General features: G+C 42.2%; 2 protein-coding genes and 1 pseudogene across 15 annotated transcripts; 2 read left to right on the top strand and 1 right to left on the bottom strand.

Annotated features, from left to right (window-relative positions):
* Nucleotides 1-27,709: 27,709 nt before the first annotated feature.
* Nucleotides 27,710-116,543, bottom strand: DDX4 (DEAD-box helicase 4). Of its 8 annotated transcripts, none has more exons than XM_061618082.1 (23): nt 99,909-100,409; nt 99,326-99,464; nt 97,301-97,364; nt 94,444-94,491; nt 91,218-91,292; nt 90,475-90,525; nt 89,747-89,761; nt 88,517-88,567; nt 80,430-80,498; nt 76,114-76,194; nt 75,903-75,935; nt 75,470-75,517; nt 65,490-65,534; nt 63,571-63,713; nt 53,162-53,314; nt 51,662-51,816; nt 50,059-50,188; nt 48,506-48,672; nt 42,240-42,385; nt 36,846-36,945; nt 30,725-30,995; nt 30,530-30,637; nt 27,710-28,141 (listed from the first exon to the last, which is right to left on the bottom strand). In XM_061618082.1, the coding sequence occupies exons 2-23, from the start codon at nt 99,425-99,427 to the stop codon at nt 28,055-28,057; spliced, it is 2,142 nt and encodes a 713-aa protein (XP_061474066.1). In that variant the 5' UTR covers nt 99,428-99,464; nt 99,909-100,409; the 3' UTR covers nt 27,710-28,054. The 8 variants fall into 8 exon arrangements, with proteins under 8 accessions (XP_061474066.1, XP_061474086.1, XP_061474076.1 ...); XM_061618102.1 differs by lacking the exon at nt 99,909-100,409 and adding an exon at nt 99,856-99,904; XM_061618092.1 differs by lacking the exon at nt 99,909-100,409 and adding an exon at nt 99,802-99,887.
* On the top strand, nt 37,109-37,217 carry LOC133375791 (5S ribosomal RNA; annotated as a pseudogene).
* Nucleotides 114,525-200,479, top strand: SLC38A9 (solute carrier family 38 member 9). Of its 7 annotated transcripts, XR_009761478.1 has the most exons (17): nt 114,525-114,735; nt 118,748-118,895; nt 129,834-129,966; nt 133,632-133,753; nt 133,894-133,957; nt 134,091-134,184; nt 144,082-144,252; nt 151,047-151,106; nt 155,177-155,371; nt 157,641-157,748; nt 169,339-169,445; nt 178,795-178,908; nt 181,110-181,258; nt 188,898-188,987; nt 190,087-190,179; nt 194,077-197,960; nt 198,323-198,374. XR_009761478.1 is itself a non-coding variant. In XM_061618160.1 (16 exons), the coding sequence occupies exons 2-16, from the start codon at nt 118,792-118,794 to the stop codon at nt 198,369-198,371; spliced, it is 1,653 nt and encodes a 550-aa protein (XP_061474144.1). In that variant the 5' UTR covers nt 114,525-114,735; nt 118,748-118,791; the 3' UTR covers nt 198,372-200,479. The 7 variants fall into 7 exon arrangements, 6 of the variants coding, with proteins under 6 accessions (XP_061474144.1, XP_061474154.1, XP_061474167.1 ...); XM_061618160.1 differs by lacking the exon at nt 194,077-197,960 and having other exon boundaries at nt 198,323-200,479; XM_061618170.1 differs by lacking the exon at nt 198,323-198,374 and having other exon boundaries at nt 194,077-198,067.
* The last annotated feature ends 7,477 nt before the right edge of the window (nt 200,480-207,956 follow it).

Here is a 207,956-nt window from a genome sequence, read left to right as displayed (position 1 = left end):
CATTCTCAAGACCACTGAAGACTTCTTATCAAAACACGTTTGGCTTTGTTACACATTTTGTATTTTCATGGGCATTAGGTTATGCATATTGGCTTTTGTTTATAAGTTGCCCTTCATGTTGATATTGACATTGTTTTGACCATATTATATATTTTGGTTTCTTACTATGTATGGGCATTGAGTTATTTTCAAAAGTTTTCTGGCCTATTTTGCATTATTACATGAGAACACCTACAAGGATTTCATACTGTTTGTATACATTAAATTTTTGATATTTTTTATGACATTGTATTCATGTCTGTACCTTAACTTTTTCTGGAGGACCATTTTTTCAAGTAACAGAGACTAAAATTACAGTTAGCATGGGGAGAGGGGTCACAAAAAATTTTGAGCTTACAAAGGTGGTCCCATACTCATAAAGGTTGGGAACCACTGCTCTAAGTTGCAGCTGGGGGGACTCACATGGCAAATGGTTTGGATATATGCCACCTCCTCCACACTACCTCCCATGGGTCCCCAGTCAGAAAACCCCCAAGTCACATTTTCTTTGTCCCTAAGGCCCCAATCCTATACTCACTTACCTGGAGTTAAGTCTTAACAAATCCTATGGGACTTAACATCCAGTAAACATATCTATCACTGTGCTGTAAGTCTGTGCTTAATAGGCTTGCAACGTTTTAACTGGAAAATTATGGGTATTCCAGCCAAAGACACTGCCTTCTTAAGGCAAAACAAGTAGGAAAGTGGGATTTCCTGGACCAAAAGTATTATCAGCGATTCCTTTTGTAGCAAGTGGTTTGCAATCCTTTTCTCATCCATTTTCACAAGTTCCAGTAAGTAGTGTTTGTTGAAGAGGGACCATATCTCAGTGGGAGAGCACATATTTTGCATGTAGAAAATCCCAACTTCTGTTTCTAACATCTTAAAAAGTATCCACAGGACCAGAGCTGAGCTTTAACATCAGTGGGCTGGAAAGATCAATAGTCTGACTTAGTATATGCCAGCATCAAATCACATAGTAGCCATCATCACCCCAGAACTGTGGCAGTTGCTCTAAATCCAGCAACCTACCCATTTAATTTCTTCAAGCAAGGTTAGGATGATCCAAATTTATCTATGCACAAAATCTGTATGTGGAATTGCAGAGAGAGCATGAAAAATTACACAACACTGCAAATTCAAAGCAGCCAGGGCTTATGTGAAACAACCCCGAGAAAGTACATGTCTGTATGGGCTCTGATTAACTATATAAAATAAATTAGCACTTCTAATATCTATGCACAGCTCACTCAACTCCCACACCGGTAGTCACAATAGTACAGGGGTGCACAAGAAGATGACTGTGTAATTGGCATGATGGTTACTAGGCCATTTACCGGCTTCCACCTGCATCTTACCTTACAGCATCATTGCCTAGCTTTAGTTCATGCTACTGAGATTTGCTAAGGAAATGTTAATAGTTGACTGTGCTAATCGCATGGATGTTTTGTTGCATGAAACAATGCAAATTATTTGCCATGAAGCAATAATAAAAAAATAATCAGTTTCACAGTTTATTCTTGTATTTCAGGGGGACAGAAGAAGCTCATCGGTGATTCTAACTTTTTTTTTCCAGAAGCAGGATGCACATTCATATCTTAGCTTGCAGAGTTTCCTGTAAGAATCATGGATGATAAAATGTGCTGGTTTTTGTCAAGATATTAAGTAAACCACATGATTACTTGTTTCAGGGAACGTTCCTGGATATAATTGCATCCCAGCAGAATTCTAGAGTTCACTTACTTAAAAAGAATTTTATCAAATGAATACAACTATTTGCAAAAATGACATTGCTGAAAATGGTTCAGAACATTGGCCTAATTTTTAAAACGCATTACAGTCTTACTGCTACATTTCTTTACCAAAAGCAGATGTTTAAGAAATTCTGCCACACCTTTAAATACTACTGTACCAATAATCATGTGTGTAGAAGATTTGCTGGGCTTTGTTACACAACAAACCAAGTATGAAGAAAATATTTCATAAAATTTGCTAAGACCTAAAAAGGAACATACTTGCTGCAAAGTTATTTATTGGGCGATTAAAAACATTTTTACCAAGAAAAGTATAAGACCCAAATTTATTTACCATGTTTGAATTCTAACTTTCCTCCAAGGTGCTCAGGGCAGCATAAATAGGATTATCTTATCCTGGACTAACAACCACCTTATTTTGGCCTAACAACCATAAATAGGATTATTTTATTTTGCCTAACAACTAACATAAAGGAACTTGTCAAAGCTCCCCTTTCTCAGCATTGTAACTGAGTGGGGATGGAAAGCCGAGTTCCCAGATCCAAAGCCCAGCTCTGAACAAGGTATAAAACATTCCCTATTCCTCTCAGCACAGCTCTTCCAGGATTAGTTCTTGCATCTTTCTCATCCAACAGCAGGGCCTCAGAGAAGTATTCTGGGGCCCACGGCAAAACATAGCATTGGTGCCCTCGTCCTGCACACACAAACCCCAATACTGTCAGTAGGTAACAGTGTATTTAAGTACTTAGAATATTGAAATAAATGAATTATATAGTGCAGTGGTTCCCAAACTCCCCCCTTCCCCTTGGACCACAGGGAAACTGCTGAAGATCCTGGAGGACCACTTAATGTTTTTTCTGCTTATTGTAGCAATTGTAATGCACTGTGCTAGATGCCATATCATGTTACATTGTATTTTATTGTTACTTTTATTTCTTATATTGCATTTTATATTATAACAAAACACAAAATGAGAAATATAAGTAGCATTTAAATATTGATATGAATATCTAATACGATGGATTTGCTGCTTCCTGTCTTCAACCACAAATTTCGGTTATTAAATCAATTATTATTAGTATGTATTGTGGTAGGCCTCTATAAATACTGTATTATATAAGTCTATATAATTATATGTTAGAGTATGCTAGAGTGTGTTGTTGAAGTTGTCCCCCCTCAGAATGTAATGAAATGTATTGTGTTTTAAAAGGAAAGTGGCCTGTCTGCTCATTTCTTGGTGTAGTGGTTAAGGTGTTGGACTACGACCTGGGAGACCAGGGTTCGAATCCCTGCATAGCCATAAAGCTCACTGGGTGACCTTGGGCCCGTCACTGCCTGTCAGCCTCATGAAAACCCTAAGTCAGAATAGACTTTAAGGCAGTACATTTACATTTAGGAAGACTGGGCTTACAGCCAACTTGTAGTATTCATGTCAGCAAGTCCAAGCTATCCTCTCCAATAGGCATCAACAGGTAGCATTGGGGGAAGAGGTTTCAGACCCTTGGCCTCTCAATTGTGGTGTGCCACAGGGCTCTATCCTCTCCCCCATGCTATTTAATATCTATATGAAGCCGCTGGGGACAATCATTAGGAGATTTGGGCTGCAGTGTCACCAATATGCGGATGATACTCAGCTCTATTCTCTCGTTTAAATCTTCACCAGAGTTGGCTGTGGAGGCCATGTCCAAGTGCCTGGAATCCGTGAGTGGATGGATGGGAAGGAACAGGTTGAAGCTGAATCCCGATAAGACCGAGGTGCTACTCATGGGAGACAGAGGAAGGTTGGGAGATATTGACTTGATGTTCGATGGGGTGAGATTGCCCCTAAAGGACCAGGTCCGCAGCCTCGGGGTTGTTCTTGATTCCAAGCTGTCCATGGAGGCTCAGATCTTGGCAGTGAGTCGGGCAGCTTGGTATCAATTACACCTCATACGTAGACTGCAACCATACCTTCCTGTTCATCAGCTCCCATTGGTGGTACATGCCCTGGTCACCTCTCGTTTGGATTACTGTAATGCGCTCTACGTGGGGCTACCCTTGAAAACGGTCCGGAAATTACAACTTATACAAAATGCGGTGGCTCGACTACTCACAAACTGTCGCCGCCAGGAGCATATTACTCCAGTGCTGCTCGATCTGCACTGGCTTCCAGTTGTTTTCCAGGCCCAATTCAAGGTGTTGGTATTAACATTCAAATCCCTACACGGTCTCGGCCCAGTTTATCTGATGGAGCGCCTCCAACGCCACCAATTATGCCGCCCCACAAGATCAGCCACACAGGGCCTTCTCTCAGTCCCACCAACTAAAACAGCTAGGTTGGTGGGGATGAGAGAGAGGGCATTCTCAGTGGTGGCCCCCACTCTCTGGAACTCCGTCCCGTGTGATCTTCGGCATGCCCCTTCCCTGAATGTATTCCGCCAGGCCTTGAAGACCTGGCTTTTCAGACAGGCCTTCGGGACTCCCAGGGAGGGTTAATCTCTATGACAAATTGCCTGTTACTCTGAACTGTCATTGTTTATAGTTTTATCGTTGTATTGTATTATTATGATGTATTTTATTGTAACAGAGATGTACGTCGCCTAGAGTGGCCATTGGCCAGATAGGCGACACATAAATTAAATTATTATTATTATTATTATTATTAAAACGGAACCAGTTGGAGAAATAATGGAACAGATGGGAAATACCTTATTTGGATCCGGATAGGACTTTCTAGATGGCCAGACTTAAATCACCCGAAAAGGAGATAATGATCTCCGAGAAGGTCCTATGTCTGAGGGGAAGTTTATGATATTTAATGTCTGGGGAAAGTCTGGGGAAAAATGAGTGTGAGAACGGAAAATGCATATTCAGATCAGATGAGAGGCTATAAAAGAAAAAATATCTATATGGGGTATCAATCCTTATATCTGTATGAGGTATCAATCCTGCTGCCAAGTTTGTCAAGTTAGCCTAATTGCTGAAGTCCTATGCAGAGCCTTGTTCGAGCCTTGTGGGTGAGATTTCTATTCATTCTTTTTTATGTGTTAAAATATCTAGACTGCATAAGTGTGCAAATATTAAAGAACCTTTTGTTTTCCTTAATGTTCTTTAATAATCTTTAGTTGTGTGATGTATTATTCTGATTTATTCATGTATTGATGTATGCTCATATATACTCATAGAAATGTGTAGTTAATAAAAAGCATAAACTCTTCTGCTGTAGAACTCCACCCTTTTTTTCCTGATTTTCCCCCAAGTCCTGAGAGAAATCCTGGGTGGGAATTTCCTCCCAAGCCTGCTAGTTTAAAATTTACTTCTGTGGCAAATCAGCAAGTCTAGGCAAGTTCATTTGTTTACATACAAGGACTCTGAATGGCTTTGGCTTAAGGGAAAAGTAAAGAACCCTTGAATCTGTGCATAGGCAAGTCAAAAGTTGTTCAGACATTTCAGTATTATATATAATTCCACCATTATTAATAAATTATGACAAATCCACAGACACACAGCTGACCATCTAAAATTCTAAATGAAGCTCATGGACCACAGTTTGGGAACCCTTGATATGTAGTATTTAAAGGTGATAAATTCTTTAATAATAAAAAATACCAATTCACTAGATAAGCAAAGGGTTTGCTTATCTAGTGAATCAGCATTCATAGTTATTAATTTATGCATTTTACCTAGCATAATTTACTGGAGTATAAAAAGAATATCTTACAATCTCAAATAATGAATCACAGTATCTACAAACATTGTTTATGGTTACTAAAATTAAAAATGGAATTTTTTGAACATTTGCATAAAACAAACCAAAAGTCATTCATTACAATAATTAAACTTCTAATACTTAGGCAGGTATCCTATTGAATGACTTCCCCCTCGCCAATCTTTATAGAGGGGGGATCCTAGAAATTACAGGCCAGTTAGTTTAATGTCTATCCCAAGAAAACTGGTAGAAAGTCTAAAAGACAATTTAACCAAGCATATATAAGAACAAGTCCTGCTGAAGCAGAGCCACATAGTTTCTGTAAGACAAAGTCCTGTCTCGCTAACCTATTAGAATTCTTGGAGAGTGTCAACAAGCATATATAGAGGTGATCCAGTGGACATAATGTACTTAGACTTTCAAAAAGCTTTAGACAAGGTACCTCACCAAAAACCCGAGTAAGCTTAGCAGTCACGGAATAAGAGGAGAGGTCCTGTTGTGGATCAGGAATTGCTTAGGTAGCAAGAAGCAGGGAGTAGGAATAAATGGACAATTTCCCCAGTGGAGGGCTGTAGAAAGTGGAGTCCCCCAAAAGATTGGTATTGGGATCTGTACTTTTTAACTTGTTCATAAACTATCTAGAATTAGGGGTGACTGAGTAGTGAGATGGCCAAGTTTGCTGATGATGCTAAATTGTTCATAGCTGTTAAAAAGGGATTGTGAAGAGCTTTAAAAGGATCTCTCCAAACTGAATGGGTGGTAAAGTGGCAAATGAAATTCAGTGTAAAGCTTAAAGTTATGCATATTAGAGCAAAAACCCAGGAATTTGTCTTACTGTGAATTTCTGTTCAGATGATGGATGACATTCCTGATTTGGATGATGCCTCCTACTGGAAGAAACAGGCAGGGTGCACTAAAGCCTTTTGCTTCCAGAGGGAGAAGTCATTCCTCTCACCAGACCAACTGGCCGAGAAGACAACTCCTTGACCCCACACCAACATTCCAACTTCAACTCTATTGATCCCTAAAACCTAACTTTCAGAAACTGTATGGATCAGAAAAAGAGAAACGAACAGGGAACAGAGAAGCACAGCAAATAAAGGGCTTAACCACACCAAAGTAGAACAGCCACCCCAAAAACTCAATGGAGCACACATGTGAAAAGGACAGAAAAATACCTAACCATACATATGGCAGCAGCAGAAGCCATAAACCACACCCCTCAGATTGCCAGCAGAGGAAAGAGAGGTGGGCAGAATGTCATCCATCATCCCCAGGAAACAGAAATGTAAGGTAATTCCATTTTTACCTGAGAATGATGGATAACATTCCTGATAATCTCAAAGTCCTGGGTGGGCTTCCTCTGCCCCACTTCTCAGTGCTTTACAGCCTTCTGAAGGACCTTCCTATCAAAGGCTACAGCTATAGCATCTCAACAAAGTGTGAGGGGAAACCCATATTGCTACTCCAGAAATTTCCAGCACAGGAAATCTACCCTTAAACATAAGAACATAAGAACATAAGAACATAAGAACATAAGAACATAAGAACATAAGAACATAAGAACATAAGAACATAAGAACATAAGAACATAAGAACATAAGAAGAGCCTGCTGGATCAGGCCAGTGGCCCATCTAGTCCAGCATCCTGTTCTCACAGTGGGCAATCAGTTGCCTGGGGGAAGCCCGCAAGCAGGACCCAAGTGCAAGAACACTCTCCCCTCCTGAGGCTTCCGGCAACTGGTTTTCAGAAGCATGCTGCCTCTGACTAGGGTGGCACAGCACAGCCATCATGGCTAGTAGCCATTGATAGCCCTGTCCTCCATGAATTTGTCTAATCTTCTTTTAAAGCCGTCCAAGCTGGTGGCCATTACTGCATCTTGTGGGAGCAAATTCCATAGTTTAACTATGCGCTGAGTAAAGAAGTACTTCCTTTTGTCTGTCCTGAATCTTCCAACATTCAGCTTCTTTGAATGTCCACGAGTTCTTGTATTATGAGGGAGAAAAACTTTTCTCTATCCACTTTCTCAATGCCATGCATAATTTTATACACTTCTATCATGTCTCCTCTGACCCGCCTTTTCTCTAAACTAAAAAGCCCCAAATGCTGCAACCTTTCCTCGTAAGGGAGTCGCTCCATCCCCTTGATCATTCTGGTTGCCCTCTTCTGAACCTTTTCCAACTCTATAATATCCTTTTTGAGATGAGGTGACCAGAACTGTACACAGTATTCCAAATGCGGCCGCACCATAGATTTATACAACGGCATTATGATATCGGCCGTTTTATTTTCAATACCTTTCCTAATTATCCCTAGCATGGAATTTGCCTTTTTCACAGCTGCCGCACACTGGGTCGACATTTTCATCATGCTGTCCACTACAACCCCGAGGTCTCTCTCCTGGTCGGTCACCGCCAGTTCAGACCCCATGAGCGTATATGTGAAATTCAGATTTTTTGCTCCAATATGCATAATTTTACACTTGTTTATATTGAATTGCATTTGCCATTTTTCTGCCCATTCACTCAGTTTGGAGAGGTCTTTTTGGAGCTCTTCGCAATCCCTTTTTGTTTTAACAACCCTGAACAATTTAGTGTCATCAGCAAACTTGGCCACTTCACTGCTCACTCCTAATTCTAGGTCATTAATGAATAAGTTGAAAAGTACAGGTCCCAATACCGATCCTTGAGGGACTCCACTTTCTACAGCCCTCCATTGGGAGAACTGTCCGTTTATTCCTACTCTCTGCTTTCTGCTTCTTAACCAATTTCTTATCCACAAGAGGACCTCTCCTCTGATTCCATGACTGCTAAGCTTCCTCAGAAGCCTTTGGTGAGGTACCTTGTCAAACGCTTTTTGAAAGTCTAAGTACACTATGTCCACTGGATCACCTCTATCTATATGCTTGTTGACACTCTCAAAGAATTCTAATAGGTTACTGAGACAGGACTTTCCCTTGCAGAAGCCATGCTGGCTCTGCTTCAGCAAGGCTTGTTCTTCTATGTGCTTAGTTAATCTAGCTTTAATAATACTTTCTACCAGTTTTCCAGGGACAGAAGCTAAGCTAACTGGCCTGTAATTTCCAGGATCCCTTCTGGATCCGTTTTTGAAGATTGGCGTTACATTTGCCACTTTCCAGTCCTCAGGCACGGAGGAGGACCCAAGGGACAAGTTACATATTTTAGTTAGCAGATCAGCAATTTCACATTTGAGTTCTTTGAGAACTCTCGGGTGGATGCCATCCGGGCCCGGTGATTTGTCAGTTTTTATATTGTCCATTAAGCTTAGAACTTCCTCTCTCGTTACCACTATTGGTCTCAGTTCCTCAGAATCCCTTCCTGCAAATGTTAGTTCAGGTTCAGGGATCTGCCCTATATCTTCCACTGTGAAGACAGATGCAAAGAATTCATTTAGCTTCTCTGCAATCTCCTTATCGCTCTTTAGTACACCTTTGACTCCCTTATCATCCAAGGGTCCAATTGTCTCCCTAGATGGTCTCCTGCTTTGAATGTATTGATAGAATTTTTTGTTGTTGGTTTTTATGTTCTTAGCAATGTGCTCCTCAAATTCTTTTTAGCATCCCTTATTGTCTTCTTGCATTTCTTTTGCCAGAGTTTGTGTTCTTTTTTATTTTCTTCATTTGGACAAGACTTCCATTTTTTGAAGGAAGACTTTTTGCCTCTAAGAGCTTCCTTGACTTTGCTCGTTAACCATGCTGGCATCTTCTTGGCCCTGGCGGTACCTTTTCTGATCTGCGGTATGCACTCCAGTTGAGCTTCTAATATAGTGTTTTAAACAACTTCCAAGCATTTTCGAGTGATGTGACCCTCTGGACTTTGTTTTTCAGCTTTCTTTTTACCAATCCCCTCATTTTTGTGAAGTTTCCTCTTTTGAAGTCAAATGTGACCGTGTTGGATTTTCTTGGCAATTGGCCAGTTACATGTATGTTTAATTTAATAGCACTGTGGTCACTGCTCCCAATCGGTTCAACAACACTTACATCTTGCACCAGGTCCCGGTCCCCACTGAGGATTAAGTCCAGGGTTGCCGTCCCTCTGGTCGGTTCCATGACCAACTGGTCTAGGGAATATTCATTTAGAATATCTAGAAACTTTGCTTCTTTGTCATGACTGGAACACATATGCAGCCAGTCTATGTCCGGGTAGTTGAAGTCACCCATTACTACCACATTTCCTAGTTTGGATGCTTCCTCAATTTCATATCTCATCTCAAGGTCTCCCTGAGCATTTTGATCAGGGGGACGATAGATCGTTCCCAGTATTAAGTCCCTCCTGGGGCATGGTATCACCACCCACAATGATGCTGATGCTGCTGCATCTCTAAGGAAATGGGCCATGATGCCACCTGGCAGTTGCATGTGCAATGCCACACAGCCTGGGCTATGCATTCCTGAATCAACTAGAAACAGAAGAGGAAGGGACCTTCCAGCAAAAGGGTCAGTGAAAGCCACAAACCAAGACTCAGAATTCCCCAAGTCCTGGATCTCTCTAGATAGTATCCTCCTGATATCTAAGGTGTGCCACCTGCACTCATGTGAGCATGAAGGTTATTACACAATAAGGTAGTCCCACCTCCTGGGACCGATGGAACACTATTGACCTCAGGCATGAAAGGTGCATCAGATTGCAATACCACCTTAGCAGAATGGAAAAACAAAACACAAGCTACGGATACGACGTCATGGGCTTTAACACTGACACCTTTTTGTCTGATGTTATTGACACCAGAAATACCATCTTAAGAGACAAAATTCTATGGAACAAGTGACCACCAGTACAGTGAGGACACAATTCAAACTCCAAGTGAGAATTGGTGCACCCCTGGAGAGAAACTAGGGCCAAATATGTCATAAGATGTTTGTGGATGAGAGCAGAGGACAAGGTTGGATCACCCAAACTGGCTAGAACACTGCTTAAAATGGCAGCCTATGTTTTAATGGTGCTGTAGCCCAGACCCTTATTCACCCCCTCCTGGAGAAAACCCCCAGCATATCCTAACCAGAAGAGAAAATATCTCCAGGTGGAGCTGGATACCCTACTGTTTGAGGCCCACTTTGAGGCAAGTAGAGTGTCTAAAACCTTTAACAGATGGGCACCTTGAACATCCGAAGCCAAGGACTTCAGGTCCAGACAAATGACCTGAAACCCTAGGCTGCTGTCCTCAGAGTGACTACCTGGATGGGAAGAATACCCTCACTGGAATGGCTATCATCTGTGGTCAGGATCAGTCTCTGCTGCTCCTCCCATTCACTCACTCAATTGAACTACCACCATTGCAGCTCCCTCTCTACGCCAGGTCTGGAAAGGACACCTCAATTCTCACCTTTACTGGAATGTGAACATGGAATAGAAACAGAAGCTGCTGAAGACTGGGAGAGAAACCACAACTATCAGATGAGTTAATATCCCAACACCATCATGCTGATGTCACCTGAGTGAGACACCAGGTCACATTCTGTGATCAGATAAGAAAGAACATGCCAAACTGACACCAAACAGTCACTATACGCCAGAATGATTTAACATTAGCCAAAACTCTCGAGAAAGAAGCTTCTCCAGCTAAATGAAACATCTCCAACTTATGCATGCTGGCAGAAACTTGCCATGCTGTGGGAATCTGTGCCGTGCCAGCCATCCCTATAATAAAACTTTTGTTTAAAGGGTCATAAAGAACTAGAAGGGTTGGGGCTGCTTTTCCTTTTAATTAGACATTAAAGAAACAAGCATTTTCTCCACACAGAGGGAACACACTGGGTCTTCAAATAACCACAGTCTGAAATATATAACCCTTCTTCAGTGGGTACACTACATGTATCCGCAGCCCTACACCTTGACTAAACCCAGGGCGTGAACACAAGGAAGAGGTGTTCCTTGTTGCCACCTGTAGTGGGTTCTAAATTTAGGCATCACAAACTTGAGTGATTAACACAATCTCCCAAAATCTTGATTAGCACCCTTTGCTTCAGCTGACAAACTCTGGGTAAAGAGACCCCCACATCAGCCAACAAGACAGAAACAAGGAAATTCAAAAATGTCATGAAGAGAACCCATACAGCTCTCCAAACAGTATTGAAGGGTTGTAGGAAAATCAAAGAAACACTGTGGGCTGTTTGGCAGGAACAAAATGGAACATTAAATTTCATGTTAGCACAAATAGCCAGGAACTGGGATGAGGGCTCAGGTGCCACAGGCTGTTCTTTAATTTACAACAAAATCTACCTGGCCATAGCCAAGGCAGCAGGGGAAAATTTTCAGGCACAGATTCCAATTCCTTCACTGAAAACTCAAAGCAGAAGCCACCTCAGGCTTCTTACTAACTAGTTCCACATAAACTGGAGAAAAACTGCTGAAGGCGCTCAAAGGAGGAGATCCCACAGAATGTCCACTTGAAGATCTGTGTGGTCTCCTCCAAATGTGACTTGTAGATCCAAGTACCTATTGCCCTTATGTCCCCTGCACATAATATATCTCCCCCAAGGGGAAGCCCTTTCATCTCCTGGGAATATATATAACCTCTAACCAGGAAATAGCCTTAGGAAAACACCTTCTGCACTGGCACATCAGAAAGGGTCACTCCTTCATGCTGATAATAGCACAACTGATTCGTGAACAGGCAGAAAAATTACATGCTTTGTAGCTACCTTAGAAACTATTTAGCCTTATTAGGGTTAGCCCATTGAGCTTTCCTGATGGCACCAAAAGCCAGAGGAAAAGTAACTGTGATAGATTTACGAGATGTGGAAGGGGAAACTTCTCTGCACCCATAATTGATGAATGAGAAGAAGCATCCTTGAACCTCAGCAAGCTGTGAGGCCTCCATGCTTTTGCCAGTAAGGGTTGAAGCAAACCAGCTTGGTTGAGGCTGAACCACCTGCACGTCTTCCTCAGAAAGTCCACCCTCCTACCCAGTAGGTTCAGAGGATTAATTTATTTATTTCATTTAATTTATTTCTTTAATGATAAGAGTGAGGCAGTGCAGTCTCTTCCCTTTAGGGAACTTTTGAAGGTAAAACATGATCAGCACCATCCACCCTCTCAGCACGTTTCTTAGCCGGCTCCACCATGACAGGACCTTACAATAGGGGGAGGAGAACCCACAGAACTGCTACTTGTGAGATCTCTTTCTCTTATGCTTCCTGGGATGGTGCCTTATTCACCCCTCACACCCATATTCTTTCCTTTATGGGTTTTTGTGAAGAGGACCTCCCCTTCATCTGTTTCTATGAGGGAGGGAGTCCTTAATCACTTGGAAAAGCAGGGGCATACCCATGAGGGAAACACTTGGAGAAAAACCCATGACTGACATAGAAAGCAGTTTGATCTACAGAAGCACCTGCCTCAGAGTGCTGGGTACTGTGAGAGGAGGCATTTAAGTCTGACCAGTCCCGTCACCAACTACCATTGCAGCCAGAGGCAGCAAAAGCAACAGGCAAAGGCATCGAGGCTATGGCATGGCTCTCCCTGCACTGCCAGGAGTGGGAATCAGCCAGCCACATGCAGACACTGTGCACACTGCTCAACCCCCAAGCAATTCTCAAGCCTGAGGATCTTGAAAGGGCAGGAGAATGCAGAAATACAAAGCCTCACTGACTGATGACGCAGAGAGGGGGAGCAATAAAGTGATCTCACAGGTATCTGGTATGTTCAAATGCTTGATTAATGGAGCATTGGGGCAACATGATGGATCACATAAAAATTATACTGTTTAGCTAGGGTTTTTTTTGCGGGATCCGCCAAGCTCCATGCTCTTCAGGAACTGACATCAAGTGATCTTGCAGGCATTTGGTGTGCTCAAACACTTAACAGAGCAGTTGGGGCAGGCAAGGTCAGCTCAAACAAAATGGCAGTCCCACTTGGAAGACCCGCCAAGCTTCATGCCCTTCAAGAACCTCAAGAAGACCTCCCTCCAAGGAACTCCGATGAAGGCAAAATGCCCCTTGCGATGACCTGACACTCTCCCCACTGGACTACAAGGGGAAAGGGAATAGACAAGAGACACGCACGAAAACTCACACAGGGTAAAAGAATTATGTACAGTATGGCCCCGCTTTACAGCGCTTCGCTTTACAGCGTTCCGCTAATACAGTGGTTGTGAATTGTAAATAGGCCCCGCTTTACAGCGCTTGTTCTGCTTTTATGGCAGTTTTTTGCTGCCTGGCGCCATTTTGGTCAATGTAAGTCAATGGGATCTGCTTTACAGCAGTTTTCACTTTACAGCGGGGGTCTGGAACGTAACCCGCTGTATAAGCGAGGCCCTACTGTACCGAGGTAAAAAAATACACCCAGTACAACTACAAAATTGTAGTAACATCAAAGGGGGAGAGGAGGAAGCATAGTAAAAAATAGATTCAGAAAATAGAAGATAGGAAAGGCACAAAATCAAGAAAAAGCAAATACTCAAGAGAGAACAAGAGGACCTAGTCATCACCAACCGCAGGCCGAATTGGTCCAGTGAGAGGGATGACTCCTCCCTCTTTAGTGGACTCTGCCTGTTCCTTCCAGTAAGAGACATCAGGAATGTCATCCATCGTCCTCAGGTAAATCTTATATTTCACTTAATACTGTGCACTCATGGGGTCTGAACCGGCTGTGACTGATCAGGAACGAGACCTTGGGGTGGTAGTGGATAAAGATTTCGATCCAGTGTGCAGCAGCTGTGAGAAAGGCAAATTCCATGCTAGGGATCATTACGAAAGGTATTGAAAATAAAGCTGCTGCTACCATAATGCTGTTTAGAATACTGTGTACAGTCCTTGTTGCCTCACCTCAAAAAGGATATTGTAGAGTTGGAAAAGGTACAGAAAATGGCCACAGATATTTCTATCAAACTTTCAAAAGCAGGGAAATTGGGCAACTATAGTGATGCACCTTGCTAAAACAAGATCAGCACAGCACATGTCTTGTTTCTATTATTTGGGCTGATTGCAGGTGTTGCCACCACTCACCATATGCTCAGAGGCACGTTACCAAATTCTTCCAAGCTACACAGGAAGTGGATTGGACTATGAAAGACCAACCCAAATTGTGTTTGCATTTTTACAAATTTGTAGGGCAGTACAATATCTCAAGAGAGGAGGTCAGATCTCCTGCTCCCCTGGTGCTCCCCAATCTCCCTACTTTTTAACGTTTGATATCTATGGGCTATAGGTACATTCTTAAACCGCAAGGTTTTTTGCCTTTTAGTGAATTAGAACTACATTAGTACACCACCACTAACTTCCACCTGCTCCTTTATGTTTTTGTTCTTGCTTAGCATAATATCAGACTGTAAATGTCAGTTTATAGGCACCAAACACAAAATTATTGATTTGGTTATGGATATTTTCTCCCATCTTTATACAGGCATAGTTGACTTTTCTTCAACTGCTGCAAGCTGGCTAGTGTCCCATGGTCTGCATGGGCTCCGTGCTTTAGCACGTGCCACTTAGATGATTTTAAGATTCTGATGTATCTCAATAGGGATTTCATGAAAAATAATGATGGATACAGAAATATGGTTGCTCTCACTATGTGCTGACAAGAACTGCAGTTATTTGTTGTTTCTAGCAAAAGGAAAACATTACAAGGTTTAAAAAGTAAAGGTCTTTATTCAATAGGATTCCACTTTAATTTGCTGTACAACATTTGGAAGGATTTATTAGGGCATTGAAAGGGAATTTAAACGGACTCCAAATCTCTCAGGGAGATATGGGGTCTTTGATAAATGGGTGTGAACAACCAGATATGCATTTCTATTAACTGGCCTTCCATGTAAAAATGAACACTTACATCCATTTACACTGTTTTTACCACCTGTTCCATTATCCTAATCACAATGTAGAACTCCCTTTGCCGAAGCTTTAAAAGCATGCTCTAAATAAGAACAACTATTTGGAGACATTTAATTCAGAGTACACTATGTATGCATGAGCATAATGCAACACACTGACAAATGCAAAGGCGAATAATAAATACCTGCTAAAAACTGCAGGTTAAAGCATCCCATTCCATGGTCTCAGCCTCCCACATCAGCTATTTTTTAAAAAATAACCAAACTACACTATAACAATCAGGTCCTGTTTGGGCCTCTGTGCAAACTGTATTCCTATTTAGAATCTGCCTCCCTGTTGTAGAGCAGAAAAATATGCAATACTTCCTTCCTGTTACACCTTCTTTTAAATACTGCAACAACATAGCAAAATTAACAGAGAAGCAATTTAAAGGCTTCGGTACAAGAGAAGCATCACCCAAGCTGTGAATCCCCCATACTTTTTAACTGTTACATGAAACCAATGGGAAATATCTGTGGATTTGAAGTGAGATGCCATTAAAACGCTGACAACACCCAGTTCTCTGTCTGTTTCATTATCAAGCTAAACAAAATAACAATAATACAAAAACATCTAAAACAACATAAAACATCTAGGCAACCTGGAAAGCTGGAACTGAAGTTTGCAAATGTTTTAACAACCTTACCAAATGGTGTTTTGACAGATGAGGTACCCCCCTTTAGTTACTGAAAGCAGAGATTAAAAACTGAAATACGACTGGCTTAGAGAAGGGAAAATTGCTTGGGATTAGGAAAGTTTCATTTTGACCATCTTGTTTGGGGGCTGATGGACAAAGGATGAAGGAACCTGTCCCTCCAGATGAGTGGCATCTGCCTCTAGCCTAGAGTCCAGATAGGAAATCTGTGGCCTTCCTATTAACCCCAGCAAGCATGACTAAGGGTCAGGGATGATGGGAGTTGCAGTTCAACATCTGGAGGCCCACACATTCCCCATCTCCGGGCTAGAGCAGGATACGGAACCTGTGGTCCTCCAGATGTTGGTTTTTTTGTGTTGCTGCAAATGATGCCTTATTTTTCTTTTTCCCCTTATGAGCAAAAGCATAACACTGCTCAAACGAAGATGTGTATTTATGCTGTACTGTACCAGTGAAAATACAAATAATAGCACTTCCGGGTTGTTATTTTTTAATGAAACTTACTGGTACCATGAAGCACACTGGGTGACCTTGGGCCAATCACTGCCTCTCAGCCTCCGAGAGAGGCAATGGTAAACCACCTCTAAATACCGCTTACCATGAAAACCCTATTCATAGGGTCGCCATAAGTCGGAATCGACTTGCAAGGCAGTACATTTACATTTACTGGTAGAACAAAACTGAGTATCCTTGATTGCCAGGTAACCCCTTACTGTGGACAGTGCAAATAGAAAACGGAGGTAAAAACAGTGACTTATATGAATAAATTCTCTCATGTGCATAAGCCCTATGGTTCTATCCACCCTAGTATGGGACAAACAGCACCTTAGGGGATATTTCCCCCTCCCAAAGCTACAAGAGATTGGAAGCATCCACTTTCATTTTCTGTAAACCAAAACTTGCATTTTTGTCTCAACTGGGAATTGCAATTAATTTTAAACAACTACCCAATCATGTCAGAATCATACACCATGGATTAAAGATGGCTTGTTCAGATAATAAACCATAGTTAAAAACCTGGTTTGAGTGAAACTACAAGCTGCAGTTAGCTGAAATGGAAATGGACATTTTTTTATCTTCTTGCTACCTCAGAGGAAGAGAATGATCATGATTATTCACAAAGGATTAAAGGATTTTGTGTTGCATCCAAATTTCAGGTTAGTGATTACTAGAAAAGGGGTTGAAAATAAAACAGCAAGTATCATATAATGCTTTTAAATAAAGTTAGCGTGATCCAGTAGCTGCATCTCCAAAAGGACACAATAGAAGTAAAAATGTTTCAGAGAAGAGCACCCAAAATAACTAAGAGGTTAGAGTATTATACAGCCAGAGAAGTGGCTGTATACTATAGCCAGCATGGATTTTTCACATTCTGAAATGTTAAATTGAAAATACCCCCATGTCATTCTGCTGCTTCTCATAAACTCATTTAAAAACAAAATCTTACAAAACATATAGGTCCTGAACTCAAAACGCTTGCTTAACATTCTTCTAAATTTTCATGGCAATACACAAAACACCCAGCGAGAATCCAGAGTTCAATGTCTAAAACAAGAGTAAAATAATCCACACCCGTTTGATTTTTTTTCTCAGTGGTCTCATAATTTGTTGAAATTAATTAAAAATCAGCCATGTTCACAGAGTACCTGTAATCCTATTATTGACCTTGCACCATGCTCTGACCTTTATCTGCAGTTTAAAAGTTTTTTAAAAATAGCTGATTTTTGATTAATTTAAGAAAATTAACATTGGAGTCTATGATAACGCAGCCATGCTCAGTAAGAACAGTGTATTCTAAAAGCCAGACTAACAGCTGTTTGGTTTGGCTTGGTTAATCAGGGGGCCACACTCACAGCAGACATTTATTTTACTTTAAACAGTCATGGCTGGCCCAAAGAATCCTGGGAAGTATAGTTTGTGACAGGTGTTAGGAGACTCCTATTTCCCTGACAGAGCTCCAGTGGCCAGAGTGGTTTAATAATCAGCCCCTCTTCTCAGAGAATTCTGATAACTGTAGACCTGTGAGGGGGACAGAGCATCTCCTAACAACTATCAGCACCCTTCACAAGCTACACTTCCCAAGATTCTTTGGGGTAGCCATGACATGCTCAGAGGCACGTTACCACATTCTTCCAAGCTACACAGCAAGTGGATTGGACTGTGAAAGACCAACCCAAATTGTGTTTGCATTTTGACAAATGTGTAGGGCAGTACAATATCTCAGAGAGCAGGTCAGGTCTCCTGTTCCCCTGGTGCATTCATTATAGCTGCCCAATTTCCCTGCTACTTCAAGTTTGATAGATATACCTGCTGGCTACAAGTACATTCTTAAACTACAAGGGTTTTTTTGCCTATTAGTGAATATTTCTTAAGAAAAGCAAGCTCATTTTGATTTGTTAAAAAAATGAGGAATATGGAAGACGTTTCTAATTTTATTTACTTTATTTCTTAAATGTATATCCCGCCCTTCCCTCCAGAATGAACCGAGGCCAGCAAACAAATGACAAAACACTAACATCTTAAAAACAAAACATCTTAAAAACATTAAAAAAAATTAAAAACAACTTTATAATAATTTCAATGGGGATATAAACTGTGATAAGGTCTCTACTTAAGACTTGGTGAAAGAGGAAAGTCTTTAGGAGGTGCTGAAAAGACAACAAAGACAGCATCTGTCTAATCTTTAAGGACAGGCAATTCCAAAGGGTAGGTGCCACAACACTAAAGGTCTACTTCCTATGTTGTGTGGAATGACTCCTGATGAGATGAGATCTGCAGGAAGCTCTCATCTGCAGAGCGCAGTGATTATGAGGGGTAAGATATTTCAGGTATCCTGGTCCTGAGCTGTTCAAGGCTTTATGCACCAAAACCAACACCTTGCATTTAGCCTGGTAGCTAATGAGCGACCTGTGGAATTCTTTAAGCAGTGGGGTAATATGTTTACAATATCCTGCCCCAGTGGGCAATCGCACTCTGCATTTTGTTACAGCTTAAGAGTATTATACAGTAATCCAGTATGAAGGCTACCAGTGCATGGACAACAGTGATCAGGCTGTCCCAGAAATGGCCATAGCAGTCTTGCCAGCTAAAGCCAGTAAAAAGCACACCCAGCCACTTGTTGAAGCTTGGCGGTTCTTGTGTGAAACAACACGTTACGTTTGGATGTAAGATGGTAACGAAACATCAGAGGCTTGAGAAAGTTTAAGAGTCTTTACTTAGACATCAAGGCCAAAGGCTTAGAAAAAGATACATGTAGAGTTACTCCCCCCCCTCTAGGAGAAGTTCTCAGTTCAGAGACAAGACACAGACAGCACTCTCCAGTACAGATAGCTGTTAGAACTATTCCCAAGCTGTTATCACCCAGTGCCATGGCAACGTGTCTGTTTCCCAGCCCAGTCTTAGCTGATAACGCTGCTCCTTCAGACACATGCTTGTAACTCTTTCAGACCTGATGAAAACATCCTTAGGCAGTACGGCCTAATGCCAACATGAGGTCATCTGAGACTCTAGTGATAAAGACAGATTCAGGAGCACCCCCAGACTACAAACCTACTCTTTCAGAGTACAACCCCATCCAAAGCAGGGAATTGACCCATTATCCAGACTCAGGAAGCACCTACCCACCGTGCCTCTTGCTTGCTAGGATTCAGAGTCACTTTATCAGCCCTCATCCAGACGACCACCAAGTCCAGGCACTGGTCCAGGGATTGCACAGCCTCTCCCAATTCAAATTGTTATTAAGAAATGGAACTGGGTATCATCAGTGTACTGGTGACAGCTCACCCAAAATTTCCTGATAACCACTCCCAAAGGTTCATATAGATGTTAATAAGGAGACAAGATGGTACCCTATGGCACCCCACAGCACAATTGCCAGGGGGCTGAAAGACAATCACCCAATGCTATTCTCTGAAACCAGTCCTGGAGATAGGATTGAAACTACTGTAAAAGTGTCTCCAATACCCATCTCACCAACTTGGCTCAGGATACCATGGGCAGCTGTATCAAGAACTACTGAGAGATCGAGTAAAAACAGGGTTGCACTCCCCATCCCCCTAATAAAGGGTGATAAGGCCAATTCAGTCCCATAACCAGGCCTGAAGCCAGACTGGAATGCGTTAAAATAATCTGTTTCATCCAAGAGTACTTGCAATTGCTACACCACAATCCTCTTAATCACTTTCCCTAAAAAGTTATGGTCTGGAGAGCATGAACTGTAGTGTTTCACTCCCACCCCTCTCAAAACATAGGAAATCAGGATCAACCTATAAACTTCTTCATACAATACAATTAATGGAGTTCATGGTCACAATCTGATTATGGCAACTGGAAAAAGGTTTTAAATGGGGATTGCGCAAATTCATGGTGAATAGGTCTAACAACCCATGTTGACTAAATGGAACTTCTGGTCAGAAGCAATAATACCTATAAAGACCAGGCATTGGGGACCAACAATAGGGGAAACGCTGTTGCTCCCAGGCTGTTTGTAACCAGGGCTGTGGAGTCGGTACGCCAGACCTTCGACTCAAACTCCTCTATTTTTCTACTGTCCGACTCCAACTCCTTCATAAATGGCAAATGTATATTAACTAGTAATAACAAATTTACTGTAGTAAAATGGTAGCACAAGGCATTTCATCACCACGTGAATCCAGAGCTTGGAAAAGTTACTTTTTTAAACTACAACTCCCATCAGCCCCACGGATTGGGCTCGTGGGAGTTGTAGTTTAAAAAAGTAACTTTTCCAAGCTCTGGATTCACGTGGTGGTGATGAAATGCCTTGTGCTACCATTTTACTACAGTAAATTTGTTATTACTAGTTAATATACATTTGCCATTTATGAAGGAGTCGAAGTAGGAGTCTGTACATTTCTACCGACTCCGACTCCACCCAAAATTGCTCCCAACTCAGACTCCACAGTCCTGTTTGTAACATTTGCAGGCATCTGGTGCTTACTGTTGGGACCCAGAGCTGAACTAGATCGACTGCTAGCCTGATGAGTGACAGGGCATGGCAGGGAACCTGTGGCCCTCAACAGTTGTATACTCCAAATTACATCAATCCCTGCCAAATGAAAGGGTTTTTCTGGGAGTGCTTTACAAGTAGTGAGATTAAATGGGGGAGGCATTAGGGCTAGGAATAGAACTAACACATTGGTCTGAGTACTGGAAAGGCCCAGTAAACGGGTCAGGAATTGTCACATTAGCACAGCGTTACCCAACCTTTTCCGACCCAATGCCCCTTTGCAAAATCTTTTGTGCCCAACGCCCCCTCAGATTAAGTATATGCCAATGCTTCCTATTCTTCCCTTAAAATATGAGTAATGCAGATATAGTTGTTTCTTATTTCACAAATCCTAAAAACATAAGCAAAAACTAAGTCCACACAGTATAAACCAATAGAATACACTGTGTTACTTAACAACAAACTCATTCAGTTTACCGGCATTGTTTCTTTAAACAAGTTCATTTAAACATCACAGAAACAAGGGGTAGCGAGTGTGTCCCATTCATGAAGAAAACCAGCGAATAACTGTCTGCGTCACCAGTTTGCACATGACACTCATCCATTGGAAGAATGCGCCCTCCACCAATACACCCAGCTTATCACTCTCTCGTGATTGGTTCTAACATCCCTCAAGACAGCATCGGAACATTACCTAGTCCCGGGCATGGCTAATATCCCCATTCCTTGATATGACACTGGCTGCTATTCAGAATTTCTTTACTAAAGAGCACACACTATTTATAGTGTTATTTCCATGAATTGAGACTAATACATTCTAACTGGGGACAAAACAGTTTAAAAATTAATGATTTGTGTATGAAATAAAATTAAACTTAAATGCTTCAACTGTCGCATCGGACCGCCAAATGTCAGCACCCCCCTAATGAACCCAAATCCCCCCCTAAAGTTTGTAGTCATGCCAATGCCCCCGAAAGGCTGTAATGCTCCCCAGGGGGGCGCTACCACCCACATTGGGAATCGCTGCACTAGCAGAACAGGCATGAGGCTCATAGATAAGACACAGCACAGCAAAACATAGCTTTTTGTTACAGAAGTGAGCATTTTTGTTTTATAAAGATATAAATATTTGCTTAAAAAAACAGAATAAGCCACATTTTCATTCAAGGCCAGAATTGTTGGTTACTGTGTTACATTTCTACTTCCAAGCTTTACGACATACTTGTATCAAGAATTTACATATTTACGAGCTCCGTCTTGGATGAAACTTATCCAGTTTTAAATTCAGTCAGAAGGGACTTTTCTGACTGGAGATGATTTCTTCCGGATAAGGAAGAAGCGTGAGATCTGCCACATAGTTTTGTTTTGATTGTTGGAGTCTGGAATTCGTCAGAATTGTCTGTCTTCCAGCAGTTCAGACAGAGCGAGGATTTTTATGCTAGCTCAGCTGGATAAGTGACCCGTTTTTTTTTTAACGGACTAGCAGGCAAATATTCTCCTGTCTACATTTATCATTTTCTTATCTATACAGCTAAAGAGATTTGTCAAAGTAACAGCAATTAGGTTAACCTAGATGAGGTAAGACTTTCCTTCTTTATTTACGGAACTAAGGGGGAAGAAAATATAAATAGCTTATCTTTTTTTTATTGCAAAAAGCTGACATGGAAAATTGCGTTTTAAAGTTTACAACGGATGAGAGATTTCTGCTTGGGAGAGATAAGAAATCTTTTTGATTTATAAGGCTTTTGTGTAATATATGTAAGGGACTATTTTTTCTGATCTACTTTTTTTTTTGACAAATCTGCTCATTCTCTCTGCTACTAGTTGTTTGGACGCTGTGAACTAAAAGCTGTTTTTGCACTTCTGGGCTTTTAAGAGATAAGGACTGTCTAGCGTGTGACGTTAGTTGGTTGGAAAGATTAACTCCTTTGTAACTGGATAAAGAAATAAACTGCTCTTTGCTTGGGACATTGAAAATTGAAGGAGTTTTGTTCTTTTGGTTTTAAGAATGACAATTAAGAAGATCATGGATATACAAGAAGGGACTTTATTTCTAGACATGCTTTAGAAAATAATGAATGGGATCAACTCAATAAAACAAGAACTGAGAAATAATAGACAAGTGTGGAGAACTGAATTTCATGAAATGAGACAGGAGCTGAAAGAAACTCAGGATTCTATGAGAAAGGAGAATAAAGATAGATCTGGAAAACAAAAAAAGGATGAAAGAGAAATTAAAGGCAAGGTTCAATCTATGGAGATTGGCTTAAACATGGACATGAAAAAAGATTTGGATTTCCTGGTTGTGACGGATCCTGGAGATAAATATTACAGTTTGGAATACAGCGCTGTCTCTGAAGGAATTGAAGAGACTGGAGATAAAGATATTATCGGTTCAAAAAAATTCCTGGACTGGAAGGATTTGATTGAACTCGAAATGGAGAAAGTTAACAGAATTAATCCCTGTTTTGTGACAATGGAAAAACCTTCAAGAGATGTACTAGTGTATCATGTGGAAAAGAGGAGCAGAGATGCGGCTTTGAAACAATACTTCAGTGTTACGTTTGGATTTGATGGTGAGAAAATATCTATGATGGAGGAAATTCCTATTAGACTTTTATTGTATGACTATGACAGCAAGATTTTTGGGTGCGTAGAGATGGAAGATGGAAGACGGACCCAATATGGATAATGACAGAAGAGCGATTTGAAATTACTGGACTCAGTAGATTTGATGAGTTGAATTAATTGACATGTTTATTTAGAAAAAAAAATTGATTGACATATATCTCAAGGATTGGAAACTTCTCTTTGACTTTTTGTGGAAGATTAAAATGATAGGATGTTAATGAGATTTGAAACCAACTAAGATAACTGTTGGAGGAAGGTGATTTTATAATCTATTAAGAGATAGGTCTGTTATACATTATAGATTTATAGTTGAATTATAGTGTTTTGAAATTACTGGATTTAGTAGATTTGATGAGTTGGATTAATTGGCATGTTTGTTTAGAAAAAAAATTGATTGACATATATCTCAAGGATTGGAAACTTCTCTTTGACTTTTTGTGGAATATTAAAATATGATGTTAATGAGATTTGAAACCAACTAAGATAACCGCTGGAGGAAGGTGATTTTATAATCTATTAAGAGATAGGTTTGTTATATATTATAGATTTATAGCTGAACTATGACAAATCGGAAGTCAATATTATTTTTTTATATATATATTTTTTTGTATTGTATTAGTTATTGATTTGTGTTGTTTTCTTTTTGTATCATTTTGGTTTTGAAAATTAGAATAAAAATTAATTGAAAAAAAAAAGAATTTACATATTTACCGTGTGTTCTGGTAAAACTGCAATCAAGAAGGCTTCTGCAATAAATCAACACTTCCAGAATAAATAGGAAATAGTTATTCTTCAAGGGTTTTAAAAAAACTTTTATTCCCACTTTTCTGACCAGCAAGGTCGGTCAAGATACAAAGTAAACGACAGCATAACACCAATGAATGGATCGACTGAGCTAGTCAGTCCTATCGTACAGCAATACTTTAATATTTGAAAAGCATATAAGCCAATTCTTGCTAATTTTTCCCCTCCCCAACAACTCAAGTCCATCTTCCGCCACCTTTATGGTATGTGCCTTCAAGTCGATCACAACTTATGGCGACCCTATGAATCAGCTACCTCCAATAGCATGTCGTGAACCACCCTCTTCAGATCTTGCAAGTGCCACCTTACTTGATTCATACTGGTCACCAAATTTAAGACAAATTCTGTACTTTTATCCTCCCTTAGGTGGACTGCATGCATGTACATATATGTATGTGCTTCACGTTTTCAGATATTCAGCTAAGTATGTATTTGGTGCACACAGAAGCCCTTAAATGATGAATCAGTAAAGTTATGCATGTCAGGCAGCAGATATCAGAAGGGCCAGACTTTTCCTCAGTGTATCACTATATAAAATGTAGTCCAATTCAGAGTATGAGATGTATACCTGAGACACTGTGGAAGCAAAGATGGATACTAGAACAGGGATTCTGCATTTTCTTACTGCACAATCCCATCCTAGCTCAACGGGATTTGTTGATTGGTCTGCATAACTTGAACGTTTGCCGGAACGAGTACTTTATGAGAATAGCTGCATTCAGTTTCACAGACAAAGCTAAGCTAAAAATATATACTGGCTTAGAAAGAATGCAAAAATAGAATGGATGTGCACACATACACAGCTCATTTGCTGCCATTGCACTCCTCTTGACACAAACAGCAAAACAAGCCAGCATTCAGCAGTTAACCATAGCTTCCTATTACATGTATAGTGTGGGGGTGTTCTGAATACACTCTAGTGGCTACCATCGAGTTTGGTTGAGGCTGCAGCTAGTACAGAATACAGTAGTAAGGATGCTTATGAACACAAATTACCACCAGCATAGAACAGCTTGTCTGTGGGATCTGCACTGGCTTCCAATCTGTGACCAGATAAAGTTCAATGTTTTGATAGTAACATATAAGGCCCTATACAGCTTGGGACCAGGGTACTTGGAAGACCACCTTACTCCATACCTAGTAGATTACTGCATTCTTCAGGAGTTTCTATGAAAGCCTGCTCCACAGCAACTTGTCGAACATCACTGTTGAGATACAACAGATTGCATTTGTACTTTCTGGAAACAATTGAAGACATGTTTAGCAAGCTGTGCAACATAACAGAAAAAATACTGCCTAAAGACGTATGTTGCTCATGCATATTACATGCTTAGTCTGAATTTTGGGCTCAGTGTTATATGCTAATCTGGCCCCAGTTGAACTTTCAGAGTATCATTCCAATCTATCTTTTCTTGAAAATGGATTTTGGCTCAGAATAGGTCACTACAATTTTAATAAATCACAGGTCTCATTTCAAAAATACTTTTCTTGAACTTTACAACACTTGGAGGAAGATTGTAAGAAAAAATGCTGACGTGTCTACCAATCTACTCATGGATTCCAGTAAGATAATGGAAGTGCTGGACCAGTGCCTTGGACCAAAAATGGGCTGGATGAGGACCAATTAACTGACACTGAATTCCAAAATGAAGCTTCTGTGGGTAGATGGCTTGCCTGTTCATGGAGGATTCAACTCATTGTTTTTTCTCTGAGCCTCTCAATGTCTTTACAACCCCTCTTATTGTCTGTCTTCGCTAGATGTGAAGGGCTTAACTTACTATTGCAATGCTCTAAGTTCTAATGTATTGCTTTTTGTCTCACGTTTTGATTTTTTGTATGAAATTAAGGGACTGTTCCAGCTTTTTCACATTGTTCAGTATGTGAGTGAAAAAGAAATAGGGACTATCTGCCTCTTATAGATAAAACAGAAAATCAAACAGGTGATGGCAAAGACAGCATTTGCTATAATGGTTCTGAAATACAAAGAACAGATGTATTGGCAACTGGCACACTTCCCTTCCAGTTATGACAGGTTGCTTATCTGACTGTGGTTCTTAAGTCACCTGTGCAGACACAGATGTGTGGATGCAGAGACAATGAAGAACTTCTGCCACAAGGAGACAGTGATTACAGGAAGACGGGGCAATATGAGAGTAGAATGAATGGCACACAATACTGGAATAGCAAGTTTCCCCAACACCATTGCTCTCAATTTGAGAAGAGTATGAATGTCAGACTTCCTTGATGACACTGTACTTGTAAATATTGAAAAAAACAAGTGTTCAAGTTGAACTTCATCCAACCCAGTCAGCATAATGTAGCAGCAGTTGGAAATATATTAGCAACCCATGAAAATTGGGTCATTCAGCTATGTTTGTATAGCTGGCTTTTATGAACATTGAAGAAAATGGGTGAGCACTGAGCTGCAGTTAACTTCAGCCTATAGCTACTTTGATGTTTGTTTATCTTGCCAAATTTCAAGCAGGTTTCCTTTTCATACTCAATTTGTAGAGGATATGCAGAATCCACCAACCACAGCCAAGGAGTGCTTGCTGCTGGAGACACAACAAATGCACTTTCAGGCTGTATTTACTTATCTATGATAGAATACACTGTGGAATTAGTGAAGCTACTAAAAGCTTAGATAAATGCCAAGCTCACCTTTATGTTCTCACAATCCAACTATGACAAAGATATGTGTGTTACTTTGTGAAAGATTTCTGTGCTCGGCACCAGATGAACCTGCTAACGAAAGTGGGTGACAAGTGCCTGCAATGTCACCAGAAAGCCCTGCACAGAAGCAGGCTGTAGTTGTGTAGGCGAGGATAGTCGTTTACATCAAAGCTTTAATTGGCATGTACTTTCAATTCAAATGCAAGAAGAACAAAACACCGGGGTAATGGAGAAAGAATAGAAAGCACAAGGTGTATGTCAGGGCTCAGGAAAACCCCACTTTGATCAAGATTATTCAACGTAATAATCGTATAACCATCATACAAGTTCTATTTTTGAAAAAGTTTTGGGGAAAAAGTTGGAAATGTAAAAGCTTTGTGCCTGCCTTTAACACCAGCATGTTAAAAAGCACAGGGCTATGTGGTGGGATTCTATGCTGTGTGTGTGTGTGCGCGTGCATGTGCAGGAGAGGGAGGGGGAATTATCTCTTTTGCAGCGGTATGTTAAGTAACCACACGAAAGGAAAGCCTGCATTATTTTGAGATTAAACGCTGCTGTATTCCTGTGCACACTTACTTGGTTTTAATCCCAAGGAAGTCAATGAGATTTATTTCAGAGTAGACTTTGTCAGGACTGGACTACGGTCTATAAAATCTATAGTACAGGACATGATCCTAAGTTTTTATTAAGTGTTTGTACAATAATTTACAACAGGTCTTTACAACAAATTGGTGTTATTTCACACAACTGTTAAATGCATCAGCCAAAAAAATCAGTTCAAAAACAAATTAAACTTCTGTATGTTTAGCCTACCTTTCCTGAACAAGAACAGGTGCTAACATTAACAGTTCCTTGAACATTTTAAGGTCACAATCCTAAACACATTTACTTGGAAGCAAGTCCCACTGAAATCACAGTGATTCAAGTAAGTGTGTTTAGTTTCTCATATAACTATTTCGTTTGGAAGATTTAGCATGGTTAATTAAGAACCGTGTTCCATGATAGAAGGTAGCCTTAATCCCATGACTCATCAGCTGCACTTATATTTGATGCTGCAAATCCTCCACCTCCACTGTGCTGATTCTCTTTGCCACGGTAAACCTACATAAACCAGAGTTGATCAGATTTTCAGTTACTACAGCAAAAGCTATGTACAACATTCAGAAGATGCACAACATTGATTACTTTTCCTCTTCGACATGTTAAGTAGTACCCGTCAGGTGCTGGCTATCCAGAGATGGTATAGCCATCAGTACTGAACACCAGATATTCTGAAATAGAAGGAGCTATATAATTCACTTCCACATTTGTGATGTTCACAATTACCCAGCCTGTAATTTGTATTAAGAGATGTACACTATACTATAACCTGATCTGGGACACAATAGCTCTGACAAAATAATGCCATTCAATATTAGAACAGTGACAGAAAACATTCTTTTGACACTTTCAATCAGTGACATAAGATTGTCTGACATAAGATTTACTATAGTCTCCAAATGCATGTTACCTTCTTGACATCGATTGTTGGAAGTGCAGCAATCCACATGCACAGAGAACCTTAACACATGGATTGCTGCCATCAGAGTTCTCCCACTTCACCAAAAGAATCCTGTAACCACATGAAGGCTTTTCATGTTCTACTTTAGACATTACATTATTGAGAGACAGACTGGCCACACAGAGGCTGTTTGTGGTAGCTGTCACAAAGCAAGGTTAACAAGCAGGGTAGTCCTTAACAGCAGGTACTAACACAAGGGTCTTTCAATTCCCCTTCCTACAGTTAGTTATAGCATCTCTGGGCAAACAAGTACCTTGCTTAAATTTACTTTGTTATATCAGAACAATGAAAGAACGGCATCTAAATCCAGAAAATTCCTGAGCTGCTCCCCAGATTATTTATTTATATATATATAATTGAGCAGTTCATAAACTATAGTGACTGACAAAGTAATTAAAAAGTCTTGCTCTCAGAACTACTACAGTTTTGACAAAATGTTTTTCAGTCAAAGTTTGGGGAGGAGATAGTGTCGACCACAAATTTTGTCAGGCTACTAAAGCCAGCCCAGATCTATGGATCCTGGTTTACAGGCACAATATGTTCTATTCTTTCATTTGTTAGATGCTTACTACAAATCTTGAGGCAACTTTCAAAAGATTAAACACAAATGCTATAATATACAAGTTGTAAAACCCCACCTCCCTCATGGTCACAATCATCAAGAAATTAGCCAGCAAACACACCTACAAAAATAACAAAGATATCAACAATCAAATGCCTAGGAAAAGTGGAGCGTGTCTGCCTGGCACAGAAAATATGTTAATGTAGGTGCCAGGCAAGTCTCCTTGGGAAGAACATACCACAAACTTGGAGGACACTTAACAGAATGGTGCCTGAGAAGAGGCAATAGTCAATTGCAAAGTGCGATTCTTGCATTTCTAGAGCAGAAGAATGAAATATTTTAACAATTTTTGTTTTTTTTAAGGTCCAAATGAATCTTTCACATTGGTGTCATAAAGACGAAGGACCTGGAAGATAATATAAAGGAGCAGAAAAGGTGTGAACTGGAAAAGCTCTTTTTGTAAACAAAGGATGAAAGAGGTGGTAAAAGGAGCTGCTAAATGGAGACAAAGACAGATCAAACAAGGATTCCTGAAAAAGACAACTAGAACACAGAAAAACAAAGCAAAAAGCTAGAGAAGCTGTGAAGGCAGGGCAAATGGGGGAGATGCCTCAGGAACTGCCTAATCTAATCAAATTTGGAATCGCATGTCCCTGCCTCCCCTATGCAGTGGGGGTACAGATTCTGGTTATCTATTGTATGCCAACTGGAGAAGGCATTTTTCCATATCCTCTAAGTGACAATTTCGTCATCTCTGAAAGCCAGTACCATTCAAATATTGCTTTTCCTATGCCAAGAAAGTGAAGACTGCCTCACAGTTCCTGTGCAACACTGTGTTAATAGTAGCGTACACTGAAACAAAAAAGTGATTTTCATTTAAGTTGCCTTAGTTGTGACATCATGCTATGTCTTGGACTTTAATTTCAGTAATACTATCTACTTCCCCTCAACCTCTACTGGTCCCAAGAACTTCAAGGTGTTCTTCAAGACCCTAAGATCTTTCAGAAATTAGCTCCTAGCTCCGTGGTGCAGAGTGATGAGCGGCAGTAACGCAGCCGAAGCTCTGCTCACGGCCGGAGTTTGATTCCAACGGAAAGAGGAAGTCGAATCTCCAGTAAAAGGGGTCGAGGTCCACTCAGCCTTCCATCCATCTGTGGTGGGTAAAATGAGTACCCGGCATATGCTGGGGGGGGTAAAGAAAGGCCAGGGAAGAAACTGGCAATCCCACCCCATATATATGGTCTGCCTAGTAAATGTCGCAAGACGTCACCCTAAGAGTCGGAAACGACTCGCACTATAAGTGCGGGGACACCTTTACCTTTACCCAAAGTTTACATATCAGTCACCACCACCATTTCAGATTTACCTTTCGGGAATCAACAGATGCAAACATGCTTCCTCTTGAGTTACTAAAACTCATTCCACCAGCACTACAAGCAATTTCTTCTAGCCATGCTGGGACTTCTTGCTGAGCCTCCAAAGAAAAACAAAGATTACAGTATGTCATTTGTTTTGCTACATTTAGTTTAATAAAAAAGATTCAAAGTACAAAAAAACTTACATCTGCAAGTATTTTGACTAGAGGCTGAGCAATAGCACTGTCTGAATGAGGATCAAAGAAGGAAGTTGCTTTGCCAATATTACCACAACGCCCAGTTCGTCCAATCCTGTGAACATATTCATCAATCATGGAAGGAAGATCAAAATTTATGACATGTTGAACATTTTCAATATCCAGACCTCTGGCTGCCACTGACGTAGCTACAAGAACAGGGCATTTTCCAGAACGAAAACAGTAAAGAGCTTCTTCTCGCTCTCTCTGCTCCCGGTCACTGTAAACAGACAAAGAATTATTCCTCTTTACAAACATCTGCTAAGAACAACAACTCCAATACATAAGCAATTAACACACATTTTGCAAGGTGGAAGGATTTTTCTTCAAATGCACATTTGCCAAGCGAATTTTTTTTTTACTAAAACCTATTATGTAAAAGTAGACAAGCCAGCTCTGCAGACATTTAAGCTCACTCAAAGTTTGCAGTATATATTGCAAAGCAAAAAAAAACCTCACTTCATTTATTATTATTATTACTTAAGACTTGTTTGTTGCTTGTTACCCAAAGGTCTCCAAGCAACTTACATTAAAAATGAATATAAATACATAATACCATAGAAATCGAACCCCCATAATAACCACAGAAAGCCTGGCAGCACACAAATAACAAAACATATCAGCATCAAATGCTTGGGGGAAAATGATAAATCTTTACCTAGTGCCAAAAAGATGTCAATCAAGACACCAGGAGGACCTCGCTGGTAAAGCATTCCAGATTGGGAGCCACAAATGAAAAGTCCCTTTCCCTTGTCACCACCAGAGCAATATCCACAGGAGATTGAAATAATTCCTCTAGCTGGTGTTGTTCTTGAGGCTGCACCTGCATCCTAGCCTCTGAGGAGTCTCCTCAGGAGGTAGGAGTGCTGACATAAGTGAGCCCTCCGTGAAGCTTTCTGTTTGGCTGAGAGGGCTGACTTTGTAGCGCACTTTGAATGCTTGGAAGTCTTGGGGACTTTATGCTTATGTGAGATGGGTGCAGCCAAAGAGGTTGATGAGCTGGATGGCTGCCTAAGTGGCTGCTGGTGCTTAAATGGCTGCTACTGCATATCAGAGTGCTATTCAGTTGACATGTTTGGAGGAACAGCCTGAGATGATTCATCCATAGATACACACACACTGTAGAGGGGAGCACTATCAGGCGTAGCCGGATAGAGTCCCAATTATTCAACACATGCAAAGTAGAGGGGTGGGGTGGATTGGCGAGGCCAAAAAAGAACCGCACAGTAGAGGAGAGCAGTCTGACCTCTAATTGCAGCCCAATGCAGACAAGTAAAATTAACCATCTCCATCAAAGAGGGAAGTGGTTGTGCTCTGAAGCAGCCAAGAAACCAGAAAATAAAATACAGCATTCCCCTCCCCACCTTGTCAGAGGAGGAGAGGCTGAAGGAAAAGGGGCACAGAAGACAAGTCCAAAGACAGGACAGTAGAGGACGGCTCATTATTATTATATAGCTAAAAAACACTGGAGAAAATTTGAGAGGAGTCTGCAATGGCAGGAAAAAAATTAAGATAAAATGGCAGTCAAAAGAAGGTGAGATGGTGGGGAAAAAACTGGCAAAATGGCGGTTGGGAGAAGACCAGCCAAGAGGCCAAAATGGCACCTGCAGAAGCCACCAGATGAAGGATCGCAGGGACCCCCAGCAACTAGCACCAGTAGCAGCTGGCAAACCCAAGAAGAGCAGCCACGATCCAGCGCAAGCTGTTATCAGGGGGGAGACGTGATCGCAGCCACAATCTGAAGAAAGAAAACTGGACCAGAGCCACCACTGCGCACTCTGAAAGAGGACTGCCTGGGTGAACAAAGGCTGCCCAGGTGGTGAACCAGCTGCCCATGGTAGCAACCAGCAACCTCTGGGCCCCAGCAATGATCAGTGGAGGGGGAAGCCGCGTTGGGCGGGGGGAGAACTGTGGTGGAGGTGAACAAAAGTCACGGCCTCCAAACAGGGTACGGAGAGAAAACAACCAGGAAGGAGAAGACCTCTCAACAGGGTCCCACTGAAATGAAAAAAGTTTAAAAAAAAAAACAAGAAAGAAGAAAGAGGACTAGAAGGAGAAAGAAAAAACTCAGAAGGAAACAATGCAAAAACCATACAAGGATAAACTCACACAGAGCTAAGGTAAGAGATCCAACCTAGGACAAGGAGGAATGGACTGGGGATCTCACCAGAAGGAGCACCAGAAGTCTTGACTCCCGTGTATTCCTGCCTTTGGACACTAAGTAGCAATATTACCCTCCTGATGGCATGGTACCTGGGGAAAATTTACTCTTCAGCTGTAGCTAGAAGCCATACATGCATTGGTTATTATTTATAATGTATACTTTTTATTCAATTTAATAAATGAATACACCACTTTTCAAAAGTAACTCTTCCCAAGGCGGTTTACAGACTACTGTGTACGAGAATACTATAATACAAATTGAAACCATTTAAATCATCTTAATCAATTCAACTGAGCGGCCAGCCAAGATTTATACTCTGTACATCCCTGCATATTCTCTGAGGCAGAGTGCTGTTCAATTACTATTGGAGGTGTTGGGATGTTGAGTACCTCGAGAACCAGCACAACTACAAGAGCAATTGTTTAGCTGCTTCCCTGACTTCAAACTGGGTGGGGAACACTTGTACTCATCTCTGTCATGCTGAGCAATTGAGATATCGAGAGCTGCAAGAACCTCACTACTTTTCAAGTTTCCCAGAAACTCAAACCGTCAGAGAGAGCCCTACCTTCTTCCAGGTTCAGAAGAATAGGTGGAAAAGTGGTAAATGCATATTAGTATACATGTAACCTCATCATGCTGGCAATTTTGCTTTATATGTTACTTTTCAATTAATTTTTATTTAACAAAATTTGATTGTAAAAAATCTCTAACTGTTGCAAGAAACGTTAAGACTATCAATAAATACTGTTCAAAACAATTTAAAAGACTTTTAAAAATATCTCCTCTGGGCATTTTTCACAAGGAGTAGGGGGAAAGAATTGTCCCTTCAACGTGGCATCCACTCCAATAATATTTGATTAAGTGAGGCACTCAATATGCGTGTCATGTGTACCATTCATTTTGGTTGTATTTGCAAGGATGCAACATCATGTTATGATTTAGTGCTACATCATGATCCTCAACTAGCTTGCCTTCAACACAACCAGGAAGTGGGATTCTGGTTAGCTTACTTTCACAATTCTTCCCTGCAGAAGTGGGGAACCAGTTAGGATCATCTGCCCCCAGAGACTGATACCATCTGATAGATTCCTGACCGCTCTGGGAGATTTTCCAGTGGATAAAGCAGGTGATCCTGTTGAGGCCCCTAGTCCTACTATAGAATGGTGAGACTTGTAGGCCATTGACGTGATTATTCCCGAGGGCCCTCTCTGTTGCCATGGAGCACGTTATGCTCATTGGAATACGGAGGAGCTGCAGTTGATGGAACAGACCAGGAGAGAACTGGAGCGTAAGTGGTGTTAATTTCGCACTGTAGCCAACTGAGCAGATGTTCAAGCTCCTAATAGAGTCTACCACGTGATTGTGGGGGCAGCAAAGAAATCCTAATTTGCTGCCCCCATTGTTTCCTTGAGAGGCCATCCAGCTGAGTTGTTCCATGTGGTCCGGATCGCTCCTGACTTGGGGGGACCTCTGGAGGACATGGTGTCCAACTGTAACCAGCTCACTAAACACTTTGATGATAAAGTTACTTGGCTCCACAATTATTTAGATGCTGCTATTGCAGTAGTTCCAGCTGCGGTTTCCAATGCAATGTTGAACCCAGTGTTGTGGGATCAATTCCAGTTAATGTGGCCTGATGATGAAGGCAGGATGGTTGCAGTGATGTGCCCAACCACCTCCTCATTAAATCCTTGTCCATCCTGGCTTATTAAAGCTGTCGGAGTGGGGTGACTGAATGGGTCACAGGTACAATAAATGCATCTTTGCCTAATGCCCACTGCCTTTAAAGAGGCAACAAGAGTGTAACAACTATAGACCAACTGCAGGCGTTCCTGGATAAGACTGGATTATCTAGATCCATTACAATCTGTATTCAGACCTGGTTTCGAATAGAATCAGCCTTCGTTGCCCTGATAGATGAACTTTATTGTGAGAGAGACAGGGGGAGTGCAATCCTGTTACTTCAGATAAATCTCTCAGTGGCCTTTGAAACCACTGACCATGGTATCCTCCTGGAGTGACTCAAGTGGGATGGGCATTAGAGGCACTGTATTGCAGTGCTTCTGCTCTTACTTTCAGGGCCATGTCCAGAGAGTAGTACTTGGGTGAGCTTTCCTCAGTCTCCTATTTTCTCTCCAGTGGTATCTATATGAAGCTGTTGTATGTCGTCATTTGGAATTTTAGAGCAAGATGTCATCCGTATGCTGATGACATGCAGCTCTATTTCTCTGTAACATCTGAATCAGGAAAGGCTGTGAACACTCTTGATCAGTATCTGAATGCGGTAGTGGACGGATGAGGACCAATAAAATGTGCTTGAATCCTGAGTAGACCCTTTGGGTAGATGGTTCCCATGTCCAGGAGACAGGCAAGTTACTTGTTCTGGATGGGGTCACACTCCCTCTGAAGGACCAGCTCCATAACCTAGAGGTACTCCTGGATTCATCTTGGTCACTAGAGGCCCAAGTATCCTCTGAGGCTAGGAATGCCTTTTACCAGTTTCGTCTGGTTCATCAGTTACGGCAATTCTTGGAGAAGAATAGCCTGACCACTAGTCCATCCATTGGTAACCTCGAGGCTGGCTTACTGCAATGCACTCTATATAGGGCTGCCCTTGGGCCTGGTTCAGAAGCTTCAGCTGGTGCAACACTGTTATCTTTTTGGCGCCAGGTCTTCCTCTTCTCCCAGGCATTTTAGCATGTGTTTTTAAATTGTTTTAAGTGTTTTTAAATTTGTATATTTGTTTTTAATTGTTGTAAACCACCCAGAGAGCTTTGGCTATGGGGTGGTATACAAATTTATAATGATAATAATAAGCGGTGGCCATACTGCTGATGGGGGCACATGGCCGACAACACAAGTCACCACTCTTAAAACAGCTGCCCATCTACTACTGATTCAGGTTCAAGGTCCTTGTATTACAAAGCCATGAACAACTTAGGTCCAGGGTTTCTTAGGGACTGCCTGAATGTTTATATTCAAGCTCGATCACTGAGATCATATGCAGGAGTAGCACTGGTTATCCCCCAAGTTAGAGAGGCTCATTTAACATCCACATGAAACTGGGCCTTCAGTGTTACCATCCCAGTTCTCTGGAATGCTCTGCCAAGAAATTCAGCAGGCACCTTCTGTTGTAACCTTTAAATGCCTGATGAAAACCTTTCTGTTCTGCCAGGCTTATGCAGGCAGTAGTTGGCCTTTGTTTTTACTGTAATTTTTAAATAGTTTTTACTGTATGATTTTTATTCATTGTAAGCTGCTTTGGTGTTTTTTAAATGAAATAGTGGTACAAAAATATTTTTAGATATATTCAGGATACTTCTTTATTGTACAGAATAGCCTTTAGAAGTACTGATAAACATACTGCCATCTTTCTCCTAAAGGTGAGAACCAATACAATTCCAAATATGCTGAAGCCACAGTCTTGTACATTTCAAAGCCCTTCCTGAACATAAAGATGCTATCTCAGGTGCAGTAGGGAGATCCTGATGCTTTATTACCAGATAGCATACTTCTGAATCAGTTACTTTTATACAGTGACCTGAGGCAATAGTGAATCGACATCTTGTTAATGAACAAAGGGCAAACACACATAGGCAAAAGCTCCTACCCTCCAATTAGATCTGAAATGGCTGTGGCAACCCAAGATAGGAGCTATGGTGGAAAGCTTACTGAAAGAATCAACTCTGTGGTGCTGTGCAATGAAAAAGGCAAACTATACATTTGGAGAAATTTTAAAAACAGTAAGTATTCTGCCATTAAGACATACTATATAATGGAGCCACTGAAGAACCAACTTGTCCCAATGAAGAGAAAGAATTGCTTCCTTTTTTTGTTAATGCAATAGATTATATGAATATTACTATATAGACTAGTTTAAGATTTACTGTAATTATAGACACTTACCCATGAATACTTGTTGTTGCTATGTTTTCTTGGCAAAGAAAGGTTGCAATGAAGTCTGCTTTTTTCTTAGTTTCCACAAACACCATGGTTCGCTTATCACCTTTAAAAAGGCAGACATTGGTAAGTTAGCTAGCTATATTACAATGTTTAGACAATTATTCATATAAACAGCAAGTTTTCAAGTACAATGCCCATATTAGTACAATTTAGTAAACATTGCATTCCTTGGCTTTCAAGTTTTTTGTGTGAAGCTACTAGACACACTCTATGGCCATACTACCCTGAACACGCCCGATCTCGGAAGCTGAGCAGGGTCAGGCCTGGTTAGTACTTGGATGGGAGACCACCTGGGAATACCAGGTGCTGTAGGCTTAGAGGAAGGCAACAGTAAACCACCTCTGAATACCTCTTACCATGAAAACCCTATGAATATATCAAAAAGATTCATAGGGTCGCCATAAGTCGTAATTGACTTGAAAGCATATAACAACTAGACACACTCATCCCAGCTTTTCCCATCTAATCCACCTTAAAATCTCATCTTTACCTTTAGATTCAGAGGAGAAGTTTCCAAAATGTGGTCCATGGACCACCAGTGGTATGTAAGCTTCATTCAGGTGGTCCACAGTGTATTTGTGAAGAATACTTACAATTTGAGTTCTATGGAATTCAAATTGTAATACAATAAAATACAGTATAAGAAATAAATTATGCAATACAAATACAATTAAAGATATCCAGCACCACTTAGTACAATTGGTACAACAGGCAGAATGTAATTAAGTGGTCTGCCAAGACCCCTAGCAATTTTCAAGTGGTTCATGGGAAAAACACAGTTTGGGAACCACTGATTTAGAGGAGTTTTAGGTTTTTTGGACACTGTTTAGTAATTTTAGGCATTTTATAAGTAGTTATTACTAGTACTTCACAATATAGTTTTCTATCATTTAGCACAGAGTACAGCCATGTGTTTGGAATGAAGCCAGCACTTCCTAGTAACCTCCACCATAAAGTATTAAGAAAAGCTCTGCTGGATCAATCTAAGTGTGCATCTAGTCCAGATCACTTTAGGAAGACTTGAAGCAAAACGAAGAAGGCACATGATCTTTCTCTTGTTTTTGCTCCATAGCAACTGGTACCGAGAGACATGCATACTGTCTCTGAAATCTGAAGACTGTATCTCACTATGCCTAGTAGCTATTAAGCAAGCCTCATAACCTGCTTAGACTCCTTTTCACCCAGCAAGGCAACTGGTCATCTTAGCACCTACAGGTATTTTTTATTGTTTTTTTGTTACATGGTAATTTAATTTGTACAGTACATATACAAAGTTAAAATACTCAAAATATAGTGTGTGAACTTTTACAATAAATTCAAGCAATAATACAATTGGACAGTGTCTTTGTATTTATCATTCCAAACATAAAAAATATAGACCATCATTTCATAAACCCATTGGGTTGGTAAATGTGTGTTCTTCTATGTTAAGTTAGTAAATTAATTTAATCATTCTCTTGATAGATTAGTTTGGGGGAAAATAGTCTATTATTAGGGGAGGATGGCTTTTTCCCTTATTTTTTACTATAATTAATTTAGCTGATGTTAAGTCTCATTACTACTTCCACGTATACTTTTGAAACAGCATTTAAGATACTCCAGAAGTAGTGTCTTGGTATCCAGAGGGATTAGGTTCTCTAACACTTCTGTAACTGTGTTACAGACTGCACTCCAAAAAATCTGAATGACAGGATATTCCCAATAACATGTGCGTAAAATCTGCTCATGTTGTCCTGTATCTCCAACAATTGTCTTCTCCGGTTCTATATATCAGATTTAATATGTGCATCAATAAATACAATTGGTATTGATTTTAAAATAATTTAGGCAGAATACCAGTAGATAGCTATTTCCCCCCTCAATTCTTATTTCACGGCCAATACTTCTTTCTCATTTTCTCGTTAAGCTAAGTGTATGTTCCAGATCAAAAGAGCCCTTGCGTTAACAGACAAAGAATGCTTGATACAGCCCACAGTACTGGTACAATTATCATTTTCTTCTGTTCTTTATTTAATAATCTTGTCAACATTTTAGAGAACTTAATACCAAAATCAGTTTTTTCTAGCACCTATAGGTACTTTAAACTACTTTTCTATATTGTCATACAATTCACCAAAGTAAATGAGATACAACATCTCTTGATCGTAAGTTGTGATTAACTGTATTACGTTACAAACAAGCCACACTAGCATGAAAAAACCTTTAACAGTTTGTTCAATCCATTCAATTTTTTGCCACAGAAAAAAGCAAACGACTATAGAAGTTGCAATTAGCTTCCCCAAATGATTTTTGGAAGGCTATAGTTGACAGTATATGCATTTCAGTGTACTAAGTTTTGATATGCCTTGAACACCAACCTGTGCAGTATCTTCTTGGCTAGAATTGTAATTTGAAGAACTGTCTGAAGCCTATTTGAATACAAATACTATTCAAACTCTGTTTCCTATTGCTTGGCTCAAGAAAATTTCCCACGCCCACAAGGATGGGAATCAGCTGCCCCTATTTCCAGTATTTACTAATGAATAAGCAATGTATCTGGATAAAGGTTGTGCACAAAACACAAATGGTTTCTAACACGATAAACGGGTTTAAATTTTGTCACGCATTCCTGGAGAGACATCGGATCAGGACTCAGGCAATACACTCCCTACTACCAGATCTTTAAGATTGTTTAATGTTTCAGGTTTAGAGATGATTCCATATTTAAATAACCATGGACTCCCCCTGTTCAGTTACTATATCAAGGAGAGCTTAAAACAGGCTCTAGATCTCTCCCAGGGTATATTTTTAACCAGGGAGGGGAGAAAAGGAGGAAAAATGGGAACATCATCCAAATAGGTTTCAAAGTACACACAGCAACCATCTCAAACATCAGAATAAAGGCAAGTTGAATGAAAGTATATATAAAAACGCAAAATAATGCCAAATTGCATTTTCAATTAATTCTGATTTAGCTAGACAATGGATAGTTGAATGACTGATGACATTTCAGCTTTAGTCTACGATCAGGGTGTTATAAAACCCTGAAACACAAGACCAATCTGGATCTCCTTGATCTCTCAGCTGCTTTTGATACCATCGACCATGGTATCCTTCTGGGAAGACTCACGGAGTTGGGGGTACTGCTTGGCAGTGGCTCCGCTCCTACTTGGTGGGTCGCCACCAGAAGGTAGTGCTTGGGGAACATTGCTCGATGCCCTGGACTCTCCATTGTGGAGTCCCGCAGGGATCGGTACTGTCCCCCATGCTTTTCAACATCTACATGAAGCCGCTGGGTGCGGTCATCAGGAGTTTTGGGGTGCGTTGCCATCAGTACGCTGATGACACGCAGCTCTATTTCTCCTTTTCATCCTCTTCAGGTGAGGCTGTTAACATGCTAAACCGCTGCCTGGCCGCGATAATGGACTGGATGGGAGCTAACAGACTGAAGCTCAATCCAGACAAGACCGAGACGCTGTTGGTGAGTGCCTTCTCTGCCCAGATGGTGGATGTTCATCCTGTTCTTGATGGGGTTACACTCCCCTTGAAGGAACAGGTTCATAGCTTGGGGGTTCTTTTTGATCCTTCCTTGTCACTTGAGGCCCAGGTGGCCTCGGTGGCACGGAATGCTTTCTACCATCTTCACCTGGTAGCCCAGCTACGTCCCTATCTGGACAGTGACGACGTCGCCTCAGTTGTTCATGCTCTGGTAACTTCTAGACTGGACTACTGCAATGTGCTCTACGTTGGGCTGCCCTTGAAGACTGTTCGGAAACTACAACTAGTCCAGAATGCAGCGGCCAGATTGCTGACGCGGACCAGAAGGTCCGCTCATATAACACCTGTTCTGGCCCGTCTGCGCTGGCTTCCTGTTTGTTTCCGGGCTAGATTCAAAGTGCTGGTTTTGACCTATAAAGCCCTACACGGCATGGGACCGCAATACCTGGTGGATCGCCTCTCCCAATATGAACCTACCCAGACACTGCGCTCAACATCTAAGTCCCTCCTCCGAGTGCCATCCCATCGAGAAGCTCGGAGGGTGGTGACTAGAACTGTGGAACAGCCTCCCCGATGAGGTGCGCCTGACGCCAACGCTACTATCTTTTCGGCGCCAGGTGAAAACCTTTTTATACTCCCAGGCATTTTAAAGTGTGTTTTAATGGCATTTTCATCATTATTTGTATTTTTCGATGTTGTTTGGTTCTTTTATTGTTTGTTTTGTTTTCTTGATTTATTGTATTTATTGTATTTATATATTGATTGTTTTTTATCTTTTTGTACACCGCCCAGAGAGCCTTCGGGCTTAGGGTGGTATATAAATTAAATAAATAAATAAATAAATAAATAAATAAATAAAGCAAAAGCTCTCTAAATACAGCCATTAAGCAACTTTTTTTTTACTACAATCCATAAATAAGGGTCTATATTTCCTGAGGGCCAGCGTAGTGTAGTGGTTAACATGAGGGATTACGACCGGGGAGACCAGGGTTCAAAACCCTACTCAGCCATAAAGGTCCCAGTCACAGACTCTCAGCCCAACATATCTGACAGGGTTGCTGTGAGGATAAAATTAGGAGGGGTAGAACTCTTGTTTGTATATCACCTTGTGCTGCTTGGAGGAAATAAAAAGGTTTGTATCCATTGTTAGTTATAGTCTGAATAGACCCGCTGAAATTAGTGAACACAGCTAACTTATGCCAATTAATTTCAATGGGTCTACTCTGAGTAAAAATTAGTTGGCTATAACCCACAGTAATATACACAGAATTTCAGATTCCTAAGAATTTTATGGGGAATGATACCATCTGCATACATTTATTTCAAGTGAAAAATGAGTTTTTATTTGATAATAGGACAATTTATAGCCCTGATTTCACACTGGTCCAAAAAAGTTCAGTCTGATCAACAAGCAGGCTACTCTATACAGGCATACCCCGCTTTAACGTTCGCAATGGAACCGGAGAGTATACTTTAAGTGAAGCAATTGTCTTCACTTGTACTGCATGCAATCACCACTAGATGACAGTGGCGTCATGCCAATAAAGTGTACGTTATTGCAAAGCGCGCAAACGTTAAGCGGGGTATGGGGATGTATGGAGCATGTACGCTATAGCGAAGCGACGTTAAGTGAGGCAACGTTAAGCAGGGTATGCCTGTATCTCTAATGATCTCATCCGTAGAGTTTCCACATGGTATCCTTTCTTAAATCTCCACTATATTGCCCATTTCCAGGTCTTTTTTTGTTTCAAGTGACCCAAGAGCAGACAGAGAATAACAAAATCCTATACCAATTTGTTACATTTAGTTATCATTCTACAAGAAGAGTTTATTTCACAGTTACAAAGACATCATGGTTACCTGTGCCATTGAGAATCTCAACAAGTTTTTCTCTCTTGTCATATTGATTCACTTGAAGTATGGTCTGCTGAACATCACTGCAGGCTCCACCCACTTGTCCAACAACAACAAATAAATACTCTGCCTTCAAAAATTCTCCAGCTAGCCTTTAAATTGAACAAATAAAAATAAGGTAAAAATTAACTTGAGCTAGCAAGTTAAATTGAGGGGGTGAATCAGGGAAATAGCTTGGATGTTGGATGTTACTGTTCCAGTGTGTATGTAAGAAAGTAAAAGTTAACCATACCAGTAAGCTAGTTCTACAAAACACATTGATATTTTAATATTATACAATGGAAAGGAACAAGTTGTAGCTTATCAAGATGAATTTTCCAAGACTTGTATTCTGAAACATAAAACAACTTGCTCCACTGACAACGCTTCATACGAAGAACAGACCTGAGATAAAGAAATGGCACTAGTATAAAAAATGGAATTTTTACTCACCGTGAATTTCTATTTGTAGATAGTGCTGGAGGACATTCCTCAGTAGGGATGACTCCTCCTACTGGTCGTGACAGGCAGGGTCTCTAAGCTTCTTTGCAGCCTCTCCTGTGGGAGGAGTCGTCCCTCTCTCCAGACCGAACTGACAGAGCCAGGAACCCTCCTCAGGCCCCATATCCACATCTTCCCAGACATCCCTAGAGTGGAAGCCTATACCAGGAGAAGCTGAAGAAAAGCGACAAACCAACACGGAACCAACGTGCTGGAAGACAGGTCACACATGAAGGGAAACACACAATACTAAACAACGTGTGCAAATGTAAGGCGCTGGCAGAAGCCTCAACTCCCCCACTCCCCCTCCCGCTCCAGAAGGTTGAAGCAGAGGAATGAGAGGTGGGTGGAATGTCCTCCAGCACTATCTACAAATAGAAATTCACGGTGAGTAAAATTTCCATTTTTGCTAGATAGTGCTGGAGGACATTCCTCAGTAGGAATATGACAGAGCAGTGTACTAGGACTCCAGGTGGGATTCCTCTAGCTAGGAGGCAACACCTTCTGGAGCACCTTCCTGCCAAATGCAGCATCGGCTGATGAGAATGAGTCCATTTTATAGTGCCTGATAAAAGTGTGTGAAGCCCATGTAGCCGCGCTACAGATATCCATTATGGGGAACCCCCCCTAAATGCTGCTGAAGCCGCTGCCCCCCTAATTGAGTGTGCTGTGATACCCAATGGAGGTTCCCTACCCAGAGCTTCATATGCATGTGCTATAGCCGCTCTGAGCCAGCATGAGATAGAGTAGGTTGTTACCTTACACCCCTTTGATTTCCCAGAGAAGGCCACAAAGAGGGCCTCAGACCTCCTGAACTCTAAGGTGCGATCCAGGTAGAAACGAAGAGCCCTCCTCACATCAAGTGAGTGCCACCTACGTTCCTGGGCACAGGAGGGAGAGGGGCAGAATGGAGAACCACTTCCTGCGACCTATGGAAAACAGAATTGATTTTAGGTAGGAATGCCGGGTCTGGTCGGAGGACCACCTTGTCCTGGTGGAACACGTACAGTTGAGGGTCCAAAGATAATGCCCCCAACTCGGAAACTCTGCGTGCTGATGTAATGGAAACCAGAAAAACTGTTTTGAATGTCAAGAGGTTCAGAGAGCAGGTAGCCATCGGTTCAAATGGCGGTCCTGTCAATGCCGTCAGCACCCAGGTAAGGTTCCAGTTTGGAAACCTGTGAATCATTGATGGGGAAACCAGCGTCACCCCTCTTAAAAAAAAACATTTAGGGAATGGGTTGGAGGAAAGCGGGGGCCCCCCCAGGCATAACAAAATGCTACTGAGAGCTGCAGCTTGTCTCTTGATTGTGGCCGCGCTCAGACCCTTATCTAGGCCCGACTGGAGGAACCCTAGGGGACCCCTGATGTCTCGAGACCAAGGTTCCACTGTATTTGCAGAGCACCAGGACAAAAAAACCTTCCACGTGGACGAGTAAACCCGGTTCGTGGACTGTCTACGCAAGGCCAGTAGCGTATCGAGCACTTTCCCCTTAAAGCCCTTACCGCTCAACCACAACCGCTCAGTCTCCAAGCTGTTAGCCGGAACAGCTCTGGTCGAGGATGGAGGACTGGTCCCTGAATCAGAAGATCCGTTCGAGAGGGTACCTGCCAGGGTGTCTTGACTGACATGTTCACTAGGTCCAGAAACCAGGGACGTCGAGGCCAATGGGGTGTCACTATAATAAATTCCGCCTTCAATGTCCAAACCCGCTGGATCGTGCGTTGTATCAGCCCAAACGGAGGAAAGGCGTACAGGAGGCCTTGTGGCCACGGTGCGACTAGTGTGTTTGTGCCCTGAGCCTGGTGACACGGATTTCTTGTGAAGAACCTGTCTAGCTGTGTGTTTGTGGCAAAGAGATCCACTACTGGTTCTCCCCACCTGCGTACCACCTGTTGGAAAACTTCTGGGTTCAGTTGCCATTCTGCCTCCTTGATGGCTGTCCTGCTGAGCCAGTCGGCTACAAAGTTGTTTGTGCCCGTCAGGTGTTTGGCCTTCAGGGAGGCAAGATGCCTCTACGTCATTTGAACAGGCGCTCCGCCTCAAGCATTAGGCCCTTCGATCTCATGCCCCCTTGTCTGTGGACATAAGATTTCGCCAACGAGTTGTCGGTGCGTATGAGGAGATGCTTCCCCTTGATCTCTGGGGCGAAGACCTGTAGCCCCAGTCTGATGGTCCGTAACTCCAGTATATTTATATTGAGCTCCGCCTCCATTGCAGACCATGTCCCCAGGGCTACATTGTGGTCCAGGTGAGCCCCCCATCCGTACAAGCTCGCATCTGAGGTCATGATTATGTGTGGAGGATCTTCCAGGCTGACTCCGTGGGCCAACCTCTGAGGTTCCAGCCACCACCGGAGCTCTGTCCGTACTGTTGGAGGCACGGAGACCGAGCGTCTGTGTCATAGGAGAATTGCCTCCTGGTAGGGCAGAAGGATCTGTTGTAGAGCTCTTGAGTGAAACTGGGCCCACTGAACTAGGTCGTATGCCGACACCACGGACCCCAAAAGCCGAGCTAGCCTCATCAGGTCCAATGCTGGTGCAGCCACTGCTTCCTGAAGCAACAGCTGAAGTCTCAAAACCCTATCTTCGGTGAGCCTCATGCGGAAAAGTTGCATGTCCAGGATCACCCCCAAGAGCGGAATAGTTTGGGATGGGGTCAGCATGCTCTGCTCCAAGTTCACTATGAAGCCCAGCCCTTGGAGCCATGATACAGTGAGATGGGTACCTGTGTGTGACTGGTCCCAGGATGGTGCTCTCACCAAGATGTCGTCCAGATAGGGATGCACGCATATCCCCATTGTTCTGAGATGTGCCACCAGAACCCCCAGTACCTTGGTGAAAACCCTTGGTGCTGAGGAAAGGCCAAACGGCAAGGCCCTGTACTGGAAGTGTCTGTTGTCGTATGAAAAGCGGAGAAAGCGCCTGTGTTGTCTGCAGATTGGAATGTGTAGATACGCCTCGGAGAGGTCCACAGAGGTCACCAATCCCCTTTTCTTAGGGCTGCAGTCATGGAGCGAAGGGTTTCCATTTTGAATATACCCCTGATTTCCTCTCTGAGGGAATTACTGGCTCTATTGCCCGGATGTTCAGCAGGTGCTGAATAGCTTCCAGGTAGCACAGGTGCTTCTCCGGCCTTCGAGACCTTGGGGTGGGTCGAAACCGGTCGTGTGGAATGCGAAGAAACTCCATGGCATATCCCATGGACACCGTGTCCAGCACCCATTTGTCTGAGGTGATGACTCTCCAGCGGGGGGCAAACTCTAGAAGCCTTGCTCCCACTCCGCGAGAGGCCTCTGGCAACCCCCCGTCAGGAGGAGAAGCCCTTTTGGATTCCCTTCTGGTTCCTCCCTGAGGAGAATGGGGTGCCTCCCGGTTTAGTGGAGGAAGCGTGTCCACCCCCTTTGTTTTGTCTGCCCCAGCGAAGCCTGTTGGGAGGCTGACTGCGAAATCTAGAGAGCTGTTTTCAGGAACGAAAAAACTGGTTCTGCCTGCCCTTCCGTTCCTCTCTTCTGGCCACAGGGAGTGCTTTCTTTTTGTCCCTAGTTTCCACCAGGAGGGCCTCTAGAGACTCCCCAAACAGCTTAGAACCTGAAAAAGGTAGGGCAGTGAGGTGGGTCTGTGACTCTGAGTCCACGAGTCAAATGTTACGCCATGCCACAGTGGAGGCAGCCATAGAGCACGCTGCAAACTGTAGGGCATCCATGGATGCGTCGGCTGACAGGGCCGAGGCGTACGCCATTTTCTTTAACCCATCCTTTACAAATTTTGGGACATCGTCCCACGCCCCAAACTCTTCAGCCCACATAAAAACCGCTCTGGAGAAAACTGAGGCAGTGGCTGTGGCTCTGAAGCCGACTGCATCTGCCTCAAAGCGCCTGCGAAGAGCCCCTTCGACTCGCTTGTCGCACTGGTCCTTAGGCCCCCCCTCCCCTTCTGTTGGGATCACTGCAGAGCTAGCAAGAGCAGCAATAGGCGGGTCCACTGTGGGAAAACGCAGTCTTGCCATGATCCTGTCGGCAAAGACGTAATGTTTCTTTGCCCACTTGGCAGGTGGCTTTGGTTTGCATGGTGATGACCATTCAGCATCCCACACGTCATCAAACGCCTGGGGAAAGGGAACTGAAACCTGCTTAGTGTCCATGGAGGGGAAGGCCTTTTTTGCACCTGCCGAGGCTGACTGAGCGGGTGCATCGCCTCCCGCCTCAGCCTCTGGCAGTTGTAGCACTCTGCGGGCCTTGGAAAGGAGCGGCTGAAAAACCTCTGGAGCAAAGAGTCTGGGTTGCATCTGGGTGACTTCTATTTCCTCACCCGAAAGCTCCCCCTCTTCCCTGTCCTGCTCAAGTAGTTCTTCAGAATCTGATAGTACCACCTGTGGCACAGGAGCCTGCCTGGGCGACTGTGCCTGTGCCTGCCGATCCCGAACCATTGAGGATGAGGGACCTGCATGAGTCTGTGGGGAGGAACGCCTTGCTACCCCCCCCAACGCGCTATGACCCGGGTGCTCGTCACCCCTGGGTGCATCCTTAGCTGGCTCACTGTGTAAAATGTAGGAGGGTGGGGGCGAGCCCTCCCGCCTCATGTCTTGATTGGAAAGGGAAGAGGACCTGGAGTGGCTGTCTCTTAAAGATGAGCTGCCATGCCTGTCCTCCCTGCTGGAGCCTGTGGAGGAGGATAAGCGCCTCCGCTTTCCCCTGTGGGGACGCTTCCTCAAATGTTTGCGCTTCTTACTTTTACGTGCATGTGAGAGAGAGCCACTGACTTCAGAAGCAATGAGCTCTTTAACCCAGGTCATAAATTTGGGAAACAGAGTGGGGGGGAAAAACATCCATACCTTCATCTAGGAGATTCATCCCCCCGCTGTCTACGCTCTGGGACGGAGAGAAGACTGATTGCTGTGAGTCCTCTAGGTCCCTTGCCTCCCCCACGTGGCAGGGCTCTTGGCGGGAAGGCAGAGAGGAAGCGGGTGAGGCCATAATATGGCGGCCTTGACTCCCTAACGCTGAGGGAAAAGTGTGGGAATCACTTTACAGGCGAGCCGCGTTAGCGGGCGCCGCTCAACCCCCTGCTGAGACGTTCTCCCATGACGAGGCAAGCCTTTGGTGAAGTGGGGGGGGAGCCAGGAGCCGCGATCCCACTGAACGCGAGGGTTGCAGGAACGCGGCTCCGCGGAGCAAGGTGACACTCTTGTCTGGGCGGCTGCTGCTCTGCTGGTATGCTGCAGCTAGCCGCGCTCCACCCTTCTTCGGCCTCCTTTCCGACGCCTGTGAACCCAGCCGGGTTCAGCCTAGCCTCACAAACCCCAGCCCCACGGAGTGAAGGTACGGAAGGAGAAGGAAACAGGCAGGGAGGAATAAAACCAACGTAAGGAGAGGAGAAAATTAGCATAAGAAAAAACGCTAAGAGGAAGAATCTGAAAGCGAAAGAAAGAAGCTCTAATAGAGAGAAGAGATTAACTCTAGACCTTCACTGACCGCAGGCAGGGCCGGTCTGGAGAGAGGGACGACTCCTCCCACAGGAGAGGCTACAAAGAAGCTTAGAGACCCTGCCTGTCACGACCAGTAGGAGGAGTCATCCCTACTGAGGAATGTCCTCCAGCACTATCTAGCAAATGAGCATACGCTGATCTTTTACAAAGACTGAGACGTACTTAGAATGTCCTCACTCCAATCAGGTGGCCTAAAATTTAGGATTCGTGACTCTCAATTTTAAAATGAATTGCTCTAACATACCTCTGAATTTCTTCAGGAAAAGTGGCACTAAACATTAACGTTTGCCGTTTGTCATTTGGTGGCATGCCTGGAGATGAAATCAACTTCTTCATAGCAGGACCAAACCCCATATCCAGCATACGATCAGCTTCATCTAACACCAAATATTTTAGTTTGTTCAGCCCAATCTAAAGAAATGTAAAGTGAGCTCAAGAACAAAGGCAACGCTTCCATTGTGTAAGACAGCTCTACAAACTCAACATAGTAATGCATTCATAAAACTTATCTGCAACACTTCTCATCCCACCCCTTCGCTATAAAGCTCAGCAGAACTTAACTATACAAAAGTATAGATTAGCTGCAGCCGAGGATAGATAATTAACTCCTACAATTTGGTTGCTACCTAGCAGCAGCAGCAGATTCTAGAGGTATCAGCCCGCTACATTTGGTCAGTAACTGAGTTACTTTACTGAGCAGGCAGTGTTACCCTCAGAAAACATGGCTAAGTGTGATCTCCGCTAAAGATCTATGACAGCAGGGGCTTCTATAGCAGCATATTTATTCAGAAACTATAGCTAACACCTGTGCAATTTCAACAGAGGTACTGTGATAAGCATGTTACTTTGTCACCGGCAACCAAGTTGTAGACTACATCTGTTTGTACTCCCTCTGCCAACATACCACTTACTATATTATCTATATTACTAAATTATCTAAGCAAAAGACCTCTAGAGCCATTAGTGCAGCTATCTGTTTCCTCTGCCTAGGTGGGGACAGGGAACCTGTGGCCCTCCAGATGTTGACTACAGTTCTTATACACAACCATTAGTCATGCTGACTGGGGCTGATGGGAGCTGGAATCCAACATCTGGAGGGTCACAGGCTCCCCATCTCTGACCCAGGAAGAGCAAAGAGATAGCTGCATTGATAGCTCTTGGGGTCTTTTACCCTTTAAAGGCCACAAAATGGTAATGTTCAAGTGGTGGTCACCCAAGCATATTCCACACAGCAATTCAGATGCACCTCTTTCTCCCCACCCCCATTTTGTACTACAGTGCTGCATTTCCCATAGCTGTGGCAGAGCACATGCTATGTTTGTACAAGGTTCCAGATTCAGTATCTGGCATCTTCACTTAAGTATATTGGGTAGAATGGGGGAGGGGGAAATCAGAGACCATGGAAAGCCAATGCCACAGTCAACAATGGTAGCCTGGATGACTTCCTGGCTCAACTCCATACAAGGCATCATCACCTGTTCCCAACTAGAAGAGAAAATAGAACAGTATGCAACAGCAGCCAAGAATACCCCGCTCCCCTCCTGCTTTTTGGTCTTAATCCAAGGTCTACCCCAGTATTTTCTCCCTGGTTGATACTAAAACAACTCAATTTATTTGTGAGGCTGCTCATGCTGGATTAATTTACCCTTGTGCTAGAATTACAGGCCATGATCCACCCTTGCAAAACACATTTGTTTTGCACCTATATGTCTGACCTCTTATAGTAAAAGAGTGCCAAATAATTGAGAATGGAAAAGACTTCAATTAAAAAAAAAAAAATTACCACACAGATCTTACCTTTTCTCTGCCTATGAAATCCAAGAGCCTTCCTGGGGTAGCACACAGTATATTACAACCTTGCATTATTTGACGAATTGAATAACCCGTTTGTGTACCTCCATATGTCACAACTGACTTTATACAAGTTCTGGTCAACAAGAAAATATATTACAATTCTCATTTAGTGATAAACAGTGAGTGCTTTCCAATGTTAGCATCAATATGCACATATGTATTTACATAATATCATGGCCATAACAAAACTACATTAATAGACAATGAAAACAGGCCTAATAGAACCAATGCTGCATTGCCTTCCTTTTGTTTTACAGTAATTTTTAAGTAGAGTTTTCCAGCACTGCAAATTCAATTTAGTTATCCAAGATAAAATCCACCGAACCTTTCCGACTGTATTCCCTCTGTATGTTTTAACAGGGCTTGAATACCTGAGAAAGGCTAGGAAATGCATGGATACTATACAACAGGAATGTCTGATGACTTGCTCCCAAACACTCCTGTATTTGTAAAAAACATTTTACTAATCTGATATTGGAATCAAACAGATACACTCAGGATAAAATCTACAACCAATATTTGTCCATCATTCAATTTTAAAATAAAATCCATCAAGTCATTTTAAATATTGCTTATAGAACAGAGGTACAGTGATAAAGGAATCAAACCAGGGGTGTGTAGAGGCCTGCAATATTAATTCATATTGGGAACAAGAGACTATACTTCTCTCCAACTCAAATCTCCTGAAGGTATGAATTAAAAGAGTTCCTGAATGGTTATCACTTTTACACATCAACATGAAGTAGCTATTGTGAGGCCACATGTGGTTACTACTCATGGCTTGTTTAGGAGAAACAAACCACAAATGCAGGTTTGCATATTAATACTAAGTCAATACTCTGGTTCATTTCTTCTCCCACACAGCACAGGAAAGAGTGGTGAGCATGAATGAGCAGCATGCATCAGCACACATTTACAATAAAGCGATGGTTTAAAGCAGACCATGGCTTTGCATTACATGTGACCTGGGCCAGTATGAGTTTGTGGCAGTAAGCACCATTGGTTTTAGGTTAGACCCAGCATTCAGAGATTGTGTATGTTTTGAAGCCTCCCTTGTTGATATTCATCCCTCTGAAAATAGTTACTCCTTGTGCAACATCCCACAGATCAAGCCTCAATAATGCTTTTGTACTGCTTTTCAATTTTTATTTCTGATGAGAAGCTTCAAATGTTTAGATTGCCTTCCACAGACCAATGCAAACAGACCTAGTAAATTAGTTCTTATTGAGTCAGATCCAGAGCTTAACACACATAACAGAGCTTGTGGAAGTCATTGTGATCATGTTACATCTTCAAGCACAGGTTTGTCATCAAGTTTCTTTTTTCAGTATACATTTTTATGAATCATCAAGCATTTTGCCCACCCCAGAGTAATTCAAATCAGAATACATTTGACCGCATCTCACCATACCAACTTGACAGAGCTTGCGTAATTACACAAGCACTACAGCCCAACCCAAGTTTACTGAATAGCATACTACTGCAATCTATTTATTTGTCTGTGGGTATGCTCTACTTTTTAGACTCACTTTGTTCAAACACTTACCCATGTGCAAATTTTCTTGATTCCAGAAAGATCTGGTTTATCAGTTCTCTAGTAGGAGCTACAATTATACATTCTGGTAGTTGTTGTTGTTCAAACTGACTGGCAGCAGCTCCATCTTGCATCATATGAGCCAAAATTGGTATAAGAAAAGCTGCCTAAAGGACAAATATATTACAGTTGACAAATTTCTCACACACACCCAAAAAAGGAAAAACCCAAGATGTGTTCTATAATATCAATGAAAAGAAACCTACAGAAAGGAAAAAATGTGGAATATATTCAAAAATAGTAAAGCGTTTTTGGTCCAACATCTTGCTTTTCCCTGTTCCTTCTCTGTCAATAAATAAATTTCAGGAAGCAAATTCAGGGAAATTCTTACTTAGTCTTTAAACTGAGTCCCATCATTACTAGAGGGGGTCAAAACACAATATACCCACAAAGCCTGTACCTAACATGAGACTGCTCATTCACTAGGGATGGTACTAAAATATATACTTAGTAGCAGCAGAGAGAGCTATATTAAAATATTCAACCAGTATATTCAATATCTGTTTTTAAAAACAAATTAAGCTCTTAGTAATTTATCATCACAGATTACCTATAGTGAGAGAGATGTAACATTGTGCCAATAGATGTGACAGGATTCCCCCTTACTCTCCTTCCCCTAACTCTCCACAGCAGATTCTGGGAGAAGAACAGAGAGGAAGAACAAATCCTGTTTGTGCAAGTGGGACAGCACAATTGAATATTGTTCATTATGTTTAATAGAGTCGTATTTATTTGTAACATGCTAGAAGTTGGAAAAATTTGGTATTAGATGAATAAAAAGTTTTAAACAAAATAAACTATTTTCAACAATAAATATAGCTTCTTTTTCTTGTTATGTGCCTTCAAGTCGATTATGACTTATGGCAACCCTATGGATCAGTGACCTCCAACAGCATCTGTCATGAATCACCCTGTTCAGATCTTGTAAGTTCAGGTCTGTGGCTTCCTTTATGGAATCAATCCATCTCTTCTTTGGCCTTCCTCTTTTTCTACTCCCTTCTGTTTTAGCTTCTAGTGCTTCTATAAAGTGACACTTATTATCACGTTATGTTTGTACAAAGCTTACTTTTTTCCAGTTAGTTTTTGTAATAAAATTATTAAAATGGGTTACAGGCCGTTCAAAAGTATGTTTAAAAACACAATGGGGTTTTGGTTGGGACCCCAACATACTCAACATTTGCAGCCAACTATATCTTTTGTTGACCCAACATGTAAGACTTCCACAGATCATGAGTTCTTATAAGTCATTCAACAGTCACTGTTTCAGTCTATCTTTAGAATGGTTGAAAGCTGCAGCGATCTGAATAGTTCACAGTGTCTAGACAGAATCAAACACTGGACCAAGGCAGTAACTTGGAAACATTAAGAACTTAAAAACAAAGTATCAGATTACTACTGCAGCCCCTCAAATCCTCTAGCTCAAAAAAGCAGAATTTGGCATTTTCTACTTACTGTTTTTCCAGATCCTGTTTGGGCACACGCCATTAAATCACGTCCTGCCATCACAATAGGAATACTGTGTTTCTGCACTGGAGTAAGTTTAAAATATCCCGCTCTAGCAATGTTCTTCATTAATGTTGGACACAGATTAGCTTCTTCAAAGGTCTAAGAATAGAATTGGTATATTACACACAAACAAAATTGAGAAAACTAAGCATGTAATTTTAGCACACAGTAGCATTTAGTAACTTAAACACCCTTTTTTTGGCAAATTCCTATCAATCCAGCAGTCAAACATGAGGACATAAAGCAGATCAATCCTAGTATAATACAGTAGCTCTGGATATAGTTATACTCCCTCTGAATGGAAAGTTGGACTTACCGTGAAGTGCCCTTCTGGTCAGCGGAGAGTGGAGCAGACAGGAATGGGTTAACTCTCCTGGAGGCAGGGTCAGCACTATAACACAAAACATTTTAGCTGGTGGCCAGCTAGAAGGGGAGGAACCTTCTCCCCTTCTCCAGTTTGTGACACAGCTGTAAAAAAGTACTGAGCAGCTGGCCACTCCACCTATATGAACTTGAAACCTGAACAGAGGATAGCATAAGAACAAGCATCAACAAATCAGCACACAGTGCCAGGAAGGGATGTAGGAAGCCCTTACTACTCTATCCAGAGGGTGAGTGACTGGTGGTCACCAGAGGGTTTCCGGAGGTGCCCTCCCCACCCCACAACCTAGCTTTTGCTGCATGGTGGGGCTGTCTGCTCCACTCTCCGCTGACCAGAAGGACACTTCACGATAAGTCCAACTTTCCGTTCCCGGTCAGCGGAGCAGACAGGAATGGGATGCACCTGAGCAGTGACCCCCCTTACATCCTTGGGTGGGATCAAACCTAGGCCACCACCCTCTGAAGAACCCTTCTGCCGAAGGCAGCTTCAGCAGAAGCAAATTTATCTACCTTGTAGTGTTCGATGAAGGTGAGCCCAGGCGGCTGCTTTGCAGATTTCCTCCAGTGGGGCATCCTTGTGGAGTGCCGCCGTGGTGGCAGCCCCTCTGAGTGTGCAGTGATCCCTGGAGATCTCCCTTTTGCCTGATAGGCCTTAACTACACAATCCCTCACCCAGCAGCTGATGGAGGACCTGGACACCTTTAATCCCTGCACCCCTTGTTTGAAAGACACGAACAGGGCCTCAGACCTCCTGAATGTTTCTGTACGGTCCAGGTAGATCCGAAGTGCCCACCTGACACAGAGTTTGTGCCACTTCTTCTCCCTGCAATGGACTGGGTTGGGGCAGAAATTGGACAGAGAAATGTCCTGTCCCCTGTGGAATGAAGAATTGACTTTGGGTAGAAAACTGGGATCAGGGCGAAGAACCACATCTGGGTAAAAAATGCACAGCTCCTCCCGGATGGAGAAGGCCCCCAGTTCCCCCACCTTCCTGGCTCAGATGATTGCCACAAGAAAAACTGTCTTGAGGGTGAGGTCCTTGATTGGTATTGAAAAGTGCTGGTTCAAATGGATGTTGTGAGAGAGCTCTAAGGACTAACAAAAGATCCCAGGAGGAAAACCTGTGTTGCACTGGAGGCGACAGCAGGGTTGCCCCTCAGAGAAAGTGTTTGACTTGAGGGTGAGAAGAAATGGAATGGCCCCCCACTGTTGGAAACAAACTGCCTAGGGCCGCCGCCTGTCTCTTGAGCATGTTGGGGGCTAGTCCCTGGTCCATACTGTCTTGCAGGAAGTAGAGAATGGTGTGAATGTAGCATTCCACGACAGGTAACTGTGTCTACACCGCCTGTTGAACGCCTTCCATGTGAGGTCATAAATTCTCTGGATGGTTTGTTTGCGAGATGCTAGAATGGTGGAAACAACCCTCGGACAGCCCTTCTTCATTTAGCCACTGCCGCTCAGCCTCCAAGCATGAAGCTGGAGCCGCTCTGGGTCTGGGTGAAGGATAGGTCCTTGTGAGAGGAGATCTGGTCTGGAGGGAGGTCCACTAGATCAGAAAACCATGGTCTCTGTGGCCAGTGTAGAGCCACCACTATCACCTGGGTCTGGAGAACTCTGATTCTGTGCAGCAGCCTAGACAGAAGAGGTAGAGGTGGGAAGGTGTAAAGGAGACCCAGAGGCCAGGGGGCTGACAGGGTGTCTATGTCCTGGGGAGTGGATCCCAGCCTTATGCCATGAACTGGTCCAGTTAGGCATTCACCGATGAGGCAAAGAGGTCCATGCATGGGAGCACCCACTTCCGAGTGATCTCTAGGAACACGTCCCGATGAAGGGCCCACTCTGTCTGGTGGACTTGTTCCTGGCTCAACCAGTTGGCTTGTGTGTTCAGGATCCGTTGTACATGTATGGCCGAAATGGAAGCCAGGTGCCTTTCTGCCCACTGAAACAGCAGGTTGGTCTCCCTCTGAAGAGGACCTGATTTTGTGCCCCCTTGTTTGCAGACATGTGATTTGGCTGTGATGTTGTTGGTGTATACTAGCACATAAGTCTGATAAGTAAGAGGTAGAAACTCCCGGAGTGCTAGCTGGATTGCTCTGAGCTCCAACAAGATGATTCACTGGCACCGCTCCTGCACTGACCATTTTTCCTGTGCGATGCTGGAGCAACAGGTCACTCCCCAGTCATATAGGCTCGCATCTATGGTGACTATTGAGGCTGTTGGAGCTCTGAGGGAAAGGACTTTTTTCCAGATGAGGTAAATGTCCCCACCATTAGAGGAACTCCCGCACATGGCTTGGGAGGGTAATGAGCCAGTTCTGGTGTGAGGTGATCTGGTCCTGATATGCAAGCAGCAGCCATTGCAAGGCTCTTGAGTGAAAGCGAGCCCATGGCACTGAGTCTATGGTCGCTATCATGGAACCCTGCAGCAGAGCCAGTTCCATCAGGGAAGCTTGGCTGCCTTGCAGGCACGTGTGCACTTGGTGCAGGAGCTTGTCCATGCAACCGGTGGACAGGAAAAGCTTGCTTTGAGCTGTGGTCAATGACCACTCCCAGATGTTGAAGGTGTTGGGTGGGTATCAGATGGCTCTTGTCCCTGCTGCTGCTGAAGCCGTGGTTCTCCAGACACTGGATGGTAGACTGGAGATCCTGCTGCGCCACTGTCGCTGAAGAGGCCCTCACCAGAAGGTTGTCCAAGCTAGGGTATACATGGACTCTGAGTGCAAAGGTGTGCCACTACTGCTACCATTATTTTGGTGAACACCCGTGGGGCCAAGGTGAAGCTGAAGGGCATGGCCCTGTATTGAAACTAGTGGTGGCCGTGCACAAAGCGGAGGAAGCGTCTGTGCTGCTGGAGAAAGAGAAACATGCAGGTACGCCTCTCTGAGATCTATAGATCCCAGGAAGTCCCCAGGTTGACTGGCTTCCGCAATAGATGTGAGCATCTCCATCTTGAACTTAAGAACATAAGAAGAGCCTGCTGGATCAGGCCAGTGGCCCATGTAGTCCAGCATCCTGTTCTCACAGTGGCCAATCAGGTGCCTGGGGGAAGCCCGCAAGCAGGACCCGAGTGCAAGAACACTCTCCCCTCCTGAGGCTTCCGGCAACTGGTTTTCAGAAGCATGCTGCCTCTGACTAGGGTGGCAGAGCACAGCCATCACGGCTAGTAGCCATTGATAGCCCTGTCCTCCATGAATTTGTCTAATCTTCTTTTAAAGCCGTCCAAGCTGGTGGCCATTACTGCATCTTGTGGGAGCAAATTCCATCGTTTAACTATGCACTGAGTAAAGAAGTAGTTCCTTTTGTCTGTCCTGAATCTTCCAACATTCAGCTTCTTTGAATGTCCACGAGTTCTTGTATTATGAGAAGGAGAAGAACTTTTCTCTATCCACTTTCTCAATGCCATGCATAATTTTATACACTTCTATCATGTCTCCTCTGACCCGCGTTTTCTCTAAACTAAAAAGCCCCAAATGCTGCAACCTTTCCTCGTAAGGGAGTCGCTCCATCCCCTTGATCATTCTGGTTGCCCTCTTCTTAACCTTTTCCAACTTCTTTGTCCACAGGAAGCAGTTCAGGAATTTTAAATCCAAGATGGTGCGGTAATTGCCATTGCGTTTGGGGACTGTAAAGAACACAGAGGAGACTGCCGAGAACCGCTGATGCTCTGTTACCTATCTTGAGGAGGTGAGAAATGGCATCCAGGGTTCTCTGCAGCTTCTCCAGCTGATGAGATGGAGAAGCTATCCTCCATCTGTCCTGCGGGATGGTGGCAAACTCTAGGGAGTAGCCAGACTAGGTGGTGCTCAATATCCATTTGTGTAAGGTGGAGGCCACCCAGGCATGTGCAAAAAAATTGAAGTCTCCCCCCCCCCCGGGCCATCCTGGCATCATGCATGGCTTTGCTTGATGCTGGGCTTGGGGATTTTGACTATATCTGTTGCCTCCCACACCACTGGAGGATGTGGAACAGGTGAGCTGGCGGAAGGAATTCCAGGAAGAGTTCCAGGACCCTCACTGACATGTAGTCCTGTAGGTAGTTGGATAGCCCTTGGGACGAAAGGAATGTGAAGCCTTCTTATAAAATTTGTCATCTTTCCTGGGAGCTGAAGGGCCTTCTTTTTATCCTTGGTCTCCACCAGGTGGTGCTCTAGAGACTTGCCAAAAAACTGCCCACCCGAGTAGGGCAGAGCTGCAAGACTGGCTTTGGAGTGATTGTCCACTTCCCACTGTTTCAGCCATATATTGCGTTATACTACCACTCCATATCCAAGAGCTCTTGCTGAGTACTGTAGGCTATCTAAGGAGGAATCTGCTAGGAATTCAGCTGCTTTAGACAATTTGTGCAGCCTGTCCCTGACATGTCTGGCATCGGGAGGCATTTCTGATAGTAGTGCTTTAGCCCACTTTACCACAGCCCATGCCAGGAAGGAGTTGGCTGCCAAAGCTCTCGTGGCCAATGCAGATGCTTCATGTGCACGTTTGGTCTGAAAGAGTATCCACTCCTTCTTTGGGAATAGCTATCTTGGCCCCGAGGGCAGACACAGGCTTGTCAATGGCCGGGACGTGAAGGGTTGCTATGGTAATGGCAGGAAGAGCATATAGCTTCTTGGACAGAGCATGTGGAGCTTTGAATTTGGCTGATCCCATTCTTCTTTAACAATGTCTTCGAAGAACTTTGGAAAGGGAATGACCACCTTCTGATCCCCTGACCTGGGGAAGACATCTGAAGATCCCTGTTCCCCTTCTTCTAGTTCCCCCTCCTGAGGAGTTTCCTTAGGAGGGTCTAACTGAAGGCAGGCCATAGCCTTAGAAATCGAAATAGGATAGGAGTCAGGAGAATACAGCCTCTTACGCACCAGGGATGGCACAGGGGAATCCTCCTGAGAGTTACCCTTCTTCCTTTTCTGAGTCTGATGCAGCAGATGACGGGGAAGCGTCTTCCCCCCAGGGAGCCTAGGCTGAGGGAAAGGCGGTCAGGTGGGAACCCAGAGCTAGAGCATCTTTTGCGTTTATCTTTGTGTGGTTTAGGCTTCTGTAAGAAGCCCCTTCTTTTACTCTCCCCCCTTTCTCTAACTGGGCTGGTCTCCCAGGAGGAGGAGAAAATGAGGAGAAGAAATCATGGCAGTGTGCCCTGCAGCACTTGGAGCCTTTTTTCCTATGTGCACAGGCCCAACACTTGGCTAAGGAAGCCCTTGCCTCCGTCATCATGGCCTTGTTAAGCCAGGCCAGCACGGCCGAAGAGGTAGAGGGCTCATCTAGATGGTGAGATTTGGCATGCTTTTTCCTGCAGGAGCCACGTGTGCATCTTCCCCTCCCCCCAGTTGAGTAGAAGGGAGCTGAGAAATCGCAACTATTTCAGGTGAGGAGTCTAGCATGCTTACCACCACTGAGGCGTAGCTTGCCACACACACTCAGGAACTCATCTTCCTCTGCGGAGGCTCGAGAAGGGCTCTCTCTTCCCCCAGGCATAGTTAAAATCCCAGCTGAAGAGGGAAAAAGGGTGGGGCTGGAGCTGCCCCCTCCCCCGATTAGAAAAAGAAAGCTTAGCGTCTTTACCTGAAAACAAGAAGGCCAACCGGACTTCCGGGAAGGGTGACTTCGCTTGTGCCTGCTTTTGGGACGGGCTCCCGCCTCAAAAGAAGCTTATTCAGATATAAATCAGTCAGAACATTTTTTTTTTTTTTTTTGACTGATGAAATTTCTCCCGGGCAGGGAGAAACGTAGAGATCAACCTCAAAGCCTGTTTTTGTTGGGAGGACTGGATTTCATTAATTTATGAGATAAGGTCCAGCCAACAATGCCGGACGGACTTTCTAACAAGCTCTATCTGCTTAAGCGATACGTTTATCTTTTCTTGAAAGAGAGAACGGACTAACAGGCAAGCACCCTTCTTTCTATTATTTTTTTTTACTTGGTTTAAATTGTTGCAGCAAAAGGAGATTTGTCAGATTGATCGGCTTTGGACAACTTCTGGGTGAGATATAGCTCTTCTCTGTTATTCACGAAATTAACAGCTTATCTCTGTTTCTGTCGCAAAAAGCTGTCCTGGAAGTGCATTCTAAAGATAATAAACAGAAGAGGGATTTCTATTCCTGATTTCTATTCCGAGGAATATTATATTGTCTGGGACTATTCTCTTTTTGGTCTATTTTATTTTGACGAATCTGCTTCTTCACGACGCCACTAACTGTTTTGATGCTGGGAACTAAATTTGTTTTGCATTCTTGCACATGAGAGATAAGGCAGGTTGCTCTGTTTATACTGTGATGTCATCAAGCCTGGAATATTAACCCAATTGTTGCTGAAATAAGAAGTGGTTCTTCTTTATTTTTGTTTTGCTTTGTTTTTGTGGTTTTAAAAATGGCAATCAAGAAAGTGGCTGAGAATCTGGAAGTAATTATGTTTCAGAAAATAATGGATGAGATTGAGATAACGAAACAAACCCTGCGACAGAGTAGTAAGGAGCTGAAAATTGAACTGAGCAAAATGACGCAGGAGCTTAAAGAAATAGGGGACCCTGTGAGAGAGGAGAATGAGATCAGAGATGAGAAAAGAAAAAATAAAGGGAAGATACAAGCCCTGGAGATTGGAACAAATGTGGAATTGGAAAAAGATCTGGAGTTTATGGATTTTAGAAATAAAATCTACTGTTTGGAATTTAACGTTATCTCTGAAGAAATTAATGAAGATATTAGAGATAAAGTTATCAATGGCTTGGATAATGTTCTGGACTGGAATGATGTGATGGAGCTTGATATAGAGAAAATCTATGGAATTAACTGCAGCCATGTGACAATGGAAAAACTCTTAAGAGATGAGCCAGTGCATTTTGTAAAAAAGAAGAACACAGATATGACTTTACAACAGTATTTCAGCAACTTATTCAGAATGGATGGCAAGAAAATATTTGGGATAGAGGAAATTCCCATCAGACTCTTATTATATGACTATGGCTACAACAGCAAGATTATTATGGAATACTGATAATGGAAGATTGGACACTGAAATTACTGGACTTAACAGGACTATTGAAGATGGAAGATGGAACTAATAGGGATAATGGAATAATGGCTATTGAAATTATTGGACCTAACAGATTCTGATGAGATGGATTAATCGAAATGTTTATTTGGACTATGGTTATGACAATAAGATTATTATAATTATTAACGAGATGGATTAATTGACATGTTTATTTGGAGAAAAATTGATAGATATATTTCTGAAAGAATTGAAACCTCTCTTTGACTTTTTGTGGAAAGAATAAAGTAATGTTTATGAGATTTGATGATTAATTAAGATAACTACTGGAGGAAAGTGATTTTATAATATGATTTAAGAGACAGGATTGTTATATATTGTAGACCTATAACTGATTTGATATGTGACAAATGGGAAGTCAACATTTTATTTTATTTTATTTTTTTGTTTAATCATTTTTGTTTTGTTTTGTTTTTTGTCTTTGAATGTTTTATGATTTTGTTTTCTATGTTTTATGAAAATTTGAATAAAAATTATTGTAAAAAAAAAGAAAACAAGAAGGCCAACCATGCTTAGTGGAGACCTGTTGCCCCAGGGAGTTTTTGAATCAACAAAACACCTTGGATAGCAAAAGACCAATCCCTGCTCCTCCAAGGTCTTAAAACGCTCCTGAAAGCATCCCTGTCCTTGGGACCGTGAAAGAGCGTTCCATAAGGGACAGCAGGGGGAGGCGCAAGAAAGATCCCAGCCTCCGCCTTCCCTCCCTCCAATCTGGCTATTCAGTGAGGGCGGGAAGTGAAAGAAGAGAAGCAGAAGTCTGTGTGCTTTGACTGCAGTTGGTGATGATAAACTCTCTGAGAAGAACAGAGAAAACAGCTAAACTGTTCCTGAATCCCTTATGAGGACTCAGGTGGAAATAGGCTGACTCTATTGTTTGCTGAAGGCAGAAGGCTCCTCCCCTTCCAGCTGGCCACCAGTTAAGTTTTTTTGTGTTATAGTGCTGATCCTGCCTCCAGGAGAGTTAACCCATTTCTGTCTGCTCCACTCCTCCACTGACCAAGGAGCAGGTACATAGCTCCAGGATTCATTAGTGTCACTTGTGGCTCAAGTGGCCTTGGTGGCACTAACTGCCTTCCATCAGTTTCGACTGGTGGCACAGCTGCACCCCTATCTGGACAGGGACATCCTAACTTCTGTTGTCTACACTCTGGTAACTTCTGGGTTAGACTACCATAATGCGTTATGCATGGGGCTGCCTTTGAAGACGATTCAGAAACTGCAGCTAGTGCAGAATTTGGCGGCCAGATTGTTAACAGGGGTAAGTTGATCCGCACATATAACACCAATTCTGGCTCAGTGGTACTGGCTACCGTTTTGTTTCTGAGCTCAATTCAAAGTGCTGGTTTTGACCTATAAAATCTTAGGCGGTTCAGGACCTCAGTATCGCAAGGACCGCCTCTCCCTGCTTGAACCAATCCAGACTGAGTTCGTCATCAGAGGCCCTTCTTTGTGTGCCCCTCCATAGGAGGCTCAGAGGGTAGCAACATGAGAATGGGCCTTTTCAGTGGTATAAGGAAAGTTGCCCCAGGGAGGCATGGCTGGCCCCTTTATCATCTATCTTTAGGTGTCAGATAAAGACCTTCCTTTTCACTAAGGTTTTTGGCCATTGATGTGGGCTGCTTTAATTATTCCTTTTTGGGGGGGGTAAGTTTTTATACTGTATGTTTTTAGATCTGTTTTATAGTTTATGTTATTAAATTTGCTGTAAGTCACTTAGAGACTGCAGGGATGGTGTCTAACAAATGCAATAAATAATAGTATATGAATGCAAATCATAAATATCACAAAAAATGCAAAGAGAACATCTAGATGTATCTTCCTGTTATCCCTAGCAGCAATAGTAGTTATTAACACTGGAATGTCAAAGCTGAGGCTCAAAAAGACTTCTTATGAGAGAGAGTTCCACAATCTAGGGGGCTATCACTGTCACTTTATGCGTTTCTATTTTCTGAACACAACCTGCAACCTCAAACCTCAACAGGTAGCCAGACTTAATGGCATCTCTCAATCGACCTTTGAATGTATCCATTCTGTTTCTAAAAACTCTTTAGCAAAGCCTTATATACTGTCCTCTAATGGATCACTGTGCTCTGCAAGAGAGGGGGTCTCCTACAGGTATCATTTCTAATACTATGTAGAAATCAGACCTTTAGCATGGCAGCCCATACTCTTTTGAAGCCCCCTTACATATCAGACAGTGTTGTCATCTCTACTGCCATTTCAATGCTTACTAAAAACCTTCCTTTCTCAGCAAGTCTTTTAAGTGGAAGGGGTGAGAACTTAACACTTTAGGTCCAACATATTTTTTTATGCCACAGGAAGTAGCAGACCTGAGCAGGGTAGGGTACAAGTGCCCTTTGCTTTTCAGTTATGTCATTCTGTTTCTGAAAGCAGCAAAGGTGAAAGCAGATTGCTGGTACATGAAGTTTCTCTCTTCAATTCTGTGCAGTCTGGCAAACAAGGGCACTGTACACACAAAATGGTTTCCAGATATGGCACTGTTGTGCACCTAAAATAGGACCTAACAAAATATTGCAGACACACCAAGGGCATGCCAATGCAAGCAAGTTCATAGTTACTTATTCTTGCCTTTAACCTTTTAATGTAAATCATCAGCATTCAGTCAAAAAGGTTTCTTATAAAGGACTGTCAACACATTAATATGGGGAGAAAAACTTACCCTTCTAGCAGGGTTCAATAACAAGATCTTGACCAGCTGCCTTTTTCAAAAAATAAAAGTTGACTTGCATTAATGTGGATTTGACAACTCAAATCTGCTAGTGAAAATGTGATTACAGTCCAGTGTTTTAACTTAGTAGACCTACATCAAACAACCCACATCATCGTGACTTTGGGCAACAGTCCAATCTCTTGAACGCATGACACTACCTAAAAAATTGCTTGTTAGATATATTTAAAGCAGCAGCACTAACCAGTATTGCTGGTGGGGGATCAAGTCCTGAAACATCCACAAGAATATCATCATATTTGTCAAAGTTTATCCCTGTCTGGTAATGTGCAAAGATGGCATCTTCATCATCTGGTGGCGGTGGTGGTACATATGTCACCTTTGGACCTGCAAATACAAGATAAATTCAAATACTTAAGAGGCAAACATGACAGCTATACAAGACTTCTCTATTTTTATATATTTTGAGCAACATCCAATGATGTCTGCCTGTTTGGTGCACTGGAAATCCACTTGTGCAACAGGACTTTCAGTTTTTCTTCTCCCTCTTCAGCCGCCCACACCCACAAAATCTGTTATGGAGGGTTTTCCTGTTAGCTGAGCTACTTGCATAAAGCAGACAGAATCCAGAGAGAAAATAAATTCTGATAATACTTCACTGAAGGAAACTGAAAAAGAACAGGATATAACTTAAGAAATAAACAGAGGGTTTTGTCTTTCTTACAGGGGGACAGCTCTAGTTCCAAGCAGAAAGATACACAACAGACAGTAGGAAAACCTCCCTCAGAACTAATCAGCCAATCAAAAAATAAGTCACCTCAGCAAGGATTACACCATTCTGACTGGTTGCTAGGCAACACTGTCCCCCCTTGACCAGCTAGGTTTAAACAGAATTAACCCTTGGGTTACTAACTGAATAATCCCTGCTGTTATACTTCCAACACTTCTAACCTCAGGAGCAGATTTGGGAGACATATATAGAGCTGCAGGGATTGGATAGAAAGGATAACCCCACTGCACAAGCAGATGTCTAATTTTGGGTACAATATAATTAACTATGTCTTCCTTTTCACCAACCCCCACAATCATTTGGCCACAAGATCTTTTGTATTATTTTGCTTGCAAAATTAAATTTTTTATCACTAGAATTTCTTAAGTGATTAATCAAAATAGTGTTTTTCCCCTAAAACAAATTAACTAGTAGATCCCCTCAATCTACTCAGTTTCTTGCAAGAATCAATATGGTTAACAACCTGTACTAGTACATTCCAGTTTCCTTCATTTTTTATATAACATCCAATTACATGCACTATTTTAAACGTGTGCACAAGAAAGCAGTATTGAAAACAAGGCTTAATAGCAAAACTAAGGAAAAAGTGGGAATTACGGGTGATTTTACAATGGGCCCAGACAAATAGGTTAATAAAATATTACTTATCAAGCAATATTCCAAGTTCCCCAAAACTTTTACTAGAATTTGTCATTTTGAAAGTACTATTCTATTTAAAAGTTTTCTTTACAAAAACGCAAGACAATAAGTAACCACCACAAAAGCTGACATCTGAGTGTAATGATAACCATTTAATTGTTATTCCCAAAAGGAAGGTAGAAAATTAATGCTCTAGATCAGCCTTTCCCAACCAGTGTGCCTCCAGATGTCGTTTGACCACAACTCCCATCAGCCTCAGCTAGCATTGCCAACGGTCAGGAAAGATGGGAATTGTAGTCCAACAACATCTGGAGGCACACTGGTTGGGAAATGCTGCTCTAGATATTTTAGTAATATATTATATAGATATTTTTAATATACATATTTTAGTAATATATTAATACAGTAGGGCCCCACTCATATGGCAGGTTAGGTTCCAGACCCCAGACGAAAAGCGAAAACTGCCAAAAAGCAGATTAGCTGTAACGCGGGGATCTGGAACCTAACCCGCTGATTGTGCCAGAGGAGAAGATCAGCTGTAGTGCGCTACCCCTCTTCTGGTGAGATCAGCTGGAGCATGGGGAGCTCCAGTCCCCCCTCCAGCTGATTGCCCTGCTGGCGCTGTATTAGCAAAACGCCAAGAAGCGGGGCGCCAAGAAGCGGGGCCCTACTGTAATCGTTAAGTTTCTTTAATATCTCCCTCTGTACTCCACTTATTCTAATACTTAACATACCTGCCCGATCACCCCCTTCTGCATCACCATCTTGTTTCCACATACCTTAAGTGAAACAAATGTTTGGAAGAAAAGACTTTCAGTAAATGAAGGAAAAGCCAGATATTTTTCAAGTTGCTTTTATTATTAAAACGTGTATGCTGCTTTTTGTTCAGACAATACCAAAACGCTTTACAGAACAATAGTAAGTACAACACAATAAATCAATATTGCAGTAAGACATTATGTTCCATCTGGAAACCTATGTCCTCACTGTGGGAGGCTGTGTGGATCCCAAATTGGCCTCCACAGTCACTTACGGAGTTAAAGACCTTATCTTGGAAGACAATCTTACTTGGCCACAAGTGATGGCCAATGAATGAAAAATGAATGAATGAAGACATTATTACTTAATACAACACTGAAGAACATGCATTAGCAGCTAGGAACTGCCTGAGTTGTTAGCAAAAACATGCAACAGTTGGTGTCTGCCTAATTTCCAACTGGAATCCAGTAAATAGAGCAGGTGCTGCCACAAACAGCCCTGTTAATATACAGCAGGCTGTAGCAGTCAATAGGTCCTCCTCCACAAATCCTAGTGACCAGGTAGTCCATGTCACCTGGACCTCTAAGTAGCAATGATGGATCAAAGAGCACCCTTAGACTACAGGTCTCTTCCTTCAAAGAAAATGCAACCCCATCCAGAATAAGCAAATTCCCCACTCACAGGGTCTCCATCTCATCAGAATTCAATCTGAGTGTACTGGCCCTCATCCAGACATCAAGTCCAGGTCTTTCATAGCTACTCAAGATGTAACGGAAAGAGAGCTGGGTGTCATTAGCATCCTGATGGTAATGCATCCCAAACCTCCTAATTACTCACTCCCAATGGCTTTATATAGATATTAAATAGCACTGGAGACAATATAGTACCTAGAAGCACCCAACAGAACTGCCAGGGGCCAAAGAATAGTCACCTGATGTGACTTTTGGGAACCAGCCATACAGGAAGGGTGGAGCCCAGGGCTGTGGAGTCGGTACGCCAGACCTTCGACTCCAACTCCTCTATTTTTCTACTGTTCGACTCCGACTCCTTCATAAATGGCAAATGTATATTAACTAGTAATAACAAATTTACTGCATTAAAATGGTAGCACAAGGCATTTCATCACCAACACGTGAATCCAGAGCTTGGAAAAGTTACTTTTTAAAATTACAACTCCCATAAGCCCCAGGGATTGGGCTCGTGGGAGTTGCAGTTCAAAAAAGTAACTTTTCCAAGCTCTGGATTCACGTGGTGGTGATGAAATGCCTTGTGCTACCATTTTAATGCAGTAAATTTGTTATTACTAGTTAATATACATTTGCCATTTATGAAGGAGTCGAAGTCAGAGTCTGTACATTTCTACCGACTCCGACTCCACCCAAAATTGCTCCCTACTGCGACTCCACAGTCCTGGTGGAGCCACTAATACAGTGCCTCCAACCCCATCTCACGAAGCCAGTCATGGAAGATACCATGGCTGATGATATTAAAAGCCACTGAGAGATTGAGCAAGTGTAACAGGATTGCACTTACCTGTTCCTTTCCCAATATGGGCCATTAGGTTGACCAAGGCAGATTCAGACCCAAAACCAGGCTGAAATTAGTCTAGATAATCAGTATCCTCCAAGAACATATACCACCACTCTTTCAAGCACCTTCCCCCAAAAAGAGGGTTTTTGTGACTGGGCAGTAGTCTACAGAGGGTTTCTTTAGGAGCAGCCTCACCACCTCTTCCTTAAAGGTGACTGGCACCACACTATTGCATACAGACATACTCACAAGCCACAATGAGCTAGTATTGAGAAAATGAGGCTGGCCAAACCACTACCAGCGTCTTATCCGTGTCCTCAGGTGGCCACAAAACTGATCCCGCAAAACCAGACAAGACTGCACACTGAACACTTCACTATGATCTGTATGAATGGTCCCTATGGAGGCAAGCAATTCTATCCTCTAAGTGCTGAGCAAAGTTGTCACAGCCATCCTTGAGGGCTGTAACACAATTTACTGCAATTAGGTGTCAAATCCCACACTACTTAGAAAAGCTCTGCTTGACAGCTACTCAAATACTGAATTACAGCAGTAAATGTGTTTTATTAATTTATTTTAAAATCTTTCCATCCTGCCCTTCTACCCTATAATAGGGCACTCAGGGAGGCTTACAAAAATAAAATCAAACACGTACATAATAAAATTGTAAACAGTAAAATCACAAAAACATTAAAATAAATTAAAATACATAAAATACAATATACACACACACACATATTATACAGCCACGAGAGTGGCTGTATACTATAGCCAGCGTGGCTTTTTCACATTCCGCAATGTTAAATGGAAAATATCCCCTCATGCCATTCTGAGGCTTCCCATAAGCTCATTTCAAAACAAAACCTTCCAAAACTTAAGTTCTGAACTCAGAAACGCTTGGTTAACAACCCTCTCAATTTTCATGGTGATACACAAAACAGTCAGAGAGAATCTAGAGTTCAAAGTCTAAAAAGAGAGAAAAAAACCCCAGAGCCTTTTTGGACTTTTTTCTCTAAGAGTTCTCATGATCTGTTGAAATTCATTAAAAAGCCATATTCACAGAGTACCTGTAATCCTAACACTGACCTTGCCCCATACTCTGTCCTTCATCTTCTGGAGTTTAAAAGTTAAAAAAATGCCTGGCTGATTTTTAATTAATTTAATAAATTTTGGCTATAAGTCAATCATAACGTGGGGCATGCTCAGTACGAACCAACTGTCAGTGTTCTAAAAGCCTCACAGCTGCTGGGCTTGGCTAATCAGGGGCCACACCCACATCTGACCTTTATTTCACTTGAGACAGTCATGGCTTCCCCCCAAGAATCCTGGGAAGTGTAGTTTGTGAAGAGTGCTGAGAGGAGATTTCTATTCAACTGACAGAGCTCCAATGGCCAGAGTGGTTTAACAGTCAGCCACTCTGTTTGAAGGTCTGTGAGGGAAACAGGGTGTCTCCTAGCAACTCTCAGCACCCTTCACTAACTACACTTCCCAGGATTTTTTGGGACAAGCTGTGACTGTCCAAAGTGAAATAAAGGCCTGGTGTGGATGTGGCCAGGGACAGCTTTAATTTAAATTTGGATGGTCGGCTACATGTGCCTGCTGTAGAATAAAAAGGTGGGGGAAATGCTGAAAAGCAGTGATACTGTTCACAATGTTGTGCTTTTGGAAAGGAAAGGGGCTTCCCTTCTGCCCAGTGCCCACCCACCCAATCTCCTTCCCCTCCCCTCCCTGCCCCTCTCCCAGGTCAGTGTTGGACTACAACCTGGGAGACCAGGGTTCGTATCCCCACACAGCCATGGAGCTGACTAGGTGACCTTGGGACAGTCACTACCTGTCAGCCTCAGAGGAAGGCAATGGTAAACCACCTCTGAATAACGTTTACCATGAAAACCCTATTCAAAGGGTCACCATAGGTGGGGATTGACTTAAAGGCAGTCCATTTCCATTTTCAAACATGATTGCATAGAAATAAATCCCACTGAACTCAAAAAGTATGCAAATGATCAAACACACCCTCCCTCTTGCCCCTTCCCTCCCCCTTCCTTTGCCCATCTCTACCCATCCCCATCCCCTTCCAATCCCTTCCTTCCCCTTTCCCCTCCCCTTCCTCCTCCCCATGGTCAGTTTTACCTATCTTAAGCATGAATGCATAGGAGTAAATCCCATTGAACTCAGTAAGTATGCAAATGATCAGACCTACTTTTCCCCTCCTCCCCTCCCCTCTTCCTCCTCCCCTGCCCACTCCATCCCTCTCCCCTCCCCCCCGGTCAGTTTTACCTATCCTAAGCATTATTGCACAGAAGTAAATTGCACTGAATTCAATTAACATGCAAATGAACAAATCTGTCCTTCTCCACCCCTCCCTCTCCTGCCTGCTCCCCTCCCAGTCCTCCCCTCTGTGTTTCCTCCCCTTCCCCCTCCCCTCCCCATCCCCTGTGGTCAGTTTCACCTATCCTAAGCATGATTGCAGGCGAGTAAATCCCATTGAACTCAATAAGCATGCAAATGATTGATCCATTCTCAGCAAACTTGGACAGGATCCCATTTCTTACCTCCCGGATTAAAAAGCAGGGAAATTCACTAATAGACAAAAAACCTTGCGGTTTAAGAGCATACCTATAGCCAACAGATATTTCTATCAAACTTTTAAAAGCAGGGAAATTGAGCAGCTCTAGTGAATGCACCAGGGGAGCAGGAGACCTGACCTCTCTGAGATATTGTACTGCCCTACAAATTGGTCAAAATGCAAGCACCATTTGGGTTGGTCTTTCACAGTCCAATCTACTTCCTGTGTAGCTTGGAAGAATTTGGTAACATGTGCCTCTGAGCATATGGTGAGTGGTGGCAACACCTGCAATCAGCCCAAATAACAGAAAGAAGACATGTGCTGTGCTGATCTTGTTTTAGCAGGGAGGAAGCAACATTATTAAAACAGTTGATATAGTTCAGATGGTCACTTTGAATATGTCTGATTTCCTTTGTAATTTTAGTGAAGTTTCCTATAGGAAATCATTTTCTTTTGTTTCTATTTCTGTGAATATGTGAAGTACAGCAACACTTTGCAAAATTTAAACTAAAAAAAGCCAAACATAATTGTGGAATAATGGCACTGACTTCTGCAGAATAGTCTCCAGTGGACCTCAGGAGTGTCTCAATTTGCACAAGATAAAACAGTGGGAGGTGAAATATATTCTAGCAAAATGCTAGGTGTGCTCTATGGTTTTAATTTACCGTGCCCACCTTGCCTTAAATGAAGTGGTTTAAACATAGCAGGCTGAAAACATGCATCCTCTTTTTTCCAACAGCTAGTCATTGCTGAAGTAGCAATATATTGTAATCAGTCTGATTTTACATTAAACTGCAGTTTCAGATTCTACTGTTAATGCACCCAAAATAGAAATAAAACAACCTCCAATTTGAAACACAAAAAGCTGTCTTCACCATCATATGACACTGACCAATAAAAAGCTTTGAAATTAATAAAAATAAATTTGACACAGATTTCTGGGACGAATAAGGAGGGAAATAAAATTTTCTAGTTTAGATTCTCTGTAGAAACATTAGTAACACAAGCAAAGTAAGAACACCAACAAACATACAAAAATATAATTCTCTATCTTTGGAGATAGCAGGTGTTGCCACCACTCACCATATGATCAGAGGCACGTTACCAAATTCTTCCAAGCTACACAGGAAGTGGATTGGACTGTGAAAGACCAACCCAAATGGTGTTTGCATTTTGACCAATTTGTAGGGCAGTACAGTATCTCAGAGTGGATGTCAGGTCTCCTGCTCCCCTGGTGTATTCACTGTAGCTGCCGAATTTCCCTGCTTTTTACAGTTTGATAGAAATATCTGTGGACTATAGGTATGTTCTTAAACTGCAAGGTTTTTTGCCTATTAGTGAATATACATATATATAGGGAGTGGTACTAAAGGGATTACAAAGATAAAATTTAATGCAGAAGGCATAAAATCAGTATCAGGCTCTACTTTCAGTCCCTCCCAAAGGCTCTCTGGAACAAGACGGTGTTCAGAAGTCTCCAGAAAACCTACAGGGAGGGAGCAGAGCAGACTTCTTGGGGTAGAGTATTCCAGAGCTTGGGGGCCACAGCTGAAAAACCTCTGTCCCACATGCCTGTCAGTCTAACAATCTTTTATTCCAGGCACTCAGAGAAGACCAGAGGCAGATGATCTTAAATCCTGGGCAGGTACATATGGGTGTAAGTGGTTCCTCAGGTATATTGGTCCAAGGCCATTTAGGGCTTTAAAAGTCAGAACCAGCACTTTGAATTGGGCCTGGAAACAAATTGGGAGCCAGGGGTGATATGCTCCCTGCGCCATGCTCCAGTTAACATTCTGGCTGCTGCATTTTGAACCAACTGCAATTTCCAAACCAACTGGAATTTCTGAACTGTTTTAAAAGGCAGCTCCACATAGTGTGTGTTACAGCAATCAAGCCTTGATGTCACCAATGCATGTGTCACTGTGGCCAAGTCAACTGCCTCCAGGAACGGACACAGCTGGTAGACCAGTTTGAGTTGGCCAAAAGCACTCCTGGCTACTGCAGCCACCTGATATTCAAGCAGCAGGGCAGGATCCAGGAGAACTCCCAAACTGCGGACCTGCTCCCTCAAGGGGAGTGCAACTCCGTCCCTGGTACAGTTTTCCCCTTGACCAGCAGTACTTCCATCTTGTCTGGATTAAGTTTCAGTTTGTTAGCCCACATCTAGCCCTTCACAGCCTCCCTCCCCGCAATCAGGTGGTAGGGAGAGACAGAGCTGAGTGTCATCAGCATATTGATGACAATATACTCCAAATCTCCTGATGACCTCTCCCAGCGGTTTCATATAAATGTTAAAGAGCATGGGAGACAGAATGGAACCTTGCGGTACCCCACAGGCCAACGGCCAGGGTGTCGAGCAGTAGTCTCCCAGCACCACTTTCTGGGTCCTGTCCATCAGCTAGGACTGGAGCCACTGCAAAACAGTGCCTCCCAATCCCATCCCAGCTAGACAGCCCAGAAGGATGCCATGGTCGATTGTATCGAAGGCCGCCAAGAGGTCCAGCAGCACCAACAGGGATGCACTCCGCAAAAGTCAACAGGGCGACTAAGGCAGTCTGTCCCATGACCAGGACTGAAGCCTGATTGAAAAGGGTCTAGATGGTCCAATTCATCCAGGAAAGCTTGGAGCTGAGCAGCCACTGCCCTCTCAATCACCTTGCCCAGAAAGGGGAGATTAGAGACTGAGTGGAAGTTGTTAAGATCCGCAGGGTCTAAGGAAGGCTTTTTTAACAAAGGTCTTATCACAGCCTCCTTCAACAATGTTGGCATAGAACCTTCCCTTAGGGAGGTGTTAATTAAATATGCCAACCAGTCAGCCACTCACCCTCTGGCAGATTTGATTAACCAGGATGGACAAGTGTCAAGGGAACAAGTAGTGGCCCTCGATTCTTCCAAAATCCTGTCTGCATCCTCAGGCTTTACAAGCTGAAAAGTATCCATAGAAAAATGACTAGAGGAAGCTTCGGGAACATCTGGCACAACTGTAGTTAATGAGGAGTCCAAGTCAGTCTGAATGAGAGCAATTTTATCTGCAAAGTGCCTCGCAAACATGTCACAGCGAGCAACTGAGGGCTCAGAGTCTAATGTAGGGCCAGAGCCCAAAAGACCCCGGACCACCTGGAAACGCATTGCCGGACAACACTGAGCAGATGCGGTGGTGGCAGAGAAGTGCACTTTCTTCGCTGCCATCACCACCATGATAGGCTTGAAAATAAGCTCTATCCTGTGTTCGATCAGAAGCAGACTGAGTTTTTCTCCATTGTCGCTCTAGCTGTTGTCCCTGCCGCTTCATCAGGCCTAAGGTTCAAGTAAACCAACGTGTATTATGGGCCTTCCCTGACGGGAGAGGGAGCTTTGGAGCAATAGCGTCTACCGCCCAGGTCACCTCTGTATTCCAGAGATTGACCAGGGCTTCGGCAGTATATCCAGCCATGCTGGGAATATCCCCAGAGCATTCAGCAAACTATCTGGATCTGTGAGTCTCCGGGGGCTGACCATCTTAATCCCCACTCTGTCTCCCTGATCCAACACCAGGCACACACATTCAAAGCTGGCGGTGTTAGGGACAGGGTACCTGACAGGGGAAATAGATTCCCTGCAGACAATTGCGACCCCACCTCCCCGTCCCCTGGATCTAGGCTGCTGGAGTGCCACAAAACCTGGTGGGCAGAGCTGGGAGAGACCTACTCTGCCTTGGTCTTTTAGCCAGGTTTCGGTAATACAAGCAAGGTCAGTAAAGTGAGCCTTCTCTACTGCCCTCACTGTGATGCTCTAGACATTATGGTGGACTCTTGCAAATGTTCAGTCACCTGTACAGCAAGTCTAATACCATTAACTCTTAACTGTTGGCTGGCATCTCTCACTGCTCAAAGCTCCAGAGAAAATCATGGAGCGGCCTGAGCTCGTGTCGGAGAAGGTGCTCAGGGGTTATATCAATGACCAGATGTACCTCACTGTTCCACTGTTCAAGACTAAGTATTCAACAGGATCGCCAGCCTTAGCTACAAGAAATTTTCTCAAAGCTCCCAGGGGTTGGGAGGAGGGGCAAAGAGACCATCTTAATAGGTTCAACTCTGCAGACAGGGATTAATGCTGTGAGACCAGATTTTACCAGGAAATGGTCTGACCAAAACAACGGGATTATCTCAAACCTCTCCCTTCTTCCAGATCATGCCCCTCACACCCCAAGCGGCAGACCAAGATATGTCTTGATCTGTGCACTGATGACAAGCTGAGACAGTTCAATGGTTGTCAGAGACCATGAAGTCCCAAGCTTGTCCACTCAAGATAGAATTGGCATGGATGCTGAAGTACACAAAAACAATTATCTTGTTCTTATGCCAGAGCAACCTTCTTAGCTAAGCAACCAGGCACCTGAGAGATGGAGGGAGGGCCAGAAGATGGAATGGCTTGCACACATTCTCTTAAGAGTGACTAGGAATTGTCAACAATTTCACTGAAATAAAAAACTTAGCACTAGACTTCCCAACTGTCTGCAGGTTTGCTATCTTTGTGGACTAATCATGAATGCAGTGAATTTCTTCAACACCAGACTTTTTTAAAAAAAAACACTGAACTTTGCTTTGCTAATGTGAAACTGACAAGCCTGTGTCTGCTTTGCAGCCCATGTTTTTGCTTTGCTCAGCCTGCCTTTTGTTTTGTAGCCCCTCTGCTCAGATGCTTTTTGTTAATTTTAAACTGATAACCCTATTATTTTGCTCAGTCAAGGTGAAAATGACCAAGCTGCAGGTTTGGTTTGCAGTAAAGAGATCTCTTGCTTCTACTGGGGCTGGAGGGAAGATCAAATACCATTTGGGGGTAAGGAGGAGGGGGAATTGGGTGGGTGGGCACTGGGCATAGGGAAAGCTGCTTTCCTTTCAGAAATAAAACATTGTTAACAATATTGTTATTTTTTGGAAGAGGGAAAACAGAACGGTAAAAGCTAAGGATAACAGAAAAATAACCCGAAATGAATGAATTCCAACAGGCACCAACAAGCAGATCCCATCCCTAACAGTGACATCCACCCTCACTAAAAAACACTATCTTCCTCTGCCCATGGTCACTGTAACAGGGACACCATTTCTATTCTCCCATCTGTTTATTTATTTATTTATTTTATTTGTTTCATTTATAGACCGCCAATAGCGAATAGCTCTCTGGGCTGTGTACAAAAGGTTAAAATACAAAATATGACAATAAAATCAAGCTACACACAATAATGTTATAAACATTTAAACATTTAACAGTTAAAATGCCTGGGAGCATAGCCAGGTCTTAACGTGGCGCCGGAAAGACAGCAGCGTAGGCGCCAGGCGTACATCTTCGGGGAGGCTGTTCCACAGTTCGGGGGCCACTACAGAAAAGGCCCTGGATCTAGTAACTATCCTCCGGGCTTCCCGATGAGTTGGTACCCGGAGGAGGGCCTTAGATGCTGAGCGAAGTGACCGGGTAGGTTCATAGCGGGAGAGGCGTTCCACAAGATATTGCGGTCCCACACCGTGTAAGGCTTTATAGGTCAAAACCAGCACCTTGAATCTGGCTCGGAAGCAAATAGGTAGCCAATGCAAACGGGCCAGAACAGGTGTTATATGCGCTGATCGGCTAGTTCCCGTCAACAATCTGGCTGCCGCGTTTTGCACTAGCTGGAGTTTCCGAACTGTCTTCAAGGGCAGCCCTACGTAGAGCGCGTTACAGTAGTCCAGTCTAGAAGTTACCTGAGCATGAATAACTGAGGCGAGGTCATCCCTGTCCAGATGAAAACCAACCCAAGCTCCCACCTCCTGAACACCCAATCATATACACCAGCAATACCACACTTTACACATCCCAACACTTGCTCACTTCAAACACACTTACTTCTTCCAGAACCTGCAATTACCTCTTCATTGCTTCCTTTGTAGCCACCTGTTTAAAAAAGTTAAAGTGAAGTTTTGTGGGACTATAGATAAAGCAGCTTTAACAGTACGATTAGAATGGAATTGGCAACTATATGGAAGAATCTTACCCTAACAACAGTTCAAAATGAATTCAGGCTTGAGAGTTGGCCAGGATGTGATAAAATTATTAGGCACCAAAGTAAATGCTGAACTTATAACAACCTTGCTCAGAGACAGTAAAAAGTGAAAATAGGAATGTTATGATTAAGTCAATCTAGAGCAAGTTTTGATAAAATTCTGAATGGTTCAAAAATCACAGAAATAAGGTGACCTAAGGCGGCCTAATTCGTTTTTAGACTTTTGAGTCTTGTTTCTATAAGGTAAGAGTATCTATGTAAACAACTGATTCTTACCTCTGCCTCCTTTTCCTCTATTTTCAGAGTCACCTGAAAAACAAATGCTTAGAAGAATAATTATGGTTACAAATGAAGATCACTAGACTGTGCATGGGATTCTTGGCTGTTTAAAATATTAAATCATAGACATATACAATTTTCAAATCTGTACCAGAGGGACAAAGGAAATAAGCCAACCACATAATCAAATTTTACTTTCAATTCTTACCAGCTGAAGCACCAAACCCTCCTCTTTTAGATCCAAAGCCACCAAAGTTCTGTCTTCCATCTTGCTTCTCATTTTCGTCATCTGTCACAGTTGAACCCAAATATAAGGATTTATTCAGTTGTACGTATTGGAAGTTTTTCATGGAAAGGTGAAATATAAATATTTCAAATATTAAAAATATTGTTTCTAAAATAGTACTCTCATTAGCAATTTTTTAAAACATACAAACAGTAATACACCTAATCAAAGAAAGGCACAATTATTATACAGATCAATAATAAATCGTTTGAATGAATACAAACTTAAACCACACCTGCTTCAGCCAAATACTGAAAAACCATATTGTATTTCTGAAACTGTCAAGTTTGTCTTATAGTAATTGATAAGAACAGACCAATTTGAAATCAATTTGTATTTTTGTTCTTATTCTTATAAAATACATGTCTAAAACAGGGGTTGTCAGCATTTTTGGACTAGAGCGCCCATTTCAAATTGTGAGACAGTCCTGGCACCACCAGTCACAAAATGGCTGCCATGGGACATGGCATAACACAAAATGTCTAACATGGGGGGCATAACACAAAATTAGACAGTAGTCACAGTGAAGTTTTTCTCATAATAATAAGAGAGCCACATAAGACAGCCAGGTGGTCTAATAGTTAGGGTGTTGGGCTATGACCTGGGAGACCAGGATACAAATCCCCACTCAGCCATGAAGCTCACCAAGTGACCTTGGGCCAGTCATTGCCTCTCAGCTTAACCTACTTCACAGGCTTATTGTGAGGATAAAAAGGGGAGAACCATGTACACCACCTTGAGCTCCTTGGAGAAAAGGTGGGATATAAATGCAAGAAACAAATGAACAAATAATATATTTCCATACTAGAAAACGCTCAACCTGCTTCTCCCTAATACCAACCCTAATTGAAGCCTAGGCTCCCATCTTGTACTTGCTTACCTGGAAGTAAGCCACATTAAATACAAAGACTTAATCCTGTGTACACATGTATGCCATTGTACTGCAAGTGATTTCTTAATGAGTGCCTGCTCTTTAGCTCCCTCAAAGCAAGAGACCTAAGCCTCTTTGCAAAATTTTCACATTTGCTTTTGGGGATCTTTAACATTCAGGGGTCAGGGGAGTGGTTAATGCCTCTCTACAAGAAGGCAGAATTCCATCATGCTTAAAGGAGGCAGTTATAAGACCACTGCTGAAAAAGCCCTCCCTGGATCCCGCTGTACTGGGTAACTACCGGCCAGTCTCCCAATACTCCATTTCTAGGCAAGATAGTAGAGTGTGTGGTGGTCGCCCAACTCCAGAGATTCTTGGATGATACGGATTATCTGGATCCATTTCAATCTGGTTTTAGGCCTGGCTATGAGACAGAGACGGCTTTGGTCGCCTTGGTGGATGACCTACGCACAGAACTGGACAGGGGGAGTGTGTCCCTGTTGGTTCTACTGGACCTCTCAGCGGCTTTCGATACCATCTATCATGGTATTCTTCTGGGCCGCCTTGCCGAGATGGGACTTGGGGGCACTGTGTTACAGTGGCTTCAGTCCTTCCTGGAGGACCGAACCCAGAAGGTGGTACTGGGGGACTCCTGCTCAACCCCTTGGCCATTGACCTATGGGGTCCCTCAGGGTTCAGTTTTGTCCCCCATATTATTTAACATTTACATGAAACCGCTGAGAGAGGTTGTCCGGGGTTTTGGGGTTCGGTGCCATCAGTATGCTGATGACACTCAACTCTATTTCTCTTTTCCACCTAAAGCCAAGGAAGCCGTACAGGTCCTTAACCAGTGCCTGACATCAGTGATGAACTGGATGAGGGCAAACAAGTTGAGATTAAATCCTGGTAAAACAGAGGTACTCCTGGTCAGTCGGAGGGCAGATCAGGGAATAGGGATTCAACCGGAACTGGATGGGGTCGCACTTCCCCTGAAGTCTCAGGTTCGCAGTTTAGGTGTACTACTGGACTCAGCTTTGAATTTTGAGGCCCAGATTACTGCTGTGTCCAGGGGCGCATTTGTCCAATTAAAACTGGTGCGCCAGCTGCGCCCGTTCCTGGATCTGCCTGATCTGACTAGGGTGATGCATGCCTTGGTTACATCCCACTTAGACTACTGTAACTCGCTCTACGTGGGGCTGCCTTTGAAGACTGTTCGGAAACTTAAATTGGTACACAGAGCTGCAACCAGAGTGCTAACCAGGGCTGGTTACAGGAATCATACAACCCCCGTTACGACAGCTCCACTGGCTGCCAATTTGTTTCCGGTCACAATTCAAAGTGCTGGTTTTGACCTACAAAGCCCTATACGACTCAGGTCCAGGCTATTTGGCAGATCGTATCTCCCTACATGAACCTGCCTGGGATTTGAGATCTTCAGGTGAGGCCCTTCTTGTGCTCCCCACACCTTCACAAGTACATATGATGGGGACATGAGATAGGGCCTTTTCACTGGCCGCCCCTAGGCTATGGAATTCCCTTCCGAGTAAGGTGCGATTAGCTCCCTCCTTGCTGTCTTTTTGGCGACAAGTAAAGATTGTTTTATTTCAACGGGCATCTGGGATAGAGATCGACTAGGATTAAGTGCCCTAGGATTGGTGACTACATTATATGGTCTTATTATTTTAAACTGTCTGCTGTTTTTAACGTATGCTTTATGGTTTTAATTTTTCTCAAAGTTTAATTCTATTTTTATTTTTTAAGTCAAATTTCTTTATTGCAATAGCCCACAGACCTCAGCAATCGGAAAATTAAAACACATACATATAAAACATAGTCAGTAACAATAAGTAAAAGGACTTGAGCCTAAGCAAGTTCTTCCTTATCTGCATGGCCTGATTTATAAATTTGCCTACGCATAAGGTAATAGATTCATCAGAGCCCTGAAGAACAGTTAAAAATGTATTTTTAGACCAGCCTGGGAATAATGAAAGAATTGGAGATAAAAGATCATTTCTAAGAGAATCATAGAATTTACAGTAAAATAAAACATGCGAGACGGTCTCAATCTCTTGTGCATTGCATGGACAATACCTAAGGTTCCTTGGAGTCTTATCTATTTTTAATTGTATACTTTGTATGTTTTAATGGTGTGTTGTTTTTAGTTGTAAGCCGCTCTGAGTCCTATTGGAAAAAGGGCGGGGTAGAAATAAAGTTTATTATTATTATTATTCACCCATACTTATTGTATAGTAGTATTTGCTGAAAATAACTTCTAGTCACTACCTGATCTCAGGGAAACCATCACAGGAAAGATCCATCCTGGTTACTAGGGAAAAAGGGAGGATAAACTATGGAGATAATCCAAGGACTGGCGGGGGAGAAGAGAGAGAAGCAGGAAAAGTGCACTAAAGGGAGGGGAAAACAGCAGCTCTTGAAGACCCCAGGGATTCCTATTGCCTGGAGCCAAACAGCTCACTTATTACTCACAGCTCTGACTTCACTCATTGGCTAATAACATTGACAGATGGGAGCAGCCAGGCTGGCTCATTTCACAGAAATCACTTAGTAGGATACTTCCATATTTTCCTCCAAAACTCTTTCAAGGAGGGCTAGAGACTTACTTAAAAAACACACCCTGAAAGCTCGTAGTCTGGGCCACCTACAAGCGGCACAACTAAAGGCTTTTGCAGGCATTATGGAGCCCATCAATGCTAGGTTGGCGACCCCTAGTCTAAGGCATTAAGACATTTCTCCCACATTTTTTCTACTACTCTGTTGTATGTGTTCTTTCCCATATGTGCACTGAAGTACTACCTCAGTTTTGTCTTTCCTGCGTTCAAACACATCCTGATGATCTTATGAAGTTATAACTCATCCTGATGATCTTCAATACCAATGGGAGAAACAGCTTATACATTTGGGATAACAGACAAGCCTTGGTCTTCAACTGTTAGTAACTAATGATTCTTCAAGGCAAGTTTTTCAAGCAAGTACAGTGCCTCGCAAAAGTAATCAGATTCCTGACCAATGCTCTCATATTACTGAATTACAAATGGTTCATTGTAAATTCATTCTGTATATTTTATTTTGAAACACTGAAACTCAAAATCAATAACTGTAAGGTGACATTGGTTTTATGTTGGGAAATGTTTTGTTCATACAGAATGAAGTTACAGTGTACCATTTGTAATTCAGTAATACGGGAATGTTGGTCAGAGGTTTGATTACTTTTGCAAGGCACTGTATACTTGCTATGCTGACAAAATGTTTTTCAACTACAATACCCATTTGATACACTTTCATTTCTAGATTCTCCAGGCTAGAATTTTACTTCATTACAAACATAATTAAAAGCCATAGAGCTTACTTGTAAATCGCCCAAATCCACCTCTGCTAGATCCTCTTCCACCCCTATGAGCACCACCACCGCTCATTCCTTGAAAACAAAATACAAACAGTCTTTGATCAATAACTTGAGATACATTGGCAGACACTAGCTCAATTCAGACATTATGCTGAATTATGATTAAAGTTTAACAACTTAACTACAGTTTGGATAATATCTGGATAGTTCTGGACACGGAACCATTTTATTCACCAGAAAGGTATTTCTCTGGGGGCACCAAGACACTGCCAAGTGAGTACTATCTTCCTTTGCTAGTGCTGGAGGCAGGAAAGAATTAACACTCCAACAGACCATCACCACAGCGTGCTAGTTTGCCATCCGGCCAAGCTTAAAAACATGACCTCATAACAGAAATGTATACACTGACAACATTCAATGAACTGTAACTAACTTGAAACTAAAAACTTGCACACCGCTAGGTCTCTTTATTGGCCCTTTAGTCTCCCCATCCATTTTTTAAAATGAACTTCATTGCCCTTTTGCATCCCAGGGTGGGCCTTGGCGGTGTCCTGCTGCCCCCAGAGAAGCACCTTTCTGGTGAGTAAAACAGTTCCTTCTCCAGTGGGCACCAGGACACCCCCAAGTGGGATGTTCCAAAGTTGCCCAATTGTATGGGTGGGCCATAACTCGTTAATAATCTTTCAGCACCTGCTGGATAACTTGTCTACTAAAAGCTGCTTCTGCAGATGCGTAAATGTCTTACAATGTTTAGTGAAAGTATTGGGGTTTGGCCAAGTGGCTGCCCAACAAATATCTTGTAGAGGTACATTTGTTGATTATCTGCAGTAGCAGCCTCTGCTCTTGTTGAATGTGCCACAATACCTGGTCGACGTGGCATGTGCAGCCAACTATACGCTAAGGCAATACACCCCTTGCCAGAGTAGAAGATGACATCTTTTTACCCAGAGTGGTTGGATGACAAGACACGTACAACCAATCTGTCTGCCTTATCGATCTTGTCCTATTAACAGGAACCTGAAGTACTGTTCACACATCTAAGGAATGCCAAGCATGCTCTAGAGCATGCTGTGGTGATGGGCAAAATGTTGGCCACACTAACTCCTGCTGATGGTGAAAGGCTGTATTAACTTTTGGAATGAATGCAGAATCTGTTCAGAGTATGACTCTGTTGCTGTGAAAAATACAAAGACGTTTTGCTACTAAGAGTGCTCCTAGTTCAGACACCCGTCTGACGTTATTGCCACCAGGAATAGCACCTTGGAAGACACTTGCAGAGTGGAAGTTTTCAGTGGTTCAAAAGGTGGCTTTTGGAAAGATAACACTTTGTGAAGATCCTATGTAGGAAACCGATGGTGAACAGGTGCCCAAGTCAGAGAAGCACCTCTTGAGAACTGTTTCAGATACAGATGAGCACCCACTGACTCAGATGAAGAATTAGAAAGCACTGTTGCCAATGCTCGTCTCTGCAAGGTATTGGGCTTCAACCTGTGCTTTAAGCCATCGTTTAAAAAGGATAACTCCACAATTCCAGACTTCACGCTCTTACATGGTTGTTTTTGCACCATCGCAAAAATACTGCCCAGGTATACTAATAGTTTCTTACTGTGGAAGGCCTTTGAGATGCCAATAAGGTAGTTACAACCTTCGCTGGCAACCCTGCTCTCAGCAGGGTTGCTCAGCTTCCATGCAGTTAAGCTCAACCACTGGAGATCAGGGCGCCTTAGGGCCCCCTGTAGTAACAAATCTAAACGAAGAGGCAGAGACCATGGAGGCTCCACAGATCAGTTGATTAGTTCTGAGAACCATGGCCTCCTCAGCCAATCTGGTGTGACTAGATGCTGGCCGACTCTAACTTCAGCACTCAAGCCAACAAAGGAAATGGGTGAGTGTGTGTAAAGAGTTCCTGTTGGCAAAAGAGAATTCAGGGCATCTACATCTTCTGCTACCAACAACGGGTACAGAGTGTAGTATTTTCTCAGCTGACGATTGACACCTGAAGCAAAAAAGTCCACATCCATCCTTCCAAACCTTTTGTGGATCAGTTTGAATACCTCCTTGTGAAGTTGCCACTCTCCCAGCAACACATCCTGTCTGCTTAACCAATCTGCTTGTATATTGTCCACTCCCCTTATGTATTCTGCTGTCAGTGAGTGCAGAGCCTTTTCTGCCCAGGATAGCAATCTTGATGCCTCCAGATGAAGCATCCATGATTTTGTCCCTCCTTGATGGTTTACGAATGCTTTCACAGAATTGTTGGTCCTCAACATCACATGCTTGAGATGGAGAAATGGCGCAAAATGCTGCACGAAGTTCCAGTAAGTTCATGTTTTGTTTTGTTTCCTGAGGACACCATGATCCCTGTTGAATGTGCTCTTTGCAGTGAGCGCCCCAACCATGTAGACTTGCATCTGTTGGAACAATCTTCCATGGTAGGTCCTTTAGAGGAACACCTCTGCATAAGTTGCAATCATTTGTCCACCACCGCAGAGCTGCCCTCAATTGTGCAGATAGTGGAATGTGGACATGCCTGAAATGTGTTATCTGCCACTGGTAAGGTAGCAATGTCCACTGTAGAAGCCAAATGTGAAATCTGGCCCATAGTGTAACTTGGATAGTCGAGACTACCATCCCCAAAACCTTTGCTAAGACCATTAGATCCTCTGTGGTTCTCCCCAGCACTGGTTGAACAGCCAGTTTTATCTTCTCCACTCTCTCTTCAGAAAGGTATTTTCTCCCATTCTGTGTCTATCATTGCTCTCAGATGCTGCAGGTGTTGCTGGTGAATCAAATCACTCTTCGTTATTTTCACCACGAACCAGTAATCCTTGAAAGCTGCTAGGGTGACTTGAATTTCTTGATATGCTGACTGCCACCGAATCAAAATGTCATCTGAGTATGGGTACAGATGCACCCCCTCTTGATGAAGATGAGCCACAAAGGCCACCATTATTTTTGTGAAGACCCTTGGATCTGATACCAAGCCAAAAGGCACTGCCCTGTACTTATTTATTTATTTATTTTATTTTATTTATATACCGCCCTAAGCCTAACAGCTCTCTGGGCGGTATACATAAAAGGTAACAGCTCAATATATAACTTCAATAAATATAAAAGGCAAAAACCAAAAACAAACAAACAACAACAAAAACCAAACAACATCATAATATAACACTAGTAAAATACAATTACAAATACACTATAAAAACAGATTAAAATACACTTTAAAATGCCTGGGAGTATAAAAAGGTTTTCACCCGACGCCGAAAAAATAACAGCGTCGGCGCCAGGCGCACCTCATCTGGAAAACTGTTCCACAATTCGGGGGCTACCACCGAAAAGGCCCTAGATCTGGTCACCACCCTCCGAGCTTCTCAATGAGATGGCACTCGGAGGAGGGCCTTAGATGTTGAGCGCAGTGTACGGGTAGGTTCATATTGGGAGAGGCGTTCCACCGGGTATTGCGGTCCCATGCCGTGTAAGGCTTTATAGGTCAAAACCAGCACTTTGAATCTAGCCCGGAAACAAATAGGAAGCCAGCGCAGACGGGCCAGAACGGGTGTTATATGAGCAGACCTTCTGGTCCGCGTCAGTAGTCTGGCCGCTGCATTCTGGACTAGCTGTAGTTTCCGAATTATCTTCAAGGGCAGCCCAACATAGAGCGCATTGCAGTAGTCCAATCTAGAAGTTACCAGAGCATGAACAACAGAGGTGAGGTCATCACCGTCCAGATAGGGACATAGCTGGGCTACCAAGCGAAGATGGTAGAAGGCATTCCGTGCCACCGAGGCCACCTGGGCCTCCAATGACAAGGAAGGATCGAAAAGAACTCCCAAGCTACGAACCTGTTCCTTCAAGGGGAGTGTAACCCCATCGAGAATAGGATGAATATCCACCAACTGGGCAGGGGAAGCACTCACCAACATCGTCTCAGTCTTGTCTGGATTGAGCTTCAGTTTGTTCGCTCTCATCCAGTCCATTATCGCGGCCAGGCAACTGGTAGTGCTGATTGCCGTAAGTGAAGCAGAGGTACTTGTGATGCTGGGGATGGGTTGGCACATGGAGATAAGCCTCAGTTAGGTCTATGGAGGCTAAGAAGTCTCGTGGCTGAAGCACTTCCCTTATGGAAACCAAAGTTTCCATGCAAAATTTTCAGTATCTTAGAAATCTGTTCAGAAATGTTAGGTCTAGCACAGCCCTCCAAACACCCCCTTTCTTCGGCACAATAAAGAGCAGAGAATAAACACCACAGAATTTCTAGTCCTGTTGAACTGGTTCTAAGGCCACATCTGCAGTAGATGGTCTATTGCCTCCTGTACTAGTCTGCACTTCTCTGGATCTGAATAAATTGGAGAAGGGATAAATCTTCTTGGAGGCGTAGCCTGAAACTATTTGATACCCGTGACGCACTGCATTCCTGACCCAGCGGTCTGATGTTGTTGCCTCCCACAGGATTAACAGCGCCTTGTTGCAGATTACCGGCCTCTCTCTGTACTACTACAAGAGTGAATGGGCCACACGCTGACTGTGCGGCAGTTAGTTGCCGAGTAAAATGGTGGCTGCCTCTGTGCATGCTGCTGCAGCTTGTCTTTTTAATGGTCACGTTGCCTAAGTGGGCTGTAGGCACTACTGCACCAACCACTCCTGCCGCTTTGTGCCGATTTTAAATTTTTAGAGTGCTCTGTGGAGAGTTTGTTACAATCCTTAGACATTTCGCCCTTAGCAAGGGAGGTTTGTTTGGCTGTTTCTTTTTTTCCAGCCCAAAATACTGTTAACAAAACTGAGGAATTAGCCCTGAAAATTCATTCACTGTAAGGGGAATAACTTAAAACTCCTCAGCTAATCACCAGGGTAATTCAGGGAATCAAATGTTTAGAGTAATTAATTCTACAATAAATTAATCAACGGACACAACAGTCACAGACACTCACACCAATTCATTAATAAACTGTCTGAAACCTTCCATACACATTCACACCAATTAATTTACAACACTGAAGAATAATTCAAGCTTAAATAAGGATATAAGCTAGCCGGACTGAAGAACAAGGCAAAATCAGTACTGCTCAAGTGAGGCAGGAAAAACGAACTAGTAGTCCGTGGGAGGGGCTGTGGTGACGGTATATTGGAGTGTTAACTCTTTCTTGCCTCAAGCTCTAGCAAAAGAAGACAGTACTCACTTGGGGGTGTCCTGATGCCCACTGGAGAACACAGCATCTCTAGAAGCTTGTGTAGGACCTAAGTGTCCACAGCTTCTCAAAATGGTAGAAAGTAGCTAGCCTTGTCTCCCCCCCCCCCGCTGGCAGGTCCTGGCACCAAGTCTGGTGGATGTAGAAGAGACTCTGGAGTTTTGTGGGGGTAAGGCTCTAAGGCTTGGCTGAGAACCTGTTCCTATTCCACTGGGATCTGGAAGTTCTGGAATCTCTTGGACAAAGAGACAACCTAGGGTGGTATCCAACACATCCCATCAGCAAAGGATTACCACTAGTGCAGTGGAACTCACCCCTTTCATCTGCATGCCTCCCCAAACCTGTTCCAGAGGATTGGGGGAACATCTAGAACAGATTTAGGGGATGCATTGGTGGAGAAAGGGAAAGTCCCACTGCACTAGCACTGACAGGGTCCTGACTTAGTGCTATGCTAGTTACAACTTCCAGAACTGAAAAGAATACTAAGAGTGACCAGGAGTTCTCATCTCATTTTTTTTTAAATGGGAGGTGTGCATAGCTTTCTTTTTTGCCTTTGTTTTCTATGAGCACCTCCTTGTGTTTATCTGCCCCAAAAGAACAGATTCCCTTAACGCTGGATCAAGAAAGGCTGTCCTTGTTTCAGTGGAGTAGTCAGAGGGTGTGTCAAGCGAAGTGGCCTCTATGGCACAAGCCACAAATTAGACAGGAAGGGTTCTGAAATCCAAGTCATTATCCTCACATAAGTCCTCTAGCCAAAGCATGGAGGCTCTAGTGAAAATGGAAGCAGAAGAGGAGGCCCTTAGGTTTAAGGTTAAGGCCTCTTGAGATTTTGAGTTCTCCTGGTTTTCTTTCAGTTCCCAAGAAGAGTGTCATCCTTGGGTAGGATTAATCCAAAGAAGGCTGCAACTGAGGCATCTACTACAGGGCCCTTCAGCACTTCCATAATTTCACAGGCAATAGTATCTTCACCACTGTTGTGGCTTTTTTGACCTGTAGAGCAGAGGCCCATTCAATATGTAAACTGACAAGGGGGGGAACACAGAACTATTCTAGTAATAGTTTTAGTTTCAGGAAGGATCACAACACCTCTGGAGGGGGGCTGGATCACTTGCATTGCAGCTGAGTTGGGGAGAAAGAGATGGATCTGGTCAATAGATGGAAAATAATCCTCATTATGAAATAATGCGTTAGTTTTTTGGGGGACGCTCTATTAGAAGAGCTACCCACCAGTTGCCTTCCTCTTTTTCAGAATCTAAGGGGTTAATATTCCTTACTACAGGAGAAATCCCAAGAAGGTGAACAGCTGGGGAAAGCCGGTTATGCTTCAGGAAGATGAGGTGGTTAGATTCCTCTCAGCAATGTCCTTATCTAGAGTGCTTGTTCTTGGAAAAGGGGAGAGATGTCTGAAGCCTAGGCAGTAGGTGTTTTTGAGGTCTCCCTTCCCTGAGGATGTAAGCCATGCCATGCAGATAATTGAAGACGGAACAATTATTCTCTTTAAACTGCTTGTCTAGGAGGGTAGAGCAGTGTTTTGAGCCTGCAGAGTCTGGGAGGGGTAAGGATGAATTAGTGAAGAGGCCTGTAGGAAGCAGTGGCTGAGAGAAGACTGCAGCAATGGGGTAGCAGTTACTATATCAACCTTCTTACTATTGGAATGGCACCAAAGATGACAGAGGAATCCTTTGCCCCTCCCCCATAAGCCAAGCTGTGGAGCTCTGGGACACTGTCGCATCTGCTCCTCCTAGGCCTCCCAACCCGTTCTGCAAATGTTTTTACTCTCGTCACCCAGGATTTCTATGTTTGAGGGAATTTGTTGTTGAGTGAAATAGACAATCAGAGAAGCAAGCAGCACCAAAGGACTAAATAGCATGTGAGGTAGCCAATTCTAAAACAGGATAGAGATGGCACAGGTGCTGGCCTAACTGGATCCCACAGGTGCTAGTATCTGTGCACTGGTCTTGTGCTGAATGTGCACAATGGCATGGTAAAGACTAACAGCTAGAGATTCCATGGGGCTAGCCTGCTGTTTTTTAACTGTTGTAGGAGACTTAAATAACCCTGTTCTTTTTTCCAGTGAAAGTTTCCCCATTATAATCATTATTATTTTGATATTATTTATGGAACTTATATTCCACCCTTTGCTGCCAGGGCAGCAAACACATCAACGAGCAATTTTTTTTAAAAAAAATCTAAAAACAGTTAGTTAAAAACATTCTTTCATCCAGTGATTCCCGAGATTGCCAGGAAGAGCCATCAAATGATTGGGTAAACAGGAATGTTTTCAAATTCCTCCTAAAAGTCAATAATGATGGAGACAGACTCACCTCAGCAGGGAGGGCATTCCACAAACAGGAAGCCATCACTGAAAAGGCCTTGTCATGGGTCAACACCAACCAGTCACTGAAGATAGACGCAGATGAAGGAAGAAAGGAGGAATAAGCAGGTAGGGGAAGGAAGGAACTTCTAAGGAGGTAAAAGCATAGGGGGGAAGAGGCAAGTCATAGCTAAGATCTGCAGGAAGTAGAGCACAACGGAGATAGTAACAAAGAGCTCTGTCCCAAGGCAAAGACTGGGATACATCTCAAGAGCATGTCAAATGGTCCCCTGCCTCTCCTAGGTGGAGGGAGGGATTAACTCATTAGTGAGTAGATGCCTCCACATCAAGGAAAGAGTGCATCTTACACTATTAGTAATATGATTCTACTGCTATATAAAACACACAAAACTGCTTATCCTACTGTTGATATTAATTCAAAACAATTCACATTGAACACTGCCCAGATGCTGATAATTGGGGAACTAAATTTCTGTATTTTCTATGTTTCATCTCAGGACCAAAGCCATTATTAAGACTGACAGTAAACATGGGAATTCTAAACTTCGTTAACTTTACAGCCTTACCTCCTCTCCTAGGAACAACTCTGTTCGACTGGCTGTCTTCATCATCAACGTCTTCCATAACAAAACAAAAATAAGCAATTAACTTAGTTCTCAGTTCTGCAGATATTTAAAATCTCTTTAAATCTCTTTTCATTATCAATTAGCAAAGCTTACATTTATCTCTCAATTCAAATGAACACAGATGTTACCTAAAGTAAAGAATGTTATTTCTCACATTTGTGGCCAGTAAAGAAAATTCTAAACTGTTTTATTTTTATCAAATTACTTGTTTACTGATCAATTAAGTTTTTTAAAATATTAGATCAATCTCAGCGTTCAAGCTGACCAAGCGAGCAAGAGCGTAACAGCCTGCTGGGTCAGGCCAAAGGTCAATTTGGTCCAGCATTCTGTTCTCACAGTGGCCAACCAGATGCCTATGGGAAGCCTGCAAGCAGGAACAAAGTACGACAGTGCTCACCTCAATTGTGATTTCCAGCAACTTGTATTCAGAGGCATACTGCCTCTAACAGCAGAGGAAAAACAAAGCCAGTTTAGCTAGTAGCTTTATCTTTCATTTATCTGTCTAATCCTCTTTTAAAGCCATCCAAGTTAGTGGCCATAATTATCAGTTGTGGGATAGCAACAAAGAATTCTCCAACCAAGGGAGCATATCCATCCTCAATGTCCTTCTTAATCAGCAGGTCCAACAGGGGAGGAAAAAAGTTATCAATGTGCATATCATTCACCCCTTGTTAACAAATGAAGGGAATCAAAAGGTATTCACAACCCTTGCTCACTCTGTATATCCTTGCATTGATATCTTGACTCATTTGCACACAGGAATGGTCACAGATTAGAATTTTATTTCCAACATGAAGAGAAGATATTCAACCTGGCCTCATGCCAAGTTAGCCAATATAAGTTAGTGATGGAGTATGTTAACAAACCCATCTCTACATAGCCAGCACAGACAAGCTATGAATTAATTCATAATGGGTACACCATTCTGTGCCCAATACATGCTTAATTGTCAATGTTCGAAACCTCACTATCCTTGCAGAGGTATTACAAAATAGCACAAAGCATATTCATGGGATTTCCTGGGCATATGATCTCTTAGGGTAGTCCCCCTTGCAGATGAAAGTGGTACTGTAAGGGAGGAAAATTTTCCTCTCCTCCTTAAAACCCATGCCTCTGAAACCCTCCACAACAGATTTAGACAAGAGGGAAGGAGAAATCACCAAAAATTACCTCTCTCCCTGTGCCCTTGAAGGTTGCATTCCATCAGCAGAGGGGATGAGTGAATAGCATGCAATGAAAACAAGGACAAAAGCCATTTAATCTTTAATATTTTGAGCAACCGTTAAAACTACATGTCCCACATCATGTTGACAACAAAGCTGCATTCACCCAGAATATGCTTGCTTGTCAAACTGTGATGGGAATCCTGTGGCCTCCAGATGTTTATTTATTATTTGATTTGTTATTATTATTTATTATATCATTTGATATTGGACTCCCAACCCCTATCAACCCCAGCCGGCATGGTCATTTGTCAGAAATGATGAGTTGTAGTCTAGCCATACAACTAAGTTTGGATTGCCCTAGCTATGACTGATGGAATACACCACTGCAATTAGTTATTTTAGGAGGAGGAACATGCCAATTTTCAGCAATTATATAGGCTCTTCAACAGTGTTCAAAACTCACTTAAACTCAGTTTATTTATTTATTGCATTTGTATACTGTCCCATAGCCGAAGGTCTCTGGGCGGTTTAAAACAATATTGCACCATAACATAAATATGTGCAAAAGGTAGATTGTCAGATTTTATTATAGTATTGCTAGGCTGGTTTTATTTATTTATAGCTTAATGAATTATTGCATGTTATAATTGTCTTGCTGTGCACATAGTCTAGAAAATATTTCTATTATGAGTAAATAGAGGGACAGGTCCTGGCAGGAATTTGTAACTGTACCTCTCACAAAACCTGAATATTTCATTTCTTCAAATTTATTTCCAGGTGTAGCTGTAAAAGCAAGAGAAAGGCAAATGTTCTGCAATTCTGTTCACTCAAATTTCAAAGAGTGCAAAAACAGACTTTCTACCCCTCACAAGTATCTGTCCTTATACTTCTTGGCTTCCTGACGCTACTGGCCTCCCATAATTAAAGCATATTTAATATGGAAGAGACACAGGCTAATACAGTCACACTTTTATGTTGCAGGCAGAACGCAAATCCAATCTCAATGTAAACTGCTTATTTCAAAGCCCTATTGAATTCAATTCAGTACTACTGAATTCAAATCAGGTAAGTGTGCACAGGAGTGCAGCCTCAAGCTCATTTTTCACGTTCCTCTCAGAACCGGTAGTATAAAGGCATAGTGCCACATGCTTCAGATGGGCCAGAATGAATGTTTAATGTATCCTCATAGTCAACATTATATCAATTTCAACTGTTATGATTTCATTTACCACAAAGACATTCTTTTTATCAGTTTATTCTAAAGTTACTCAAGCTCTCTCTTAATTTCTATGAAACAACTTTTTATGCATACCAAAGCATTTTCAAGGTTACTGAAACAATTTATTAATTTGGCCAAGTTGGTTCAACATTTAAAAGCTTGATTAGTAATAAAGATAAAACTGCAAGTGCCAGGAAACAACTTCCTTGTGCTAACATCTGCATTTGATAAATACAAATGAAACAAAATAATTTACCTCTGTTACCAAAAGTCCCTCCACTTCCAAAGCCACCTGTTGGTCTGTCTTCTCCATTTGATTTTCCATGAACACCTAACAAATTTTAATATTTGTTTACTAGCCAATAAGTTTACCCATAGATGATTACTTTGTTTACAAGTTTAGATAGCTTTTCAACTGACCTTTACTTATATCAAGTAATTTTAAATATGGAGACTGTGAGCTAGTTTGCATGAGATAGTAATCAAACTATGGCTTACTTGCAGGGGTGGAAAACCTCCTATCTACAGGGCAATCTTGGCCTATGAGGCCATTTTCTCCAAACCACATGCACCCACCCATCAGCTGATGTTAATTTATTTATCTGATTTATATCCAGCCCTTTCTCCCAATAGGAGCCCAGTGCTGTTAGTGATGATGTCAGCTGATGGGAAGGGTTTAATCCTGTATTAGTGCGCCCTGTCCCTATCAGGGAAAAGGATAGCATAGTCAAGGCAGAATTTAATTTCCGCTCATCACCTGATGAGCAAAGGTTAAACCCTGCTCAGTCAAACAGGAGGAGGGGAGGTTCCTGTTTGAACCTCCAAGAGCTTGAACTGATCAGCCTTGTGTTTCTCCATTAAATATCCAAACAGGCAGCAAAGAAGCAGCAGTGGGAGAGCAGAGAAATAGGCTTCTTTCTCCTCTGCCTGTTCATTTAATGGAGAAGCATGGGGCTACTTCACACAGCAAAGAGCCCTTTTACTGTTTGCAAAGGGCTTTCAGACAGTCCTCCGCTATTCCTGTTTGACCCTCCAGAGGCTAAAATGGGACCACAGGGCTGTCAGGAAGCAATCTGCATACAGCAAAAGTGCTCTTTGCTGTATGAAGCACCTCCATGCTTCTCCTTTAAATAAATATCAGAGCAGGTAGGCCATAATGGGGAGCAGAGAAAGAAGCTACTTTCTCCTGCCCTGTTGCCCAATTGTTTGAAGCAGCCCTGTGTTTCTCCTCTAAACACCAAAGACTGCTTTTGCTGTTTGCAAAGGTCTTTTCCCCTGGGACCTGTTTGAGCCTCTGGAGGGTGAGGGGTGTGTGAAAGCTCTGTGTTATCATGTCAGGTGGGTTACCCTGCCCACCTTTCAAATTTGGCTCATAAGGTGGAGTCTAATTAGAGTCTGACCTGTGGTTACAAAAAGGTTCCCCACTCCTGGTTTAATGAGACCATGCAAATGCGTGGGCTCCTAGAGAGATGCCTGCAGTCACTCTGCTCTTCAATCGTCCTTTTTACTGTGGTGGTGAACTGAGCTAATCCAAGGATTATAGCTTGTAATTAGCGAGGAGAAGCTTAACTACAAACTCTCGCTTAATGCAGCAGTAAAAAGTACTAGTGGACAGCAAAGCAGCTACAAGCTCCTCTTCAGGAGCGCACACATTTGTGCAGCCTCAGCACACAGCCTTGGCTTACCATGACTTGCAAACCAGCTCTATGGTTCAATTCAGGTATTACACACAACCATGGCTCATCTCACTGCACAATTCCCTTATTTAAGCAATGCTAAACTTTGATCTAGTACTAGTAGCAGGGATCAGTACTATTTTTTAATTAAATGTATATCTTGCCCTTCCCTCCCAAGAGCCCAGGGTGCACTAGACTTGGGTGCCCCTCTACCCTTGTACTGATCAAATACTTCCATTCCTTGTTTAGTGGCAAACTTGCTTGTGCTTCTCACAACTATTCTATTGCTGAATGCAGTCGATGGCTGCATTTAGTTGATCTTATCTTGATTTCGTATAGCCACTTTTGTACAGCAAAGCATCTGTACATCTGAGAAAGAGGACAGTACCAGTTCAGTTCTTTAAGCCAATATATCCTCCAAGCCTAGCCAATGGCTTGGCCTGGTGCCTGAATTGACAACCAAGGTTAGGGGTGATGACTGGATTGACAAACCATATTTACAACAATCACTCCACCTACAGAGGCTGCTGCACCATGAAGATGGAAGTGAACTTACAAAGTGTAAGAGCTGGGGAAAACTAAAACAGACAGGCAGCACTGAACTGTGGTTTGCCCACTCTATGTCTGCAAGCTCAAAACCAGAGTTTGGCCTGATGTGTGAACTGAGCCTATTAAGAAATAGTGTGCATGCAAGAGAAAACATTCTGCATACACAATTATTTGGTAGTTGAGTTTTTACCACGCACTGAAACCTACAGAATTATGATTTGCATGCTGTGTACGTTTGATGACTCTGCAGTCCATCCGGCTGACATTAAATAACTTAATGAATAATCATCCCCTATTCTCTCCCACACACACTGGCCTATGTAAATGCTTTAGGCCTGGGGTGGAGAACCTCTGATCCACAGACCAGATGTGGTTTTCCTATCTAGCCAGCAGCCACCCTCCCTAGTGCCAAAATTAAGGTTTATAAAAGCTACCTATTACAGCAGCCTTTCCCAACCAGTGTGCCTTCAGATGTTGTTGGACCACAATTCCCAACTTTCCTGACCATTAGCAATGCTGGCTGAGGCTGATGGGAGTTGTGGTCCAACAACATCTGGAGGCACACTGGTTTGGAAAGGCTGTATTACAGCCAACAGGAGGCTTTTTAAAAAGGCTAAATGCTGCCCAGGAGGCCAATTTTAGAGGGAAGGCTGCAGATGTGATGTGGATGGATGAAAGGGTTAATCTTTCCCCCCTTCTGCTGCGATTCCCCCTGCCACCAAAAAAAAAAAAAAAAAAACAGGCCTTCATGTCATAATTAGGCTTGTAGGATTTTTCCCTAGCCTAACTGTGGTAGTGGAGGGAGATGACCATGCAAGACTGGATGTGTGCAAGCATGCAAATTATGTAATGTGTGCAACACAAGTGTGGGTGGCCCACCCATTTTCATTTTGGCCATACTACCACTAGCATGCAGTCCCCAGAAAGTTGGCCATGACGGAATGCAATCCTCAGGTTGAAAAAGTCTCCCCATCCCTCCAATAGGCGGTCACCATTTAATGTTCAAGGTGTTCAGAACCGTAGTTTTCACAGCATCACCCATAGCCTCCTTTCAGATGTTAAACGTATCTTGATCTGTCTCCAAAGCCACTATACATGCAGTGAAAGCATACCACCATTAAACTGCATCACTGTGAATAGCACTATGCCCGATGAAAATCAGTAACTGTGCAAGCACAACATTAAGATAACTACTTGAAGATTCTAATACTACTTCTATTTCCTAGAATATAGATGGGAATATACAGCAATATATACCTCCAAATCTACGACCCCAAGGAGCTGCATTTTCAGTGGAAACCTTTCCTAAAAAGAAGTTATTTATCATTACACTGGGCATTTTAAAGATGTTCACAAGATACATATTTGGATGTGTGATTTAATATTAACAGATCTGCTGAAAACCCAAAGAATTATGAAAATATTAACACACTTTTAGTGATGTGATACACAAACTTTGCAAGTTACAACATCTGATGAATTATACTGATTATAGAACACAAACTTTCTAGTTTCTCAGCTCCATACAAAGTATTCCAACAAAACATTTTTTCACCTCCAACCACTACACCAGTATTCTTGGGTTTTAATATAGCTATTATATGACTTCATTACTTTATTATACTGAATATTTAAATATTCATGCAGCACAAACATAGGGAATGCACATTGGTTACAGTAAATGCAAATAATTATCCACAAACTGCAATAACTGCAGAGGGGGGTACTTGTCAGCATTTCTAGACAAAAGGCACAAATAACTGACTCTTTAATAAAAAAAATCCTAGAGAAATAAGGCAGTATCTTCACACAGAAGAGGGATTTCTATTCCAGATTTTTATTTTGAAAAATATTATACTGTTTTGAGACTACTCTCTTTTTGGTCTATTTTATTTTGACGAATCTGTTTCTTGACGATTGCCATTAATTGTTTCGATCCTGGGAACTGCATTTTGTTTACTTAACTATTGGAGAGATAAGGCTGTCTGCTCTGTTTATACTGTGATGTCACCAAGTTTGGAGTATTAACCCAATTGTTGCTGAAATAAGAAGTGGTTTTCCTATATTTTTCTTTTAAAATGGCAATTAAGAAAGTGGCTGAGAATCTGGAAATAACTATGTTTCAGAAAATAATGGATGAGATTGAGATAACGAAAATTGAATTGAGTAAAATGAAGCAGGAGATTAAAGATATAAGGGTCCCTGTGAGAGAGGTGACCCTGGAAGGGGTCCCTGTGAGAGAGGAGACCCCGGAGATTGGAATAGGGGTCCCTGTGAGAGAGGAGACCCTGGAGACTGGAATAGGGGTCCCTGTGAGAGAGGAGATCCCGGAGATTGGAACAAACGTGGAACAGGAACAAGATTTGGAGTCTATGGACTTTAGAAATAAAATCTATTGTTTGGAACTCAATGTTATCTCTGAAGAAATTAATGAAGATTCTAGAGATAAAGTTATCAATGGCATGGATTATCTTCTGGACTGGAATGATGTGATGGAGCCCAATATAGAGAAAATCTATGGAATTAACTGCAGCCATGTGACAATGGAAAAACTTTTAAGAGATGACCCAGTGTATTTTGAAAAAAAGAACAGAGATATGATTTTACAGCAGTATTTCAGCAACCTATTCAGAATGGATGGCAAGAAAATATTTGGGATAGAGGTAATTCCCATCAGACTCTTACTATATGACTATGGCTTTGACAGCAAGATTATTATGGAATACTGATAATGGAAGATTGGATATTGAAATTACTGGACTTAACAAGACTACTGAAGATGGAAGATGGAAAATGGAACTAATAGAGATAATAGAACAATGGCTACTGAAATTACTGAACCTAACAGATTCTGATGTGATGGATTAATTGAAATGTTTATTTTGACTATGGTTATGACAATAAGATTATCATAATTAGTAATGAGATGGATTAATCGATATGCTTATCTGGAAAAAAAAAATTGATAGATATATTTCTTAAAGAATTGAAATCTCTCTTTGACTTTTTGTGGAAAGAATAAAGTAATGTTTATGAGATTTGATGATTAAGTAAGATAACTACTGGAGGAAAGTGATTTTATAATATGACTTAAGAGACAGGATTGCTATATATTATAGACTTATAACTGATTTGATCTTTGACAAATGGGAAGTCAATATTTTATTCTTTATTTTTTATTTTTGTTTTTTTTTTTTCTTTTTTTCTTTTTGTTTAACTATTTTTGATTTTGTTTTTTGTCTTTGAATGTTTTATGACTTTGTCTTGTATGTTTTATGAAAATTTGAATAAAAATTATTGAAAAAAAAAAGAAAAAGAAATAAGGCAGTATCTTTTACGACCAACGAAAATCAAAACAATGTGCAAACTTTCAAGATCACAAGGACTATCCTCTAGCCAGACTCTAACTCAGTGTACAGCACATGCCTATAAATGTTTACTCAGAAGAAAGTCCCTCTGTGATCAATGAGGCTTATTCCCCAATTTGTATGTTTTAAGATTGTAGTTCAAGACCACAAAATATCTCCAACCTGTTACAAGCTAATCAGATTCAGGTAACATCATACAAACAGGGACTGGTACTAAATAAATAAGAAGAATTCATTTCAAATAGAACACAAAGGGAAAGTTCCTTAAGGCTGATCCTTGTAATAAGCAACCATGATTTCTTCAAAACTAAAGTTCCATCTGTCTAGATGGCGGCACTCACTGTAGGCCTACTAGATTTGGTCAGGTAGCTAGAGTGTTTCCAATTAATCAGATAATTTCTTTTTAATTACTGTTTTTCTCCTTAATAGAAGCATGTAGAAGCAATATAGGTAGTAAGTATATTTTAGAAGAGGTATTTCTCTTCCCCTTCTCGTAAGAGGAAAAGCCTTTAAGATGTTGCTTGCTACAACATGTATGATGATTCTACTCTAAAAAATAAAAGCTTTTTCTTCAGAACTGTTTTATTCATATGCAAATTTTAAAAAACTAACCAATAAGGACCACCAAATTCTATTTAATCCAATTTACTCCATACTCACCCCAATTAAAGTTAGGACCACTTGTCTAATTTTTGCTACTAGCTTTTTTCTATGTGGAAATACTTTTAAAATTCCTGAACACATACCTGTTGGTTTTACACTCTGCCTGAAACTGCATGAGGTTTCATTTGCTCCTGCAGATAAACTGCCCTATAATATTGAGAAAGCGTTAAGACCACATTGAAACAGCTTATCAACCAATGTTTTTTAAAAAAAAACACTTAGCAGTTATAGGCTACTACAGCCTTGCTTTTTACTATTTGCCTGGTCATCCCAGAGAGGAACTTCACACGGGCAAGCAAGCAAGATTGTGGAAGGATAGAATATTCAAGCCCTCCTCAGGCACCCTCAGCATTTCTATGCTTGACATGGAGGACACTTTTCCTCCTCACTGCTTAGTACTGTACACCAGCCAAGTGAGCTTCTCAGAAAACACAAGGAAGGGACAGAGCGATTTGAGCCTTTCAACAACCAAAAGCTTCTATGCTAGAAATGCAGGAGATAAAGCCCCATCCTGTACATCCAGCATAGAAACAAGCAGACTGGTAGCCGGGACAGAGAACACCATTCCTCCACTATGCTTCTACACTACAGGGGCAAGGCAAAGCCGCTTTGTGCATGTGCAACACATAAAACAAATGAACTCACAGAGGACAGAAAGCATTTGTTTCTAGTCGGCAATGTGTTTAATTCGCCTGCTTTTTTACTCATAAATGGCTGGCAAAGGAGGAAGAGTGTGCTCTGTCCAACCTCCACTTATTACTTGATTTATGAGAAAAACATAAGGCAAGAAAGCCTAGTAATGTTTGAGTGCTGTACAGTACACACACAAAAAATAAGCACAAGTATTTGAATATATCAATGGCCCACTGACTCAGAAGAACTGCTCAAATGGATATTATAGTGGTGGAGCAACCAACTCAGGAAAAGATCTCTGGTTCTACTTCTTGAATGTTCAAGCCAACATCCACCTAACAGATGCTAGGGAGTAGAGATGTGAAGACCTGAAAAAAAATGTAAAAGGGGGGGTCCCCCCATATTTTCCAGGTTTTTTTCTGGGCCTTCACATCTCTAGGAAAGATACAGAAATCAAGATTATAGCAAAGACCAGAGACAGAATGTCCCTAAGGCAATAGCTCTGCTTGTTTGCTTGTAACCAAGCCCCAACCAAATAAAATCAGCTCATTCCTAAGTTAGTTTTGCGTAATATTGTACCCTAAAACTGCATTCGGGGCAGCACCTTCCCACAGGGAGTATTGCTCAGAACTGCAAGAGAAAGTACCTCAAAACTAGGCCTTGTCTACACATGCAACAAAGTTAGGTAGGGCTGAAGTGGCAGAATGGCCTATACCACTCCATACTGCAGGTGGGCAATCACATATTTGAATATTCTCCTTTGGGGGGAAAAACCTTCCCTGACAGCACAGAAGAGAAGGCTCTGCCTGAATCCCTCTCTATGCTATGGTTTACTTACAGGGTAGATAATATTTTGTTTTTTTTCAACACGAGGGATTATTCAAAGATGGCATTCTCCATCTTCAGCCCTTAGTGGCACTCACTCTACTATCCGATTTTGTTGCATGTGTACTATACCTTACAGTGTGATCCACTGCTTAGAAACTCAAGCCTGAATTACAATATTAGTATAGACCAGTGTTTAACATTAGCAGTTACTAATTTGGATTGTGCTACTAATACTGGTGGCCTATCTGGACTACAAGCCATTACTACATGAACTACTGTAACCCTCAATAGAGAAGGCAAGTTAAGAACCTTGTTTTAGTGCATCAAAACTCTTGGTCCTTTTTCTTTCCCCCAAATAGACAAAAAGCCACTTTTAAGGTGTCAAGCAGGACAACAAATTCCTAAAACAGTAAACAACGGAGGACACCCATATAGTACTCCCACTGGGAAGAATGGCAGGATATAAAACTAATGGATACAATAAATTAAAACTCCTCCAACTCTAGTATGCTATCTCCTCTCTCATGATTGCCATGCATTCCCAAAACAAACATTTTTAGGTGCACAACGTGATGGGTATATTGGGCAACGGTTGGCGATATGAGGGATCTTTAATCATTCTACTTTCAACTTCCACAGCCACCCACCAGCTTTTCGAAGCTGGGCTGGAAGGCAGATAGGGCGCCTCTACCACCTCCCCTACTGTTGTCGTTGTCCGTGATCTCATTGTCCCAATCTTCGTCCTCCATGGTGGCACCTTCAGAAATAACCTACTCCAAATCGGTCCTGCGAGGGATGAGGAAAAAAACAGGGCGGGGCGGACATGAAACAGAAAACGAAGAAGCCTCCCTCAAGCCCCCACACCACATCCGCCTCACCTCAAATCGACTACGCCGACCTCCCTCTCCTCCCTCGCGCTTCTTCTCCAACACAACGGCTCTTTCCCACCCCAGCTTCAAGCTACCCACTACAGGCAAGGGCGACGGACCATTCCCGCCAAAGCACAACTTATCTGCTATCACCACCCGTCTCCCCTCATGGGGCGGTCGGAAATGAAGGGAAACCCCTCTACCCTTTATCCCCCCTGCCCCCGTTGGCAACCAACTCCGCGCCGGCTCTTAACTCCCTACGGTTGGGCCACCCCTGGCGCGAACTGAACGCCTCGTCCGCTACCAACCAGCAGCACGTGCCGCCACTGCCGACACCGCCCTACTCAGCCCTCCCCCTCACCGCTTCAAGCTGCCGGGCTCCGGTCACGTGCCCCCTCGCCTTCCCACCAATAGCAGACCGCTAGGCAAGGCTTAGAGCAATAGCGTAAGGGAGTCGAGTTGTCAGCTTGCGCTTCTGGCGTAGCTTGCTCGAGCGAAACGTTGTTCCTGCGGGAGTTGTCGCCGCAACCGGGGAAGTAGGAAGACTTTGCCCTCGTAGCAAACTCCTTGGGATTTGTTTTTGTTTGCTTGCTAGGAGCCACACCTAGGAAGGCAATCGACGCAAAGCCTTTTGAAGACGATCGTATATGCAGGCCCGCTTAGTTAAAGAGGGGCTTACTTCCGCTTAATAAATATCCACAGGACTGCACCAGCCTTTTGTCTTTAGGAGTCCATTTGCCGGTGGTGGTTTCTGTTTCGTTTCTATAGAGTTTCTATTTGTCTGATTTATCGGGGAGGGGATAGTTTCATTATTCTTCTACGAGACTACCTCTTTCCTCCTTCGAGTGCAATCCCCCGGGACTAACAGCTGCTCTCGTGGAGTTTACATTACGTTACATTAGGCGAACGCATGAACAACCGTTAGGGGCAGCCATCAGGGCAGCTGGGTGTTCCAGTTAATTATTTCCAGGACGATAAAAATGTTCAAACTTTAGTGGTTCTCAATCTTTTTTAACCCATGCCTCCTTTTAGCTAACATAAAAATTCCACACATCCCTTCAAACCTGGCCCCCCTAATCATTTTAATTTTCAAAAGGATTAAATATCCTTTTAATTCTAAATCAAATTTTGGGCTTAATAATAAAAACGAATAAAAATACATAATTTTAAAAATACGCAATTTTATTTAGATCTTGCATATTTTTTTGGAAACATGACCTTCAGATCTTCATATGCCCCCTCCCCAGGGGTTACGTCCCACCAGTTGAGAACCCTTAGGCCGGAACCCTTTCCACTTTGACTTCTCTGCTAAACCGCAATCGGGTGTCTGCTAGGAGGTGTCAGTCAGACACAGTTTAATCCCACATGCGTCTTCTCAGATGCAAATCGCATTGAGTTCATTTGGGTTTACTCCCAGATTAAGTAAATATAGGATTAAACCCTCAACAAGATTAGGCCTACTAGGTACAAAAAATAAGAGAAGAGGCATTGTTGTTTCCTTGTCCCAGCAACCCTCAGTGCAACCTGAATCTGTTTGGAAGCAGGGTCTAATTAAGGCTTCCAGAAACCTCCTACCCTCCATTTTAAAACAAACTAGATTTTGGACTTTTAACCATCATGCCCAGCTTCCTGTCTCTCTTCCCTCCCCCCCCTTTGTTTTACTTATAATGTAGCCTGAAGAAGAGTTCTGGAGAACCTGAAAGGTCACTATTTTGCAACATTTTGGTTGGACCTAATAAAGGCAATGCTTTACAGGGGCTTTTTAATTATTTCTAGTAGACTAGTACAGCTACCTATGCTTCTCTTCTCCTCCCCAACCCCCACCCCTTTATAAGAAATTTCTACCTGTCTACCATGATAGACCCAGAGGCAGTGCAGAGGATTCTGGGCCATATTTTGCCACTCACGGAGGCACTGCTCAGGTTTGTTGGGTTCTATTATCACCTTGGGTAGAGTGAGCATGTGACTTGGAAGAATCATACCCTGCAACTGCCTTGCCGGGGAATTAAAGACCTTAACTTTCGGGAAGGTTTGTTGGCGGTTACTGATGCTTACACGGAGCCTCAAAGTTCCCCAGAATTCAGTTTGAAGACAAAGTGATATAAACGGTTAGGACTGCCATCTTATTCGTGTAAGACTCCAGGCCTGAGTTTTGGATGTAGAAATTCAAACTGCTTCTACCTACAAAAAGCTTTATTCACTGGCTCTCGGTTAAACATTTATTTTCCTTTTAAGCAGTAGTTTGAAGACATATGAGCAAAGCCAGAAAAAATAAAAAACTACTATATTTGCTACTGCAGTGGCAGCTTTTCTGGAAGCACAGAATAAAGTAACAGAATAAATTTAGACTCTGGAAGCATTTCCTATCATATTAGCTCTAGAGCAGGAAAGGCTTCACCTCACTTGCTGACCATCAAGCATCTGCTGAAGATATGTGAATCCTGCTGATAAACATGCAGTTAAGCCTAGAAGTAAGTTGTTAAAGCCTCAGTAAACAAGCACTACAAATGTGTCCCAGCATCATACTATATTAAACTGTTGTCAAATACATGAGAGTTCATATACTGAGAGAGGATGTGTCATCATAAAGATTGTCACCAGACACACGTTGCAATAGATTGCAGTGTTAGCTTCTTTTACCGCAATACATGGCAGATTTGAAAATTGCTGACACAGATCTAACTTCTTCCTAATTGTTGCGCCCCAGATGCAAGGAGAGTTAGATCAGGGAGAGGAATCAGATGAGGACGAGGTTCCAGGGAGCATTGGAGGAAGGGAGGGCTCTGACAGCCCGCAGACTCCCATGGCCAGCACCCCCAGTGAGGCAGTTCCAGCCCCGCCTGCGAATCCCCCATCTCAACCGTTGGGAAGCGACCTTTTGCTCACACCAAACCTGCCCATGCAGAAATCCTCGCCAGGCACTTCAAACGCTTCCCCGGCAATCAGTATTCCACTTTCAGAGCCTGCGTTGTCACATAGCGAAGCCCCACCGTCAGATGAGCTGGCTGAGGCTCGCTCTGCGCAAGGAGGCGCAAGAAGAGAGACTTTCAAAGAGTGAAACTCCATTGGAGCTGTCGTTTACACATGAAGACCTTCCCTACTTAAGCAGGAGCCTCCAAGTCTCTAGTGTTGAGTCAACTCTCCCCACACGCTGCAGAGACTGCTTAGGTAGAATAGCTAGGGAAAGTAGTGAGTCAGGGTAGACAGATTTATGAAGTGCACTGCTTTGGATATGACCATCAGCTTAATAAAACGAGAAACAGATCATACCTCGTCTCAATCTGGTTCCTTTGTCTCTTGGTTGGACACTAATTATGATAATAATTTGTTCAGAAATATAGTTAAGAATCTAGATCCTAGAAATGGGCTTTAGAGCCTAGAACATTATGTATGAAAACAGGACATAATCCCAAAATGGGCATTCAATGTCTGTTTTCTATAAATTAATCCCATTACAATTAGTGGACCTACTCTGAGATCAATGTTCCTGTGACTGAAACTTTAGTTAACAATTAAGGTCAATACTTTTCCTCCTGAAAGGGCTTATAGCTGTATCGCAAGAAACATTCAAAATTTTGCTTTCTACTGCTATTAAAAGAATAGGAAGAATAGAAGGATCTGGCTTTTAAAAAAATAGTCAGATTTCAGCTGAACATCAGGAAACACTTCCTAACTGCTAGAGCAGTATAACAATGTAACCAATTGCCTAGGGAGGTGGTGGGCTCTCCAACACTGGAGGCATTAAAGAAGCAGCTGGACAGCCACCTGTCGTGTATGCTTTGATTTGCATTCCTGCACTGAGCAGGGGGTTGAACTTGATGGCCTTATAGACCCCTTCCAACTCCACTGTTCTATGATTCTATGAGTCCTGTCCAAAGTTGACAAAACCTTAAACATTTTTAATATTTATAATTGTATAATATGTTTCATTTATATGTGTTACTACTTTTTAGTGGGTCTTCTCCACTCACCAATGCAACCCAGTGAGATGGTGTTGCAAAAGGAACAAAGCCTCATTCCCAGCGGACAAAAACAGCATGTTTGTAGAAATTAATTCTATAGGCAAAACCTTCTCAAACTAGGTTTTCGCAAAGCGGCTACAGAGTAATTATGCTGATAGGCCTTCTCTCCATTAGCAAGCAAATCTAATGAGGCTTTCAAGTTTTACCATTGTTTGACAGATTAGCTCCAATTCAAGAAGTGTGGATGCCAAAGCCATTCTTTTTGAGGCATAATGGTTGTTCAGTTATCTGTGCTAATCAACTGAAGTAATCAGAGGACACAAATGAAAAGCAAAGCTGGGGAAGTGGAAGAGCATAAGAAGCACCTGCTGGATCAGGCTCTTCTAGATGCTGATCCATCTAGTCCAGCATCCTGTTCTCTCTGTGGCCAGCCGGATGCTTATAGGAAGCCCATAAGCAGGGCCAAAGCGCAAGAGCACTCTCCACTCCTGTGGATTACAGCAAATGGTATTCAGAAGCAAACTGCCTTCCACCATGGAGGCAGAGCATAGCCATCATGGCTAGTAGCCATGGATAACTTTATCCTCCATTTGTCTAGAGAGCCAGTATCATAGAATCATAGAGTTGGAAGGGGCCTTGTAGGCCATCGAGTCCAACCCCCTGCTCACAGCAGGAAATCCACAGCTAGAGCATCTCCCGCAGATAGCTGTCCAGCCTCTGCTTGAAGACATCCAAGATATGAGGTAGCAGTTAAGAGTGTTGTACAGAGATGTGTGAGACCAGGGTTCAAAGCCATGAAACTCACTGGGTAACCTTGGCCCAATCACTATCTCTCAACCTCACAGAGTTGTGAGGAGAAAATCAGGTGGGGGAGAACCATGTTAGTATGCCACCTTGATCTCCTTGGAAGAAATGTGGAATATAAATATAACAACAACAAAAACAGTAGTAGTAGTAGTAGTAATAACAATAAATCCTCTTTTAAAGCCATTCAAGTTGGTGAGCATCACTGCCTCATGAGACATGCGAAGGCGAAGCTTGGTTCTCTCTGTTCATATGAGACCTTTTCAGTCACTTCAAGAACTGAAAAAGAACAACAGTAGAGTCTTGTGGCATCATAAAGACTAACATTTATCTATTATGGCATAATCTTTTGTGAACTAATACCTACTTCGGTAAATACAGTGAATCTTAGTCTACAAACGTTTATGCCATAGCAACAGACTTAACACAACTACCACTCTGGAAACTGAGAAAACTGACTGCATCTTTCCTAATTGATATGATTCCTACTTAAGGCTAGTAATTCAAATGCTAGCACTTCTTTGTAAGTTTACAGAAAGTAGCCCTGTTGGCTCATAGGAACAATTTAAAAACCATATTGGGGTGATATCTTTATTACACCAATAAACTGTCACAAAATATTGTGAAAGTGAGTTCTTCAGAACTTTGCGTTTCTAATTCAGAGCTAAAAGATTGCATTTTAGCTGGCTGAATAGCCATCTTTGTTAAAGCTCAATTTGTTTTACAGTTGAACCTATGCTGTCAGAAGCACCACTGAACTCAATAGAGCAGTGATTCTCAAACGGTGCGCTGCAGCACACTGGTGCACCGCAAGAGGTGACTAGGTGTGCCGCGAATATTATAAAAGTATATTTTAAAATGAGAAGAAACCCATTTGTATTTAAGTTATTTTTATTCATAGTTTAAAATATATTAATATATTTTTAATTTTGTACACAAAGTGCGCCACAAAATTTTTATATGTTTTACAGTGTGCCGTGAACCAAAAAAGTTTGAGAACCATTGCAATAGAGCTTACACCAGGGAAAATATACAGTTGTGCTACAAAGGTTGTGCCACATTCTTTCTTCTATTTTGTAGTAAAAGTTCTTAGAAAATTAAGTACACATCTTACTAGCCACCATTCACATTTTCCCCATTTTGAGGTTTGTGCCAGAAAAGAATGTAAATATTATTTAACATTTGAACTTGTATAAAACATTATGGGGAGGCAGTGGTCCTAAAAAATTGACAAGGGAAAAATATGTCAAAAGCTGTGGATTGATTTTTTTCTAAGTGAAAATAAAATAATATATAGCACTTTAAGTCAGCTGGCCAGGGAGGGAGAGCTGCTATTCATGTCTGCTATTACTGCTGCTGTTCTCCTTTGGCTGTCATAATCACTGCACTTTCCTGTTGAACTGCTCCCACTTAGCTACATCTTACAGGATTAGGTCCCAGGTACACAGCCAGCTCTGAATAATTAAATCTTTTCACCTGTTCCTCCTCGGAGGGACGTATAGACTGGCTGGCTGAGTGGCTTGGGAGACCTTTTCCTGCTGGAAGAAGAACATCGTTGCTGTCCAGCGAGGAAGAGCGGCTGCTGTTATTGTTTTCAGCACCTACTTACAGCACTTTATTTCAGCAGCCAGTTTAGTGGCTCTGCTGTGTGTAGGGGGTGGGGTGTGGTGTGTGGTGTGTGTGGTGTGAGTGTATGTATGTGTGTGTGCATGTGGTGTGTGTGGGTCTGCATTATGTGCCTGGGAGAGAGGATTCAGAGTTGTGTGGGAAGATCTGCGGGGGCCCAAATTGGTGTAGTGACGGGTAGAGGGAGATATGACGTTGTGCGGAGGACTTGCCAGGTGAGGGGAACTTGACCCAGGCAGCTAATGACTGTGTCTTGTTCCGGTCCTCCCCGCATCCACAAGTATGTTGGTTGCCCTATCAGCCAGCTCTCAGATCTCCGGATGCTGCTTTTAAATGCTAGATCGGTACATAATAAGACCTCCCTCATCCACGATTTAATTGTGGATGAGGCGGCTGATCTGGCATGTATAACTGAGACCTGGGTGGGTGAGCAGGGAGGAATTAGTCTCTCCCAACTGTGCCCGCCTGGATACTTGGTTCAGCATCAGGGTAGACCTGAGGGCCGGGGAGGGGGAGTCGCTGTAGTCTATAGGAGTTCTATCTCCCTCTCCAAGCACCCTGTCCTGGACTTGGTTTTCACAATTGGACATGGAGATGGTGATCTGAATGTGGGGAGTCTTACATCAGTCCCTTTGTCATGGACAGATCACCGCTTGTTGAAGTTTAGACTTACAATGGCTTCTCCCCTCTGCAAGGGTAGGGGACCCATTAAGATGGTCCGCCCTCGGAGACTAATGAATCCGGATGGTTTTCAAAGGGCTCTGGGGAGTTTTCCGGCTGATAGGGCTGGCGCTCCTGTCGAAACCCTGGTTGAACTGTGGAATACAGAAACGACCCGGGCAGTTGACATGATCGCTCCTGCGCGCCCTCTCCTGTGTAGAGCTCATACGGCTCCATGGTACACTCCAGAGCTGAGAGCGATGAAACAATATAGGAGACGGCTTGAGTGCAGATGGAGACAGACTCCTGATGGATGCAATTATGCACTGGTAAGTGCCTATACTAAGTTGTATTTAGGGGCACTGAGGGTGGCAAAAAAGTGTTACTTTGCTACCTCTATTAAAGCATCTATCTGCCGCCCAGCGGAGCTCTTTAAAATTGTCCGAGGGCTATTACATTCTGGCCCTATGGACATGGTAGAACCAACTAAGGCTCGCTGTAATGAATTTGCTAGGCACTTCCAAGATAAAATCTTTTGCATCCGCCAGGGCTTGGACTCCAATGTTACAGCAGTTGAATCATATGAGGTCTCCAGAACACAGCCTTGTCCTGATTTTTTGGATGAGTTTCAGTTAGTGCAGCTCGAGGACATTGACAAGGTGCTTGGACAGGTGCGTGCAACCACTTCAGTGTTGGATCCTTGCCCCTCTTGGCTAATAAAAGCTAGCAGGGATGGAACTGCCGGCTGGGCCAGGGAAGTGATTAACGCCTCATTGCGAGAGGGAGTGGTCCCTAACTGCCTGAAAGAGGCGGTAGTGAGACCGCTTCTGAAGAAATCTTCCCTGGACCCAGAAATTGTCAATAACTATAGGCCGGTAGCAAATGTCCCATTTCTGGCCAAGGTTCTAGAACGAGTGGTTGCGAACCAGCTCCAGACACTCTTGGATGAAACTGATTATCTGGATCCATTTCAATCGGGTTTCAGGCCTGGTTTTGGCACGGAGACAACCTTGGTCGCCCTGTACGATGACCTTTGTCGGGAGAGAGACAGGGGGAGTGTAACTCTGTTGATTCTCCTTGATCTCTCAGCGGCTTTTGATACCATCGACCATGGTATCCTTCTGGGGAGGCTCGCTGAGTTGGGAGTTGGAGGTACTGCGTGGCAGTGGTTTTCCTCCTACTTGGTGGGTCGTCTCCAGAAGGTAGTGCTTGGGGAGCATTGCTCGACACCCTGGACCCTCCAGTATGGAGTTCCGCAGGGGTCAGTTTTGTCCCCCATGCTCTTTAACATCTACATGAAGCCGCTGGGTGCGGTCATCAGGAGTTTTGGAGTGCGTTGCCACCAGTATGCTGATGACACGCAGCTCTACTTCTCCTTTTCATCTTTTTCAGGTGAGGCTGTCAATGTGCTGAACCGATGCCTGGCTGCGACAATGGACTGGATGAGAGCTAACAAACTGAGGCTCAATCCAGACAAGACTGAGATGCTCTTAGTGGGTGGTTCTTCTGACCAGATGGTGGATGCTCAACCTGTCCTGGATGGGGTTGCACTCCCCCTGAAGGAACAGGTTCGTAGCTTGGGGGTACTTTTAGAACCATCCCTGTCACTTGAGGCTCAAGTAGCCTTAGTGGCACGGAGTGCTTTCTACCAACTTCGGTTGGTGGCCCAGCTACGCCCCTATCTGGACAGGGACGACCTTGCTTCAGTTGTCCATGCTCTGGTAACCTCTAGACTTGATTACTGCAATGCGCTCTACGTGGGGCTGCCTTTGAAGACGGTTCGGAAACTGCAGCTTGTGCAAAATGCAGCGGCCAGATTGTTAATGCGGACCAGGCGGTCCGAACATATAACACCGGTTCTGGCCCGCTTGCATTGGCTGCCTATATGTTTCCGGGCTCGATTCAAGGTGCTGGTTTTAACCTATAAAGCCTTACACGGCTTGGGACCATGATACTTGATGGAACGCCTCTCCCAATATGAACCTACCCGTACACTGCGCTCAACATCGAAGGCCCTTCTCTGGGTGCCTACTCAGAGGGAAGCCCGGAGGATGGTAACAAGAAAAAGGGCCTTCTCAGTGGTGGCCCCCGAATTATGGAACAATCTCCCTGATGAGGTACGCCTGGCGCCAACATTGTTGTCTTTTCGGCGCCAGGTTAAGACCTACCTCTTCTCCCACGCATTCTAGCATTTTAGCATTCTGTATTGTAGCATTTAGCATTTTAGTATTTTTAGTATTTTAATATTTTAGTTTAGTATAGGGTTTTTTTTGGAAATTCAATGAGTCATGTTTTTAAATTGCTTAATGTGTGGTTTTAAATTGTATGTTGATATTTTGATGTTGTGAACCGCCCAGAGAGCTTTGGCTATGGGGCGGTATAAAAATTTAATAAATATAAATAAATAAATAAATAAATAAATAAATAGGAAATTAAATGTGTTAATGAAAGCCTGGCAGCACAAACTTTCAAAAGGAAATCCCATTGAGTTAAATGGAGCTTACTCCCAGATGATTGCAAAGTTAGGATTGCAGCCTGAATTATATAACTTCATCAATTTCATCAGACAGTATATCTGTAGGTAAATGCCTATTATGTTGTGTTATCATGGTGGGACTGGACTTCACAATTAGTGTCTGGCTACAAAGCCAAGCCATAATTTGTAGACCTCTGTCCCAAACCAGAGTCTAATCTTAAAATGCAGAAACTTAACATCATCTATTCCACTGGTCTTCACACGGGTTGGAGCTCACAGATGCGTTGCATCCTGACTTAATTAGATGACATATACACCTCCACCATTGTAAACGTTTTTAAGAGGAGACAAAAAAGAGACTGTAGAAAATGGAGCAGAAAAAAAGTAAGACAGTAGTATAAAGATCAGAAGACAAGGAAAATGGAGACACAGTAAAAAAATTAAGAAGTGAGGTTCATGTTTCACATTAATGCTTGTAGTTACTCTCAAGCCTGAAAAGGTTAAGATTAATGATCTAGTTCTCATCTTCTGTTCTGTCCATTAACTCACAGACACACAACACTTCAAACTCCCAAAAGATAAATCACGAGCATCCCGATTATAGTGTGTTCCTTCCAACCAGGCAGCAGAAGTAGACCACTGCCACATACCTCAGTGTAACACAGGGGTCAGGGGACAAAGGATGTGTACCCGTGTTATAGGGCTTCATGTGTACCTGTGTTATAGGGCTTCTGCATTATAACGCAAGTCATGTTCTGTAAACAGTATCGTACTCAGAGGATATCATCATACCCGCAGTATATCTGAATCCACAGTTCAACAAGCCACATTACAGCAAGATTCTACTGTAATTCAAAGCACAGTTTCATAAAGCAGTTTAGGTAGTTCAAGTCTAATAGCAGATCTGTTTAATGACTTAATGAATGGCCCAAACCAAACTATTCCTGTTCAGTTCTGCTACCAGCACATCTGTTCTTTACTCTACAGAGTACTAAGATGTTGTTTCTATCTACCCATACATAGACTTGCAGGACTGGTTGTATATCTGTGCTATGGTTCTCTGCGCTCTGCAATACTCCCACCAAAGTTTTTACCACTTTACCTCAGGCCACCTTCTGCTTATGCTCACCTTCATTTCTGGCTGGCTCCTTTTGCCTTGAACAGCTTCATGGCAGGAAACAATTCAACTGGCAGAGTTGGCTGGACTGTGATGAGAAAAGATGCATCGATGGATGCCTGCCAGTCATGCCAAAGTTAAAGACAGACATATACTGGTGGGGAAAATTTATTATTTATTTGTTTTGTTTGTTTGTTGCATTTATATACTGCCTTTCTGCCAAGGCAGTTTACTGTTTTAAAATACTAAAACAAATAAATGATATATAATGTAAAGATGGCCCAGGTGGAGGGGAGGAGGCATCAGTCCAACTGGAGCAGGCCTGGATATTGCCTTTGCCTTTCTTCCACATTCCCTTCTTCTTTCTCACAGGGCAGTTGGTGTCTGTTGGCACGGGGTGGGGCTGAGTGGGTACAGTCTGCTTGGGGCAGGCCCTGATGTTGTCTTTGCCTGCCTCCCTCCCACACTCTCTCCTGCTTCCAATGTAAGTGTATTTGTATTTGCAACATGACAAAACAACTGATGATGGAATTGTTCCTTGCATATAGCTATTAAGTGCTCTTCACCAATAAGAATTGTGCTTCACTGGCAAAATCATTGGTTGTATTATAACAGGTTCACCATGGCAATGCTCCATAAGGAGCAACAGTATTAGGTGTAATGCATGTGCAAGTTTGCTTTTCAGCTCATAAATCTGTATATACTAGAGTGTCTACTTTGAGTTCATTCAAGTGTCAGCTCAGCTGAATGGTTATACGTAAAAAACACACTAAATACATTTGTACGAGATTTTGGACCATATAATCAGTTATAAGGCACATTTTATTAAGAACACCTTATTTATTTAATTTATATCCCACCCATCTTCCCAAAAGGAGCCCACAGTGGAAAGACAGTAAAATAAATTCTACTGAAAACAAAAATCTGGCAAGAAAGAAGACATTATAGTGGCCAGCTTTGCACAACATAGTAAGCCAAACAATGGTTTACGGGAACTGTGCAAATGTGGAGGCTCCCAGAGAGGGGCTTGCAGCTGATTTGCTCTTCCCTGGTCCTTTTTATAAACCTTAGCTTAGCTAAGTGCAGCAGGGAAGCAAAAAGGCCCAGGGAGGAGCAAAGTGGCTGCGAGAGTCTCTCCAGAAGGGTGCATTGTTTGCAGAGAATTTTGGCATACTGTGTCGTGCAAACCAGGCCAGTACAAAAAGGAACCCTATACTCACATTACGCTAGAAGCAAAGATGTGCTCATCAAGGACTGTGTCAGTGACAATACTCACGTAAGAGTGGGAGCCAATTCAGTGCTTGCTGTCACAGGACAATGTGGGTAGGATGGTTGTTGATGCTCTGATAGCTACCCACAACCACCACCTCCACTGAAGTCAGTGAGAGGAAAAAGTCCTGCTCCAGGTCTCAGGTTGATGTAAATTGGTGCTGTCAAAGGGGACATGGCTATGAAACTATAGGATACAGTGTAAATGGCTGACCATGGCTCCCCTCATTTCAGCCATTCTGCTAATGTATGGAATGGCTCCAGGGGAAATTAGTACCACCAAAGTATCAGGGGTGTTCCTCTGGGATATCTGTCATGTAGACATGTATCTGATATTCTGCCAGCATAGTGGAGCTTCCACTGAATTATATCACTCCTCAGCTGGTGGAACTTCAATATAGGATTATGTCCTCATTTCTCCTCAATTTTAAATCCTTAACACTAGGCCTCATGCTAGCTAACCCTAACTTTTTTTCTATCATCTTCTAACTGCCATTCCCTCTAGCTCTATTTTTATTTATTTATTTATTACATTTATACCCCACCTTTTTTCCATGCTAGAAACCCAAGGTGGCTTACATATGGTTCCTAAGTGGTCTCCCATCCAGGCACTGGCCAGACCTGACCCTGCTTAGCTTCAGCAGGGTGCTGGCTTCATGTGCCTTCAGAGAATAGCCTGGGACCATACATCCCATGGACCAGGGGCTGCTTGTGTCCAAAGCAGAAAACACACATATAATTTAATGATTTATTTGGATTCCTGTATCAAGCAGGGAACTGGACTTGATGGCCTCTACCACTCTACCCAGTGTTCCACTCCCCCACTATCAATAAATCTTCCACTTGGACTTCTGTTAAAAGTGGTTGAACAGCTGTATAGAGGAGAGACAATGGGCCCCTCTAGACATCCTTTTTATTTTGCATTCATGATGATTTATGCTCATTATGATATTGGGGTGCATGGTTTGTTTTGTTTGTTTTGTTTATTGCACTTGTATACCGCCCCATAGCCGAAGCTCTCTGGGCGGTTTACAGCAACCAAAAACATTAAAACAAATCATTATGTATCATTGCTACTATAATTGCTACCATATTAAATCACCACAATGGTATATGCAAAGCTTTATCCACTTTTTAATGTCCTAACAACAACTAGGAAGGTGATTATTTATTTATTTATTTAATTTAATTTATATACCGCCCTAAGCCCGAAGGCTCTCTGGACGGTGTACATAAAAGATAAAACAAGCACAGTGTATAAGTACAATAAATACAATAAATCAAGAACCAAAAACATACTACCTCGTTTCCAATCAGCACGTGTTCCGTAACTTCCTGCTAAAGTCCTCGAACTTTATATCACAAAAGTTATGGTCTATTTTTTGTCCCATTTTTGTTGCAATATAGTGCAAAAGTACCCCTCCAGATGGCAATAATGCAATAATGTTGGGGAAGCATTGCAGAACAACTAATAAAGTAGAGTTATGTCTAGACACTAGGGATAGGTGAGAAATTCAATTCAGTTTACATTTAAATCTGAATTTATTGAATTCACACTTTCCTAAACAACATGAGAAACAACACACAGCCATCTTTCAAAATTCAAATTTATCCAAATCTTGCAATGCACTTCAACTAAGGCAGCAATACAGTACACACTTACCTGGAAGTAAGTCCCATTGAACCCAATGGAACTTACTTCTGAGTAGACATGTACTGGATTGCAGTCTAAGCGAAGTTTGCAAAAATGCATACATTAGGGGAAAGTGCTTATAAAAATGAATATATTAAAAATAACATACAAACATGCATTATATAAGGAGAAATTGCTTGCAAAATGTGTACATTAGTCAAAACTGCATACAAAAATGTGTTTAGTAGGAGAAATTATCATGAAAATATTGGAGAATTTTCATGAGGATTTTTAAAAAATCACACATCACTGCAAAAATCTGGAAAACCAAATATAAGATTGGAAAAATGAGAAACCGACAACTGAAATTGACAGATCCTTCCATCCCTAGCAGACAGTTCAATATAAACCCACCACCTAATGCACTATTATTGCAGCAATGACATGTTGCAGAATACACCCACCAAAAACAAAACAAAACAAAAAAGCCAATCTGGGAGGTCCCAATGTAGAAATCCAGGACATTATTGCTGCAGTTATTTGTCAGAAGTATATTCACACACATCAAAAGGTAGTAGCAAAGATAGAAGTCTTCAAATTCAAGTCTGCTTGTGTGGGGAAAATGTGGGAATTTTGAGAGGGTTTTTTTAAAATTGTGAATGCTTCCTGTGCTAAGAGGGAAGGAAAAAAAGTTTAGTATTATTGTGCTCTATTGCACGTTGAGGGTGGAGCTGAAAGATATTATGCCCATTTTGCAGGGCAGGGATTAAGAGTGGTTTACAGCAACCCTGCAATATAATTCAGTTTTATTATCTCCATATTGCAAGCTGGGTGGGGTCGAGCTGTCAGGTCTGTATAGGTGAAATACATCATCATAGATACAGGTCTCCAGTGCAACACTGCACACTACACATGTTATCATGATTCAGGAAATCACACAGATATAAAACTTTCAGAGAGATAGATGTTTTTGTCTGTTGCAGCAAAAACATAGTCTTGAGGCACCTTTAACAGATTTATTGCGGCAGAAGGTTTTGAGAATCACAGGCCACTTCATCTGATACAATACACAAATATTTCAAGAGAAGTAATTTCGCTAACAATATCTGTGTGCCTTAATCACTTGAAATCAGCACACAATCGTATTTAAAAACAATGCACTGAGAGAAATTCCGCATCAAAACAACTCCAGAAGATAAATCTCGTTAAATTATCATATCCATCACCCTCTCAAAACTCTCCTCTCAAAATCAGCGGTCAATGGATTGCAGAAGCCTCACAGGCGCAACGTGCTTTCACCCATCCAAGCGCAGAAAGGAGAGGTCCCAAAATCAAAAGCAAAGCTGGAGTGTGTCACTCTACCATTTCTATTTCTATGGCTAACTGAGTAGTCGTATGGACGCAGAATGGGGTCGCTCTTTCTCTTTACAGCTCTATGGTTAATCTATTTGCTTTGGAAATTAGGGTGGATTAGTTCAGTTTTGGACCGGAAACGCCAAGACTGATCGAGAGAGCGTGTATGCTCTATCGGTGCTCAGAACAGCAACAGTTCTTTGTTTATTGTTTATGACTGGAAGAATTCCAAGCAAGGCAGCTGAATAGTGGCGGATCAAGACCGAGACTAGGCAGAAAAGAGTCCAGGTAGAGAATTTGCATTTGATTTGATTAGTGTAAATATTTTGGGCTTCACCCCCTGGTACCTGCGCTTTAGACTGCAGACCTGTGCATCCTTATTTAGGAATAAGTTCCACTGAATTTAGTGGAACTTCTTAGCAAAACCACAAAGGAACAGCTCATCGAACGTCTGCGCTAATATATCAAAATACACCCATGTAAATATATCACAGGCTTTTAGCAATAGCCTTTAAATGGGGCAAACAGACTCTGCTTCTTTCTTCTGTTCTCACAGAAGTTAAAATGGATCTGTCGGGTTTGTTGTATAGTAGCAACAAAGATTTCAAAATCGCTAATTTCGTCAGACTGGTGAAGGAAGAGAATTCAGTTTAAAGCCAAAATGATGGAACTGAGGTTATCATACTTTGGACACATCATGAGAAGACATGATTCACTAGAAAAGACAATGATGCTGGGGAAAACAAGACGGGAGTAGAAAAAAAAACGCAGGCCAAACAAGAGATGGATTGATTCCATAAAGGAAGCCACAGACCTGAATTTACAAGATCTGAACAGAGTGGTTCATGCCAGATGCTTTTGGAGGTCACGGATTCATAGGGTCGCCATAAGTCGTAATCGACTTGAAGGCACATTACTACAACAACAATAGTATCTCTTTATTTTGTAGTGTAAAATTATCCGTATAGCGATAATGTCAGTCTGTTCACACAGAGAAACTCTAAAAATTCATTACAAGAAAAGAAAACTGAAAACCATGGACATGGTACATCCAGAACTTAAGAATATTTAAGCCCTGCTGATTTCAAGAGAAAGTTAAATTATTCTTCCGTTGAAATAAATGGTGGGACATAAACATGCTTCATCTTTGTTGGATAAAGTTCATTATTAACAAGGCTGGTGTTTGATTCTCACTACCAGTTCCTTATCCAGCAGAGATGAATCAGCCATTGTTTATTACCTTTAGGGAACAATCCAACTCATCCTTGCGCTGGACTCGGGTGAGTTGGATGCTGTGGAGCATCGGCTGTGCCGGGAAGTTCAAGTGTACCAGGCTCTACCGGCTTCTGCTAGCAGCAGCAGCCCTCCACTGCAGCAGAGATGTGGCTCCACTAGGAGGCTGCTGGTACCGCCGGAGATCTGCCGGGGACAGCCAGCCCGGCTCAAGGAGGCCCGGCGGAAGGCCCGAAAACGAAGTGTTACGGAGGCATGCCGGGGAAGGAGCTGCGGAGGGAACTTATGAGAGATCCTCCTCGACTCCAGTCCCCACCCCCAGGTCCCGATCCCCCTGCAAACTCCGCCGGCAAAAGACCGGCGCAGTAAAAAAAAAATTAAAGCCCCATTGTGGCCTGCGGGGAGAATTTACTCCCCAGGAGGCCTGTTCACCAGATCCGGTATTTTCCAGCCGGCTTGCGCGTACGGCGCCCAACGGAGCCAGCGTTCAGCCGGGCCAGCAACTTCCGAGCAGGAGGAGGATCCCGTAGCTTTCCGCTGGCTTCTCCTCCGCCAGCCCCCCTTCCACGGGTTCCTTGGCAATTGGATTGCTCTACCCTACAATAAACTCAAGATCATATAGCTTCCCTTAGGCTGCAACGCTGTACCAATTTACCTGAAAATAGCACCGCTGATCTCTGTGGGACTTGCACCTAGTAGACATGGGCCATATTCACGCCATACATTTATTCCACTTTAAACAGTCATGGCTTCCCCATTAAGAGTGCTGAGAGTTGTTAAGAGACTCCTATTATCACGGAGCTACAATAGTTCAACTGTTAATCCGTCTTCCCAGGGAACTCAGGGAATTCAGGTCTGTGAGGGCAATAAAGATCCCTTAATCTGTTAGTGACTTTATTGCACGTGGATAACCTCTCCTGTGACTCAAAAACGTCAGCACCAATATTTGCACAGTTATCTTTTTACTTCCCATGAGTCATATGTTTCTGCTAATTTAATCAGCTGGTTTCTATGGTATTTGTTTTTTGTCAGTAAAACATGCTGGACCTTTTCTCCTCTGGAAAACAGATTTCTATTTCTAACTTTTCACCATTGGCAATGCTGGCTGAGGCTGATGGGAGTTGTGGTCCAACAGCATCTGGTGGCCCACTAGTTGGGAAAGGCTGATTTACACCAAACCTCTTCTGATAGTATGATAAGTTTTTGCACTGATGATGCCAAATTTAGCCTGGTGTGGGTTTGTTTGTTTTTAGTCATTGTGATTCATTTGTTCCAGCTGATCATTTTAAAACTTAGGCAGCAACTCTTTGCACACTTATCTGGAAGCAAGTAACGTTGAACTCAGTAGGGTTTATTTCTGTGTACAAATGTACACATTGTACATAAACCAATGCATTTTACAGCCCGGCCAACGAGGATTAATCATATCAATTGTGTATTTGAAGCAGGTATGGGGAACCTCAGGCCTTCCAAATGTTGCTGGTCTCCACTCCCATCAGCCCCAGGCTGGTCAGGGATAATGGGAGTTGTAGTCCAACACCTTCTGGAGATCCACAGGTTCCCCACCCCCTTTTTAAAGCCTTCAGCCAAAAGACTCCCAAAGCAGCTTACATGACATCAATACTGTAACAAACAAGACAGTCCCAGTCTGTAGGGTTACACTCAAAAAATTCCCTGTATAACACCACACTGGCTAGACTAGAGTTCATTGAAAGTCTGTCAGTGATGTTGTTGGGTAACTTTAGACTCTGAGCTTAATTAACTCACCATCTAAAGAGGGGACCTCCCATAATGTGTTTTGCTTCAGTTCTTTAAAAAATTTGCTGAGTCTTCCTGCATTTGGGGGTCCTGTTCATTCTGTTAAGTGGGGCCCTTTCCTCTCAGTGTCTTCCCCTAATGGCACCACAGAAGGCTGTTTCAAATTCTTTGCACACACCGTGACCAGCAATGGAGGCTTTGAAAGTATCTCCTCCTTAAGCACCTCAGCAATTTCCCTTAGACGCAGGCAAATGGCTTTTAACCCAGCCAGTTTGCCAGGACAGGGGAAACTGAAGTGAGCAAGCAAGTAAAGTGGCAGTCTTATGCATGTGACTCACTGGGAATTATTCCTGAGTAAACATGCATAAGGGGAGATCTCAGGCAGATCTTCTAGTGCCAGGTGCAAGTAGGTATGTGTACCTGTGTTTAGATTTGAGGGGGAGCGAGTGAAAAAAAAGAGCTAATGGCTCCTGTTTCTTTTTTTAAAAAGTGCTGATCAATATCTTAAAGCACTAGTCCAGGAACGGGGAATCTTTTTCAAGGTGAGGGCTGTGTTCCATTGTCAGCATGCTTCCAGGGCCCATACTGATGGTCAGGGCCAGAGGCAAAAGTGGACAGAGCAATGAATGTAAACTTTACCTTCTTACAGTAGTCTAGTTTCTACACACATATGCACCCCTCTAGGCAAGCAAGTGTCATTATCAGAATTCTAGCCGGGCAAAAATACTCAAGAAGGGTGAAGCAAGCTAGTGAGAGGTGTACCCTGGAAGAAGTGGTGTGTCTGGTATGTGTGGCCTAGGGACAGTTCCAATGACCAGACAGTCCCGAAGGACCATGTATGGTCCCCAGGCCTGAGATTCCCCACCCCTCGTTAATCAGATTTTCTCTAGATTTGGTTTTAGCAATCCTTTTTGCAACTATAACAAAAAAAATTAAAAAGCAATCCAGGCATTGCAGAGAATAAAATGGGGGAAACTGCATTATTTTTCTGCAAAAACAAGCAACCCACATCAGTGAGTTTGCAATTTTTCAGTAAAATTTCTTCTTTGCTACCATATCTTTGTTTTATGTTGACAGACCTATGCAGTTGTTCACAATTTTCTTGAGTAGCCAGTTATTTCATTGATTGTTCTGTACTGCTTTTAATGTTTTTTATAGTGTGGTCCTGTGCCCTGATATTTTTATAAGAGGGTGGTACACAAGTACTTTTATAAATAAATAAGTATTGGATTTCATGAGGAAATATAACTCTGAGGAAATGTAGTGATGATCCCTTGCAGTAACTTACTTATTTCACTTGCTTAATTAGGTTAAAATAATTTACTGCACTCAGTAGAAGAGTGCCCGTCAGCTATGGAGGAAGATGCCGAGCCTCTTCTGATCCCTGTTGGAGGTGATGAAAATGATATTGGAGCCCTCAATATTCAGTTTAACCCAGAAGACCTGAAGTGCAAAAGGTGAGGAGAAGTACTTAAGAGTTCTTCCCTTACATTTTTAAATGCTTTTGGTTTGGTTTCACATTATCTTCATTTTAATGCTGTTTCCTTCTGTTGACCCTCCCAGTTTAATAACCCTTTAACCTGAATGCTGTTTATAGAATGGCAATAACAGGAATGTTGTATCAGATTATCTGCTGGATTTAGGTAAAATGTAGAATGATTTAAGCTGTCTTGCCACTGTCGTGTATAAACCAGATGAGTTGCCCACAAGCGGCAGAACTAGCGTTGATTGGGTAGGGGGTCTAAAGGTATGTTTATGTATTTGCCTGAATATGAATGCTGAATCTGTAGATGGGGGTAGGGACAATCTCTGTTCCCAATGTCCTGGCTTATATTCAGCCCACAACTGTCCCTGTGTTGAACAGGGAAGGTCTGCAGGAGGCTTTTGCTCACATTCATTTGAACATGAATAGAACCCTCTGTGTGATAGGGGATTCTGATAAAGCAGGGTCTCTGATGTGTTTATATTCAAGTGAATCCAACAAAAAGGCCCCCGAAAGACCTTATATTTTCAACATGGGGATCGTCAGGGACTGAGCAGTAGGGCAACACACACTGGAGCTTTGGGGGCAGGGCTTGTATACACACCCTTGCCCCAGTACACATGTTCAAGCAAACACACCTTAAGTCTAAGAGCCTTGAACAACATCTTAAGTTAAGTGGTATTATGTTCTGTTCCAAACCCAACTTGCAGATAAGGCTTCTATTACTGGCCTGGACTGGCCCACAGCATCATTCCACAGGAGAGCAGGCCACTGCCACAAAGTGCTTACCACTTCTCTTCTCCCATCTTACACTCTACAAATACATTTAGGCTATCCCTGATACCAACTCCATGAGACTGTTTTCCAGGTCAACAATTATTATTTGGGGCATGATCTCTAAGAAGTGGTTGGGATGCCTTGTTGGAGGGCAAGAGCCACTTCAAGCTTTTTAGCTGAATTTAAAAAACTGTAGGTCCAAATTCTTAACTAAACATGAAGCATCTAGTCATCATTAAGAGGTGGGGTGCAAAATGTTTATTTGTTTTTTTAGTATGTGTACTTAATGGCTGAGATACTTGAGAGCAAATGAGTTTGCATTTTAGATTTTTCAATCAAATCTCACATAGCTGCAGAACTAGAGACACTGGCTTGACTTTCTAACTAGAATGTTACAAACAGAGCACTTTTTCGTACAGCCAGCCACATCCTTTGCTTCCCACTTGAGAATGACCTGCTTATTTAACTGGGCTACAGGTATCAACGTAGTGCCTGCCTGGGGTTGCTAGACTCCAACTTCCAACATCCCTGACCACTGGTTATGCTGGCTGGGACTGTTGGATGTTGGAGCCCACAACATCTGGAAAACACCAAGTTGGCTATCCCTACACTAAGCAATAGCTACAGTTCCATTTAAATATTACATATGTAGACTGGCCAAATGCAAAAGGAGGAAAATATTCCTGTATCCTTCAATAGTAGAAGCAATTTCAGCTGCTGCATCTTGTCTAACTCCTTTTTTTTTTTTTTTTTAAATAATTTTTATTCAGATTTTCATAAAACATACAAGACAAAATCATAAAACATTCAAAGACAAAAAACAAAATCAAAAATAGTTAAACAAAAAGAAAAAAAGAAAAAAAAAAAAATAAAAAATAAAGAGTAAAATATTGACTTCCCATTTGTCAAAGATCAAATCAGTTATAAGTCTATAATATATAACAATCCTGTCTCTTAAGTCATATTATAAAATCACTTTCCTCCAGTAGTTATCTTACTTAATCATCAAATCTCATAAACATTACTTTATTCTTTCCACAAAAAGTCAAAGAGAGGTTTCAATTCTTTAAGAAATATATCTATCAATTTTTTTTTCCAGATAAGCATATCGATTAATCCATCTCATTACTAATTATGATAATCTTATTGTCATAACCATAGTCAAAATAAACATTTCAATTAATCCATCACATCAGAATCTGTTAGGTTCAATAATTTCAGTAGCCATTGTTCTATTATCTCTATTAGTTCCATTTTCCATCTTCCATCTTCAGTAGTCTTGTTAAGTCCAGTAATTTCAATATCCAATCTTCCATTATCAGTATTCCATAATAATCTTGCTGTCAAAGCCATAGTCATATAGTAAGAGTCTGATGGGGATTACCTCTATCCCAAATATTTTCTTGCCATCCATTCTGAATAGGTTGCTGAAATACTGCTGTAAAATCATATCTCTGTTCTTTTTTTCAAAATACACTGGGTCATCTCTTAAAAGTTTTTCCATTGTCACATGGCTGCAGATAATTCCATAGATTTTCTCTATATTGGGCTCCATCACATCATTCCAGTCCAGAAGATTATCCATGCCATTGATAACTTTATCTCTAGAATCTTCATTCATTTCTTCAGAGATAACATTGAGTTCCAAACAATAGATTTTATTTCTAAAGTCCATAGACTCCAAATCTTGTTCCTGTTCCACGTTGGTTCCAATCTCCGGGATCTCCTCTCTCACAGGGACCCCTATTCCAGTCTCCAGGGTCGCCTCTCTCACAGGGACCCCTGTTCCAATCTCCGGGGTCTCCTCTCTCACAGGGACCCCTTCCAGGGTCACCTCTCTCACAGGGACCCTTATATCTTTAATCTCCTGCTTCATTTTACTCAATTCAATTTTCATTATCTCAATCTCATCCATTATTTTCTGAAACATAGTTATTTCCAGATTTTCAGCCACTTTCTTAATTGCCATTTTAAAAGAAAAATATAGGAAAACCACTTCTTATTTCAGCAACAATTGGGTTAATACTCCAAACTTGGTGACATCACAGTATAAACAGAGCAGACAGCCTTATCTCTCCAATAGTTAAGTAAACAAAATGCAGTTCCCAGGATCGAAACAATTAATGGCAATCGTCAAGAAACAGATTCGTCAAAATAAAATAGACCAAAAAGAGAGTAGTCTCAAAACAGTATAATATTTTTCAAAATAAAAATCTGGAATAGAAATCCCTCTTCTGTGTATATCTTTAGAATGCAAATCCAGGACAGCTTTTTGCAACAAAAACAGAGATAAGCTATTAATTAGTGCGTAGCAGAGAGAAGTTATGGCTCCCCAGTGAGATGTCAAAAACTGATCAATCTGGCAAATCTCTTTTAAACAGCAACAATTTAAGTCAAGTAAAAGAAAAATATAGAAAGAAGGGTGCTTGCCTGTTAATGCGTTCTCTCTTAGAAGATAAGGTGAACGTTCGCTTTATCAGATAGAGCTTGCTGTTAAAAATCCGTCCCACTTTCGTCGGCTGGACCTCGTCCCATAAATTAATGAGATCTGGTCGTCCCAACAAAAATAGGCTTTGAGGTTAATCTCTTCGTTTCTCCCTACCCGGGAGAAGTTTAATCAGTCAAAAAAAAAAGAAAAAACTGACTGATATATCTGAATAAGCTTCTTTTGAGGCAGGAGCCCGTCTCAAAAGCAGGCACAGGCTAAGTCACCCTTCCCGGAAGTCTAACTCCTGAAGGACAAGCTGGATCTACTGAAAATCTCCTTCTATGCAACTGTTAAAAGTCTAGGATCCCTTCCTTTTGCCTACAGTTATGCTAGGTTTGCAAATTTTTTTCCCCTGATGGCACTCCTGTGCCTTTAACACATGCTGCTGGTGAAACTTCTTTTTCCTATTGCTACACTTTATGCTAGAAAATTTTAATCTGCTGAACTTCTGCTTCTCACATAGGTGTTAAAAGGCCTAGGAGAAAACAGTAAGCAGCCCTACAGTACAAATATTGTCTGAATTTATGAAGCAGTACAGTTTTTAATACTAGTTAAAAAAATAGCATGCTAGTTCATTATAATGGTGATGGTTTTGAGTCTGGGCTTACTTCTGGTAAGTGAGAAAGGAAAGCATGTCTGAGCATATGCAGATTGCGTTCTTATTACCGCTGAGTAACTGCAGCCTCCTCTCATGCCTCTGGAATTCTCTGCCTATATTTAAACAGGGACACAGGCCCTTAAAGACAGCAGAAGTGGTGACAGGAACATCAAAAAGCTGGGGAGAATCTTTAATGCTATGTACACCCAGCATCTCCCTCTGCTGTCCCAGCAGCATAACTTTGTATTGAGTTGTATAATTTAGTATACGGTAGGGCCCCACTCATACAGCGGGTTACGTTCCGGACCCCTGCTGTAAAGCAGAACCCATTGACTAACATTGACCAAAATGGCACCCGACGGCAAAAAAACACCGTAAAAGCGGAAGAAGCGCTGTAAGAGCGGGGCCTTTCTGCAGTTGACAACCGCTGCATTAGCGGAACGCTGTAAAGCCCCCCTACTGTAAACTGCTTTGAGGATTGTCACAGAGAGTTGGGAAGTTTAGGGTTAAGTGATAGAAGATGCCTAAACTGTTTAAGTTTAACATCTTGTTGTGCCCCAAAACCCCAGTATTCCTTCCTGCCATCCTTCCTTCCTTCATAAAAGGTGTAAACAAGTTTGACCATTGTGACCTTTGTTTCACCCCTACCAATATCCTGATTCAGTTTAGGCCACTGTCCTATTTCTCAGGCAAAGTTCTATAAACGTTTAGCCAAGTCCAGTGCTAGGTGTTTTCAGCTGGAAATGAAGTTCCATGAAGTCCATGCTAGTCCTGTAGCAGGTAAGGCCCCTATCTGCATTATACATTTGAAGCAGTATCATAGAATCATAGAATAGTAGAGTTGGAAGGGGCCTATAAAGCAAGTCCAACCCCCTATTCAATGCAGAAATCCAAATCAAAGCATTCTTGACAGATGGCTGTCCAGCTGCCTCTTGAATGTCTCCAGTGTCGGAGAGCCCACTACCTCTCTAGGTAATTGGTTCCATTGTCATATGGCTCTAATGGTTAGGAATTTTTTTTCTGATGCTCAATCGAAATCTGGCTTCCTGCAACTTGAGCCCATTATTCCATGTCCTGCACTCTGGGACGATCGAGAAGAGATCCAAGCCCTCCTCTGGGTGCCAACCTTTCATGTACTTGAAGAGTGCTATCATATCTCCCCTCATATCATACCACTTTAAACAGTCATGGCTTCTCCCTGGGAGCTGTACTTTGTTAAGGGTAGTGAAAGTTGGTAGGGAGACCTCCTATTCACTTCATAGACCTACAATTGCCAGAGTGGTTTAATAATCAGTCCCTTTTCCCGGGGAACTCTGGGATTTGTAGCTCTGTGAAGGTGAATTGTACAGCCATGAGAGTGCCTATATATTGTAGCCTGCGTGAATTTTTCACATTCCGCAATGTTAAATTGAAAATACCCCCCATGCCATTCTGATGCTTCCCATAAGCTCATTCCAAAACAAAACCTTATGAAACTTATAGTCCTGAACTCAGAAACGCTTGCTTAACAACCCTGTAAATGTTCGTGGCAATACACAAAACAGTCAGAGAGAATCGAGAGTTCAAAGTCTAAAAACGGGGGGAAACCCAAACCCCTTTTGGACTTTTGTTCTGTCAGAGTTCTCATAATCTGTTGAAATTCATTAAAAACCAGCCATGTTCACAGAGTACCTGTAATCCTGTTACTGACCTTGCCCCATACTGTGACCTTCATATTCTGCAGTTTAAAAGTAAAAAAAAAATGCCTGGCTGAGTTTTAATTAATTAAAGAAATTTGGCATTGGAGTGAATGATAAGCCAGGACATGCTCAGTAAGAACCAACTTTCAGTGTTCTAAAAGCCAGACTCACAGCAGTTGGGCTTGGCTAATCAGGGGACCACACCCACACCAGACTTTGATTTCACTTGAGACAGACATGGCTTCCCACAAAGAATCCTGGGAAGTGTAGTTTGTGAAGGGTGCTGAGAGGAGATTCCTATTCCCCTGAGAGAGCTCCGGTGGCCAGAGTGGTTTAACAGTCAGCCACTCTGATTGAAGGTCTGTGAGGGGAACAGGGCATCTCCTAGCAACTCTCAGTGTTCTCAGTGTTTTCCTTTAGGAAAGGAAAGGGGCTTCCCCTCTGCCCAGTTCCCACCCACCCAATCTCCTCCTCTCCTCCTCCCCTTCCCTCCCTGCCCCTCCCCCAGGTCACTGTTGGACTATGTCCTGGGAGACCAGGGTTCAAATCCCCACACAGCCATGAAGCTCACTGGGTGACCTTGGGCCAGTCACTGCCTCTCAGCCTCAGAGGAAGGCAATGGTAAAACCACCTATGAATACCGCTTACCATGAAAATCCTATTCATAGGGTTGCCATAAGTTGGGATCGACTTGAAGGCAGTTCATTTCCATTTTCAAACATGATTGCACAGAAATAAATCCCATTGAACTCAAAAAGTATGCAAATACTCAAACCCACCCTCCGTTCTCGTCCCTCCTATTCCCTCCCTCTTGCCCTTTCCCTCCCCCTTCCTTTGCCCCTCCCCCCATCCCCTTCTAATCCCCTCCTTCCCCTTTGTCCTCCCCATGGTCAGTTTTACCAATCTTAAGCATGATTGCACGGGAGTAAATACCATTAAACTTTATAAGCAAATTATCAAACCTGCTCTCACCTCCCCCTTCCTTTGCCCCCCTCCAATCTGCTCCCCCCTTCATGGTGAAGCTTTTCCCATAGAGGCAGGCCCCGCTTATATGGCAGGTTCCGTTCCAGACCCCCGCTGTAAAGTGGAAATCACCGTAAAGCGGAACCCCATTGAGTATAATGGGGAGCGTCACACGAAAATGCCGCAAAATGCTGCAAAATTGGCAAAATCGGCTTTAAAACGGGGAATGAAAGCCGCCGCATTAGCGGAATGCCGGGAAGCTAAGCGCCGGGAAGCAGGGCCCTACTGTAATTGTATTTCCATACTGGAAACGGCACAAGGACTCTGTCCCCCCCCCCCCAGTACCAACTCTAATCCAAAGCCTGAGCTGCCATCCTATACCCACTTTCCTGGAAGTAAGCTCCATTAAATACAAAGAAACATACTTCTGAGTAGACATGTATGCCATTGTACTGTAACTACACAGTGAATTCTTAATGACTCCAGTTCCTGAAAGCAAAAAACATGCCTAAGCCTCTTTGCAAAGTTTTCACATTTGCCTTTTGGGGGGAGGGGGATTCGTTAACATTCACCCACACTTATTGTGTAGTAGTATTTGCAGAAAATAATTTCTAGGCACTACCTGATCTCAGGCAAATCCATTACAGGAAAGATTTGTCCTGATTGTTAGCGAAAAAGAAGGGCAAACTATGGAGATTCCAATGATTAGAAGAAGAAAAATAGAAGTAGGAAAAGTACACTAAAAGGGAGGAGAAAACAGCAGCTCTTTAGGACCCCAGGGATTCCTATTGCCTGGTATCTGAACAACTCACTTATCAATCACAGATTTGACTTCACTTTTTGGCTAATAACACTGACAGGCAGGAGCAGTCATGCTGGCTTATGTCACATAACTTGCTTAGGCTACAATCCAATACATGTCTAATCAGAAGTAAGCTCCATTAGGTTCAATGGGAGTTACTCCCAAGTAAGTGCATACTAGATTGCAGCCTTAGAAGGGTATCTGCACATTTTGCTCCATTTTGTTTTTGAGGAGGGCTAGAGACTTGCTTTTTTTTTTAAAAAAAGTGAAAGCTCAGATTCTGGGCTATGTGCTGGGGCAACACTGAACATCTTTGCAGATGCCATGGTGCCCACAGGCAACAGGTTGGTGACCCCTGCTTTAGTAAATATGTTTGTTAGCTGATGAATGCAACACCAAGGGATGTTGACCCATCACAGACCAAGCTACACAAAGAATGTTGTGATTAGGGTGACAATGTTTTCTTCACCTCTAATAGTTGTGTAGAAGATGGAATTTAAGCAGGTGTAGCTTGCCACCCTAACTGATTAATTAAATTATGTAACTACGGTACATGTTTGAATCAGTTCTAAAAAGCAGCAGAACAGACCTAGAGGGATGGGGAAGATAATAAGGTTAAGTAGGAGTGTTTGGAAAGCCCAAAGAAAGTTTGTGGCCCGCTAGCTGATGTCATTTGAGAATACTTGTTCTTGTAGCCCCAGAGTTAGTTGTGTGTGTTTGAGGGAGAATTTGCCTTTCATTAAAATATTATGCGGTCAAATGAGAAAAGTGAAAGTCTGTAGGAGAGTTAGTACTGTCTCACTCTGAAAGATCTTCAAGGTAATGTTTCTAGAAGGAATACTGTTCAAATGCTAACACTGATGCCTCGGTTTCCTTTAACATAGGCCGCTTGAGTATATATAATTTGTGGTTTAGGGGGAACTGCTTTATTGGTATTTGGTTAGCCAGAGTGGCACTCAATATGTGTGCCGTGGGTAAAAGAAAAAAAATATGTAGTTTGGTGTTTTTGTCCTTCCATAATGGATCACAGTGGTTCCATACAACGAGTAGCACAGAGCAAGTGAGATTATAGCTTTTCAGTTGGACCAACTGTATTCTTTGTGTCTTTCAAAAAAAATTATTGTTTGAAGTTTATTTGTCAGAGGAGCTGAGGTTTTCAATTAGCGTTGCCAACTGTCTGGGTTCAATTCTAGCCATCTCCCTGACATCCTTCTATTTAGAAGGAATCTTTTTGGACAGTGTACGTGAATGCTTATACTATCATAAAGTTGTTAGTCTTTAAGGTGCCACAGGGCTCTGTTGCATTTATATGAAAGGAATCTTGAACCATGTGGTACAGCTCAGACAGGTTTACCAATTTGTTGAGAACTAGACAAAATAACATGAGACTTGTTAAGTCAAGGAGAATTGAGTCAAAGTAGATTTGGTGGTCTCTCCTTGGAAAAACAAAAATTAAGCTTAAGCATATTTACTATGGGGTAAGTTGAACCCATTAAACTCATTGGAATCTCTGAATAAACATGCATGGGACCAGTTTAGTGTCCTCCAACTGTTTTGGACTACAACTCTCATCCAAAAGAGGAGTGTGTAGTCTGAGGATCCTCTTGGATACGGCACTGTTGCTGGAGGCACAAGTGGCCCCTGTGTCTAGGAGTGCTTTTTACCAGCTTTGGCTGGTGCACCAGGTACAGCAGGGGTTGCCAAACCTTTTGGACCAAAGGGCACATTTCAAATTTTGAGAGAGTGCTGGAGGCGCCAATTACAAAATTGCTGACATGGGGTATCACATAACACAAATTAGAGAGTAGTCATGGTGAAGCTTTTACCATAACTGTATTTCTATACTAGAAAAGGCTTGACCTGTTGAATTTCTGCCTGCCATACATCTGTTAAAGGCAAAAAACCCTTTCCCCTCCAATACCAATTCTAAACCAAAGCCTAGGCTGCCATCCTTGTGCCCACTTACCTGGAAGTGAGCCCCGTTAAACACAAAGAAACTTAATTCTAAGCAGAAGTATGCCATTCTATTATACGTTAACTATACAGTCAATTCTTAATGAGGCCCTGGTCTTTAGCTCCTTGAAGCAGAAAACATGCCTAATCTCTTTGTAAAGTTTTCACATTTGCCTTTGAGGGGGAGGAGAGTCTTTAGCATTCACCCACACATATTGTATAGTAGCATTTACAGAAAATAACTTGTAGGAACTGACTAATCTCAGGGAACCCAGCACAGGAAAGATGCATCCTGGTTGCTTGGGAAAAGGAAGGGCAAAGTATGGAGATTCCAAGGATTACAGGGGGGGGGGAGACAGAAACAGGAAATGTGCACTAAAAGGAGGGAGAGAACAGCAGCTCTTTAGGACCACAGGAATTCCTACTTCCTGGTGTCCAAAAAAACTCACTTATCAGTCACAGCTCTGACTTCACTCATTGGCTAATGACACTGACTAGCAGGAGCAGCCAGGCTGGCTCATTTCACATAAATTGCTTAGAAGGGTATCTGCACATTTTGCTCCATACCTTTCTTTTTAGGAGGTCTGAGGACTTACTTTTTAAAAAATAAGAAAGCTCAGATTCTTGGCTACCTGCTGGGGGCTTCACTGAAGGTATTCACGGGTGCCATGGCACCTGCAGGCAACAGGCTGGCAACCCCTGAGCTACAGCAACTCCTGGATGGGGGGCTACAGCAATGTATGCATTGGTGACTTCAAGACTGATTTAATGTAATGTGCTGTGTGAGGGGTTGCCCTGAAAGCTGCTTTGGAAGCTGCACCTAGTGCAGAATGTGGTGGCTAGTCTGCTGAATAGGGGAGCCTGTGAGTGATGCCGTCGGGAGTCATGTGCTCCCAGCAGGGTCACCCATGGCAGTAAGGTCAAGGGAGAGGAACCAGACAAAGAACGATCCAAGATAGTCCTCAACGGCAGAATAGGCAGAGGATAACAATGGGTACATTACAATGGCTGTGAAGGTGGATGAAGGCTGCAGCAGATAAAAGACTTCCAATCATCGTGGTATCCATGCCATTGAATCAAAGCCTTTTTCTGTCAAGATTGTGTGTTAATCGTCATGCGCCAATCTCCCCACATAAAACAAAGTCACAAAGTCACGCACAGGTGTCTTCCAAGCAAAGACCTTATCTTGGAAGACAATCTTACTCGGCCATGAGTGATCGCCAATGAATGAATGACTAAGCCAAATATAAGGTGTTAACCTATAAAGCTCTACACATCTTGAAGCCAGGGTACTTGGAGAAACATCTCCCAAATAAACCTGCCTGAGCACTGAGATTTTCAGAAGTGGCCCTCCTGGTGATGCCACAGCTTGCTGAGGTTCATTATAGTGTCAACCTAGGGGAGGACTTTATCCATGGTGGTACCTGAATAGTGCCTCCAATATTGAAGGCAGTGTGCGGAGGGATATGAGTGGGAGAGTATTATTGCACTCGTGTCCTATTCATGGGCTTCCCATAAGCATGTGGTTGGCCGGCGCAGAAACAGAATTCTGGACTAGGCAGGCCTTTGGTCTTGTTCTATTATCAACATCTAACGTTCCTATTCTGTTGATTCTGGGTTAAATACTATTACTTTTGCTATTTCTCTTTTAGGCCATTCCATATAGAACCTGCAAATATTGTTACGGTGAATAATGATATGCAGAGAGTTACAAATGAAGCCTCAGCAATGAATAAGCGGATCCATTACTACAGCAGGCTCACTTCACCTTCAGACAGAGCATTGGTAAGAAAAATATAGGTTATTGTAAACCTTCAGATATGGGAGCTCCAAATAAACCACAGGCTGTAACCCGTGATTACCAAGTTTGTTCTTGGCTTACCACTCATGGTTTGTTTGAGGGAGACAAACAATGAGCCCAAGTTTACACATAATGCTGAGCTGAACCATGGCTCAACCCTGTAGTGTGGCAGGAGTAGGGAAGGAGTGAAGCAGCTGCAATTTTTCTAACGATGCTCGTTCATACTTAGCCATGGTTTGGCTTGGTGTTACGTGTGAATGAAGCCATTGACTGATGGAGCTGATGAAATTTTATTGCTTGGGCTTCAGTCCTACACACATTTACCTACGAGTAAACCCCATGTAATTTAACTGATCTTACTTCTAGGTTTTGTAAGCATCATATACTGGACATGTGCATATTGTTGGGATAGCAGCTTGAACTTTGGTCGGGCTTGAATGGGTTAAGACAAATAGAGAAAGGGGCCTCCAAGGTTCCCAGGCTGTCTCACTGTCTTTGGTTTTCTGTGCTGACCTGTACTTCAAAGGCTAAACCAGGGATTGCTGACCTCACTTTCCAACTTCCTTCCTTTTTTGCTGTCTTGGGAAAGTGGAGACATCATAGTCTCTTGCCTCTCTCTCGCATAACATGAGGGCAAACACCAAGCTTGGTCTCTGCGTCTCCAGCTTAGTTAGCCAGAACTAGGATCTTTCCTACCTATTAACTACATATTTCCTAAATAAACAAATTTGTCATTTTCAAGCCTAAAGTCTCAGTGTGACTAAATCAGGAAAAGTGTGCTACTTCAGTAAGGATTCACATATACACACACAAAGTTCGCTTAGACACTGTAAGCAGACTTCAGCTGGCACGCATAACATTTTCTTTTTTCTTTTTGTTTTCTCTCCTTTCAGTTTTTTAGAAATATTATTTTCCTCAAGCACACAGTATATATGTTTTGCTCTATGGGGTGAGAACTACCTTTGTGAAAGTATGTTGCTTACTGTCAGACTGATCCATATGTTACATACAAAACAGCTTTGTTTGCTAAGGCAGCAAAACATATTCGTGCAATTACGAGTGCGATTGCAGTGGATTGTACAGGGAATTTGTTAAATTGAATTTGTCTGTACTTCGTTATTGAATACTTATTTTCTTTGTTTGTAATGGCTTTTAGTCAAATACAATAAGATGATGATGAAGATGACTTATGTTTTGTATAAGCTCAAATAGTTAAACAACGTTTACACTGTTGCATTTCAAGTAAGCTCTGTTGCACTCAGTGGTGCTTACTTCTGCATTCATAGGTTCAACTTGTAAGACACATTGAGCTCTAAGAGAGGCAGCTTTTCAGCCAGCTGAAAGGCAACCTTTGGCTTTTAATAAGATGCACAACTAATTGTACAAAGCAGTGACACCATTTAAACATCTAGTCTGTAGTAAGAAAAAATCTAAATGGGTGCAAACTGAAAAAGAATCAAGCTCCACCCTCCCTAGTTTTTTTTGTGGAACTAGATCTGCTTGCTCCACTTGATTAGCATAGATAAGATAAATGCACAAGCATTCACCTATAAAGTGACTGGCTCCAGCTTCCCTCTCCACCCTATCTGAATTTGAGCCAATCTGTCACAAACAATAGCTAAATTTTGTAATCTCATTCACTTCACAGAAGAGGGAAGGGGTTCCATTGCCATTTGTCAAAGCCTGTGTATGATCACCTAGCAAGCAACTGGGATGAGTAAGGCAAAAGCATTTTCTGTGTCAACATCTTCCCAGCTTTCCAAAGATGGTTGGAGGTCTGCTGCATTTGAATGCATTGATATCAAAACTGATGATCGGGGTGCTGTCTCTTGACCTGTTCAAAATCTAGACATGCAGGGGCAAAAAGATGGTTGGAGGTGTTTGTGATCCTCCAAATTCTGGATTTGCATAAATAGTACTGACTTCCTTTGTCTTTGCTGGTTATGTACTTTGAGAATGCATGCTTGACTTAACTAAAAACAGCACTGAAACGTTCTCATAAGCTGGAGTAACAATTAGGATGCCTACAGCCACTGTTGAATTTTATAATGCAGTCCCAAAGAGCATGCATTTTGACATGGAGGCATTTACTTTATGCTGGTTCTTAGGAGAAGCCATTTCTTGTGTAATGATTACAGACTACATACCTTACTTTGTAAGTCTAACTTGAGTAGGTCTCCATGCTGTGCAATGCCTTGTGATTCACATGGTTGATTAGTCTAGAGTAAAAAGCAAAAAAAAGGGCTCAGTTAATTAATTAGTCTTCTCTGTGATTGACTTGTTGTCCAGTAGTAGAACTCGTGCTAGATGCGTGAAGCTACTGTGATGTAGTGCTTAGAATCCTGGACCAGGACCAGTGATACCCATGTTCAAATCCCCACTCAGACTTGAAACTTGGACCAGTCATCACCTCTCAGCCTAACCTACCTTACAGGGTTGTTGTGAGGATAAGAGGGAGGAAGGGAAAAGAACCATGTACACTGCCCCGAGCTCCATGAAGGCAGGATATAAATACAGTTAAGTAAATGTGAGGCCACAAGTTGATTCCATGGCATCTCCGCTTAGAGAATCTTAGGTATCAGGGCTGGAAAAAGACTGTACTTGAAGCTCTGGAAACCTTCTGTTGATCAGAGAAGTCAGTGCTAGATGGACCAACTGTTTGACTTGGTATATAGGACATCACCTTGTATTTTTATATATAGGGCACAGGCCAGTGCTTGACCAGGACTTACAAATGGTTATTCTCCATTGTTTGCCCATAGAATGTTGTCATAGGAAAAAACAGGGAGGCCTAGGCATGTAAGACCTGCTGGACCATGGCCCCAAAGTGCTATTTAAATGAACAAACAATTACAGGAATTATAAAACTTCTCTGCCAGTCTGTGAACGTATGTTTGATTCAGCGATCAACAGTATTCAGGTTTGTAGGGAGGTGATTCAGATTTACAGAATGTTAGGATATTATACTTCCATAGGCAACATACCCAGGTGTAGTTCTTGGTGGTGGCACGGGGGGGGGGAAGGCACGTTGCATTGGGATTCTCTTGAATTCTTCAGCAAAAATAGTAACTTAGCTTTCAAGTATGCTGTACACTACAAAAGGTGATCTTAAATCCCATTTCATTAATGATAAAGTTGGGGGGAGGGCAGACTGCCAGATCAATGCCAACCCTTTTGAGGTGAACATGGCTTGTGTTAGGACCAATCGGTGTTGCATCTATAGAGAAACTGGAGTAGGGTTTTATCTGAACTAGGACTGAGTAGTCCTGAAATCTGTCTTCAGTACCTGGCATCAATCAGCCTTAGAATGATAGAATAGTAGAGTTGGAAGGGGCTTTTAAGGCCATCAAGTCCAACCCCCTGCTCAATGCAGGAATCCAAATGAAAGCATTTCCCAACAGATGGCTGTCCAGCTGCCTCTTGAATGCCTCCAATGTCGGAGAGCCCACTACCTCATGTCTTGGAACATGAGAAGTAATACTAAAGGAGTGTTTACCTCTGAGTATCTTCATAGTGTCTTTCCCTTGCTTACTGAGCAACTATGAGCAAAGCTCCCATATCTAGATAGGGAGGCAACAGTATTAGTACCAAATTGGAGCATCAGAGGCTTGCACTGTAGCTAATGTTTTGTATTCTCATCTTTTGTTAGGTGGCTCCTGATCATGTTCTTCCTGCTCCAGAAGAAATCTATGTGTATAGCCCATTAGGAACTGCTTTAAAAATAGATGGCTGTACTGATGGTTATGGCAAAAACTCAAGCATAGTAACGATGTATGTGAAATGCCGTCCAAGCATGGCGGATATGAAGTGTATTATTTATCACAAATTCACAATTTAAATGTTAAAAGAAAAAACCTCAATTAATTTAAGTTTCTCGTATTTCTTTGTGTCCATATTTCCCCCACCCTCAGATTTATGATCTGGAATACAATGCTGGGCACCTCTATATTAAGTATTCCCTGGGGAATAAAGCAGGTAAGGCAACTTAAGTGGCTGTCATGAAAAATATGTACATGGTAAATCTTGCATAGCAACTGGGGGTGTAATTTGATTTACAGCAATGTTATGATTTGCTAATGCATTTCTTTTTTAAAAAAATTTTTAATAGGCAGGATTTACCACTGGAATCATTACTATTTTGCTAATGGGCATGTTGACACTTTACTGCTGCTACAGAGTTCTGAAATCAAGGACAATGATACGTAAGTATACGTTTCAGTACTATTCATCTGTGTGATTGTGGTGTTCTGCTACAGAGAAATCTTTCCACAGTGACTTTTGTACTGTAGGCTGTGGGATATGTTCTGACACAACTATGCAATTCTAAAGGTGCACCAATCACAGAGTTGAAAGTATTTAGCCTTACTGTAGCCTGCATGAGCTGAAAAGCATGCACTAAAATATCCAGTGTTTCTCTGTGGCTGCACATTGCAGGGGAAGACTGGATGTAGTAAACAAGGTGTCTTTAGAGAAGAGAGCCGTTCCTGATATCACTGAGTAACTCCTAAACATGCCTTGCATTAGCACATGACTCCCTAAGGCAGCTGCTGGGACCCTAGCAGGGCCCACCACTGCTTTGATACCTGCCCCTGCTGCCCTGTGCTAAGTGGGTAAGTATGGCATCCTAATGTTTTACTATGCCCTAGAGTTGGGAACTCTGAGGTTATAAACAGTGGCTCTAATCTGCTTGACACTGATTGCAGTGCTGCTGCCTGCTGGAAACCTCCAAAGTACGAGTGGGGTTTATCAGAGTGCTTACTAAGGACCCCTTTTCATCAGGAGCTGTCCAAGCTAACCCACTTCGAAATCCACTGTGATATAGTACATTACACTTGCTGTGTACAATAACTGTTCTTGAAACAAACCATTAACATTGTGCTATAAATGGCACTCCTCTAGGATGCACACCTTAAAGTGGGAGGGGGTTTGAGAGTGTCGAAGATGCTGAGAGCAATGCCATCAGGAATCTAGACCAAGAGGCTAGCCTCCTAGCAGGGTCACCCAAGGTGGAATGGTCAAGAGACACCAGACTAAGATGCATCCAAACTCAGAGGAAGGCAATGGTAAACCACCTCTGAATACCTCTTACCACGAAAACCCTATGAACAGAGTATCCAAAATGCATCACGAGATAGTGCTGGAAGATGAGACCCCCAGGTCAGAAGGCACTCACCGAGCTACTGGGGAAGAACAAGTATGAGTAGTGCTGTGACTAATGACGCAGCTGGGTCAAAGCCGAAAGGAAGCCCAGAGGCTGATGTGCACAGATGCGAAAGGGGAGTCCAGAGTTGTACAATGTACACAAAAGGAACATGGAATGTGAGAAGCACGAACCAGAGGAAGTTAGAAATTGTCAAGCAAGAAATGGAATGCATCAACATTACAATACTTGGTGTGAGTGAATTAAAATGGCCGGGAATGGGACATTTTCAATCAGGCAACTACAAAATATTTTATGCAGGAAACGAGAAATTAAGAAGAAATGGGGTTGCTTTAATAGTGAGAAGTGATGTAGCAAAAGCAATTAGGAGCTATAATGCAAGGTCTGAGCGAGTGGTATCAGTGAAACCTATTAACATAACCATCATCGAAGTCTGCACTCCCAAAGGGAAACGCAGAAGAGGAATTGGAGAGATTTTACGCAGAAGTACAGGAGGAAATTGATCACACACCAAGACGTGCTGATATTCATGGGGGACTGGAATGCAAAAGTAGGGAACAGAGAAGAACTAGGAATTGTGGGAAAATGGGGCATAGGAGACAGAAATGAAGCAGGAGAAAGACTTACTGAATTCTCTGAAGCCAATAATTTGTTTCTAGCTAACACATTTTTTGAGCAACCAAGAAGACGACTGTACATGTGGACATCACCAAATGGTCAATATAGGAATCAAATTGATTATATAATTGGTAGCAGAAATGGAGAAGTCCCATACTTTCTTCAAAAACAAGACCAGGAGCAGACTGTGGTACAGATCATGAACTGGTCATATAAAAAATCAGAGTAAAGCTAAAGAAGAACAACAAAGCATTCATAATGCCAAAATACAATTTAAATAACATCTCAGAAGAATATAAAGATCAGACAAGGAACAGATTTGAGGCTTTAAACTTAGCTGATAGAGAACCAGAAGAACTATGGAGTGAAGTCAGAGACATTATCAGGGAAGAATGCAAAAAGACAATACCTCTAGTTAAAAAGAGAGAAAGACCTCAGTGGATGACTGAAGAAACTCTTAAAATGGTTAAAGAGAGAAGGAAAGCAAAAGGAGGTAGAAACATGGTCAGAACCCTAAATGCAATAAAACAGTGACTAGTACGTAGGAACAAAGAACTATTACAATAGTTATTGTATAGAAATAGAAGAGGACAACAAAAAAGGGTAGAACAAGAGCCCTATTCCAAAAGATTAGAGAAATGAAAGGGAAATTTAAACCAAGAGCAGGGATGTTGAATAATCAACAGGGGAACACACTGACTGACCGAGATGAAATAAAAGGAAGATGGAAGCAATACACTGAAGAACCCTATAAAAGAGATGCAAGGGTGACAGATTCATTCACAGAGGAACTGTATGATGAACCAGAAATTTTAGAATGTGAGGTGAAAGCTGCTCTTAAAATAGTTGGAAGAAACAAATCACCAGGAACAGATGGCATACCAATAGAGTTGCTACAAGCTACTGAGACTGAATCTGTCCAAATTTTGAGAAAAATTTGTCAGCCAATATGGAAAACTAAATAATGGTCCACAGACTGGAAGCATTCAATATATATCCCAATTCCAGAGAAAAGGGATCCCAGGGAATGCAGTAATTATCGAACTATTGCCTTAATATCCCATGCAAGTAAAGTAATGCTCAAGATTCTGCCTATTTGCTACAGGGCCAAGTTCAAGGTCCTAGTTTTGGCATACAAAGCCCTATACAGCTCGGGACCAGGATACCTGAAAGACTGTCTTACTACTTATATGCCCAGTCGATCACTACGCTCTGCAGGTGATGCAGATGCCATCTTATCAGGAGGTTCGTTCTGCACAATATAGGAAACGGATCTTTAGTGTGGCGGCACCTACCCTGTGGAATTCCCTCCCTTTGAATATTAGGCAGGCGCCATCTCTGTTATCTTTTCAGTGCCTTTTGAAGACTTTCCTCTTTCAACAAGCCTTTTGAGGCCTATCCCAGTCTGCATGTGTGTCAGAATTATTTAATGTTTTTTAATAATGTTTTTAACCCTTTTTAAGGTTGTTTTCTATAATGTTTTTAATGCTGTTTTGTTTGAATGTATTTTAAGATCTGTTTTTATGATGTTTTAAAGTTTTTTAGTGCTTTGTTTGCTGCCCTGGGCTCCTGCTGGGAGGAAGGGCGGGATACTAAATAAATAAATAAATAAATAAATATTCTACAACAAAGGCTGTTACCATATATGGAGTGAGAAATGCCAGATGTCCAAGCTTTAGAAAAGGAAGAAGTACAAACATACGTTGGATAATGGAATGGACCAAGGAATTTCAGAAGAAAATCGCCCTGTGCTTTATAGATTACAGCAAAGTCTTTGATTGTATACATCATGAAAAACTATGGAATGCTTTAAAAGAAATGGGGGTGCCACAGCATCTGATTGTCCTGATGCAAAGCCTATACTTTGGACAAGAGGCTACTGTAAGGGCAGAATATGGAGAAACCGATTGGTTCCCAATCAGAGAGGGTGTGAGACAGGGGTGTATTTTATCATCCTATTTGTTTAATCTAGATGAAGAACATATCATACGGAAAGTGGGATTGGACCAAGATGAAGGAAGTATGAAAATTGGAGGGAGAAATATCAATAATTTAAGATATGCAGATGATACCATACTACTAGCAGAAAAAATTTAAATATACTGCCTTCAAGTAGATTCTGACTTATGGCGACCCTATGAACAGGGTTTTCATGAGGCTGACCCAAGGTCACCCCGTGAGCTTCATGGCTATGTAGGGATTCGAACCTTGATCTCCCAGGTCATAGTCCAAGACCTCAACCACTACACCTCACTGGCTCTCTTACTAGCAGAAATCAGGAATGATTTGAAACCAATGCTGTTGAAAGTTAAAGAGGAAAGCACAAAAGCAGGACTACAGCTGAATGTCAAGAAGACTAAAGTAATGACAACAGAAGATTTAGGTAACTTTGAAGTTGACAGTGAGAACATCGAACTTGTCAAGGATTATCAGTACCTTGGCACAGTCATTAACCAAAATGGAGACAATGGTAAAGAAATCAGAAGAAGGCTAGGACTGGGGAGGGCAGCTGTGAGAGAACTGGAAAAGGTCCTCCAATGCAAAGATGTTTCCCTGAACCCTAAAGTCAGGATCATTCAGACCATGGTATTCCCGATCTCTACGTATGGATGTGAAAGTTGGACAGTGAAAAAAGCGGATAAGAGAAAAATCAACACATTTGCAATGTGGTGTTGGCGGAGAGCTTTGCACATACCATGGACTGCGAAAAAGACAAATAATTGGGTGTTAGAACAAATTAGACGAGAACTATCATTAGAAGCTAAAATGATGAAATTAAGGTTGTCATACTTTGGTGACATAATGAGAAGACATAGAACCATAGAATAGTAGAGTTGGAAGGGGCCTATAAGGCCATCAAGTCCAACCCCCTGCTCAATGCAGGAATCCAAATCAAAGCATTCCTGACAGATGGCTGTCCAGCTGCCTCTTGAATGCCTCCAGTGCCGGACATCCCACTACCTCTCTAGGTAATTGGTTCCATTGCCGTATGGCTCTAACAGTTAGGAAGTTTTTCCTGATGTCCAGTCGAAATCTGGCTTCCTGCAACTTGAGCCCATTATTCCGTGTCCTGCACTCTGGGATGATCGAGAAGAGATCCTGGCCTCCTCTGTATGACAACCTTTCATGTACTTGAAGAGTGCTATATATCTCCCCTCAGGCTTCTCTTCTCCAGGCTAAACATACCCAGTTCTTTCAGTCTCTCCTCATAGGGCTTTGTTTCCAGTCCCCTGATCATCCTTGCTGCCCTCCTCTGAACCTGTTCCAGTTTGTCTGCTTCGTTCTTGAAGTGCAGAGACCAGAACTGGAGGCAGTACTCAAGATGAGGCCGTACTCAAGATGAGGCCTAACCAGTGCTGAATAGAGGGGAACTAATACTTCACGCGATTTGGAAACAATACTTCTGTTAATGCAGCCTAAAATAGCATTTGCCTTTTTTGCAGCCACGTAGCACTGTTGGCTCATATTCAGCTTGTGATCAATGACAATTCCAAGATCCTTCTCACATGTCGTATTGCTGAGCCAAGTATCCCCCATCTTATAACTGTGCATTCGGTTTCTTTTTCCTAAGTGTAGAACTTTGCATTTATCCCTGTTGAATTTCATTCTGTTGTTTTCAGCCCATGCTCCAGCCTATCAAGGTCCCTTTGAATTTTGTTTTTGTCTTCCATGGTATTAGCTGTGCCCCCCAATTTTGTAGCATCTGCAAATTTGATAAGCATGCTCTGTACCTCCTCATCCAAGTATTTAATAAAAATATTGAAGAGCACTGGGCCGAGGACCAAGCCCTGTGGTACCCCACTCGTTACTTCCAACCAGTTTGAGAAGGAACCATTGATAAGCACTCTTTGAGTACGATTGTGGAGCCAACTGTGGATCCACCTGATAGTTGTTCCGTCCAGCTCAAGTTTAGCTAGTTGCTAATCAGAATATCATGGGGCACTTTATCAAAAGCTGTGCTGAAGTCAAGATATATTATGACCACAGCATTCCCACAGTCTACAGGGGAGGTTACCTGATCAAAAAACGAGAAAGATTAGTTTGGCAGGATTTGTTGGCTCCTAGTAATCACTGCATTGTTTTCAAGGTGCTTACAGATTGACTGCTTTATAATCTGCTCCAGAATTTTTCCAGGGATTGATGTTAGGCTGACTGGTCTATAGTTCCCCAGTTCTTCCTTTTTGCCCTTTTTGAAAATAGGGACAACATTAGCCTCCAGTCATCCAGCACTTCACCAGTCCTCCATGATTTTGCAAAGATAATAGGCAGTGGTTCTAAGAGTTCTTCAGCCAGTTCCTTCAATACTCTAGGATGCAGTTTATTGGGCCTTGCCGACTTGAACTTGTTCAAAGTGATTACGTATTCTTTGACCATTTGTCTATCAATCTCAAGCTCCAATCCTGCCCCTTCTACTTCATGTTTCCTGAGAGGGTCATAGACCCTTGTTTGGGAGAAGACTGAGCCACAGTAGGAATTGAGCACTTCTGCCTTTTCTTTGTCATTTATTTTTATTTTATTTATTTGTTAAATTTTTATACCGCCCCACTATCATAGCTCTCTGGGCAGTGTACAACAAGAATACAAATAGATAACAATAAAATTCCATAATATAATGCAACAAAAACATAAATAAAAATAATAAATCAGAATCAATTACAACAAACTTAAGAACTAAATTAAAATTAGATTAAAATGCTTTGGAAAAGAGGAAGGTTTTAACTTGGCGCCAAAAAGATAGCAATGTCGGCACCAAGCGCACCTCATCGGGAAGACTATTCCACAGTTCGGGGGCCACCACCGAGAAGGCCCTAGTTCTTGTTGACACCCTCAAGCCTCGCTATGAGTCGGAACGCGGAGGAGGGCCTTCGATGTAGAACGCAGTGTACGGGCAGGTTCATATCGGGAGAGGCGTTCCAACAGATATTGTGGTCCTGCGCCGTATAAGGCTTTATAGGTTAAGACCAACACTTTGAATCTGGCCCGGAAGCGTATTGGTAGCCAGTGCAAGCGAGCCACCCTCACCGCTCCTAAGTACAGCTTAGTAGAGGCACTTACCAGCGCATGGTTGCATCTGTCGGGAGTTTGCCTCCACCTCCGCTCAAGCCATCTCCTATCTTGTTTCATCGCTCTCAGCTCTGGAGTGTACCATGGAGCTGTATGAGCTCTACACAGGAGAGGGCGCGCAGGAGCAATCGTGTCAACAGCCCGGGTCATCTCCGCATTCCACAGTTCGACCAGGGCTTCGACAGGAGCGCCAGTCTTATCAGCCGGAAAATCCCCCAGAGCCCTTTGAAAACCTTCAGGATGCATTAGTCTCCGGGGGCAGACCAATTTAGTAGGTCCCCCATCCTTGCAGAGGGGAGAAGCCACTGTGAGTCTAAACTTCAGCAACCGGTGATCTGTCCATGACAAAGGGAGAGATGTAAAACTCCCCACATCCAGATCACCATCTCCATGTCCAGTAGCAAAGATAAGATCTAGAGTATGCCCCAACACATGTGTTGGGCCACTAACATATTGGGGCAGCCCCATGGTTGTCATGGAAGCCATGAAGTCCTGAGCCTCCCCAGATAAAGTAGCCTCGGCATGGATGTTGACATCCCCCAGTACCAATAGTCTGGGGGATCTCAGCAATACCTCCGAGACCACTTCCGTCAGCTCAGTTAGGGAAGCCGTTGGGCAGCAAGGTGGGCGGTACACCAACAGGATTCCCAGTCTGTCCCTCTGACCCAACACAAGGTGCAAACACTCCAGGCCAGTAACTACATGGACATGGTGCTTGATGAGTGAGATGGAACTCTTACAGACCACAGCGACCCCCCCTCCCCGACCCTCGGATCTACCATGATGCTGAACCAAGTACCCCGGTGGGCAAAGCTGGGAAAGACTAACTCCTCCCTGCTCACCCACCCAGGTCTCGGTTATGCATGCCAGATCGGCTGCCTCATCCACAATCAAATCATGGACGAGGGGTTTTTTATTATGTACCGATCTGGCATTTAAAAGCAGCCATCTGTTGTCATTTTGCCATCCTCATTGAGTAGCTGTGCTACCATTTCTTTTCTCTGTCTTTTACTATGGACGTACCTAAAGAAAGCTTTTTTGTTGCTTTTAGCATCCCTCTCTAACCTCAGCTCATTCTCAACTTTAGCCTTCCTGACACCATCCCTGCAATTCCATGATACCTGCCTGTACTCTTCCTTTGTGACCTGGCCTTCTTTCCACTTTCTGTATGTGTCCTTTTTTGTTTTCAGGTCATCTCTAAGCTTTTTGTGAAGCCACAATGGCTTCTTCTGCTGTTTCCCCCTTTTTTCCTTGTTGGAATTGTTTGCCATTGCGCTTTTAGAATTTCCTTTTTTAGAAACTCCCATCCATCTTGGACTCCTTTTCTCATTAGGGTCGCTTGCCATGGAACCATACTTACAATTGTTCTGAGTTTATTAAAATCAGCTTTGCTAAAGTCCAGGGTGTGCAAATGGCTAAATCAAGAATTCAAGTATTGAATGATTCACTAGAAAAGACAATAATGCTGGGAAAAACAAAAGGAAGTAGAAAAAGAGGAAGACCAAACAAGAGATGAATTGATTCCATAAAGGAAGCCTTACAAGATCTGAACAGGGTGGTTTATGCTATTGGAGGTCGCTGATTCATAGGTTCGCCATAAGTCATAATCGTGAAGGAACATAACAACAGTAAATGGCAATGAATAAGGGCCAGTGCACATGAGTATATTGTGTGTGGTGGGGTTACAGGAGTTTAATGCAACAGGGAAGAACCTATGGTTCCCTATATGTTGTCTGACTCCCAACTCCCATCAGCCCCAGCCTGCCTTTCCAATGGTTAGAGATGATGCGAGTTGTAATCCAGCAATATCTTCAAACTCACAGGTTGCCCATTTCTGGTTTAATAGGTCTATGCAAGTCCACATTTACTGCACCATTGTTTTGAAGTCTTTTAGTTTCTGCAGTGACAGGGAAAGCTATAGCAGGTCTCACAGTTTTATCTGGCTACTATATGATCGTTAGTTCATGACTGTTACTTTACAAAGTTGGACTCCATGTGCAGTCTAGTGCATATTTGTTTGTACCAGTACCTGGGAAATGTTCCCATCTGCAATTGCTTGCTTTCATTCATACAACTCGCCGTTATAGAAGTGTATAGCATTATGCATGTCATGGAGGAAGTGGATAGAGGAAAGTTTTTCTCCCTCTTGCATAAAAATGAACTCATGGACACCCAACAAAGATGAATGTTGGAAGATTCAGGACAGACAAAAGATGGAATTCACTCACAAGAGAGGCAGTGATGGCCACCAACTTGGATGGCTTAAAAAGAGGATTAGACAAATTCATGAAGGACACAGCTATTAATGGCTACTAGCCACGATAGCTATATTCTACCTCCATGGTCAGAGGCAGTATGCTTCTGAATACCAGTTGTTGGAAACCGCAGGAGGGGAGAGTGCTCTTGTGCTCCATTCCTGCTTGTGGACTTCCCATAGGCATCTGGTTGGCCACTGTGAGAAAAGGATGCTGGACTAGATGGGCCATTGTTCTGATCCAGCAGGCTCATATAGAATTAACTTGACTCTAATTAAAGTCCCATGGATTATTTGATCATGCTTTAATACCATGTTTCTTAGCTTTCCAATACTTAATAATTATCAATTTAGAGGAAATTTGACAAGAATTTTATGTCCCTTGCCACTCTTGGAAATTGCACCTGGCAACCATATGCAATGCCTATCTACGGATGAGGTTTTATGTCAGTGGTGTTCTGTGCAGGTCCTTTTTTATGTCAAATCTCCCCAGAAAAACTAATTGGTAGTAATTTCCCATAGTTTTTTTTTTTAATATGTCAACAACCCTTCTTCTATTTGCTGATGGTGGTTATTTGAAATGCTGTAATTGTATTTTAGATATTTTGGTTACTATTATTTTTTAAAATGTAAGCTACCTTTGTTCCCAAGTGGAAAGGCCAGGGAATCAAGATTAAAAACAAATTTAAAACATGAATTTTAAGTTGTTTTAATCATGTGGAAGAAATAGGACAAAATTGGATCCAGCTTATAAGGGTAAGGTTGTACACAGAATTCTCAACTGTGTTCAGTTGCAAATTTCTCTTCAGGTCTTTGCTGCTTTAATTTATGCAGATAAATAGCAAAACACACTTTTTTTTTACTCTGTTAGGATATTGGGACTTAAGTTGTCTCTGTTGTTTATCTTCACAATACATATTAATCTGTGAAACCAGCACAGGATTAGATTAGTAAACCCTAGTATTAACCCTCTACTTGATGGATGACCTTTTTTCCCCCTAGCTTCAACAGATACCTCAACTTGGGAATTTCCAGATGTTTGCAAGTATTATTTTGGATCCTTTGGTCAATGGTCTAGTCTTTTGTTTTCATTGGTGTCTCTTGTTGGAGCCATGATGGTTTACTGGGTGCTCATGTCCAATTTCCTTTTCAACACAGGAAAATTTATATATAGTAAGTAATTTTTTCTTTTAATTCCTTGCAGCTGGGCTTTGGTTTTCCTGCTTGACAAATAAGATGGAAAAACTCATGATTGCATTTGTTAAAAATCATTTCAACCTACATTTCAATTATGTGTGTCGTCCTGTGTTTATTGTAAGCAACTTTGGGCATTGTCATCTGTGGAAAAGTGGCATATAAATAAAATAACTTGCAGTGCAATCCTATACCAGTTTTCCCAGAAGAAAGTCTTGTTATGTTCAGTGGGACTTGCTGCCAGGTAAATGGGTATAAGATTTGACAATCTCACCCAACTTAATTATGTTATTTGCCAAATGTCATTCACTGGATATTTAAAGCGCCAACACCACAAAGAGAATATCTGTAGGCTACTAAGGCTGCTGTCGTATACCCACTTACCTGGGAATCAGCCCCACTGTACTCAGCAGGACTTGTTTCTGAGAAGACATGTAAAGGATTGCACTGCAAATTATTCTGTATATATGCATGCACTTTTCCAAAGTAGAAGGTACCCAAAGTTGCTGACTATAAACATAAAATAACATAAAAAAGATTTATAATTGAAAATAATGATCAACCATATCAATACATTCAAATAAAATCAAAGCATAGTATAAAATAAAGGTGGGGAAGCCCTGATCCACAGGCCAGATGTAGCCTACAGCCTGATCTCATCAGGCCCTCTGGGTCTTCTCTCATTCTGCAGTTGTTAAGCTGAAAGGGGAAAAGTCTTTGATGTTGTGATATGCATGCAGTTGTAGCTCCTTCCTCAGAAGGTCTGTGACGAGAAGATCAAAGAGGAGGGGGAAAGGTTTAAGTAGAGCCATAGACTTGATGTCCATGCATTTTGCAGTTGTGTACATGCAATTTTCACTATGCAATGGCATTTTGAAGCTTTTGAATAGTGGTAAGATAGACCTTGCAATTCAGCTTGTTGTTTGCATTCTGTAATTGCTAAGTTCCTTTTGCCTTGCACAGTCAAGGCAGATAAAGGGTGTTGAAGAGCTTTGAAAAATTGTAAAACAAAAAGTCTGTGGAGAACACCGAAGGTGAAACTGAGTGAGATTATTACGAATTAAATACATGTCTTGTTTGCATGGGAAATAGCTTTGTGTGTGTAATGATGGTGTGTGATTTTTGTGAGAGTGTTCTGCCTGCAGTATTGAAGTATGGCACAAAGACATTTCTACTGTGGTGATGAAGCCCTCAGCCCAAAAAGGCTTTCCATGAAATAATACAATCCATACATAAAACAATTCTTGCTACACTGGGTAGACATTTTTATCGAGGGGTCCACTATAGCTCCAAGATCTCGTTCCTGGTTAGTCAGTACCACGATTTTGAACTGTCCCGGCTTATTCAAAATAAATTCTGAAAAATAAATAGATCCTAGAAGTAGAAAATAAATTGTTGCGTGTTCTGTAGCATAGAACAAAACCAAGTGTATGTTGTGTCTCAAGCTCCAAAAATATGTCTGTAAGGAAGGCATCAAATTCTTAAGGAAAAAATTCTTTGTGGCATCCCTTCAGTAATCTTGAAAGTGAATTCATGTTTTAAGAAATGAGCAGAGCTTGGAAGTAACTAGCTACAAGTAACGAATTACTTGTAATTCATTACTTTTTTGAGTAACGAGTGGGTAATTCCTTTACATTTTGATTGTAATAGAACTAGGAGTAATTTTACTACTTTTGTGGAGTAATTGTAACATTTCCAGAATTACTTTTGGGCATTACTTGGGGAGGGGGAGCAGGGGAAGTCTTCTGCTCCTCTGATTTGTGGATGAAAATCATGTGCCTCAAACTGGGCTTCTGTCACTTTTTCCTCATGCTCTGTGGATGGGTAGGAGGCGACGAGGGAGGGGGCAGAGAGTGAGACGGGGTGGAGTGGAGAAAACAGTTATTTTAAAAAATGGATAGTGGTGGTGAAGAATGGAGTGGAAGGGAAAAGGATCCAGAGGTCAAGAACATGGACAAAGGAGGAGAAGGAGGCAGCAGCAGAATGGAGATAAAGAACTGTGGAGGTGAAAGATGACGTTTGTGTGTGTGGTGTGTGTGTGTGTGTGTGTGTGTGTGTGTGAGAGAGAGAGAGAGAGAGAGAGAGAGAGAGAGAATACTGTGTTTGCACTTGGCACACAAAGTGGCCTCTACCACCCTCTCTGCCTACTGTGCTGCATTTGCAGTATTTTAACCTTTTTGCATCTCGGGAAAATGTTTGCTTGAGTGAGTGTCCCTTAGTTGGTGGCAGGGCAGGGTCTGGGAGATGGTTAAGTGAGAGAGATTATGCTGGCTGGCTGAGTGGGGGGGGGGTTGCACTTGGTTTGGCATGCAAAGATCTGAGTAGTAGCCTCAGCCTCCCTCCCCACCACCCTTACCAGCGGAGAGCACCATTGCTATCTTATGAATAAAAATGATTATTCTACTACCTGTTTATTTTTAATGTTGTTTTAGGCTACTTAGATGTGCAGCAACCAAGGCCAGCACCTTGTAGGCATTTTTTTTTAAAAAGTAACTGAAACGTAATTGTAGTGATTACTTTGGAGGAAAAGTAAAGTAATCAGTTACTTTCAGAGCAATTGTAATTGTAACGGTAATTACTACTTTTTGGGGCCATGTAACTGTAATTTATTACTTTTTAAAAGTAATCTTCCAAGCTCTGGAAATGAGAATACTACTATTCCACCACATAGCACAGTCTTGAATGGCGTCTAATTCTTCAACTACCCTTGTGTCAGGCCCAGAGACAAAGATCATTTAACAGCTTTTTCACTTGGCAAAAGAGCTCCTGATCATTGCCAACAGAGGCTGGCTGCAATGCAAGAAAAATTCATGGTGACCTCAAAATTGTCTCCTAGGACAGGCAGGAACTCACTTCAAATGGGAAATGCCAAATGATATTTCAAAGCCTTGTCTATGAGTTTATACAAAAGCTGAACAGTTCATATTGCATCACCCAGCATGATCCGTTAATTTCCTGTGTGCAAGTGACCCAGTTTGGGAAATTTTAAAGTATACTGAAGTCTGCATTCCATTCCACCTATAGAGGAAACATGTCTATTCATAGAATATTAATTCAGCATTACTCATGGCAGCTGCAAGTAATTGCCAGGAGTGTATATTAAAATATATTCTGCTAGGGCAGAAGTAAGAAAGGGGATCTCTTAACCAAGTGGGTTGTGGTGCTATCATAGGCTCCGTTTACCAGTCCCTCCTCTCTAGAGCAAATCCCTCCTGCCCCCTGTTACCTTGGCTGGTGCTGTTTTGTTCACATCAGTGTTCACTGTTATTAGACTAAACAGAGTTTCCTCATGAACAGGATCTGAAAGCAGCCTAGTTTCAGTTCCTGATTAAAAGGAAAATCCTGTTTAATTTTACATTGCTATAGCAGTTGTCTAATAACAGCTTCTTTCCTTGCTGATCTTGAAAGTAGCTAATTGCAATACTTTAAAAAAAATGTAATTATACTTGTTACAGATAGCCTGGCCTCCGTCATTCATAACACTGGTAAACTCTATGTTAGCCTGTTTTAATACACTGCACATGGTTCTGCTTTTGGAAACTGTCTGAGAACTGCAGAAGTGCTGGATGCAGTAGCTAGATTAGCAACTAGGATTGAGCATTGACCATATTATGCCAGTGCTACACCACCTGCATTGGATCCCAGTCCATTTCCAATTAAAAGTGCCAGTTTTGACCTTTTAAAGCCATTTGCAGCTTAGGGACCTAGGTCAGTCTCCATACATATCAGTCCTTACATTAAGATTTTCAGGGGAGAACCTCCTGTGAGTGACCCACCACCATTTATTTAACAAGAATTATATACTGCTGCAGATTGAAGGGGTAAGGCGATCTGCAAGTAAACTGGTCTCAAGCTTTTATAATAATAGTAACACCTTGAACTTGGCCCAGTGAGGTGAAGCGGGTGGATACCAGAGGGAGAGCCTTCTCAGTGGTGGTGCCCCAGTTATGGAACCGCTCTTCTCAGAGAGGTTCGCCTAACACCTTATTGTCCTTTTCATGCCATGCAAATACTTTTTTATTGTTCCAAGCTTTTTGTGCAGTTTTAATCCTGTTGACCATTTTATGCTGCTTGCCCCCTTCTTATTCTGGTTTTTGTGCTGGCCTTTCTTACCCATCACTTTAAACCATAGCTGCCACGCTACTGGAAGCCAAGCAGTAGTTTGGCTTAGTGTTGTATCTGAAACCAGGCTTGTGGTTTGTCTGTCTCCAAGTAAATTATAAGCGGTAAGCCAAGAACAAATCTTGGATTTGTGGCTTGTTTGAAGAGAGACAAACTACAGGCCCAGGTTCTTATGTAACACTAAGCTATGCCATGGTTTAGCTCACAGTAACATGGCAGTAGGAGGAATGAAGCAGCCATGATTTTTTCCCCATGCACAAGAATCTTCGTGTTCATCTTTAAACCATAGTTAAGCTTAACTGTGGTTTAAAGTGACGTGCAAAGCACACCATTGTTGTTCTCTTTATAACCATCCTGGGAATACAGTTGAACTGCAGCTTAAAAATACTGAGTGGTATTCAGTGCTAGTCTTACTTAGAGTAGACCCACTGAAGTTAATAAACATGACTAACTTAGGTTCATTAATTTCAATGAGTCTACTCTAAATCGATCTCAGTTTGACTACAACCCACTTAAACTAGAGTTACCTCTTAGAAAACCTGTTTATAAAACAAAAAACGTTACACTGAATAGTCTATTAATTGAATAAACAAATGCACAGTATTTTTATAAATGGTTAGTCCCCTGAATTGAGAAACACTGATTTCAAGGAAGCACTTCAACATTGCACATTGTGGTAGCCTGAAACTAATTTAAATGTTGTGAAAACATGCAGGCTCTTCTATTTTATGCTCATCTTTGAGAACTAAGCATACTTCTAGGGTAACTTTCCCCAACCTAGTATCCTCCAAGTGTTGGAGTACAACAGCCATCATTCTTGACTATTGGACGTGCTGGCTATGGTTGTAGTCCAAAACATCTGGAGGGCGCCAGATTGGGGAGTCTATTCTAGAGTAACATTTTAATCTTAGTTTGATTGTATATCTTAGGTTTCCATCCTGTCACAGATCCATCATAACAGTAGTTTTCTCAGCTGTTTAAGCCAGTTTAATTGGTTTGGTGTTGGTATGGTATTTGGACTAATCCTAAACGTGTTTACATTACTTAGATGCAAGTCTCAGTTTGGTTTTCAGTAAGTCCAATTGGCCTTAAAGACTGGTACTTTATTGTGGCGATGAGAGAGATTTTATTTGTTCGAGTCATTTGTCCAGCAGATGGCGATGCAATTCACAATAGAAAGAAAAGTTAGAGCAGGCAAAGTTGCAGAATCACAGGGACGTTTTTTCCCTTTTTGATTCTTGGAAGTGTCATATCCCTGCAATCATTAAGTGGCAGGAACTGTAAAGAAACAACAGTTTTTTAATCTGACACAAAAGGGTTGGAACAATCAGACAAATGAACAGAGGTCCAGACCTAACCAAAGCCAGCATCCAGCAAGATCAGACTGCTGTCCAGGGCCCACTCTAGCATAAACCTGATAAACGTCTTACTGCTTTTCTGAAACCAGGAGACCAGTAAGGAAGGATGAATTAAGGATAATGGAATTGTTGCCAATGGCATAGTCTTACTGAGGAAGAGGCTCACTGCCTGGACAGAAATCTACTTTAAAAATACTGGATCCAGATGTTTGCACTTTGCCTAGTGACTGTAAACATTAATCCTTTAATTCCCAATTAAAAAGTGTGACTAGGTAGGGAGGCTGCTTTCTGTGTATACACAGTGTTTTGGTATCACTGTTGCAATATCACCTTTTAGATACCTCTTGGGTCCAATAGTTCTATTGAGATTTACTGCCCAAACAATCAGTTCCGCACCTTTGGTGTGTTTTAATTTCAAGACAAGTTATGTTATTATCAGTTAGGGAGAGCAATGGCTCATATAATTTTGCCCTAAGGTACAAGATCTTACCTGATCTTAAGGTACAAGGATGTCTGCCCAAACTTTCATTCCAAAAAAAGGAAGTGGCTTTTGTTTTGTTTTTAACTTTCTTGTGCAGCTTTTCTGCTCTCTTTCTCCACCAGCTAAACTGTTCTTTATTTAGGAAATTGTTTGACCAATTGTACTAAATCCCTCTTCCTGTAGTTTTAAATTAATTGTTTCTTTCCCAAGCCTGGGGGAGTAAGGTGAACAGTCCCTTCTTTCTGAGATCCTCTTGATTCAAGCAAACTGTATTATCCATCTCCTCCTTAATTGACTTTTTCTGTAGACAAAACAGACCTGGTACCTCTAGACTATTTTTACCCCATTGGACTTTCAGACACTCCCACCACCCACCCATGCCAGTGGTTGGGGCTGATGGAAGCTGGGAGTCTAACAATATCTGGAGAAGTAGAACACTTTGGGAGTTTTGTTTCTCTTAATAAAACCTAAGATGATGCTGGTTTTTGTAGTAATTTCAGAAATAGCTGCATTCTGCATGTTGCTTTCAGCACTTACCATGTTTGTTCCAAAATGTACCATGGATGAAACTAGCTGGGACCTGGGAGACCAGGGTTCAAATGCCTGCTTGGTCATGCAGCTTGGGCCAGTCACTGTCTCTCAGCCTAACCTACCTCACAGGGTTGTTATGAGGATAAAATCGGGATGGTGAGAGCCATGCTTGTACACCACCTTGAGCTCCTTGATGGAAAGGTAGGATATAAATGTAATAAAAAAATGAATATCTACAGGGCTGGGATGCTGTTAAAATGTTTTTGTCTCTCTCTTTTTAGATTATGTTCATGACATTAACGTAACAGATGTTGTTCCTGGTACAAATGGAACCAATAGAGGTAAGTTCCTTCCCCTTCCCCAAGTGTTCTCATAATAGTGGTGGCTGATGGCCATTGGAACTTGGAAGGGCAACGACATCAACATCATGTGAATCTGAAGCCAGTGACAGACAGACCTGCTGCTGCTGCTGTTGTTGTTGTTAATAATGTCACTTGTTACCCAAAGTTCTCCAGGCAACTTACAACATTGTTAAAAACAAAAATAACCATCATACCATAAAACAAAATAATAAAGCAACAGCTACCACCCCCATACAGCCACAGAAAGTGTTGGCATCACATTAACGGAGTGACATGGAGGAAAAGGCTATCATTTACTACTAGCCATGATGGCTATGCTCTGCCTCCATTGTCGGAGGCGGCATGCTTCTGAATGCCACTTGCTGGAAACTGCAGGAGGAGAGAATGCTCTTGTGCTCAGGCCCTGCTTGTGGGCTTCCAAGAGAGCAACTGGTTGGCCACTATGAGAACAGGATGTTGGACTAGATGAACCACTGATCTGATCTAGCAGGCTGCTCTTATGTCGTTATGTTTTTAATGTTCTTACTAATACAAACAACATAAACTCAGTCTATCAAATGCCTGGGTGGGGGGAAGATAAGCTTTTACCTGGCGATTAAAAGATGTCAATGAAAGTACTAAGCAGACCTCACTGGGGAGCGTATTCCACAGACGGGGAGCTAGGTAATTTTGGTTTTGTCCCCATACTCCTCCCTGATGAGCTCTACAAGGGGTGACACTGAGGAGGAGGCTGACAGGAAATGCTATCCCTTGGATGGGTTGTAAGTAAGGCAGGTGGACAGGGACTGCTTGAGGGCACACTGGGGTTGTTGGGGCCCCATTTGCCCAAGTGGACCAGTCTCCACTGTGATCTAATACTGTCTGCCATGGCTTCATGGTCAAAATTTTAACCAGATATTCCTATTCTCATAGGAAGACTGTTCTAAGCATGTTCTCTGCAGCTTGCATGCCACCAATCTGAATGCAGGCCACTGGAGTAAGTCGCTTCCTGTCAGCGATTGTAAAAGTGTATTATTTATATAAAGTCACCCCTTTTCATCTTTTTTAAAATCTCTGACAGACAGCAAAGACCCCCTTAAGTGTGTTGTAAGCTGTGCAGACCTGAACTAAGCAATAATGCTGTCTTAAAGCTCATTTCATTTAAAAAAAAAATCAAACAGGACTTCAAAGCTGTAGGGAGGAAAAGGTAGGGAGACTTTTTTTTACAGAAGGTTATTTAAGAGGCTAATTTGTTAATCCACAGTAGTATTCCTGTACTAACAATTCTTATATACACCATTACAGAATATGTTTCAGTTATCAGCAGGAGGCTGAGGACTAGATATGCAGGCACTGTATGTTTGCAGTCCTTTCAGAAGTTACCTCTAATGTAGACTAAATATTTGGAGGGAGGATTGGTAAACAAATTCCTGTGTGATCAAGGGATTTTGTCTGGCTTTCAGAATGAAATTCAACAGGGATAAATGCAAAGTTCTACACTTAGGAAAAAGAAACCAAATGCACAGTTAAAAGATGGGGGATATTTGGCTCAGCCATACGACATGTGAGAAGGATCTTGGAATTGTTGTTGATCACAAGCTGAATATGAGCCAACAGTGCAGTGTGGCTGCAAAAAAGGCAAATGCTATTTTAGGCTGCATTAACAGAAGTATCGTTTCCAAATTACGTGGTATTAGTTCCCCTCTATTCAGCACTGGTTAGGCCTCATCTTGAGTACTGCATCCAATTCTGATCTCCACACTTCAAGAAAGATGCAGACAAACGAACAGGTTCAGAGGAGGGCAGCAAGGATGATCAGGGGACTGGAAACAAAGCCCTATGAGGAGAGACTGAAAGAACTGGGCATGTTTAGCCTGCAGAAGAGAAGCCTGAGGGGAGATATGTACTCTTCAAGTACTGAAAGGTTGTCACACAGAGGAGGGCCAGGATCGCTTCTCGATCGTCCCAGAGTGCAGGACACGGAATAATGGGCTCAAGTTTCAGGAAGCCAGATTTCGACTGGACATCAGGAAAAACTTCCTAACTGTTAGAGCCATATGACAATGGAACCAATTACCTAGAGAGGTAGTGGGCTGTCCGGCGCTGGAGGCATTCAAGAGGCAGCTGGACAGCCATCTGTCAGGAATGCTTTGATTTGGATTCAATATCTCAAAGAGGAGGTCAGGTCTCCTGCTCCCCTGGTACATTCACTATAGTTGCCCAATTTCCCTGCTATTTAAAGTTTGATAGAAATATCTGTTGGCTATAGGTACGTTCTTAAACCGCAGGTTTTTTTGCCTGTTAGTGAATAAGGCTCTAAACTGTGTTTGCTTCCCATGTGGAAAACCAACCATTTCCCCCCACCAAAAACAAAACAAAAATTCCATGTGAATTATAGAAATACTGTTAACTTTCTCTTAAAACAGTAACTGTTATACAGACAATGGAGAGTATACAGACTGACAAAAATAATGCTGATGACTCAATTGTATCCTGTGGCTTTTTTGAAACTTAACCAAATATTCCATGACACTTAGTGTTTAAGGGCATTGTGACTAGCTTTGACACGCAGCCAGCATGAGATGAAAAGATTGGCATTAGGAGATTTCCATGGAATATATAGTTAGATCATGTTCTGCATATAAATTACACCTGTTTAGTGCTAACAGCTACTTGTACCAAAATAGAGATGGACTGCTTTCGAATCGATTCTGACTTATAGCGACCCTATGAATAGGGTTTTCATGGTAAGCGGTATTCAGAGGTGGTTTACCATTGCCTCCCTCGGAGGCTGAGAGGCAGTGATTGGCCCAAGGTCACCCAGTGAGCTTCATGGCTGTGTGAGGATTCGAACCCTGATCTCCCAGGTCGCAGTCCAGCACCTTAACCATTACACCACACTGGCCCTCACCCAGGTTGAGATCCCTTTAAATGAGATACAGGTCATAGGGAATCTTTCATGGGAAGGTGCTTTTGGTGTGTTTGTATAAATCGGCAATGCAGAAGTATAAATTCTTTGCTCAGAATAACTATGTAAACATTTACGTAGAGGAATGTATGGCATCTTTGTAGAATTTGGAATAATTTCATTAAGCCAGAACTGGATCAGAGCACTACAAGGAAACCAGTTTGTGTAGGTGGGTGTCCAGTGGCACTAGGGATCCCCACAAAAGCAGTGAAATTAAAGCAAACAAGTCATACTGCATGTGGATACATATATGTGTGCTCTCTCTTCCCACCCCTCATTGCATTCCTCTCAGTATGTGCTCCCCCCACCCCCAAGAGGGAGCATGTGCCTAAATGCAGTGCTAAGTTTGAGAAATACAATCCTCTGACTGCTGTTTTATTCTTTCTCATAAGAATGTATGAAGAGTCCTGCTGGATCAGGCTAAAAGTCCAACTAGTCCATTATTTTCTTCTCACAGATGCGTATAAGAAACCTGCCAGCAGGTCCTAAGTACTGTTGTGCCCTCCCCACTTGCGATTCCCAGCAACTGGTATTCAGAGGCATACTGCCTCCAACAATGGAGGAAGAACATAGCCATCCCGGCTAATAGTTTTTGATAGCCTTACCCTTCATGGAAATTGTCTGCTCTTTTAAAGCCATCCACGTTGGTGGCCCTTGCTGCATCTTCTTTGAGTAAATTTCACATATTCTCTCTCGTTTTCTGTAAGGTGGTGGTGGTGATAGGAGGAGAAGGAGAGAGAGGGAGGGTATGCAGATACTCCACAGCCAAAAACAATCAACTGTGTTTCCTTAAATCGGAGATGTGGGGCCTGTGGCCCTCCAAACGTTGTTGGACTCCAATTCCATCACTCCCAGTCAGCATGGCCAGTTGGTTGGGGATGATGGGTGTTGTAGTCCAACAACATCTGAAGGGCCACAGGTTTCCCAGACCTGCCCTAAATGGAGAACTCAAGTGGATCACTCTGCATTTTATCTCTAAAGTGTACAATTCCTTCAAGCACAGTTGATATCTTACCCACTTTGATGTTTAGGCTCTGATTTCCCCTCCCTGTTCTCCTTTTCTTGAACAAAATTACTGTTCATTTCCCTTTTGTTTTTACAGTAATTTGTCCAGGTGATGTTGGCAAGGAAGTGCCAGGAAACACAACCTGGATGTTTGTTTCTACCAGCAATGCAGGATTTGAGGAATTTGAAGAGTGGTGGAGCAAATCAAAAACTGTCCCTCTTTACTTGACCATCCTTGTTCTGCTATTGAATTTTAAGTCTCCATCTTTCTTTGCCAAATTTAACATCTTAGGTAGGCAATAATATTCCTGAAAAATATATGGGCTAAGTTTGGGGAAAGTGCATAACAGTCAGCACAAGACCGGAGGTGTTTTCCTCTTGGATATCTCTAGTATTGGCTTAATTTATTTATTTATTTTATTTGTTTCATTTTTAAACCGCCCATAGCGAGTAGCTCTCTGGGCGGTGTACAAAAGATTAAAATACAGAAATACAAGATATCACAATAAATAAACAGCAAACAAAAAGATTTAAAATTGTAACATTAAACGCATTAAAATGCCTGGGAGCATAGCCAGGTCTTAACCTGGCGCCGAAAAGATAGAAGCGTCGGCGCCAGGCGTACTTCTTCGGGGAGGCTGTTCCACAGTTAATAACATAATATTTCACCATACTTGCTTAATTTTCACTAAACTGGGGATCAGACTACACATTACACAAGATGTTGCAGATGTCTTTATATATGAAGCTTTAAACAGGAATGGGCAGCCTTTTTTTCTGCGATGCCCTCAGGGATAATCTGTCAGGGACCACATGCTGACTGTGGGCGGGACTGAAGCCAGCCATGGGCAGGGTCAGTGCCCAAACTAGATGAGGCCGCTCCCTTCTCCCTGCCATGTGCTTACCCAGTAGACTGCTGGAAAAGGGGCACATCACTCTTGGCAGGAGTCAAACGGATTGCTTATGTATGGCTTCTGAAATTAGGTTGAGGACTGCAGCTTGCCCATCCCTGGCTTAAAAGCTTGCCATGAGGCTTTGAATGACGTGGGGCAACAGCAATGGGAAATGGGGTGTCTTCAAATTTTCCAGTTCCTGCACCCCTTTCCAGTGGAAAATACTTCTGTTTCTGAAGTGCTAGGATTTTCATTGTGGATGAAAAGACATGCAATACTTGTTTCTCTCACACACACACTAATGCTATTAGGAGTTTTTGGTTGGTGAGGTGATTCCATCAGGAAAATTACACAGGAGTGGGGATGGAAGGGTTGAACATATCCACACCCCACTCCACTGGTGCTGCTACATTGAGCCAGTTGCTGCTTCCCCCCAGGGCAGCTTTTTAAGTTTGAAAAGACCTTGGGTGATTAATTATGGCTTCTTGTGTAGTTAGGGTGGGGTGGGGTGGGGTGAGGGAGGAACCAGATGTCAATTGCAGTGTTAGCTGTAAACTGGAGGTTTCAGAGTATCCACTCACTGTTTCTGGGTTGTCCTTGCTAGAATTCTGATATTTATAGGTCTTTTTATAAAACAAGTTTCTAACACTTTTGCGGAGACAATAACAAAAACATTAAAGGATTGAAAACAAGGATGCGCACGCACGCACGCACACACACACACACACACACACACACACACAGAGACGTGAAGTGATAGGAGTTATTATTTTTCAAGTACCAGCTCCAGTTTTTCAAATACTGCCTTCGTATATCCAAGACAAAAATATAAAGAGAAGCCTTCAGAATAATAGTATAAAGTAAGCATGATGCGATCTGCTTCCTGTACTTTAGCATCTGATCAGGTTCATGAAAATGGATAAGCAAATTGTTTCCAGGAGATGCTGCTAAACATACAAATTTGGTGCACTTCTAATTCACTTCTGATACAGCCATCCATATTCCATGCAAGTTGTCTGTCCCTTTGCTGGTTCTATGTGTAAAGAGGGATGCTTGGTTTCCAGTACTGCCAGTCCAGCACCTTTTTCATGAATAAGTCTGTGTTTGAAGCCGGCATGTTCTTTTTCTTTAACCTTTGCTTCAGGAGATTCAGTTCCCAGAACTTCAGGGTTTATATTTTTGATTTAGGATTTCTATTACTTCTTCTCTCCCCTCCCACCCCACTTTACAAATTTCTTGGAAGATTTGTTTATTTTATATATTTATGAAAATTCTGCAGACCACGTCATAAAAATATCAAAGCAGTTTACAACAGTTATAATACCATAAAAACTACACAAAGATTAAAACAGTTCACCAGCAGACTGTTACAGAACATGTTTTTCTTAATTGTGTGCATAAGCCTGGCAGATGATTTAGGCCATAAAAACCAGCAACTTTCAAGTAAAATTGCATTAACATAATAATTTGACATACACACACTTGTGTTCTCCTCTAGTTTGTACCTGGCTGAATAAAATGTAACATTCATCACAGTAGCATTATTCCCAAAACTAATTTACACATGAAAAACTAAACACATAAGAATCCAACAATGACACTTCTGGCACTTCTTAGTCTAAATGTGTCTGAGTGTCTCATCATTTTTTTTCCTTTCCCTTATTGCAGGTACTGTTTCAGTCATCTATCTAGTTATCCTTGTTACTGTGAAAGCTGCACGCTTGGGATTCCATTTAGAATTTGACTGGTCTAATACAAGCACATATTTTGTACCAGGTAAACTTAAAAAAAAATTAAGACATTAGTATTTACTTTGAAATTTTCCTTATTTAATAATTTGATGGGGCATTTAGTTAGTAGCTCCAGAAGCATCTTTCTGTCCTTGTATATCATTACTCTTCCTATTTGCAGAAACTCAGGTTTCCGATTCAGGGATTTTTCTTTTCTTTTTAAAGCTATGATTAGAATGCCACTACGGTACTGGCTACTATGTCATCACTGGTATAAGTTGCAAAAAAGGTAGATTTAGATGCAATATAGGGTATAAATGATGGTTTATGCCCTGGACGTTTGTAATTTGTAAGAGCAGTAGAACAGTGAAACAAGATGCTCAAGCAGGTTGTGCAGTAGCCTTTATGAATTGTTTTGAAAGAAGCTTTTAATTATAGTAAGAGGTTCTCCAGATGTTGTTGGACTACAACTCTCATCATCCCTGACCACTGACCATACTGGCTGGGGCTGATGGGAGTTGGAGTCACAACAACATATGGAGGGTCAGAGGTTCCCCATCCCTGATATACTTGATTGGACCCAGGCGGAGTGCTTACGTTCCAGGATGACTTATCCCCAGGATAAATATAACAATAATACTTAAGAAAAAGCATTATGTCAGTACCTAGCACATATGTTGTCTCCATATTTCTTACAATGATCCTGTAAGATGGATCTGTATGAATATCCTTGATTATACATGGGGGAATCTGAAGATAAGAAATGGTTTGAAGATTTTAAAAATTGTGGTTTACCTAAGGCTCCCCAGCAAGTTCATGGCTGGACTGTTCCCCCCCTCCCCCCCCGCCAAGTGCATATGTTTATGTTCTTAAGCACCTTGCTACACTAGCCCTCTAAGCTACAGGCCACTAGAATCCCCTTGGGGTTTTCCACCCACCCTTCAAATCCTGCTTTGCCCTCATTCCTGTACTCCTCTCCCACTCCTTCAGCTTCTCAATGATGGAAGAGGAGAGGGTACAACCAAGGCATTCATACTGGTACAGAATTCCTTTCCTGATTGACACATTGTGTGGGGCAAACAAGCCCAGTTAAATTCCTTGTCCATAGTGATGGCTGGACGATCAGTGGCAAGAGAAAAGGAAAGAACTCTAACCAAGACATGGTGATACTTTGTATGTCTCCTGCACATTCTAGGGTATGTGTGTTCCCCCGAAAGCTGAATCAGCTCAGTTGTGGGGAAATTATTCCACATGATACATTCCCAGGTCTGACAATTCTGAGTGACTTCAGTGCTGCATGAATGCTGGGTTTTCTGGCCAAAGGCTGTGGGTAGATTGACTTGACTTTTCCAACTTGCTAGCACCTGGAGCTTGCACTGACACTGCTCAAGTGCTCTTGGGGCCATTAGCCTCTTTGTTTTTCTTCCTCTGAAAGTCTTGTTATGAGGCATCAGAGACGGCTCCTTCTACCTTTACTAGGCATGTCATTGCCCTGCCAAAAAAGAGCTCTGAAGAACTCATCTGATTCGAATTAGATTACTCTTTTTGCTTGGGGAACCATCATGTCAGTTGCTAACTTCTAATTATTTTTTGCCTTTAATACGAAGCTGAGGGAATTAAAAACACCTTTCCTCCCCCCACCCAAGTGAATTTCAGATAATTTCTTCCTGGTAATATACATGCTTTGCAAGCCAAAACAGTCTTGCAGTTGTCTAAGTCATGACGGATCAGTTGCCACCACTCCAAGAGAACTGCTGGGGACTGTTTCCAATGTAACTTTTTCCTCCACAGAAGAATACATGTGGAAAATATTCTATAATGAGAAGTTCCTGTCCATGTTCTACTGAATAGAATTGAATCTATTCCAGCATTGCCTTCCCACAAAAGCCTTTGGCATGAGTTTATTTATTTATTTATCTATAAAACTTATGTCCTGTCCTTTTGTCAAAAGGCCCCCAAGGCGGGTTGCATCAAATACATACATAAAGCCCCAAAATAAAACATCACATAATCCCTCTAGTCTATTGGTTTCTCACTACACAGGCCAACATTTATTTATTTATTTTATTACATTTATATCCTGCCATTCCTCCCAAAAGGAGCCCAGGGCAGCCAAGAATTATTATAAACTTTAAGGAGCTCAAGGCGGTGTACAAACATGGTGCTCCTTCTCCTGATTTTATCTTCCCAACAAACTGAGTGAGGGAGGTTAGGCTGAGAGGCAGTGACTGATCCAAGGTCACCAGCTGAACTTCAAGACTAAGCAGGGATTTGAATCCTGGTCTCCCAAGTCAACACTCTAACTAACCACTAAACCAGCCTTTCCCAAGCCTTTCCTTTTCATTAGTAGCTGAAGCCTATTTTTGTGCACCAAAAACAAAAAAGCAGGCATCCAAGAATAGCCAACTAAAAACAATTAGTCCCTAGCTAAGTGTGGTGTAGTGGTTAGAGCAGCCTTTCCCAACCAGTGTGCCTCCAGATGTTGTTGGACTACAACTCCCATCAGCCTTAGCGAGCATTGCCAATGGTCAGGAAAGATGGGAATTGTGGTCCAACAATATCTGGTGGCCCACTAGTTGGGAAACGCTGCACTAAACCATACTGGCTCTCTATTATAAGAAAAGTTTTAAAAGATGCCACTCGGGAAAACAAACTGTCAGGTAACATGGAGGTAGTCTGATGGGGCTGGCTATAGTCAGGGAGAACTCTCTCTCTTACTCTCTCCCGCTTCAGAGTGAGCTTCACCCAAAAGCCACATGAAATCTAGTCTCAAGAGTAGCTGATGGATTGGAACAGTTTTTCCCCTTTGCTATTTCTTTTTATTTATTTATTTAAATTTTGGCCTGGTTTTTCCACCAAGGAGCTCAGAGCAGAATATATGGTTCCCTCTCTCTGCCCTTTTTTTTAATCCTCGCAACAAACCTGCAAGGTATGTTAGCCTGAGAGGTGATGACTGTCCCATGCTCACCCAGCAAGCTCCATGGCTGACAGGATTTGAAGCACAGTTTCCTTGGTCCTAATCCAATATCCTGTCCGATCCAGTAAATAAACCATGCTGGGTCTCTCAGCTATCATTGATAAGGAAGTAGCAGAGCTGCCTTGCCCTATAACTGTGGCACTCTGAATGGCAGGAAGGGGGTGAAAGGAGGGAGTTCCTCCACTCTCACCCCTGCTCTGTGATGAAGCTGAATATGTGAGGGAAAGAATTCTCTCATACACACATGCATTCTTATTTCAGTATTCTAAAGAGGATAGAAATCAGTGTATGAATGTGTCCCACAGGTTATTTTTCTGGAGTCCGCCCACTCTCAGTTTTCTTGGAGAGACAGCCAGGACAGAAGCAGCCTAGCCAGTTCCCTGAAGGCCATGAAGTTGCAGCTGTTGAAGAAAAGAGAGAAAGCTCCCTTCCTTGGTTATATTCTGCATAAATGTAACACAATGAAAATCCTATTTGACAAATTCCTTCTCTAAGCAACATTTAGTATTCCTATTTTCTGCCTTTTTCATTCTCTCAATATAGGAAGGAAGGCTAAGAGGTTCTGTTTGGGCAAAAAGTTCAGAGGCAACCCTATGCACATAGCAAGAGAAACTTGTCATAATACCAATGCAGCCTTTCCCTTTTTGTGGTTTCACCTGATATGGAGGCAATGGTTAAATGCAAGAGTGCTGGCTTCTGTGGTTGTTGATCACAATCACTGTCTGTAAGAGCTGATGTAATTTAGTGGTTATGTAGATAACCCTCCCACCAGTTAAAATCTTGCCTCAACTATGAACTCCCTAACCCGTTATCTCTCAGACTCACCTATTGAAATGGAAAGTGGAACTTACAGTTTGTTTAAAACATCTTCTACTCTTTGCGAAGCTCAGGATGTTAGAAGATGGACTGCAGCATGAATTAACCTATCAGAAATAATTTTGGAGCCTTATATTTCTGGAGAAATTTGAGATACTGACTTGTTGAGCTCCCCTATAGTAACAGACAACATCATTTAGAGAAATAGAGTATTACAAAAGTGTATTACAAAAGCCCCTCATGTAATGGTGAGTGCGAGGGCTTTGACTTACTGCAATGGAGATGGCAGAACCCAATGCAGATCTATATTAATTTTTAGATTTTTTTTAAATAGGCAATTGATAAAATTCATGAACTAAGGTCATTTTTTTTACTAAAAGTAAAAAAAGAGTTGCTGTTTGCTATAATGTGAAACATATGCAACTGTGAGGAATTTATTAGGAGTCCATGCCGAGATTCAGAATTTATGGTTCAGAGAATGTTTTCCCCTCCTCTCCTAACCACTATAATAGCGTAAGTAACAGTACTAAAAAGATTTCCCAGTCAGTGGCTGATTTTGTGGTAAACATTGTTTCCCATCCAAATGATGGAGAGCAATTGAACTTTGGTTTGACAGCAGGGATAGGAAAAGCCATTTGTGTTGCTTGAGTGTTGCACACTTCTCTTACCCCTCTTGAAAAGATGCAAATAAAAAGGATGTCTTGGGGTCAAAGCAGATACTTTAACAGTCATGGCCCAATTGCTTGTGTGGGCCACAGTTCACTGGCATACTAACTCTCCATGCAAGTAGGACTGATTCATGTAGTATGTGTATTCATACATGACACGGTGCATTTTACCTGTGGTTGCAGTGGCATCGAGTTCAGCTTTTCCCTTCGCTTGCTGTAACATGCAACACAGAGCTGTTCCATGTCAGGCCTCCAGATGGCCTTCATCAGCAAACACTACAGTACTCAGCTTTTACTGTTTACTGGCACACTTAATCTGTGAATGTTTATAGTATACATGGTTATCCAAACAGAGCAGTGCGAGGGGGGGGGCAGGGGAAGAATTATGCAGCTTTGATGAATTGTTTGTGAATTTGAACAGATGGCAAGCCAGCAACTGCATTTGGGTGAAACCAGACTTAACTTTAATCAGACCAGTCCCACAAACACTAGACATTCAGCCCTGGCATTCTGTTAGATTGTGGGTGGGCAGTTGGCTCATTGTTCAGTAGGCAACTCTGAATATGCAGCAATTAGACTATGTTTTTACCTATTTTAATGAAACAAAAAGAGCACACTTGAAATAATCTGCACAGTCTTTGCAGACAACAATAAAAAAGCAGATGTTTTGGGGGCTTAAAGATAATTATACAGCCATGAGAGTGCCTGTATACTGTATACTATAGTCAGCATGGATTTTTCACATTCTGCAATGTTAAATTGAAAATACCCCCCATGCCACTCTGATCCTTCCCATAAGCTCATTTCAAAACAAAACCTTACAAAACCTATAGTCTGTTGCGCTGCAGCCAACTCAGAAGGGACAGGAAGGGGGGAGGCATGAGTTTCAGGCGCCTCTGCAGCCAGAAGAAGCAGAGTTGGGGATTGTTGTGTCTGAGCAGGATCGTGCGGGAGGGGGGCAGCCTGCTCTCCAGCCAGTTCCCACGAGTAACGCCCTTTCCGAGGAGCCAAGCGCACCGCCCCCAGTTGATGCAGAGGACTTGTGGGGGGAAGCTTCAGAGACAGTGCCAGCTCCTCCATTGCCAAGCAGTTCCCAGGAGGATTCCAGTGTGGCACCGCCCCCTGACCTCGAGCCCGTTGCTCGGGAGCAGGTGTCTTCAGATGAGCCGTTGGATGTGCGTCCCCTGTCTCCTCGTTCCCGTTGCCGCAAGAAACGGACAGGGCAAAGACAGGAATTACGAAGGAGTCAGAGATTACGTTCGAAAACATTTCCTATATAAGCCTGCCGCTCCCAGTGGGGGGTCGTTGAGTCAACTTCCTTCACACGCTGCAGAGCATGTCTAGAGTATAGTTAGGGACTCTAGTGAGTTAGCATAGGGTTTCCTATGAAGCGCAATGCCTTTGATGTATCCATTACTCTAATAAAACGAGATTTACTTGCACACACACTCCAGCCTCATTCTTTTGGCTCTGGACGGGATATAGTCCTGAACTCAGAAACGCTTGATTAACAACCCCCTAAATTTTCATGGTGATACACAAAACAGTCAGAATAGAGAATTCAAAGTGTAAAGAGAGAGAGAGAAATTATTTATTTATTTATTTTATTATAGCTCCAATATCTCAGAGAGGAGGTCAGGACTCCTGCTCCCCTGGTACATTCACTATAGCTGCCCAATTTCCCTGCTTTTTAAAGTTTGATAGAACTATCTGTTGGCTGTAGGTACATTTTTAAACCGCAAGGTTTTTTTGCCTATTAGTGAATTTCCCTACTTTTTAGTCCGGGAGGTAAGAAATAGGATGCTGTGTAAGTTTGCTGAGAATGGATTGATCATTTACATGCTTACTGAGTTCAGTGGGATTTACTCCCCTGCAATCATGCTTAGGATAGGTAAAACTGACCACAGGGAGGGAAGCCTGGAGTGGGCAGGGAAGGAGGAAGAAGGAAGAGGAAGAAGAAGAAGAGAAGAGGAAGGGAGAGGGGAAAGGCAGGTCTGATCATTTGAATGCTTATTGAGTTCAATGGGATTTACCTCTGTGCAGTCATGGCTAGGATAGGTAAACTGACCATGCGGGGAGGAGGGGGAGGGGAGAGGGAAGAAAGAAGGGGGAGCGGGGAGCAGAAGGAGTGGGAGGGGGAAGGAGAGGACTGGAAGGGGAGGGGGAGGGGTGAAGGAAGGGGAGGGAAGAGGCAAAAGGGAGGTGATGGGAGGGAGGAGGAGGGGAGGGCAGGTTTGATCATTTACATACTTACTGAGTTCAGTGGGATTTATTCCCCGTGCAATCATGCTTGAAAATGAAATGGACTGCCTTCAAGTCGATTCCGATTTATGGTGACCCTATAAATAGGCTTTTCATGTTAAGCGGTATTCAGAGGTGGTTTACCATTGCCTTCCTCTGAGGCTGAGAGGCAGTGACTGGCCCAAGGTCATCCAGTGAGCTTCATGGCTGTGGGGGTTTGAACCCTGGTCTCCCAGTTCGTAGTCCTAGGATAGGTAAAACTCACCACGAGAAGGAGGGGGGAGGGGGAACAAGGGGATTGGAAGGGGAAGGGGGGTGAAGGAAGGGAGAGGGAAGGGGCAAGAGGGAGGGGATAGGAGGGAGGAGGAGGGGAGGGCAGGTTTGATCATTTGCATGCTTTTGGAGTTCAATGGGATTTACTCCTGTGCACTCATGCTTAGGATAGGTGAAACTGACCTGGGGGGGCAAGCGGGAGGTAGAGGGCAGGAAGGGAAGGGAAAAGGGAAGAGATTGGGTGTGTGGGCACTGGGCAGAGGGGAAGCCCCTTTCCTTTCCTAAAGGAAAACATTGTGAACATTATCATTCTTTTTCAGGGTTTCCCCCACCTTTTTGTCCTACAGCAGGCACATGTAGCCTCCCACCCAAATTTAAACCAAAGCTGTCCCTGGCCACATTCCATACCAGACCTTTATTTCACTTTAGACAGTCATGGCTTCTCCCAAAGAATCTTGGGAAGTGTAGTTTGTGAAGGGTGCCGAGAGTTGCTAGGAGATGCCGTTTTCCTCACAGAGCTTCAATCAGAGTAGCTGATTGTTAAACCACTCTGGCCACTGGAGCTCTGTCAGGAGAATAGGAGTCTCCTCTTAGCACCCTTCACAGACTACACTTCCCAGGATTCTTTGGGGGAAGTCATGACTGTCTCATGTGAAATCAAAGTCTGGTGTGGGTGTGGCCCCGATTAGGCAAGCCCAGCAGCTGGGAGTCTGGCTTTTAGAACACTGATAATTGGTTCTTACTTGAGCATGCCTGACATTATCAATGAGTTCAATGCTAAATTTCTTAAATTTATGAAAAAATCAGCCAGGCATTTTTTAAACTTTTAAACTGTAGAAGATGAAAATCAAAGTATGGGGCAAGGTCAGTAATAGGATTGCAGGTACTCTGTGAACATGGCGGATTTTTAATTAATTTCAACAAATTATGAAAACTCTTGACAGAAAAAAAATCCAAAAGGGGTGTATGTGTAACTTGCCTGTGTTGTGCTACGTATTATCCGGTATCAGACTCCACATTTAAAAATAACTTGGATCTTTAAAAGAAAAGATCCTCTGCATAAAATGAGATGTTAAACTACAGTACAGTACATTGGTTGCTAAGGTATTTACTGCTAGGCTTCTTAGCTCTGGCCATACCTGCAATTCTTAACTCCTTTCTTGACCCACTTCTTCATTTAGAAGATGGAAATTTTTATTTTTTATTTTTAAGCCATAAAGTAGAAGGAGCATATTTTGACCCCAACGTTGTGTTTTAAATTGTTTTTATAAGATCTGTTTTAAATTGTATTTGTTTTAATGTTTTTTGTTACTGTAAACTGCTCAGAGAGCTTCATGTGTCTCTGAGCATATGGTGAGTGGTGGCAACACCTGCTATCTTCAAACATAGAGAATTACATTTTTGTATGTTTGTTGGTGTTGTTCTTACTTTGCTTCTTTTCTGTGTTACTTCTGTTTCTACAGAGAATCTAACCTAGAAAATTATATTTCTCTCATTATTCATCCTAGAAATCTGTGTCAAATTTATTTTTATTAATTTAAAAGGCTTTTGATTGGTCAATGTCATATGATGGTGAAGACAGCCTTTTGTGTTTCAAACTGGAGATTATGCTCTATTTCTATTTTGGGCGCATTAACAGTTAAATCTGAAACTGCAGTTTGATGTAAAATCAGACTGATTACAATATGTTGCTACTTCAGCAATGACTCTAGCTGTTCCAAAAAAGAGGATGCATGTTTTCAGCCCGCTATGTTTAAACCACTTTATTTAAGGCAAAGTGGGCAAGGTCAATTAAAAACATAGAGCACACCTAGAATGTTGCTAGAAAATATTTCACCTCCCACTGTTCTGTTTTGAGTAAACTGAGACACTCCTCATGTCCATTGGAAACTATTCTGGAGAACAATCAATGCCATTATTCCACAATCGCTTTTGGAGCTTTTTTTTATTGTTGTAAAGTGTTGCTGTAGTTCACATAGTCACAGAAACAGAAGCAAAAGAAAATGATTTCCTATAGGAAACTTCACTAAAATTGCAAAGTAAATCCAGCATATTTAAAGTGACTATTTGAACAATATCAACTGTTTTAATATAGTTGCTTCCTCCCTGCTAAAACAAGATGAGCACACCACATGTCTTGTTTATGTTCTTTGGGTTGATTGCAAGTGTTGCCACCACTCACCATATGCTCAGAGGCACGTTATCAAATTCTTCCAAGCTATACAGGAAGTGGATTGGACTGTGAAAGACCAACCCAAATTGTGTTTGCATTTTGACAAATTTGTAGGGCAGTCCAATATCTCAGAGAGGAGGTCAGGTCTCCTGCTCCCCTGGTGCATTCACTATAGCTGCCCAGTTTCCCTGCTTTTAAAAGTTTGATAGAACTATCTGTTGGCTATACATACTTTCTTAAACGGCAAGGTTTTTTCCCTATTAGTGAATATTAATAAAACCTCTTTCCCTTTCCCCTTGGCACTGTGTTTCTTCTAGCCTGGTATCCTTGCAAAATAGGTGGAATAAAAGTCTTGGTGGTAGAGAGTGCATACCTCTGCCTAAATTTCCTAGTATTTCTAAACAGAAGCATGCAAAAGTGTTGTTGGTGTGTAGCAGTGCATATCCGTGTATTTTTAAAAATGGTTTTATATATTCTTTTATACCATTTATTTATTTTAAAAACCCTATAACAAATGGTACATACTTTTCACAATATCTGTGTAGATGGAAAACAATCTTACTTTGTTTCATGAATAGAAGAGTAATGTCTCTTATTTATTCCAGCAAATCAGTCCATAGAGTCCCCTGTGTGGACAGCCCCCTTGTCTATTAGCTGTTTGAAAAAAATTATACAACTGACCTGCAATATCATCCTCCATATTCACCCATTCTCAAAACTTGGATTTGTTTAGTCAGAATATCTGCCAAAACATTTTGCCAGATGTAGCAACACATTTTAAATATAGGAAGTCTGCAAAATGGTTGTGGCATTTGTTGAAGGAGCCAGATGAGCACTCCAGTGCCTGACTGGTGCAGCACAGAAACATTTAGCCTCAAATTATATTTCTGGTACAAAAAACCTTTTCGTTTTAAAATGCACATAATATGTATTGGGTAGTGGGAAGGAGAAATAAGTTGGTGTTTTTGGCTGTTAGGGAAATGGAAACAGAAAGAAACAGCAAAAAGAGGGAGGAAATGAAACGATTGATGGTTACAACATGAAACAGATTTCTACAACTTTTAAAATCATTTTTTAAAAAATATATGCACATGTTGAGCTTCTTTTAAAGTTAATTATTCTGTGGCTGTTTAAATGATGTTTAAGTTTAGTGAACCTGATGCATCTTTCATCCATGGATCAGTCCCCACCCCCACCCCAAAATTGCATTATCTATCACTAGCCAAACCTGCCCGACACTCATGCAGTCAAATTCCACATAACATTCCTAACCATAGTAGAATGATCTTTGGAGTGGGGTGGGGGAACGGAATCACATTTTACCAACATACAAGCTGAAGTTTCCTTGAGAAATGCAATTTCCTTATGATAGAAGTGCTATAATATGAACTGTGCAGTAGCTGCATAATTATTTTGTTCTGCTCCATCCTCCAGAGAGACCCTTCACTCCAATTCTGAGCATATTAGTTAAAAAAAGGTTTTATTAACATTGGTGAGATTTACTCCCAAGTAAATATGTTCAGGGTTAGTGTTTTGTCATTACCTCACAGTTTCTGAACTTTAAAAGTTCCCATGCCTGAGTTGGTGCCATTTTGCAAGGGGGAAAAATGTAACATAGACTATAATGAGTAGTTATGCATCCATCTGGATAATTCTTACTTGGGACACAGTACTAAAATTTAAGGTGGGCTAAATGATGCACAGTTTTTCCATGCATCTGTTTGTTGGTAATCAAGAGAAAGGGAAAACCTCCAAGGGAAATTACAAATACCGTGTCCTGGAGACAGATGTGTATTGTAGTGTCTAAGAAGAGCCATCTCATTACAGTAATAAGTGCCAGGACTGAGCTTTGTCACATTTGAGGAAGGACAGGGAAACAGCAGGAACTCTGGGACAGTGACCTAGAGCTGACATCAAAAGAAGCAGGCTAATCCAATATTGGGCACAAATGCTTGTTAGGAGGCATTTCTCTGGGTTCTCTCCGATTTGCCAAAACTGATCATATCCCATCCTGAACTTATTTGTTCCATCACACAGGTTGAACAGACTATTCAGAATGGTAAATAGAACAGAAACTATAAAGAGAGTGGAGAGATCATGCTACTGAATGTATGGCTTTTTTAAATTAGCTACCTTGGACCTCCATATTGGGGGAAGATTGTGAATTAGACATTCTGTAAATAAAATGAATGTTGTGTTGCTTTTTTTTTTTAAGTATGTAGTCCATAAGTTATTTCTTGTTTGATGACTCTAATGTGTAAAACTGCCTGCATGGTATGTTTTTAGCAACGACCTTTTCTCTTCCTCCTCTTTTTTTTCCCTATTGAGTCAGCCAAGCGATTGAAGCTGCTCCAATACGGAGCAGCTGGAGCCATAAAATTGGCCACAGAACCAGGCATAGGAATCAGTAGAGTGGGAAACCAGTGGTGTCTATTATAGTGGCGGCAGCAGCCATTTTGTTAATTATGATTTATTTTTGTTTCTCCAGAGTTCAGGATTCAGTTTCCTCAGCTTACAGGGGTGCTGACACTGGCCTTCTTTATTCATAATTGTGTAATTACGCTGCTTAAGAACAACAAGAACCAGGAAAGCAATGTAAGTATAGCGTAAGATGTTTGTATCTGCAGATAATGAACCCACTTTGTCTGAGCTGCTTGTTGATGCTAGCTGTGATATACACAGTTATAAAAGAATTCATGTTCTTGCTCCTTTTCCCAAGACTTTTGCCATGCCCCCTAGTTCTGCAGGCTGCATCGCTCACACATATCCTGTTGACTGTGTGAATTGGTGGGGAGCTATCAGGAGGAGCAACTTGTGCATAGTACAAATGGCTACCGCTGGGATCAGAAAACATTGGAGTGTTGCATCTGATTACCCAAGTAAGAGCCATGGAGTAAGAGAGGAGTAATAATATGTAGTATTTCAGTGGATTGAATGCCACAAAAGAATTTGAAATGTTAATGGAGCACGTTTTCCTTGCATGTCCTCTCAACCGGACAAAATGGCTGCCCCCAGAATAAAACATAAACTAACATTGGTGTAAACCATTAACCTGCAGCAGGGATGAGCAACTTAGCTTGCACTGAAGAACACTCTAATTATATATCAGGAGTAGTGGTTCCCAAACTTTTTTCCCCATGGATCACTGGAAAATTGCCAATGGTCTTGGTGGACCATTAAAGTTAATGAGCATAACTAACTTAAATGTAAATGTACTCCCTTCACGTCCATTCCGACTTATAGCAATCCTATGAATAGGGTTTTCATGGTAAACAGTATTCAGAGGGGGTTTACCATTGCCTCCCTCTGAGGCTGAGAGGCAGTGACTGGCCCAAGGTCACCCAGTGAGCTTCGTGGCTGTGTGGGGAGTCGAACCCTGGTCTCCCAGGTCATAGTCCAACACCTTAACCACTATACCACACTGGCTCTCGGTTCATCAATTTCCATCAGTCTGCTTTGAGCTGGACTTAGTTTATTTTTTTCTGCCTGTTGTAAGAATAGTAATGTGCTGTGCTAGATGCTGTGTGATTTTTAATTGTATTTTGATTGCTTCTTTTATTTCTTATATTGTGTTCTGTTGCATTGCAATTTGAATTCTGTGCAGTTCTATAGAATTCAAATTGTAAGTGTTCACAGACATGCCGCAGACCACCTGAATGAAGCTTGCAGACCACTGGTGGTCCATGGACCACAGTTTGACAACCCCTGATCTAGAGAGCTGCTCTTAATTTGCTTATTTGCATGTGATGAAGATAATCTGCATGCCCTTTTCATGGGCATGCTAGATAGCTAATCTGTAGTACTGCATGGACAGCCTTCTCATTCTGAAATTATTATCCTCAAATATGGGAAAGAAAATGACGTGGACAGTCAAAGAGTGAAAAAAGATTATGAAGTTTGGTTTTATTATACTTACCTTTTCCAAACTTCAAGCATATTTGTCATAAAGTTCTTTGTTGTTGTTGTATGCCTTCAAGTCGATTATGATTTATGGCAACCCTATGAATCGGTGACCTCCACTACCATCTGTTATAAACCACCCTGTTCAGATCTTGTAAGTTCAGATCTGTGGCTTCCTTTATGGAATCAATCCATCTCTTGTTTGGTCTTCCTCTTTTTCTACTCCCTTCTGTTTTTCCCAGCATTATTGTCTCTTCATGTCTTCTCATAATGTATCCGAAGTATGATAACCTCAGTTTCATCAGTTTAGCTTCTAGTGATAGTTCTGGTTTAATTTGTTCTAACACCCAGTTATGGTATGTGCAACACTCTCCTCCAACACCACATTTCAAATGAGTTGATTTTTCTCTTAATCCGCTTTTTTCACTGTCCAACTTTCACATCCATACATAGAGATCAGGAATACCATGGTCTGAATGATCCTGACTTTCATGTTCATTGATACATCTTTGCATTTGAGGACCTTTTCTAGTTCTCTCATACAGTAGGGCCCCGCTTTACAGCACTTCGCTTTCCACTAATACAGCAGTTGTGAATTGTAGAAAGGCCCCGCTTTACAGCGCTTGTTCCACTTTTACGGGGTTTTTTTGCCATCGGGCGCCATTTTGGTCAATGTTAGTCAATGGGTTCCGCTTTACAGCGGTTTTCTCTTTACAGCGGGGGTCCGGAACGTAACCCACTGTATGAGTGGGGCCCTACTGTAGTTCTTAACCTTTTAAAAATCCTGCAGAGAAAACTTGTGCGGGGGGGAGGCTCCCTGATCTCATTTTCTGTGTGTAAAAATTATATTTTTATTTGTACAAAGGAGTATTCAATTATGTGAGCCCCCACCTGAAGTTTTAAGCAGCTTTATGTATTTATTTGTTAAATTTATATCCCTCCTTTCCTTCCAAAAGGAGCCCAGAGCAGCATACAAATATAAGCATCTTTAAAAGGTCTTAAAAACAGAATTTCTTAAAAATAGTTCCTATACTTATGCAGACTGGGATAAAGGTATCACCTTAAAAAGCTTATTGAAAAATGAAGGTGCCTGGTACTATACAGTCACAGGTTTGCCACTTCATCTGCTGTTTGCAAGAACTAGGCCCATGGTTGTACTGTTTTCCCCCAATAACTTAGTTAAACAATGCCTTTGAGACACAGCTAAAATCTCCACAATACTGCATATTGATGCCATAGCTCCATGACCTCATGTGGAGGGCTTATTTAGCAAACTGAGCCATAAAATAGCTTTTCTTTGTCAGTCTTCTCTCTCTGTGGTGGTGGGAAGAATAGTCAATGTGTATGATTACGGAAAGAACGTCCCCTATTAACATGCTTCAGTTGATGTGATACTGTGATTGTCACACATGTGCTGTAAAATTGCACTTTTCCAAAATTTGAATTTTGTACAAGTGGATTTTATAACAATTATTTTGCTGTATGCCAATTTCTATGACATCATAATGTCTCTTGAGGACTGGAACTGGAAAAATGATTGAACTGAGCAGCAAAAGTAATCAGAAGTATTGAATACCTTTCATACGTGGAGAACCTAAAAACCGCTGGGTTCTTGAGCTTGAAAAACAAATGACTAAGAAGGGATATGATAGAAACATATGAAACCACGAATGGCTTAGAATTAATAAATACATAATACAAGTTTACTGCTTTGTTTCGTACTGGAATTAAAAGGCACCTCATGAGATTAACACAAAAGCAGTTTACAACATAGGAAACAGTGGCCTGGTGTGAACATCGTGCTAAACTGGAAGTGGCTAACCTTTGACCCTTCAGATGTTGCTGAACTGCAGCTTCCATCATCCCTTTCTTTCACTCATGTTGACACGTGCTGATGGGAGTTTAGCAACATCTGCAGGGCCACAGGTTAACCATCCCTGTTCTAAACCTTAGTTTAGCTGTATGATGAGACCAGGTCAGAGTGAGCCTACGCTTTGTGTGCACTGCCCTCCGGTGTAGCCATGAGGAGGAGTTCAGACATTCTTCCAGTGTTGACTAGCCATAGCTTGTTGTATTGCCTGAACCCAACAAATTCTAGTCTGCTTAAAACAAGTCAGCTTCAAAAGACGAGTTATTATAATGGCCTGTTTGCTTAAACTACAGTTAACACTAAACACAATTTAGGGTTTGGATAACATGAGAAGTTGTGGTTAATCTAAACCAGAAGCAAAAGTTTCCTATCTTGTCCTTGCAGGCACCACAGAGGAGGATCATAGAGTGGGGAGCATTAAATAGCCCCTCCCAAAACTCCCAAAGAACAAAATCTAGAAGCATAATTAATAAAATCAGCAGTAAAAGATCCCCACAGCTGAATGACATGGTCCCTCTAAAACCCTTCTGAAGTGGAAAGTTTTTCACAGCTTCCCAAAAATGTTGAGGTGTGTTCCAGATGTCAGCAGAGGCATAGGACCATCACAGAAGAGACCCTTTCTCTGGGACCTGCCATTCTCACTGACTTAGGTGGCAGACAGACACAGAGGGCCTCTGTTGTAGGTCTTAGATGGCATTTGTTTAAGATCAGTAGGCTATGAAGCTCCCCCCCCCATTCAACACAAGAATATTCTACTTCTATTACTGTTATACTCTTGTGTTTTTTCCATACACCAACCCTTTGAGGCAGGCTGATGATATTTTGATCTTACAAATTTAGGGAACCAAAACTGATTTTTAATATATAGAGAGGTTGTCTCTTACTGTGTAGTTGTCAGAGACAGAATTTGAACCCAAGCTTTCCGAATCAAAGTCCAACCCCCTATCCATCAGAACCACACTAGCTCTTACAATGTTTTCTGAAACTGGTACTAACATTGAAAGGAAACAGTTCTTAACCTGCGATATGGCTAGAATTCAGCCAGTGGGATGCAGTGGGACTAGGGAGAAACGGGTTCAAATCCCCAATCATCTGTGACTGCCAGGGGCCAGTCACCGTATCTGAGCCTAACCTACTTCACAGGGTTCTTATGAAGATTAAAATGGATGGAAGTGAATCACATATGCTGCTTTGAACTCCTTGGAGGGATGGCAGGACATTTTATTTTTATTTATTTATTAAATTTATATCCCATCCTTCCTCCCAGAAGGAGCCCAGAATATAAATGTAATAAATAAGCAAGCCCAGGCCTATTTCTTCTTCGTGTTCCATACATTCTTCCATTCCCTTCAGCAATTTTGAAGAAATCCTGGGGTAGTCATTGGTTTATACCTGGTCTGTTGTTCAGCATGGAGAGCTTTTCCATTCACCAGATAGAAGTTTTCCTGCTGTGTCCAACTCTGAGGATCATCCCATTTCCCTCATTTACAATCCTTGTCATTCTGGATTACAAGCAGCGATCCACAGACCTTTGCAAGCTACTTTATTTGTCCCCCTCCTTCCTTGATCATGTCTTCCATTCCAGCCACCGCCACTGCCCAAGAGCCCTGCATGTGTGCAAGGCATTAGGAGAGTGTGTTTCATAGCCATTGCAGAGATTAGGTGGGAATCCTTGAGTTTAAGGCTGCCTGTCTATTCTTCACATTTTAATTCTCTCCCCCTTCCTTTCCTTGATTCCATCCAAGTTATGCTTACACAATGTCTTGGACCAGAGCCATCATTTTATGATGTGTTTGTACAGTTCTTTACATGGTGGGCTGCTGATCTGTGTCTGGCGTTCTAGACGGTGACGCAATACATTTTAATAACAATAGTCAAGGTTTGGTTTGCTTTGACTCCTACATCCTCCATCTCATTTTTCTCAGCCTTGTAATTGTAAACGGTTGCCTGTGGCAAAGTACAATGGCCTCCAGGCAACCAGGCTCAGCTCTTGGGTTCCCCGCACTGCCTCCCTTTCCTACCTGCATTTCATCTGCCTCCCCCTTTGCTGTAAACACAGTGCTCAGCTAGAAACGCAATACCAGAAGGAGAGGGGAAGAAGGATGTGGGATGAGAGATATACATATTTAAATATTTTTTAAAATCAATATATAATTTTACCTTATAATGTATGTTGTCTGCTGTTTATTTTATTTATATTTTGATTTAAAAAAAACAAACTTGTTTTCACCTTAATCTTTATTAACTATTTTAATGTATATTTTATATTTTTTGTAAACCCCTTAGAGGTTTTATTTACAATTAAGCGCTACAGAAATTCTATTAAATAAACAAAAATATTTTTAGGGCCTTCCCTGTTCTCCTGATTGTAAATTGTTTTAATTGATTTTAATATTGTATTGTAGTGACCAACCCTGGGACCTTGTAATAAAGGGCAGAAAGAAATTCAATAGTAATAGGAGTAATTAATAATTAATAATGAGTAGGGCAGGATGTAGGCGATCATACCTCTGAAGATATATTTGCTAGGCAGGAAGTGTACCGTAACTGTATTGTCAAATGCTTAAGAAGTGCCCCTGGGAAGAGTTTGCAGACCCATAGCTCAGTGGTAAGGTACATGCTCTTTGTGTAGAAAGACCAAGGGTTGATCCCCTGGTGTCTCCACTTAAAGAATCTCAATTATCAGGATTCAGAAGGACCTGTTCCAAAACTAAATAGACAATACCAGGGTATATGGGCTTGGCATGCGCCTGCATCACAAAGGTCCATAAACATGCTTTTTCTGATCTAGTAACCGAAAATGTGTTGAGGGTGAAATTCTGCAGAATTTGACAGCTTACACCAGACACTAATAGACTCTGCTACCTTGCTTGTTCTTTTCTTAAAAAAAAAAGTTTCTAGCCCGTTTCTAATAGCCTCCAGTCAATTTTTCCTAACTGTATACTCCTGTTGTCTGTAGTTGATCCATGTTTTCTCTTGCTCATCACTGCAGCAAAATCCACAATAAATGAAGATTTGAATACAGTTGGATTTAACTTCCAAGTAAAAATGCATAGGATTGTGGGTTGTGTATATATCCATCTGTCTAATCTGAAATAAGCATACTGATTCAATTGCAAGAATCGACTTAATCCAAACAAGTGTGCAGCAGCATTGTGGGTGCTTTTTTAAAATTTTAGCACAGCAAATCTCTTCCACTGCTTGTGCAACTGGGGGGCAATGTGTGTGTATTAGTATTAGAAGCAGCTTCCAATGTGCTACTCTACAATGGTTTAATATAAAAGAACAGTTTTTCTACTTTGAATACAGTCCCTTCCACCTTGATTTACCTATTCTGTTACTGTCATTAGTCCCGTGGGTTGGCAATTGAGTGATGAGGAGGAGGAAGAAGAGACAGACTTGGACCAATGGGAAGGAACCAGTGATGTGCCCCCCCCCCCAGACACAGGTGAGCTTGAAGGCTCCTGTGCTTCTGACAGTGACAACTCTGCCTCTATAGCTCCAGTTACTGCCAGGGAGGCACTGCCCAATCAGGAAGGTGTCTCTCCCCCTTCCCTTTGCCCCCCTTCCTTGCTCACCCCATCACTGCCACCAAGCAGGCCCCCTGAGGGGGCTGTTGAGGACGGGGTCCAGCCGCCCTCACCTCGGACATGGAGGCTGTGGCACCAGCAATTTGAACAAGCCTTCACTGTCCCTCTGAGGAGGAGTGCTTGTCTGCGTGCACACTGTCCACAGTGACAGTCCACACAAGTAGGGAGTCCATCCATCCTTACTTAAAGTCGGTAAGGAAGCGTGTCTGGTTGCTGCAACAACACCTTAGTGCAGTGCAGTCGTGCCTTGTTATTCCTAAAAAAGATGCTGAATCCTGTGTAACCTGTAAGCTAATTCATGAAGTGCTCTGAACTGAAACTTTCCATTAAAACTACTAAAGAAAAGCACACCTCTGAGTTCGTGTCTGACTACAGTGGGCTCAGGCAGGACAGTTACCTTTGGCTGTTTTTTGAAAGAGCTAAAGAGGTTCTGTATGTACAAAAATGTTAAAAGTGCAATTTGCACATTTTTCAGCCCTTTTTTTAACCATGTTTACCCCAAAGTGCATCCCACTGAGTTTAAACGTGACAATTCCCAGTAAGTATGCTTAGGATTGCAGTCTCTGCTTTTTAATTCTATAACCATATTGTACTTTAACACAAAACCAACCTGGATTTCCTAAGATTCTAAGTGGGTTTATGAAAAATAAAACCAGATATGATAGCACTCTTCAAGTATTTGAAAGGTTGTCACACAGAGGAGGGCCAGGATCCCTTCTCGATCATCCCAGAATGCAAGTCATTGAATAATCTGCTCATAACAGGAAGCTAGTTTTCTGCTGAACATCGGGAAAAACTTACTAATTTAGAGCAGTATGACAATGTGTCGGAAGGCAGAGCTGGGGTCCCAATCCCGGGGAGCTGGATCCCGGAGAGTTGGGAGAAGAGTATTCGGATGGATGGCAGAGGGAAGGGGGAGGAACTTCCCCCCCTTTGGAGCGAAGACGAAACAGAGGAACTGCCAGTGATAAGGTCGCTTAGCAACGGGGAGCCTGAGCCCTCCCTGGACATTCTCACGCTTCCCCCTCTTTCAGGCTCAGAGCAAGAGGGGGAAGAGGGAGGGCTGCTCACAGCAGAAAAGCGGGGAGGCAGTTTACCATCAGCCCCTCCCCTATCCCCCATCCTGGAATCGGAAACTTCAGAAGAGGCGGGGGTGATGCTTCCCCCCTCACCGCGCACACGCAGACAGCTGAAAAGACAGGAGAGAAGGGGGGGAAGGCGGGCAGTACCTGAGGGGCAGTTAAGGAGGAGCGAAAGATTGCGCGCCCGTTTGGCCCCTTCTTAAAGAACAGGCGGGAAGAAGTCCCTTGTTCTGTCAACTTTCTCCCAATGCCTCAGGACCTGTATCCCTGTATTGATTCATGAGAAAACGCAGTCTTTGTTTGGACATTACCCTAATAAAACACGAATTAACTACAGCCATTGGTCTGGTTCCTGAGTCACATCCTGGGCCTGACACAATGGAACCAATTAGCTAGGCAGATGATGAGCTATCTAACACTGGAGGCATTCAGGAGGCAGCTGGACAGCCACCTGTTGGATATGCTTTAAGCTGGATTCCTCCATTGAGCAGGGGGTTGGACTCGATGGCCACATAGGTCCCTTCCAACTTTTCTATGAGTAGAGCAAAACATAGGACATAGAAATCAGCCCATGTGCATAAAGTGTCACTTGTAATCCTTTAAGGCAGAGATGGTCATATACCCTGCACAGCAAAACCCCAGATTAGCTTGTTATTGCCTGGGAGGATATCATAACCCAAGGGATTTATGTGTAGCCCAGAGTGACTTACTCCAAGCACAGCACAGAGCTGGAGGTTCCCAGTTCTGATCCCAGCTCTCCTCCCCTTTTTATATTTATGGGATTCAAGCCAGTTTCCCAGCTCCCACCCTCAGAAGAGCCTTTCTCCAACCCTTGAAGCCACTATGCTGTTTTGCAGTCATTTAATCTGTGGTTGTGACAAAGTAGATGAAGCTTCACCAATATTAATGAGCTTTCCCCTGCCCCATTGTAGCTCCCTGAGGAATAGCTTAATGAAATTTGCAAAATTTCATCAAGAGGTAATCATTTGGGAGCTATTGGTGAATCAGGTTTGCCTACTGAAACATTTATTATTATTATGTCATTGTTGTTGTTGTTGAAGAACTTCTTTTCCTTTCTTTTCTTTCTTTTTCTTTTTTTAACTAAGGATCCGGTCCAAAATCCCTTGATGTCTGAGAGAATATGATGATTTAATTGATTTAAGATTGCTTCTTTCCTTTTAATGTTTTGTTGTTGAGACTGTACAGCAGTCTTTTTGCGGAGTTGCATTATTACTGCATGTATTTCAGGAAAATGTCATCTCAAAATATCATCAGCCAACATAATTATTAAAGTTAAAATTAAAAAATAATAGTCTGGTCTCACTTACCCTGAGGAAGTGAGGAGACATCAGATCACATGCTTTCATTAACATTAGTTAATGCCAACAAGGAGCATCATATGGTTGAGGTTCTGTCAAATTGTACAGTTTGGTCTTATATCTCACACCAATATTCATAATTAAACAAGCTGATTCTTTTTGTTGCTTTTTTAAAAACTACAGGTCAGAGATCTTTCCATTGCCTATTTTCTGGTGGGTTTAACTTATCTCTATGTTGGGGTGTTAATCTTTGCTGCTTTTCCGTCTCCGCCATTGCGTAAAGACTGCATAGAACAGGTAGGAAGGAACTTGATTGCATACTGAATATGTTGTAAGTTGCTTAGAATTGGTGCTGCCGCTTCCCATGTCCTTTTTGTTTTTCCTCCATGTGCCTTTAAGTTGACTCTAAACTCCTTAGTAGAGACACTGCCACCGTTTGATGCCTTTCTTGGCACAAAGCCAGAATTGTGGACAACAGCGCACATAAACAATGCTGGATTTGTCTAGCTAAGGCTGTATTGGCAGAAGTAATTAGAAGTTGGCACCAATCTGAAATACCCATGTAATACTTGTAACATTTGCACTCATTTGGTGGGAAAACATGTTGGGGTGGAAACAACACTGGGTTAGTTTCCCAAACTATGAAGTGGTTTGGGTGGTAATATCTTGGCTTAACAAGCTGAGATATGAACAAGCATTTTCCTTGCATGCGGCTAGTTACTAGCATCAGAGCAAGCCAAATTCTTTGTTTTAAAAAGTTTTTTTATTTGGTTTTCAAACAACAAAAATAAACGTCAGAACCGACATCTAATATTTCACTGTGATTAGCCTGCTAAAAAATTAGCCTGCAAAAAATTCAGATTATAGCCCACATTCCAGACAAGCAAGGAGGTTCTTAAACCACAGTTTGAAGTTTGTTTAAGATCTTGGCTTGTTCCAGATCTGGTAACAATATGATCCCGGTTCAAATGAAACAGGACAGTATGGTACATTAGAGACATTCTTGTTTGATCATGGCTTACATGAAGGGGCTGCATGCACGAGCAAAATGTTATGTATCTCAGCCTGTCAAAGTGATATGATTGCTTGAACTGTTTCTGTGTCTGTTCCTAGTACTAGGTTGCGTTTGGTATAGGAGCATGCTCCTGCATATCCACAAACAAATCCAAAACCGTATTGCCCGTGAATCTGAAAAAATGACAACACAGAGAATATTATGTGGAGGATCAAAATAAGAGGTCGCACCAACAGAGGAGTATTGCTGGCCAGTGTGATTTGCAACAGCCAGGCAGTCTCCTTTCTCTGATTCAAGCATAAGACTTGCAGTCTGCAGCTAGCAGAGAATAAAGGGACCAAAGTCCCCTAGTTCACTTGCATTGAGTTAGAATAATCTATTGTTGGCTTCCCCAACCTAGTGCCCTTCAGGTGTTGTTGGACTCCAATTCCTATCAGCCCCAGTCAGCATGGCCAATGATCAGGAATGGTAGGAGTTGTAGTCAAACAACACCTGAAAGGCACTAGGTTAGGGAAGGCTGATCTAGCCAGATCCATAGGATTCAAACAAATACCTGAGGTGATGAAGAATGGTTGGTTTGCTTTGGCATGACAGCCATTCCTTGAGCAAAGGTTGTAAGCTCATGATTTCCTGGTTTATACCGTATCTAAAAGGAATTTCAAAGCAGGCGACAAGCAAGGATCTTGCCTGAGCTAAGCCAGACCATTCACACTGCCAAACCAATAGTCCTGTGATGGTCTTTGCTACTTTAGCTGTTCAGGTGAATCCATCCTCCATCTAGATCTAGAAAGTATGAAAATTGAATTTATTTTCATATGAATTTATTCATATGAAAATGCAAATATAGCGTAAACTTGAGAATCGCTGTGAGTGTGTGTATGTGCAGAGTTTGAGTTCCTGCTATGTGTATTAGGACTTAAGCAAATGGCAACACTACTACATATTTAGGTAGAGTGCTCTTGCACTTATTCTGTTTGTGGGTTTCTCAAAGGCATCTGGTTGGACGGCCACTGTGAGAACAGGATGCCGGACTAGATGAGCCACAGGTCTGATCCAGCAGACTCTTCTTGAGTTCTTATTATTGTAGCATACAGCACACCACTAGGACATCTGTGGGTCTTTGAATATAAGAAAAGAAGAGAATCTGCCCCAGGTAGTGCTTATATGCAGGCTCTGTATTCACTTTTTAAATTCAAGGAACCAAATTACTGTGGGTAATTGTGGTTACTCCTGGGGTGTTTGTCATTTCAGTTTGAGAGAGTAGATATTAACTGGGCATAAGTCTCTCCATTATTGAAAAGAATATCGTATGGATGAGGCCACTGTAGGGCTTCCCAAGGCTTATCCTATGCTATCTGTATCTATGACAATTATTATTGTTAATTTAGAAATCTTCCTTGTGAATAATTTTGGGAGGAGAAGAGAACACACAGTGCATCACATCCACCATTGTTGTTGTTTCATCAGCCTTTTTTTCTGTTAGAATTTTTTAGACAACTTCCCCAGTAATGATATCATGTCCTTTCTTGGAAGAATATTCCTGCTGTTCCAAATGGTAACTGTGTATCCACTGCTTGGCTACTTGGCACGAGTTCAGTTATTTGGACACATCTTTGGAAATGCTTACCCAAGGTAAAGATTATTCCCTTTGCACGCCTCTGTCTTCTGCCTGACAACCATCACCTCCTTTCCCGGACATATTGTCACTTCTCACTCATACATCTGTAAAGGCAAACCTTTGGTACTGAGCAAAATGGTGGCTCTCCACTTGAAATCCTTTTGCAGCCCAGGAGGTGCAAAATGTTATGGAGGAATTTCAAGGAAGTGATCCAGTACCTGCTGAATCTTATCAGTTGCTGCTTTCAAGACCACCTTGCTGGCCCTTTAAGAGTGGCAGGTGATCGGAATGTGAGTGGGGACAAGTCTTTCTGGTAGTATAATGTGATGGAGTTCCCTGTATCAGATGCTGGAGCTGCAGTACTGTTGCCTCTAAAACCATTTTGTAGGTGCTTGCCAGCCAATCAGCTGATGAGCCCTTTTCATGTGTTTTGCTGCTGCTGCTTTTCTCCCTTCCTGCCCCCTCTTCCCTGAATCGTACGTGCATTCATTGAGCACCTGAACAGGGCTCCCACCAGACTTTGTACTGAGCATATAGAGGAGCAGCAACTAACTTACGAAAAGGGCTCGAAGGTCTAAGGTGATATTGTTAGCATAAAGCACTTACTGCCACTTCTTTATAGCACCCATCTATCCTTGGAAACAAATGTTCCAAACCTGTTCCAAAGGTAGAGCTCCTTTACAGGTGAGCCTCTTTCCTTTTTGCCTACTAAGCCCTTATGGGTCATTCTTACAATAAGAATCTCAGGAACATATTGCACACCTTGATTATGGAGGTACCCCAAGGGATTAATAGCAGTCTTGTAGACCCTTTTGCCCAGAGCCAGCTGCCTGCAACAAAGTTAGGAAAGTAACGGAAAAAGCCCAGGGAATCTGATTGGAATGATTTTGTTGGATAAGATGTTCTATAATTTTGTGTTATGGTAGGGTCATTTTTGTTTTGAACATTAGGAGAAACATCTCAATGGTAAGAGCAGTTTGACAGTGGAACTAGCTATCTAGAGGGGTGGTGAGGTCTCCCTTGCTGGAAATCTCTAAGCAGCCATCTGCTGGGGATGCTCTGCTTTTGGATTTGCAGCACTGAGCAGGGGGTTAAACTAGATTACCTACAAGACACCCTCCCCCATCCTCTGATGCTCTGATGTTGAACAAGAAATTTAGATAAAAATTTAATGGTGGCATAGCTGCAAATAAATTATTATTCTAGCATAAGAAGGGCCTTCCTGCATCAGGTCAGAGGCCCATCTAGTCCAGCATACTGTTCTCACAGTGGCCAACCAGATGCCTGTGGGAAGCTCACAAGGAGAACTTGAGCACAATAGCACTCTCCCCATTTGCGATTCCCAGCAGCTGGTATTCAGAGGCATACTGCCTCCAACAGTGGAGGTAGAACACAGCCATCATGGCTAGTAGCCATTGATAATTGTATCCTCCATGAATTTATCTAATCCTTTTTTAAATCTATCCAAGTTGGTGGCCATCACTGCTTCCTGTGGGAGCGAATTCCATAGGTTAACTGTGCACTGTGTGAAGAAGTACTTTCTTTTGTCTGCCCTGAATCTTCCAGCATTCAGCTTTATTGGATGTCCATGAGTTCTAGTGTCATCAGAGAGGGAGGAAAACTTTTCTCTGTCCACTTTCTCCACACCATGCGTAGTTTTATACACTCCTATCATGTCACCTCTTACATTTTCTCCAAACTAAAAAGCCCTGAATGTTTTAAACTTTCCTCAGGGAAGGGTTCTGCATTTCCCCCCCTTATTTCTTCCAGAATGGACCTCAGGTAGCATACATGGGTAGCTTCCCACCCAGGCACTGATCATACCCAGGCCTGCTTAGCTTCAAGACCGTTTTTGCATCATTTGCATTCAGACCCATTTCCTGGCTAAAATTACTTGTCACTAAAAATAACCAACCTTTCTGTGGTGTTTATGCAGGTGGTCATGATTTTTACAATTGGCACAATGTGGTGATAGCTATTTGCAACCAATATTTGTTGGCAGTATCTGTGAAGAGCATGTATGTAGCCTTTATGTATGACTAGAAAAGGATTTCAGAGGTGATATGTCCAGCCTTTTGACTTGGAATATGACTTGGAATATGATTTTGCCAGACCTGATTGCACACTCTTTATCATGTCCACTTTAAATCTATGCACAAACATTTAAAAACTGTCATGCAGCTATCTTCAGACTTCATTTTCTTGCTTCAATGTTTTTATCGTGCAATGGAACCCATCATAAATGTTCATTTCTTCCTCTTTAAACTCTCAACATCTTTCTTACCAGACAGTCTGCCCTGAATCTCATGTTCTTTGAAATTCAGAGTGAACATTTTCTTTTAAGACCTAGAATGTACTGATGTAGAAACTGCTATTTTATCGCTCTTGGCAACAGAATTCTAGAAAAGATATATAAAAACCAGACAGACTGTATTTTAACTCCAAAACTGAGTCTCACTATTTGGCAATAAGTTCAGTACCCATTTCATTTATATTTAAGGAAAAATTAAGCAATTTATCTGCTGCTCAGCGACACTTTACTGACAACTTACTTTTGTTTAGAAACACATTATTCCTGGGTTGTTTTCCTAAGTGGGGTCTGTCAGCTGTCCAAAAGTTTCAGCTTTATCGGATGCCAAGTATAAGAGTCTGCTTCCTGTTTGGGATGGGATAATTAGTGTATATTACACCCGTGCCTTGGCATCTGTACAGGCCCCATTATGGTATTCAGACCCAGTTTAGACTGGTCGGTATATAGCCTTTCATGGCTTAGACCCAGCATCTCCTCTATGTCCTAGCCTAAATGCTAAGGTCTACTAAGTGCATGCTTATAACTAGGCCTCCTAAAGGTGTCTTCCTAAAGTACCCCAGTACCCTGCAGTAGTGAGAAGCATTATAATAAATAACTCTGGCATTTTGCTGCCCTTACACGTTACCCAGTATCTGCTGCTTGAGGCAGACCCTGCGCTTAACTATTCTATTCATGTACTGGCAACTGAGGCATTCTAGGAGGTGTTTTTGATGAGTGCTGCACAACGATCTCTCCCCTCTTAGAGGCTTTGTATCCCACCTATCCTCCAAGAAGCTCAGAGTGGTGGATTTAGCTTCATACCAACCATATGAAGCTGCCTTCTCACTGTGTTGGACCATCTGGTCCATCTTACTCAGTACTCTCTACTCTGACTGGCAGCACAAAGTCATAGACCTTTTTGATCTAGAGATGCCAAGGATTGAACCAATTAACTTTTACACACAAAGCATGTGGACGGCCACTGAGCTGTGCTCTGTCCCAAATGAATGAAGCTGGTTAATCTGTGACACAGTGATTTGCTCAAGGCCACCAACTTGAAAGCTGCATGTGTACACAAACCTGGGCTTGCCATTCCAAGCCAAACACATTGGTTGATCAAAAACCCATACTGGGATATCTTTGGAAGAAGCATTATAAGGGCTTTCTATTTGAGCTGGCTTGAGTGAAACGAAGAAAAGCTGGCTGAAAGATTTGAAGTTCTATTTATTATCTTTATAACCTTTTTCCCCCTACTGGAAGTGCCCAAGGTAGCTAACAGACTGTTATGTTCGTTCAGTTGAATTGCCACTCAGCATTTTATATTGATCTATTTTTCAGGGTTTTTTTTTTGTTACCTAGTGTTTGGGTGGGTGATTTGGGCTATAGATGTAAGGAGGGGGAAAACACTTAAGCCTTTGGAGATGAGATGAGCAGTCTATCAAGTGTTGCTGCATATTTTGATGGACTTTGTGTAGAAGCTTCTTGCAAGTCACCTGGGGAACTCTTCTGGGATTTATTTGCTGATAGAAGAAAGTGTTCTGAATGGAAGCAGACAGCTGTTTATTATTTATTTATTTATTTATTTATTGCATTTTTATACCGCCCCATAGCCGAAGCTCTCTGGATGGTTTACAACAATTAAAAACATTAAAAACAAATATACAAATTTAAAAACACATTTTTAAAAAGCAATTTAAAAACTAGCAATTTAAAAATGCTAAAATGCCTGGGAGAAGAGGAAAGTCTTGACCTGGAGCTGAAAAGATAACAGTGTTGGCAGCAGGCGCACCTCGTCAAGGAGATCATTCCATAATTTGGGGGCCACCACTGAGAAGGCCCTCTCCCTTGTTGCCAGACTCCCAGCTTCCCTCCGAGTAGGCACCTGGAGGAGGGCCTTTGATGTTGAGCATAGTGTACGGGTGGGTTCGTGTCGGTAGAGGAGTTCCAGCTGTTGCAACATACCCTAATCTATTTTGGAACATGGCTTGGACACTGCTCTGCCAGGACACCTAATCTTCCTACCACACAAGTCCTATTTGAAATAAAGGTGCATACAGATGAAATACAAGAAGAGGGCTCAAAATGCATTCCCAGTGCTGTGACACTTTTTTAAAAATGCATTTGTGTGTATAATGTACCTGTGAATAGAACACTGGCATATGCTCTTCCCTGCTAGGCACTGGCCCTGTTTCTGCCTCCTCTTGCCAAACAGTTCAACTCTCCCAGCCAGGAGAATGTTGCACCTGTTTCAGTTTCTCCCAGCAGAAGGAGAGGACGTGCATTCTCTCCCAGTAGCAGGAAGAGAAGATATAGTGAGCAGGGAAAGTAAGTGCCCCACAGCTTAGCACCTGAGATGAAAGCATCACAGTCTCCTTCTGTCATGGGCAACTGGCTGCAGGGCAGTTCATTCCACAGCAGGAGGAGAGGTGGAAGAGGAAAAGATAGTAGCACTAGTGTTCATCAGCTAGTGGAGAAGGGCATGTTTCAAAACTTCATTCGCTGGTGTGCTAGACTCACAGCCTTTCCCAACCTTTGGGTTCCTAGATGTTGCTGGACTATAGTTCCCATAATTCCTAACCATTGGCCTTGCTGGTTGGGGCTGATGGGGGTTGTAGTCCAGCAACATCCAGGGACCCAAAGGTTGGGAAAGGCTGTAAGAGTAACACTTGCTTTTAAAAAGCCTTGACCGTCTTTTTATATATTTCATTTGTAGTCTTGCATACTAGTTATGCAGTGAAGTTGCTTGGTAGGTCTCATCTCTTAGATCTATGCCTAACCTATGAACACCCTCCTCCCTTGTCCCAGACCCACTAACTGCTTTAACTGATAAATCCCAATGGCTCCTTTGCCCTCCAGTAGATTTCCCCTCTCCTCAAACCTTAACATTCTGTCTTCCAAGCAAATCACCCCACACCCCACCAGCCATTCAGCCCTGTTCCCCTCACAGAGTATAATTTTCAGAGTGGTTTAACAGTCAACCATCTTTTCAGAGTATGATATTTCCTAGGCCTTTCCTGAAGCTTTTTTTTTACACAATCTTTTATTTTGCACGTAGGTGTGCATATTCATTGCCCATGATCCAGATGTCTTCCCTTAGGAAATTGCTTCTGCGTAAGGGATATAATACTTTCCCAGCATTCAAAACTAGAATATTCTGGGGAAATGTTATTCTTCTCTGGTCCTAGCTTATCATTGGGGTTTGTAAGCATTGTATAACATGTGATTGTGTGAGTGTCATGGGCTCCAGCTGAATAGTATTTATGATGTGACTTCAGGGTTGATGACACACAGTAGCTCCCCTTCCCACCCGGACTGACTCAGTTTATGAATGCTTGGTTTTAATACTATAGCACCCATGTGCTTCCCCTGGTATACAGATGTAAAGTGAAATTGGTCATCCTATGTATACAAAACTGAAGACAACAATGCTAATATTGTTGCATGCAGCATTGCCTTGGACTTCATCTTCAGCTCTACGGAGACTTAGTTTCCACATATATCTGATATTCTCAAGTGCCTGTTTTGGCTAAGTCAGTTTTGGTACCATAGCACTAGGAGGCTTGTTTGGTTTCTGTAGCCCTGGTTGTGTGATGAGAAGGTGTTTTCACTAAAAAAATAATAACGGCACGGAAGATCTGGTATTGCTATCCCCTGCAGTTGGGGGGAGCTGTTTTTGCTAATAATATAGAAAAGTCCGTCAAGACTTGCAAGTTTCAGGATCCGCTTCTGCAGATTTTTCCTAATCCTTATTGTTGATTGCTGTTTCTCACCATTTTCTCAGTAGGCATACTGTCAAAATCTTGACTGACTGCTGCAATTGACTATATCTAATTTTTTTAAAAAGTTCTTTTCTTTAATTGAAAAATGTTTCTGCCCATCCCCAACTGACAGTTTCAGTATTTGACAACCTCTAATTCTTTTGGTGTAACAGTCGCATCATTTATATATTTTCTGACCTTGCTATGTGTTTGTTTTAGTACAGTTACTGCAACTTATTTACTATTCATCATATTTACGGCTTGGATCTATTCACTTTGACCAAGCATTGGTGGATTTCTTTATTTCACTAATTTCCTTAATTCCATTCCAACCAGTTGTGTCTCATCTCCTAGATCAGCCTTTCCCAACCAGTGTGCCTCCAGTTGTTGTTGGACCACAACTCCCATCTTCCCTGACCATTGGCTATGCTGGCTGAGGCTGATGGGAGTTGTGGTCCAACAACATCTGGAGGCACACTGGTTGGGAAAGGCTGTCCTAGATCATAAATAAAAATGAAGTTGAATGTGGGCCTCAAAGCAACACGGTTCATTGGTCTGATTTTTAGCCATTAAATTGTGTGTTTCTGCCAGTGTGAGACTAGACATAAAACCAAAAACTACCTTTGTATTTGAAGAGGAGAGTGGGGGAGAGAATTAAGTCTTTATAGGTCTTAATACATTGCATTAATCCAAAAAAGTGAATTGAACTCTATGTGAGGAAAGGATGTGCTTTTTTTGTTCTGATATTTACAACAGAACCTGAGAGAAGTTTTTCCTATGTACATTTTCTTCCTTCTTTTTAAATATCAAGACCTACAGTTTCTAAGCATGTGTCCTTCATGGTTCTCCAGAAGTTTCTTAATCAGTATTTTAAACAAGGTAAATACTTTGTTTGCCTTAAGAGATTGACCTTGATCAGAATGTGAAAATTCTCCAAAAAGTTTATTTTTGTAGTTAGAAAATTCAGAGGAGTACAATAACCTTTGCATTTATACCTCCAAAGTTTTAGTTTAATTAAAATTGTTCCTAGCCGTGAGCCCTGCAAACCTAAACATTTGTTTAATCTATCAAAATGCTTAAGATTTGCTTTGTGTATATGTATTTAGTGTAATGCTTTCCACTCTTCTGAAGATTCTTTCTCTGGTACTCGTTAGTCTGCTTGAGCAGCTCAAATCATTTCCTGGATCGAAAGCACAACTTTTCATGTGGGAATTCTGTTCTAGAGTGTGTAACTCTTTGGTTTTTAAGTAGTTGGGGAGGTTGTTGTTGTGTTCTGCTTTCTTTTTTTCATCTTAAGCGTGCCAAAAAAAAAAAAAAAATTGGACTGCAGCATAGTCCACAAGCTACATTGTTTTCAGAAGAATTGCTAAATCGTACATACTCCATTTGAGAATTAGCTGAGAGTCCAAACATTAAGGAGAACTTTTTAGGATCTGGCACGGTGGGTTCAGTAGATGTCAGGCTTGTTGCAAGTAAAATTAATTACCTTTAGCAGATGAGTCATAAAAATGGAAAGATTTTCATGAGCTTACAGAAGCTAATAAAGAATGTTGTTCTTGCAGCAACACACAATGTAGATGACTTGATTTTTCTCTTCTCTTACAGTTTCTTCCATGTGCTGGTTTTGAATATAGCGATAGTAGGAGTTGGAGTTGCAGTGGCCATATTCTACCCTAACATAGGGTGCATCATAAGGTACTCTTGCATTTTGTTATTACACCATTGAAATGGCTTACTGAAGGCACATATAGTCAGTTGCCTAAAATGCTTATGTTAAGCCTGTAAAAGTTGCAGCCAAAGTTGGTATTTGGTCAGGGTAGACAAAGAAAATAAATGATTCTTATGTCTTGTCTGCACATGCAATAGAATGAGATGGCAGAATCATTAAGTAGTAGAGTGGACTGTACCATTTCAGTCTGTTGGTGGGGAGTGCCATTTCTTAATGCTCGCTGGCATGAAATGACTAACACATTGACGGGGGGGCACCCCCTGTGGAACTAAGTTTTTACTTGCAAAGAGCTTTTCCCTTTCAGGAGCTTTCAGAAACAGTGTGGCATATACTCCACAAACTCCATTGGAAAAGGGCTGCCAATCTTGAACTATATAACTCTATGCAAACACCATTTGATGCAGTAGAGCTCCTCTAAGGGCTTGTACAGACCATGGCCACGATCCAAGAAACTGTGCTATGAATTTCTGTCTGCCAAAAAGGAGTTTGGGGCTTCTGTTCCTCAAACATCAGCTCCTCATGCCACACAGCAAACCACTTTGGAAACTGAGGAGTGCTCCAAAACAGGCTGTGACATGGCACATGGAGAAAATCTGCTGATCAAAGTCCAAATGCTGCTGGGCAAATGCAAGTCCTTAGCTTAAAAAGCTCCTTGGACACCTACCAATTTGATTCCACCCACTTTTGTCTCTAGCCCCACCCGCCATTGGCTTCTGGCCCTCAGATGATTTTCCAGAAGGGAATGTGGCCCTCTGGCTAAAAAAAGTTTCCTCACCCCTGCCATAAGAGTAGAAAGGGGCAACTGATAAGATGAAACAGAAAGGATCAGTATATTGTTCTGGCCATAGCAGCAATTTACTATTGAGCCAGACTTCAACTACTTCTTTTGTTTTTGTGGGTTTGATGGCTGGTTTTGTTCTACGATAAAATTTCTAAGTCAGAAATCCTACACCCACTTTCCTGGGAATGAGCCCCAGTAAACCCAGTGGGACTTCTGGGTAGACATGAAAAGGATTGCTCTGTAAAAGGGTTAAGATGAAATCTTTGTTTTTTTCTCCCAATCAGGTATTCTGGAGCAACTTGCGGCCTAGCTTTTGTATTTGTGTATCCATCACTCATCTACATGATCTCTTTGCATCGGGAGAATCGGCTGACATGGTTGGCGCTAGTTGTTCATGTTATGATAATCCTTCTGGGAGTGGCTAACTTAATTGCACAGTTCCTAATGTGAATATAAATCTTGAGCTCAAGTTTTTTCTTTTTAAAGAGATGCAAAAAGTTACCTTGTATAAGCTGTAGATGGCGTACCTATGGGTGTTTGCTTTTTCCAAAGAAAAGCTGTACTTTAAAAAAAAAAAAAAAAAACTCTTCAAGAAATGGATGGTGCCCTTTGGAACATAGTACAGCATAGCAAATTGAACAGGCCCAGTGAATTTCTGATGCAATGTCAAGTAGAAGTGCATTTGTAACTAATTAAGATTAAGAGAAATGCATATTTTTTCAAATGGAAAAAGCCATCTAAGGAACTTTATATATAGAAAGGGTTGGTTGTAGACTGCAATACTTTTCTTGCAGCATAAGAGAATTAAAGGACTCTACCGATCTTAACATTCTACACCCTATTTTACACAAGGGTGTTATGTTATGTTCAAATAGTGTTATACAAGTGGTTTGAGACATTTTACAGGTGTGGTGTAGTCAGGGCCGGTGCTATCATTAGGCCAACTAGGCAGCTGCCTAGGACGCAGACCTCAGAGGGGCGCAGTACTGACCTTTGAGGGGCATAGTTTTATACAGATTAGTTTTTTTTAACCCTTGGAAAAAATGCAACTAAAATAAATTTAGCAGTTTCAAGTTTTGTGCTTTTCATTTTTTCTACAAGACATCTGTTTTTGAAAATTGAAGTTAGCAATTTTTTTGGGGGGGTGCAAGTAGTTAGCTTTGCCTAGGGTGCAAAATAGCCTGACACCGGCTCTGGGTGTAGTAGTTAAAGGTGCTGGACTGCAACCTGGGAGAGCAGGATTTGAATCCCACACAGCCATGACGCTCACTGGGTGACCTTGGGCCAATCACTGCCTCTCAGCCACAGAGGGAGGTAATGGTAAACCCCTTCTGAATGCCTCTTACCATGAAAACCCTATTCGTAGGGTTGCCATAAGTCGGAATTGACTTGAAGGCAGTTCATACAGGTGAAATGTAGCACAGATCAAATTCCAGAACATAACTTTTTAAAAAGCTGTATCTTTGTTCTGTTGCCTTTTAGAAGGACTTTGTGCTTGAACATGGACTGTTGTACAACAGTTGTATAAACATAAGAACTCTTTTTTGGTCCTGGGGCAGGGGAAACGTGTTTTACCCTCCCTAATTGAGAAATAAAAAAATTATCTGTAAAACTCTATGACGTGCACTTGAAGGCAAATTTGGGGGAAACTGAGCCTTTTGAACCAGAACGTTATTTGCGGGGGGTGGGGGAGAGAAGGTTATGCATGTGTGTGCACCAGTGTTTGGCCACAATGTTCTTCAGAAATTTCCAGCCAAAAACTGGTTTGACTTTTTAAGCCAGTACTGGGCAATCCTATACTTGCCATAGGCTGAGTTGCTGGTGGAATGGCTACCGAATCCTAAATGTACTCAGCCCCTGCAGATGGGAGTAAAATGTATGAAAACAGTGGAAAATAAGAGGCACACTTCCAGCAACCCTGGAAGCATCACCATAGCCTCTAGCAGTACTTGCGTGCTGCCTATGCTTGCAGGCAGCCAATGGAATTCTCAGTCATCAGGGCATGCCACCAGCACCCCCCCCCACCTCTGCATCACAACACTCAAGTTAACATTAGAGAGCTCCCTACACCAGCAGCCCTAGTGGCTCGCTGCCTAAGGTATGGGGGTGGGAAACAGGAGACAAGACTTTTGAGCCCCCTCAGGGGACAGCGTGTCCCTATTGACCTCTTGCCTGTCTGGAAAGAAAAAAAGAAAGCAAATGTCATGTCAGAGGCAGAAGAGAGGGAGCTGCTGGGCTGCAAACCCACACCACAGCCACCGCAGCGCAGCTCTGGTTACAGCAGCAGCAGCAGCAGCTGGCAGTCGCAGACTTAATAGGGTGATGGCCCACAACATCCCCTAGCCCCAGCACCCAATCCTGGGTTCCAGGAACACAGGGCTGCAAGGAGAGCCCTGCTTTGGTGGCATAGCTCACATTTGACATGCTGGAGAGCCCCGGTTTTTGAATCTAGGGAACAATCCCATACTAGGAAGGGAAGGAGGGCCCCTGCCATATCTGAACCAATCAGCAAGTGTGCTTCATGGGCCAGTCGCCTGGCTCCTACATAGGCCAATCACCAGAGCTTGGAAAAGTTACTTTTTTGAACTACAGCTCCCATCAGCCTAATCCAGTGGCCATGTTGCCTAGGGCTGATGGGAGTTGTAGTCCAAAAAAGTAACTTTTCCAAGCTCTGCCAATCACCCCTTGTAGTCCACCCTCTGGCAAGCCATGTGAGCAACCCACCACCACCTCTATGTTGCCAAATAGGCATCCCAGCAGGAATCATTGCCCCTGCTCTCTCTCCTCATACGTAGCTTAGGGAACTAAAGTAAGGATAGACTAAGAGGGTCATTCTCCACCAAGCCCATCAGGGTCCCCCCCCCAATTCCCAGCTTGATGCCAGCTGATCTGATGACAGGGTGAATTGCTTCCCAAACAGGGTTGCTTTCCCCCTCTAAACAGAGTGACTGGATGTTGATGGATTGTGAAAGGAGGGGCAATTGGGACAGGCAGCCTATTGGAAAGGATCCTGCAGTCTCTCTCACTCCCTCTACCATGCTGCAAAGCAGCTGGCAGCTGATGTAATCTTCACAGCCAAGAAGATATGGTGATGATGACCACTAACATAGATTGCTTTAAAAGAGGACATAAACAAATTTAATGGGGGATGGGAGGGTCATGGCTATTTGTCACGATGGCTACGTGCATCCTCCAGGTTCAGATTCATTACCTGCTGCTGGAGGATAAGAGCAGGAGACTGCTGATGCACTCATGTCCCGCTTGTGGGCTTCTATGAGGCATCTGGTTGGCCACTGTGGGAAACAGGACACTGAACTAGATGCTTGTTCTGATCCGGCAGGGCTCTTATGATGATTTTATACTCTAATTGGAGCAAGTGATTAAAGTAAACCCAAAGTAACAAGAGGTGGCTGTACTTAAGCTTAGTATCCTAGAACCCTCTTTCACACAGTCCTGTGTTTAATGGTCTCTGCTGGCAAAGCCCTTGTTGGTTTTAACAGCTCTGCACTGGTATTGCGTTTCAGGATCTGCATGCCTGTCTTCTAGATTAAAAATAAATGTTATTATATTTTTCCTAAGAGAGAGACTTTGAAAGACTTTGAGGGACTTTGAAAGTCCCATGCTTGTTGTGACATGATAGCATTCCTGTACATCCATGATGAGTTCCTTTCTGCAGGATTTCTCAATCAGGAAATCCCCCAGGTTGCGAAACAGTTCTTGTCACCACTTTACTCCCTATCTATGCATTCTCAGTTTAATCATATAAGAACTAATGTATACACAGATGGACATCACAGTGACAGAAGGCTATGAATTATTTTAATGGCCAATCTTCACTTATTCTTGCTGCCACTGCTGCTGTGTATATAGCAGTGGTCTTACGTTGCATGCAATCTGCCTGTCCAAATGCCACCTTTCTGCTAGCATGATCAGCTGTGCTATGTTCAGGAGACAACTGCTGCAACCTGGGATTTTACAGAGTGGCTTGTTTCTTCTCCGGTCCTCAAGGAGCCTTTGAACTGAAGTTAGGTGCAAATTAGCAATACTGATCACAGTCTTGTGTAATCACTGCACTAATCCAGTATTCTCATGCAGTGCCAGCAAATGGAGACAGATTGTCTAGTGCTATTGGCATATGGTGCTTTGGTGGTTCATTCTGGAAAAGTAGCTTGACATGAAACAAGAATGTGAGAAACTGTAAAGAAAGAGGCAATAAAAAAACTGGTGCTATTTTAAGGTATTAAAACTACCTTCATTTTCTGTGCACAATATAGCTTAGATTTTTGTCACGTGGAATGAAAAATGGATAATCTATATCTTGTTACATACGTACATGCAAAAGGTAAGCATATCTGGGTGGTCATTTATCCTTTGCAGTTGTTGGAACCCATTTTATGTACATCCACTTTGAGAAACTTTATTTGCTACATTACAAAAGGTAATAGTGAGGCCTTGTCTCTGAGAACTGTACTGAAGTCTCAACATAGTTGGGGCAAACCATCATTAAAAGTTATCAAATTTTGGAGCATGCTCTTTTCATTTACGTTTGTGGCTACTCTGAGTCACTTTAGGGCAGGTGTGGGGGACCTTTGGCCTTCCATATATTGCTGAACTACAAATCCCATCATCCCTGGTTATTGACCATGCTTTCTGGGACTGATGGGAGATGTAATTCAGCAACATCTGGAGGACCTACTTTAGGAGGAAAGAAAAATGCCCTCAAACCTTGCCTCTGTCTCCCACCAAAAACTAATTATTGCTCCATTGCCAGATTATAAGTACCAGGAAGGGCATTTCTTGCAAGTAATTAAGCAGCAACCTCTAGAGTTTAGATGCAAGCGAACTGAGCAAAAGAAATCTTGTGCTTTTTGAGACAGTCCTTTTGCTGCAGTTTCTTTGTGATGGAGCCAAATGTTTGGAGCAGTCTTGTTTAATTTTACTGAGTGAGTTAACCAGACCAGTTATGCTTTGGGACTATAAGAATGTGTATCTACTGCCTATTTTCTTTAGGAGGTGCCACCAAGCTTCTGTCTCTTTTGTACCCTTCTTTGCTTTTTCCAGTGATTAGTGTTTCCTGAAAACTTGACAGCCAAATACTGTATATGGATCCTGTAAGTGGGAGGCCATTGAATATAAACTGAAACATAACATCACTTACTACTTATTCTGCATGTGTACGCACATATATATTATCATAAGAAAGTTTGCACCCAAGGTTGGAAAGCCCTGAGGTACATTGGAGCTAGAGCAATGAGCCTGGAGCTGGAGCCCCTTCTGTTCATTTTAACACAATACCAGGCTGATGGCAGCATGGTGTTTGGAGGCTGTATATAATGAACAAATATGTGTGCTGAAATACAGAGAAAAATAGCTCTGTTCTTTGCAAGGGTGATACACCATTTTCCTAGTCTCCACATACACAACTCCTTCTTAGTTTCTGTGCTTGGTGAGAATAATAAATCTGTGAGAATGAGGAATTAAATGTGTACATTTAAGCTATAATACAGAACATATACTTATTATCTATGGCTGCATATAGTGAATAAACATTTTTTTGATGGGCACAGGGAGAAATTAGAAGACAGAGCACTCCATGCCTATAATTGCCTTCTGGTGGAACCCCTTGTAGTTATATGTGCCTACATGTAGAAGCCAGCAAGAAAGATGACCTTTAAATAAAAGCAAACTAAAGAGGATGGGATTGGGAGGCAGATTTAAGAGATGCAATGAACAATGAAGAACTGGATTGTATCCACAACAATAATTAGTGATTGGATCATCTTTTATCAGAGCGCACGTATTTTGATGGTCTGGTGCAAGATGCAATGCAGGATAAATGTATTCCGTTTCTGTACTTAATGATTTGAACACTCAAGGTTGCTGAGATTTCTCGAGTCCGCCCATGGAGAAAGGCCATGATTCAATGACAAAAGCACATGCTTTGCATGGAGAAGATCCTAAATTCAATCCCTGGCATCTCCAAGCAGATTTTCAGTTGGCAGTCCAGATACCTGGAACATGAGCATCTGCAAGAATTTGGGGTGGGGGGAAAGAAAAATAAACATAACTAGCATCGGAGAACAGATCTGCCATTTCTGTTAGATCCAGGGAATGAATTATTGCGAAGCCTGCATAGACCTGGCCTGAATTTGAATTCCAGATCTGCCCCTCTACTTTCTCAATGGATAGATCTGCTGTCCATCTGTAGATAGACCTGGCATTCAGACATCTTTCCACTCACCACTGAAACCCTCAACTCTCCCTGGCTTCCTTCACCCCCTCCAATCCTTAATTGACTGCACTGCTGCTATAATCAACTTCACAGCCCCATCTTCACTGCATCCCACCCAAAAAAGAAAAACCCAGCGCGCCAAGATATGTACACTGGACTACACTTCAGGGTTGTCATACACTCCTCTCCCCTCCCCCAGCAAAATGGTTATAACAACACTGGGCTACTTTGCAGGGCTGGCATAACTTTCTCAGGCACAGTCCTGCTCCTTATTATATGGGTATAATAATGATAGACTTCATCTGCATTAGCAAAGTAATTTTTAATATGCTTTCAAACTCAGTGAGGAAATCACGTTTTTATGTAATAAGTCCTGAGTTAGAAAGATTTGCTGCTACCTTTTGTTTTGGGTTTTAGTTTTGCATTACTGCTCGGTCACAGCCACAATAAAATCCTGGATTCCTTCATTGTTTTTTTGGGGGGTGGGGGGGCATCATTTTTCCACCAGGGAAGACCAGCATAAACAAAACAAACAGAGAAGTTTCTCCTCTAGAAATCTAGCAATGATTATTTCATTCTAGCTTCTCTTTGCTAATTGACTAGCTTTGCTTTCCTAATTGTCGGTCATTGCTATAGCTTCATTCATTTGCCAAGGACCCTGAAAGGCAGGAGCAGGCTGCTTTCTCACTGAAAAAAATGAGGAGAATGGTGCCTGCATGCTTTGCCTTATATCTCAGGTTCTGCAAGTGCTAGAGCCTCTTTTTAAAAATGAAAGCGGATCTGGAGAGTCATCCACAGGGGCAACTGCTCACGATTCCTTCCTCCTCTTGTGGGCGCCCATTGCTGGAGATTAAGCCTGGGGCCTTCTGCATGCAAAGCATGTGTTCTACCACAGAGGGGCAGACCTCCTCCCCAAAATTAACATAATGGGAAAACATAAAAGCCCTGCTCTGTGCTCGTGCATGTGTATGTGCATGTGCGCGCACAAGCACACAGAGGCAAAGGCAATAGCTCTGTGATTGCACATCTGCCTTGTATTCAGAAGGTCCCAGGTTCAATCTACATCATCTCCAGGTAGGATCAACAGAGACTTCTGCCTCAAACCCTGAAGACCTGCTGCCAGTCAGTGAAGACAACACTAGATGGACCAATGATCTGACTCAGTATAAGGCAGCTTCCTATGTCCCTGTGTTTTCATACACACAAACTGTCTGGATCCCAGGAACAAAGGAAGCAGTCTTATATTGAACCAATCCATTGGTCCGTCTAGCTCAGTGTTATCTATACACTCTCCAGGTTTTGCAGCCAGGGAGATGCCGGGGATTGAACCTGAGACCTTCTGCATGCCAAGCAGAGACTCTTCCACAGAACTATGGCCTCTGTTCTTAGCTTATAGCAGAATGTACTATATTCCAGGGAAATCACTTAGTGAGATGTCATTAAAGATGTATGGCTTCTCCAGTATAGTGCCTTGCCTTGGAACATAAGCACATCTGCAGTATTTGTTGTTTGGCTGTAGCAGGTTTATCTTCTAATCTGCATTGTTGGTTTCCTTTACCTTATTCTAGCCTTCACTTAAACCCATTTTCTGCCTGTTTTTTCCTTGCGTTTCCTGAACTTGCTTTTTCTTGGGCAGCTCCACTGGATCCAGTCCCAGCTTGCCTTCTGGCAACAAACGTGTCATATCAGTTATTTAGATCGATGCTTTTTAAAGAACCAAATTACTCCCTTATTTTTAGCAGAAACCTACAGGAAAAGAAGTAGGGTCCTTGCACTGAACAAGAATATTTTGAAAATCATATACATACAGAGAACGACTGAAAGCTGCATGAGATGCAAATGCCTGTTAACTAAGGCAGGTTACTTTGGCCTTACGAAAGCAAACAGAACAAGAATGGACTCTCGAGTCAATGTGACATTTTCATTGTGAGTGTTTTGGCATAATTAGGAAAATGATGGTGATTAGAAGCTTTTTTGGCAGAGATCTGCTTCTTGCTAGGTCAGAAAGCTTTAAAGTGCTAATAGTTAATAACTGAGCTGTTTATTTTTATCTGTATGTTATTTCTTATTTATATCTCTGTTTTTTTCTTGGCTATGAACAGAAAAAAACATACAAATAAGCACAACTGCCTAATTCAGTCAAATAAGAATTTGTAACAGATTGTACATTCATTCAAGAAAAGCCTTGAAGCAGCTGCTTTAACAAAGAGGAAAGTTAGCATTGCTGTTTTTTAATTCTGCAGGCCCTAAAAGGATGCATAAACAACCTGTCCCTTTTATTTTTGCAGTTTTCCCCAGATCCCCATGGAAAGTCTGCAGCTACTGGTGTCTCCCTGAGCAACAAATTGCCCCATCAGAGAGTGCAATACAGCAAGGAGTTGTATTTTTGTAAAGGTATTAACACAGGATTGGCCTTTGGGGATCAGCTGATTCCTAAGATTTGGAAGCACCTGGATTGCATGGGCTTCTGTCTTGGCTTAAACTGCCTACAATTCCCTGCTTGATCTAGCAGCCCCAATAGCACAGGGAGCCAGTGCCTGACTCACAATGCAGCCACTTTGAACGCCATGCCCTACAACACCTGTGTATAACTAGCCTGGAGAAAGGTGACCAGGTTTAGATAATTAACCTAAAGCACATTACAAGGTAGAAGAGTTCATTGTTCTAGGATAGAAGGTTGTTTATATTTGATAAAGGGATGTGAATTTGCATTCAACCTATACAAAAAGTGTAAATGAGAGGCAATGCAATCTTAAACATGTCCACTCCTCAGTAGGGCTTATTGAGTTCAAAGTGGCTTACTCTCAAGTTAGAATAGAATTGCAACTTGTGTGAGAAAATTAATAAATGAAAGGTTTTTAACCCTGTCATCTTCTACTGTGCTGAGTAGGTAGTATCACATAAAACAAATTCTATTATGTATAGTTAAATCGTATTTTGTATAGTTAAACTTTCTCTTCCCCTTCTCTGTAGCTGGCTTATCCATTTTTTTAATGCCTCCCAATTATAATGTCCCTAAATTGGGGTTAAGCAGCTTTGGTTTCAACATACTATCTATTTTTAATTTTTGAAAGCATTCTAAATGGGGCAAACAAACAACAGTGAAGCCTTTTAGTGCCAGGAACTTTTCTGCCATTAAAAGATTCAGAAATTGCAAAGTGAATTTCCAATAATGAATTATTTCTGCTACTGCCATCAGTATACAAAGCAAAAGAGATGAATATCTAGAAACTTTGCTTCCCAGATGTTTGGATTGGTAGGTTTTTTGTCCTCCAGTATTTGTTAACTTGCAGATACTAGCCGTATTTCTGCTTCCTGGCTCCACCTCCATCATTGCATCCTCGTCACCACTACCCCACTGCCCACATATTGGGGGGGGGGAGGTCTGAAGCAAGGAGCTTCCTGTATACACGAAGGCTCCATGTTGAATTCAGAGTCCTGATCATGCAGAGGGGACCATGATGGTGTTATGGACCCAACAAGCAGAGCCCTGTTCTGTCCTTCATGTGACAGTAATCACATGATGGTGATCTCATGAGGAGTTAAAGCCTGTGTATGGCTACTGTAGCTAAGATCTTAAGATCTGTTTTTTAAGATCTGTACACTAACAGTGTGCCTGGATAATCCAACCACAGCTATTCAATCTATTGACAATTATTTAAAATAAAGTTAAATTATGTAATGTTCTGAGTATGGAATAATTAAGCATGCTTTCAGGATGGTTGATTGAAGGCCACATGACAACTAGTTCATAGGCTTAGTGATGGCCAGTGTGTTATAACAGTTGAGTGTTGGGTTAAGAGTGAGAAGACCCAAGTTCAAATCCCATGCACTCCTGAAGCTTGCTGGGTAATCTTGGGCGAGTCACATCTTCCCAGCCTAACCTACTTCACAAGGTTGTTGTGAGGATAAAATGGGGAGAGAGCCATATATGCCAGCTTGAGCTCCTTCAAGGAAAGACAGGACATCAATGTAATAAGTAAATTTAAAAAATAGAATAGGAGGTGAGGCAAAGTGGCATCATTTTAGTTTCACATTTGCCCTGTGCTAGCAATGTGTTCCTGGATCCATCTTTATCACCAATGACCTCAGTGGCTAGGAGTGCCTTTTACCAGCTTTGTCTGATAAGATAGCTATGGCCTTTTCTAGACTGGAATAGGCTGATCATTGTTGTCCATGCCTTCAGGCTGGATTACTGTAATGTGCTCTATGTGGGGCTGTCCTTGAGGTTGGTCTGGAAGCTGCAGCTGGTACTAAATGCAGCAGCGCAGCAGCTCATTGGGGGAAGGCATCGCCAACATGTTACCCACTACTGAAATAATTGCACTAGCTGCTCATTAGGTGTCTGACTAAATTCAAGGTGCTAGTTTAGGTGCATAAAGCCCGTATACAACTTGGGGCCAGGATACCTGAAAGATTGTCTTACCCATTATATGGTAGGCAGAGCTTGGAAAAGTTACTTTTTTGAACTACAACTCCCATCAGCCCCAGGCAGCATGGCACTGGCTGGGGCTGATGGGAGTTGTAGTTCAAAAAAAGTAACTTTTCCAAGCTCTGACGGTAGGGCCCCGCTCATACGGCAGGTTCCTTTCTGGACCGCCACCGTAAAGCGAAATCTGCCGTAAAGTGGAACACATTGACTAACACTGTCTAACATGGTGCCCGACGCCCGAAAAATGCCATAAAAGTGGAACAAGCGCCATAGGAGCAGGGCCTTTCTGCAGTTGACGACCGCTGTATCTGTGGAACACTGCAAAGTGGAGCGCTGCAAAGTAAGGCCCTACTGTATACCCAAGTTGGTTACTGTGCTTTGTAGGTGAGGACCTCCTGCAGATACCATTTTATCAGGAGGTCCACTCCATACAACGGTCGTAGGAAACGGATCTTAAGAGTTTTGGAACCTACTATTTGGAGTGCAGTCCCCTTAAATATTAGATAATTGCCGTCTCTGTTGTCTTTTCGGTGCATGCTGAAGACTTTCCTCTTTCAACAAGTCTTTTAAATAGAGACCTTATCCCAGTCTGCATCTGTATTGGAATTGTTTTTTGAGTATGTTTTTAAGATTTTTTAGTGGTTTATCGCTTGTTTGCCACCCTGCGCTCCTTTTGGGAAGAAGGGCAGGATATAAATTTAATTACTAAATAGATAATTTATTGCAGTCGCAGTGATGTGGACAAATATACTCACTTAAAACAATGGGACTGAAAGCAATACATGTGATCCAGCTGTGGTTTTGGTTTGGAACAAGAAAAGGGATTCATTCCAGTATTGTCTCTCCCTTGCCTCCAATCCTCTTGCTCACATAGCATGCCAGAGTAAGATATCCACAATGTGGGATACTTTGAAGCTGTGGTGTCTGAAATACAGGACACCCATTATACTTTGTGGGACTATGATGTTCTAGGTCAGCCTTAACCAACCAGATGTCCTCCAGATGTTGGCAAGACTATAGCTCCCATCATCTCCAGCCATTGTCACTGCCCATGCTGTCTGGGGAAGATGGGAATTGTAGTCCAAAACATCTGGACATCACTAGGTTGACAAAGGGTGTTCTAGAATAAAGGCTATCTTAGGGAAATAAGGGACATCTGCCTAACATTTAAGTTACTTCATGTCCTGCTTTGTCCTTTTATGTTTTTTAAAAATCATTTGCAGCTTTGAAAAGGACAAGTAGTTCCAATCATTCTTGATCTCAGTGCCAGTTTATTATTAACGCAACTGGCTATAAACGAGGTGACTGGTGCCAGATATGTAACCAGCATCATAATAAATAACAATAATAAATACCAGCCTTGTAAAGCCCAGAGTAAAGAAGAAGTGGATCCAAACACAGTTGAAAATCCAGGAACAACAAGAATCTCATAATAAGACCTCTTTAGAGAAATTAAGACCGTTTCTGTTTCTGTCCTAGGGGTATATTCTGCATGTAAATGACCTTATTCCTCTTAATTTAACAGCCAGGGTGGCCTCTGTAGAAGGGCAGGCAGACTGCCATTATTCCCTTTTACAGTATACAAAAGTTACTCCTCCTTCATGGCCAGAGCTGCAATCTGGACATCCAGGAGCATTTTCATATTCACACTGGCCTACCCATGGTCCCCCATCTGCTCGATATATGGCTGGAGGAATAAGGATTGCCATTTAGCCAGAAAACCCTGCAGCTTGGACAGGTTTTGTTTAGGCCAGTTATCACGAAAGCAAATCTGGGTTCCCATTAGGGTTGCCAGTTTCATGGCCTGAGACTGATCCTGTATCTTTAGGAGAAGAGACAGTCACCCAAGTGCAGGTGTTCTTGCAACACCGTAATGGGAAAAACCACAAGGTGGAATTCTCCCTTCCCCCTGCACAACTTTTAAAGATACAGAAGACCTCTTGGTTGCCAGGCCCAGCCTCCAAGAGGTCTTCTGTATCTTTAAAAATTGTGCAGGGGGAAGGGAGAATTCCACCTTGTGGTTTTTCCCATTATGGTGTTGCAAGAACACCTGCACTTGGCTGACTTTCTCCTCTCCTAAAGATACAGGATCAGCTCAAGGCCCTGAGCCTGGCAACCCTAGTTCCCATCCACAAGTCATTTTATTTTCTTCAAACTGGTCACTAGATTAAAAGACAGCTTCTGAACTGGGCTTGACTCCTAGACCTACCTGAAACTGCTAGGCTCTGCTTCTTGGCCCTGTCCTGGATATTAGATTGGCTGGTGTCAAAAGTTGGCAGTTTTAGGACTAGTGCTGATACAGAGGCTTCGCTCATGGGGAGGTAGTCTGCAGGATCATATAGGATGCACAAATGTATTTGAGCTCAAATTTTTCGTTTAACCCTATGCAAATATTCCCTCAATTGCCAGATGGCTAGTTGTCAAGAAGCCTCCCTAAGGGTTTTTTGTTTTGCCACAGTTTATTTTTGTTTTAATTAGGACAAGCCCTTAATTCTAGTCAATGAGCAATTTAAATTTTTAGAAGAAGGTTTAACATAATTAGCATAAGCAATGAGCAGCACATTTTTTGAACTCTGGGAGAAATTAGAAGCTGATCTCTTTGAAATTAGAAGCTGATAATAAAAATCAGGCCATAGCTCAGTGGCAAAGCATCTACCTTGCATGCAGAGGGTCCCAGGTTCAGTCCTTGGCATCTGCAGGGAGGGCTGGGAGAGACTCCTGCCTGAAACCCTGGAGAGCCACTGCCATGAGCTAGATCAACCTTTCCCAAACTTTGGGTCCCCCATCAGCCCTAGCCAGAATAGTTAGAATGGCCAATGGGCAGGAATGATGGGAACTGTAGTTCAGCAATATCTGAGGACCCAAAAGTTGGGGAAGGCTGAGCTAGAGGGACCAGCAGTCTCTCAGTATAAAGCTGTGTTCACTTACTCTATAAATTGGCTTGAAAACAACTGGATCTTATTTTTTTAGTGTTTGTTCTTACTGTTTAGTCTCTCTCTCTGTCTCTCTTTTACCCAAGCAGCATCAGTTAATAGGCCATTATGTCACATAGCAGTTCTAGTTTCTCTTCTATAAACTGCAGACATTTATGAAAAAGGAAGGGAGCGAACGGGTGATTCTGTTACAATATACGACTATATGTTGCTTCTGTCAACTGAAGATGCATCATCTGGAGTCAGCATAAAGTGCTGCAAGCCTTGGAAGCAATGTTGGGAGGCCAAGGACCATGTGGACACTGAGCTGTTTCTGTCTCCAAGAGCCACAGATGTGGAGCCTGGTAGACAGATGGATTGGGACGTGTTGTTGAACATTTATCTGCTCACACAAAGGTCCCAAGGCAACACAAGCACTTGGGATCATAATGAGGGTTTGGAAAAATGGCTGGAATACTTGGATGGCATGAGGAGGGGGAAATTGTTTGACAGTTAGCGACATACACAATCCAGCACCAGTTCCAGGAAAGAAAGAAAAAAAAGGTTTTGCAAGGAGTTAGCCCTACTGAGCCAAGATCCCTCTTGCATCACTGCTGCTGCTCTAGCCAGACAATATACAGTGCCTTGCAAAAGTAATCAGACCCCTGACCAATGCTCTCATATTACTGAATTACAAATAGTACATTGTAATTTTGTTCTGTATGGTATTTTATTTTTGACACTCAAAATCAGTTATTGTAAGGTGACATTGGTTTTATGTTGGGAAATGTTTGTAAGAAACATAAAAAACTGAGACATGTTGCTTGCATAAAGTATTCAACACCTGTGCTATGGAAGCTCCCAGTTGACACAGATGAAAGAAATTGCCCTACCGAGGACACAATTACCTTACCTCCATCTGTGAACCATTAAAGTTGCTGTCACATTGTCAGGACAAAAACCCCACTGTTGAGGGATCATTGGTCAGGCTGTGGATCTGAAGGAAAATGAAGACCTAAGAGCATTCTACAGAAGTGAGAGATAATGTAATACAAATGCATATATTAGAAAAAGAGTACAAAATTACATCAAAGTGTTTGCATATCTGAGTGAGCACAGTTGGATCAATAATCAGGAAGTGGAAGCTGCATCACACTACTCAGGCACTGCCAAAAAAAGGCCGTCCCTCAAAACTCGGCGCTCAAACAAGAAGGAGACTTGTGAGAGAAGCCACAGAGAGGCCAACAATCACTTTGAAGGAGCAACAGAGTTCAGTGGCTGGGAGTGGAGTAATTATGCACCAGTGAACCTTATCAAGAGCTCTGCATAACAGTGGCCTGTACGGGAGGGTGGCAAGAATGAAGCCGTTACTCAAAAAGTACATTCTGAAAGCACATCTGGAGTTTGCCAGAAACCATGAGAGTGCCCCAGCTGTGAAGTGGGAAAAGGTTTTGTGGTCAGATGAGACCAAGATAGAGCTTTTTGGCCAAAACTCAAAGCTCTATGTGTGGCGCAAACCTAAAACTGCCAATGCCTCAAGACATACCATCCCTAGAGTGAAGTATGGTGGTGGCAGCATCATGCTGTGGGGATGCTTCTCATCAGCAGGGACTGGGCATCTTGTTAAAAATTGAAGGAAGAATGGATGGAGCAAAATACAGGGAAATACTGCAAGAGACCCTGCTTCAGTCCACTAAAAAACTGAAGCCTGGGAAGAAACTCACTTTTCAGCAGGACAGTGATTCCAAGCACAAGGCCAAAGCAACATTAGCGTGGCTCAAGAACAAAAAGGTGAATGTCCTACAGTGGCCCAGTCAAAGTCCTGATCTCAATCCCATTGGGCTTCTACTGGGAGAAAGGGCGGGATATAAATCTTCTATTATTATTATTATTATTGAGAATCTGTGGCACTCTTTGAAAATTGCAGTCCACAAGCGACATCCAACTAACCTGAACAACCTGGAGCAAATCTGCCAAGAAGAATGGGCCAAAATCCCTCTGCCACTGTGTGCGAAGCTGGTACTTACCCACCCCAAAAGACTTAAAGCTGTTATTGCAGCGAAAGGTGGCTCTACCAAATATTAATGGGGGGGGTTGAATACTTATGCAAGCAACATGTTTCAGTTTTTTATGTTTCTTACAAACATTTCCCAACATAAAACCAATGTCACCTTATAATAACTGATTTTGAATTTCAGTGTTTCAAAATAAAATAGCATACAGAACGAAATTACACCATTTGTAATTCAGTAATATGAGAGCATTGGCCAGGGGTCTGAATACGTTTGCAAGGCACTGTATAAAGGTGTTGGCTCTCAGTTGGTTTGGTTATAATCTATTGCGTCTAGAGCAGCAAAGTAGGAAGTTACCATGCAGATGCTACAGAAAAGGGCAGCCCTATGGCACATTTTACTAACATACATGCAAAAGTACCTTTTAGTAACATTGCCCGTAGACAAGTCCTTGCCAGCAGTAGTCCAGAATGTAGAATGAGAGCATAACTACTTGCTGCATGAGGTCAGAGTATCTGAATGCTATGGCTTTTTTTGGTACGATCTCCTGAATGTTATGACTGAGGGTGGAGGTGAGGAAATCTCCACAGGGATACTCTTCTGGGCAGCCTTCCTATGGCAAGGATAGCACATATGCCAGCTCTATGTCCCATTGCATTCAGCAGGACTTCTGAGTACATCTGTGTTGGATGAGGCTGTAATTTCAAAAGCAGAAACGATGCATTCCAAAAGTTTATACAGCCAAGATTCACAAAGCCTGACACTGTTTTAAGTTTATCTTTTATTTTTATCTTTTAAGTTCTTTTATTCTCACCTTCTTATATGTGTATGCACATATATACATGTTTTAGGTTTGTATGTGTATGCATAATGCATTTTATGTATTTTAATAGTATTTTATACATTTTAATTTACTGTAATGTTTAATGTTTTATTGTGTATTTTATTATATATGTGTGCGATTTTATTGTAGCCGCCCTGAGTGCCCTATTGTAGGGTAGAAGGGCGGGACAGAAATATTTTAAATAAAATTTAAAAAAATATTCCCTGTCTTTGCAGCTTCGCTCTTCTAAGGGGGCTTGATGCAAAATTGAGCAGGACTCCTGCACCTTTTAACAATTGTGCAGAAGAGAGAATTTCAGCAACTGAAACTTGCTAGGTATGTTTGCTATTAAAGGTGCAGGAGTCTTGTCTTCTTTTGCATCTGGCTACCTAGTCCCATTGCACTTCAGACTGTCCCTTTCATCTTTGCACACACTAACTCCTTATAGTGCCTCTCACCTATGCTTAAAAAACCAAAACTGTGCGTATGAAATGTTAACATATCAGCATAATTTATATTATTTTTATTTATTTTTAAAACTTATATACCGCCCGACTAGCAATAGCTCTCTGGGCGGTGAACATAGATACAATAAAATACAATATAATACAAAAACATCAGTCTAAAATCAAATTTCACAATCTAAAAACAGCAAAGGCTAAAATCAAATTACAAACATTACAATCATTAACAAAAAATTAAAATGCCTCGGAGTAGAGAAAGGTTTTAACCTGGCGCCGAAAGGATGATAGTGTCGGCGCCAGGCGAACCTCCTCGGGGAGACTATTCCATAGTTCAGGGGCCACCATCTGAGCATGTCTTTTCTGTAGGAAGGGACTGCAACATTCCATAATGTCTGGAAGGTTTCAGTGGGTCAGCTTCACTCCCTCTTAAACCTCTAGCGAACTTGACAAGTCTCTTGCCTGGGTCTCAGCTTATCTCATAAGACCTGACTGACTGCATATTTATTAAACCTCAGCATTCTAGAGTGCTAAGAAATCTGCAATAAGGCTGCATACCCACACAATACCTTTAAAGCACATTCCCCTCCCCCAAGAATCCTGGGAATTACAGTTTTTAAGGGTGCTGGGAACAGTAGCTCTGTGAGGGCTCAACTACAGTTTCCAGGACTTTTTAGAAGGTGTGTGTACGCAGCCTTAATCATTAAGAGTGCAGTTCTGTGCACACCTTGGAGAAGGTGCCACTGAATTCAGTGGGGCTTCCTTCTGAGTAGACATGCATAGGATTGCACTGTAAAGTTATTGTTCTCAGGGACTGACCACATTGGACATACAGAAGTACCTTGACCAGATGTGAAAAAGAACAGGGATCCTGTACCTTTCGTTACCTGTGTAGAAGAAGGAACCTGCTGATGAAGAGTGGATAATAAATATTGTTTTTGTTGTTGGAAGACATGCCTGCTGAAATGCCCTCTTCAACCCAACAGTTAAAACAGGAGTTCCGTCCTTTTTTGTACCTGGGCATCCTACAGAAAGTCACTCAATCCGGGATCTATCTATTAGTATTTCCAGGTGGAAATGGAGCTCTGGCAAATGGATTTTATCTGAGCAATCATGCAAAGCAGTGGATGATTCCTGCTTCTGGTAAAGGGAGTGCAGTGCAGAAAGAAAGGCACTTGGCTGCTGAAAGGTGACAGGTAGCATTTTGGAGCCAGTCCAGCAATGACTTTTTCATGGTGAACTTGGATTAGTTGAGTAGAAGTGTCAAGAACATGAAGCTAAG

The sequence above is a fragment of the Rhineura floridana genome, chromosome 1 (genome assembly GCF_030035675.1).
Source record: "Rhineura floridana isolate rRhiFlo1 chromosome 1, rRhiFlo1.hap2, whole genome shotgun sequence".
In the NCBI taxonomy this organism is placed as follows: domain Eukaryota; kingdom Metazoa; phylum Chordata; class Lepidosauria; order Squamata; family Rhineuridae; genus Rhineura; species Rhineura floridana.
Note: the sequence above shows the minus strand (reverse complement) of the source record. Positions and strands in the feature narration are given on the sequence as shown.

Bases quoted from the DNA above. Each gene is read 5' to 3' on its own strand.
- DDX4 (XM_061618082.1), bottom strand. From the start codon at position 99,427: ATGGAGGACGAAGATTGGGACAATGAGATCACGGACAACGACAACAGT. The intron at 75,518-75,902 runs GTAAGAATCAGT...TTTTTTAAACAG, and splicing joins TAGAGGAAAAGGAGGCAGAG to GTGGCTACAAAGGAAGCAAT. The intron at 50,189-51,661 runs GTAAGTGTTTGA...CTTGTTGACCAG, and splicing joins TCAAGAAAATTTGCACATGG to AACTTGTATAAAGTCAGTTG.
- SLC38A9 (XM_061618155.1), top strand. From the start codon at position 118,792: ATGGAGGAAGATGCCGAGCCTCTTCTGATCCCTGTTGGAGGTGATGAA. The intron at 118,896-129,833 runs GTGAGGAGAAGT...TTTCTCTTTTAG, and splicing joins GAAGACCTGAAGTGCAAAAG to GCCATTCCATATAGAACCTG. The intron at 188,988-190,086 runs GTACTCTTGCAT...TCTCCCAATCAG, and splicing joins AACATAGGGTGCATCATAAG to GTATTCTGGAGCAACTTGCG.